This window comes from Rhamphochromis sp. 'chilingali', assembly GCF_963969265.1.
Source record: "Rhamphochromis sp. 'chilingali' genome assembly, chromosome: 10".
Lineage (NCBI taxonomy): Eukaryota > Metazoa > Chordata > Actinopteri > Cichliformes > Cichlidae > Rhamphochromis > Rhamphochromis sp. 'chilingali'.
In genome coordinates, this window is record NC_137937.1 from 37,218,689 (window position 1) to 37,491,123 (window position 272,435).

A 272,435-nucleotide genomic window follows, 5' to 3' on the forward strand; every position below is an offset into this window, starting at 1 on the left:
AGCAAATACATGCACATGCATGCCCTTCAATAGGTGGAGAAGGTTTAAAAGGCTACTTTAAACATGTCTGCCAGCAAGATCTGCATCGCTTCATCTCTGGTTCTAAAAAACCTAAATGTGGATCATGTTACTACAATTAAATCATTGGGTGGGTAAACCAAATTGGAGTTAACCAAACATGTAAGTGCTTTTCTCCAAAAATAGTGTTTCATTGCATATCCGCGCAAACAAAAAGAAAAAGTGAGATGTTTTCAAAATAACACAAACTGAAGGCAGCAATGAGCAAATATATAAAACAAAATATATAATGGGAGGAATTCAGTTAATAACTGAAGGGGATAAGAGAGCAAGAAATCCATATAAACATCTGCATAATGCCTCAAGCCTTCTGCAACACTAAAATACACTTACATTCTATCATTCATACAGTTTACAGGAAGCAGAACCAACTGAGACACACGAGCACGTAGCAAACAAAATAAACAGTAAATAAGAACAATGAGCGACACAAAGCTCACACAGACAACAGGGAGGGAAACACAGGAGATATGGTTTAAAAACAAATGTGTTTCATGATGAATCCTCACATATCAATAAAAGACGCAGCAATAACTGTGACTGACTACGACAATCGTCACAAAATCATGATAACGTTTATCTCACTTAATTGGTCGCTTTAGGCTTCAAAGATAAAGCATCTAAGGGTAAGGCAGCCAGGAAGGCCGCCATTAACGATGCTTCTGCAGGTTAGATCTTGTTGCTCAATAACTTTTTCTCAATGATTCAGACTCGAGCCGAATCAAACATGCCAGAGCCTGGGGAAGAAAGTTTGGGCTTTTAACTGCAACGCTTTCTCAGTGTGTACGCAGCAAAACAGCACTCTCTTCCATCTGCCATCTACAGGGGAGCATACTGTGTGCTGCACACACGTTTCATCATCAGAGTCCAAAGAACAAAAAAGAAATAAAATACAAAGTGGGAATTTGCATTAATAGAAGCTGATTTAGAGACAGATTAATACTTTCTTAACATATTAGCGCAATGAAAGGAACACATGCAGGAAAGGTCCACAGCAAGATTCAAACCAGTAACTTCATAGTTCAATTATTTGACCAACACATTAAACCCACAAACCACAAAGAAACCCAGATAAGAGAAGTGACCCTGTTAGACTTAGTAGAGCAATCCCTTGATGAGGCAACAGTCAAGCTGTGGGAGCTGAAGCAGCGCAAGCAGGCGGGTGGTGGTGGTTTTAATGCAGCACAGCAGCTACCAAAGCAGAAATACAGGTTTTTAATGTTGGGCTATCAAGCCGACCGCATTTGGTCCAATTTGATCTCAAGTGAGCCACACCAGTAAATTATAAATAAATCCATCTATAGATATACAAAAGCAATAAATGCTACTTTTCATCGTTACACACTTAATCTTCTCTCATTACATTTGCATTCAATTATATGGTTCACAAATAGACCTTTAAAAAAAGCATAACAACACATAAAAATCATAATTTGTTAGTTCTTAATAATCCAAAACAACAAATGAAATGCTGTATGTACATGGATTTCCACTGGAAAGGCATTTTATTGATAAAATCTGAGGTTATTATTCATTTCTCTGCAGGGAAGTTCGGCCTCAGTCACACAGGTCTAAAGATTAGATGACAACAAAAAATTGGGTGGCAAGTTTCACCTTTCAAAACACGTTGGCTGCAGCATTGAGGCACTTTTACTTTGAAACAAGTGTGCGTCACACTTTTTCTTGTTTCACTATTGCTCGTTGATTAGTTGGTGGGGGCAGACAAGTTTCTGTCTTCAGTGCAAACTATGGGCAACCAAGCAAACTGCTGGCACCCAAAGCAATTGCAAGGTTTTGTTGTGCAGCACCCTGATTTAAGGACTGATTTTAGCTAGCACCATTCAGCAACAGACAGCAACCGCTCTCCAACTGGTTGGGGAATAGCCAATTTTCCTAGCGACCAGTGGTTGCCAGGGGAGTGCAGACTTAATAAATTCTGGCATCTCAGGGCTTCCATAAATTTGTTGACCGTGGCTTTGAACATTTTTAGAAAACATCCACATGACTATATGGGGTGTTGTGTGACGGTTCCTGAGGCTATGTTTTACTGCGCAGACCATCTGTGTTCTGCCCCCCCACACTTCCACCATCACAGACAATGACATTTAAGAGTCAGCAGCTGGGCGAGATCGGGGCGATATCACTCAACCATTAGCCCGTTCATCCTCATCCTCTAATCCCACCCCTGCGCCCCCGACGTCACAGCATCAAACACGGCTGGATCTGCACAAATCCCACACTTGCGCTCTGAGCGGCCGGCAGAGCGCACCATGTGCCACGAGAAGCGCGCTTTCAGGCGACGCGCTTGAACGTGGATTGGTACGGAGCTGAGTGAGAGAGAGAGACTGGCTTCTTTCTGTTTTTTCTTCGGTTTCATATAAATATGTCTCATTCGGAGAAAAGTAGAAATTTGGACATTTTCTTTAAATGAACGCTGCCCGTTGAGGTGAAAGCAAACAAGGTAGGACAACATCATAAATAACGCAATGGTGAACATTTCAGTGTTTGGCAGGGCGACGTGAATCTGTAGAATTAATTTTCAGTAACTTTTACTTATCTTCAAGCTGAATAGTTAAAACTGGACAGCGTTTAAAGCTCGTTGGGGCGTGTAGAGGCAGGGAACAAGTGCGCATCCATCCAAACCATTATCACCGCGTTTTTGTCCACTGCCTGACAGGACGCTCTTTGTCCAGGAGCGCTCAGTCATTCAGCTCCTGAAGTCTGCATCCAATTCCTCTCCTGTGAGATTTACTGGGAATCTGAAGAAGCGATATTATGTCCTGATTAACTTTAATGTTTCATTAAGTGATGTGCGCATAATGGTTGCACAGTGTGTTCATGGAGCTGTCTGCTCGCCTCGATGCATCAGGCAGAATGCTGCTGGATGGACGCGAACTTAACGAGCTCCTGTGTACGTGTTATCATTATCATTAGTGGGAAAGAGGATCATGCACAGTCATCACTGGGGACTTTTGGAGCTCCATTAGAATTACATTTGAATTGTTTGATTAGTTAATAAAAAAAACGTAACTTCTTTTCACCTTTTTCATTAAAATATAAAATTTAACTGGGTTTGACTCTAATTAATTAACTTCTAAACACGTAATGAGCTCCTCTTGTCTCATGCAGACGAAGGTGGAGCATTAAAATCTGAATACAAACGTGCACAATGCAGCTCTATTAATGCCATTACAATGGCTGCTTTTAATACATGCTTAAAGAATGATGAGAAATGCAAAATCTGGGGTTGGTGAAAGATGATGAAGGACTGGATCTGACATTTAAGTTTATTCTAAGCTGCATGTTTGACAAACATTAGAGAAGGCAAAAGGATCTTATTCGTTTTTGAGCTACATTTCCAGTTACACCCTGGATAAATGCACTGTGATCACAAGTTCACCAAAAAATGATCAGTGGCATATTAGGGACATGAACACAGTCTGGAATTCCCTTGCGGCTCCCAGCTCATATGCAGTATCATGTGAAGAGCATGTTTAATGACAGCAGAACCTCCACTGTTTATTGTAATAACTTTATTGTTTAGTGAACATGAGTGAGAGGAGGAAGCTGCTCTGAACGTGGTCTTCTGCCTGCTAAAGGAGAAGCAGTTATGGTTGGATAGTGAGATTAGTGTTTAATTAAGAGGTCACGATCAGTCGATTGAATTTTAGAGGGTTTTTTAACATTAAGATGTAAATTTGTTTTTTCACAAAATGTAAATGTTTTAACATGATAACATGTATTGTTGGGCTGCTGTGGACCACTTAACACAGTACCTCCCCAGTGCAGTAATGTAATTAGTAAAAAACCTTATTTTATAAAGCCTTATTTTAACGCAGATCTTAGTCAGATGACTGAGACGAGGCTCGTTTTGCTGGTCAGCTCTTCCCCTTTCATACTTGTGCTGTTGAAATACAGAGAATTACCCAGATAGAAGGATTGATACACTTTTATGTTGAAGTTCAAAAGCTTTTAGCACAAACCAGAACACAAACTGAGAAGTTATCATGTGATTCCTGAGGTCCACCTAATGTGCTAATGTTGTAAACCCGCTCAACATTTGGCAATTAAACCCTTTCTGATTCTGATTCTAAAACCATGTTTAGATATTTCCAGCTTACAAATGATTTCCTTTGAAATCCAACAATGTTTCTGACTGAAATTTCATATAGTGGTGCTTTCTTTTACCTGCAGTATATCTGCTGTGGCAGTAATTCACTGAAGGAGGAAGACACTTCAGTTGCACTTTATTTTACAGTTCCCTAGTGAAGTGTCACACAGTGTACCAGCGGCATCAAACACAGAAAAACACTCATACACTAACAGATTCAGACACTCTGATTAGAAACCGATCTCCAAAATGGACTTGATTTTGTTGGAGGGTGGGCTGCTTGGAGTGGCTGATATATCTGTGTCCACAGCACATGACTGTCCTGCAGAATTCAGTCGTTTTCGCACTTTTCTCATCGTTATAGGTAATGTGGTGGTTGACAATGTGAACATAGTGTGAAAAGATGGCTTCATAGCTGCACAATGAAGCTTTAAAGTGTAGTGTGCATTAGTATGTCCCCACCAATTATACTGAAGGCTCAGCTGCTGTGGGTTAGCACATTAGGACAGTGACACTGAAGTCCTTGAGTGTTTCTGGGTCAAATTTTGCTTCTCATATGGAAATTAGCATCCAAGTCTACCATAGCTTGGAGCCTGTAACAAGCATTGTTGCCTCCTCCTCACAAACACTAGCCGGCTGAGTGGGGAAAAGCTCTTTTGCCCTTTTCGGCGACTTTCTTCCCAAAGGTTCCTTAGAGCAAGTGATGTCCTTGTAATATCAGTCCTGGGGTAACTGTGGTGCTTGGAGCCAGTATGTGAGAGATTTAGGAGATTTGTGCAGACCAGTGCACAAGTCCACAGTGTGTAACATGCACAAGGCAACCAAAGGTGCTACCTTTTCTAAGGGTTTACAGGTGATAGACCAGCCCTGATTACGCTGGAGCTTAGTGGTGCTGTTGATACCGATGCAATTTTTTAAACCCATTTGTTCTCTTGTTAAAAATCATCTTTAAACGCAAATCTTTTTTTGGCTTTTCGTGATCTGGAAGTTCATCCATTCCTTTATTACTTTATGTCTGCTTTTTTGGAGATTCCTGTACCTTGGTGTCACCTGTGTCTTTAAACACGTTAACAGAGTTCAGCAGCTAGATTTTATTGCTGATTTCTTACATTTCCAATATCACATTTGGAGTAACAAGGTAACCATCTTTGCAGTCACTGCTCCACAGCTATGGAATCACTTAATGCTTGAGATAAAAGGAGAGTCTAGGCTCAAAACCACCTTTACTCTCTGGCCTTTCCAACCCACTAACCTCTCATTTGTTGTTATATCTGTAACCCTGCTGTCTTCTGGTTGATGTAGTAGTAGTTATGTACCTGCTACTGAAGGCCACTTAATTCTGTATTCTGCATCTCCACTGTTTACTTTACATTGTACAGTGGAACCCCGACTTACGAAATTAATTTGTTCCTGAGGGTCTTTCGTAAGTTGAAAATTTTCGTAAGTCGAAGCACCCGTCGCGCCTTTTGAGTGAGGCGATGCTGAACGATAGGCTATAGGCTAATTGCTAACTAGAACAACAACAACACGTTGTTCAAGTGGAACAGCAAAGCGCAATTACGAAAGCCAAGGGGTTGTCACATGATTCGGAAGGCATTGTGGGCTCAGCCAATCAGAGCCAGCGGATTTCGTAACTCGGGCAGAAATATTGCCGTTCAGCGCCTTCGTAACTTGAATTTTTTGTTTAACGGGGTATTCGTAAGTCGGGGTTCCACTGTATTTGTATGTATTTTTAATGTAATTACATTTAATGCAACTGTATTCTTTGCACAGCAATTCAAAAGCTCAATTTTAATTGTGCTGTGTAAATCTGATTTTGTTATACCTGTGAGAGGAAGTAAGAGACGGCCCCTTTTTTAACTTTCTTGGCTGATTACATTTTGCTTTTTAAAAGTTACATCTGCTTATTACAATTTTTTGAGGTTTTTGATTTTCTGAGAACTATAATTCACAGCATACCTAAGAATTTTTATAACAATCTGCAGCAGCTATTAGAACCTGGAATCAAACCTCAGAAAAACCTCAGGTTACTGGACTTAGGTTAACTTTTGTTGATTGATCTAACTGAAAGTGTAGCCAGCTTGCATGAGTCTGTAACTATGTTGCAGTTTAGTTTGCACTGGGCTTTCTATGCGGAGCTGGGCTTTTTTGTGCATTTCAAACAATGGCAGCTAACACTGAGGTGATCCACCTGCTGTTGGACTGATTAAATGTTGAATAAGACTTAACATAAAAAAGGGTTAGAATCGACAGAGTATATACATGCATTGAAACTGTGAGAAACAGAAATCAGGATGTGGCTACACTGGCAGATTAATGACTATTACATTAGAATTATAATTTATTTGCAGGCTATTAAATCCTACACTTTTTTGAAAATAATATCTTATATCAAATCACAGAAATGCAGAGACGGATGAAGAAGAGCTCGATACTTCTATCAAAAAGGTGTTACAGAAACCATCTGTCAACAACACCATGTGATACACTTAACTGAAGGGGAATTGTTGATCTTGGGTTCAATGATGAAATTGTAAAAACTGTGATGCATCATAAAGGAGACTCAGAAAATGTGATGGGAGGATGACGGTGATTGAAGGAATCAATTTAAGACATCAGCAAAGCACAGGAAGTCAGCTCCAAAGTAATATTGTGTTTTCTTCCATCTAGACTTTCATATTACTCCATGTAAGTAACATCCAATCATGACCAGACAGTTCAAATCAGACTTAATGATTCTCAGCAGCTACCCTTATCTGATCCAAATCTCTTCTATATAATTTCTTGAGTAGACGCTATCACAGCTGTTAATTTGCTGTCTGCTTGAAGGCACACGAGTGTGACACTCAGACAGCTGAGAGGAGGCTGACTTTTTCATTGGCCCATTTTGTTGTTCACATATAATCAGTAGTTATTTTACTTTTCTTCACGTGTGTCAAATTCAGGTGGACCTACTCTTAGAAAACAGATTAAGTTCTGTACGAGCAGAGAGTAAAAAATGAAAGTGTTAAATTCATAGCTTTTCATTCTAACATCAAACATGATATGAGATACCAGTACAAGGGAGGGAGGCTGTCAAAAGGTTTAAGAGACTGAATAAGCCTGTCAGAGAGAGAAAAAAAATCAAAAAAAGCTGAAAGACTGCAGAAAGCGCCTCGAGGAGACTGTTGTTGTGATTAAATAACACTGAATTAAATAGAGGCCAACTAGAGTGGATGAAATCTAACCAAGGCAAGACCCTTTTTGAGGGGGTAAGCGTGTCACTGTCAACATTTACAAACCAAAGTTGGCTTAATGAATAGAAACACATTCAGGGTTTATTACAAAGCATAAACCACTGGTTTCACTGAAAAAGAGGAAGATTGCTTGAAACGCTCTAAAAGAGCCTTCACAGTTCAGACAAAGAAAATTCTCTGGACAGATGAAACCAGGATGGAGAAAATTATGGCGGAGGAGTTGAACTGGCTCGTGATCCAAGCATACCTGTCAAAAATGGTGGAGGTGTTATGGCATAAGTATGTATGGTTGCCAGCGGAACTAAGAACGGATGTTTTAACTGCTGATAAAGGTAACAGGATGAAGTGTGAAGTGTACAGGACTATATTCTTAGACAGACTTAGACAAGTGCTGCAGAAGAGTGCATCAGATAGTGCTCACAGCACAAATGGATACTGATCCAAAGTAGACTCAAAAGCAACCCAAGAGTTTCTCACAGCAAAGAAATGGCTTCAACCCAGCAGAGCAGGTTTTCAATTACTGAAGAAAAAACTGAATGCAGAAGGATGTCAGAGTAGAAATGATTAGCCTGTACTTACAACACGTTCACCTTTGAAATGTTTTCGACAGCATACGAACATAAATTCACAATTGCGAGTTTGTTGACTTGGTGGGTAATTTTTTCTTTGGCATTTTCTTTTTCCCTCAACAACCATCTCATCTCGTTTTATAAAACACAATTAGACAGCGACAGCAGGATCCCACAACAAGAGCTGCTCCAGTGTGGCAATGCTCGGGTTGAAAAAGTGAAGGGGGAAGAAGTGCTCTTTTCAAGTAGCAACACAGATGGAAAATAGGACAGTGAAGTAGCGCGCTGCTGCTGGCACGGGGCCGGTTTGACATGTATTGAAAGAGATGCTGATTTATTTATTTTATTAAAAAGGCTTAAACAAAATGTTGAGGAAAGGTTTGATAATCTCATTTATACCAGAGACTGAAAAGATGGACACAGCTTGGGATCTGTAAAGTGAAACAAGTGGTTGTAAAACCAAGTGCAGCTGTTAAGAGGACGACTGGGAAAACTTAATCCATCAGCTTTTCCAATAACGAGTTTGAGTTGCAAGTTTCAAAGTCTTATTGGACACTTTAATATTTTCATTTTGTACTTCATAATGTACGGATGTACTGAATGCTGACTATACTAAACTACGTTTGAATAATGGCCAATAAACGCCCAGTAGGTAAAAGTTGGACAAGAGTTGGCAGTTTGTCTTGTAATGGGAAGGTTGCTGGTTCGAGCCCCGGCTCCGACAGTTTCGGTCGTTGTGTCCTTGGGCAAGACACTTCACCTGTTGCCTACTGGTGGTGGTCAGAGGGCCCGGTGGCGCCAGTGTCCGGCAGCCTCGCCTCTGTCAGTGCGCCCCAGGATGGCTGTGGCTACAATGTAGCTGCCATCACCAGTGTGTGGATGTGTGGATGACTGGATGTAGTGTAAAGCGCTTTGGGGTCCTTAGGGACTGAGTAAAGCGTTATACAAATGCATTTATATTTTAAAATCAGACTTACTCCAGCCTGGAAAACCTCAGGGGATAAAGTACAAGCAGTTACAACAACGCTGCTCAAAATGGAGCTTTTAAAAAATAATTTATCATCACCTCCATTAAAATAACAGACAAATAAAACACAGCGGGTGATCAGATAACCATCAGATACATCAGCCGACTCGAGCTTTTTTGATAAGAAATGATCAAAATCAAAATGTATCTGCCCACACTCAACATCTGGTATCATGCAAAAATCGCAGCATTGTTGTAACACAATAAAAACCCAACACGCTGCACTGATGTGAGAGTGAAAGGAACAAGGTTTCATCACAGATTTCTCTGAACTTTATCATTCAGCTACAAAGGCAGAAAACTTCTCTTTGAAGAGGTGAGGGTATTTCTTTTACTTTTAGAGGAGCATTATCTTTCTTCATTTTGATTTCTTCCCGTTCTTGTGTAACATTACACATTATAATCTGACAGGATGATATGTTTTTAAGGTATTTTTGTACTCCTTAATGGGTGCTTTTTTAAAAGATTGGGATTAAAACTTTTTGATTAAGCTTATAGTTAAGGCTGGATCAGGTGACCTGAATCCTCCCTTAGTGATGCTGCAGTAGGTCTAGTCTGCTGGGGGATTCTTCTTCACTCACATCTTTTTTGTTTGTTTGTTTTTTTAAATACTATTAATCTCTGGCTCACTTCCACAGTGCGTCTTTTTCCTTTCTTCCTCCCTAACCCCCAAGCAGATGGCTGTCCCTCTCTGAGCCTGGTTCTTCTTGTTTTTCCTTCCCACTGTCACCAAGTGCTTCCTCATAGGGTCATCTAATTGTTGGGGTTTTCTTTCCAGTATTGTAGGCTCTTACAGTATGATGCACATTCAGGTGACTGTGACTGTGATTTGGTGCCATGTGAATAAAACTGAAATGATTTACAACACTAGAGAGGGATTCAGCCGTGGTCAACAAACATGTTTTCACCAAAAATCCTTTAACAAACCTTCGATTGCAGGATTTTACTTAATACAAAACTAATCTTAAAATAAATAAATAAATACTCCAGTACCTTCTCATTGCACTTTTCTAACGACTTTTCATATTACAGGGTTAAAATGAACGAAGGATTTGAAAACAACTTGACTCAACTGAATGACAACTGGACGTTGTACAACTCCTCCCTGGAGTCTGTCATACCCAGGAGCAACATCACTTATGTTGGATTTTACCTGCATCAGCCATCCACGGCAGCCATCTTCATCGTGTCCTACCTGCTGATTTTCCTCGTGTGCATGGTGGGAAATGGAGTGGTGTGCTTCATCGTGCTGAGGAGCAAAAATATGCGGACTGTTACCAATTTGTTCATCCTAAACCTTGCCGTGAGTGACCTGCTGGTGGGGATTTTCTGCATGCCAACAACGCTTCTTGACAACATAATTACAGGTGAGCAGACAGTAATAGAGGTGTGTTGCTCTTTTGTGCTATCAGTGGCAACACTACCCAAAAACTACCTGGTGAAATTGCATCAAATTTGAGAGGTTGAGCATGGAGTAGGGAAGAAACTATTACCTTTTAGCACAGAGGAATTTCTGCATGTGGATTCTTATAAATTAGATGATTTATTGCTTCTTGCTTCCTGAGAACCCAGATAGAGGACAAACTTCTATTGTGATTAACATCCCGAAAGGCGTATTTAAGCTTCAGTGTGTAGACCGAACAGCAATAATGGACAACAAAATAAAAGGTTGCCAACATGAAAGTTAAAATCTAATTTCCTTGATGAAAGTTTTGCAGATTATCTGCAGAACTCAGCAAATACTAATGAACAGAATCATAACCAGCTACTTACCAGGTTCTGAAGCAGAAAATAACCACTTTTTGGTAGCGATAGAACATCTTAGAAAGATTTGGTATACCCACTGCACACATAAACCTAAATTACAAATGAATGTTAAGGCAGCCGGAGTATGGTAAAATCCAGCCTGACCAGCAACAGCTGAGTCACTGCAGTGGAACCAGATCTGATTCCTGGTATCCTGAAACGGCCACCGAGCAGAAGGGTTAAGGTTTTTCTGTCGTCTTCACTTTTGCCCTGTTTTACCAAGACTTGCTTCACATTTCAGTGATCGCAAAGAAAATGCTGTATGAAAAAAAGTGTTCTCACCATCTTTTCCAGAGTTCAACCAGCCATTTAGCTTTCTACTGTGAAATCACAGCGTCAGAGCTGCTGGCTTTGAGTTGTATTAATGTGGACTACCCAAGTTTTCTGTAGAGCCATCCCTTGCTAAATGAACCTTGTGAGCACTGAGACATGACCCACCGCTTTCTTACCGCCTGTGGTGGTGAGAAACAGAAGAGGCTCGGCAGAGTTGAAATTGTGAGCTGAGATGGAGAAACCGGGGCTTTTTCCACATTGTGCTCCAATTCCGTTTGACAGTTGGTTGCTGATGACTAAATCACACATGAGCAATTTTTAAGGCAAGTGATAGTAATCAGAATCAGAATCAGAATACTTTATTGATCCCTGGGGGAAATTATTTTTTGTTACAGTGCTCCATTTTAAACCAACATTAAGACAAGACAGACAATACGCTAACTAAGAATAGTACAATATATACATATACATACATACATACATACATAAGTCACTTATAAATAAATATTTGGAAAAGAAACATGTAGTAGTAGCTGGGGGTTCAGATACTGTCTACAGTTACACATTGAAATTAAATGACTAAAATTTTCCTGACAATGATTTTATGATAATTTACTCTTGGAAAGTGTTTTCAAATTCCTTTGATTCTGATATGAAATGACAGTTTCAAACTAAAGCCCACGAGCTTCTGTATTTTGCTAACAATAAGAATGTCAACTGAGTGACAACGAAATTGCTTTACTCATTTAGAGCAACAATTTTGGATGTATAACGAGAGCGGAATCTGCAATTAGTGATTACAGTTACAGACCAATTATCCACATCTTTCCTCTTTGTAAGAGCAGATATTTGGTATGAAAAAAACCCCATTATAGTCTGAATCAAGAGCCAAACCAGACATGTGAACGTACAGCTGGCTGGAATTCTTTGTGTGATTAAATTCCTGCTGCGATGACATAACAATGAATTTAATCCAGAAATGTAAGGGACGGCTTGCACCCACCAGCAGGAAGCATATTCCAGATTAGCTTTCCAGTAGATTATCGCATTAAAAATTATGCAGAGTTTTAGAAAAATCTCTTTCAGTGCGAACCTCTAACCTCAACAGTTCAAGAATACACCAGTGGGTAAGCATTTGCTGCACTATGAATGGCACTGGAACAGCTAAAAATAACAAAAGCATTTAATAAAATAAAGCGTGTATGCAATCCCAGTGTCATCCATTAATAAAAGAAACCTAGAGGAGAGACATGTCAACGGAGTAGGAATTGAGCTCTGGAATCAACACCTGCCGAGCACAAAATAATAGAAATAACAGGATAATAGTAATAATAGAAAAAACATCAGTAAAAATTATTTTGTGATGTAGCTTATTGGAGAGAATGATGATTACATTTGGCTAATAATAGCAAGATTTTTGCACTTGTGCAACTTGGATATATCCATATCTGCAGGGGAACAAACGTCTTGCACAGAAGAAGCCTAATGTGTAAACACTGAACCCAGGAGATACAAGTATACCGACCCCTGCTCGCCACCTCTCACTGAGGACGACTTTACAGACCGTCTTTAGGACATAGGCTTCAAAACCCGAGCTGTGCGTTGAAGAAAGCATGACTATATACAACTGGCATCTCTCAGCCTGGTGCAATAGCTCCAGCTGCTGCTGTTCGAAGTGCCAAGAACCAGTTTGGATCTGACTGCCCAGACCTCCCCCCCGACTGCTTCCCCATTCATATTGCATCAGACACCAGTGGACCCCCCAGCCAGTAGGAAGGGTGATTGGCAGGGCTGGCCTATGGGGCTGTCTCTGGTTGAGGTCAAGTATTGACCAAACTCAGGTCATCTGCAGAGCACGTCTCCATACAGAAATCTAAAATATTTGATTAGGCTTCATCAGATATGGATTTTAAAAGGATTACACTTTGGTGGGAGGTGCATGCTTATAGGTCATAATTAAGCGGGGATCCTGATTGCTTTCCAGAATGCATTAGCCTTTGCAAAGGATGTACCACCCGAGAGCTTTACATTACCTGACTCTCTTATCAGCAAGATTATAGAAAAAATGAAATGTGGATATACCATCTTATTATGTGACGCCACCTGCAGCCATAACTGTTTTTGATCGCTCCAGAAGGTGATTATGTGAAGATTCTGTCAACATTAAGGTGTCATGGCCACACAATTTCATGCAATCATGAAATGATAAAGCGGGATAGGAGACATCAAAATGAAGGCCTGGTTCAATAAAGGGAGGAACAAGTGGCTGATGACCCCGACCACTAGATGCCTGTTGCAACACTTTTATTTTTTGGGTCTGTTCTGAGAATTCATGAGTCAGCTTGTCACATTTCATGTTACACAAGATAGGATAACACAAGATGTTTTAGAAGAATATACTCCAGTAAATTCTCTGCAGTTTCTTTAGTGTGTTATGTTGCATGACCTAGTGGAGAGGCCGTGTTAACAGGGCAAGAAAGATTACCGTCGGCGTCTCCAGCAGATTTTTCATGCCACTGAAGATCCAAACATTTGAGCAAGAAGGGAGCCCAAAGTGATGATCAGGCGAAAAAAGATGGCCCTCTATGTTTGCTGATCGACTGTTGAGATTTGAGTAAAATATCAGTGGACATAATGGTAAATGTGATGCAGCAGACAAAAAAAAAAAAGGTTCAAGGTGAGTCAAGCTGCAGTTTGTATGAGGACAAAATGAAAGATTCATTCAGAAGCCAGCAGGCCAAAGAGCTTTTGGCACAGAGATGAAAATTGAGCTCACTCAGCTGGAACGTAAAGGGCTGTGTCAATCATAAAGTGGGCAGAGCTCATCACCAGTCTGCCTGCACTCCATCTTTCAGTTCTTTCAGTGTTAGGAGTAGGATACAGAGAAATTCAGTGGCATTTGGCCAATAAATCACTCCGACATCTCAATTCAGCTCTGCTTTCCATTATTGCGTCAGAACAGATTAGATGCCATTGTAATCTGTCTGTCTGCAGTTTGCATGTTACTCAGGCTGCATGTATGAAAACATGACCTTATGCATAATTTTTTCTCCTTGTAGCGTAATAGTCATGTGTTTACAGTGATCGTGCACCGAGCTTCGAGTGCAGCCAAGCATGGGCGACCTACAGCTGAGTGATAATGCACGATGCATTCAGGCACAGACAGAGTATGGGAGCCGCTGCTGCTGATACTGCGCTCGTGTGCTGCTCACACCTGTAAAGGCTCAGGGATGTGATGCATATCCTTTTTTGTATGTTAGTTTCGGTTGTCAATGAAAACTCTGGGTGTTTGATTTATATTTAAAATTTCACAAATACCAAAAAGATATATTTCTGTGAAAAAATGTGTTGATGAGAGATTGTGGACAAAAGGAGAAAAGCACAACTTAATTTTGTAGGCAATAATTAAAAGTTAGGACAGGGGCGACAAAAACATGAAAAGTGATAATAATACATTTTAAAAAACACACAGTGGAACATCTGATAACTAAGATGTTAATTAGTAGCATTATTTGGAATAAACAGACATTTCCTGAGAGGTTGCAAATTTAATAGAGACTAGAAGAGGATCACCACTCTGAAGGACTGCGTGTGCAAACGTCTCACAATTATGAAGAATTTTTGGTACATAAACAAGTAAATGTGAGGTTCGGCCTCTCAGGAGCACTCTCTCTGCGATCAGGAAAACAAGTAAAAACTCTAAAATGCAAACAAACAGATGCATAATGCACATTTTCGAAATGCTGATATCTCCTGGGTGCTCAGCACTCAAATCTATGTGAGCTATGAAACTACAGCTAAGCCCTCAGTGGCTGAAAACACCTAGAAATGTTGTTAAAAGGAGAGGTGATGCAACCAGAGGTAACTTGCCCCTCATCTCACCTTTCTGAGACATGTTGCTGGCATGAATTTAAAAATGAACATACTAAAATGTGTTTCTGCATTTTTAATTCACATTTTTTCAGCTTTTTTGGAAACGAGACTGGACTCAATGTTAATGGAGGTCAGGGGTCAGGGCTTTAACACAATGAAGTGAAGCAATAAATAAAATGTACAGCTCTCCATTTGACAATGAGACTGTGAAGCTTCCCAACACCAACGAAAAGCAGTGCGATGACGGTTACAGTCATCTTCTTTCAGCTATAGTGATAAGAGGCTCTTGTTTAGCCCATGAGTGCTCTGAAAAGACTGGACTACTCGCAATCTGCCGCAGTTTCTAAGAAAGCTTTCATCTACAGCCCATGTGATGATGCTCTAGTTCACCGTGATTGATGGTATTGAATCTGCATCAGTGCTTACTGGCAATTCAAATTATATGAAAGAGGCATCGCAAGAAGATTAAAGACGCCCAAAATCTGCCTGCTCGTCTGCTCAGCACTGTGAGCAGATTTGGCAGATGCTGTGTAATTTTGGTTAATAACATATTGTGTGTAACAGAAGTGCACTATCGCACTGTATAATATCATTTTGTGAATAGAAATTATTGTAAAAAACAGTAACTGCAGACCTCCAGCAAGAAGGAATTGGTGTTTGAGGATATTTTTTATTATGGAAACCGTAATTAATAATGACACTAGACCGTGTCTGCTGGTTCTAAATCCAGTATGCGGATGGATGGCAGCTCAGGATATCAGCATATTGTCTGCCTACACAGAAGAAATTTGATGAAAGTGGGTCTGTCTCTGCCTTATTTAGAGTTTTCTGTTCTGAAAGGGATTAAGAAGCTGAGCGTATTATGTAGACAGCTTGTTAATCTGTTTATTCCTTAAAAAATGAAAGAAAGGAAGACAAGGAGGTAAACATATACACAGTGAAATAAAAATACGCTTTCAGTCCAGTTATTTCTGCCATTATATTTATCTGACATCATCCATGTAAGAGAGCAAACTTCCAGATCGTTGTGCTCCCAGCTGTGCGAGGCTTAATCCTCAAATAATTTACATAGTTCAAAAACAAGACTATCCCCTCCTCTTTCAAATCCCTTATTCTGTTTCCTAGATATACATTTTAATATATTAAACCAGTAACAGAGATATGCCTTATGTTATTATTAGAAACCGAAAAGAAAAATTATTTCATTAATTTTTTTGTATTTCATTTTGATCAATTAATTTTAATTTCAGCAGGTGGTATCACACTCGAACAGATTGAACACGGACTGAACAGTGGGAAATACATGATTTAAACCTCCCTATACCACAAAATATTTTTTTTCATTGTAAACAGCTGTGTTATACTTGGTGAGACTCTAGAACTTAAAGAAATATACATATTTTTTTAATTATTAGTAATTGTTTGTATGTACTGTTAACATATACTGTTTTATCAAACAGCCTGAGCTTATTAATATTAAAAACATTTCACCGTAATTTTGACAATAATTCTAACAATGTTTTGACATTTTGTTAAAATTAAAAGTACGGTATGTTTTAGGTAATATACAGTTGTAAATCGTAAATTCAAATGAAAAAAGCAGGAAAGATTGCCATTCATACAGAGTTATTATGTAAATTGTAGTGTGATTCATTGTAAATAATGTTACAGATTTCTCCTGTTGTTTTCAAAGACAATGTGCCATATTACAGTACATTAATTTATTTTCAACATATTAGCAGTGTAAAAATAAAAGCAAATCACCATTTTTCAATTTACAGAAATGTAATGTCCATATTACAATAAATTACTCTTTTTGATTTAATGGTAATTTACCATTTTACAGTTATTAACTGTCATTTTTATGTACATTTCTTACAGTGAGGTTCATTTTCAAACTCAAAGAGCCCTCATCAGATCCCCCAAAACGTAGTAATACTGCTGGTGGGTGGAGATAGAAACACTATTATAAAGTTCCCTGAAAATCTCGTCCTATAAATGTTTTTCTCGTCACTGTTCAATGCCAATATTTTAAAACTCAGATTTCAACTTCACTAATAAGAACAACACGCTCTGCCAGGAACCCCGTGAGGTTTGTTAGTCTCATTCAACCTTCATCTGGTATAACAATTAATTGCAAGTGCAGATAAATGGCTCATATCAACATCCTTCTAGCCTGCTGGCCTCTCGGGCGCTTGTTTGTGCAGTGAAGCTCCTATATGAATGAACTGGAGAGGGATTCACACGTTTTACTGAATGGTTAAAAGCATTTTCTGCAGATTTTACTAAACTATTCTTGCACAAAGGGCTGATTGAGGATTCCTTGAGTACCGTGTTTCTTCTTCCTGTTCACTCTGTACTGATGATTGTCTGCAGGCATATTAAACATCAACACTGTAGGTGTTACTGTTACCAGCATCACTGATTACGTATTGTTCCCAATCAAAACACTTGCTTATGGCATTAAGACAAATCCCCTCAGCTTCAGCGTACACTGGTGAGTTTGTGGGTGTAATCTTTGTTTTCTCGTTTCTTATTCTTCTCCAGAATTTACATAGGTACTGGAAAACTATCATATAGAGCAGTCGTGCCTCTCAGGCCTTTGCATACATGTGGGTCGCATAATTACGTTAGTCCTTCCAGACTAACCGGCAGTGTTTAACACTATGGTCTGGATTATTAAAAGGTTGTTTTGAAAAGTGTTTCCTAAATGGCCTTCTGGCTTTTTCAGAACTCACTGGTTAAATATTTCTTAGAGGAACTGATGGTTTCTTCTGTGTCCCAGAAGTATGCCATTACATGAGAGTCACAGCCTGGGGCTACAGTCATCATGCCAACTGTCACAGTTTGTTGTCTCAGTAGTAAATCAGCTGAGTGCATCTCTCTTGTCAACAGGATGGCCTTTCGGAAGCTTGGTCTGCAAAATGAGCGGCATGGTTCAAGGCATCTCTGTGTCAGCTTCTGTCTTCACGCTCGTCGCTATTGCTGTTGACAGGTAACGTAGATGTATTTTATCTTTTAAGCTGCTTTTGAAAAATATAAAGGTCGCAGCGTCTTTTATGCAATTTGTTCAATATGTGCTTTCCATGAATTTGTGTAATTAAGTACTTTGAAGTCCTGTCATGATCCTGGGTTTTTTGTGAGCTTGTGATTCCTTTTAGTTGTAAGAGTCTCTCGTTTGGAATCTGTTTGTACTATTTTTATATTCTCGTCCTCCTTTGTCATCCCTCTGTCTCCTCAGTCATGTCCCCCCATCTGTTTGGATTTCTTTTTCTATGTCAGTTCGGTGTTTCTTGTTTCGTGTCAAGTTTGTATATATCAGTCAGTCACCTGTTCACTTAGTTCCTGTTTAATTTGCCAGTCCCTTGTCTCATGTGCTTTGCGTGTAGCTTTGTTTCACTCTGTCATGCTTCCCCTGATTTAGCTCAGCTGTGTTTCCCCGGTGCGTTACATCTCCCAGATTACCTCTTGTGTATTTGAGCCTTCAGTTCTCCTGCAGTTCCACCCCCAGCTTTATTTAAAACAGTCTTTTAGAGTGAATGATATCATTAAGCTTATGACAAAGCTCAGATGGGTAATAATAATAATAATAATAATAATAATAATAATGGGGTGCCGAGAGAAGAACTGTGGTACTGCATGAGGAAGTCAGAGGTATGTGAGGGGGCATAGGAAAGACAGTGGTACAGTGTGAGGAGTGACAGATGAGTTTAAGTTGAGTGTGGGATCGTTTGTAGTAGTGATGGACAGGTTGACAAGTGAGACTATGCAGGAGTTTCTGTGGACTATGATGTTTGCAGACAACTTTGAGATCTGCAGTGAGAGTTGGAAGCAGATGGAGGAGAATCTGTAGCGGGGAGGTATGCTCTGGAGAGAAGGGGAAGGAAGGTCTGCAGAAGCAAAACAGAATACATGTGTGTGAATGACAGGGACGCAGAAGCAAAGGTGAACATGTAAGGAGTAGAGATATTGAAGGTGGATGAAATGAAATACCTGGGGTCAAGCATCCAAAGCGATGGGCAGTAAACAAGAGAGGCGAAGAAGAGTGCACAGGCAGGGTGGAGCAGGTGGAGATGAGTGTCCTTCTATCACAAGAGTGAAAGGGAAGGTTTATAAAATGGTAGGAAGACCTGCTGTGGTGATGGCACTGATAAAAAGACAAGAGGTCGAGCTGAAGATAGTAAAACTTAATTTGGACAGACCAGGAAGGACAGGATTAGAGGGACAGAGGGCTAGCTCAGGTTAAAAAGTATGGAGACAAAGGTAGAGAGGCACGGGTAAGATGGTTTAGGGATGCTGGAGATACTGGACAAAAGATTTTGAATATGAAGCTGCCAGGCAGGAGGAAAAGAGTGAGACTCTAAAAGCAGCAGCCCAAACAAGAAGACGTTGATGACAGTAGGCAAGTAAATGGTAGTGCTCTGATGCAAAGAAACAGGAAACTGCAGCTTCAGAGTTCTGAGATAATTTTATGGGGATTATCAAAATTCCCATAAAATCCCCTTGTTTCTATACTTTCTGCGGCCCATCTGGCCTGAGTTGGGCACCCTGCTGGCCCCAAACACCACAGATAGCTGACATACATCTATTTGTGTCCTCTAATCGAGGATTACACGCATGTCAGTGACGGAAACAGTGGATCCTGTCTCCTCTTTTGTTATCTCGTGTGTGCAGAAATGCACCTAAGCCATCACAGTTAGTTACGTCCTCTTGGTGAGTGTTACAGGAGATTTGTACCATTACAGTAACAGAGTGCATGGGCTGAACAACTACTGAGCAAACAGAGAACCTTTGTCTTCATCCGGTCGTCCTTCTCTCACCAGTCAGGGCAGATGGCCCCGCCCCTCCCTGAGCCTGGTTCTGCCGGAGGTTTCTTCCTGTTAAAAGGGAGTTTTTCCTTCCCACTGTCGCCGAAGTGCTTGCTCATAGGGGTCATATGATTGTTGGGTTTTTCTCTGTATCTATTATTGTACGATCTATCTTACAATATATATAAAGCGCCTTGAGGCGACTGTTGTTGGGATTTGGCGCTGTATAAATAAAACTGAATTAAAAATTGAATCGAACCAGAGAATCGCCTTAATCTAACTTCTCTCAGCCTTTGGGTATTTAATAGCTGAGCTATTATACCAATAATTTTTTTTTCATTCTCAGACTGTTGCTGTTTTTGCCTCAGCAGGAAATGGAAATGCTACGGCAGTGTTTCCCAACCTTTTGGAGCCGCGGCACATATTTCACATTAGAAAAATCACACGGCACACCACCAAACAAAAGTGTCACAAGAAGCATATTGATCATTTTTCACCAGGCACAGTGGAATTGGCTCGGTTTGTCCCCAGTATACCTTTTTTGCTTTCTTCTGACCACTACTCCTGCCTTCATCTGGGTGAGAATTTTCTCCGGGACCAGGTCGGATTGACCACTTTTCCTTTTCAAATATGTATCTATTGCTATTACACGCTGGTTATCTCACTCACAGCATGACATTATGTAATTTCTTCTTTGTCTTCTGTTTTACTGGCGGTTGGCAACCCATTTACAGTTTTTTACAGACGCTAGGACACATTTCTCAATACTTAGGTCACTTTTGCAAAACTCCTCATACAGTGAGCACAACAGAAGTCTATGTGGGCTAAACTGAGGACCAGTTATCATTGTTTTGGCACAAAATGCATTCAATGACTACATCTCTCAAATTTCATGAATTATCTTCTCACTCAGACACAACAACTGCCAAAAATCTTTGTACGTACAGGACATTTTGCATGTGCTTACATACTGTTTTCAAAACTGTTAAACTTATGGCCAAAACAATAACACAATGCAAAACTTGAAAAGACAGCAAAACTCAACAGCAATATTTTATTGAAACATATTTTAAATCTAAAAATGCAGTTTAACCAGCCACAGCTGATTCTCATTGTGAACATCTACACAGATGTTACTCCTTCAATTGTTCAACTCCTTCAATTCTGGCAGCCAGGAGATTCTTTCCTAGGTGTGTTGCCCTAGATGACATAAGATGTGATGTGGATGAGAACCTGTGGCCAAATGGAGGAGACCGAGTAGATTAGCATTACTATTGTATGTGTATCAGTGGATGGTGTGTATACAAATTCTTGTATTTTGGGATTACTTAGTGCAAAAAAAATAAAAATACATAAACAAATATTAACGAATTCTGCATGATGTCTGATTCATTCCAGTAACATATATTGAAATTATAAACAGAGATGTGTCCTTGTTTTACACAAGAAAACACTGTAATGCTACATGTTGCTAGTGTGAATGAAGACCTGAATGAAGTGTTTTGGTAGTTGTAGTGCATTTTGAATGTGAAATGAACTGCTTTGCCAAGCTGACGGTCAGTTAGGAGGATTGTGTGAAGAGTTTTGCAAAAGTGACCTAAGTATTGGGAAATGTGTCCTAGCGTCTGTAAAAAACTGTAATAAGAGCAGGTAGTTGTGCTGCCCTCTAGTGGAAGAGAATGTAGTTGTTACTCACACCGATCACTTAGAGTACTAATCAGGTGGAACCGGATAATCTTCCACGGCACACCTATGTGCCGCAGCTACGGAGCATCTGTCAGCTAAAGGAGGAAAGATTTTCTCTTGGGTGCAAAAGGAGACCAAAAACAATCCTTAAAATTGCCTGTAGTGCAGGGTTCTTCATAATGCTTGAAGTTGGAGAATATTGGACTGCAGGCATTAGATCACAGAGACACGTCTGTAAAACACTGCCAGTCTTACTTAGCCATAAGTGGCGGCTGTGTTAAAATTTTATCTGCTTGTTTCCCTCAAGTGGCAAAAATAATAATAATTAAAAAACAAAACAACTATCCTGCCCCTTTTTTCAAATTCACCAAATGTCAGTGAAATCTGTTTTGTGATGTCTTGTTGAGAAAGACATAAGCCGGACAGGCTTGTGCAGCTTAATCGCTTTACAAACCAAAGCAAGAGGCTTTAGAATCCAGTCTGTCGCCAGCACTCGAGCCCCACAAAAAGCCCCACATCCTAAGTGGAGTTAGAAGGTGTAAATATGAGGGTGACAAAAGCTCTGCGTGGTGTAAACTGACAGCGCTGTATATTATCATCTCTCTGTCCTCAGACACTAGACATGCAGCGATATCACTCCATCACTATTTGATATCACTAGAGGCTGTCTGTGCCTCTGGGATGGACAGATTTTGAAATGCTTTGACATACAGAATTGAAAGTCACCTTCAATATCCATCAGCTACATACTTAGAATTAAATTTGAAAGGACAAGGAGACACAGAGCTGTGTGTTGTCACCTTTGCTGTCATTGTTCAGTGAGCCAGTAATCACTCAGTCTCATCTTCTGTGCCTTCACCTTACTGCTGTCACATTACACAGCACTGTATCATCATGACTAATTTAATACCAAAATATCTTTTCAGTCTACGAGCAATTCATTTTAAACTCCGAGAGTCATGCAGGTTGAATGTTTGCACAGCATCTCCAGTTGGATTGAAGCTTTTGATTATATGTTGTTGTGTTACCGTGAAGTCAGTGGGCAAGACATCTCAGACAATGGCTGGAGAAAAAGGCACAGAAGAAGGAGGGCATTAGCATTTTTGAAGTACCCGGCAGTGACATTTGTAAACACGGAAAAAGCAGACTGGCCCGGGGGAACTTATTTAGTCACTCGTTTATCCAGTGCTGCACGGTGACAGGCATCAAGGGAAAAAAGGGCTTTACTTCACAATGACATCCACAAAGCAAATTAGCCACACCAAAATAAGTCCTACTGAAACTTTTCAAATACAGTTTGCATGCTTAGACACAATGCAGCTGACATGACTGTCAGATACTGCAAACAAATGGAAAGTGATGGTGTAATGTTTGCATGGAGAGGTGAGAACACGACCATATAAGCTGATTTCTAAATGAATTGTACACTGTAACTATAGCTGGCAAGTGCTCACTTCAGAAGGAGTCAGCACAGAGACTACAAGCCCATTATCATCAATGGAGCTCCAGTGGAGAGGGTGCAGTCCTTCAAGTATCTTGGTGTCCACATCTCCTCAGACCTGACATGGGCTGCCCACATTCAGGTCCAGACCAAAAAGGCTAGGCAGCGCCTGTATCACCTACGACAACTGAGGAAGTTCAGGGTCTCTCCAAAGATCCTCAGGATTTTCTATACAGGCGCTGTGGAGAGCATCCTCACACAGAACATGACATTGTGGTTTGGGAACAGCTGTGTGAAGGACCAAAAAGCTCTCCAGAGAGTGATCCGTACAGCAGAACGCTGCTGCAGGATTGCTCTCCCCCGGCTTCAGGACACCTACACCAGGAGATGCCGGACTGGAGCAGATACTGAAGGACCCGTCCCATCCTGGCAACAAACTGTTCCAACTTCTGCAATCTGGTAGAAGGTTCAGCATCATCCGGGCAAGGACAGAGAGACTCAAGAGGAGCTTCTATCCCCAAGCCATCCGTGCCCTAAACACACACACCCGCCCTCTCACATCATCTATAACTGACTGAGACAGGACTCTTCCAGACACTAAACCAAGGCACAATGTACATTTCAAATTCCTTTAATTTTAAATATGTTTATATTGTCTATCCTGTAAAATAGTCAGATGTCTATTCATATTAATGTACAGAATTCACCTGCTTGCTGCTACTACTGCACATTCACCCAATGTATATACTACACACACATATATATATATATATATATATATATATATATATATATATATATATATATATATATATATATATATATATATATATATAATGTTCTTCCTCTACACCCCCCATTTCTGCACATGTCGAGGAGCGTGTCAGGCTACATTTCACTGTGTGTTATACTTGTATAACTATGCATGTGACAAATAAAGAACCTTGAACCTTAAAGAACACATTTGTGCTTCTTAAGGCTTTGAACACAAAGGAAAATGACACAAAAATAGTCCTCGTAAACCTTAATGTCCTAATGAGCTAATCAGCAGCATTTATTCAAACAGCATGCCAGGTGCACGGTGACCTTTAGTGCAATATGATGTGAACGCCATGTAGCTTTTCAGACGCACATGCTCACGTAGTCAGAAAAAGTATTTTAAATGCCTACATGCATCTTAACCATCACCTTTTGTACCCTCTTGCAGGTTCAGATGCATCGTCTACCCATTCAAGCAAAAGCTGACCATCTCCACAGCCACACTGATAATAGTCATCATCTGGGTTCTGGCCGTATCCATCATGTGTCCCTCTGGCGTGATGCTACAAGTGACCAAGGAGCAAACCATCCGGGTGTTGCTGGGATATGATAACAAAACTATTCCTTTTTATTGGTGCAGAGAGAACTGGCCAAACCAAGACATGAGAAAGATTTACACCACAGTCCTGTTTGCCAACATCTATCTTGCCCCTCTTTCCCTCATTGTGATCATGTACGCCCGGATTGGGATTACGCTTTTCAAAACAGCAGTTCCAACGGGAGGAAAGCCGGGCCACGAGAACCGCCACACGGTGTCCAAGAAAAAGCAACGCGTCATTAAAATGCTTCTCATAGTTGCTTTGCTCTTCATCCTGTCCTGGCTGCCTCTGTGGACTCTCATGATGTTGAGCGACTACGCCAAGCTGACTGAGCAGCAGTACAGGATCATCAACATTTACATCTACCCCTTTGCCCACTGGCTGGCCTTCTTCAACAGCAGCGTCAACCCCATCATCTACGGTTTCTTCAATGAGAATTTCCGCAGAGGCTTTCAAGCCGTGTTCAAGTTCAGCCTGTGCACAGCCGACGGCCAGCGGAGGAAAACCTACTCGCACAGGCTGCAGGGAAACTCTGTCCTCCCTGCGAATAATGCACAGACCTGCCTGGAACCCATCTCTCTCAACAGCTTGGAAAAGAACACGTCCAGGCGAATCAACCATGTCACCGAGCAGGATTTGGTCATGGAGGACCTGGAAAAGGCATCTTGCAGTAGTGGGGGTGTGACTGCAGTGTCTATTTGAGGACGCACACACACACTTTGTTGTAGGTGGTGAGGAAAGATATTTGAATCTTAAATCATGCTGTGCTGTGCCTAAGAAAACCACGAGGCTCCCTTAAATAGATTTTACAAGCGGATGGTGAGCTGGAAAATGTCCAAGATTTCAATACAATACAAGATTTCAAGGCAAGAAAATAAATAAAAATAATAAATACACATCTTTAAGTGACTAGTTTTAAGGGGAACACAGCCTTTGGTTGTAATCTTATCACTTCAGATGCACACCATGTGACACACGTGCAAGGGCAGGACTTAATATTCCTGCTGTCCGTTGCAGAATGGTCAATTAGACTTGTCAATATTGCTTTGATAACAGGCTGCTGCACACTTGACATACAGATGGTGTCAAATTAAAGGGGAAAAAAGAGCAGCCAACAACACCATGTAAGATTTCAGGTCCAAAACTGTGACGGAGGGATGAGCGCCATCCTTTCAAAATGCATTTCTAGTCTTTTAATGATTCATAACTTTTTAAGGAGCCCCTGTCAAACTTGAAGAAACTGCCCTGATCACGACAGAAACGTTTCATTATAGGAGACAAAAACAGACGTACAAATCTGATAAATGTCCCCGAAAGCATAAAAGAGCCCCCAGATCCCTTCACAGTAATGCTCAAGTGTCCCTTTAATCTTTAATCTGCACCATATAAAATTTCTGTGTATAAATGTATAAAGATGCATCAAACATGACAGCATGACACTTGCAGAGAAGATTTCAAGATATGTCTTTGTAATGTGGCAAACTACACGAACAAAAATTCTCCCAACATCTGTCTCGTATTATTCACTGCTGCTGCTGCTGAAACCTTCGGCAACTTTCAGATCACGAGGAGAAATCCCACGTTGTGTGGTTTGTGTCGCCTAATGTTTGAACTGCTTTATTAAGTCAAACAACATACACAAGATATAAAAGTCAAAGGGCTCAAATGAGGAATAAAGGAGTTGAGAAAAGAAGTGGAGGTTGATGTAGCAACTATTAGCAAGTATTAGTCATCACGATCTTTTATATTCACAGATGCATTAATACATGAGAACAGTTCTTTTTTAAAGCGAGGCATGTTTTTATGCTCTGCTATCACAGCCACAGCATGTCACACTCACTTCAGAGATCAACTAACAAGTAATTTCAGTAAATATGAAATCTTTTTCTATGATTTTTATGCCATTAATCTAGAGGCTTACAACAAGCTGTTTTGTAACCCAGTTTGTAGCTGCTCCTATAAAAATGGTGCAGAAAGGTGATATCTTTACACTAAGAAAGGCAAGTTTGTGTGAATCAACTCAGAGGAGGAGGAGAAGTAGTAGACTGTAAAGCAGGAGCAATCAGCCTTTTTAAATAGCCTCAGAGGTGATTGCTGACTGGAGTCAGGTGGCAAACGAGGCTAATCAAAAGCAGCTGTGTCCTGGGGAGAGAGGAGAGTGAGAGAGACAGAGGGGGTAGGAGTGGCAAGAGAGGAGGCGGGGAGAGCGGGTAAACACCCCACCCACACACTCCCACAGCCTCACAGGATGTAACAGTTATGAAAGTAGCCATAATTAAGCAGTTTTTGATCTAACATGCATATGGAGACACGAACGGTCTTTAGGCGTAGCTACGGATGGTTGTCTTTCTGTGTCAGCCCTGCAATCAACCTGTCCAGAGTAGCCTCCGCTATGACAGTCGGATAAGCAGCTAAGAAAATGGATGGCCTTCTTTGAAACAGAGTAACTCCAAAACCACAAAGACAGAAAAAACCCTGTTTGTGCAAAAGTGATAATTAAAGGTTGTAAAACTTAAAAAAGGAAGGTTTCCACTTGATTTTGATTAAAGTCCAGCAGCAGAGCAAACACACCAGTAGTTAGGAGAGTTTGCTGCGAGTTCTGATATTCACCAAGATTTTTCTCAGAGACACTGGAGATGGGCAAAGAGGCTTAGGTTTGAGAGCTCTGCTATAGAGACTGGATTAAAAATGATAAACATGTACTTTGCTTATGATAACTAAAATAAGGTCACATAATAAATGTGCTAATGATCTGTTGACATTAAAACATTAGAATCATTTTTTGTGAAGATGTTGCTTTGAACTGAAGACAGTTTGTGTCTTTTTATTGACAGAAAGACATTAAGCAGGAAAGATGATACTTGCTAACAGATATTCTGCAGGTGACACATTTACTGGGTTTTTTTATTCGGGCATAAAGCCCTATAGATGGCAAAGAGATGAAAGCTATGATTATCCATTTACAAAATTTTCATTCAGGATTTTACCCTGAAATCTGCTCTGTAAACATCCACACGTCAACGTGCAATTATGCACATTATTTATACAGAAACCTTCAATGAGCCCTTTATGAATGTGCCGTGTAAACACATCAAATCTTTTCCTGTCATTTAATTTGATTTTTTAAAATCTCTCTGAACCCTGTTGTGCTGTCGTCACAATGTAAATATGATCCAATGAATGACTTTAGTCGCTTTTTGTACTAAATGTCCTTTTTCAAGCAATTTTGAAAATATTCATAGAAAAGATTATAAATCACAGAAAAAGTAAAGCTGTAATCAACAAAAACATCATGATTTTACATTATTTACATTATAAACTCTGGCAGCTGTGAGATCTAAACTAGAACAACTTCAAGGGGTACCTCGGTAAATACACAACACATTCAGATTGCCAACACTTTAATGCTTTGGTCTTGTTGACATCTTTATATGTGTCGATTTATACAAAGGTTAAAATTTAACATTGCTTTATGTAGTTTACCCTTTCAGTAAGCAACACATCTCGTGTTTGCATCTCTCTCCTGCTACAAAACCCCTCAAGTAAGCCTGAACAGTGCAGCAAAGGCTAACCAGGCCAGCCATCACTAAATAAAATCACCCAGAAACTCGACTGATTTTAGTCGCTGCTTTTGGCAAAACCACCGCAGGCAAATATTTACTGCAAATAGCATCAGAGCAACTTCATATCAGGCTGTAATGAGTTTGCGTACAGTTGGAGTTTACAATGAGTTGCAGTCAGTGATCCATTTTGGAAACACTGTCAGCGTTCTCTAATGATGAATGCCTGCAGTGAAATGTGCAGGACAGCTGCTTTTAGGGACAAGGCAGTCACCCAAGAAGTCATGAACCCGCTAAGCCCAATCACTAATATAGCTCAGTGCAGCTGAATCACGTATGTTTGCTGAGACTGCAAGAAAAAAAAAAATTCTACATCCCGAAATGAAAAGAATACCACTACATCCAGGACAAGGCATGTGGTGTCAGTTAAGGTAGGCATTATTTACCTCTCAGATAAACATGTTCACAGTCCAATAATTTCCACGTTTTAGATGCTAATTTCATGCAGATTTCTACTGCTGAGTCTTTACAGCACAGATATATACACACTGATAATATGCCATGTAATGTGATACAATTCAGTTTTAAAGTTGAGCTCTACAACCTAAAATTTCTTCATATCGCTCCAACCTTTAGCTTTAGTGTGAATATGTCATGTTTTAAAAAAATCAAAACATCAAATTATTGCAAAATCAGCAGAAGCCTTTCAGCACAGCAGGTTGTAGCTCTTTGCCTGCTGTGAGTAAGTGCACAGTGATCACTGCCGTCCCAGAGGGAAATAAATGGATCCGCTAATGCTAAAAAACTCGGACACTTCTCAAAGGCAGGCAAACTTACGCTTGACAAGTTGTCCACATCAACCAGTTCAGTAAACGGATATCCACGTGCATGTAGAAACTAACTGAACTTACAAGAGACAAACACATTTAGCCTGAAAGTGGCTGCTTCCCTGCAGTTGACCGGTGCGCGGTCTCAGCATGATGAATGAATGAATGCAAGGCTCAGAGGTGACATCCATCCGACACTTTTTTTGTGTGCACTGGGCACAATGTACTGGACTCGATGTCATCAATTATTGCTATATGAGAGTCATTGTCCCAAAACATTAGGTTTTCAATGATTAGATGAAGACCAAGTCTCTGTCTTGTTTAGAAATATCAAAAACAAACTGCCATCTTTACACTGTTTTATTATGGTGCCAGACATGGTTTCCAGGCATTTTATAACTCCCGCTAACCTTTACACTGCAGTCACACTCTTGGTCTTTGTGGTCATAACGTATTCTGCCATTTAATGTAACTGCTAACAACATAACCGCTGGCCTTGACATGTCTGCTGAAGAGGGTGCATGTCTCCCTTTAGACCCTGATTTGACCCCAAACAGCCTGCTCACTTCTTCACTTCATACTGCTACTCAAATTCAACTTTGTGCCATATTGATTATACATGCCGAAAGAATTCATAATTCACTGTAGAGAGAAAAAATGCAGCGTGAATGTGGGCAAAGAAACATATACTCAGTATAGCTGAGTGTTTTTTTTAAGTTAGAGCATTGGGTGCCACTGGTCCTTTAATCAAATCAGTACTTCAAATATGAATTCTCATGAAATAATAATAAAAATTTACATGAGTCTTGAGCCACCACTCATTTCTTCATATTTTGCTGAGGTTGTCCTGATTTATGGACAGCATGAACTGAAATACAGTGTATAAGGCAAGCTTTATTTATTCTTGTTATTTCTTTAAATAGTTCTCCAGGCTCCCGCAAAGACATTCAAAGCTCTTCTCTGAATGTTCCTGCCTTTTATTCCGGTCTCCGTCAAGACGTTCCCAGTCTGCTTTAATATATTGTTCCAGTGTGCGTTTTTCTATCCAGGTATGCTTTTACTGCATAGGCACTGTGTTTGGGATCACTGTCATGCTGAAAAATGTAGCGATTGCTAATCCACGTGCTTTTCAGATGGTGGTTCAATTTTCCGTGCTCGTAATTCATAAATTCTGAGAAGATCTCCAACACCACTGCTTGAAATGCAGCCCCAAACATGACAACGCTCCTAAACCATCACAGTTATACCGTTTAGGTTCATCACGCCATCAGACCTGTTGCCACTGATTTGTGTGTAATTTCTATAACCTTAGCCTTTTCCCACTGTTTCCCTTCAAAAATGGCTTCCTGGCAGCCAACGTGTCCACTGAGACCATTTGTGATGAGACTAGTGAACAGTATATGGATGGAGGGCCAGATGGATCTCAGGTCCTGAAGAAATGCATCTCTTTCTAAGGACCTGACATTAGATACTGTTCAGCTGCTGCAGATATTTCATCCCTCGATTAAAGTGCAGTTTTTACACTTAATACTGACCTATGAGTCATTTAAGTGGCTTAAAAAAACAACAAAAGCATTGCTCTAAAAATAATCAGAGGATTGAAATGAGTGAAAAAGCAGTCAATGTCCAAAGAAAAACTTTGAAAGACCTTCAGAAAGCCTGGAGAAGGTTTGCTTTAAAAGAATGAGAAGAAAATCTGGCTTCTTGGAAGCAAAAACAAAGAACTGAGGAGTGGCTCAAGAGCGCTTAAAATTTAAGTTAAGACTGGGGAATCTGGGCAGTTACGAGATCTAAACTTGGATCCAAAGTGCATGTAGCAAATCCAGCCTCTCTTATCCAAGCAAGCCACAGCATGGATACATCACAGCCACAACAAGGTTGTTTTTTTTTAAATATTAATGCTAATATAAAGAACAAGTTTCGCTACAGCGTCCAAATAACACATTTTATAGCATCATTCCTGGTTCCTGGTTTAACTTCTTACACAAACAAACAAAAATACCTGCAGAAAAATAAACACTGTAAATATTAAATGAACAGAACCAAGATCCAGATGGTGCATTTGATAATTAATACCAAGACATCAGACAATACTCACATATTTTTGTTTTTCAGCTTCAAAGTACTAGTTGTACCATTAGTTAAGCCAAAAATAGATATTGGTTCCACATTTTGGTGCGTTTCTCATTTTGTTATGTAGCCGTTACACTTTTCTCTGATTCAAGCAGTGAGCTGTTTTGATTTTACTGCCAAAGACGTCAACAATAACTTAAACACGACAACACTGCTGAGGTACACAACACTCCAGCAAACACATTTAGCACAAACATGTATGAAGGTCCAGTTTTGAATGTAATGAATTTGTACTTTTTGGTGCCTGTGGTGAAAAAAAATAATCACATTGCAATGAATTACTGTGAAATACTTTTTGTGATCTCTTGGTACCTTTGTGTAGCTTGCATGTGACTATTTTGTGTAGTAGCATGTGTGTTCTTTTGTGTTTGTGTTCGTAAATATTGTTTATTTAATGGGACACAAATGTGGACTTTTTTTAATAGAATGGAGATTGTAGGTTTTTACTGAAGGCGAGGAAGCGAACGGTGTCCTATTTTAAATTGTGAAGGGCTATTCATCAGATTATCTATTACCTCTGTGATTGTCAGCACAAAATTTAGGCAAGGTTTATAATCAAGTTTCTAATGAAATGTCTTAATGCCTCTAATTCATGCCAATAGTGGTAAAATGACAATTTCTTGACACGTTTGTTATATATTAGGGAGACCAGAAGTTTAATGACCAGATTTAAACAGATGTGCCTCTGAAAAAGCCTGATGACATTAAAACAGACAGACCTGCGACAAATCTTAGACACTTTATTGGGTACACCTGTTCAGCTTATTAACAGAGATTTCTAAGCATCCAGGTGTGCAGACATGTTCGGAGTGACCAACTGAAGGTTGTTGGTGCCAGATGGGCTGGTCTTTTTCAACCCCCCCCCCCCTGGAAGCAGAAGGGCTACAGAAACAGAAGACCAGAGCCACTTCTGTCAGCTGAGAACAGGAAACCCAGGCTACAAACTCACCAATATTGACTGACTGAGCCATCCATCTGCTTCTCCGGGGGTAGCAGCCTAAGCAGAGAACCCCAGACCTCTCTCTCCCTGCCCACCTTGTCCGGCGGAACACCAAGGCGTTCCCAGGCCAGCCTTGGGGGGTCTGCCCCAGGGACTCCTCCAGGTGGGACATGTCCAGAACACCTCACCCACGAGGTGCCCAGGAGGCATCCTTATCAGACCTGATCCACCTCACCTGGCTCCTTTCGATGTGGCGGAGCAGCGGCTCTAATCTGAGCCCCTCCCGGATGTCTGAGCTCCTTACACTATCTCTAAGGGAGAGGCCGTCCACCCTTCGGAGGAAGCTCATTTCCACCGCTTGTATCCGCGATCTCGTTCTTTCGTGGCCATAGGTGAGGGTAGGGACGTAGGTCGAATGGTAAATTGAGAGATTTGCTTTTACACTCAGCTCTCTCTTTACCACCATGGACCAGTACAACGCCAGCATCACTGCAGCTGCAGCACCGTCTGTCTCCCGCTCCCTTCTCCCGTCACTCGTGAACAAGACCTCGAGATACTTAAAGTCCTCCACTTGGAGCTTGAACTCATCCCTGACCCAGAGTGGGCACTCCACCCTTTTCCAGCTGAGGACCATGGCCTCAGATTTGGAGGTGCTGATTCTCATTTCCACCGCTTCACACTCGGCCGTGAACCGTTCCAGTGCGAGCTGAAAGCCATCACCCGATGAAGCCAACAGAACCACATCATCTGCGAAAAGCAGAGATGAGATTCTGAGGCCACCGAAGTGAAAGCCTTCTGACACTTGGCTGCACCTTGAGTACAACAGAATTGGTGACAAAGACCAGCCCTGCCAGAGTCCATCACCCATCGGGAAAGAGTCCGACTCGGATTCATAATATTAAGATGGGAAGGATATTTCCTTGGTCCACTTTGGGGCCATTATCGCCAGCTGACCTTTGTTTAAACACCTCATGCCGACCTGTGGCAAAATGAGGTTCAGCCTAGTACTCCAAGGTGTATCTAATAAAGTGGCCTAGTGACATCATTTACAAAAGAAAAAAAAGGGAGGGGGGGGGGCATTTTTGACCTGGTGTGGCACACATGGCAATCTAACCCATGATGACTTATGCACTGCCTTATTGGAGATAATGAATAAGAGAAGCATCTTCTTACGCAGACCAGTCTGAACGTGGTCTCAAACTGGTTGCTAGTGACTTTATGGCAGCCACTTTGTGTTCTCATATGATTTGCTACCTGTGATATGACGTACTTGTAGCTTAATGCTTAGCTAAGCAGACTGAGACGAACAGTCTGTGTTGTTGTTGCTGACGAGAAGGATGGTGAGACTTCGTGAGTGCAAAGCATATGCTCTGAATTCATCCCATCCTGAAAGGAACTAGATGTGTCTTCAAGGTCTGTGAACGCTGCTCCACTGTACGACGCACACGCTGCAGTACTATTTATTTATAAAAACAAACACAGGATTACTCTGGTCTATTTTTTGATAGTGTCTTTGAGAAAAGATGCATATTTGTCCAAAATTGTTCATTATTTCTCTTTTAGTCTACAAATTTCTATTCTCCCTTTTTTTCCTCTAATGTCGTCCAGCTGTCTAGTGAGAATTAATGTCTATGTACAGTGATCAAAAATTATCAAGTATGTTAAAATGACTCATTAACATGACCTGAAATCTATAGATGGTCACGACTTCTAATTTTTCTTGTAGTTAAATGATTAAAAATGAATTCATTTATGTGACTGCCTTAGAATAATGTGTAAATGGTGTCCAGTGAATATCGGAAAGCAATTTCCCAACTAAGCTCATTCCTGCTTTTTAAGCTAGTCTGGAATAGTGAGTGATTTTGGACAGAATCTCTGTTTAATGCTTTTCTGATTTCTTTTTGTTCTACTTTCAAAAGCTGATACTTGCCTTCCATCTCTGTTTTATATACTCAGTGACCAGAACAATAGAGTCTCTGCTTAGTACCACCTTGAAGCACCACTGGCTCGAGGGGAGTTCAGAGACAATAAGTATTCTGGCTGTGCACAAAAGCAGAAGTACAGTTCAACATTAATATGCTCCCGAGTCTAATGGCAAACTAATTTCCTTGAACATTCCTACAACTATTCTTTGTTTATCTTCTTATAATGACAGGATAAAGTGGCTTTTCAGTGTCTACTTAGCATTAAACTGCTTAATGTGTTGAAACTAAGGCAGCTTTATATGTTCAGCACATGCCCCATTTTCTTAATTTATTATGTGCCTCTGATGTTTTGCTGCTTTTTGCAAAAATTCTGCAGGGCATGACTCAAGCTAATCATTTCCATGATTAGATGAACCAAAGCTGTGCCAAGTGAAAGCCCTCCATCTCCAGCGCTCATTCCACATTGACAGAAAACACCTTCCTTCACAGACGAGTAGTTTCATTGTTCTGATCACTGAGTATATATTCCCTTAAGGACCCTAATTGTGTTAGTGTTGAATCAGTGGGGAAAAGTGGTGGTTGTGTGTACAGGGAGTGCAGAATTATTAGGCAAGTTGTATTTTTGAGGAATAATGTTATTATTGAACAACAACCATGTTTTCAATGAACCCAAAAAACTCATTAATATCAAAGCTGAATGTTTGTGGAAGTAGTTTTTAGTTTGTTTTTAGTTTTAGCTATTTTAGGGGGATATCTGTGTGTGCAGGTGACTATTACTGTGCATAATTATTAGGCAACTTAACAAAAAACAAATATATACCCATTTCAATTATTTATTTTTACCAGTGAAACCAATATAACATCTCCACATTCACAAATATACATTTCTGACATTCAAAAACAAAACAAAAACAAATCAGCGACCAATATAGCCACCTTTCTTTGCAAGGACACTCAAAAGCCTGCCATCCATGGATTCTGTCAGTGTTTTGATCTGTTCACCATCAACATTGCGTGCAGCAGCAACCACAGCCTCCCAGACACTGTTCAGAGAGGTGTACTGTTTTCCCTCCTTGTAAATCTCACATTTGATGATGGACCACAGGTTCCATTAGTTTTTCTTCTTTTATACCCTTTCTTGCCAGCCACGCTGTGGAGTACTTGGACGCGTGTGATGGAGCATTGTCCTGCATGAAAATCATGTTTTTCTTGAAGGATGCAGACTTCTTCCTGTACCACTGCTTGAAGAAGGTGTCTTCCAGAAACTGGCAGTAGGACTGGGAGTTGAGCTTGACTCCATCCTCAACCCGAAAAGGCCCCACAAGCTCATCTTTGATGATACCAGCCCAAACCAGTACTCCACCTCCACCTTGCTGGCGTCTGAGTCGGACTGGAGCTCTCTGCCCTTTACCAATCCAGCCACGGGCCCATCCATCTGGCCCATCAAGACTCACTCTCATTTCATCAGTCCATAAAACCGTAGAAAAATCAGTCTTGAGATATTTCTTGGCCCAGTCTTGACGTTTCAGCTTGTGTGTCTTGTTCAGTGGTGGTCGTCTTTCAGCCTTTCTTACCTTGGCCATGTCTCTGAGTATTGCACACCTTGTGCTTTTGGGCACTCCAGTGATGTTGCAGCTCTGAAATATGGCCAAACTGGTGGCAAGTGGCATCTTGGCAGCTGCACGCTTGACTTTTCTCAGTTCATGGGCAGTTATTTTGCGCCTTGGTTTTTCCACACGCTTCTTGCGACCCTGTTGACTATTTTGAATGAAACGCTTGATTGTTTGATGATCACGCTTCAGAAGCTTTGCAATTTTGAGACTGCTGCATCCCTCTGCAAGATATCTCACTATTTTTGACTTTTCTGAGCCTGTCAAGTCCTTCTTTTGACCCATTTTGCCAAAGGAAAGGACGTTGCCTAATAATTATGCACACCTGATATAGGGTGTTGATGTCATTAGACCACACCCCTTCTCATTACAGAGATGCACATCACCTAATATGCTTAATTGGTAGTAGGCTTTCGAGCCTATACAGCTTGGAGTAAGACAACATGCATGAAGAGGATGATGTGGACAAAATACTCATTTGCCTAATAATTCTGCACTCCCTGTATGCTTTTTTTTTTCTGTCCTGCTTTTTTCTTTTCTGTCTTTTTTTCCTCTTTAAATCAAGGGATATTTCAACATGCCCAGACCGTGTGAGGGTGTATCTGTGTTTTTGTGAGCAACAAAACATCCAAATGGTCATGAATAAAGATAATATTGTACAAACGTCTCGTGCAAATCTGTTGCCAGCTGCACATACAGAAATTCCCATTATCATTATCCAGCCGGAACCTCAGACTGGAAGAAATGACTTCACAAATAGTGACAACGTTGCTGCAGGAATGAGTTCAAATATGAAAACGATGCTTGGCGGCCCTGCATCTGTGTCAGGAACGTTATCAGAATACAACCAGCTGAGTGAAGTCTAACCACAAAGAGATGCATTGCAGGTGACTTTAGCATAGATGGAACATAAAGAGTTTTTAGATATTTGATGGCAATTATGTCTGTTGAGAGTGATTGCAATCAGTCTGAGTTGGAGCACAATGACTTGGAGGTTGCCTCCCACTAGGTGACCCGTGCAATTCCCTTGCAATTGAATGTAGGAATTTTGGCAACCAAGTGGTCACCGAGAGGTTGAGCGTGCAACCTCCTCAACCTCTGGTTAGTTGCTGCAACTACTTCAACTTAATTCAGGGAAGAAAAAATTGTTGTCTCAAGTACCATTAAGCACTATTGACAATATTTTGAAATGCACCTAGTAAATAAAATAAAGTATAGAAGAATTTGTCAATACACATAATTTAACTTAACTTCAGTTACTCTTTATATTTTTTTCATGTGCTGTATCCAAGGCTTCTAAAGGTTTCATTAGGTTTCAGTGTCCATGAAAAACATCTAACATCACCAATAAAACTATACAGGTGCAAAAGATTCTATAAAAATACAAATATAATACAAAAAACACTGGCCACATTTTCTTGAGGTAATGTGAATCACTCTACAGATGCATATTTTGATGTCATACTCACAGATGATGCACTGCTTAGTTAACATTTCTTAGATAAATGAGGATACACCAGACTGAACCTAATTTAATCTTGCAGATCATCACAAGCAGCCACTGCAATTTCGGCCATGTGAGGAAACTTCAAAGATGGACGGATGCAGGTCGACCACTCATTCAAAACTTTATTTTCTCTGTGAAACACCATTGGTGATGATTTTAAAAAGTTCAAGTTTACAATTCAAAGTTTAAAAAACACAGCCATGTCTTGTTCATAACAAAACGAGCCACCTATTTTTAATAGTGCGAACAAACAAACCTAAAAATTGCCAAGATTATATTGAGCTACATTGTTCAAAACATTTGGACGTTTTTCTTCAGTCTACTTGAAACAGTGCTTGGTGCATCACCTCTCCTTGTTAACAGCCTGAAAATCAACGCATCCAACAGTGTTGGAGGACTGTCCTTCAGTGCTGGCCCCCCACGGGGGCTGTGTGTTGACTTCACAGCAGTGAGGCTTACCGTGTGGGGGGAAATATATAGAGATGAAGAGATGCTGTTCAGAGAACACATCCACCTCTGAACAGAAGAAGTCACCATCGACTGTAGTAGGAAGAAAATCTTTATAGGAACTGTGTGCTGCAGATTTCTAAGTGTGCAAATAGTTTACAGCCTATTGTGGATCACTAACGCATTCTTGTAATCAGAAACGCTCAGAGCATCATCAGACAGACCAACTTTAATGGGGAACCACTGGTGTCCATCTACTACTGTTCACTGGGATACTGCTATATTACTGCAGCCCTGCAGGGATGACTGGCTGTTCCTTAGCAGACAGGGGAGTGCACTAGAAGGTCATTTCTCCACCCAGAAAATTACTGCCTGCCTTCTTCCCGTCCTTGAATTTATCCACACCATCTTGCTGCCTCAGAAGACCCAGGGATATATTACAAAAAAAAAGAAAAGAAACAAAAAGAGCATTCGGGACTTCTGCTTTCATGAAAGTGCTACAGACAAAAATCTAAACAAGAACAAATAAAAGTTTTTAATCCTGAAGTGGAGTGCAGTAACTTTTACAGAGAGGCAACCAGAGACAGTGAACGAGCTGCTTAGCCTGCACCCGTTCAACTCGCGTCTCCTCTAAATCATCAAGGCGTTCTTTGCTAATCTGCTAACAGAGTTATTCAAAGTTTCTTCACTCTGCACCCCATCTTCTCTCAAAATAGCCAAGATGCTCAGTAAGGGAAAGTGTATCTGTTGTGATGATAAATCACAGAAGCTCATCTCATACTAATGATAGTTGTGTTCTCACACAAAGCGCAACTCATCTCAGAGCAGTGAAAGCAGAGCCAGTGGCAACTCGTGTGGCATGCTAATCTCCCATCAGTCTCCACTCCACTCCACTCCACCACAAGTTCATCCATAATGTGTATGCAAAAACAAATTAGCTGAATTTGCTGGCCTCTCAGCTTGAGAAGTTCCACGTAGCATTAATAAGAGACAGATCGCCTGTCAAACAGCAAACCACTGGTCTAATCTCAATTATTTTTCAATGTGACCCTAAATAAAAAAAAAACAACCCAAAAAACCCCAAAACAAATGTGCAACATCTTTCTTGGTTTCTTTACAGAAGTATAAAATACAAACTTCGCATTAAGTGGCATTTTAAATGTTTCTGTTTTTCGCATTAATAATCTGAGGTATGCAGACAACGTCAACATCTGAAGAAAACGTGACCAGAAAACATCGTAAACGAGAAGAATGAAGAAGTGGGACTGTTCCCGAATGTGAAGACAACTGAGACACTGGTCATGTCCAAAAAGACAACCCAACATGTAACATCAGACTACAAAAACTCAACAAGTTCAGTTTTTTGGGTAAGACTGTGAGCAGTGACACTAGATCGTTGCATGAAATTAAGATTCGGATTGCAGCAGCAAAGCTGGCTTTCACTGACAAGATTTTAATCAACCAACAAATTTCTTCTGAGACAAGATAGAGTTCTAGATGCATACATTACACCAGTCCTCATGCATGGAAGTGAAGTGCAGACATTTTTTTAAAAAAGTGTAAAAACCATCAGTGCAGCAGAAATGTGGTTCATCAGACTGACTAATGAGTTTTAGAAAAGAGCAAACACCCAAAGATCATTATGTGAAAAGATCAGAGGGAGTCTTTGGATGAATTATGAGAAGAGGAGGATTGTAATTAGAGATGGACCGATCCGATATTACGTATCGGTATCGGTCCGATACTGACCTAAATGACTGGATCGGATATCGGAGAAAAATAAAAAATGTAATCCGATCCATTAAATATCACGAAAGCACCTCACAAAACTTGCAACGTGCCGTAACTCACCTCAGAACGTTAGCAGTCGGAGCAGTATGCATCACGTGATAGAGCGGCTGTGGCATGCGGGACCTGTGGTCTGGATAGCATTTGGAGCTTCGCTAGCAACCCGGCATTTCATCTCCGACAAAGTTATCCCCGAGAGAAGTAAAGCAAGTGTGTAAGTCCATCTCTGAATGTTTGTAAAGCATTCCCACGTTAAGCTTAACAAGCGACTGCCTCTCGCTCTCCAGCTGCTACTTCAATCGTGAAACTGATCAGCTGATCGGCTTTTCTGTCGCGAGTCCGTCTCTCTTGTTTGTTTTTGGCCCACTTTGCACCAGAAAGAGGAAACCAGCGGCTGAACAACAGCAGAATGTTTAAGCTTGATCAGCTGTTGTTAGAATGTATTTAATATTACTTTCTACACCAGGATCTTTTTCTACGTAGCTGACGCTGGTAACTGTGCAGGGGCGGATCTAGCAAAGTTTAGCCAGGGGGGCCGATAGGGCATTAACAGGGAAAAGGGGGCACAAAGACATACTTTTCTTTCTTATTCTCATTTAAAATGTCGAGCTTTTAATAAATAATTATCTGACACACAAAGTTTTAATTTGATGTAAAATGAATAGAAGTCAATTACTGTATATAGTGACTATTAAGTCTAATATATATACCCTAGTAAGCTATAGTACTTTTTCCTTTGGGAAGGTACCATCTGTGCAGTCTGCAATTTTGTTGAAGAAAGATGTTGAATCTATTTAATATTTCTTGAAAAATAATTGATTTCTGTGCATTTTTTTTCACACTGCATCAAATTAAGGTTGATTACGTCGATTAAGCATCATGAGGTGGAGCGTGAGGGGTGGTTCCCTATTTTTTATTTATTTATTTTTGTTGTTGCTGGGAGTTGGAACCCTATTAGTTAGGTTGCTTAATATTTCTGCTAAGTACTCTTTAAAATACCAGAATAGGGAGGATGGTGTAGGTTTAAGTTTATTAGATTGATCAGTATTGCTGAACTATGAAATATTTTTTTTTTATACAGGTATAACAGAATAGCTTTAGTGTAGTTGTTGTTTTAAACTTGAGTATGAACTTATACAAAATGCAGCAAGATATTTTAAAAAACAGTTTTGTTGATTAAAAAACACTATATCGGATTCATATCGGTATCGGCAGATATCCAAATTTATGATATCGGTATCGGTATCGGACATAAAAAAGTGGTATCGTGCCATCTCTAATTGTAATATGATGTCACATTGGGAAAAATGAAAGGGAAAAGAAGCGGAGGCATAAGGAGAGAAGCCATCACTGAATGAATGAAAGAGTGGATGAAGAAAACTCCAATAAGTGCTGCACTGTGTGAGAGGGCATCTCGGACAGGACCACGATCACCGGCACCAATTGGCAAGAGAAGTTTTTCTGGATCAAAATTAAGGAAACATTGTTCCTGTGTATTCTAAAGCCTGTTAAAGTACTCATTAACTAGTGAGAGAGAGTAGTGGTTTACACATTCATCTAACAAGCAGAAGATCCCTGGCTTGATCCCAGCAGAGACACCAATACCATTACATCAGGCGTCCAAATCTGCCAAATCAAACACGTTGAGCTACTCACTGTGGCACCGTGTGATGAAGGAAATGTCCAAAAGTAATGCTCAATTTATGAAACTTCACATAAACATGTTCAGAACTACTTCTCGCTCTTCTTCAGATACACTGTGTCTGCAGAGGAGAAGTAACATCATCTAATAATACATTTTATTTAAATAGCGCCTTTCAAAGCACCCAAGGACACTGTACAACAGATAAAAACTGGAAATATACACAATGGTAAAAATAGAAGATAAAAGTTAAAACATACAGAAATTTAAGAATAGGCAATTTTAAACAGATGAGTTTTGAGGGTGGACTTAAAAAGAGAGAATGAACTAATATTTCTGAGGTCTGGGGGTAGGGAATTCCAAAGTCGAGGGGCAGAGCAGCTAAAGGCCCTCCCTCCCATTGTGATCAGACGAGCAGAGGGAACAGAGAGAGAAAGAGAAGATGAAGATCTGAGGCAGCGGGATGGGAGCTTCATCTGTAATAAGTCAGAGAGGTACGGTGGAGAGAGAGAATGAATAGCCTTGAATGTATACAGAATTATTTACACCTACGCAGCGTTGCGGTTCCGTCTGTGCCACAGAGTACGCTTTACAGCAGGATACAGAATATGGACCTGAATCATGCCAGCGAAATGACACCCACAGCTCATCAGAGCTACCAGCTACTGTTATTGTAGGCGTCACAGATAGACTGTAGGCTTTCTGTTGCCATCCACCTTTCATGCAGCGCAGCATAATCAAAATTACAGCAAGCAGAGTTTTGCAGTTGCACAGATAAATATTCCCTTGATTGGAAATTTTAGGGTTGTGTCTGCTTTTCAGGGAATACAGGCGACATAAAACATCGGCCTCTGGGAAACTAATGGGCAGTTTTCATAAGAGACTAAAACTAAATTGCTGAGCAATGATTTCATTTTTTTTTTTTAAATCACATCAGGGATTTTTTCCCTCCCACTTCTCCTCATGTCAAAAAGCTTCCTGCCAGGGCGAGGTAGCAGTGAGCTTTTACACTTCAATCACCCATAACAGTCTGACGGTAACAACTTCCTTCTGCCTCAGAGTATTAAAGATTCTGTGCCACTGAGAATCCAGCGATGATTTTGACCCAGCTTTTTGAGTTGTTACGTTTTGGTTTATTTTTGAATGATGGATTATTCTTTAGGTTTCTCTGGTCTTTGTGTTTCAGTTATCTTGGTGTTATGGATTGTTTTCTCAGTCTCTTGTGGTGGTGGTGATGGATATGATGATGATAGATTATTATTAGTTTCATGTTTCTGTGTATCTGTATTTAAGGATTTGTTGTTTCATGTATAGTTCAGTTCCACGTGTCATTTTCTGTCTCTCTGTGTCGGGTCTGCATCTTTGTTTAGTGTTTTCTTGTTTCCTGTTTTATTGTGAAGGTCTATGTCTTATGTCAGTGTGTGCAGCTTTGCTCCCCCTGTCTTGTTAGTCAGGGAGACACAGCTGGGAGACACACCCCCAGCTGTGACTCCCTCCTGTTGCCCGTTCCCTGATTACCACCCTGTGTATATAGCCCTGTGTTTTCCTGCCGCACCTTCGGATTATGCCTGTGTGTTTTCGTGTTCAGTACCATTGCTCAGTTTATGTTTTGTTTTCTGCCAGCAAATAAAGCTGAGTTTTTTTTGAGTTACTACTCAGTGTTCGAGTCCTGCTCTCCTCCTGCCCGCACACAGAGCCCTGACAGATGACGGCTTTACCCACCAGCGCCTGACAGCTGTCATTGACAGCAGGAGGGGAATACAGTAAAAGCAACATGTTGTTATCACGTTCTGTCCGCACAGGCTCTGGGTGTTTGTTTCTGCCACGACATTCAGAGCTGAGCTCTACAAGCAGAGTGTCAGATTCTTCCAGCTGTTTAAACAGCAGTATTTCATCTGAAATTTACAAAGAAATCAGACCGTCCACTCTTTCTGGGTTGTCCCGCAACATTAGCCTCTCCCCCGAGCATCATAAAGCTGTAGTGTATTCCCATATCCCATTTGTACAAAGAAGCACTTTACTGTATTATTTTAATCAATATTTGATACAAATGCAGCATTTCTCCCTGTATTCCCACATCCCATCTGTATAGAAACTGTCGCGGTACAGCTGTGTGGCAGGCAGAATGTAGGACCCTAACGCAAAACAGTCAACGTAGGAATAAATGTAAAGAGGCTGTTTTATTGCAGTTGCATGCTTTTCACAAAAATGAACTTGCAAAAACCAAACTAGAAACTGGGAACTAATAACAAAAACACTGGGAAACCTGGAAACTAGAGACGGAGATCTCAGGGAGAACGGAAGGAGACACAACATGGTGAGGGGACGACGCAACACTGACAGAGAGAAACACAGGGCTAAAATACACTGAGGGATAACGAGGGACTGGGACACAGGGGGAGAGCTGTGGGAGCAATCAAACACAAGACAAGGGGAAAGCAAAACCACGCTGTGTCCAAATTCAGGAGAAGGATGCTTCAAATGCCATATTTGGAGGCAATGATGTCACAGCGACGCAACGAAGGCTGTCCAAATTAGAAGAGTCCTCGAATGTGATGTCCAGACGGTGTTCCTCTGGTGTTCTGCTGTGAAAGCTTTTGGATTTAGGGATCATCATAGTTGCCGTGGTTTTTTCTCGTCTCTTATATTTTGTGTGTGATCAGGACAATTCTGGAGAAGATGGGCCTGCAGGGGAAAGTCACCCACCTCGCAGGCCAGAAAGAAATGAGATAACTTAAAAAAATACAAAGTATGTATGTGTGTTATCAACAAGATAATTCTTAAGAACACAAGTTAATAAATGTACAATTACTAAGAGTTGTTGTTTTTATTTGTCTACTGACATTTTTGAATACCTTTGCAAGTATCCAGGCTCAGGAGAGGGAGTCAGTGGGAAGCCCACTGCTGCTACCTGGCTCTGGTTTGTGTGGGGGGGGCCACAGCCCCGTCCTCCAGGGCATGAAGCAGGTATGGAGGAGATCAAAACTCCAGACATCCAGAGGCCCCCAGAACACAAGAGACCAAGGAAGACCAACAGAGGGGCAGCCGCGCCACTGTCCCAGAAAGAGCTGAGGAGAGTCCCAGATGAGGGCTCACTCAGCAGCCGTGGAGCAGAAGCCAGGGGGGGTTGCAGTGACGCGCCCGTGAGCTCCGCCGGCAGCCAGCCGTGCCTGAGTGACCGAGCCCCAGGCCGAGAGGCCGGGGGCACCCCACCTCCGAAGTGGCCCGAGCGAGCCCCAGGCTCCAGGCCCCGATAAGCGGCCGCCAAGGAGTGAGCCGGTGTGTACCTGGACGCCCATCCCCGGACACAAAGAACCACCAACGCACCGATGTCTGAGGGAGTCCGCCACCGGCAGGGGAAGTGGTGGTAGGGGGAGATAGGCCTCCAAACCTTGGAGGGCCTGAGGTGTCCCCAGAGAGGTGGCGCCTGACACCCAACCTGACATATAGACACAGACATACAGGCACACACAGATACAAACATCCATTCCCACCCTCATGCTCTCATATGCACTTACTCCACACTCAACCAACGTGGAGACAGACATAAAGAGACGCTGTACACACGATCACACTCCCCAAGCGTACTCTACAAACCGGGTCTAGGTACCCTTGCCCCTGGAGGGGGGAACTGCACCCAGACCCAGGTGGTGTTACCCTTTTCCCTGCGGTGGGGGGAGGCAGACCGCCCCGACTCCGCAGCAGCAGGAAGGCTCCACACTCCAGACCCACATGCTGTTTAACCTTATGAGGAAGAGACCTAAAATATATTCAGACAGTGGATGAACTGAGGGACTTCAAGGCTCAGTGGAGGATGAATATAGATTACTTTAAACTGCATAACTAAAAAGTTTAGGTAAAATACTTTATTCTGAAGTTTTAGACTGCAGAATCTATATGATTTTACAGTGGTTAATGTCAAATACTAAATTCACCCGAGTGAGTGCACTTGTTGCTAAATATGCTCTTATTTTTATCTTACATTATTTCATGAGTGGAGATCTAGTTTTTTCATAGTTTACTGAATTTGTGTTCCATCATCTGGTCTTCAAACAATCATAAATAACATCTAAATGTATAGATTTCTGTCAAATAAGCTACACAGCATCCGGTTTAAAATCTACAGACCCGTCCTGCTGCAGTAAACCACAGCTTTCGGCATCTTCAACCACGCTGCAGTTCACAGTTAGCTATTCCTAATTGAAGTAGGAAACAAACAGCCCTGCTGAGGTGGAAGCACAGCTGCTGTTAACCAGCTTCACTGAGACGAGAGTGCCAGGACAGATGGAGGAGCTGAAGAGGCAGCAGCAAACTTGGCTGTATGTGCAAATATTGTCCAGCCAAGCCAACAGAAACCACACGAGATGCCTCAAGAAAAGGGACCATTTTCAGCTAGAATCATGCATTAATTCATGTTCTGGATCCCCCTCACAAACAAAATTTAAAAACAAAATGTTTTAACTGGCTTTAAGACTTATGCTGTCTACAATATTACATTTTCATTCAAACTAAACAAAACAAAAAAGAAATCCTCCCCTTTTCACATAACACATGTTCTCCTAGCGCCCACACTCCTTGACTTTAGGCCACCACAAAAGTCTGAGATTGCAATTTGGAAATGATGACAGACACGCAGATGTACTACCTGATCAGGTCTAGGTCATCAAGTGGCATCCTCTTATTTATTATACTTTTTTCATGAGAAAAAAAAAGGAGATGAAATATGCACATAAAAAATGTAGAGTGACATCAAATAAAATACTCGCACGACCAGCAAATTTACACTGTTTTATTTAAGAAAAACTCAAAGTCAATCTGCAGAAAACGGGGAACAACCTTACCTACCAATTCATATGGAAGCTGTAAGTACTGTAGCAGCCACGTACTGCTAATCAAATGTACTTGAATAATTGATCAACGGTGGTGTTAGCACCTCCACAAAAGCAGAGGTTTTGTCAATTTGCTGGTCTGGCGCATTCAGCTGTGCGTTAACACAATGTCAAAGCCTTCAGTGTCAATGACTCTATAGTAAGAGAGATTATTCACTTATTCACAAGTCAAAAACAGCTGCAAATGTTCCTGCATCCAAACAAATTCACCCTGAGGTCAGAGAAACTCTGAGAAAGTGCAAAAATCCCCAGAGCTACATCTAAGACTCTACAGGCCTCAGTTAGTTAGGATGTTAAATGCTGAACTTCATGACAGTAAAATTAGAAAAACACTGAACAAGTATGGCTTGTTTAGAAGGTCTGCGAGGAGAAACTCTCCTCTCTCTGAAAAGAACAAGCGTGGGTTGTTTAAGCAAAGCTGGATCTGATCAGGACTCGAGACGTCTGGAACAATGTTGTTCGGACTGACAAGCACAAAGTAGGGCTGCTCGATTATGGCAAAAATGATAATCACGATTATTTTCACTGAAATTGAGATCTCGATTATTTGACGATATTTATTTAACAATAACAATGTGTTGAATAATGACTTTAAAAAATAATATAAAATAGTGTGCAAATACTGATAACAGTGCAAATGTTTGCAATATAAGAAATAAATGAAAAATGTAAACATCTATGTTTAGTGAACTTTGCAGTGTTGCTCTGTGGTGCAGCTACGACACCGTAGCAAAGTTTACACACTATGTCTACTTGATCCACGTCTGACTCCGTGAACCATAATGTTTCCACACCACTGAAGTTTTTTAACCTCTTTTCAACCAACGGCAGTCACTCTCCTCTCCAAATAACTTCTGCTTAGCTTTCCGAGCTTCCCTCGGGTCCTCTTAATTGTTGTGACACATGTTCGAAATGCAGAGCGGTGCGCTCGATTTGCCACAACGGAGAGTAAAGCACGAGGGAGGTGCTAATAATCGGCTCAGTCATTTTTAATGATCGTTGAAAGCCCAGATCGTAATCGAGATTAAAATTCGATTAATTGAGCAGCCCTAGCCCAAAGTATGTCTGATGTAATGCACAGTGCCATGTTTAGTGAAAAGCAGACACATCACATCAGCACAAACACCACACACCGGCTGGCAGCACCATGGTTGAGGGGTGATGATTTCGGCCTGTTTTGGCACCTCGCGGTCACAGAGCTGACCATGAAATCCTCTGTATATCAAAGTATTCGTAGAGTCAAATGTGAGGTTGGCTCTCTGACGGATCAAACTGACAACAGGACAATCATCCCAAAAAAACAAAACAAGGTTCAAGGTGCTGCAAGGTCCCGTTGACATGCAGACCAAATCTGGACCTCAAGAGAGCCGTGCATAAGAAATGCTGCAAACCTAAACTGAAGCAGTGGTCTAAAGAACCCAAACCCAATTCCTCCACAACGTGCGACTGATAAATTCATAAAGAAAACCACGACTTCAGGTTATTGCTGCTAAGAGGGGTTCTACAAGCTGCTGAATCACAGAGTGTTAGCAAGTCTGCATTTTGGTTCGATTTCTGTTAAATAAATACTTTTACAGTTTAATACATGTTCAATTTTATCCTTCGGGGTTTGTATATTTATCTAATGTTTGGACCTGGTAAGGACCGATCCGATATACAGTATCAGTCTGATCCTGACCTAAATTACTGGATCGGATATCAGAGAGAAACAAAAAATGTAATCGATCCATTAAATATCACAAAAGCACCTCACAAACCTTGCGACATGGCGTAACCCAGGTAGTGACCTGAGCACGTCGGAGCAGTATGCGTAACATGATAGAGCGGCTGTTGTGCGAGAAACCTATCGGCACTCTGGAGCTACTTCACACTGAAAGCATCCGGAGCCTCGCTACATGCTTCCAAACCAGGTGTTGTGCCAAGGTAGGCATCCCGACAAAACCCGCTCCCCCAGCGCCGAGAGCACCTGCTGGGCACGGAGTGTGGATCTGGTTTACTCCGCCTCCATTACAGACAATTAGATGTGGCAGTAGTGATGTTTTAGTTTTGTGAAAAGGTGAAAAGTGAGTGTCATTACATTACCATTCAGTTTGAGGATTACAACAAAAAAGTAAATATTTATTGTTCTCACGTGGTATCGGACAAGATCAGTTTAACAAACGAAGGACATTTATTTTTATTCTCCTGTAACTTTACTGTATAAAGAGCTAAAACCTCCAAAGTTTCAGGAGTAGTTCGTTGTTATAAGAAGTTTTTGTGAACAAAAAAAAAAAAAAAAAAAATCACGGCTGTGGGATACCGTTTGTCCGTGATTTGGACAGCCCAGCCTGTGCTCTCGACGCAGGGGAAACAAATTCCACCAGCATGACACGACCAAAACCCTTTTATCATACTTTTGTTACATTTTGTATAGAAATGACACAAATGTGATAGAAACAGTTTACACTGACATCCATCTTGATAAAAGATGAGACTAATGAAGCTGTGTTTGCATCTATTTGCACTGCTTTCCACTCCAGATGTCTATTTATGTTAAGCTTTAAGTATAAAAGGGTCCATTCTACAAATTGTTGTTGGTTATAAACATTATTTTGTGCAGATATTGCACTTCTTTTTTTCAGAACCAAAGAGTTTTTGAAATCTGCATAAAATTACATATTAATAACTTTTTGAGTATTACTTTAAATACTTAGATTGAAAGTTCTGCTACAAGTTTAAAAGATCAGTATTGCTGAACTGCAAAAAATATTGTGAGTGCAGTGCATGTTTTGCATACAAGTACAATAGAATAGCTTTAGTGTTTTGTTTTTTTAAATTTTAGTCTGAACTTGTACAAAATGCAGCAGGACATTAAAAAACAGTTTTATTCGTTATATAATTGACTATATCGATTCATATCAGTATCGGCAGATATCCAAATTTATGGTATCGGTATCGGACATTAAAAAAATGGTATCGTGCCATCTCTAGTAAGGACGGGATAATTTCTTTTACCAGGACTCAGTACTTAACTTGGTCATGCTAATACAACTGGCATTCCCAGTGTACGTCCTCCGATACACATCAGCATGTTTGTATGAAAGCAGCTTATTTTTGAACAAGTATAGAAAAACTCAAGGTTGCATCCTCATTTGTATTAAATAATGCTTGGAGCAAGCAGATTTATCCCATGCTAAATCACATAATGAGGAAGTAAATCTAGCTAATGATTGAGCCTTTGTAGTTATTGTTCCCTATGCAGCACAACAACTCAGTTTCCTGAGATTTCTGGCTTCCTTTCAGTCGTTCAGGGGACACACATTAGCAGGGTGTGTCATCATATAGTGCATACTAGGCTTCAGTCAGGGGTGATATTACCTCCTCAGTAGGAATACAGACAGCTCAAAAAGTCACCATTATCCTCTCTTACAGACCCCATCATGCTTTCAAGATCAAAGAGGAGCTACCCCCCCCCTGTCCCCTTCTGGCTGCCTCTGCCTCAATTTTATCCCACAACTTAGACATTCACATTACTCACACTCTCATTACACATACATATAGGATCTTGGGGGTGGGCACGATACACGGAGTCCAAAGTACCATCAGGGTGTATACCTCACCCCTGGCATCGTTGCCCACCTCTCAATTTTAAATACACGTAGACATTGAGGGCTAGCAGGAGGGACCATGCGCTTACCTGCTGCTCTCTGGCAGGTAGCTCCATGCCCTCCTGGGTTTTAAATGCACCTTAGAACACACATGCATCAACACTACAATGAGCGGGTGGAGGGAGGTTTGGAGTCTTCTCTCACCCCCATTCTCTGCGACCTGCTGGAGCAGGGGGGCTAGGACTAGGAGGAGGAGTTGGCCGTCCGACTGCGGTCTGGAGTGTGGAGCCTTCCTGCTGCTGCGGAGTCGGGGCGGTCTGCCTCTCCCCACCGCAGGGAAAAGGGAAACACCACCTGGGTCTGGGTGCAGTTCCCCCCTCCAGGGGCGGGGGCACCTAGACCCGGTTTGTAGAGTACGCTTGGGGAGTGTGATCGTGTGTACAACGTCTCTTTATGTCTGTCTCCATGTTGGTTGAGTGTGGAGTAAGTGTATGAGAGCATGAGGGTGGGAATGGATGTTTGTATCTGTGTGTGCCTGTATGTCTGTGTCTATATGTCAGGTTGGGTGTCAGGCGCCACCTCTCTGGGGACATCTCAGGCCCTCCAAGGTTTGGAGGCCTATCTCCCCCTACCACCACTTCCCCTGCCAGTGGCGGACCCCCTCAGACATCGGTGCGTTGGTGGTTCTTTGTGTCCGGGGATGGGCGTCCAGGTACACACCGGCTCACTCCTTGGCGGCCGCTTATCGGGGCCTGGAGCCTGGGGCTCGCTCGGGCCACTTCGGAGGTGGGGTGCCCCCGGCCTCTCGGCCTGGGGCTCGGTCACTCAGGCGCAGCTGGCTGCCGGCGGAGCTCACGGGCGCATCACTGCAACTCCCCCTGACTTCTGCTCCACGGCTGCTGAGTGAGCCCTCATCTGGGACTCTCCTCAGCTCTTTCCGGGACAGTGGCGCAGCTGCCCCTCTGTTGGTCTTCCTTGGTCTCTTGTGTTCTGGGGGCCTCTGGATGTCTGGAGTTTTGATCTCCTCCACACCTGCTTCATGCCCTGGAGGACGGGGCTGTGGCCCCCCCACACCCTCTAGCAGATTATTACATGAAGGAACCTTTTAAAAAACAAAAAACAAGCGCGTCCATGCTCACAGGTGTACACACGGGTGATCACACCCACAAACTACACCCTTTTTGGCTCCTACCTCAAAGCACACTGTGTTCTGTTGATCTTATGTGCTGCACAATAATGTTTAACATTTAGTATTTACTGTCATATTCCCATATATCATTGTGATGTTGTTTATTCTATTACTCTTGTTCTCTTCTGCTTGCTTTCTTTTTTCTTTCTCAGCAGGTGATCCAGGTGATTGATATATGCATTTTTTTTTTCTCTGCCCGTTCTGTTGGTTTTTGGTTTTTGCCCTTCTCCCCCGTCCCTCTTCTCAGCTGTTTCCCTTTCCCTCTTTCTTTCTCCCCTTCTTTCCCCCAGTCAAGTCTGTCCCGTATTCAGTAAGTGAAAATAAAATAAACAATAAAAGGTGAATCAAATGGACCATTACGGCAAGGCTGGGATGGTCAGTTTGGTAAAGTAAATCCGTTGGGCATCTTTCTTTGCCTTTAGACAACAATTCTGATGGCAAAAGAGCCAAACGGGACAGGCCAAAAAAAAAAAAAAAAAAGAAATGGTGTCAGTGGGTATGTCGCTGTTAAGAAGCCATTCCTAAGGAGGGGAAACAGGAGAAAGGTTGAGGTATAACACGTGATGCAATGAATGAAGGTCATAAATGAAAATTTGAAGTCTTTGGTTCAAATCATCATTATTTTGTCTGGAGGAAGCCAGGAGAGAGGTACAGCAGTGAGTCTGTACATGTGTAAAACATGGTGGAGGTTCTGACATGTTTTGGTGTTGGACATCCAAAACTGATTTTGTAATGAACACGGAAAAGTAGCAAGACTGTGGCTCAGGTCGTACAACAGGTCATCTACCAATCAGAAGGTCAGTGGGTCGATCTCCAGCTCCTGTTCCAGTATGTTCGTGCCATCACTGGAGGCGATGCCGGGCTGCGGAGCACGAAAGGTTGAATCGTTGGACTGTGGTATGCATTGATCAGATGTTCGTTGGTTGGGGGCGCTGGAGTGCCGCCCACTTTGGCCCCTGGTTGCCTCCATCTTTGCATGCAGTCCATAGTGGTACAAATATGTATGTGTATATATATATGTATGTATATGTGTATGTGTATGTATATGTATATATATATGTATATATATATATATGTGTATATATATGTATATATATGTGTATATGTGTATATGTGTGTATATATATGTGTATATATGTATGTATATATATATATATATATATATATATAAATAAATCACGACTAGGGTAAGACTTTTGCACAAACTTGTTTTTTTAAGGGGGAAAGGACACCCTGTTTTTGGCACAAAAAAGTAACGGCGCTGAACAAAATGCATTTGCCATTATTATCATCATTATAATAGAAATTTTTAAAAGAGCATTTGCATTAAAGGACATGTGGATGAAAACTATAGAGCAAATTCCTTGGCTTGATAAAGCTCCTATATAATGGCACTTAGAAAAGGTTATTCGAATCTTTGGGAGCAAAGAGAAATACATTGTTTTACCATTTCCTCCAGCTTTTGTTTTTTTTGTTTTTTTTTAACTTCGACAAGTGTGTTTGGCATTTAACAAAAGCTTTTAACTTTTCGATCCAGTGTAATTTCAGAGCACAATAGGACATTTAAACACTGTAACTTTCCAATCCTTATGCACCTGAACTTTTCATGTCTTTTGTGACAGTGGATGATTTCTGCTTTTTTTTTTCTGAGAAATTACAGTGATCACAAATGCATTATGGTGGACCAGTTTGCTGCAGCCTCTTCAGTGCTGCAAAGTGTAAGCTGCCGGACTGTGTAAGAGGTGGAAGTGGAGAGATGGGCGAGGGATGTACTTTTGTGTGTCTCCTTTATGCACGGACTGCTCAACGAACCAAACCCGGTACATGCTCAGGTGCTTAAGGAGCCACCAGACCCCTAAGACTGGACTCACATGTACTGTATGCATCTCAGGCTTCATGTTTAACTTTTTCAAGAACCAGCTAATAAAACCACCATATGAAAACATCCTAAAAAAAAAAAAAAAAAAAAAAAAAAAAAAAAGATCAAAGAGGAGCAAGCTTTTATTTAAGATAAAGGCTAGTTATTTATACTGCTGCTGCTTTCCTCTCTTTTGGGCCAGTCCTCAGAAAGTTCATTCAGTCCTAAGAAAGAAAAAAAATTGTACCAGAATGTTTTTTCTCATGTTATTGTTGAAGTCAAAGTGATTTATAAAATCAGGCTACTTTAAACACACGTTTTCTTCATTCCACACATTTTTTCTAGAAATGAAACCCAGGAAAAATATCTGAAAATGATTAATTCAGTTCTATTAATTCAGTTTTATAAAGCAACAAATCAAAATAACAGTTGGTAACTGTTGTCCTAACAAAAGATGTACATTTGTGTGCGTCTCAACCCTTTGCCTTTAAAAAAAAAAAGAACAAAAAGGCTGTGATAAATGTTCACAGTATGCATGTGCAGGTGATTTTTCACCTCATCTACACCTAACTGAGCACTTAAATACAAACACTTCTCATAAACACTTAATTTTCTGTTTATGAAAAGAAAGAAAAATATTACAAATTTTACTGCGTCATTAAACAAATTTTAAATTCCTCTCATTAACCTTTTTTCCTTGGGTAGCGATGAGGAGATAAACAACAATGATTCATTAAATGAGGAAAGCTTGCACAAAAGCAGTTAGCCTCCTACAGATACGCAGAGTAACAGATGAATTTGCTGTTTTTTACCTTCAAACACTGGAGATTCTATATAGAAAAGTCTTTTTTTGTAAACATGTGGTCTGCCAAAACGGAGTTCCAATTTGTAATGAATTGGCAACGACTGTAAGAGAGGAAGAAATGTGTTGGTGAGTGCTGCACCATGTAAGGACTAACTTACGGCTCTCTGGTGTAGAAGAACAAACGATGAACTAAGTATAAAGGAGGTTGTGTCTTCCTAAAACAGATATGATGAAGTCCCTATGCTGCAGCACACTGTGTAACATTATTCCTAAAAAATGTTGCCAAAGCTTTTTAGTTTTGCTTTGTTTTAGAATTCTGCAATACTCCATGTAAGTTTATGAACTATGCACTAAGAAATTCATATTTGCTGTAATTGACCAACTTTTGCCAACGAAGCAAACGTGACCAGAATTCTCAAGCAGGAAATTAATTAACTGTCCTCGTAATCCTTTGAACACGGCAGCAGGTCAGTAACAGGATCGGGTATAAAAAGAGCATCTTAGAGAGGCAGAGTTTCTCAGATGTCAAGCTGGGCAGAGGTTCACCAATCTGTCTACTAACTGTGGAACAACGGTTTCAAATATCTCAACGTTTATAGAATCTGGAGAAATGTCTGTGCAAGCAATAAGGCTGAAAATCAGTGCTGGATGCTGCGATCTTCAGGACTTCAGGGGGCACTGCGTCAAAAACAGGCACGATTCTGTCATGAAAATCACTGAATGGTTCAGGAACCCTTCCAGAAATCATTGAGCACATTTCCCCAAACCGCCCAGGTAAAGAATAAAACTCTATCATGCAAAGGAGAAGCTATATGTATATAACTATATGATTCAGAAATGCTATGCTACAGTCTGCCCTGCAGGCAAAGCTCGTTTAAAATAGACTGAGGCAAGATGGAAAACTGTTCTGTGGTCGAAATCTGAAATTAGTTTTGGAAAACGTGGCATACGTGGAACTAAGTCATGGAATTGACAGCTTGCACACTGAAAGGTTTGTCCAGGTGTGGCTGTGGCACAGCGGGTTCAGCGGCAGTCAGACGATACCAAAAAATGTGATTACTACAATACAACAACACAAAAGGTCTTTTCCGTCTTTCACAACATTTAGTCACTCTTGGTTTCACACTCGCATGATTAACACATGACTCGTTTCTGACACTGACACCCTTTCAGAAACAAGACTCACAGCAGCACTGAAAACTGGCTGACTGAGCTGAACAGTTGAATTTTAAAACATGAATAAATATTGTAATTAAGAGGGAAAGAATTTTTTGCTAAATAACTTTAGAGAACATTAGGGGCATTTTAAGTCAAATCATTGGGGTACAACACTAGCTTGGCTTTTAAAATGTGGCCTGCTATGAGGTTGGTGCCAAATAATTAGTAAATTAACAAATTAATAGAACGTAAATGCAGATTTCCACTGTGGCAGCACAAAAAAGGCAGCACACCTGTAAGGAAGCTTCAGTGTAGACTGACATGCTTTCAGGTGTAGAGTGACTTTAAAGTGCACTGTAATACAGGTTTGAATATCCAATTATTCACTTACAGTATGATAATACCTCTGAGTTGCTTCCTACAGCCTCTCCGGCCTCTCGCTAGCATCTTGACCGGATGTCTGCTCGAGTCTGTGAAGATGAAACCGAACAGTAAGAACAGTAACAGCCTCATTATCGTTTTCCTGACGCTCACCGAGTGACAGACGAGGAGAGCCCGCAGAGTGCACTGAACAGGCTAACAAGCTGTCAGGCTAACGCGCTGAAACTGATGTGGTGAAGTGCACAGTCACAAAATGAGGGAAGTTTTTTTATGCTTTTCTTTGTCTTGTCACTTTGTGTCATTAGCGTCATTTACAGAAATAGTTTTCTAGTCCATCTCGAGGCACATGCCCATGAAAGTCACACACTGACTTTACAATAGAATTAGCAATCTAGTGTGAACGTCAAAAACCTTTGTCGGGTTCTGAACAAAGCTAGAATTTCATGTGCTGACAGGAAACAGCTAACAGGCTCATTTCTTTTAGTTGAAAACTTTTCTAAGACAAAAGTAGCACATTTTGAAACGTCGACTTTAAAAAAAATAAAAAACAAACAACAGCAACACAGCATGTAAGAAACAATACAGCTACACTACAAAACAGACAGGAGAACATAAGAAGACAAAAGAACAAAAAAAGAAAAGACAGGAAATACAAAGAAGAACATTTCTATGCTGAAGACAGCAATAACATTTAGGGTGCACAGTAAATGTACTGGCTCTTTTCTGTAGACCATCATATAATGCTTTATATCATGGTTTAACATATAGAGACTAGAGATGGTCGTATCGGTATCGGTCCGATACTGACCTAAATTACTGGATCGGATATCGGAGAGAAATAAAAAATGTAATCCGATCCGAAGTATCACGAAGTCACCTCACAAAACGCGCTAGTCGGTGTAACCCAGCCCGGCGCATCAGAGCGGTATGTGTCAGGCGGCAGAGCGGCTGTGTTGGAGCATTTGAAGCCTCCTACATGCTTCCTAACCGCAGCGTTTCATCTCGGCGAAAACTATCCCAGAGAAGTAAAGCAAGTGTGTCAGTTCATCCCTGAATGTTTGCATAGGTTTTCCACGTTAAGCTGAACAACTGATATATTGAGCCACAGCTGGACTGGCCATCGGAGTTCCATAATGAGGTGAAAAGGAAGCGATTTATGTTATTACTTCAAACATGAAGCTGATCAATGATCAGCTGATCGGCTTTTCTGCCGCAAGTCCCGCCTTTCTCGTTTGTTTATGGCCCACTTTGCGCTAGAAAGAGAAGACCAGCGGATAAACAACAGCAGCACGTTTAAGCGTGATCAGCTGTTGTTAGAATGTATTTAATATTACTTTCTAGTATCAGCTGAGGTCTGCTGGAGCCACGGCTGTAAAGCTGCTGGTCATGATGTCGGTTTGGATATGTCACGTATCCAAAGCTCGACACAGCTGCTGTAACATCAGACTGACATCCAGCTAACCACAGCTAAAAAGATATTTAGAATATTTATTCTAAATAATAATATAAATATTTAGTCTATTTAGTCTATTTAAAATGACAGGTCTTTCTTTGCAATGATAACCACAGCAGCAAGCAGTCCCAACAGATGTGTCCAGACAGGGTGCGAACCAGTTACATCCCATTTTGTTTCATCTTCTTACTGTAAAGCTCATCTCATCTTGTTTTTAACCATTATTTCAATTATCTTTGATTTCAATAATCAGCAGAAGACAGTATATGAAGATACAAACTCTGATGAAAAGAGGTTTGTTCCTCACTAAGAAGGTTTTCACTAGCCACTTTGTTAGGTACATCTGCTCAAATGCTCCAAATATTTAATGAGTGAATCGCAGGAGCAGTTGGTGCACTCAGGCATGCAGGGGACTTCAGGGTGAAGTTCAAAATGAACATCAGAATTCGGAAGAAACGTGATACTTTTCAGCCAAAGTATCGTGTCCTTCACCAGATTCAAATCCAATAGAGCACCTTCTGGCCATAACTCAGCTCTGAGCAGCTCCCACGTTAGATTCAGTGTCTCGCTCACTCTGCAAAACACCACCACAAGAAAACCACATCATAGCTTTTTAAGACCATTTAAAAGGAGGGTGAAATACAGAAAACACTGAGTACCCGAGTGGGGTTCCAGCTACGACGGGTTTTACTGAGGTCTCATAATGTGAGTTATGTTGTGGCTTTGAGTTACTTGGAAACTGGTCAAATAGATTGTTGGGGGTTTTGAGCCAGTGGTTTGGCTTTTCAGATGAAAGACGACAGGGAGATCTTGGCCAAAGAGGCACCATTACCTCCAACCAAAGCTGTCCAGAGGCCAAAGACAACTACTTCCATGCACTTGGGTTTGTAGCTGAGGTGATGATGTCTATCCAGCTCATACAGTGGCTTGCAAAAGTATTCGGCCCCCTTGAACTTTCCCACATTTTGTCACATTACAGCCACAAACATGAATCAATGTTATTGGAATTCCAGGTGAAAGACCAACACAAAGTGGTGCACACGTGAGAAGTGGAACGAAAATCAGACATGATTCCAAACATTTTTTACAAATAAATAACTGCAAAGTGGGGTGTGGTAATTATTCAGCCCCCTGAGTCAATACTTTGTAGAACCACCTTTTGCTGCAATTACAGCTGCCAGTCTTTTGGGGTCTGACTCTACCAGCTTTGCACATCTACAGGCTGAAATTCTTCCCACTGTATATGACACATTTTGCGGGTGGTAAACACAGGCTGTTGTCTACTCAAAATGAAAGGTCTTTTGATCCTTGCATTCACAACCACAGCAAGAATCAGAATCAGAATCAGAATACTTTATTGATCCCTGGGGGAAATTATTTTTTGTTACAGTGCTCCATTTTAAACCAACATTAAGACAAGACAGACAATACGCTAACTAAGAATAGTACAATATATACATACATACATACATACATACATACATAAGTCACTTATAAATAAATATTTGGAAAAGAAACGTGTAGTTGTAGCAGCAAACAGTGTGTTAAGTGGATGCGTTGTACAGGGAGATGGCCACAGGCAGGAATGATTTCCTGTGTCGTTCAGTGGTGCTTTTCGGTAATCTCAGTCTCTCACTGAACGTGCTCCTGTGACTGACCAGCATGTCATGGAGTGGGTGGGAGGTGTTATCCAACATTGTCTTTATCTTGGACAGCATCCGCCTCTCCGACACCACCTTGAGGGAGTCCAGCTCCATCCCCACAACATTGCTGGCCTTACGGATCAGTTTATTAAGTCTGTTGGCATCTGCGACCCTCAGCCTGCTCCCCCAGCATGCAACAGCATAGAGGATCGCACTGGCCACAACAGACTCATAGAAAATCCTCAGCATTTTCTGGCAGATGTTGAAGGACCTCAGTCGCCTCAAAAAATAGAGACGACTCTGGCCCTTCCTGTAAAGTGCTGTGGTGTTTTTAGCCCAGTCCAGTTTATTGTCAATGTGTACTCCAAGGTATTTATAGTCCTCCACAATGTCAACACTGACCCCCTGGATTGAAACAGGGGTCAAGTGTTTCCTGGTCTTCCTGAAGTCCACGATCAGTTCCTTGGTCTTTGCCACGTTGAGCTGCAGATGATTCTGCTCACACCACGTGACAAAGGAGTCGACCACAGCCCGGTACTCTGTCTCATCATCCCTGCTGATGCATCCAACCACCGCAGAGTCATCAGAAAACTTCTGAAGATGGCAGGTCTCTGTGCAGTGGCTGAAGTCTGTGGTGTAGAGGGTGAAGAGGAAGGGGGAGAGGACAGTCCCCTGTGGTGCCCCTGTGTTGCTAATCACCTTGTCAGACACACACTGTGGGAGACGTACATATTGTGGTCTTCCTGTCAGGTAATCAACAATCCAGGACACCAGAGAAGCATCCACCTGCATCGCTGCTAACTTATCACCCAGGAGGGTCGGCCTGATGGTGTTGAAAGCACTGGAAAAGTCAAAAAACATGACCCTCACAGTGCTCGCCGGCTGGTCCAGATGGGTGTAGACACGATTGAGCAGGTAGATGATGGCGTCCTCTGTTCCGAGACGAGGCTGATAAGCGAACTGAAGGGGATCCAGATGTAGTCTTACTATGGGTCGCAGCTGGTCCAGGATGAGCCTTTCCAGGGTCTTCATGATGTGGGAGGTCAGTGCCACGGGCCTGTAATCCTGGGGGCCACTGGGACGTGGCGTCTTTGGTACAGGGACGAGGCATGATGTCTTCCACATCACCGGGACCCTCTGCAGACTCAGACTCAGCATAAACAGTTTATGAAAGACTCCACACAGCTGGGGGGCACAGGCCTTGAGGACAAGGGGACTCACTCCGTCTGGTCCAGCAGACTTGCCTGAGTGAAGTCTCCTCATTTGCATCTCAACCTGGTATTGAGTGAAGGTGATGGGTGGGGGAGGGGTGTCAGGAATCTCACAGGAGGCAACATGTGAAGAGAGAGGCTGGCACAGTGGTGTGGCTCTGGATTCCAGGCTGACTGCAGGTGAGGTTGTGGGGGTGGGAGCAGACACTGTGGTGTCGAATCTATTGAAAAACAGATTCAACTCGTCGGCTCTATTCTCACCTCCCTCAGCTCCCCTGCTGTTGGTTGGCCTGAATCCAGTGATGGTCTTCATGCCCCTCCACACCTCTCTCATGCTGTTCTGCTGGAGTTTCCACTCCAGCTTCCTCCTGTAATTGTCCTTAGCCTCTCTGATCTTGTCCTTTAGTAACACCTGGACCTTCCTCACCTCCTCTTTGTTGCCCCCTCTGAAAGCCCTCTTCTTGTTGTTGAGGAGGGCTTTGATGTCCTTAGTCACCCACGGCTTGTTATTTGGGTAACAATGAACAGTCTGAGCTGGAACAATGGAGTCGGTGCAGAAAGTTATGTAGTCTGTGATACACAGAACAGACCCAAAGAAATTACAGGATGTCATGCAGAGCTTCAGGGGAGGAACAAAGCCACGAGGGAAAACAGGCGGGTCCAGATAGACTGAGATATAAGCTGTATATCTCCTGTATTATCTCACACCGTCCTGGACAGTGTGAGAAAAATTGACAGTGGAGAAGCTTGCGGCCATTCTGAGAAATTGAAGAGACTTCAGTGTAATAATGTCATGATTCACAGACATGGCAGCAGGTTTAACTCTGGATCCCATCATTATCATCAAGGCTTTCAGGCAGTTTGGGCAAAGCGGAACAAACTGAAAGTGGCAAGGGAAGACTCAGATGGGTTGTCACTTTTATTAACAACAAATCGTGCTGCACTGATCATATAACCGTGAAAGAAAGTAGGTTATACTGAACAGTTAAGGGACGCACACAGGGGAGAGAAACATCGCAACACAGCAATCAGGCTGTGAAAAACCAATGAAATCTGACAGAACCCCAGGTACAGAGGAGTAGGCAGGTGCCCAGTTACATTCATCTCAACCTTGATGGGGCATGATTGAAGCGACTGCTATTAGGAGCAAGGGTCCTCCTGGCCTAACAAGCAAGAGGTTTACCCACACAACTACAGCCTGTGCTGTTCACCAGCAAGTCAACAGAATGACACATGACAAGCAACTTGCTTTTCATTTGGCTGTGGGGTAACATCCACTCTGCACACCCGCTGGCGCTCTCACATGCCACTTTAGTTCTTGTTTACACTCCCCTCCCAGCTAACCAGACAACCACGTGTGACCACATCTGCTTTCTCTGCCTCGATACTGCACTCTTGTATAATAGTATAATACTCTTCTAGTATTCTTCTGCTCTGTTTCTTGTAATTTTGTGTAATTTCACACATGAATAACCCCGTGAGGAGGGAAACTGTTTCCCCCTTAAGGAATAGTCTAAAACTATTGGAGCAAGCACTGAATTCTCTGTCATCTTAAGCTGAGTTGGCTATTTTACCAAGATAGCTGCATTTTAGAGGTGCAGGAGAATAAGCTTGCCCACAGCAAGCCTGTAGGCATGTGTCAAAGACAGTATTTACCAATCATGGAACAACGCATGACCCGTCTCCATCCTTCCTAAATCATAGGCAGGAAAGGAAGCAGATAATCAACTCAGACTGCAGCATTTATTACATTTTTTATATTATGTTAAATGTCATTAACTAAACATTTCCAGCTGTGGAAGTAATTGATTAATATATGGTGCACAGTCTCCTTATATGCCCTCCTAAATGCAGCTTAAGGGAGATTAAAACCAGAATACATTAGAATACATTAGCCAGCAATGAGAAAAGATTGTTAGTGAAATAAAATTAGAATTGTGTTATTTTTAAATAGAAAATCAAGAATTTTTTTTCAATATTTTATTTTTTTCACCTTTTACACGTTTGAATCTCAAGCTACTAAACGTATTCATATAAATAATACTCACAGTGAGCATTCGCCCGCAGTCAGACGCCAAATGTTTGAGTCGTCCTCTGACATGCGCAGTAGCGTTATCTTAAAATTTCCAGTGTGCAACAACCCTCGCTCGAATATGCGCAATTAGTAATATAGCCCCACCTCGACACAAATAATAATAATAATTATTATTATTATTATATTTTGCATAAGACTGGTAAATATTTTGGCTAAACATGAGATGCAGTCATTTTCATCAATGGCCGGAAAAATGAATGAATAAAACAAACACACCTGAACGAGTGATGAAGATGATGCCCACACACGCCTCTGTTGTACTGTCAGTGATGCCACCATGAAATATGTTTATTTATTTACAATCCAGCTAGGCTAAACAGCTGAGCATTTTAAACTTTTAACATATATGTTTAATATTTAACATATACATTCTAATAATTATTATTTATAATTAATAATTATCATTGTTAAGTTTCTGGGGGGGGTTTTGGGGGGGGGGGGGGTATTCTGTTTTTGAAGGTTATATTTATCATTCATGCATCATGTATATTTACATGTTGAAATTTGAATCTAAAAACATGAGAAGTATTATATAGTTTTCTAATTTTGACAACCGAGGTCGCGTTGCATCATTATAAGCATTATTTCTGAAGAATTGGATCCTGTACAGATAATATTTTATGAAATCCCCCTGCAGAAAATTTGCATCAATACGTTTTTAGAATTTAAAATTTAAAAAAGTGTGGTCATCGGGATACAAACAAGCTGTACTATCTATGTGTTTATACGTCTCTCTGCATTTAATCATTAGTTATCATTAATCTCTGGTTCTCTTCTACTGGGTGTCTTTGTCCCCTCACCCCAACAGCTCGCCCCTCCCTGAGCCTGGTTCTGCTGGATGTTTCTTCCTGTTAAAAGGGAGTTTTTCCTTCCCACTGTTACCAAGCCAGGCTCATAAGGGGGTCGTATGATTGTTGCGGTTTCTCTGTGTTATTGTAGGGTCTTCACTTTACAGTATAACTGTGACTGTTGTTGAGATTTGGTGCCACATAAATAAAATAGAACTGAACCGTTGCAAGAGCTTGGTTCGCATTGCCGGCAATAAGTCAGACTCGTTCCCGGTGGGTGATGGGCTCCGCCAGGGCTGCCCTTTGTCACCGATTCTGTTCATAATTTTTATGGACAGGATTTCTAGGTGCAGCCAAGTGGCGGAGGGCTTTCACTTAGTTGGCCTCAGAATCTCATCTCTGCTTTTTGCGGATGATGTGGTTCTGTTGGCTTCATTGGGTGGGGGCCTCCAGCTCGCACTAGAACGGTTCACAGCCGAGTGTGAAGCAGCAGGAATGAGGATCAGCACCTCCAAATCTGAGGCCATGGTTCTCAGCCGGAAAAGGGTGGAGTGCCCCAAGTGGAGGAGTTCAAGTATCTCGGGGTCTTGTTCGCGAGTGATGGGAGAAGGGAGCCGGAGATCGACAGACGGATTGGGGCTGCAGCTGCAGTAATGCGGACGCTGCACCGGTCCGTCGTGGTGAAGAGGGAGCTGAGTGTAAAAGCGAAGCTCTCAATTTACCGGTCGATCTACGTCCCTACCCTCACCTATGGCCACGAGCTGTGGGTAGTGACCGAAAGAACGAGATCGCGGATACAAGCGGCAGAAATGAGCTTCCTCCGAAGGGTGGCTGGCCTCTCCCTTAGAGATAGGGTGAGAAGTTCAGCCATCCGGGAGGGGCTCAGAGTAGAGCCGCTGCTGCTCCACATCGAAAGGAGCCAGCTGAGGTGGTTCGGGCATCTGACAAGGATGCCCCCTGGGCGCCTCCTGGGTGAGGTGTTCCAGGCATGTCCCACCGGGAGGAGGCCCCGGGGCAGACCCAGGACACGCTGGAGAGATTATATCTCTCGGCTGGCCTGGGAGCGCCTTGGTATTCCCCCGGATAAGCTGGAGGAGGTGGCTGGGGAGAGGGAGGTCTGGGCCTCTCTGCTTGGACTGCTGCCCCCGCGACCCGGCCTCGGATAAAGCGGATGAAGAATTGAATTGAGCTTATTTTCTTCTGACAAACTTGATCTTAAAAAGAAAACCGAATGAACTGAGAAACAACACATTATCAGGTTTCCCCGGATCTGTTATTATAGAGCTGCTCAGAGACGCTTTTCTTTGTAGAACTACAAAGATGTAAATGTGCTGGGTCTTTTATCACATGCATTTCTTTTCACAAGCAATTTTAACCATTGTTATTCTCATTGCCACTTATCACAAATGCTTGATTACAGTTATTGCTGCTAACGCAATTTAAATTCCATCTTGTATTTTCTCAGGTTTTCTTAGTCTAATATTAAGAATTGATAAAATATTGAATTATAAAATTGGATCAGGTACTGTACTGTCACAGTACTGTACATAAAAGCATCTGACTTTTTATGAAATATGTTCTTTTAATGTTCAGGTCTGCCTGTAGCCTGTAGAGTCCCAAACATGCTGATAACAAAAAACCTCTCCTTGGAGCACAGAGGTAGGCTTGGCTGAGTCTGGTAAGTCTATCAAGCATGAACACATCACAGATTTAGTCTGAATACTTGTGTAAATGTTATTCTCACTGACTTCCTTGCAGGCATTTGTATATAGACAGCAAATTATGCAGAAGCTCTTTTCTTTGTCCCATTGTTAATTTCTGAACAGAATGACTTTCCATATAAAAATCATGGTGGCACACCAGCACGATCAGTCCATTTTTACCTGAGGAAAACTTCCCCCTCTTTTACTTTGCATGAGAATGTCACGTTTAACGCACAAAAAAGGGGAAAGAATAAAAAAAAGAAAGAGCTGTCAGCCTTTTCTTTCAGCAAACAAAGAAGAATCAGCCGTCGGTCAAATCACAGATGTTCTACCGCACAAAAATGATCATTATTGTGCCAAGATTTTGTCAGACTTCCTTGCATGCTTCCACAGTGAGCTGTGTCACAAAAGATTTTGGCAAGCTTGTCCCTCAATTAGACAAACACACACAATGAGAGACTCTGTCAGGGCTCAGGCTGTGCCCACGTGGTGACCTTCCCCTGGGACGGCCTGTTGCAGTGCACGCTGCAAAAACTGTCAATACAAAACCATCTATCTGTTCTCTGACCGGATCTATGGAATTACAGCACAGACAGCCCTGTTAAAATGTCTCTCTCTTTGTGAGGCGGCTCCTCTCTGCGCATCTGATTTCAGACCAGTGATTTGTTACCCAGTGGGCCTGTGACAAAATCTGATCACAAACCATTTTCACAGCAGCCGTGTCAATACAAGAAGAGTAAAGACGCACAGCTGTCAATAATCGCATTACTCAAAGTGAATGAAAATTCACTCATTTCAGTTCTAACACAGTGTTGACCTGTTATTTCATTTCAAAATGACTGTTGGGTTGTTTCGGGCCTTAATTGTTATTTCATCATCGTGCCAAAAATGGTCTCAGTCCCACGTGGAACTACAGGACACTGCAGTGTCACAAACCACAAATCATCCAGTAATAAATATATTCAAATACAAAAAGAGCAACGAGAGAAAAAACAGAAGCACTGAAGGTTTCAGGATGTTGACCTCAGGAGGTTTTTAAGATGCTAAATTTGGGCTAATAAGCTAAAAAATTCTGTTTCCTATGTTTTATTATATAATTTTATAACCCAGAAAACACTGAAAGCATTTCCTTGAAAGCACAATACATTCAAATTTAAGAAACTACAGCAGCAGCATTACAGGTAAAATCCCACATGACCGATGCTCCTTCCTTTTTTTTGTCCCTTCTTTTCCAATGATTGTGACGGAGGATTCTTCAGCAGCGTGTAATCTAGACTCCTCACTGACGAGTCGAAGGTGCAGCCGGTGAGAATAAAGCCTGTTCGTGTGTAAAATCCTCCCAGGGTGATTTTGGGATTGAGATGTGCCAACGATCATTTCCAGCTCATCAAACCATTCGCTGACCCCTCCTGACCTATGGACGGGGCCTTTAACATCCTGGAGGAGACTACTTCCAGCACAATAGGAAGTTTTCATCTAAGGATGATTGTGGTCACTCAGCACAGTGATTGCAGTGATTTTTCAGAGGCCCTCTTCTTTAAGGTGAGTGCTCATAACAGAACTCCGCCGCTCTCTCATCGCCAGGACAATAGATCAGGTTTTTCCTACACCAACGTGTGGGCAAAGCAATTTTAGGAAGTGTCAAAGGATAATAATACCAGTGAGATACTGGCTTCTGTCAAGCAAACAGCCACATGCAGCTATTGTTGCTGCTGTCACACTTATTAAAAGCAAGACCAGGATCCTATTGCACAGAATCTATTTAAAGACAACACGGTACAAGGTGCACGCACTGAGTTTTATTTTTTGAGGACATTTTTGTTAAATCTAGGAGGAAATTCAGTGTAAGGATGAAAAATGCTTTGCTGCACATTATGTAATACAACATGGAAGACCACACAATGGCTGGTTTACAAAGGAGGGTGTGGGCGTTCATCAGCAAGGGTGTAGGCTTGATTTGCAAAGTGGGGAGAACATGAAACCTACAGTGGGATGCAAAAGATCGGGCAACCTTGTTAATAGTCATTATTTTCCTGTATAAATCGTTGGTTGGTACAATAAAAAATGTCAGTTAAATATATCATACAGGAGACACACACAGTGATGTTTGAGAAGTGAAATGAAGTTTATTGGATTTATAGAAAGTGTGCAAGAATTGTTTAAACAAAATCAGGCAGGTGACCCCTGACCTACATACACAGGCAGTGTTGGTCAAGTTACTTGAAAAAAGTAATCAGTAACTAATTACTGATTACTTCCCCCCAAAAGTAATCCCGTTACTTTACTGATTACTTATTTTCAAAAGTAATTAATTACTTAGTTACTTCGTTACTTTTTAAAAACACGATTTACAACCTGAATAGGTGATAAAGTGAAAGACTTTTCAGCCTAATTCTACTTCCTGCATAATCCATCATACAAAATGTAATCAAATGGAAAAGTCTCTTTTTAAAACTTGTTTTATTAGTTTTAATCTTTTAACTTTATGCATCAAGCAAAAATTTAATTATCTGCAACATTCTCTGACTGGAAGAAATTAGTTTAACATTTAAACCTATTTTCTGCACATTCCAGCACATAAAATAAAATATTTTTTGTGTTTACACTCAGTCTTTCAAATAGATGCAAGTAAAACACAGCAGAAAATAAATAAAGTCAAAGACTCAGCGGTCCTGTTGCTCTATTTTCACCTGTAAAGCAGGACTGCGGTAGGCGGAGGTTTACCCTGGTGCAGGTGTGCCGCGGTCAGTGGAAGAATCCGCGCGAGTGTCTCTGTGAGTTTCCCATTACGTCATAGCTACTCGGTGCTTGTTGGAAGTTTAGGGTTTTTTTCGCTGTAAAAAGAAGTTTTCTTCCCGCGCACAGCGGACACTAATGTTTTTGTCACTTTTTATGGAATCAAACTCAAAGTAAGGTCAGTACTTCCACGCTTTAAACGCTGCACGCTCATACTCTCTCCCACAATCGATATGTGATCCATTGTTGATCTGCACACAGCTGTTGTCACTAACGTCGCACTCGCTTACGTCACTGTCGTGAGACATTCTCGCAAAAAATCACGGTTTTACTAACGCAGTAACGCAGCGTTCCTACGGGAAAGTAACGGTAATCTAATTACCGTTTTTGCAATAGTAATCCCTTACTTTACTCGTTACTTGAAAAAAGTAATCGGATTACAGTAACGCGTTACTGCCCATCTCTGTACACAGGTGAATCCAATAATGAGAAAGAGTATTTAAGGGGGTAAACTAAGTTTCCCTCCTCTTTTCATTTTCTCTCAGTAGCAACACGGGGGTCTCAAAACAACTCTCACATGACCTGAAGACAAAGCTTGTTCACCATCATGGTTTAGGGGAAGGACACAGAAAGCAGCACCAAAACCTACAACTGCCTCCAAAGCTCATACTGTACATGTAAAAGAAGGCATCTATCAATCTCCTGCCACCAACTGCGAATAACTCAAAACATTAAACAATCACTTAATTGTGATACAAGGAAAAGGCAGGAAGCTGTGATCAATGAGGAATTGGTTGGCTTTTAATTTGAAGGAGACGAAGACTTTGGAGTGCAGGAAAACGGCTTCGGTGTCGTTGTATGTGAAAAGGAAAAGTGATATAATGTCATGTTTTTAGTCTGGATTTCATTAAAAAAGCCAAAAGCAGGGACCCATCGCTGACACATGATTGGTCTTTTCGTTAATAAAAGAAATTAAGCATGATGATCAAAATCTCTGAATATGCTTTCGTGGTTTTTTGTGTGTATGTCGTGTTCTGAACAATCCAAAGATAGACAGGATGTTTACAGACTGCAGGAGCTCTGGGCTTATTTTACATCACTGTTATTACTACATACCAAGAATATCTCTTTTCTGCATCAATTCACTTCCCAGAAGAAAAAGCAATGGTGGAAAGAGCCGAAGGCAAGAACACAGACTAGATAATTATATCTTTTATTGCTATGTGCTCCCCATTACAACAAACAGCATCAGTAGTGTACACTTCAATCTACACAAATACATAGTAAAGCAAATAGAACAGAGTGACTTGCGTTCATGACAATCCAATACTTCAATGCATGGACAGCACAGGGGTATTGATACAGTACATGGAAAATCCTATGCAATAACAGCTGTCTGAGGCTCAGGGATTGTCAAAGTAACATCTACGGCTACTCTAGTTATCATTACAAGCTCTCTATAGCATTAGCAGCAGTGTTTATAGGCAGCAAGTAAATGATGTGAAAAGAACTGGGAGGAAAATGAAAATACTGCCAACTACAAACAGCATAAAACAGCTTTACTGGTACTACGCTATTCATGTTTTATCGGTTAAAATAAAGCATCTGTCTGGTCAGTTCACGCTGCTGCGTTGCAACGACTCGGATAAAGACTTCTACAAAACAGCTGTGAAAAAACAGCTTTCTGACAAGTAAAACATCTCAAAATTGAGCATGTATATTTACATCTAATTGTTTGCAAAAACAATGTCATTTCTAGTCTACTGTGTTTGTTAACAAGCACAAATCTGCTTCCAATGTGAAAATATGACCGGAGAAAGAGGTGATCAGTTTTCAATGGTTTATCCAATGCAGCTTATCGGCCGGCTGCTGCACACGCTGCGACAACAAAGCAGAACCCTTTAACTTTCAATAAATATTTATGCACTCAATGCTATATACATGTTCTATACATTGGCACACAGGACTGAGTGTGGATAGTTGCAAGCTATTTCTTTGCTGAAAACACAAATCTGTGCCTTTTGCTATTGCAGTCAGATGCATGGTGGTTGTAAGGAAATCCACTTATAAATAAATAGCTTTCTCTCTCCAAAACCTTTTTCCACCTTAATAAAAAAGCCATTTAGAGAATACTCTGGAAAGAAAGATGTTCCACATACAGTAAGTCTTTTTTTAAATTCCAGCTTATTGTACTTACAACAAAGCTTTGTTCCTGCAAACGTAACACGTACCAGAGAACCTCGTTCAGGCCAATCATGAAAGGATCGAACGAGCTCCAAGGGCCATTAAGCAATTTTCATAATAAAACTGAATGACATGGCTCTGTATTGGCAGACTGTGAAAGGGTAGATCAATTTTCCAAGCTCAGTACTGACAGATTACATTGTTTTAGCTCTTCATAAAAAAGCTAAAAGCACAGCTGGAACAAACAGCTGGGTGGTGAAGACAGTGAGAGATGGCGGGGACTCCTGAGCTAAAATAAGTCGGACTTCATTGCACGGGGAGAATATTTAATGTGTCTAAAAGTTAAAGATAATTTGTTTTTGAGTTTGTCTGGTCCCTAGTGGTCAAAAGTCAACTAATGCAGCTTTAGTTATTAGGCTCACCTGTGAACGCGAATGCAATCTAACACAGCAGTTCTGCTAACAACTCATCATTTAGATTCTTTGCTGACATTCCTCAAAGGTTCTTATGATTTTACCTGATTATGGAGGTTTCAGGCAGTGAGGAGGTGTAGGCTACATAGGCTGCCTCCCTTCCTTTCCACATCACTGCCCTCTATGACCTCAATAACAAACACAAACAGAAAGCTTCACAGGACAAGGATTTATAGCGGTGTGCTGATATCGGATTGCATTTCTTTCTTTTCACAGGTTAACGAAAAGTCACGGTAAAAGTGAGGCTAAAGTAAAAACACATTTTACATGTATTATGAATAATTTTGGTCCTTTGACCTGAGTGTTGTACCGTCTATTTTATATGCGCATGCTCTTTAGTTAGTTCTCTTCTTTGCCCTTAAGTATTTCTGAGAAGAAGAGAAAAACATGGAACAAAGCTAAATATGAAAGGCAGCCAGCTTGGTGCAGCAAAGCGACTGTTAGCAATAAGTGAGCTCTGTCTAACAAAGCTGTTCCTGTACTAAACACAGAAACAGGATGAATGCTTCGGTGCTGATAGGTGGTGTTTTCTTTGGACAGAGCCGGTTAGCTTTCCCCATGTTTTCAGTGTTTATGAAAAACTAACTTAATTGTGTCATACAAGGTATCAAACATCCCATCTCTCTGCACTTTGACTTTTCCTTAAGTTAGAACAGAAACCTTCATGGCATTCTGAAAGGAAAGCTACATCAATAATCAGTCAATAATCCCTTTCTGCCCATGTGAACAGTCCCTGGAAGGGTAAACACTGGCACCAACATCTGTCAGAACTGGTTAAAAATGTATTTGAAAGCATCCCACCTTCTTAAAATAATACTGATATTCTCATGTACAGCATTTACAGGAAGCTTTATAAATAGTGCGTCGGGGAAATTCATCTCTGTTTGTGTTTCATATTCACTTAAAGTACGGTAAATCATTTTTCACTGAATACTTTGACGGCTGAACTTTCTGTAAGTCGAGCTTTAAAGTTCGATTTCTGGCAAGAAAACTGGCAGTTTGTAACATTCAAGTAGTGGGAATTCTCAGCTGATCTGGCTTTGACTATTGTTAACTTTAAAATGACACCGAACTCTGACATCTACCTCAAAGGTCACAATGTGGGGACAGGATATGGATGCAATCAATTAAACGCATCGTAAAGCTGAGATTTATCCAAAAAGAACCAATGTGGCAAACGTGTCCATATGGAAAAGATATTTATAAATCTTATAAAGTTTGTATCTGTCTTGTGTGAAACTTGAATGAAAAGCATATAAGAGTGAAAACAGATATAAGATGCCTTGAAAAATTATATAATGAAACTTGTATGTTTTGGATACTAAAACAATATATGAAAGTAATGAGAAAGTGGCCGCTTTCATGAGTAAATCATAGAAGTTTTTCCATATGGGCGGCCTTTAGTGGAGTCACTTTTAAATGAACTGAAATGCAAGAGGCATTTAAACCAATTCTTGCATCTATTTACTCTCTGAGTTCTACTAAATCTACACAGCTGGATTAGCTCTGGTCTCTGCACCTGCTCACACTTTCTCTCTGGATACCTGCAGCAGCATAGCTGCTCTGCAGGCAGCAGGGGTCTGGTTTATTCAGTAACGAGACCAGACGACCGCTCGTCCGGAGGGGGAATGCAGACACCTTCCTCCACCTGCTCTCTCAGTTTTCACTGTGCAGGTGACATTAGAGAAACATTTGCCTGAACAAGTGAACAAGGTGATAAAATGAAATAAATGTCAGACATCGGGAATGTATGAGTCAGAGCGACAAACATCTTTTGAATACTGAACTGTCCTTTGGCTGTTTTGTATCCCTGAAAGTATTCACTACGAACGTAATTTAGCTTTTCATTTGACACGGTTGAAAACTCCCCGTGGCTCACGTGCCCCTACACCTTGAAATGATTTCATATTTGTTTCATATTAATATAGAAGTATGAGGGCAAAGTAGCACTGCTGTTTCAGCCTCAGCAATCTGGAAGCTGCAGGTGGTTAAAGAGATATTTAGAGTCCGTATCAGGGTCAAATTCTTACAAAGTGAACCAGCACTTTTCTTTCTTTCTCTGTGTTTTCTGGTGTGAGAAGACTCAGGATGAAGCTGGATTATCTACTGTACATTACGAGTCCTAAAGGCAAAAGCTATGACTTTCATCGCTCCACTTCAGAATATGCCACAGGCTGCCGACTGTCCACCAAACTGCTTGACCTTTGACCCCGAGTAGGACCAGCCTGGGTGGACAGCTTCCTGTCAGTGAGGTCCGTATGTCGTGGAACCCGCCTTGGTGCTGTAGCGATCTTTGATGGGGTTTTCTTAACTGGAGCAGGCGTGGTGATGTGTTTTGCTGCACCGCCCGACGTGGCGGATCCTTTGCCCGCGCCTTGTTTCCCACCGCGAGTGCCGTTGGCCGCTACTGCGGCCGTTAACGTCTCAAGGAGCTGCGAGGCTGATCCGAAGCGAACGTGTTCCTCGGTCTCAGCCGCCTCCGAGAACATAGACAGGGCTCCGGTGCGCTTACTGCAGGAGTCGCAGCACAGCTTGCTGTAGCCTGGGATAGAGCAGTATCTCGCTAACACCTCCATTTGGCAGAAGATGGATTTGTCCCCATTACACGGCTCATCTGTAAGTCAAAGAGCATACAGTGTAAGCTCGCCGCAGTGTCAAAACTCTGGAAAGTTTAAATGGCCTTGGAAAGAGATCAAAAGAAAGGAAGGGATGCCTTACAAAGCGCAGAGGTGTTGCTTTTAATTAGAGACTGACAGCAAAGAAAGTGTCTGTGCACATTCTAACGGCACATTCAGCATAACGATGCTCATTCTGTTCTGCCTGGACGGGAGATGTGACCCAGTTTCTTCTACTACTGTACAAACCAATTCCAAGCGTGTTTGGTGTTGGCTCCGGTTCATCCCCCTCACGCTCTCAGGCACCAGAACTCTGCTTTTGTTTCTCTAACAAAACTGCTGAGTGTTGCTTAACAAGACTTACATCCGTCCTAAAACGACTTCCAGAGACCTCAACGACTCTTCTAAGCACATGCATGAAAATGTCTCAGGTCTAATCAGAAAGATCTTTTACCTTGTTTAATATTTTGCCATTCAATTGCTGCCCTTTAACACAAAAATGCAAAATAACTACCATTATCTCGGCTAAAATTATAAATAAATATGCACGGCAGCACGGTAAAGATTGAAAGTAAAGGTAATAATCTCACAGCAGCGTCGGCCAAACAAACCACAGACGTTTTGTTCATTCAAACCTCTTCTTTTCCTTTTTGAGGGACGATGTTCTACATAAACTCACAGCATGCACACATAAAATAAACACATGCATATATAACAGCTGGAATGCTACCTGCAGAGAGCTTAATGTGCTCTCGCCGACTTATGAGTGTGCTACATTATTATTATTATGAGATGTATCTCTGTAACTTAAATACTGACTTGGCATTTATGTTTCGCATAAAGCATGCAGCGACATTTACAAATGACATGCACTTCCACTGACACGATCAATAAAATACGCTGGTTTAAAAATCTGTGTGCTGTCTCAGAAAGGCCACGTAGGGGCTTAGGGCGGGTTATTAAAATCAGAAGAAGTTCCATGAAAAGGTTTGGATTTGGCAGGATTCTGTTTGGACTCCTTTTGCTGATTTTCAGATTTTCATCGCTGTTGTGAACAAACACAATGCTTTGGGGGGATTTTGTCTCTTTTTTGTTTCACTGCACGTTGTCCTAGAATAGTGACACACAATCTGTAAATTTCATGTTTGTGATCGCGTCCTGTCACGGCTGTACAAATAGGTAAACTCTTGACTTTAGTAACCTGTTAAACGTCCTTCAGCAGCAGCAACCTGTGTTAGCTTCTCATAGACACCAAACTGTTTACATCACTGGACAGCCCCCTTCAAACATGTCGCAGCATCTCACTCGTCCTGACTTTAACACGATGTCTCGTCTCCTAAACGCTAAGCCAGCCTCCTGCCTTGAGTTTGTTTGTGTTTCTATTTTTATTGAATACAAGTCACCCAGACCCTGCATGCTTTGGTGTGCAGTGTAGCTTAAGAGTTACACTCTTGTCCCATCTGTTCGCTAAACGCTGTCCTAGAAATCTTGTGTGGAACATTCAGTTCTTTTGAAAAACTGAGATCTGCCAAAATACAGGTTTGTTTTCTACACTGGACATATAACATGGTTTTTACTTCATTGTAGAGCTTTCTGCAGGTTTTTGTATGTTAACCTCAGATTCTTCACAGATCTTTGCAGGACTGTTGGCGAACTTCCTTCACATCTTGTCTCATTGCAGATGAATGAACAAAGAATCTTTTGGAGCATCTCTAAAAGGTTTCTTCTAAGGTTGTGTGACAGAAAGGTTTTAAAACAACCAACAGCAGCAGACTTCGTCATTAACCTTTGTATGTTTCTATTTGTAGATTAAGCACAAGCTAATTAACACACAATGCACTTAGAAGCATGACTGCTTGAAAACAATGTCGGCCATTTATGCACATGACATTGTAAGCTCCACGAAGTTTCCCCTCAGAATAGAAAGTGAGCGATTATGCAGTTTACTTAATGAAGACACAAAAGTGTTATTCCATTAGATCTATGAATGAGCTTTCGATCAAAGCAGAATGGGATGATTCCTTCGGCCTTACTTGCTTTGATGCGTTTCAAACCAAAGTCTAGCAAACATTCGTGCAGGCGCAGACGCCTTCCTGTGCTACCACAGAGTAGAGTTTTTGTGGGGTGAAGCAATTTCATACAGACGCTGGACACTTTCAAATGTCATCACAGCAGCTCCAACTGGAAGAATGACATTAGCAGCAAAGTAAGAGTAATAATGTGTTATTTCTTCACAAATGTCATTGTCTGGGCTTTAAATCACTAAAGGAAATGACTTTAAATGAAAGCGTGACAGGACGGCACGTTTCAGTCAATAAGAGCATGTAAAAGGACGCACTGTTAACATCTGAATACATTTTTCTTCCTTCAAGCAGTGACTGATTTAATTTTCGAAGCGGCACAAAACTCGAAGTCTAAATCAATCACGGGAAATGCTTAAATGAAGTTTTACTGTTGTTGTAATGTCAGCAGAGATGCTTCCGTCTGCCTGGTCGTGAACTGCACTCACCCGTGAACAATGTTGGTACTTTCTAATGAATTATTGCAGGCTAGATGGACCGAGCCCGTTTCGAGGGGCTGCTGATTGATTTTCCTTTTCATTTAAAAATAAATGGAAACCGTCGGCTGGCTGCGAGGTCAGGGGAAAATGCAAGATTTGGTATTTTTTTTATCAAGGACGTAATCTGCTAAAATGAAGAGCAAATGATATGCATTATGTATTTTGTCTAGAGGACCTGCTGGACTGAAAGACGGGCATGTTGGAATTACTGATTATGTGGAGGGAAGCACAATGTGCTGAAATGTTAATGGAGTAAATGAAAAGAAGACGCTGCATGTTTGCTACGAGGATTGCACCATCAGACATTCTTACCGTGGCAGGGTCCAGGTTTGCACGGCCTCACGTTTTCGGGCTTTTCTCCGTTACACTGATCTCCAATCCGGCAGGTGATCAAACGCCTTTCTATCCCCTCTCCACACGTCACAGAACACTGAGCAAGAGTTTGAAAAGAAGAAAAGTGAGCTGAAAATTCGCTTCAGGTTTAATGTTCAAAAAGAAACAACACTTCTTACTTTCCTCAGAGTTTTATATGTTAGGAAACTATCCTGGGAATACATCACACAACTAAAGTATTTGTCTCAGTCTCACTTTGCCCTTTGCTTCAGTGGCATCTTTATTTTGTACCCAGGGAGTCTGGTGAATTAACAAACTTAAAGCCCTCAAATGAAGCCAAACAGCATCTGAAATCTCAACAGGCCCAGGTGGAGAGATCCTCTTTCTTCTGTTACAACATTTTGAATAATTTATTGATAAACCTGCAAGACTGCAATACTGAAGCAATCAATCGCATCACCTGTGGCCCCGTGTGTGACACATGGCTTTTTACCCAACCTTTGTGTATGTGTATATATATATATATATATATATATATATATATACACACACATATACACACACACACACACACACACACACACACATACATACATATATATATATACATCGCGCCACTCAGCCGGACGCCTGATTTATTGAATTCTTTGATGTGGTTTTTTAAAGGTCTCATTTGGAGGAAGTGCAGGCTGTAAAACTGGCATGTTTGCTGATGAGATGCGACACGGCTCTAAATTAAATATTACAGATGCCTGATTCTTTGTACAGAGACCCTGCTATGTCAGCTGAGGTGCCATTGGGGAACAGAAAACAACGTTACATTAAGAATGAAATCAGTCACAAAAGTCTGGGACCAAATTCTTCACCCTCACATCAAAGACAAACAGCAAATATAAATGACTTCTTCAGATGCGATTCTTTGATCTGCGACTCAAAAGAAAATGGCTTTTTCATGCTCAAACCCAGTAACGTAAAATATTTGCCACCTTAGTATTTTCTCCATTTTTGCATATTTAACATGTTTCAGATCATCCAAAGTTACCTGCCCCAAAGCGACAAAGAAGCAGTCGTCTAAACCCAATAAACGGTTGTGCTACACTTGCACAATCACACTTTGCAATCAAACAGATAAATGGGAGTGTTTCATATCACTGTGGAGGAAATTTAGGCCACACGTCTTTCCTGGAGGGTTTGCAAACATGAACGGCCTGTTTAAGGTCATACCATCGCACCACCACGTCTGATGTTTGTTTGTTTTTTAATAAAATAGTGTTAGCTTGAAGCCAGATGTAACAGGACTCAAACCTTGCAGACAGTTCTGCTTTTGTCTTGTCAGTTCCTAAAAGTCTCGGCGATGATCCAGATGTTTTTTGGCAGATGTGATTCGAGCTTTTGTACTCTTTTTGGTCAGCAGTGGTCTTTGCAACCTTTTCCAAAGTGACAGATGTCAGTGAGTTGGTTTCTCAGCTGCTTCTTTATATCGTGGAATGATGCGCTGTTTAGTTTGCTGCACTTTGTCACACAGGTTCAGGTAGGTTTGGATATTTTTATTTTAATTAATAAAATGAATATTTAAAAACTGCATATTGTATGTTTTTGCATTACCTTTATTTAATAACATATTTTTTTAAAAGATCTGAAACATGAAAATATGACAAATATGGCCCCCGCCCCGAAGAACAAATACATTCGGTGGATACCTCTGACCAGGCTCCGGTCCTCCACTGGGCAGGACACGGCACTCTGTTACAGGGCCTTCGACTCTCGGGCTTCTCGCCGCTGCAGTATTTGCTGTGGATGGAGCGGTTCGTGCCATCATGCAGGAACTGTACGCAGCGAACGGTTCGGATCTGAAAGCCTAGGCTGCTGCAGGTTTTGGTACAGTGCTCCCATTCTTCTGAGATCCATCTGCAGGGAAAACAACACAGGATCACTGACGTCACCTGGTAACTGCCACTGAGGACGTAAACACAAGGGGTACACATTTTAAAAGAGACCAGTTCCAATAATATGCTGTATAAAAAATTAAATAAACAATGAAATAAAAACAGAAAGAAAACTGAATCTCTTGGCCATGATCTCTACTCTTCACTGAGATAGAGAGATGCGCCCAAACCAGCCAGCGGACACAAACTCTCCAGAGTATGCTACGTCTGCTTCAGGCTCTCCTACTGGTTGCTTAAACCATTTCCTCTGAATATCGGCTCCCTCGAGCCATCTCTAGACTTCTGGAGAAGCTATTTGTCATATGTCAAAGTATGAATGCAGGTCAGCCATTTAAACCAATAGCTGTGCCTTTATGCTCACCACAACAGACCAGCACCAGTGTCCAGCTGTTCTACCTTAAATCCAATCAAATCAAACCTTCAACTGTGACCATAATTTAAAAATTACCAACATGCTTCATAATAAAACTAACAATTGATTTTCTGAGGTCAAAAATCAGGCGAGCAGTATTTATTGCAGATTTCCAAAATAACGTCACATCTTTTTGGAAGGTGGAAATTCCCCTGAGTGATATTAGAAAGACTGATGGTTAAATCTGCTACATACATCAATCGGCAGTGAATAAATTATTGAGTAAAAATATACTTTTAGATGCGGCCTGTCACAACAGGAAGGGATTTCTGAACGGAGGAAAAGGGGCAGGAAAAATGGGAAACGATTTATGTCGAGTTTTCACGGAAGGAAGCAATAAATAAATAAATAACACGTGGAATCCAGGAGCAGGCTCGGATACACTGTTCACTGACGAGAATTAGTATGCAGAGGCGAAATGTTTGTTAACAGAAAGCCTGAGCGCAGACAAACACCTCAGACAAAAGACGCCATCAGCACAGAAAGCTGCTGACGCCTCCACATAAATCAATAAAGACATTTAAAATTCGGCATGAATCCTCTTACATTAGATTTCCATTAGCTCTAATCTATACACTAGCAGGTCTCTGAATGCACTTCATTTCTCAAAGATTTCCCAAACTCTATGAAGGCCCTGTATGAGCAGGTTTTCTGTTTTTGCATGCGTCAAGAAACATTATTGTTCAACGTAGGACGAAAAGGCTGCATAATAATGTTTAAATAGGCAGTAACATTTTTTACTTTTTATTTTGAGTGCTGTAACTTTTCTAAAAGAAGCCAAACTGAAAAGAAGTCAACGCTCTGTGCACATATCTTTTCTCCGGTGCCATTAAAGAGGATCTTGGCAGGTTTCCCAATAATTTTGTAGTAAAAGTATAATTTATGTCCATCTAAGGTCAAATTATGCTGCATCATGTCAGAGTTTATCCCAGTAGGCTAAACCTGGCAAGTTACTATGACAAGATTTCGGTGGATTACACAGTAATCAAACTCCTTTTATATACCGAGGGTTGCACACTGACTATGTGCCAGAGCAGCTTGAGTTCACCAAACAATCTCACGAACGTTCGGTGAACATGAAGAATGAGTTTAATTAAAAACTGTATGTATTGAAGTTCTTGTGCATTGTAAGACTGATTAAACTAAATGTGAAAATACGCCAGCTTCATGATCCCACATCAGTCGTGAGTCGATGCATTTCTATCCTTTAAGGTGCAGCGATGCAAACATCCTCTTTGACTTTTCTCATCTCTTTCATCAGAGCGTCCTCAAGATTCACAAAAACCTTGGCCTCACGTTGTGAAGCAAGGTGGAACAATGATGGGAAAAAGAAAACAAAATCCAGCTATTTAGGCAATTTGCCTTCCTCTTCAAAGGTCTGACCAAGTACCTGAACATGACCATGCACATCATTTATATACATAAAGCACAGAGTGAAAGCCCTGAGAGACTGCAAAGACCCATTTAGACGCTACAATCTTCTTCATCATTCACTTACTGAGGTAGAATATTTGGACTTTTATGTTATAACTCATTCATGAGCTTGCATGTGGAGAAGGATTTAAAATGTGATTCTGAAAGCAACAAAAACACTGAAATGCAAAGTAATTAGACAATAACTGATGGGTGCACAGAGATCAGACAAACAGACGATGCTGAGAGTGAGGTGGCTGTGTCAGGAAGTCCAGCAGAGGCTGGCGGTTTGATGCCTGGCTCCTTCGGTCTACATGTCTGTTGAGTTTGTAATCAAGCAGCGGAGGCGACGTCTGGGTTCAACACTTTATTTCAGGCTTTACAGCGGAGCTCCATCTCTTTTACCTCTCTCTACTTTCTTCTTCTCCCCTCTCTCTTACCCAGCCTCATTAGCGGCGCCCCTGGTCTGACAGGGTAACAGCATGTACTAATTTGCTTCCTTTATTATAGAACCTTGTAAACACAACAATGTCATGTGTCCTTGGCAGGATACTGAACCCTAAATGGCCACAGATGCCTCCAGTTGCACAAGTGTCTGCTGCGTGAGTCTGTCTATTATTAGATTATTCTGTTATTATATGTTACCTTATATATGTAATCAAAGTAGTTGAATTAGAATACTGCTGTAGATCACATTATACCCTTTAATATAGAGTGTGTGAGCTGTATGTAGTTTAGTTCTCATTATACTTTTGAGTTAACAGAACATATTCACATATTAGTTCATTAGATAAATGTGCATCACTCTGTATCCTTGATCTGCTGGGAATGTGTTACACTGTTTTCTTGACATGCTTAATTGTTGAATCATGAAGAGAAGGTTGTAAGCAGGAGACTCTGTGTCTAAAGACAGGGGAGATAGATAGACCACATTCCACACCCCCACCTTACAGAAAGCAGAGAAACAACTGCCGAGGTCATAACTTAGGCGCTGTAACAGAGAAAAAATGTGATGTTTTGGCTTTTACGACTAGCTGGGGGCCACTAGAGACTATAAAAAGCTGAGCAACCCGTCACCATTTTGAGACATGTGCCTGACCCTCTGGTAGCATCTCTCCCGTCCGGACGTTGTAATGCTCTGACTGTTGAATTGTGTGGAAAGCCGAGGCTGACTGGACTCCTGCTCTCCCCCATACGTGACACTGACCAAATGCTGCAACAGCTGGACCCACAACAACGACCTGAGAATGTCAACAGACCTGCAGGAATGTGATCTCATGCAGCCGAGACGGAGAGCACTAAACCTAAGGCCCGTTTCACTACACGGGGGAAAATTCCCAGACTGCGTCAGCTGACAGAGCTGTGACGAGACGCCCGCCAAGCCCGAATGAAAAGTAAGGCCGAGCGAAAGAATGCTGACCTTGATAACTTTGCATTCACACTGTGCAGGACAGTGATGGACCAACACGGATGATCGGGTGGCGAAAAAGGGCGTGACCGAGACAAGAGGAGTAACTGAGGACAGAAGGCACCTCAGAATGGACAAAAACACAGAAGAAGATGCAGGTTTCACCTGCGGTGAACATCGACACTGGAGAAAGGACTGCCCTAATTGGGGTCAGAACCAGGACGGACTGAATTTTGAGCAGCAGCAGCAGCAATGGTCGCAAACAAACTGAAAAGGAGGGGGGCAGGACCCCAGGGCATGCTTCAGGCCGTGGTTTACCCAGAACACCAGAACAGGAAAGTGATGAACACACACACACACACACACACACACACACACACACACACACACACACACACACACACACATACACATTGGAATGCTGATTCACTGAGAAGTGATGCACACATACACATGCACACGCTTGTGCAATGAAGAGTGATCCACACGCACACACACATACACGCTGATGCAATGAAGAATGCTTTGCTTATGCTGATATGCAAAATGCTGCACACAAACATCCCAATGCATAATTTTTATGAGGAGCCATTGATTTCCATTGATTACTTAGAATGTGTTATATGTCACCCAGAGGGCATTTATGTAGATTTTAGGAATAAGGTCTAAAAAAGTTTGGTTATGAAAACAATGTCTGTGCGTGATGTCTGTTTATGGCTCAAGGCCTTGACTGAATTCTTTGCTGTGCTTCACACAGCCCTGATGAGGAACAGTGGCACAGAGTGAAGATGATGAATTAATAGTGTAAGTTTAGGTCGGAGTACGGCATTTTCTGTGATTGAGTTTTAATTCAAGGAGGAACAAAAGGTGTTACGGCACCTGAGGTTCTCATTCCCACACAATATTGTCCCGGCAGGAAGCAAAATGTTCCTGTGAATTTCTGGTTGATTGTTTGGTTTTGTTTAGCGCTAGCTTGATTTTATCAGTGAGCTTTGGCTTGTGTTCTTTCTCGTAAGCGAGAGAGGGATAGTTTTATGCTTGGACATGTCTGCAACAGGCCCTAGTTTGTGTTATTTTAGTAGTATTTTGTTGGTTATGTCTGTTTTCGTGTTTGTTACAGTGCACTGGAGAAAAAACATCTGAGAGGTGTGATCCACCGGTGGTGATATGTTGATATTTTGTGAGTTTATGATTTAACAATCAGCTCTTTAAACCAGGCCTGAAAGATTGAAATTTAAAGCGCTATGAAATATTCTTACAAAAACAGTTGCAAAGTGCGCTTCTCCATGATTGTAATTGGCTTGGGAGAAATTCACTTATAGGGAACACTGAGAAGTTCTGAGTCTAAAAGGATTGCACCGAGTCAATCCGGCCCAAAAAACAACAAGGAATTGTTTTCCTTTAAAATGATGACGTCATCTTGCTGGTGATGGATGCTCGAATAGGTTGCGCGTGAGACTCCATTATCAGCAACATCTGGTATGAATGTGTATGGAGGTATGCATGTGAATGGACTGTGATGGACTGACGACTAAAAGTTTTGACTGACTTGATACTGAGACAATGACTGCACCCACTTTAGGATTAGTAAATGCCAATAAACAATTCATAAACAATTCACCCAGCCGACAAGAGAAGGGTGGATGCTTCGCTTTGTTTTTGTTTTGTTTTTTCAGGAGCAGGAGGATAAGAGAGACTGGAGGAGGAGACTCTAGCTTCACATAAGTATGAACTGCAGACTTAACACTGTGGTTGCTGATTTTGAGTTACCGATGTTTGCATTAAGAAAACTGTGCTATATTAGCTGTGTTTTGAGTAAGGTATCATGTTATATTATTGGGAATGCCAAATGCTACAGTGGAGAAGACTTTTGATATCACTCATGACTGGAACATGTTATTATTAACCATAGCAGGCCACTGTAAAAAGTCAATTAAATTTTATAGAGGAAAATCGCCAAAATTGAACAATACCTATGAATGACTGGCCACATTCAGAATAGAGATATGCAATAATAAACATTGGTCCACGTGATTTAGGTTCTCACTTGAAATAGTAAGTTATTAAATGTAGAATATAATCGACAGGGACATTTGATAGGATGTGGTACTGAAAAAGAACAAGAGCAAAGTAAATAAAGAAAATATTGTGTTTAGTTTGGATAAATTCAAATTAAAATGTACCATTACACTCAGAGGATCAATATGAAATAAAACATATGCAAAATTTGTAGGAAGTACATGACTGATAACTGTTCTGTCCTGAGCGTTTGTTTCTAGAGCACCCACTTGACCACACCAACAGTTTCTCGCCACCGAGGAGGGGTACTTGCAAAAAGAATAAAATAAAAATCTGAGTTTAACAAAACATTTTAAATGTAAATATCAAGCTTACCTTTCTTTTTCCATGAAATGTGCTTGTGGGCACGCCAGCCATTTTGAAAAGGTGGGCAAAACAATTGGCAAGGCCACACCCCCACACATGTGATATAATTTTAAAGGTACTGTTGCCCTCTCTAAGAAACATCAGGACTTAGAGGAGTGGCAAGTAGAGTATGCGAGCTACAAGCAAAAACTAAAATGTGTACTACAGTGTGCAAAAATGAAATACTGGGTCATCAGGGGGACATGAGGGACATTTATAAAACTAAAAGTCCCACTAACCTTAAAGTGCACTTGAAAAGCTCACACAAGAAGGTTAACCTAGCTTACCTAGAAGACCTCATCAGGGGGAGCACACTCCCCCTCCTTGAAGAGCTCACCCACTCAACCCGCATCCCCAGAAAACAGCTAACCCCAGATAAGGCAGCGTGATGTATCCCGAGACAACAGGACTGGGACATCTAAATAAAGGTGTGAAACAATCGCCTTCAAAAGGTTATCAATTCACTTCAACCAAAATTAGGACCACACGGTGCGGCAAGAGTTAATAGTTATTAGTCTCAACACCCAAGGATAACCAGAAGAGCATGACTGATATGATGGAACTGGGATTTTGTTACACTTAATTTTTGCAAAACACAAATAAAACTAAATTGAAACTAAGGATTTTCAGAAAATAAAAACTAAACTAAACTAGCAAACAATTGGTAAAAACTGATTACAACTGATGAAAATTGCAAAACTATTACAACCCTGGTCCAGACTAAGATGGTGTTGGACATCTTCAGGGCAGAAAAGGGTTGGTGTGACCAAGGTGTGGTTTGGCTTGTTGTATGTACATTTCAAAATGTTACAGCTCTGGATGGACCAGTTACCAGGGCATGGAAGGATGACAGACTTTATTACATGAGGAGAAGGGACATTTTCGGGATCGAAGATCCTCAGGGATGACAAGGCTGGAGCAACGGTACTCGAGAGAAGAATTTCTGATACTTTCTGAGATATGATGTCACCAACCTTCTCTTTTAATTGTCTAGCTCCAATGAATTGACACATGGGAGTGTGTCAAAAAGGGGGAAGTTGAGTCCGAACATCAAACAATGGTTTTATGAATATCTTATGACGTTATTTCTGTGTTTAATAATTTAGCTATGGTAAAACTTAAGCTTATAATGTGTTAGACTTAGAAAGGGTTCACTAATTTTTGATTTCTTTTACACACACATAGATTATGATTAGAATAGGTCCTGAACATAATATTTTAAACCAAATTTGAATCATTAGAAGAACAATGGATAACAATATTAGATTATCAAGGCTAGGGAGAGAGGTGTTTTGGTTTTCTGTCTCTTGCAGAGAAAGGAAGAGACACCAGACGGGGACCCGGAGATGTGAGGACCCTTCACAGCAGGGACAGATGTAGGGACTGCCGAGACAGCAACTGGGGTCAAGTGTCATGACGTTTGGGCTCCTGGAGAAGATGGATCCCACAAACACAGCAATAACCATGAAGGGGTTGGCGAAAACCAGGAACACCAGACCAACGAGGTTCGAGAGGCTCTTGGCAAAAAGGGGGACACGCCGGTGAACCCAAAACACACAGATCTTTGTTTGAAATCGGGGCAGAATAATCCCCAGAACTGTGCAATGACTAAAGGGTGGTCTAACCCCGGAGGTCGAAGAAAGAAGCTGAGAATCACCCAACTGGAAGACACTGGTAGCTGCAGCAATAAAAATAAAGGTTAAAAGCTCCTTAGACAGAGGTTCTAGTCTAAGTACATTTGAAAGGTATAAGGTGGCATTAAAATGGGAGTGGAAAACTGGAGCACCAAAATAAAGCTGTGGGAGAATTGGGGAGTGATGGGAGTGTCATCTGTAACTGCTGTTATGGTTGTAAATCTAACTTTGCTTGCATCTGAACTGCGTGAACACAGAGGTCATCCCACATATGGTCCACCCGTTAAAGGGGGACAGAGGGCCTCAGGATCAAGAAAACCTGGACCTTGCGACCCTGGAGTGCATGTTGTAAGTGATCTCTTTCAGAGATCAAAAGGGGGAATTATTAGATTATTCTGTTATTATATGTTACCTTATATATGTAATCAAAGTAGTTGAATTAGAATACTGCTGTAGATCATATTATACCCTTTAATATAGAGTGTGTGAGCTGTATGTAGTGTAGTTCTCATTATACTTTTGAGTTAACAGAACATATTCACATATTAGTTCATTAGATAAATGTGCATCACTCTGTATCCTTGATCTGCTGGGAATGTGTTACACTGTTTTCTTGACATGCTTAATTGTTGAATCATGAAGAGAAGGTTGTAAGCAGGAGACTCTGTGTCTAAAGACAGGGGAGATAGACAGACCACATTCCACACCCCCACCTTACAGAAAGCAGAGAAACAACTGCCGAGGTCATAACTTAGGCGCTGTAACAGAGAAAAAATGTGATGTTTTGGCTTTTACGACTAGCTGGGGGCCACTAGAGACTATAAAAAGCTGAGCAACCCGTCACCATTTTGAGACATGTGCCTGACCCTCTGGTAGCATCTCTCCCATCCGGACGTTGTAATGCTCTTATTGTTGAATTGTATGGAAATAAATGATTGTTGATTGAGCATTTATACACCGAGTATTGTCCCTCCTTCAGCCCAAAGATTCAAAGAATTGGGAGAATTCAACACTATAATAGAGAGTGTGCTATATTATAGACCCTATGCTGAATGCTGAATGCTGAATGATCAGTCAGACTTGAAAAATTCAATCAAATGACCAAAACAAACGTACTCGTGACAAACAGCACACACACCAGAGTGCATCGAACTAGTACAGATGGTTCTCTGGTGTGTGTTGCTTTTACAAAGCCATGCTAGTAGCTCTGTGAGATTATAAATACAGTAGCTGTTGTTACAGTTGCTGACCTCTAGGGGCTCTGCCCATGTGAGAGGGCTCTTTCTCCTCCTGTGTTTCAGGTCTAACCACAGATGAGATGTGTTGCAGCTCGTCAGCCACTGCATAAAGACTGCCATGTCCAAATGTTTTCACCTGCAGTGATTCGGGTAGTGGACTGTAGCTGTGCACAACTAGTGAAGCTTGGTGTGACTTTGTTTTGTTTGTAGGTGTATCTTTACAACGGGAATTGTAGTGATCCACAGTGGAAGCAGGAAGGGTTCTCTGCCATTTTTGTTTCAGCCTTTTTCTCCTGTTTTATGGTTAGACGGGGAGCTCCGCCTCTGTACTTTGTTTTCTTACAGTTAGAGTGGTTTTATGTCTGTGAAGGTTCTCAGTCATCCAGGTCATCGTAGTCAAAGGAGCTTGCAAAGAAAAGCGTCTGGACTTCTTTAAGTTGCTTGAAGACGTTTCACCTCTCATCCGAGAAGCTTCTTCAGTTCTATATCTGGGACTCTCCACCATTTGACCTTAGAACTGAAGAAGCTTCTCGGATGAGAGGTGAAACGTCTTCAAGCAACTTAAAGAGTGGTTTTAGGTTTTTTTTAGCTAGAAAGGAGTGTTTTGTTTGTTATTTCGGCCACTGAGACAATGACGCTTAGAGTTTCCCCGTGTCTTATTTTTGTTCTAATTTTGCCTTAATTGTAAATTAAATGATGTTCCACTGACGTTAACTATTACGTTTTTTTCCCCACTTTGTTACACCCCATCCCAGATAACACTTAAGTGGGTTGTAACATATGTGGGCGCTTGAAACCAGGACCTCTCACACCCAAATCCATCACATACTTTTTAAATACTTGTTGAAGAGCCCTTTGTGTCACATTTAAACGCAGTGATTGTGTAGTAATAATAATAATAATAATAATGTACAGCATTAAGGTTCATTTGTAACTCTTTTTCTAGCCCCTTATCAAACAGCTGTTAGAGCCTAAACCTGACTGAAAAGGAAACGCGTCTGCAAATGAAAAGAAAGCTACACAAACTGCATGTACAAAGAGAGCGCGAACCACAGTCTCATAGCTAAGACATTTGCGACTGAGGCTCCCACTGCACTTCCATCCTCACAATGAGAACTTTATCACTCAATGAAGGACAGCCATTATCTCAGGGAACCAGTTTAACTCACGGGTTGTGCAGGCGATCGATGCCGTGAGGTTCACTACAGCGGCCTGGATCTCCACCCAAGGCCATTTGCTGTCTCCTCCACTTTTATCCCCCAGTTAATAATTGCAAAGTCTGGGGCATAAATACAGTAACATCCAAGGTCACAGTGACACCAAATGAAAAGCAGGTTTCTATTTGGAGATCAGGAACATCAGCAACATGATGTAGATGGTACCATACTCCATTAGATAAATGTCAAATTAATTCTGGCTTTATGAAAGGCCCCGGAAACGCCAAGAAACTCATTCATCTACTAAGGACCATGAAAACAAAAAAAATTACAGATAATTATTTTCACAGCTACACTGGAACAAATTCTTAAAGACAACAGTGACATCAAAACACTACACATCTGAAAAACGTATGTTCTTCCATTAAGATACACAAGGCAAGTTTCCTTTCTAAGAAAATGATAACAAGAGAAAACGTCGTGCCCAGGAGACATTTGCTCTATTAGTTCAAACGGAGCTCCGCTCTGAGCTGCAGCCAAATCCCTCCCCCCCAAAGGGAAGTCAATCGCACTCAATCCGTTTCCAAAACAGCAGTGAGTGAATCATCCAGCGTTAGATCTCAGGAGCTTTATGATCTCTTCTCTGGAGTTTTGGTTTAGAGCTAAACGGGACAGCTTACGTGTAGCATTAGCTTCCTGTGTGCTGCATCATCTCAGAGTTCTTAAGCAGGCTGATGAGCTGTGAAAGGAAGTGTGAAATTTGGATGGATGATTTCATTTGCATTTTCAGAGGTCAGCAGACGTTAAGCTTACGTCTTTTCCTTTTCCATTCACAGTCGCGCTTCTTTTATCAGCGTAACAGCTACACGCAGCAGAGCTGTGTTATCACTCCGGAGGCAGTTTTTCCCTTACATGATTATGTGTCTTTACAACAGACTGCTGTGATTTTTCTCACAACTCATTGCTCAACTAACAAGTCACACTGAAGAGTAAACGTGCCCACAGGTCACTCCACGCTGACCTTTTCAACTTTGGTTGGTCTCTGAAGATCTGAGCCGGCCTGTGAACTGAATGAAACATGAAGAGCACTCCCAGCTGAAGCAGGAAACGTGTGTGAACCACTGAACACCAAGTTAGTTACAGCATGATGTCCAATCAAGATTTGTAAAATAAGCACAGTTCGATTAATAGTGTAACAGTCTCACTCTTTTCAGTTCAATTCAGTGTTATTCATACAGCGCCAAATCATAACGAAAGACGCCTCAAGGTGTTTTATATTGTAAGGTCGACCCTACAATAACACATACGGAGAAAAACCCACCAATCATATGACCCCCTATGAGCAGCACTTTGGCAACTAGCACAGTCCAGTGATAAGAAACAGATAATTGAAATTTAAATGATGCTGACAAAGGCATTTACCTACTGCTCCTGTGAAAACGTAAGGAGACACAAGACACCTCTCAAGTGTGTCCTGGCTCTGCAGCTTCCTCCAAGTTGGACACGCCCAAAATGCCTCATCTAGGAGGCGTCCACGTCAGCTGACTCCTGTCGATATGCAGGAGGGTACGTCTCTTTTGAGCTCACAAAGGTATTCTTTGGGTTGCTACCTGCAGATCTTGGCCATGGAGGGCAAGAATGTAGACTGACAACAGACCAGTAAAACGTCTGCAACACTGCCGAGGCAGGACCAATCCTACTGTCAATTTCTTCAACAAGCCCCTGATATACTTAAACTCTGGCACTTGAGGACGAAATTCATCCCCTACACTGATTTTGCACTCCACTCTTTTCCATCTGAGAACCATGGCCTCAGACCTGCAAGTGCTAATTCCCGACCCAAACACTTCATATTCAGCTGCAAACTCCTCAAGTGTCAGCTGGACGTCGCCATTTGATGAAGCCAAGAGGGCCACGTCGTCCACAAAAAGCCCTGACGAGCTCTCGAGACCACTGGCTGTGATACCCTCTGCTCCTCGGCTGCACTTAGAAATTATGTTCATAAGTTGCCACTGATGAAGAGAAAGAGTGGCAAAGGGCAACTCTGGTGGAGTCAGTCCCACTGGGAATGACTGAGACTTAATGCTGGCAACATGTTCGTCAGGTCCAGCTTGAGTAGAAGTTTAACAGAAACCTTTCTTTAGCTGGAGGATGAGGGGAGGCCTGTACTCACTGAGGCTGTGTGCAGTCCTGAAGGTTACACATTCTTCGGATGGGTTTGGGCCTCTTGCCAGCGTCGCAGTAGCCTCGATGAACCATCTTGGTGTCTCCCTTTTTCCGACATCCATACTTGGTGTACTGAAACCCTGTCCAGAAAACCCCCACCCCCAAAAACCCCATGTTTTAATTAGAAAGACAGTTCACATCCTTTTACTGGGGTTTGACTTTCAAACTTCAAAGTTCCTTTGCAATTACTCAAGTCACATTTTTATATCTAATTTCCTTTAAGTTTAAAATATGTCTTAAAGCTTTTGTCTACTTTTAAGTTAAATACCAGCGAGCTTAAGCCTGCTGACATAAAATCTTAGAGGTGTATTCAGGCTAATATAAATATAACACAAGCATGTGCAACATCAAAAAGGGAAAGAACTGCAGTTAACAGTTCAAGTGTGAATGTGTGAATGAGACACGAAAGTGCTTTAAGTACTCGAGTATAAAAGTGTTGCATCAGAAACACTCCATTTACCATTATGGGATATTTAGTAAGCTGGAAAAATGTGTAATTTTCTTTTGCAGGATTACAAATTTCATGCTGTTCCCACACTAAAGGTCAGAGTAGAGGTCACATATCAAGTAGATATAATAAGATGCAAAATTTGACAAATATTAATGTTGTATCAGTTTGTTTCTTTGTTTGAAATATTTGCAGCTATGAAGTCGTGAAATTTAAGCTCACAGTGACATCTTTGGTGGCCAATTCTGCAGATTTGAAATGCTGATGCTCTTCGCACAGGGATGTTTAAAAACCAAACATAACATTTGACATATGAATAATACCAAAAAACACAGTAGAAAAATGATAAATGAAGTTTTTTTAGGACTCATGACCATCGGGGGAAAAGAAAAAAAAGGTTAGGGTAGCAAAAATCAATCTTATATCAAGTACCAACCTTATCTTTCCTACACTAAGAAACAGTGAGTACTGCCAATAACACCTTTTCGATATTCTGTGTATCCATGCAAATGAAAAGACTTTGTGGTTAGAAGTGCATATAACAAATGCATGTCAATCATCTTGTTTGAAGACAAAATATTTGGTTTAATTAGCTCACTCAGTCAATAATTTCTTACTTCAAAGACACAGCTTGAGAATGTGGATAAAAGCAGATCATCACAAACACCTATAGACTGAATGACTGAATATGAAACTTCAATATACAATTTTAATAATTAGATGAAAAGTATTTATTCGTCTTCATTCATTTTTTTTTTAAGTGAAGGTAGTTTCTGAGTTTACCTCCAGCACATGGCTTGGAACACGGAGACCAGCTCTTCAGAGCCCACTCATAGGTCTCCTCCTGGATGACATTGTTATTGTTGATGGGCACCGAATCTTCATGGATGATGTACTTATACATCAGAGTCGACCGTGTCTCATTGTCCTTTGGTATAATCTAGAAATCAAAGGAAGTTAAACCATTATACCATCATCCTCCGTGTCTAATATCAAAACACGCAGAAAGATTGCCCTCTCTCAAACACGGCTCCTGATTGGGTGGCAGATAATGGAGGAAATAGAGAGGAGAATTCATGGGCAAGGTGAGATGCACCAGTTTTGCTCGTGTCCCCGTCTCAGAGCTTTTCATCTGGATCAGTTTAAGATTTACAATTATATTAAAAGACACGATATATAAAGTTTGAAGGTGAAAGACGCATAACTGACAGGATAACTGACAGGCTTGCAGGAAAAAAAGAATATTTCATTTGTGGAATTAACAACTCTTTAAAACCTATGAAAGGCTTTTGTGTAAATGTGTAATCGACAGCTTTTCATGGTGTGTGCCATTCATTTTGCATCATCGTGTAATACAAAAAACACAAGATGAGTAATAATATAAGTTATGAAGAGTAGCCTTGAAGTGAAATAAAATTCAGCAGTTGACTTCAAATTCAAACATTACGTCGTCACCTCTTCACCACAGAGTGTCTATTACTGTGCTACAGAAAGGAGGAACATGGAGAAAATCTCAGCATTTCAGCATCTACCTTTTGGCTTTTAGGTCTCGCTGAATGAAGTCTTTTCAAAGGAGAATGCAGTGTTAAACTTTTTGAACATACTTTACAGTCTTTCTTTAAAAAGGAGACTTTTCTGTTTTGTACTCAGGTGCCCTTCAGGTCAGGCTCACTGCAAAGCAGAGCAGCCAGATGGAAATATGAAATGTTTGGTGTTTATTTCATTTTTACAAGACTCGCTAACATTAAAGCAGTTTGAAAAACAGCTGAAGAGGAAATGAGCTACGGACGTTTTCTTTCTTTCAGTCATTCAAGTCTAGAAGCCTGTCCTGGTTGGAAAGCGGTGACTCGAAGTCCCAGCAGCTACTAGTGTCGTGGCTCAAGAGTTGGGAGTTCGCCTTGTAATCAGAAGGTTGCCTGTTCGAGCCCCGGCTTGGACAGTCTCGGTCGTTGTGTCCTTGGGCAAGACACTTCACCCGTTGCCTACTGGAGGTGGTCAGAGGGCCCGGTGGCGCCAGTGTCCGGCAGCCTCGCCTCTGTCAGTGCGCCCCAGTGGGTCCTTAGGGACTAGTAAAGCGCTACACAAATACAGGCCATTTACCATTTACACCTCACCAAGTGTGGTCAATTAGCAATTCAGCCCAAGCAACACCTGGAGACTCTTGCACTGCCACTGCAAAGAGAAGGCGTTCCTCGTGTTAGACCTTAGTGTAGAAAGGAAATGAAGCCTAACAAAAGCGCCTGGGCTTGCAGTGCAGCAGCAGCTTTTGTTCCTAACTGTACCCAGCAGTGAGGATTCACAGACCTCCCTGTTCCCTGTGTTCTGCTTTGGTTTAGAAGCTAACGTGCTGCCGCATTAACAGATATGAGCCGTGACTTCAATTCACAGAGTAACATTTTAAGTGCTGGAATCACAAATGGAGCCGAAACCACTCGAGCATCTATACGGACCAGTGGGACATTTGCATTAGAGATTTAAAGCTTTGTTATGTGCCACAGACGATTATTTAATTTGCTTGGCAACCTTTAAACTGTGTTTTCCTCAGCGGATGATCGTTTGCTGAACTATTACAGGTGCAAGGCAACATTTGAGTGTAATGTCAGGAGTCCTAGGAAAGAAATGCATGGTGTTCAGAGTCTGTTCCTCTTGTACTCATACAAGTCTCCTGTCTGGAGGTTAGACACTGGTTCATTTTGGATCTCACCATCTTTGTTAATCAGATGTGAGCGTAGATGAGAGGGTTCAGTGCTAACGATTAAAGTTTGGAAGATTCATCCACAGATGAGTTCAGGTTAAAGGATCCACCCACCTCCCACTCAGAGCAGGCCTTCATTATAAATACTGTAGGTTGAGTTTCAAGTATTTATAATTATGACAGGAAAATATCAAACTGGAATTTTTAATCTAACAGGCTACATGTTTATTTTTGAGTCTGTGGGGTTTGACTGGCTTTTGGAGTCAGACTCGAGTAGCCAATTAAGGAACTGCAATCTCTGCACTTGTTTGTGTATTGTTGCTTTGCAAACACTCACGCTGAGACAGATTCATTAAATGTTTTAGGAAAGACTTATAAAAGTAAAACATTTGATCCTGTTCAAGAAAACACACATCCAAGCCCAGACGACTTATCAGCAAATATTATCTTCATTGAGTTGACAACACATGTTGCAGAGACACACAACTGAAACATATTTCTGGGGTCACAGACGATGGTGGTGATGTTTCGATGTTCACACTGTCACAAACTAACAGCTGGGTAAGTTATTGTTGCCAGTTTGCAGTCACTTCCATTATAATCTGTCATAACTGCAGCACATTTGGATTCTTTGGTTTTGTGCATTTACATGTTCACACTCATGTAGAGGTTTTCTTAATGACTTTGTAAGCACTTTTTTAAGTGTCTTAATCAAAGACAAAGAGATTTACCGATTTGTTTTTATCCTTGACTTGTACTCAGAGAGAACATGAAATATTTAAACGATTTGCACACTGCGTCCTTAAAATCTGCGAGATTAAACTCCATGTTTTTTCAAGTTGCAGGAGAAAGTTCCTGCTACGTCGCTCGTGTTTTTCTGACAAAGCTCTGTTCCTGGGAAAACTCATCAGTTTCTGTCACATCTGTTCTCTTCGATACGTTTGGAACAAACACGCCTGTCTAATTATTTTCCTGTCATAAAAGAAAAACAGCAAATATCCCAGACGTGGCAATTTAGAAAAGTCGACCGATGTGACATGCAAGAAATTTGAGTTGATGTCCACGAGAGAAAAACGATGATTAGAAAAATAGAAAGTAGTTTCTTTGTTTTTTAACAAGCTTCTCATACAAGTGAGACTTGAGACTAGATGAGATTCTAATAAACAGAAACCAGGGGAAAATAAATAAATCACCCTGTCAGCCATGACTGCATCATTTGATCACTTCCTCTTCTTTACCCCTTGAAAGTCTACCAGCAGCAGCCCATATTTCAGCCGGCTGGATGTACATCAGATGTTAGTGAGGGGGTCTCTGCCTGTGCAGCTGCCCCTGGAAAAACCTGGAAATTACTCTACCCACATCTTCACTGATATTTCCTGAGGTGTCAAAACTCATCATTAGTGATAAAGGGGATGTGAAAAGTCCAGTGAAAATCATCACTAAACGTCCAGTTTATAAGTGATGAATGTAACGCAGCTATTAATTTTGCATTTTTTCCTCCTCGCTGCTGGCTATGGTCTCATTAGTAACTCTGACTGTTTTTCGACCTGTGGGAGCATTTTGAATGAGACGGTCCCCTGCTGCAGTGGGACTGGCTGTAAAACTGTCCTAATAGGCAGTTAAAGTCTGGTCTTCAGGGCACTGACTCAATTTTATGCACTACTTCAGTTCTCTTCATGTCTTTTGGGATGACTGAGAGTCAGCGTTACCCTTTTCTGATGCTGGAAAAAACATTTCTCCATTGATCCGTGTGCACGGGTTTGTTTCGTTAATGTCATTCAGACACACAGTTGTGAAAATAGTTGTTCGCATGGTCACCAGGTCCTTTAGGCATTCAATTTCAAAGTGCCAAGTGTTAGCTCGACTTATATATTTATTATATTTACACATAAATATATGCCCCCCCCAAAAAAAGAACAAAAAAAACCAACTCAAATGCCACACAACCCTTTTAACAACAAGCACCCACATTCAAAGAATTGTAATTCCACTACTGTGAATCACCACAGTGGATTTAAATAAATCAGTTAAGGCACAGTCATTAATTTAGCAGGTTTATCAAGTATTGCAATAACTGTTTCAGAATTACAGCTATTTTTGTACGTAGTCCTCCACAGTTCCAGAGGCTGAAAATATTTGAGCAGCTGACTGAAAACCAGTTTCACAGGCTTCCTAACAAGCTGCTCCCTTGTTATTCATATTAAGCAGATATGAGATATGCAGTTGATTCCAAGGATTAAATTTATGTTTGCTCTTCACTGAAAACTGTCCGAGGGCCAAAGATGTGTCGATGCCTGATGTAAATGAGGCCAAGTTACAGCATGGGCACGTACGTCTGCCAGTAGGAGCAGGTGTTTATTGATGATGTGACTGCTGATAGAAGTAGCAGGATGAAGGGTACAGAGATACTGTATGCTCTCTGCTCAGATTGAGCCAAGCACTGCAAACGTCATCAGACGGAGCTTCACAAGGCTAATGGATAATAATCTGACGTAAATGCAAAAGCAGCTCAATAGATTCTAAAGGTAAAGACATGGAATATTTTTAAAAACACCTGATCTGAACCCAGCAGAGCAGACTCTCAGTCACCGGAAACAAAACTGAAGGGAGCGAGGCACACAAACCAGCATCAAAGTCCAGTTTTCTGCAGCTGGTGTCCTGCAGGTTTCAGATCTCACCTGGGTCAACACACCTGAATCACCAGGCCTCTGGAGAACTTCAAGACATATTGAGGAGGTCATTTAACTAGGGATGGGTATCGAAAACCGGTTCTTGTTGAGAACCGGTTCCCACTGTTTCAATTCCTTGGAATCGTTTGCCACTTTTAAAAACGATTCCCTTATCGATTCCAGTCGCCCCGAATGACGTCATCACGTTGAGTAGCGTCTTTTACCCAGTAGGAAACACGGCGCCTGAGCAGCGCAAACGCTCAAAAGTTTGGTTACACTTTATGAGAAAGGATGACAACAGGGCAACGTGCAATACTTGCAAAGTAGAGATTTCATCAAAGGGAGGAAACACTACGAATATGCAAAAGCATTTGCTCAAAAAACACGCGATTGCTTTCAACGAATGTCGTGTTTTTGATCCGCTCCGGACTAGCGAAGCTCAACCCAGCAGCAGCGGTAGCGTTTCCACGTCCTCTCCCGTTAATACTGCAGGTAACTAATCAATTAGCATTGCATATTATGTTAGCGCGATTTACCTTATTACAAAACCTGCTATTACTGTGCGTTGCATTTAGATAACCATGATGAGAGAGACAGAGTCTGGCTGGCTCAGATGCTGGCAGTTCTCGCTGCAGTCTACCGGTAGCGTCTCCTTTCAGGCCAGGATAGACGAATGTCACCGAGCAGTGACTCAGTTTGTGGTCAAAGGCTTGCACCCATTTGCCACAGCAGATGCCCCCGATTTTCGGTAAGTGAATGTGTTTAATTGTAGGCAGGACATTACTGGATATTCTTGTGTAATTGCTACAGAATAATTTATGTTAAACTTTGTTATTGCTACAGGAGAATATTTATTTTATTATTTTACATATACATTTTTTTTTCCTGGGGACCCTGTGACACCCCATTGAAGAGCCGTAGGCTGTGGCTCTCTTAAGATCTCACTGTTGGGTTTGTAAGGCCATGTTACTCCTCAATTTCTATCTTGTTCAAAGAGAAGATATAAAACACAGTTCTAAGCTAATCGACTTTAGTGTTCTCCTTTAAAAAAAAAAAAGAATCGATAAAGAATCGAATCGTTAAAATCTTATCAATACCCATCCCTACATTTAAATCAGCCGTGTTGGATCAAGGACACATCTAAGTGTTTGGAAAAGTGTACTGCTAAAAGTACTTTTATTGCACTACGTTATTTCACTCTTGAGCTGCTGTAACATGAATCAAGCAGCTGAACTGCCACCTCAGCATGCACGACACAGAGTCTTGCTAATGGCCTACTAATGTTATTCAGGTGTGTTGCAGCAGAGACACATGGAAAAGTTTCAGGACACCAGCCCTCGAAGACTGGAGTTTGACCCCCGTGGCCTAGTAGACCATTATGGAGGAAAAATAATAAATAAATAACGTCCAAATTCTCACGGCCCTGACTGTATCCATGGCATTTGAATTTTAAAGTTTCACCAAAGCCATCACGTGCAGCTTGGAGTTGATTTGGAGGAGGCTGAACAAGTATCTATTTCTATGATCAGAGTTAAAAATACATAAGAAAATAAGAAAATCTGAGTAAACATGAGTGCTGACATGTAAAAGTGTATTAACGCTCATTGTCAGTCAATTCTATCGTGGAAGCAGAGTTACTAATTATTCCTACTTGCTCACGAGCTGCATGTAAAATATTCTGCTGGATATTCATCGCATTTTCATAAAAACAGGCAAAGCATCTGGGGAAGAAGGCGCATCTGATGATTATAGCTGCTGTATTGTGGTAAAACTAGCTCATTCACACTGCTTATTGTGCTGTAATTCACTGGCTTGTGAGCATAACAGGGTGATAATCAGATGAATGCAATAATCTGATGTTAAAGAGTCAAAAAAGGTGCACTGAATGCACTGAATGTGGAAATGCTTCTGAATGGCTTTCATGAATTTTATGTAAAATATGTCTCTTATCGAAATGTGAGACGATGCATTTCCATCAAGCTGCATGCACAAAAACTTTACTGTGAAGAACTTTCTTCAACTCACCCTGAGTCAACACACCTGAATCACATGATTAGTTCGTTACCAGGCCTCTGGAGAACTTCAGGACATGTTGAGGAGCTTTTTTAGCCATTTAAATCAGCTGTGTTGGTTCAAGGACATCTAAAACCTGCAGGGACACCGGCCCTCGAGGCCTGGAGTTGCCCACCCCTGCTCTATGGTGTATAACAATATTTGTCATGTATTTGAAGCTTGATTAATGACTGACTGTGCACCACCAATGTGAACCACTTAGATGCGCACTAACTTATGCTGTAAGTCCTTGTCTAACATGAATATTTGTACCATTACAAATTATTACAAATTATTTTTGTCACCATTCGTGGCTCATTTCAAGAGACTTTTTAAATATTTGCCCAGTGAAAAGCCACTTCCTGATGAAACTGTGGATATTACACTCTCCACACTCTAGAGAACCCATCTAATTTTCCTGTATATATTTTCATCTGCTTATTCAAGGAAATGCATTATTGAACTGCAGGCCTTTATTGCCACAGAGTAACAGTACGTTTATTATGCTTTATTACAGTTTGAATATATTAAAACTGAAGACTGCATTCATATGTTTTCAGAAGTGTAACCTCCACGCTATCAGAGAACGCTATCTCGCTTTAGTTTTAGCTGACAATTGAACAGCTCCAGCCTCTCAACCAAATAAAGTCTGCTGTGAAAAGAAAAGAAGATTACGATTAAATTAAAATCATGACAGGAGGAGGAGGAGGAGGAGGAGATTAAAAGATTAAAAGATTACGTGAAGTACCCTCAGAAGGTCTGCTAGATGATGTTAATGCAGCACTACGGACGATACCTACAGCCACGATTACCGACACTAACAAGCTGATGTACAATACGGCAGCAGTGATCAGTGAGATGCTTGGCTACAAGTTGAACAGCCACAAGGGGCAGTACCCTCCATGGAGAAGGAGGCTAGAGGCTAAGATCAAGGTAGCACGGAGGGAGGTCAGCCAACTATCGGAGCTGCAGAAAGGCACGATGAGGAAGGTGATAAGAAATACAGCAAGCTGTCCATGCCTGAGGCCTTGGAAACTGCCAAGCAACAACTCACAGCCTTGGCCAGCTGCTTGAGGAGGTACACCAGAGAGATAGAAGGCAGGAGAATAAACCAGCTGTTCTCCACAGAACCAGCAAAGGTGTACTCTCAGTGGCAAGGGAACAATAAGAGAACAGCACCACCAAGGCTGGAGACGGAGCAATACTGGAAGAGCATATGGGAGAAGGATGCAACCCATAACGGCAATGCTCAGTGGCTAGAGGATCTGAGGGCAGACCACAGCGACCTCCCCGAACAGGGTCCAGTAACCATCACAGTGGCAGATCTCCAGTATGAAGAGTTGGACAGCACCAGGCCCTGACATGGTTCACGCCTACTGGCTGAAGAAGCTGACTGCACTCCACGAGCGTCTGGCAGCACAAATGAACCAGCTGCTAGTTAACGAGAGACACCCGGAATGGCTAACCGAAGGTCTGCTGGATCAGACTGACCAACCTGTGCACTGCCTGGATTGATTACAAGAAGGCCTATGACTCAATGCCCCACAGCTGGATACTGGAATGCCTAGAATTGTACAAGATCAATGGGACCCTAAGAGCCTTCATCAGGAACTCAATGGGGATGTGGCGTACAACACTAGAGGCCAACTCCAAGCCCATAGCACAAGTCACCATCAAGTGCGGGATCTACCACGGAGATGCTCTGTCCCCACTGCTGTTCTGCATAGGCCTGAACCCCCTCAGTGAGATCATTAACAAGACTGGCTACGGATACCGACTACGGAACGGAGCAGTTGTCAGCCACCTCCTGTACATGGATGACATCAAGCTGTATGCCAAGAGTGAACGAGACATCGATTCACTGATCCACACTACCAGGCTATACAGCAATGACATTGGAATGTCGTTCGGACTGGAGAAGTGTAGTCGGATGGTAACAAAGAGAGGGAAGGTAGTCAGAACTGAGGGGATTGAACTACCAGAAGGCAACATTGCAGACATAGAGGACAGTTACAAGTACTTGGGGATCCCGCAGGCAAATGGGAACCATGAAGAGGCCGCTAGAAAGGCTGCAACCACCAAGTACCTGCAGAGGGTCAGGCAAGTCCTGAGGAGTCAGCTGAATGGTAAGAACAAGATCCGGGCCATCAACACGTACGTCCTGCCCGTGATCAGGTACCCTGCTGGGGTAATAGGCTGGCCAAAGGAGGAGATAGAAGCCACTGACATAAAGACAAGAAAGCTCCTTACCATGCATGGAGGGTTTCACCCCAAGTCCAGCATCCTGAGGTTGTACACTAAGCGGACATAGTGGTGGTAGACAAACAGAAGAAGACGGCCGTAGTGATCGATGTAGCGGTTCCGAATGACAGCAATATCAGGAAGAAGGAACACGAGAAGCTGGAGAAATACCAAGGGCTCAGAGAAGAGCTCGAGAGGATGTGGAGGGTGAAGGTAATGGTGGTCCCCGTGGTAATCGGAGCACTAGGTGCGGTGACTCCCAAGCTAGGCGAGTGGCTCCAGCAGATCCCGGGAATAACATCGGAGATCTCTGTCCAGAAGAGCGCAGTCCTGGGAACAGCTAAGATACTGCAGGACCCTCAAGCTCCCAGGCCTCTGGTAGAGGACCCGAGCTTGAAGGATTAACCGCCCGCAGGGGCGAGTGGGGAATTTATATATATATATATAAATACACACACACACACACACACACACACACACACACACACACACACACACACACACACTAGAAAGCATGGTGTTTGGACCAATGATTGGATAAAAGCAGAAGTATGTGGATGCCTCAGTCGGTCATGGTTTTGGAAACTAAATGCTGAACCTCCTTCTCAGTGGCTGCGGCTGCCAAAGCTATCATAATAACACTGCACCACAATTTTAAAGCATCCGACTTAGCAATTAAAATCAAGCTTATGACAAAGGTGACCCCTCAAACCCAACCCAGAGTGACGAGAACTGTTAATAATGGCAGAAAGAATCTTTGGGAAAAATTTATTTGTGGAGACTTTTTGTTTCAGGTTGACCCCTGTCTTATCCAGGGAGGGGGCAGGGTTATGACATATACTGCAGTCAGACACCGGGGGGCGATAGAGATGGTTTGGCTTCACTTTTTGTGGGCGTGAGATCGTCTGCATTTTCTGCAGTCACTGGTTTCTCTCCGTTGAGTCCCGATGTCCTAAAAATGTCTCCAAATGAATCATTTCATGTGACAGATCCTTATAATTTGTCCTCTCAATCACATAATAATCATGGCTTGCCCGAGCAGCAGACGAACCAATATGACACTACAAACCTCACATTGTGGAGTCGTTCAAGTTTCAGTCATGTTGTATTTGGCTGAGAGTAAACCAAATGATGGAGGTCAGGTCTTTCCTTCACTGGCAGATTTAGTCAAGTTCACGTTTTCTTTGATCTCTACCAGGTTTGATTGATGCACCTCACAGTAACTCACTCACTGCTCAGCAGGAGAAATCCACAAGTCCAGAGAGCTGCTCCAAGGAAAACGATCATATGACCACAAATATGTGCTGTGAATCAGCTGCCTGTTAGTTTTGGTTTTGATTGGAAGATTTTGCCGCTGGTTTTAAATGATTTACATGAGAGCTCTACTCATACTGTACCCACGATTTTCTAAACTGTCTAAACCTGAATAATAACGGTCCTCTTTTAAAGCCCTCTTTAGTGTCATTGCACCTGTTGAGGTTAGGAGCTGCAAAATACAGTTGCTACTTCACTAAAGTAGTAGTACTCAGACTACTTTGCAAACAAAAGTGTCATTTTTGCATTTGAGTAATGCAAAAATTACAACAGCAACAACAAACAAACAACCTAATGCATTATTTTCTGTTGTTCTTGTGTTTCTTGGCAGATAGCTCTGTGCTAGTGTCAGCTCGACAGCAGAGTGAACTGCAAACTGTGTTTGGTGAAACCGAGTGCATCTGCTGGTGCCCCAAAATGGCGATAGCTAGCACTGAGTTCAGCTAAAGCTATCAGTCTAGGATAAATAGATGAGCTGGCTGGTGGAGGTGATGCAACCAGTATGTGGTTGGTACATACTGGTAGGAGTCACAGTGGAGTGTTTGATCGCACAAAACTCCTGTTAACTTATATTTCTGATCAGGTAACATTACGGTAACACTGGAAGGTCCAAAGTTACTGTAAAAAGTCATTTAAATGTAACTCTGGGGACCAAAACAACGTTAACTCGTTTCGTTTTGGTGCACCATGACAGCCTCTGCTAGGTCTTGTTGTTTTTCACGGTCATGCCGATGTCTCTACGCTCTGATCTCAGTTTCACTGCGTCTGTTTTCCCTCGTGCTCACAGAGAGGCGCAGCGATAAAAGAAGGGAGCAGCTTAATACTGTACATCAGGGGTGCCCAATCCCGGTCCTCGAGAGCTACCGTCCTGCAGCTTTTAGATGCATCCCTACTCCAACACAGCTGAATCAAATGGTTTGATTACCTCTTCAGCATGCCATCGTGTTTGGCAAAGGCCTGATAACAAGCCATTCATTTGATTCAGCTGTGTTGGAGTAGGGATGCATCTAAAAGCTGCAGGACGGTAGCTCTCGAGGACTGGGATTGGGCAGCCCTGCTGTACATGTATTAAAATCTTCCCAGCAAATGCAAATGTGTCTAAAACAACTGAAGGGACTGACTCGTTCAAATTTATCTCAAGTAGTATTTTATCTTAGGGATAAGCCTCTTCCTTTGGAGACATTCTCATATGGTGCATTTAAATAACACTAATGATTTTCAATAATTAAAATCTAACAGATAGCCGTAGAAAATAAGTGATAAAATGGATTTTGGGAGACTCGGGCAGGAGGGATGAACTGTTTTAACGCTCATTATCAAGTAAATAGCCTTCTGAATGAATTCATATATGAGTGCAATAGATAAGGAAGTGTTATTACCAGCACCACCACGGGGTCGTGCAGAGGGCCATCGGTCTGCAGCGTCTCTACGTCGCCCTCGATGATGTAATGCCATTCAACGCCCAAGTCGATGAAGCTTCTGGACTTGACCTCCTCTCCTTTGCCGTTGAGGATGTAATGCCCCGTCGCCTGGTTCTTGATTGCTGTAATCAGTCACTTGTTATAAGCTGCTGACAAACTTGAAATAGCTTTACTTTCTAGATGACAAAGATCAGAATTATTCACAGAGAAAGAAAATGCACTCTCAGAGCAGTCACTCGGAAAAAGACCGTGCCTGAACAAAAGCATGTCTGAACTATTCCTCATTCTGTGCAAAACAAACTGCCAAACTCATAGTTTAATAAAACTTGTGAGGACAAAAATGAAAACTGGCATGTTAATCAGATGCTTTAAATACATATAAATGCATTTAAGTGCATCGAGTGGGAAAAATGCAACACAAGTAAAAGATGCTAAAAGGATGTTGCAGATCATTTCTTTCTTTCTGCTGCTCAAGTTTTACTTTATGCTTTTAAAAAGCATTTAAGATGATCCACTGCAAAAAAAAAAAAAAAAAAAAAAGATGATCCACTGCAGCACCTGTCTGCTTTACAACAGTTTTTAACGATGCAGTCTCCAACCACTCATCAGCTCTGCATCCTATTAAAACAGGGAAAGTAGTTCCTGCTGGTTTCAGCTGTGCTATTTTGTTTGAAGTGCACCATTATTGTCAAACATCCAATAATTAATTTAAAAACACTACTATTAGTGGTTTATACCAGCAGGCAAATGAAAAAGTTCACAGAAATTTAAAGTAAGTATGTGAAATCGCTAATTTGGATCATATCATCTTGTTTCGGCTGCATCTCCAACATCCTGCAGCCTCCTTCGCTGCATCCTTGAACCTCTTTCTGTGGTCTTCCTCTGGCTCTGCAGCATCGTCTTCAGTGTGAACCTTCCCCCTGATATTTATAATCCTGTTCTGTCCGAGCATCTCCAGCTCAGCCACCTGTTCTTTCTCAGTGCCATCATGGTGGGTCTCAGCAGCATCTCTTCACCCGGTCCAGCCTGCCTGCACTCTCTTCTTCATCTCTCCTGTCCACTGTCCTTTGCTTTGGATGGTTGACCCCGGATCTTCAGACTCATCATCTTCTCCTTCCATCCTTAAGTACACTGTCTTGCTTCATAACCTTAATTTAAACCACTGATTCTTTTGTTTGGTAGAGAGGTGCACAAACTTCTCAGAGCCTCACATCTAACACAACTGTAGGCTCTACGAGACACCGTTCAATAACTCTAATAACACAGAGTCCATTTTTAATGGAGTTATTTCATTTTTCTTACTTGTTCCATTCAGTAGGATAAAACGCGCTTGCAATCAGGCTGCATTTTGACTGGACTACTACCCCGCTGCTGAACCTTGTGCATCGAGGTGCCGTATGAACAGTGAGCTGTTTCAAAAGTCACTGAGATTTCAGCCAATTTTGCAGCGTTGGACAGACTGAATTAAACATGCACACCATAGTACTTCCTTAGATGGTAACAGTAATATTATACTAGCTTTTAGACTGAGTGTTTTAGCGTATCTTCTATGTCTATTTAGGGCCCTTTAGTAGCGTCGGTGTCAAACAGCTTCGTTCTGTGCTAAGCAAAGAGCTTTTGTTTGCTTCTAGTCTAATTTTGTGTACATTTTAATATTTTTGGAAACAAGCTGTACAAATATCAGCCAGGCTCTTTTTAAAGACGCACAAATTATTTCTATAATTTCCATCACCTTTTCATTCCACACAGAAGTGTTGTTGCTGCTTGTTTTGGTGTTTTTGTGCTTGCATTCATCTTCTTTTACAGGTTTCACAGGATTCTGTTAAATAATTGTCAGTGTAAATATTAACCTCAAAGAGCTCTTTGAGGAAATAGAGCGATGCTGACCTGTATCACCTGGCAGACACTAAATAGATCATCGTCTCCTCCTCCCACTCTTTTTACTGAGCAGGTGGTTTTTGCTCCTTTTGAAAAGAGGAAAATATTGTTTCTGCTTTTACGATGTTTTATGAACTTTCATGTTTATTCTCTACTTTCAGTTTTTTTCTTTATTTTTTTTTAAGAGTTTAACTCTTAATATTTTTATGTTAGTTTGAGATCAGTTGAATTCCTCCACTGTCAGTCTGCTTGTACTTGAGTTACAAATACTGACATTTGGAGCCTTTTTAACCACTTTGAGGTCGTTTTCCTTTTTGGCATATTTACTGTCTTCTAGCTGCACATAAACTCAGTCTGACTCAGAAACAGGATCCTTTAGTCATCACTATCAGTAACTGTTCTACCAGACCCAACATGCGACTTGACTAACTGGCATTTTAAAGGCAGAAATCGTGCTTTTTTCACTTACAGTAAATTGACCTTTCAATACAAAGACAAAAACCAAGGATGGATCCATCTACTCCATCAGAAAAAGTTGACACATTATGTGATCATTCGACTGACAGACGCGTGTTGCACGAGGATTAAAGAGTATAATCTGACATGTAATCATAAAGTTCTTCACTGTTTTCATTAAAGTTGCTGTTATCAGCAAACTGCCAGCTTGTCAGATTCTTATCACTCACATGTGTGTGTCTAGAATACACAAAGGGCCTCCTCCAGTGGGACAAACATTTCTCTTTTTTTGTTCTTTGTGAAATTTTCTAAATGTTATTTTCTTAAGAGGACAAAGTTGGAGGGAATCAAACCAGCGACTACACTGATCCTGTTTCTGTGTTTGCTGCTGGTCGCACTCCTGACGGACTCTTCACCTTACTTCTGCTTTTGTGTTGTTGGGTTGTTCTTGACATCAGAGTTGGGGGGACAGAAGTTGATGTTTGACTTTGCTCAGGTTTGAGCTCCAGGATGAAATCACAGACACACAGAACTTCTAAAAATAGCAGCAGCGCAGGAAGCAGTCCAAAGGTGCACAAGGGCATGACCTTTAAATTGAATTCAGGTATTAATTTTATTTAGCTTGCACTAAGAGTAACTACATAATCCCATCTGTGGAGGTTATTTTAACCATTTATGAATAAACTTATCCTATAACAAGCCACGTCTTTATGATTCATTCCTGAATATGGCTGATTAATTCTACATGTCCTTGGTTGTTATTGGAAATTCAACTAAATAAAGAAAAACTAGTCCTATTTTGCAGAAAAGAAAGAGCACGCTCATCTAGCAGACGATTAATAATGAATGCAAATGAGAAGATTCATTTTCCTCAACTTGGGAGGTGACAAGAAATGAATTATGCAAAATCTATGATTTCACAGAATCTTCCCATCGGTCTTCTGAGGAGACATGAGGAGGATGGCAAAGAGCTTTTTAAGATTTCATACATGTGTTCATCTCTGAAAATCACACTTACCAAGAATGTGAGGGGAGGCCTCATGTTCTTGGATGATCACATGTCTAGCTCCAGGAGGAATGAGAAACATCTTAAGGTAACCTTTGCCAAGTTTGCAGCATCAGCAGCAGCAGAAGCAGGACGGGGGGGTTAGGAAAGATAAGACAGAAACGGTACATTAAGCAGATACAAGGATAATCTGTTCGGTTTGCTGAGGCTGACATCCCGCATGTTCCAGACATTTTGTTCACTTTGCTCTACAAGGATGTTTGAAGAAGTTAAAGAAGGAAGAAAATGCTTGGTTGGCTTTCCTCCTCAATGTAAAAAGGTTCTATTGAAACAGGCCCTGAAGGTTTACTCGTGTCTATTTGGTTATCAAATGAGAAAGTCTCTGAAAGGAAGCCCATCGTCCTTTATTTCTGCTCACACCGGCTCTGTGCAAACAGGATGTATATGAAGAGAGCCTTCGGCCGTGTTTCAATAAGGAAGGAGGTAAAAAGCTTTTCAAACTACAGACCAGCAAAGTTGTCTGTCAGGGATGTCTGCCTCCTACAAACCCACCGTGACTCACCAAGTACATTTCGAGAGTCCTCTGTTTCATTTACAAACACATTTCGAGCTCCTTTGGGCAAAGAAAAGGCGCCTCTCGTCTTCCCTTTGGAATGAAATAAATCATTAGTCAGTATCACATGTCCCCTCCTCTCGTTTTCACTGTCTAATAGCAAGCCTGTGACATCTACAAAAGCTAAGTCAGCTCTATAAAGACACTTAGTAACAGGGAACAGAAGAAACAGCAGCTTATGTCGAGTCTCTGGATCTCTACAGTGTTAAGCATCCATCTGTACTACAAGCTGGGCAGGAAATACTAGCAAAGGAGGCGCGGAGGGATTCAGTAACACTGGATACTTGCATATAGTGTTTTCGGACACAGCGGTTTCTTTTTGGGCTCTCTTGCTTAACTGTTTCCCTGTTAAAAAAGGTGAGTGGTTAACTGGGAGAGAGAGATGTGAGGAAACAAAGACGAATGATCACAGTTACATTAAAGTTCATCCTTAAACGATTTGATGAAGCCATCACATCGAGACTCGCACTTCAGTGAAATCCAATGAAATATGATCCATGACTGATGGAGCCGAAAACAAGGGTGGATTTTGGTGGTTTGGTTAAATGGCTGTCGGTGAATTTACAAATGTATTCAAAAATGAAAGCACATTATTAACATGCAGAAGGACATGATTATTTCTCTTTTAATTCATAAGAGCCGGACTGTTCAGAGTGACGGCTGAAGCAGCGGCGTGTCACTCCGGCCCTGTAGAGCCTTTTATTGGCTGCAAGGAAAAATGACAAAGATACAGCAGACGGTGGTCATAATTACACCATTACACCAATATAACACCATTAATGTAAATCTGCATTATATTCACGGTAGAAAATAAATGAATAAAATCCTGAAAAGTGCAATGCAAAATTAATTCTTTCAACCACACTTGAATTTTCTTTCTTTTATGGAAACCTCTCATCTTTATGCTGTTTTTTTCATGTGTTCCAACAGGGCTGTTTTACTGAAACTGCATAAATGCAAATACAGTTTCTACCCATCTCCTCTTCTCTTTGCCGTTACGTAGATGACCTTTGTGCACTCATATAAACTTTGTAGCTGTGTCCAATGACTAAGCAAATAAAAAGCATCAACATCATAGTTTATATCAATATGTATCCAAATATTGATAAAGCCAGTGATTTTGATGACACTGAGTAAAAATAACAAGCACTGGCATCGATATATTTGATCCCAGACAAGTTCAGATTTCACTGCCACATCAAAATCTGCTTACATCAGAATTTGTTGTGTTTGTGGAAACACTTCATTACTGTCATTAGTGCCAGCGTGAGGTGATTGTTATCTGGATAAAATCCCTTTCAAACACCCTGGTTTCTGTTTACATCCACCTCCTGCAAATAGAACAAATCAATTTTTGGCTGAGGAGGAGTATTTGCAGCATTTTTCAGCTGTATGGCTGCACAGCAGAGTCAGCTACCAGCTCTCGCACTATCCCGTATCGATTACTGACTACAGGAAATTATAAGTGGTCAGATTCCTCATTTGAGTCCGGCTGCATTTCAGTGGCTTACCACACAAGTCTGAAAAGTGGAACATCGAAAATGTTTCCTCGCTCTGCGACAGGCTCTTTATCCGTTTGCCACAAAGTGCTCTGCATGTTTTTGGGTTAACTGGGCTTCAGATATTAAATGTGTTTTTTAAACAATATTCTAAAAAGGGTAAATAGAGACACTAGAAACTAAAATGGGATAACCAAGTGTGGCATGCTGATAATGGGCTGTATCCGGTTGACTAATCAAGATCTATTTTAAAGCGTTTGCCACTTTGCTTATTAAATCAGTAGTTAAAGGAGTGCATGCTCTCATAACAGTTACAAGGCCAGAGAAGACTCAAGCTGAGACCTTTCAAAGCCCACATTTCATGCTGACAGTACGCTCTAGTATACAGCATTTACTGCTCACATTTAACCCACAGTGTATACACTTATGCAGACTGAGGTTATTTATGTTCAGTTATCATGAAAATAAAGTGAGGATTTCAGAAGGTGTCACATTACACAGGAAGTCAAGTGAAACAGTACTTTTCTCATCTTAGAAGCGAGCAGCTCAGATTGCTCTTGAACGACAGCCATGTACTGGGATTCCATGAAGTCATGTGACCTGCTGGGCAGAGGTAATGGCACAAAGCTTAGTGATGACTCACTTACAAATGGATTGCTGATTGTTTACATAAGAAGCTAGTAAAGCTAGCAGCTCACATTAATATAACCTTAGGTCATGTTAAGGTGACAACATCTCTCAAGAATCTCCCAAAAATCTTGAGCCTTCTTGTGCCGGTGGCGGCAGATGGCCCCGCCCCTCCCTGAGCCTGGTTCTGCTGCAGGTTTCTTCCTGTTAAAAGGGAGTTTTTCCTTCCCACTGTCGCCAAAGTTCTTGCTCATATGATTGTTGGGTTTTTCTGTATGTATTATTTACGGAGCCCCGCAGGGGACATGGGAGAAAAAAATATTAAGACGGACTTTTGCAAGATCTCGCAAAAGTCCGTCTTAATTTTTGGAGGGTAATTATTGGAGGGTCTACCTTACGATCTAAAGCGCCTGTTGTTGTGATTTGGCGCTGTATGAATAAAACTGAATAGAATTGAATTCTTCTGCTTTAACAGATGTGAGAATAGTGCCAACATGCAACATTTCAACATTTGAAGCTGATTTTAAACATGCTAAAGTGCACCAACTTATTTCTGTTTCTGTGTAAAAACTACAGTTTTTATAGATTTTTAAAGAAATTGTAGAAAAAAAGTAAACAGGGGGTTGTAATTGGGCTGAACGCCACATGCAGGATGAGGACAGGTGAGGAAAGTCTGACAGAACTAAAGCATGAACTAATGGGTTTCTGGTGTTGAATGTGACAATGCAGAAAACAGCAGCGTTATCAAACCCCGGTGCTATAATGGGGGGAAAGTCTCTACTCTGCTTGTGAGAAGACCATGAAAATACAGCAAAAATACTGAGATGTTAATGACCATCTGTATTCTATATTTGTCCCCAGCATGTTTGTGGAGACTTTAGTAAAGAATACACCAAATGAAGATTTGAGTTTATCATTTATAACTTAATGTTTAAAATAAAAGTGACTATCTGCATGAATGATCAGGCAGTTAAGAAAAACGCAGTTAAATAAATCATTCATGTGACGACAGTAAATAAAACACAACAACAAACGAACAATGATCCTGTTTAAGATGATGTGTGTTAGCTCCGAGCTCTTACCAGCTTTCTTCGGCGTGCGGGTGAAGGTTCCTTTGACGGTGCGGCAGTGAGAATTGTCTCCACCGCAAACCCCACATCTGTCCTCAACCTTGCTAGAGCCAATTTCTCTGTCACAGCCAACTTTCTGGAGACCAAGAAAACAACAACACAGATGAACCCCGACTGCTTTTTGGCCGAGGGCACGAAGCGTTACCATCACAGCGTGTCTGATGCTAAGCGGACCCGGCAAATGTCACGTAACAGATTCATTAGCTGTTGGTTTATCAGCGCCAACTGGACACGAGCTGATGTTAGCTGACTGCTGTTGGGGGTGGAAGACGAGTCAGGTCAGCATTTAAAATCATGACCTCACCTGGATGATTAGACACATCGAGGGAATTTCTTCCTATTCCTCGTTAGATTTTTATTCTTTGCTAAAAGGTGTCAAGTTTTGACCGTGAGCCAAAATAACTTTATGTCCATGGAGCTCCTAAAGCACCAAAATGTGACACAAGAAATCTCATCATATTCAGGATATTCAGTAATAAACAGAGGAAACTGTTTGCTTATAATTTGCCATGCTGCTCTCACAACTGTCAACTGAGCTGAAAACAGAGTGAAAAAGGCCCAAACTCCACTGAAAAATGCCTTCAAACAGAAAAACAGACTCTTCTTTAAATAACATCTCAGAACAAATTAGCAGTACTGGATATGAACATCATAATGAAGCCACCTTCTTCCTTCACAGCAGTGAGTACACACTGTGGATTCAATCACAGTGAACCCGATGCTGGTTTACTTCCATTAACTCTGTGTAATTAAATGAATTTGTGCAAAGCTTAAGTAGTCCAGCAGTCTGCAGCTGCTAACGTGGCTGACGAGCACACACAGCTCGTAGAAACGTAGTTTGATGTAGTTTGAATACACCCTTACCACACACTCTCCACGCACGCAGATGCTGTAGGCGTCCTTGTAAGAACATCGTGTCCCATCATGCACCAGCACCTTCATGTACGCCACATCTTCTGTCTCCTTGGACTGGCAATACAAGTGGCATCTCCTGTTTGCTGCAAGACGATGAATTCTTAGATTAGCATAACAAACTGAAGCCAAGTGGTTTTGAAACTATCTAAAAGTTCCTTAGACAGAGAAAAAAAAAACACCCATCAATCTATTGTGGGTTGTTTTTTTTTGAGTGGTCAAAGGATGCTCAGGGTGCGTCGAGCTTCCTGCTTCCCGTGAAGTCTGGGATAGGCTCTAGCCCTGCTAAACGGTTAAGAAAAGTCAGTGGAGTTGGGAAAGCTTGGATCGCTGAATTTTGATAACGCTAATAGACTGCATGAGCCAAAAAATGCTGGTGTGGTAACAAAATTGCAAAATATGCATATTCTACGTGTATTTCTGATTTTCCTGCTTTGCAAACTGTTACCAGTTTATTATTTATTGTTTGTGTTGCAGTGATTACAATGACCGCCTTGAATTTTAGGACATATTAACACTCATCAACACCCGTCTACCTCATTACAATCTCATTATAATCAATAATAAAAAGTCTAAATATCAGGTAAAGTTACATTTACAACCTCACTGTTACATTTTAACCAGATTTCACAGATTCAGGCCTCTGTGCTCAACGACTTCATTAAACAAAATGAACATTTTCTAAACTGGACTGTAAAGTAGTGTGTGAATAATACCTGTATTAATATGCATGCAGACATGAGGAATCTGATACCGCTGAGTTATGTCTTAAAAGCATCGTATTAGCAGTCGTTCGTATGTGTTCATGTTTTCTTTCCTTCTCTGCATTTTGGGGCTTTTAGCTGTGCTCAGCTGCTTTTTTATGAAGATTTTCTTTCAATGTTTGGATGAGCCATCAACTTCCTCTGACTGCCAAAGCAAATTTGCCTTTGTGACTGATTCTGGCACATTTACATGATGAGCACTGTCTCTTTATGAGAAAAATAACAAAAAGGAAAACAAAACAACCTGAAGGCTCCGAAAAAACTGGATCGTATGTAAAAAATGACAGAAAACCTCTGAATGCTTCTGTCCTTTCATTTAGTCAAAGGCAGGCTGGTTATCTGCAGTGTGGTGATTAGTTCTCGTCTCAAATGCAAAACTATTGCACTTCCAAAAAAAAGAATATACATCTGCAAAAATATGTTGCAACTGATCTTTTTTTAAACTATTAATTCATATTTTAAAAATCTGTCAATATTGGTTTTTTTCATTCTGTTCTTTTTAAAAATGTGTTTTTAAAATGAACAAAAACCACCAGAAAAACCTGTTCAGACAAAATCTGAACATAAATAACAAGAACATGCATGAAAACATCAGCACCCAACAGTCAAATCGCACCGCAGACATCATAAAAAGCTCTCTGCCTTCCACTGAAGGCCGTGATCGGATTTTAATTTCTCACCTTCCTGCAGTTTCTCAGTGTGCTTCCTACTTATTTTCTACATGACTGACTTTCCAAACCCCTGCCCAGAGTTTTGTAATTGCACAGGTGATCCATTACGTTTGCAAAGAGGGAAAGCTTGAAGGTTGAACGGGTTTAAATTGTTCATCCCAGCAGAGGGATGGAAGACTACACAAGGACGGGAAAAAGCAGAACGGAGAGAATACAAAAGAAAAATATGACAGAGGACACAACACAAACATTGCCTTTGCACAAAGGAGTGTGGCCAGCGTGGTGACGGGCTGGCTGCGTTCCTGTCTTCGCTATATGTTTTTTTCAGCTGTGTCTGAGTTCAGATCTCCTGCCCTCGTCTGCTTTCATTGTTCTTTTTGGGGCATAAAAGAAGCAGCAAAGCAGCCTCAGGCCTGAGCAAAACAATCTGTTGACATTTTTCTGACTTACCATCAGGATGCTCGTAGGGCAGCCAGTGGTGTTTGGCATTTTGGAATTCAAAGTGGGAGTTGCGGAGCTGGCACTGCTGAGCTCTGAAATCTTCAAAGTGCCTGGGACAGTCATCTGCGTTGCACAACTGGTACTCGTAGTTTACTCCTGGGCAGTCCTGGCCGCCGTTCGATGGGCTGGGCAACGAAATGGATGAACATCAGAGGCGCCGATCAGACAGTGAAGACTTCTTATAAACTTTGAAAAGTGGAAACAAATCCTCCTCCACGGCTTTTGTTGTGTAAAATCCACCCGCACATTTGGCTAAAAATGATTCTCAGCTGTTACGGCTGGTTTGCAGGTGGAGCGTCATTTCAGGGCAGTAATACTATTTACATTACAGTTATTCATTTAATGGGAGTTGATTATTTAAATCAAGCCTCCTGAGTTTTGTTGAAATGACAAATACTTGCCTTTGAAAAGGATTTAAGAAGGAGAAGCCGTACGAATACCACGGATGATTTTACACAAAAGGTTTTCCAAACTTGAAGTTCTACACAGCAATATGAGGCTGAACATAGAGTCTGGTAACTGATCGCTTAGTGTTAAACTTTATATAAAGTCATTTTCACAATGCTTTGACTTCCTTTGACTAAAACCTACGAAGAGACAGGAGAACGCTGCTGTAAGCTGCTTTAATATCTGGCAGCCCTGAAAAACAGCATATATATAAATTAATGAGCTTTACACCAGCTAGCAGGCAGATTTTTGGTTGCCTCAGGACTAAACCAGTGCATCCCTGTTTCCTGTCCTTATACAGACTTTAATTTACCGCTGAGACGGCCAAAAAGAGAACAGGTGACTTTCTCCAGAGGAGCATTCCTTTGGGTTTAGGAAGCTACTTAAAGACTCACATGACTCACAAATACTGGAGGTCTGTCACAAAAGTTATCAGTGTTAGTTTGTGTCATTGGAAAGTGATCATTAAGACAGTACGAAGCACAATATTCCACGGTCAAGTAAAACCGTCTCTTTTAATCCATTATTATTCAAGTATGATAATCATTCATCATATTTGAACAATGACACTTTTCTGTGGATAATTTCCTCTGTGTACCCCACCACAGTGGATTCTAAATCAAAGAATCAGGATATAACTGAAATGAAGACTTTACCTTTAATTCAGGCGTTTAATAAAAAGTAATTAAGTGTCTACAGCGGTGATTTAAATGGGAAGATTATGAAAGTTCAATTTTATTTATATAGCACCAAATCACACCAGCAGTCACCTCAAGGTGCTTGATATGTAAGGTAAAGAACCTACAGTAGTGTAGAGGAAACCCTCCCCCCTTGAGTAAGTACTTGGTGACAGTGGGAAGGAAAAACTCCTTTTTAACAGGAAGAAACCTCCAGCAGAAGGTGGCTCAGGGAGGAGGCAGCCAGGACAAAAGTCACGTCATTGTTCAAATACTTTACTATTTCTATTATTCTTGATGCCGCCCTGAATCTAATCAATGCTTGTCCACTTACGCAGGGTTGGCGCACTGACGGGTCCGTAATCGAACTCCAGTTCCACAGGAGCGTGAGCAGGAACCATATTTGCTCCAGGAGCCCCAGGCACCATCTTGCTTGACCTGATTAGGGTTTTTCCACATGCAGTGACCTTTGTAGCACCACTACATGAGATGAGAAGGCAAAGAGAGACGGGGAGAGTAAGCCAGCAGAAAAGGTCACCTGTCTAAATGCTAAACTTTTTAGCCAGAAGGATGTGGGCAGGAATGTCAAGATTTCCATGGTTACCACAGTTGCTCGTCCTGTGAAGTGATGACGTCATCAGAGATATTTTAAATGTTGCAGTAATCCTCCTAATGCTACTGGATTACCATGCACACTGAAAAATAGTGCGTGATAATGTGGAGTCCAGCTAGAAGCTGCGACAACAACATCTGAGCACTGCACGAACCATCTCCACCATCCACCGGCTTTTTTCCTGGTGGTGCCCTTATAGTGTTGGTCATGATTTATTGTATGTAGGTCTAATAGACAAACTCACTTTTCCAGGTGCACACTCGGTCCCATCGAGAGGTGGCCCTTTCTTGGTTTTACAGAAGTAGGGGTTGTCTGGGTGGCTGCACCACAGCTGTTTACACGGGTCAAATGTGCGAAACTGGAACACAGACAGCAAAAAACGTTAAGGCAACTGAAAACATGGCACACTATAGGTAAAAATATAGCTGCAGGATAACTCAGCTGCTCATTGTGTTGCCTAACTGAGTGAGCAGAATATGGTCACTTAAAAATAGCAAAGGAATGAGTATCTGTCAGACTTTCTTTTCATATAAGACAAGAATTTGTGTTATATCCAATATCCAAGAGTCCTTGATAAACTAAGGTGCAAAAGAAATGAACATAATCACCCACAGCACAAAAGTAACGATGAAAGTTGTCTGATAAAAGAGGGAGACACTCTAAAACTGTATGTAGGTATTTGTCGTTCTCACTTCTCTTTATCTACCAGAGAGGGCTGAGTGGGCTTCTTTGATAACGGCTTTTTATTAAGTTCCTCGTCACGTAAGGTGGTCGAACATTTCTGAGGGATCTAAGCAGACAATCAGATTAATTCGAGATAACTTAAAAAGCGACAGTTAAGCTGCCCAAAACATCTCAATGACAAGAGACTGTGCGACAGTTCAAGAGCAGACGTCACTGGTACATCTTTGAGTGTCTGACAGTCAAACAGCTTCCTTCACGTCTGCAGATAAATGTGTGACGCAAGAAGCTTTTGGTTGTTTTTGGCTGTTGATCTCCAGACAATACACAGTTTATAATGTGTGCTACGTGCTAACAAGTATCTCCCAAATATTAACACGCTCGTTATTTTTCACCATGTTTGTGTCATCATCTGTTGCTTCTAAAAGAAACTGGTTTCCACTGTCTTGCCCTCATCCAAAGCAGTTACTGGTACGACATTAATGTCTGTGTGAAGCCATCTTCTTATTAAGTTCACCTGGATTGGGAACTAGTTCCCCCGTCCGCCTCGTTAGCAGTACTTGAGAGCACCACTGATAAAACTGGGACATCTGCAGAGGTTAATAAGCCTTTCTGAACATGTCTGCTGCGGCCACATCTCTGTTGCCGGTGCTTTGTTTGCAGCAGCATAAACACAATTACCTGGAGGGACAGCCTGTTCCCTTTGTGAGTAGTTTAACGAGTCTCAGAAAACCATCTCTGAATTATCTGATTTTCTGTTTTTAATCATCTGCATTCAAGAACAACGACCGGGCAGGTAAATGGAAGCCAGATATTCTCTGCAGTCGTGACCTGATGCAGAAGAGCATTTCTATGAAACAGCAGAATTAGTGGGCAAACAGTTTAACCTGGACAGAGATGGATTTTTAAACAAAACCGAGGCAATAATTTAGCTTTTTCTTGCAACCTTATGTAACATTATCAGCCTCCAACTGAACTGCCTTTCCCTCCTTTATGAGGCAATCATCAGGAGACAGAAAAACATCATAAATTCTTTGAAAGCGCTCGGGTATTATTCTGCACAAAGGAGCAAAAATAACACCTCCATGTTGCCATCTCGCTCTTATTCCTTCTTCCATTCCACATCAGGATGACATTTTGACAGTACATTGACTTCTTCAGGCCTGATTCCTTTTGGTTTTGTTAGTAAGGTCGCTCATCACATGTCTTTTGTTCCTGGTCAGAGTAAGGAAGACACACAAGAAGTTGTGTCTTTTATTTTAAAGTTCATTTGGGATTCTATTATTCTAACATCTAACAGCTTCACTAACTTTCTGTCCGATTCTTTGTGGAAGTTAAATTACAGCAACGGTGAGCGCGACAGCCATAAACTGCGGGACTGTTTTTGGTCTGACAGGTCGATAATCAGCTGTCTCTAAAGGACTGTGTTGTTGTCTGTTACACATTTATCTGTCTGCACTGCGAGCACAGGCAGAGTAAGACATCTATAAATCAAACTCTCAGGCTAAAGCAAACTCAGGGTAACTCTACCACTTCATGTTTTTCTTTTACAGCTTTCCTGATGCTTTTGTTTGATGGAAAAAAGCTAAAACTAAAAAGAAGCATCAAAAGCATAGAAAACATGGTGTATACATGTATACGGGGTGCATGTAGTATTACCTTGATAAATCTTTTTTTTTTTAATCTCCATATTGTTCAGCCCTTCTTTGTAAAAATTATTGTTTTTGAGACCCAACAGAGCAGCCTGCCTTCGCTGGCCGAACCTCTCTGATGTTCGGTTAAAAAGGCAAAACTGGGGCAAAATGCAGGTCAGGTCCACCTACAGGCAAATCCTGTGACCCAGAAATGTGGGTGTAAAGCTAACGTGGCCTTAATAGATGTAGATAAGCATGCAGGAATTAAACCGGCCACTTGATCTAAACAGTACTTCAGAATGGCCCAGTAAGCAGTAACAGCTGTAATCTGCTCAGCTGGGCAATGACACGCCTAATTTGTGATTTGCTCATTTGCGATGCTAAAACAATCATCTGTGCTAGCATCCAGCTTTTGTGGAAGAGTTAACATCATAGCAAACAAACCTGAACCAACGGAGGTTTTAAAGAGGCTGATCAACAGAGCGTGTCTTGAATCTCTTCACTTCTGGATTTCTTCTGCTTTTTTAACAGCTGCAGGCTGTAAACATCTCGTAGGTAACAGCGTAGACTTTTGTTAGGTTGAACTTGAGTCTTTGCTGTCATTGCACAGTCGTACTTAAATTAGACAATTGTCCTACGTCAGCACTAAAACACAACACAGGAAACTTTAAAGTGGAAAAAGTTTACTTCTCAGTGTAGATGAAGCAGAAATGTTTGCTTGATTTTACACCAAGCTGACACTGGAAATAATTCTGGAACATGAGATGTAAAAAAAAGTTACTACTTGGCTCACAGCGTTTTATTATTGGATAATACTAGAGCAGCTTTGCATGATCTGTAGTTTAAAATGATCTTTATCCCACACTGGGCCTTGCTTCATCCTCTGTCTGAAAACGAGCCTTTCTTTAAAGTCCTCTGATTGGCTGCCCCTCATAAACAACAGGGCAACAGTACAGGTCATATCAACCTGAACACGAGCCGAAGACACTCTGTGCTCTCAGAGCGAGGTCTCTCTCTTCTAGGTAATGTGAAACGAGTTGTGTCAAATTTAAATAGCCGGTGATGTTTTTAAGTGTTTTAAATACATTTTTAGCTGTTTTTCATCATTTAGATGAGCATTAGATTAGATTAGCATGACTACAAAGGAAGCAGTCTCGGTATATGAGCAACCTGCTCTCGGTGGGCACATCCCTGCTGTCTGTAAAACCGCGAGCACTGTAATAAATTAAACCTCCATGATGTAAATGTCGGTTTAGATTAATTTCATCTAAGCACTTTAACAGGCCTTTTATTAGATTTGAAGCAGAGCACAGACATTAATGGCAAACCTGAATCAAGCAGTTTACATTTTGTACTTAGAGCAAACAGGAAGTTACACTCAGTAAGTTCACTATTTAAACACTTAGCTGTGGCCGTGGTCTCACATCTACAGGGAATCTTTTGCTCTACAGTCACCAAATGCTGCATTAGGTGCACATCTAGTCACAAACCATGTCTATCTGCCATCTGATGCTGGAGAGGAAATGTTCAGTTTGCTGATCAGAGATCTCGGCATGTATTCTAGACACACACACACACACACACACACACACACACGCACACGCACACACACACACAGACAGAGCTCGGGCTGGAAACTCGAAATAATGAGATGAAAACTGCTGAAGTGCTCTGTAGCGCTGCGTGTAGCTGCAGACTTTCATAAACAGCAGAAGTGATCATCTGATAATTTTTTAATAAGATGATGAAGAGGAAGGAAATTTTAAAACGGCATACAGCGTCTCCTCTTAGCAGTGTATCATCTCGTGAAATGAACAAATAATTACAAAGCAGAAAATAAGAACCAAAAATTGATCTTTGTAGAGAACAAAGGGCATCGAAAACTGTCAGCTACAACCTATTAAACCTCAGACAGAGCAGCCGGGCCTCCTTTTTAAGCTGAAATCAAACAATGCAGCCTTCAGCGATAATAGGACTGCATCACCGGGACTCTGTTGACTTTCGAAATGCTTTCAAAGAAATGCCAACCTCAGTGTAAAGTCAGGACCCCAGATATCGATCGACGATCGTAGCCAGACGCCCAATCCTCAGACTCTCATTCTGTTCCTACAGCTCCCAAAATAATAAGTCGTCTTCTGCAAGTTTAAAGCTTTTTTGAGTACAGCGTGACACTTTCTGCGACACATGATCAACATCGTTACGTCTGCCTCTCATCAGGCTGCTGCATTTCTGACTTTTTAAAACTCACTTTTGTTGTAAGTAAAAAAATAAATAAAACAAAATCTTGCAAACACTCAAAGCTTAAGATTCAACAGCTCATACTGAGCATATCTGTATTTTTATTAGCGCGGTATTCACAAAATTAACAACTGGAAAAGCTCATTTTTATCTGTTATTTGAGCATCTCTGACCTGCTGGAAACAGATGACGGTAAACAGGGACAACGGTGATCACCCTGCCATCTGCAGAGGTCTGGGGAATCACAGGTGTGATTGAGGTTAAACGAGCAGGCTTCTGTTTGAAGCGCTCGATAACCTGCAGACGGTTTCTGATCGTCTGAGATTTCAAAGTCAGTTTCCTCTGGAGGCTGTGATCAGCACAGCTTTCTGCAGAAACCTCACTGAAAGTCCCTGCTCGCTCATCCCAAGAGTCTAAAGAAATAACTTCTTCAACAGACCACAGAATATATTTTAGCTGGTTTCTGCTATTGATTACATATTTTTTTATCTTTTACTCACGGAAGTGCAGATCTTGTAGCCGACCCCGAAGTCAAATCGACACTGCTCATCCATCGAGTAGTTGATGCCAGGAAGTTCAGGAATCTCCGGCCAGTCATGTTTGAAGGGGTCATCCAGGAGACAATCATACGTGCTGTGAGGACATGAAGGTTCATGTTTTCACTCTGAACAAGCCAAACAAAGTTCACAGGGCCAAAAAGGTTTATTGACACAAACTAGAGCTCTTTATTTGAAAGGGCATCTGTACCTGGAAAGCCTGAGGCCACACCCTCTCCTAGATGTGGCCACAAGCCGTCGCATAATTTTTACTTATTTGCTGTCACGAATTAATTCACTCTAAGTGAACCCAAACCACCCAGCAGAGCAAAGGCATCAAACCCCCTCACTGCAGCTTTTCCCTGCAATCATCAGCCCTCTGCAGATAAAACCATCAGTCCAACAAATGATCCATATAACTCAAGTCTCTGTTACGTTGATGTTTTAGCATAACCGGAAGTGTTGTTTTCATTTGTTAATTAGTTTAATAGTTTTGACTTCATTCTGTTTGTTCACTGTGGGAGTTACTGCTTAATGGGTGATTGAATTTAAAGGCCCTGCAGCAACTCAAACTGTTGCATGAACACTAGTTAAACCTGCTCAATATAACAAGAGAAACGACTTGTTGCTCTGCTGTTTGCAGATGCTATAAATGCTGTTATACGCTGCGTGTGGTTTGTTATTACAAAGTAACACATTAGAGTAAAGTTAAAGAAAGGACTTTAACAGAAACTTTCAGTTTCATTAAAGAATAATTATATTTTGACCTTGGGAATCTATTATCAACTGAGACATTTAATCCCTCCATCGACGTCAGTGCAAAATCTAATTATTAAGCAAATGATTAAGAAACGAACCCAAAGGAAAGCTAAAAGGCTAAATACGCCCCTCTGATATTTCTTAACTTTTGACCATTCTGATTTTACCTGAATGCAGCACAAAGCTATCAGAGAAATCCAGAAACTGCTTGTTTTCCCACTGAGATTTATGCACATACTTCCTAATTTAACGACAGAGCCAGGTGGTGAGAAGCGGCTCAGCTGCAGTAAACCCCAGCCTGGCTGTTTGTTTTTTCACGGGGCACAGCTAAACCCGGCGCAGAGACAGAGCAGGCATATGTGCCTTTTGAAAATGTGGAATGATTTTTAAACTTCTCATTAAATTTCTTCTCAGCAGCTGCCTCACAAAGTCTTCATATTGAGATAACGCAGAAACTTTTTCCTGCTATACATTGATTTTTGTCAACAAAGGCACCTTTCATAATAAAAGCCAGAAAAAAAATCGCGGTACTGTTTGGTGATTGATTGCTCGCTGCCACTGTCATCCTCTTTGAGGCTCTGTCAATAATTTTCTGCTTTGCCTGTCAGTTACAGAGAGAAGAAGAAAAATCCATGTCTATGAACTGAACACAGGCCAACAACGCTGGTGTCAAAGCTCAGACGTCCTCGGGTTAACACGTTATACGGTTATTAGCAGGACACCAGACGACACACACGAAGCATAAAGAAGACAATTTATTCTGGTGGGCGGAGCCAGACATTTTCATCATGTTGGCACTTGGCTGTAAATAATAAGATATTTTAAATATAAAGTGTCTCAACAGATTGGGGTGCTTTAGGGGAATTTCTGGGGTCTCCTCTCTGTCACACTGCATGAATTAGGTTAATTATTCTGTTATTACCTTCAGCCTGCCTGTTCTGACTCTAAAACAGGATTTGTTGTGCTTGCTCACAGATCGTTGGCTTCCTCTTCATATATTTCTTGCTGGTTTTCTATCTTATGATATAACATACACTGACGTTACTGTTGTTGTGAGTGTAGACAACACTAAATAAGATGAATGCATGCTGAGGACAAACAGAGTATGAAATATGGGGCAGATAGAGCAACCATGTAGCTCTTTATAGTTTGGCTACTGAGCTGTAAAATGCAATTTGCTCACTGGGCTGTGATTGATTTGACGTTTCTGACACTGCACCGCCAACAAACAGCCTGCTTGTCTCCTTTATACGTTTCCAAGAGTCAAAATTATGGAGGAACATTAAGATGTGCCAAACTCATTCTCCTAATTTTGGTGGCGTTCCCATCCATCCGTCTGTGCTGCAGGACATCACAACTGCGTCTGACCCCACTGCTCCAGCATCCGACTGTCGGGTCTTACTGAGAATTTATTTACTCATCCACCCCAAAATCTCTGAGCAAATGTGTGTAGCTGAGGAGGCTGTTGTTTAATAAAGCTTTTAATAAAACATTTCCCAATTTTAACTTAACTCTTATATTTTGTGATTTATTCTTTTTTTTTTTTTTTTTTACGCATCCCAGGTGGAGCTCTGGAGTCGTGATTGTCAGCACCCATGCGGAGTACTGTGCAGGTTTATGAACTCACTGGATGTATCGCTTCAGCTCCTGCCCGCTGCACATTGACCAGTGGTATCGATGGAAGGCCGCCTGCACCAGTGGGGCCATCACGCTTCCCATCGCCGTTTCGTCCCCACAGCGGTTGCCTTGGCCATCGTGCTCCATGCCCAACCTGCTCTCACAGGCAGAGACAAACCATAAATTACAAAACAGCAGAACAGCAATACAAGATAAACCTCGACGACAAGGATTTCATTATTTTTTACAACTTCAATTCATAAAACAAGTGGAAAGGTCAGAGCTAGGGCTGCCACGATTAGTCGACTAGTCACGATTAGTCGACTATCAAAATCGTCGACGACTGATTTAATAGTCGACGCGTCGTTTGAAGCTTTGTAAGATCCCAAAAGACGCAGGAATAAGTAGCAGGATTTAAGAGTGTAATAACGGACTGAAACAGAAGATGGCAGCACTGCATGTACAAGGATGCCAGCTGCCGTTAAACCCCGAAGAAGAAGAAGCAGCAGTGTCCCAGAATTCATAGCGCAGTTTCCAACAATGGCAGCAGCTAGCTAGTTTTAATATTACTCTTATTATTCTTTCTGGGTCACAAAATAAACGTTTAACATATGTTCAGGCGAGAATGTAGCTGTGTAAACCTCAAATATCTGCTCAGTTTATCAAGACACCACATATTTTCAAAAGCGCTCCGACGTTTTCGGAGACGTCTGTTACCCACTAGCTCGATAGCGAGCCGGGGGCTAGGCTCACTAGTGCCCCGAGACCCACCGCTGTCTTTCGCTACTCAGGTTAAACATGATATATGAGTCACTTAGATAACTTAAAAATGTTATTGTTTGGCTTTTTTTAGTATTTTATTTGTTCCTGAGTAAATCGGTTTGGCTGAGATCAAAGTTATAGTTTTTACACAGCTGAATAAATGTCAAGCAGACAGCTGATTATCAGAAGTGTGAGATGCTCAGAATATACTCCGGTGTCCTGTTATATTTTAGATAGCAAGGAGTTTATTAAACTTCACCGAAACAATCTGCAAACTTCATTAAAATTTAATAAACTATCATCTTGTCTTTATTTTTAGTTAGCACATAGCTTAAACACTTCAAGCTGTAAGCTAATGATAGTTATATAAGAGCAGATGCTGCTGGTGCAATAAGCTGTCGTTTTACGTCCAATGGACGATGATCTGATTAGTCGACTAATCGCAAAAATAATCTGTGACTAGTCGACTATCAAAATAATCGTTTGTGGCAGCCCTAGTCAGAGCTATAAAATAACCTTTAACAGCAAACCAAACAATAAAGATTCACACGGCTTTTGCGAATTGTACTTTAAATCTGCTGAAACTGAGGCATCTTACAGACGCATTTACATTCACAGCAATGCTGCAGTGTCAACATCTTTATTATCATCTCCACCGTCTCACATGACTTTAAAATATCCTATTAACGATGATTCTTTCAAACGTAGTCATGCTTTTAGCTTTTTACTTTTATCTGACATAGCAGGAGTGTTAGTACTTTAATCCAGTCAAGTTCAAACGTTCCAAATCAGACAGACCTGCTTCTTCAGTGTTCACAGTAACGCCCACCATAACTGATGAGATATGTTTTTGTAAGTATGAATGCTTTAAAAAAAAAAAAAAAAATCACATGATCACATGCCATTGCTTATTTTTACACGTGTAGTTTTGCATAGAGCACAGAGCCTGGTGTCTTTAACGGGTTTCAGCTGATTGTATGTTACATGTGACTTCCTTTGGTCATGGCTCCAGAATGATGGTCCCAGCTCACACAGTGAGAGAGGATCAGCTGATTCGGTCTTTTCAAAGATGGAAACAAACTGACAGTGTCACACTGTCAGAATTCTGTGATGATCATCTGGAAATGTCAGCACCACCATGACCTCCACCTAACCACCCAACACAAACGCTAGAAACAGCATACTCCATAAATAATATGTACAAAGCAAATAATGCTTGGTGCTAATGAACCTGCTGAATCCTGTGTCCTTACTGTTTAGATGAGTCTGTTACATTCATCCCGTGACCGCAGATAACTTTACCGAGTGATGGCGTGGCCTGCTGCTTTAGTTTCTCCCTTTAATCAGAGGAGACAGGACTCCCACTGGTGGTGTTCAGTCTTGTACTTCAGTGCAGTCTTTTTGTGAAAGTACTTTTCTTTGAGCTCTTTTTTGGAGCAGGGGTTTGTTGGATTAGTTTTTTTTGCACATGGATTTTGGCAGCTGTCCCGTATTAGATCCATGAATGGAAATCAGTATGTGTTACACTTGGAGATCGTGGAAATTCTTTTTAAGAGAGAATAGAAATAAACCCAGGTACCGTGTGAGCATCCTAACATACACATGATAGGTTCATTTACAGCTGAAGGAAATGTTCATTTTATGACTTCTAGCTAAAGTGAAACATCCATCATCAGACAGTGATGGTCTGCTTTGCCTTCACACAGCTGACTGCAGCCACACTGAAAACCACATTTCCTGCTGTTTGGTTTGCGTCAGACTCCGAGTGAAAAGCTTTCACACCGTCTCAGACAAATCAAACCAAAGAGGCAAACAGATCAGAGCAAATCAGCAATGATTCAGGCAGGTTAGATCGGAAACTCTCAGGAATCAACCCTTCCATCTATGGGCAACTTTTAAATGCAAAATTTTATTTCAGTGCAGCAGGAGGCAGAAAACAGGAGGGAGACAACGACAACTGGAAATAAAAGTATATAGAGTCCATTTTTTGTAACTGTAGATGAATCCTAAAATCCTGTTCAGGGTGTTAGAAAGAGCACCTAACACAGAGCTGTCACTAGAGATGAAAATATGTTCTTCTTCAGAGCTTACTTCACACATTCTTCATCAGCAGTTGGAAACTAGGTGTCAAAATAAAAAAATACTAAACTCAAAAGCTGATATTTAGTAGCTGGAAGCTGAACGGCACATGTTTACTATTTTATTCAACTCACTGAAAGCTGTAGCTGCGTTTACATCATGATGCTGTACGTTATTGTCCCGCCTGACACCAAATGAAGTTAAATGGTCAGACCTGAACGCCGGGTGATGATCTCTGCATAACACTGCCCCTCTTTTGCACCGAATACATGTGCAGGCAATGACGCAAACTCTGTTACAATCGCTCACTCTCAAAGCATTCGTGGTGCAGCACTTGTTTGCAGATGCAAAAGTGACAGAAGTTGTTGCACAGTGACCCTGTTCACATGGTCAGCCGCTGAGGGAAGCGGTAATGATTGCCGCATTGTTTAGTGTTGAAAGGATGCAGAAATTGTCATTGGAAAGGTGTGGGAAGAGGCACAGCGGTGTGCTCGTCACCTACAGCTCACGTCACACAGGATCTTGCACAGGTTAATGACAGAGTTGCAGCAGACGTATGCGCTCAGTCTCATTTTAACACAATGTGCAGACTGAGTCTGACTGATGTAATCGTCGACGGCAACACACCCGCCTTTTTAAGAAACTTGACTTGATGCTTACTTTCTTATTTCGCAGCAACATCCTCTGAGGATCTTGGCCTAAACTTTACTGGAAAAACTCGATGTGGCAGGATATACTGGGTGTGCATTCTAATAGGCTTCATTTCTAAAAACCTCCAATGGTGCTGGAAACATCGATGTCTCTACTACTGTACATGACATCTGAACTATGGAAACAGGTTAATTAAAATAAATTGAGTTCATGTTCTTGGGTTCCTTCTACTTTAAGGTCGTTCGGGGCCACAGAATGGAAGCTGAAGTGAGGAGGCAGGATATAATGAAGCCCAGCATTTACTGTAACTGAGCGCATGTTCAATGAGCCCAGTCTGTTTCCACACCTCTAATTACATGAAGCATGTCCTTCAGAGGTGCTCAGAGTGGACGGCCACAGCTCACTGGCCACTTTAAAAGTAGAGCAGCGTGTTGATGGTAAATGGACTGATTCTTATATAGTGCGTCTCTGCTCTACCTCAGCCCTCGGACATTATACGAGCACTTTTTCCTCAGCTTTGTCTGCCTAAGTGATTTTTTTGTAACGTTCACATTGAGGTTAGTATGTTGTCCAAGAATACTCTGGCATCCAGCCTGGATAAGCCAGGGACCAAACCGCAAACCTTCCAATTAGTAAATGACCTGCTCCACCTCCTGAGCTACAGCCAGGCTCCAACTATGAAGGTGTATTGGAAGGACTGCTGCAGCAATGCTCACACACAGATCAATAAGGCGAGAGGTGGGGTGCACCCTGGGCAGGTTCCTGTTTCTGCCACAGCGCTCACAGAGAGACACAAAACCTAAAACTAATTTAGAATCACCAATTAACCTGAGTCCACTAACTGCATGTTTAGCTGTTAGCCAGAGTGCAGGACAGAAGCCACGCAGACACTGGAAGAAGGTGCAGACGATGCACAGAAACGACGGACAGATGGTGGATTCAAACCCACCACCCCGGTGGTCCTGGGTTTCTGCAGCAAGGCACCAACTTTAAAATACTGCCAACATATAAACTTGTTCATTCAGAAGCTTAAGTACTTTACTTCTATAAATTCACAGTTTGTGAGCAAAGGTTTAAGGTTGTCATTCAACACTCCTCTCCTGCCCACATCAACATTGAAGGAGCTCTCGATTGCTGAAACCATTTCTCCGTCTATAAAGGCTTTTAAAAATCTTCCCCTAATTGATATGTGCATATCTGTGATATATCTCAGGACTAAACCGATCCTTGCACAGTCTGTAGGGCTTAAAAAGCAGCGATCACCATCATCCTGCCTCTGCCTCGTGCTGCTGTTCCCTTCTCTTCAGCTCCAGATGCTTTCAGCATGTTTAAATTGATTTTTTCCCTCCATTGGGAATTAATCTTTGACGGTAAATTAAATACCTCAGTATTTGCCCTCTAGGCTCTTCTCTCAGAACCAGAAAGCTGTGGGTGTGTACTGCACAGCTGCTGGTTTCCACACTGCTTTAATCTGTTTTATTTTCTCAGAGCATCTATCGATCCCCGGACATCCCTGCTCACTAGGCCTGCTTCGTTTGCACAGTCGGAAGATTTCATGCTGTGCCCTGGGACATCTCATTGTGAAGGACCCTCGCCATCTCCGCTGGGTTTCAAAAAGCTTCTGTTCCTGCTGAATACCTCCGTTCTCCACGCTATAATCCAGTCTCCCTTTCATTCTTAATATGTTCAAACAAAACCCGCATCATGTACCTTTGTTATTGATCATTTCAAACTCCCGTCTCATGACTGCTTCATCTGTAAAAATCACCTGATGCTTTTCAACAATACTGATATATCGCTCTGAGCGTTTCTGATAATCTCTTAAATCTACCGTCTTTTTTCTATCCTGTCCAACTGGACTCAGTCCACTCCAGAACCAGTTTCTGTACCCAGCTGGCAGACAAATATTTGCTCTTTGTTGACAGTCTCTCCCGCTGCGTTTATTTCAAATTTCAGAACTCGCAACAAAAGCTCCACAGGAGACGTGGAAACAGCTTGAAAGAGCAGGAAAGTGGAAAATTAGCCTGCTCAGTGTTCTGTTTCACACTGTAGTCCAAGTTTCACCGCACTGCAACCTCTCATGTGAAGACTTCAACTCTGACTATATCACATGGATTAAACTACAGCGCATATTAACCCGAAGGTTTAGGCTTCACACATTCAAGAGACTGTGTTTCAGATGTCTCTTGTTTAACGGCAGACTACAGGAAGAAAGCATGTTTAAGCTGCAGAGGAGTGTTTCCTGTGTGTGCAGAGTCGGTGTTGTTGGTGAGTTTGAATGTTTCCTCTGCCTGTAGCAGACAGTTATCATTCAGGGGGGGTCGTTCCTCATTGCTGAAGGGTAGTATGGGCTAATGCATTTCTACATTAGCTGACAGGTGGGTGGGCCATGCAGTTTTCAACAGTAACATATGAGGTTGAGATGCCTGTTTTCTCTCTTTCTCAGACTTTTCACCTTCATATTCACCTTCTGTTCGGTTCAGGCATCACAAAGAAAAGTGACTTGTTTAGGGTTTCAGAAAAGATTGTGGCTTCATTTGGGGGCTTCGTCCGGTGGTTGAGGAGGGAGGATTGGAGGTTTAGATGGAGAAATTTGGTGGTCTCTGAGGTGGTCTGACGGGCAGACATGAATTCCAGTGGTCGAAGTGAGTGGGCATAAGCCGGCTTATCCAAAAGGTAAGGCACTACCTGTTGAATTATTTCCAAAGTGTGCCAAATTGGACATGATAAAATTTAAGTCTACTCACTAAAGTTACTGGTGGATGTCTGTTTTGATTTTGATGAAAATTTCATGAGTTGATGCAGTTAGAGTTCTGCTAAGAAGAAATGAAAGTAGTTAAGAGTCTGATAAGAAAAGTTTAAATACTGGGTTGAAGTCCCAAAGAAATTGAGTTAGAGTCTCAAGTAGTTTGGTAGGGAATTGGTTATTTTGTTGGTTAGAGTCCAAATTTGGTCATAAGAGTGGACCTGAGCGGTCATTTTGTGAGTTGGAGTCTCCATTGACCACTAGGCTGCACCTGCCTCAGTTATACACTTGTTTTGGGTGTTGATTGTTGTTTCAAAGTATTATAAATTATTTTAGAACGGAACCGAGGGGGTTCTAGGAAGCGCAGAGCCCGGAGGTTACGCTCCCTCCTTGTCGTGGACGCGCGACATTGACCTGTCGGCGAACAGGGTTAGTTCAGTTTGGCTTAACTGTGGGGTACAGGGCATCCTGGAATTAAGCTAGGAGTTAGAGTCTCCTTACCGTTTGGAACGGTACCTGCGCTTTTTTGGTCAGAAGAAGTTGGACTTCGGGCGTGTAACTTTAACCTAAAACTTCAAAGTTTGGGTTGGTTGACGCTTTTAAATTGATTTAGGGATTTTAGAAATGAGGCCAGAAACAGTTAAAGTCTTGATACTGGTTAATTGGTCGCAAAAAACTCAGGGAGTTTATCCGCTGGGCGGTTATTTTAAATTTGTCTAAAATTGTGTAGGCGCTAAAGCTGGCAGATCTGACAGTGGTTGTAAATATAAGACGTCGTTGTAATATAGAATAAGAAAATTTGGTGTGAGAGATCTCTGTGTGTCGAGTCAGTAATGCACTGACTGCCTGCTGCCATTTTTAGATGGAGAGTGTGTGTGCATGCAAATGAGGCAGCTGATGCAGAGCGCATGAGAGGACTATGCTTTCGGTTTTGTGTGATTATTCAGCCCTATAACTATTGTTTGCAAATGTGGATAAATGTCTGCGATTAAAATGCTGGCTTAGTAAATGATAACATTGTAAATATATGAATGGTGACAGCGTTTCAAAATAGAATATAAGAATTGTTTGTGTTTAAAACCAACGTTTAGGTAAGAAGATTTAAGGTGGATTTGAAGGCATAAACAAAAAATAAAAGGGTTACAGTCTGAAAGTGTTGTTAATTAATGAGCTGACTGGATGCAGAGTAAGTGGAGTGGTCATCCTGAGAGGATTGAATGATGCTCTAACTCTGTGGTCAAGTCAGACATAGGTTTTAAGTAACCATGAGCCACTAATAAGCGTGACAGATTAATGAATATGTGTAAATTGAACTTGTTAAATAGCCTTAATAGAAGTAACTCAATGAACACGCAATGAAGTGGACTTTTTAGGGGTAGTTTACCATTGATACCATAAAAAGCAACTTAATTAGTAGTTCAATAACAAATTTTAAAGATAACCTTTGTTATTTGATAAGAGAGAGAAAAATTCAGGTTACATATAGTAAATAAATAAGGGAATGTTAATCTCTGCGTCATTCCACACTGAAATTTCAATTGTAGGGGATCATTTGGAGGTGAATTGTGTAGGACACGGGGAGACAGAAGAATCTCCCCATGAGTTTTCGGTGTGCATAGAAATTGAGGAGGCTGAACTGGAAGCCTGCCTGGGTCGTTGTTTTTGTTTATTTGAGGGTCTGCTGGAAATTTGTGAGAACGACCACCTTGATATGTGGGAGCCTTCTCGGGCAGCGATTTTTTTGTTAAACATGTGGCAGGCTGTGCAAAATGGAGAAAGCTTTGACATGATGAATAAAGGTGTGAGAGGTATTTCTTTGGTGATGTAAAGTAGGAGGTTTTAAAGTTTGAAAGTGTTTTTAATTTGAGAAAGGCATGAGTGATGTTATAAGAGTTTGAGTTTCTTTTTCTTTCAGTTTAAAACACATAAGTACATACACTTGGTACACCTGTTTACTCTTTGACTTTATTAAAACAGACGGTGTATTTGAGTTTGAATTTCAGTAATTGTATGTTGATATGGTAATTTAGTTTTATGTTAGGTGAAGGAGATGTCCATCTCTGCGTCTTGCAGGATTGAAAGTGAAAGTTGAAGGTTGTGATGTGAATGCTGTGAGTACTCGATTTGAATGATTCTGTGTGAGGTGTACAAAATACTAAATAATAATAACACTATGAAAGTTGATAGTAGAGTGAGTGCAAGGTGGTGTGTGAACAGAGGAAGTCTGAGAGAGAAGTGTGTGCGTAGGCAAAATGCAGAGTGTGTGCGTGAAATAAGGGAGTATTGTTTTTACATCAAGGTTTAGTAGAACTAAAGTAGAACGTCACAAACAAACAAAAGAAGGTAAAATGAAGAGAGAAAATAACTGACAATTACATTAATGAATAGAAAACACACATACACAAAGTGCCATATGTGAAATTATTCTAGGAAGGAGTCAGAAGTGAGATAGTTTAATATAAGATGCAATGAAGGAAGCAGCTTACACTCCTTTAATTTCCAGAGCCAGTGTGTTCCCTCCCCTGCCCACTTGGGCCCCGTATCAGGCGAGTATGGAAGGCTGGATAGCCCATGACGGGTAAGATCCCACCTCGAAACCCTGGGACAACCTAAGGCAGGCACAGTCACGATTACTCGGCTTCAGTAAGAAGACGGGACCTGACGGGTAAAGCCGCTGGGCTGAGGCAGAGGGGGTAAGTGGCAAGTGGAGCCCTACCTTCTGGCTGAGGACAAGGAATGCTGCTATTTAAGGTAGGAAATCAGAATTTGGGTTAGTAAATTTGGGGAGGAGAAAATTGACTGTTTAAAGGCAAAATTATGAAGGAGTCTGACACACTGCAAAAGCAACATATGCAAATTCACACACACAAACAGAAAATGCATTAACCTTATAAAGACAAGACAAGCTCATGGAGTTTAATGCATAGACACTGATTAAACCTGGCTAAGAACACAAACATATGCAATGAAGAACAGCTTGCTATTTTGTATGAATGATACAATGGTGTGAATGTTTAATAAAATGCATTTGAGTTTGTAATTGAGGAATATAAGAAGCCATATGACAAAGGGAGTGAGTTATGAAAACAAAAAGTGATTAAAGTAGTTTTAAAAGAGTGACTTAGGAGTGCTCTCGTACTGAGTGATCAACACTAGTGATCACTGTTGGAAGAAATAAAATGATTTAATGAGTTGGTGATGTTTAAACATATGTTTCTGTTGTTACAGCAACTCATTGAGAGATGACTCAGTATGCAAATTAGTTGGAGTGAGTGGTGACGAAGGAACTTCCTGTGTGTGTGTGTGTGTGTGTGTGTGTGTGTGTGTGTGTGTGTGTGTGTGTGTGTGTGTGTGTGTGTGTGTGTGACTGAGGAAGTGACTTTCAGACGAGGAAGCATGGCAGACAAGAGAAGTATAGATTTGGGTAGGAAATAGTTTATAGTTTAGTGATTATACGTTGTCGCAAGGGGGTTTTATGCTGAATTTAAGTATGTTAAAGGGGGTGATTTTTGTGTGCAAATTGTGTGGTTTTAATGAGACTTTCGGTGTATTGAGGAGGTGAAATTATGTGGTGGCAAGACTTGTGTGTTTAAGGTTGTTGTGGTGATGGGTTGATTTTGTCAGTTAGGTTTGGGTTGGTGTTTTTGTTTTTAATAGAGGGAGTTTTAGGAAACATGGACATGTCTGGGAGGGGCCCATTATTTTGTAACAGTGCACTTTAAGAAAACCTGTCAGGTGATTTTGTTTTGTTTTTATGAGCTAACAATCAGCTCTATTTTTTCATTTCTGTTTTAAGCAGGCCTGCAACAGTGAATAACGGCGCTGAAAATTCTCGGGAAGAGCAAATATAAGGCGGCTTTCCAGATTACAATTGGCTGAGGAAAAAGCTACCTGGGGACAATTCAGGTCGTAAGTCCCTGTAAAAAGGATTTTATGCGAGTCAATCCAGTCCAAAAGCATAAAGAAATATTTTCCTATGGAAAATAAAAAATGACTGAGCTCATTTTGCTGAGGGTGGAGAATCTGACGCGGGAAGCTCCACTATCAGCAAATACATGGTGTGACTGCATGTGAGTGAATGTGTGACTGAATGTGAGTGAGGATGAATTAATGTGGACAAACAATTTGTTTTTACCAGAGAAAATTTCTGTTTTGTTTTGTTGACTGGGGTTAGATTATGGGATTATAGTATATTGTTGGGAGAATGCCAAATGCCAAAGGGGAAATATTTTTTGATGTAACTCAGTTACCATTAATTGAAGAAACACATGACTGATAACTGTTCTGTTTTAAGTTTATTTTTATGACATAGATTGGATCATGAGTGGGGAAACTGAGCATTTTTAAGTTTTGTATAGTATCTTGACACATGAAATGTATCAAGATAAAGGGGGGTTTAGGGTTTATTAATTTAATTGTTTAATAATTTAGGATCATTTCAGGACCTTTTGGGTTTTTGATCATTTGGATATGGTAAAACTGAAACTGTTATTTTTAAGTTAAGGTTAAAGGATTAAAAGTGAACTTGTCACGGTTTGCGAGGCAAGCCGTGTGGAGTTGTAGAAAAGGACCCAAAAGGCGGCAGCTCTGGTGCAGGTGAATATTTATTTACAACGGTGGGCACAAAACAGCACTGGTGGAAAAACAAGAAACCGGAAACCTAAACTGGGTAAGCTAACAACACAAACCAGAAACGAGGAGGCAGGGAGGTCCGGGTAAATACACACAGAGAACACAGGGAGATTACACACAGGTGGGGAACACAGGTGACACTGATAAACATAACGAGACAGGGCAGGAGTGAACACAACATTACGCATACTGACGAGAGACTGTCAAAGTAAAACAGGAAGTACACAGAGGTTCAGACAGGAGGAGAGAAAGCACGGGGAGAACACAGACATAACAGGCTGGGGGAAACATGGAATAAACACAAAGAGAGACGAGAGCTCATAAATAGACAGAGGGGCACAAGGGGGTAAGAGTCACAAAGGGAAAAACACTTAGGGAACACCACAACAGGACACCTCAGAAAACCTGGCCTAAATAAGGAGCGAAAATACAAGGAACCAAGAATACTGGGCCAACATGGCCCAGGACCATGACAGAACTGAATCCTGTTTAGAAGATACAATGCCGGTTTTTCAAAGCTGTGAATAAATTCTTAGAGGGAAAATTAGTGAGGGTTGAAGGGGTAGAACAGCTTTGATTTCTTTTTGATTTCTAGAAGTAGTGGTTATAATGTAGGCTTACACATACAGATATTACATAGGAGGTATTTTTAGGATAAAGGGGGAGCTTATAAATAGAAATGATTTTTATACATATTGCATTTTGTGCTTTTAAAGGAGTTGTGGCTCAAATTTGTCTCTGGAGGGTCACGAGCCTTTGGCTAGCGCTATGATTAGCCAATCTACTGTGAGGATAATATGAGTTCATGAAGGATTGCACACGCTTACAGACACAGAGTTAAGAAACACACATGACAGTATTGATTCCAGGCAAAAGGCCTCAAATTCATTTAGCTTTTTGACTGAACTTAAAGAAGGACCAAAGAGGAAGGAAAGCATATATTTTGGTTAAGTCTGATAAACTAGAATTAGAAGGTATGGTTACATTAAAAGGAGCAAAATGAAATAAAAAGGCTATACCAAAATGAAGTTAACACATAGGAATTGTTTCAAGGCAGCATTTAGCTATGATGAAATGTATACAGGAGTAATTGCTTATATGCTTAAACTTAATTGATTAAAGTGGTTGTTTTCTTTTGGAGTAGAGGAACTTGCAGCAGCGACAATTTGTGCACAGGATGTTGATGATCAGATAAGGGAAAAATAGAGCGAGCAACCGGACGTGAAAGCAGGGCTTAAAGAGTTTAAAGGGATGAGTAACGTTGAAGAATATATATACATATAAGTCAATAAGTTAAGAAGATAATTAGGATCAGGCTTTTGATTAAAGAGTCCCAGATAGGATAAGTTAGGGAGGTGCAGGAAAAGGTGTTTTGTTTCCTTTGCAGAAGATCTCGGCGACCACAGGAGGGACGAGGATCCTGGAGATCTCGAGGTCCGAGACCACCAGAGAGGGTCTGAGCGAGGACACAATGTATTGCGACCTCTGGTGTTCCAGAGGTCGAGAGAGGGAGTGTGGAGCAGGGAAATTATTTTACTGCTATTGTTAAATAATTGTCATCATTACCATTGCATTAATAATATAATCTGGAGTTTATATTGCATTCAGATGTTTAAACAGTGTGTGTCTTTCAGAGAGACTAAGTTGCAGGCTGACAGGAAGTTGCAGGTTTGCAGAGTGTGCCTTTTGCAGAACTGAAACCGAAAGCAGAGTCTAAGTGCAGGTTATTTTGAGGAGCATTTGAGGACGAGACACAGACAGTAGGTGAAGAGGTGACACAAAGAGCATGTGAGGTCAACACATACACACACATTAGTTAAATTTATTTAGAGGAACCGTCCTTGTTGTCTCGGCAAGAAAGAGGAACAATTCATTTTAAGATAAGAACGGAAAGTACCAAGCCATGAAAATAGAAGATGATTTTCTAGGTGAAAAGTCATTCTGATGTTGATCTGATCTATGTATAAAATGTACCGGTGACGCATGAAGGGGCGTCAGTAAACAAACCCTGATGCTATAAAATATCTGTTCATGCTTTGATTAAGTCGAGGACTACTGGCTGTCTGCGTACAGAGTGTCTTCCCACACGTGTGTTCATTAAAATCATTGTTTGACCAAAGACCTTCTGGACCAAGAGTGGTTTGTACTCTCCCTCCTCAATTTTGAACCTTAACAGTGTACAAATGACAAATTATAAAGACCAATTTGATATTCGCCACAGGACTTTTGTTTCAGCCCTTCTTTTTTTCTTTTTCCAGAATATCTTTTCCCACCACTTCTTTTCATCAGTATTTATCATTCAGCAGCACAGGAGCCATCAGGGATGGTGCGACCTTGGCTATTTTCTGTAGCTACAATTTACAAATCTCCCATAAACACCTTACATGTAAGACACCAACTGTTCTGGAAGCCACAAACACGCATATGCATGTGCATGCACTCCCTCACACACACACAATATATAATTTTAGTATTAATTACAAAAACGACCACGTTGTGAGTTTCTTTCTCTATTTTTTTACATTTGTTTTTAAACTCCACACTCAGAGTTTGGACATTTGGAAATGTGCAGAGATTTCATTACAGCGCTACAGCTTCATTTGATTGGTCGGTTTGTTTACACAGACAAAAAAAAATCTTTATTGATGCTACGATAAAATTAACGCCACTTTTCAAAGCAGCTATTCCAGGTGATTTGGACACACCAACCAAACGGCCCTCACTGTGTCACGTTAATGAGCAAACCACACTCAGCCAGCCAGTTTAATTTGTTGCCCAGCAACATGAAGCTAAACGCAGCTTATCCACTGTGCAGTCTGTTATTGTGCATTTACTCAATATGTGCTTAATTCTGCCTTTCAGAGAACGGCAGGTTTTAATAACTTTTTAATGCTTCCAGCTGATGTGAGTTTGTTTATCCTTATTTCATATGTTGCAGGAAATGTGGAGAAAAGGAGAAGATAATGAACAAGGGCTGAGTTCATGGACACATGCTTAGTAAACAACCTCTGGCATTTTGTCCAAAGATGAAAACGAGGAACTCACACGTGTCCGGTCTCATGAGCCACAACAAAGGCGGAGGAGAAGCCGTCTTCGTGGTTCAGGGTGCAGCTCCGGACTGGGTGGCACATTCCTGTGACCGGAGCGTAACCTGCCGGGAGAAACGATGAATGTTACCACAACAAATACAAAGATGAGGACGCTGAAAACAAAACGTCTCCTCGCATCTCAATGAAAGGCGTCAGGGGAAAATGTTGTGTGGAAAAGTATATTAAAAAAAATTAAACAAGTTAAAAATGGAAATTTATTCTATGAAATAAAACTAATTTTGTGTGAGGATGAAATGCTAATCTTATAACCAAAAACAAAAAGTAATGTTTAAAAAGTTAACTGTGCATTATCTGCCAGAAGAGAACAATAAAAATATTATCAATGAACATTTCTTTATTATGCTGAGTCATCTTCATAGTTCCTACAATAACAAAACATGTTTTCATCTGTAATCTTTTCACTTTATAACTGCAGTTTGTTTTAGCTACAACGACATCATCCAAGATCTCGACTGCTGACCACAAACCAAGGAGCAGTGCGGTGATTAAGCACAGACGGATGGACATTATCAGACCACAAGTGACAAATATGTGCAACAAATGATGCTGTGCTGAGGGCTCGAGTGAGACGTAGAGCCATTTACATACAGAGGAGGGATACTTTATGTAGGACAGATCTGTATGCATCTCGGCCCATCTCTACGTTTAAACGTGTCACGTGTGTCACGTGTGCACATCAGTGATACGTGTTGCCACTAGGGGTGCAACGATATTCGTATCGATATTGAACCGTTCGATACAGTGCTTTCGGTTCGGTACGTATATGTATCGAACAATACAACATTTGTAATTTATTTTATCAATTTTCCTTCTGACGATGCTGTCTGTGTTGAGCGCTCAGTGAATCTGTGTTCGACTACTCCGCCTAGGCTGCACTGTCCAGCGCAGATCCACTGAGCGCTCAACACAGACAGCATCGTCAGAAGGAAGAGCGCAGGGCAAGCTAGCGAGACAGAAGTTAAGCTCTGCTTGCAACATGGACCTCCCCCACCCTCATTCAGTTCTGGCGTTTGGAATTATTTTGGTTTTCATGTGACGTATGACCCTGAAGGTAAGCGAGTCATGGACTAAAGTAAAACAGTATGTTGGATGTGCCATGCAATGCTCAATTACATTGGTGTGAACTAGTGTGCTAGCGCAGTTAGCTCGTTAACGTGTTGGCCGTCTAGCCCCATGCACGGAGCAATCGGCGGTAGCTCGTTAACGGAGATTTGCCGTGTTGTGGCGTTAAGGTCATTTCAACGAGATTAACCTGAAAGCACTAGTGGGAACACAACGAATATGACTGCACATTTACACCGACATCATCCTAGTGCAAAGACAAGTGGAAGCAGACAAAAAAAAGCAAGCATGCTACTAACTTTAGCCGAGTCATTTAGACAGCTGTTAGCACATGATTCTCCTTATGCTGCTGAGAATATAGCCCAGAAGAAGCGGATAGTATAGCTTTTATTTTGGAAAGAGCCATTTCTCTGTAATAAACTCTCTTTTCCAAAGATGAGTGATTCCTCAATCAGATACAGGTAGGGTTGCCAACCGTCCCTTAAAAAACGGAATCGTCCCGTATTTCGAAACAAAAGTACGAGTCCCGTATTGAGCTAATAAGGGACGCACTTTGTCCCGTAATACAGTGAGAATCAAAAGTAGTCTATAACTTAATGGAATTAACACTTTGTTTGAAAACATAATTCCCAGCCCCTCTCCTGCTTTGTGACCAATGAGCTGACAGCACACTTATGACAATTTGAGTATGACAAGTCAGATTACCGCTCATCTCATTGGTTGAGGAAAGGTCGCTTACGGAGAAAATACCGGAAGACAACCGATGATCACAACAACAAGCATGGCCAACAGGGAAACAAACGCCGACACTGCGGTGCAAGTCTCGGACGGCACACTGTGCGTCCATAAAATGAAGGTTATAACAGAAAATCTGTCGCTCGCTCTCTCTGTCTTTCACTCACACAGACACACCACCACATCAACTTTGCTAAATTGCTAATGAAAAACATGATCAGGCAGCTGTGATTGAGCAGCAGTGTAAATCCAACTATTTTCACGGTTGTTGTGGTCGTGATAATTTTGTGATGCCACATCGAAAAGGCTCGGATGAGCTTTCCAAAGTTCTACAAGTTGTGCCTCCATCGCTTGTGTCCAGATCACACGCTGCACAGCTGTGCTGCTCCGTCTTTTTCACCGACGTTTACGTGTTTGCGCGTGAGCAGCTGCGGTGACACCCTCACGAGCGATTGATGATCGGGAGCTGGTCGTGAGGTGTTAATCGCTTCTCGTTACCCCACGTATACTACACGACGCACGATGAAGGCCAAAATCGGGCTGATCACCAAATCGGTCGCACGACTCAAAAATCGGCTCAAAATGGGCCAAAAATCGCACAGTGTGAGCCCAGCATTAGAGCAGCAATGTTTGTTCCCCTCAGAGAAAGAAAAAAAAGGCTGCAAAAGTACAGGGAGGACTGGGAAAAGGAAAACACCTGGCTGGAAAAGTGCACGATAACACCTATAAAGCGCACTGCACTGTGTGCTGGCGCACTTTTTCCATAGGCATGCTTCTAGTGGTGGGCACATGAAGAACATGAGGGGCGTGAAAGCTCGGGGAACCCTTTACCAATTTTTTGTCCGCCAGGCCACGGCAGAAGCAGATATGGTATGTAAACACTGGTTTGTTTTTTAAACCCTCTGGTTAAGGTTAATATGGGCATGTGCAGTGAATATCAGCGCTATGTGGCCAGAAGTGTGATAATATAATTTATTTTGTGTAATAAACAACTGCAAGGATAGATGATTACAACAAATAGATGACTAATACATAAAAGTAATACATAGATGAATAATGATGATGAGTTATGATGCGTAATCATGGGAACAAGTGGGTTTACAAACAGGAGCAGCTGATTAGCTTTAGAAAAGCTGAAATAATACCTCAGCTGAAGCCAAATGTACTAAATGCACTATATGTGCACAGTTACAAGAATATTTTTCGTTCTATTGCTTTCTATTAATTTATATAATTTTAAGTTAAGCAGGACAGAGTTCTTTTAAAGAAAGATTTACTTATATTCTCAAAAGTTAAGCATGACAGGCTTCTGTTTAAGAAAGAGACCTGTTTTACTGTGTTAATGTTGTCATTGTGAGCTAAAAATAAATGGCTAAATGATCATTTGTTTCCCATATGGTCATATCACAAAGAATATGCATCTGCTTAAATCAAGTTCAAGTCAAATGGTTATAAAATAATTTCACACACACAAAAAGAGCTACCACACTGGGAAGGGTGAAGACAACTGGGTTGCCCGGCCCTGGCCACGAGGTGTCCCTTATTTATTTTTCAGGGAGTTGGCAACCCTAGATACAGGGCTCGCAATATCGCTAGCCCGACATCCCGGAGCTAGCGATTTTTTCAGTCGGGCTACCAAAATCTCTCTCTGCCCTGCCTGTCGGGCTATTGTAGGAAGGGAAAATATATGTCAATGCTTTTGCATTCTTTCAGAAATGTAGCTGGGTAATTATGTCATTGGCATCGGTGAGCCACTGCCAATATGTGACATATTGAAATCACGTTTGAATTTGCGCTTGTTTTTTTGCTTTCACTTTGCAATCGTGCGAACTGTGTATAGAGAGCGACAGCACTGATCTGTGAGTGATGATAATTTGTGCACCAATTCCTCTGACATGGTCTTATTAATCGTTAGCTTACTATGCAAACATGACAAGTGAAATCTCCCGCAGCTTAAACATGTGAGAGGTTGATCGCGCAGAGAATCGCTGAGCTTATGTGAGTGCGTGTGTAAAAGCATTTCAGTTCTGCTGAGCCAAATAAGACAGGTCAGGGTGAAGAAGTGACAGCCAAATAAAAGCTTACCACAAAACGGAGAAGTTATGACAAATCAGACTATAAGGCAAAAAGAAAGTGCAGCTTTATGGTTTCATGGACAAAAGAATTTCTGTGGCTGCAATATGACGAGCTAAATAACCAGGGCTGCACATAAGTGGTCCGCAGGTGCGCATTCGCTGTCAAAATAAAAAACACGCACAAGGGTTAGGGTTAAATTTAAAAACTGTACTTTTGAGTTAAAATATATATTTATAATTTTAATAAATGACAAATTAAAAATGCATGAACATTTTTTTGTATCGAAAAAATATCGAACCGTGACACCAAAGTATCGAACCGAACCGTGAATTTTGTGTATCGTTGCACCCCTAGTTGCCACTGCTGCCAAAAGACAATACACATTACACACAGCAGCACAGTGACAGCAGGGGACTTAGGGGATAATTAATGGCGATTATCGCTGCTTTTCCATGACTTCCTGCTATAAGCACTGACATCACATGGTCACTGCTAATAACTGGAGCCACAGGCAGCAGCAGTGAGAAGGACCAGCAGGGCCAAAAATAGAATAAATATTCTACTTATTTTTATTGTTTTAATGTCTACACATCCAGTTTAGCTGCAACATCATGAAGGACATGAACTTTGTTTGGAGCCAAACTGCAAGTACTGATTTACAGGAAGTGAACCTCGCACGCAAAGAAAGAAATGACATTAGGAAATATAGATTTTGGCCCAAATGTGCAGCTGGAACATATGATGGTCTGCCCGAAAGCTAAAACGTACCCACTGATCATTACGACACTAGGTTCCAAATCGAAATCAGATTCCTGCCTGCGGACTGATGGATTTCCCCATGCTGTTTGTTTAACTCTTAACAGTGGTACCAAGAGGGAGACACACACACACACACACACACACTCACACTCTCTCTCTCTCTCTCTCTCTCTCTCTCTCTCTCTCTCTCTCTCTCTCTCTGCCACTTCAGATCAGCACAGTTGACTCTTCATCTGTTATGCCTTCCCAAGGGTGGGATTACCTTGGGAATTGTAGTGGTGCACTTTAGTCCGCAGAGGATTTATAGGCCGAGTGAATGTTCCAGCACTTCCTCGTTCGCCCAGCTGTCACGGTTTAGATGAGCGCGTTAGAAAGTCGGTGAACTCCCAGCAGTCCGGGACCATTTCAAGGCCATTAACCACAGGTAACCTCAACACGCTGGCAACAATAATATTGCGTAGACCTTCATCATCATCATCCACTTATTGCTTTATTACAGCGACAAACTAAAGGACAGCGAACATTCATTAGCAACATGTCCTACAGGATAGCAGCTAGGGTTTGTATCATGTGCTGTTCATTAGTGTTGGTGCATTAATAATGCAATAACTCATGAAGCATAGTTGTTCCTTGTGAAAGAGCGAGTGAGCAAACATGGTAAACTTAATGAGAGCACGCATGCAAGCAGAGCCACCGAGGCAGGGTGTGCGCTAGCACTCAAACAATAATAATAATAACTGCTGTTGTTGTTTTGTTTTGCCCCTGATGAACACTTAAAGTCAAGTGGACCCTCAAAGCTGTTTTCTAAGAATGGCCTCTCTTTTTGTGCATATAAATCAAATCTAAATCAGAACCCAGAGCAGCTTTGTCGATTACTCCTCTCACTTTGTTTTTATTTAATCAGACATCGCGGGCATTTCCATGGCTGCAGGTCCCCCGAGTGCTGAACTGAAATCTCTGGATTACAAATACGGTGAGGAGGATAGAGAGGGATCAGCGTTTTATCAGAAATCAAGCTCAGAAATAAACAAACACTTTTCTCCTGACGTTCTTAAACCTTTGACTGCTCATTATTTCTGTTCATGCTGACCATTAAGAAAGAATCTCCGAGTGTTTGTCAAATACATCGGTCTGTAAGGAAAAATGAAATGTGCATTTTGTACATAAGACACGTCTTTGGAACTGCCTTCTTTCATCTGCACAACACTGGCGTTCATGCATTTGATACGTCCGGGTGAACTTCGTGATAATCACAGAAGTGACTCCAACCTAAGCTCCATGACAAGTACTGGCATGGACTAGTAACAGAGGTCACATGTCTGTGAATGCCACCGCTCACATTTTGGACAGATGGTTTCAAAGCGGGGTGAAAGAAGCCATCTACATCCACTGTCAGCGACCATCGTTGAAGAGAGGGCGGGGCTTACGTCACCAACCATACCAGTTAATGTTCTCCTGTCTTGATAGCAAGTATAGCCACGAGGCTTAGAGTTAATGAATTCTTCTACACAACAACAAACCCAGTATCATCGAAGCTGTGGCACAATCAGCACACACAATAATCCTGCTCAGATGAGTGAGGCTCTTACAGATTGTGTCCATGTAGCTCGACTCACATCTCTGATTTTGGGCTGTAATGGACTGAAGGATAACTCAGATCCAATTAAACTGAAATTCCACTTCCAGCTCAGGATGGAGATTGCTTCGCACTCTAAGTGGAGTCCTCACACCTTGAGCTCGACTACATCACACTGACTTTCTGTATTTTGACACTCTCTCTACTTTATGCCGGAGAAAAAGAGGCATGTGTGTGTGCTGTTGTGTGAAAGCAGCAGACGACTGGTTGCAGCCACTTCTACCTGGTAATTGCCGGAGTCCAAATGCTGGGAGGACTGGTAAATCCTGAAGTGCTGCTTCATCTGTGCAGCACTCAGGCTGCAGGGAGGTTTGTTTTATTTCACTTGCAACTATATTTCATAATTAACTTTTCTATACGTTTCCTTCTGTTTCATTTCTCCCAAGAATTGTTTAAATGTTACCCTCATTCAGTCACCCATTTGGGGAAAACAACATTAACCCACATCTCACCTGAGATTTATTGCAAAAGTGGGGGAAGTGATTTATAACATTTATACAAACTATTTAGCCTTCACCGAGAGTCCAGATCGGCTGTTTCCATCTTTCCAAGTGACTTTATTATAACTGTGTGTCTCTTGTTTTCAGAGGAAGCCCACAGAGAGATCAGAGTCGGGGTTAAGGTTTCAGGGCTCTGAATGCTGAAGCTTGTACGGTAACGTTCAGGCTCCCAGAGGTGAGCCAGTAAAGCTTAGGTTTAGAAGGACCTGAGAAAACTTTTAGTTAAAAACCTTTGAGTAATCTGTCTTGTGAGTGAGACTAATATGTTAATTAAATGAATGTGAAAAGGTTACAGATCCACTCGAAGGGAGTAGTTCATTCAGTCATCAATCTGATCTGATGTTAAAGAACTAACGGAGCATGAATAACTGAAATAACTCAGAACAGCAAAGAAAGACCAACCAGAGAACGGCTTAAAGCTGACAGTGTTGATGCTCCGAGTCAGTGCAGTAACCACAAACATCGCAAGTGATCCGTTTTTGGCTGCTGGTCTTTTGTGCTGAAGAACTCAATGCAAAGAAAAAGACAACTGACCAAACAGAACATGAGGGAAATTAATTGTTTTCAAAGTATTCACTGAAAAATTGGACAGAAATATTCAAGCTAAGTGGCCAAAAGTTTGCACGAGGACTGGATTTTAATACCTCTCAACAGCTTCCAAACAGAAGCCCAGAAAAGATGCACTGCTGCTGAACTCCAGCTCCAAAGACGTAAATCATCACACCCGTAAGGTGAATCTAAGCTTCCTGCTATTCCAGGAGGAGAATGCTGCTCACAAAGAAGACCGACAGAGAATATGGCGAACAAGACAAACACATCCTGTGTGAACAGATGAGCCCACGAGACTGGGAGTGTAATTGGACACCATCAGGTCTGGAATTATCCAGCAGTAGTCACAGTTCTTCACCCACCCACACCAGCGCCCTCAGTACTGGAAAGAAAACATCAGATCTGAGCTTTGATGGATGGAGAAACATGGACTTAAACCCACTAACAGGGTCGTTATCCACAGAGTGGGCTACAGACAGGGAGCAGCAGCATATTAAGCTTTAAAAGGGACCCGACCCTGCAGGAGACCTAAACAGGTCCCACACTATACAGGGCAGGTTCATCCTGTGGTTGTGCCGTGTCTATTGGAAATATTCACTCACAGTGTGTCTGATATGTTGCACTCCAGTCTTGCCCTCATTTGAGGTGTCAAATGCAAAAACATGCACTGTCATGGCCCAGGGCTAAGCTGAGCAAAGTAAAAACTGTGCACCAAAGGTGAAACTGCCAAACCCCACCAGAGAATATATTCGCTTATTTTGCTCATAAATTCCTGTTAGATCCCAGATGAATGAATCTCACAGCTTCCTGCTACAGAGAGAAGAACTCAAATAAACAGCAACAATCGAGTCGGGGAGGCCTGATCGGACCGCCTGCACCAACAGAGACCGCCTGCTGTTAACAGCACGAGCTCTCACTCTTTGCTCCCTTTGGACGACCTGTGCAGCCTCTGGGTGCAGGTATCGCCTCATGCACCAGTACTGACACGGACTCTAGTCAAATGCAAAGCTAGTGAAAAAATAGTCTGAAAAGATGAAAAATAATAATTTCATGTGTGATTTGTAGCCTAGTGTAGCAAGTGTATATTTAATTCACTTCTATTCTACTTAGATATGTGGAATTTTAACCTGCAAAGCTTCGCTACCATCGGCTCCACATCGATGTATCGATGGACTTCCCGTGACACGCCTCCTGCAGCTCATCCTCAAAGACCTACTCCAAGACCTAACAGCACTAAGATCGCCTCCACTCGCCTAACAACGCCGTCTCTCCCTACAACTGGAAAGCTGGATTGGCACCAGCCTTTCTTCCAGCACCATAAAAGGTGCAAATAGATTTAACTTTGTTCGACCAGGAAAGTGTTGAGATTTAAAATGTCTTTTGTGAGCATGTCCTGACCAAGAAACAGCTGCTAAATCAGCAGCCTGACATAACAGCGTACAAACGAATACGAAAAGCAAAATACACGGACAGTAAAGATGGGAGCACATCAGGATGCAGAAGGACGAAACAGAGCATCTAACCTGAGCATGCAGTGTGCTGTGATCAGCACCTGACTGACAGAATCAGTGAAACCATTAAAGAGAGCCGTCCTTACATATGAATCTATAACACATTTCCATAATCAAGCGCAGACCAAATGTCTCTGCCGTTGCATTCACTTGCAAATAAAACGTCTGCTGCAGCTTCTGTAGCAAATAAACGAAGAATACAGCAAGTGGAGGCTTTTAATAGTGCTGACTTTGGGCATTTGGCTGCTTTCACTGCTGAAGTTTGGCTGCTATAGAGAAAATAAAAGGAGGGAGGAGAAGTCGATATCTGGCAGACACTGGAAATTGCTTCCCCCCCCCAGTCTTTCAAATCAGCCTCAGCAACAAGAGTAAAAGTGCCAAAAAAGTAGCACAAAGGGAGAGTCCACCCTTTCTGTGCGTCATAGCAGTAATAACGAGGCTTTTCATTGTTTTCTCTTCTTGGTGCCTCTTTGTGAATCATTTCAGTCAATTTAACTCAAGCAACTGGGGCACAAACATTTTTTATAGTTGCATTTAAAATGTAATCAGAGAGAATCTGGAGTGAATTCACACGTAAGACGTGTTTCCTAAATGTTGAATTTGCAGAACGAACGCTTCAAAACTTTTTTTTCTGCTCTCACTGACAAGTTGCACATTTTGCAACACAGAAAGCTGACTGGTGTGTATCGTGACGGGTAATCTCCCTCCGGGGCCTTACCCTGCATCCCTGTGGGGCCGAAGCCTTGGCGAGTGAGGAAAATTGCGTGGTCATGGTGTTCGGCGTGATCGGGATCGCCTTTCTGCTGCACAAAGGCCCAGCGGCACACGTTCTCCAGGCTCCGCGATGGGTTGCCTCTCTCAATGAGGCTGATGGACTGAGAGGAAAAAGGAGAGAGAAATGCAGATGCAAATGAACATGTTGGTACTCTGGCAGCAGCCTGTAATTACTCAGACTGTGAAGCAGGAATAGTATGTGGAAGCCCTGGGCTGAAAACGAGAGGATAGCGAGCTGAAGGAGTCGTGGCGAACATAAATCACCTAAGTGCCACTGCTGATTACAGCGAGCAAATGGAAATGTGCGTTTTGACACTGTGTGTAAAAGTGAGTTAGACTAGGTGACCTCTGCAGTCTGCACACATTTTCATCTCTATTTCACTCCTCTGTCATAAAAGGGAATGTCACCTGCAAAAAGAAGTTTAAGAATTAAAAAAAAGCAACGGAAAAGGACGCGGGGACTCACCTTGGCATACCCCAGCATAATCATCCTGACCAGAACCACGTTGATGTGGACTCCCAGAGACTCGTCATGGTAAATCTCATTCACCTGAGGTGCAGGGGGACAAACAACACTTTTAAGGAATCGGAAATCTGAAATTTAAGGTAAATCTCAGTTCTAAATCCGACTCATTAGAGTGAAACAGGTTATTCCTCACGACTCCCTCCACGAACGTCTGTAATCAAAGAGACCAGGTAAATATGAATAATATGAACAATAGGAGGGAGCAGCTTGTTATCTTAGTTTTGATATTTGCAAGAAACAAAAACATCACGCTTTGGATATGATGGTGCCTTCAGCCTGCACAGCCGCTACTAGTCATTAAAAGAGAGATTATGACTTGATATGGAAATGTGCTTATGCATGTTGTCTCTGTATTTAGATAGATAAAAACTCAACTCTTCATGGGAATGATTTCCTGTAAAGAGCTCCGGAGAAACCAAGCACTGAGCACGTGACAAAGTCGTTTAGTATTCAACCCGTCTTGGTTTCCTGCAGCCTCGGAAGTAATGTAAAGAGAAGCGAATGAGTCAGTGAAGCAGGCTGGTGAAGGACTCTCACAGGCAGCCTGACTAATGTTTTCTATCGATTTGAATCTGAATGAAACAGTGAAGTGAGACTTGTGCACACAAGCTTTCTATTTTAGCAGTCAACACCATTATCATCTGCAGACATGCATGTTTGTTCAGACAAAGGCATCGCATCTCCTCCGTATCTGCAGGTGTGTGAGATATCAAAAATGCACAAATGCATTTCCTGTTTAAATTATATCCATGTTCACTTATCCTCATGAGGCGTGAATAGCAAAGACAGTTACGTTTTACAATATTAATGCATGAAGACTTTGCAGGACTGCTTGATAGCTGCAGAGCTACAGTTAGCAGAGGACACTGTGACAGTCCACCACCCATTTTCCTTTAATTTAAAGTCATTATAGTCCTGTCCCACTTATGCATACATATTATGCAATTAATTTAATGCTGAATATATGACATGATGCCACGCGTGACACAAATTGCCAGTTTCGATTGACTTTGGGGGCCATATGCATGTATTGCTGCTTTGAAGGAGGATTTTGATGTTCTGACGTCCCGTGCACTTTGATTGGGTCATAATAGTGAGAAGTGTGAGATTGTCAAGCCCACAGTGTTCACATGCAAAACATTTAATCGGACATTATTATTTGGCTGGAAACTGAGCGGCAGATGAATGAGCCAGTGACGGTCACCTATGAATGGAAGCAGCAAGCACACTTCCTCTGCTGAACAAAGCCAACTCTGTGCACTTAATTACTGTGGTCATTCTTTTGATATTAATGAGAATCATTCTGCATTTTCAAACTTGTATACTAGATACTACAAACATATTTGTAGATGGCAAAAAAGATCCGTTTACGTAGTTGTGATGGTGACCAGAACGAATGTGTGAAAATGAAGAAGATTGGATCATGGGGGTAGATTTAAGGGACACTTACCACCAATATTTAAAATACATCCATTTGTCTAAAATGTGAACGAATCCTTATTCAAGAAATCTACTGTAAATATTACTCAGAGGTGCCCGTTTCTCCTCCTACAGTGGGTCTTTTTTACTCCTAAAACATACACTCACTGTCCACTTCACTACACATGTCCTCAACTGCTTATTTACCCAAATATCTAATTAGCCAATCACACGGCATCAACTCAGTGCCTTTGGGCATGTAGACATGATCGAAACAACATGAAGGTCAAACTGAGCATCAGAATGAGGAAGAAAGGTGATTTCAGTGACTTTGAACATGGCATGATTGGTGCTGGTCTGAGTATTTGAGAAACTGCTGATCTGCTGATCCAACAAAAACATCTCTGGGTTTATAGGGAGCAGTTCAAAACAAAAAGATATCCAGCGAGCAGCAGCTCTCTGGGTGAAAATGTTTTATTGATGCCAGACGTCAAGGCCGAACGGGGCCGGCTGTTTTTGGCTTAATAGGAAGGAAACAGCAACTCAAAAACCACTTATTAACAATAATGTGGTTTGATGTGTTGTGCATTCATCTCTGAGTGCACGACACATCAAGAGGCTACAGCAGCACGGCACTGTACCAGGGGCCACTCCTGTCAGCAAAGACCAGGAAACAGCTGGCTCACCAAAACTGGGCAGCAGAGGTTTAGAAAATTGTGCCCGATTTCATGAGTCTTGATTTCTACTGTGACATGTAGGCTCACAGTTTTGGAGTAAACAACAAGAAAGCATTCAGCCGCTCTGCCGCGTATCGATGGTTCAGGCCTTTAGATATAATGTCAGGGATGTTTTCTTAGCATATTTTGGACCCCTTAGACCCCAACTGGGAATTGTTAAAGGACACGGCCTGTATGGAGTATTGACTGTGTCCATCCCTTTATGATGTACCATCTAACATGGTTGTAATGCACCGCGTCACAAAGCTCAAATTATCTCAAGCTGGTATCTTGAACATGATGACCTTCGGCACCTTTGAGATGGGATAGAGGGATCTGCAGATCTGGAGCAGCATCTGGCTGATGCTAGCACGTCAATATCGTCCAGATTCTCTGAGGAATGTTTTGAGCACCTTGTTGAATCTGTGCCATGAAGGATTAAGGACGTACTGAAGGTGAAATGCAAGTATTAGCAAGGTGTAACTAACGAAGTGGCCGTGAGTGTAAATATGAATGGTGATTTTCCACAACCACTGAATGTTTTGTGGTAAATATAATTAGCCCCGCATCACCACCAACACCAACGTGTCATGATCATAGTACCGACTACACAGCATCTCCTCCTCTCCTGTGGCATCGAGGCAGGGAGGAGAAAAACGAGGAGAAGGTGCAATATTGGAGAGTAATTAAAGCGTTTTGCACAGTTTTCCTAAATATCTATATATAAACGATCGCTGTGTGCTGAAACACACTGAGCAATGGAAGCCACTGGGTCCAGTTACTTAAAATAAATCCATCTGAACAGGTGCCACATGCATATTTAAGCAGTTCACTTCAAACAACAAAAATATTCTGACACAGACAAAACTGTCAAATTGTTCCGGTCTGACTCTCACGTCTGGATCCAGGCGAAAACAAAAAGTGGACAGGAGAGTGAATCACGTCTGCAGGAGTTCACAGCAGGAATGAAGTCAACGTGTTGTGACTAAGCTCATGTTTCCATACTGTCGTGAATATTCGATTCTGCTGGCACAAGGAAGGTCCCCAATTCACAATTAGGAGAAAGGATTTGTCACTGCTTGGCTGCACAACAGAGGGACAAAACCCAAATAAGACGTGACTCACAAACAGGACAAATTCATCACGAGCCAGCGAACTCTAGCGCTAATCCCAGCACCAGGACACCTGACAAACATTTTTACTAGTCTGGTGTGATGACCCCCCTGAGGAAAAAAGGTACCACTTAAAAGTTTATCTACAGTGTCAATACACTAAGTGTGTTCTCTAAAATGCTAAATTCTGCTTTCATTGCAGTAGATGCTAACAAACTTGATGGCAGGGAAACTGTCAGCATTTTGAGTTCATTGTGTTCTTGAGATTTTAATGAGTTTGCTTATATTTCCAGTTCATGGTTTCCTGTATGTGAAATTCCTCTCGTGTCTGTGAGTCTGTAGTCTTATCTGTGTCTCCGTCTCCTCGTCCTTTGTGTGTGTCTCCCTTCCTCAGTTTCTTCCCCTCAGTCCCTGGGTCAAGCCCGCGTGTCTTAGCCTGCATCTTAGTGTGTTTCCTGTTTTATTTTGACAGTCGCTCGTCCCAGGTTCAGGGGGTTTAGTTTTGCTTCCCCTGTGTCACTATGTCTGATTCGTCCCAGCTGTGTTCCCGTCTGTTTCCGCTTCTTCTAATGACCCTGTGTAGCGTAGTGTAGTGTAGTGTAGCGTAGTGTAGTGTAGCGTAGTGTAAGGTTTTATTGTGGGAAATTATTTGGGTCACGAAAAAAAGTTACAAGCAGCAAAAATTAAGAAAAACAATAGAAAAGAATGAGATAAAACAGAATAACATACTATGTTGCATCGGACAGTATTGCACAATATTGCACATAAGAGAGACATCTCTAAGACTTAATTTAAAAGTTACGAGAAAACAAAGGGGAAATAAGTAAGAGTAAGAGCTGCTGTAACATGCTGCCACACACGGAGGTCGTCTGTTCATTTCGGGTCATGTTCAGGTTTTTCGATGCTTAAGGTTCTACGTCCGTAGTGTTTAGTATTTCAGTTCTCAGGTTGGTTCTCGTCCTTGTTCTTCTGCCTTTTGTTTGTATTTTTCGTGCAGCCTAAATAAACGGCCGTTCCTGCCTCGAGTGTCTGATTTTGGGTACAAACACAAGGTGCAGACAAATAATTTCACTCACTACTTTATCCAAATACAAACTGACCAAAGAGTTTCACCTCCTGGAATTACCATTTATTTTCACCACCTCCCGTGATCCTTATGTGCGTCACGGGGGGGTGGAGCCTATCCCTATGTGCAGTTTAGAGTTACCAGTTAACCTATCTGCACCAACTGCACGTGTTTGGATTATGCCAGAGAAATGCAATTAAAATACATTTTTCTAAAATATTGATGGTAATCTTAATTTCGCAGAGCACTTCTCGTGTAACATGACAACTGGAAAAAGAACATACATGTTACTGAACAAACTCTGCACGTGCCCATCATGCAGCTTTCACCGCTGTTGTTTTGTCACCAACTGATTGACTGCACGGTGAGCACCAATCGAATCAGTGAACAGGTCAACATCTTGCCATCTTTCTCTCTGACATGTTACATGAGAAGTGCCAATTAGCAGAGCATGAGGACCAAAGTCACAGGCAGTGGGCCTCATTTTCTTTGGGCCAGTGATTTCTCACTGAGCTCATCTGCCACATTACACAATAAGTCAGTGCTCTCCACTCAGGACAGAAGAGGTGGAGAAAAACATTTCCCGGCAGCGTATCATCACGTTAAACTGTCCCCAGAGCATCCTTTTTGCTTTGTCGACTTCTTGAGGCGATGCAGCGCTGGACGAGCAGGACCACTCCCTGCTGCTCCTTTGCATTTGTCACTCCTTGGGACTTTATGAATAACAGTCTAGGTGAATGTGAGCCGCATCACAGATGGGAGCTTCGAAATGAAGACAGATAAATGCTGCTGATCCTGAATGTGTATCTACTAGCAAAGCAGCTTTGCTTTGCTTGCAGTAGCTGCACTGTGAGCCTCTCCTTCAGGGAGAGCTGAAATCACACCATATGTGATCCAACACACTGAGCTGCTCGCTCTCAAAGACTCATCCCAGCGCTATGACTTCCTAACAGCTTCCTCCACATAGATGCAGCAGGACTCACTTCATCTCATCGTATGCTGTCACTGGGGCTGCACGATTAGTCACATTTTAATCTCGTTCATAATTTTTGGCTTCTTGCAATTAAATGAACATTGAGTGATATTGAATAAGCATGCTTCACCAAGAGTGACTCAAGCCCTAAATCACCACCTGATGGTGTTTCTGTTTGTGTATGTGGCTGTCGCCCACACCACGTGGATGCACAACACTACATTAAAAACAAAAATCAAAAGTCTAGCAATGCAAAAGCTGAAGAGCTGAAGAAATCATATGCAAAGAATCCTGTAGGGTTGTGTCACCACAAAGCAACATGACGAACACGTTTGTCTGCCTGAAAACACAACACAAACTGCAGCACAACTAATGCATGCAGGCCAAGAAAAACAGTGTAATGTGACACATCCAGCGTATCACTGCATCCATCCAGATCACAAAGATGGGCTGAACTCACCAACACAGTCACACTTAAAGATAGATGTCCAATAAACACACAAGGCTTCAGAAAAAATGTTCGACACATTAGACAAAAGATGTGTTATAAGTGGAAAAAGCAGTGGTGGGGAAACAGAGAGGGCTCTCACAGCTGTAGCGCTTTAGTCTCATCACGCTGGTACAATGAAGGGAGTGAATGAGGTTTCTGCTTCTGGGAGATGAACTTGGATGAAGTGAATAAACACCTGATTTGTCTGCAAAGAAGGGTTAATTAACAGGAATGTAGCTCAATGCAAAGGTGGGAAATGGGAAGATGTGAAAGCAGCGCTTGGTTTACATGACACTGCTATAACAACACCTTATGAAAAATCCTTCCCTCAACACTGATCAAAACAACAGCGATGAAATTTTGGCCATAATCACACAGTCCTGCTTATCGCTCTCGAATTTCATTTGGCATACACTCACTTACTCAATTTCCATCACAACCAGGATGTCCATCTCTTCCTTTTACACAGCCATGCTATAGGTGCTCCGTATTGAACTAGACTTCAGCACAGAGCACCTGCATAAGTCAGCAGGGAGTGGGTGAAAGGTGGAGGACCCACTTGACAGGTCAGGTTACTCGTCTATTCCAGGTAAGGACAACCGCATGCTTCAGACATAACTACAGGACATTCCCACCTATTTATATATAGAGATAAAATTATATATCCCATTTTTTTATCTATAGATGCACCTTTAGTTTGCTTTTTGACATCACCTGTTCTACATCTGCACAGAGACCGTGTCCATGTGTTTGTTCTAATGCTGATTTGCGTTATTTACAGTTAAGAAAAATATTTTAGAGCTCTTTTTTTACCAACATGGATGATGATACTGCATCTGTTGAGCATCTGTGTACAAAACCAGTCCCATAAAAAACAGTTCTCTCATTTTGGTGTCGAAGACCTTGACCAGTTCCCACCGAGTCCTGACCTCATCCCTGTCCAACTACTCTGGATAAACCAGTTTGCTTACTGTGAGCTGGGCCTTATCACACAACACAGGTGCTGAATCTCACTGCAGCCAGAAGCTGGTTGGATTTCTAAAACGAGATGAATTTAGATTTTTACAGCAGCATATTAATGTTCCTGGGTTGTCTTTTTTTTTTTTAAACCCACATACTATTGAATATGTAAGTCGACCGACATATCGAGTAGGTGACCATCGCCTCAGTGCTTTATGCTGATTATACTGGCAGCAGGCAAAGAGGAGGAGGAGAGCAATGGAAACAAAGAAGAGGAGAGGAGACTGAAGAGAGAAATCTGAGAGGAAACGAGCAGCGGAGACATGAAGACAAAAGAAAGAAGATGAAAGGAAACGAGTGAGAAAGAGGTAAGAGGAGAAGATCAATAGCAATGAATAAGAAGATGGTGCTGTGGTTGGATGAAGCCCAACACAACCGAAACAACACCATCCCCACAGTAAAGCATGGAGGTGGAAACATGTGTTGGAGCTGTTTTTCTTCACATTCACAACTTCGCCACATAGATGGACCAATGCATGGAGTCATGTACGGTAAAATCTTGGCTGAGAACCTCCTTTTTCAACCAGAATGACTTTTCCAGCATGACAATTATGCAAAACATACTGTCAAAGAGACGACGGAGTGAAAAGAAGGACGTTGAGGTCACCTCGGTGCCATAAAAAGAGTCATGTTACCAAACAGGGGAGAACTTAAAGGAGTTTCTGTAAAGAGGACTGGGCCAAAATCCCACCTGAGATCTACGCAAACCTGATGACCGTCTCAATGCTGTGCTTGACAACAACAGTTTCTCCACCGAGTACTCAGACATCTGAATCTGAAGACAAAACAGAGCTGCCTGATTCTGTAAGCCTGCTGCACTTACTGTTGGAGTCTCACTAATGATGAAGTATGTAACAATAAAAGAACAGACTTTATCCTTCTCTCATTTGCTGTAACAGATTCAGGACTAACGTATCGCTTGGTCACAACCAAATAATTTAAATGCAGTTTGAGTGCTGGTGTGTGTGTGTGGGTGTGTGTGTGTGTGTGTGTGTGGGTGTGTGTGTGTGTGTGTGTGTGTGTGTGTGTGTGTGTGTGTGTGTGTGTGTGTGTGTGTGTGTCTATATGCAGAACTTTCCATGAAAATTAAGTTGTTGTTGATTGGACTGCTCGAAGAGTCGCTTGTGAAGATGCCCACAGAATTCATACATACATGCTCATTAAATGGTCCAATCAGTTCCAATTCTCTGGAGGATGGTGAACACAAAGAAGAGGGGGCTCTGACTTGATTAGCAAGAGATATCAAAGAGAAGGAAAACTGGAAGACCAGAGAGGGAAACTGGGAAAAGGGGGAGATGACAGGAGAAGAGTATTGAAACAGAAGAAGGAAGAAAGGAAAACAGAGGGAGTGAAGATGATGAACACAGATGAGACGGGGGTGAGGAGAAGAGGGAAGAAGAGAGCTGAGAGGAGAAGAAGAATAAAAGAGGTGGTGTAGGAGGGGAAAGAAGGAGGAGGAGAGGAGGGAGAAAGAAGAGCAGAGGAATATAAAAGGGAAACGAGGAGACAAGAGCGAAAGAAAGAGATAGAGAGAGAGAAGATCAATCACAGTAATCAGCGTTCAGAGACTGTGCTGCGTCCAGATAAAGCCAGCGGGGACCTCTACTGGAAAACACCATCAATAACCTCAAAACTTCAGTGCCAGACGCTGCAGAGATCCAGAGCGATAGAGTGATGCATGTGGCAGACTGAAAAGAGCATTTAGTACTTTGGAAGTTAAAAGGAACTGAGGTTATTATTATTATTATTATTATTATTATTATTATTATTAGGGATTTTGGAGGCATTTAATGTAGAGATGGGAATATCTTGACAGGATCAGGGACACTGAGGTTTATGCTCTGCTCCTTAAATCCAAGGACACTGCACACCCAGTGTAAATGCACAGTTTTACTATTCATGCCAGAAAAGGCTTAATAAAAACATCTTGTCACGGTCCTGGGTCCGTCGGACCCAGTAGTTTGAGTTTTATTATGTTTTGGTTTTAGTTTGCATCAGGGATTGTTTTCTTGTTCTCTTGTAGTGTTGATTATGATGTTGTTTATTATTTGAGTTTCATGTTTCTGTGGTGTTTAGGATTTGTTCTTCAGTTGTGTCTGCTTAGTATTTGTCTAGCTCCATGTGCCATTTTCTGCCTGTCTCTCTATGTCGAGTTTGTGTCTTAGTGTGATGGTTGCTTGTTCCTGTTTTATTGTGATGGTCTGCGTCTCATGTGAGTGTGTTCAGTTTTACCTTTGTCTCGTCTTGTTGATTATTCCCAGCTGTGTCCACCACCTGTGTGTAACTCCCCTGTGATTCTCTGTGTATTTAAGTCATGTCTGCCGTCATTGTAGTGGCTGGTCCGTCTGTGTTTCCACCCTGCTTCATCTGTGTGTTTCCCTGCAGTCTACCATCATCTGTTTCCGCCCGCTCTCATTCATGTCCAGGTTCGTGTTCTATAGTTAGTTTGTTCCCAGTTTAGTTTAGTCATTGCTCCGTTCGCCGTTTGTCCATTTCCTTTTTGTGTTTAATAAACCACCCTCACACCCATACAAGTGCCTGCGTTTGGATCCTCCTTTATTTTCCACACGGCTCATCTCACTCGCCGTGACACATCTATACATGGTAAACTGCACTGATAGCTAAAAATCATGAGATGTACAGTTCTGCTCATCATGGGCATGAGTGTCATGGCTCCACACACACGCTCACTTAAATCTTATTGTAAGTGGTGCTGAAGGCTACAAGGAACAGACTTTTCTCTTCCTTTCTAGTGGACAGAGGTAAAGTCCAAGGAACTCGGTGAAGATCTACTGAGGAGGAGATTTTCACCTGTTCTTTAAAATTTAAAAGGCTGTAGTGCATGTTTTGAAAGTGCTTCACCACAAAGATTTATACATGAGCACTATGAGATTTCATTTAGAAGATATGGAATCAAAAATGATCAGTGCTGCTGCTGATGAAAAAACCTGAATATCAGCAAATGTGCAAATATGAATGTCAACAAGTGACAAATTAAATGTAGCAACAGTAAAATAAGCTAAACTAAAAATGATGACATAAAATATCAATAGGACCATATGTGACACTCATAAAACTAAATATTTGACCTACTTTCATGAATATTATAGGACGAGATCAATTTTTGATCTGTTTTTCTTTAGTCTGAACTAAAAATATGCATTTTCTCAGAGTGAACCACATCCAGACTAGAGGAAACATCAGTACCAGTGACTGATGGGCCCTGATTGGCTGTCACTGACAAACAAACTGCTGCAATCCTTCCAGTCAGTCCAGGCTGGAGCGTTCGAACCAGAAAGGACCTCGTTTAAATAAAGCTGGCAGACAAACTGCTTTCATGTCCAAACGCAGGATGGGTCCATTATGGGGAACATCAGCAGCATCTGAGAGGCTTGTAATTTGAATGCAGCGCTACAAATAATGAGATAATGTTAATACAGCGCTGTAAATAATGAAGCCGGTGAGGAAACGAGAGGCAATCCTGCCTTTTTACAAACTCTCACACGAAATGAAAACACAAGCAGAGAAACAACATGTGTGTAAACAACATTAAGCAATCAGCACTTCTGGACTGGACCATATATCTCCCGCTGATGCACCGACGTGTTCGTTGCTTTGATTTCTTTAAAATCCTTTCATGTTCAAGTGAAATTGTTCCGCCCACAACATGTCAGCGACGACACAAAAACCGATGTCTATCAGAATTTGGTGGTACGCGATCATCCGCGGCCCATCGCTTCAGAAAGCTTTGATCAGCTGCTGATTTGGTGCCGAGGAGCAGCGACGGCAGAAACCTGAGTGACGACACTCCACGGAGAGCGCGACAACGCGGCGGCAAAAATGCTCCGCCTCTTCCATCTGCATTGAAACCTCTCATTAAAGGAACACTTCACCTTTCTGCCAGGCAATAATGGCACATGTGCCAATCTCTCACAACGCAAGCGAGGTGTATCTGTGACATCTGTGAGGACGTGATGAGCGAACACGGCATCTAATCTGCCTCCAGAGACTAACGACAGTCTGAGCTAACTGCCTAACGCACACGGAGGGCAGAGAAATCCCTGCTAGGGATCATACGTGAATGGCTGTAATAATTCCCACGGAGGCACAATTAGCACCCTGTGTGTGGACAACAGTGTGAATACACACCGGAGGGAACAGATGCTCTTGGCATCCCAACAGCTGCTTGCGGGCTCCATTTCTTTCTGATTCAGACAATATAACACTGATCCACAGCAGAGAACCCACAGGAGTGGGCTGCTGTGACACCAATGACTCACTTATTCATATCAAGACCAGTTCCATACAATATGTGATAGGAAGTGTAGATTAGAGGGTACTGTAACCTCAGCAACAGAGAGACAACACCAGCTCTCAAACAACAAAACTGAAAAGTGTGGATAACTAGAAATGCACTTTGAATGAGTCTCATTTACACCTTGAAACGAAGATACAGTTAACGACTGCTTTGGGAGACAAAGAGACTTAATAGTGTTTATTATTTGGAGGCTTCTTCCTTCCTAGTTTAAACATGGCTGACTCAAGGGAAGAAACACGTCAATGATCACAGAGATCACAGAAAAAAACACTAAAATAAAGTAAAAAAGGAATCTGACTCTATCCAGCTTTAGGGTCCCAGGATGCTGAAGCCCAGCTCAGCTGACACAGTCCACCTTTTTGCTGTCAGGCGCCAGTCGCTGATCCACTGTGCTGCTCCTACAAGCAGACACTCTGATTCCCAGCACCATATTTGCCTTTTATAAAGGTTAATCTGCATCATCATCATCATCATTTACATTTACGTGTCAGTACAGTGCATTCACACAACCCTTTATTCTGTGTGCTTTAAGCACATCCAGTGCCAATTTAAAATCACCAATTAACCCAGAATCCCTTTGGATTGTGGGAGGAAGCCGGAGCACCTGGAGGAAACCCACAAAGGTAAGGTAAACTCCAGAGGAAGGCCCCAGCAGAGGTTTGGACCAGCAGAGCAAGAAGCGAGTCGGGTTCCCACTGCACCACCGAGCTGCCCAGTGGCATCCCTAATGCATGCTGTGCTTACATAAAATCCCTGTTCTGTTACATTCAAAACACAAGTCGGGTTTAATACACAACAGTTTTCAAACTAGGAACAAAATGAAGTTGTAGTGACTCACTATGTTCATCAGTGTGAGGAGGTAATTCTGCACATGCTCCTTGCCGTGAAATCGGACCACTGAGTCATCGACTCCCAGCAGGATTTCGATGTTGTAGTCGTCCTCTCCAGCGTCCCTCCGTCTGCGGCGCCGGACCGTCTCATTCACCTGTCGGGTTACTGAGTCGAGGCTCCCGGGAACATCGAGCTCCGGTTCTGTAAGATTAAGACGGGAGAGATACGACTTTTAATATTTTTTCCATTTCCAGCTGTGAAAGCCGCTGCAGGGCGTTCATTTTAAAATGCTAACTGGGTAAAGGCGCTCACTGATCTGCTATTACATAACAATTACATTGTGTTAGACGAGCATTCGATCAACATTAACGAGCGAGTCGTGCAGCTGCAGGTCTGCAGGTTCTGTCTGCATATGAATGTGTCAGCAGAGGCCAAAGCTTGTTCTGAAGTCGAGTGCCTGCTGGCCTGAATTATACATGTTTCATATTTGATGGTTGGAAAAGGGTTTATCCAGTCGGAGCTTTATGTTGTTTTTTCTGATTAATGATTAGCTAATGAGCAGTATGAGGCGATGGCGCAGCGACGTACGGAGAAAGCCAAGCAGATGTTTTCAAAAGGAGACATTTTCCAGCCGGGTGTGCAGCCACAGCTGGATTTCATAACACTTCAATTCAAGTGCTGAAAAGGCAAATAACATGTTTATAATTTCCTGTTTTAATCATTTACTGGAGCAAAAGTACATTTTCTGGTTCCAACTTTAAATGAGTGGATTTGTGTGACCTTCTGTTTCAGATCATTTTCATTCCAGCATCTCTGGACTTTTGGTCAAACAAATCAAGCACTATGGGGATAACACAGCAGTGCTCCTTATTTACCTGAAAAATGTTGATTTAGCAAAACAAAAAGAAAAAACAAGGCGAGAAATAGAAAACTACTTTTGTTTTAGTCAAAATGCCAGAAACCCCCTCGTGTATTAGACGACCTTTGTGTTATTCACCCTGTTTGTTCAGTGCTGACTGTGTTATGGAGCTTTGACAGGTAAACTGATGCTAAAAGCAACTGTTAAAGCTTCAAATCTGTGGAAGGATAAAAAGGTCTGTGACAGCAGCTCAGTTCATTCAGTCCACAATTCACTTCAATCCAACAAAGGCTGATGGGGTTCACTGCCTTTAATTGGTACACGGGATAAAAGAACTTGTAGCTTTTGAGGCATTTTTACAACCCACAGACTTTCCTCTGTTGTTACATAACTTTCAAATCAGATTTGACTTCAAACCGAGTTTCTGCTTCCCCCGATATGAAAATTAGGTGAACTGTCTGACTTGACAGATTTCAGGCTCCTCTCCTCAAACTAGCTGAATGTGCTAATACTTCCCACTTTGATGGAATGGACCACCAGTACTTAAAGCTCCCATAATACTGCTTATACTACTCACACTCTGGAGGCTAAGGGTATCTCTGTGAAACCGCAGGCAGCAGTGCAGATATCGGGGCCTCGAGGACTACAGAGGGGGTATCGAGCGGCTGCTCTTCACTCCACAGTTTGCTGCTTTATAGTTAAAAGTGTTGCAAATTTAATTATCATCTTATAATAAAAGGAAAAAGTCTTTCTTGTTTTCGAGCAGACTGACTGGTTATAATGGCCGGAGGGGCAGAGCTGCAGGTTGAATGACTCATCAGGATGTCTCCGAGCGAGACTGTTTTCCTCTAGTGGAGCTGGTGGTTACCAGTAAGGCGGTGATTATGCTTCCAGTGTTTTATTTGGTTTAACCACAGTGGACTACATCCTGTTAGCTCTGTACTGACGTGTGCAGTTCGTTTCAGATATAATCAAAAATAAGAATGAACGGGGTGCGCCTCTTCGTCAAGGCAGAGAAAACTGTGTTTTAACGGTCATCGTCACCTCTCGCTGAATTGCACTTTGTTATAACATGTTATATGATAATTATAATACATGTTACCATTGCAGCTTTTGATAACTAACCAACAGTGACTCTCTCAGTAAGAGGAATTTGTTTTTAGATTTTCTTTGTAATAGTGTAAAAAAATGAAAACTCCCATTTACAAAAAGTATTTAGAGTCATTGCTGATTTCTTTGTAGAAGACTCTGGCTACTCTAAAGTGCATTTATACAGTGGTGTCAACACAACAATCGGCGGCAACTTGAAAACCTGGCAAATATTGTGTAGATGTACAACCAAAACAGCTCTGACGCACCGAGGCATGGACACGGCTCGTCTAGGGGCTGCTCTCTGGCTTCTGGCAAAGCACAGTTGGGTCCACTAATACAAGGTGTCTCCTCCGTGAGGAGAATCGGATGGAGGTGGGGGGGCTCCTCAAAACTTTCTAGGGCATTTGTTGCAACTTGGAGGGCAGGCTGACCTGCTGGAGGAGGCTGCTGACATGTGAGAGTTTCAAACCGGGGGGGTGTCTGCTCTGAAACAATGTTCAAGTGGCCGTGTGTGTTAAATTACATCCACGTTAAAGCCAGGAGGAAAGGTTTCTCAGCACTGAGTGAGATTATTGATGGTTATTCACTTCACATGTGAGGTTTTGAGGTTGAGCCTGACAGGTGTATGTAATCCAACAGTTATAAAGGCTTCAAAGCCATTTAAAGATTATCAAAGAAAAATGTCAAAAGGAGGGAAAAAATGTTTAATCTTTTTCACATTCTGCAACCGATTCCAACTAAATTTTGCTCAGACCTTTCAGGGTGTTGCACACTCACAAGGTGATTGCACAGGTTGCCTAGTTTCCTATCAGGAGGCAACCTTTCTGCAAACAGCTGCAGTCTGACTACAACCACTCTCAGAGAGAAAGTCAGTCATTTCTATCTCCACTCCACTCAGCTGGCTCCCAGCTGCTTGTATTCTGGTTATATTCACATAGAACAGGAAGGTTGTGAGCGCAGATGTAATATGTGTAAAATTTCTGTCTATGCAGACGGCAACAAATACACAATTTTCAACTACTTATTACGGTTAATTGCTGTATTATCATAAACAGCATGCATGTAATGACAAAGCTGAACTTTGAGGACCATATTTGCGGTATATGTTAATGCAATATGCAGTATACTGAAAAATGTACTATGGTATCATCAGTGAAAGATTGTGGTAATATCATATTGTGGGGTGTTTGGTGATCCCGCCTCTATCAGTTAACCCAGCATGCATGTCTTTGGGTGGAAGCTGAAGACCTGGAGAGAACCCACAGACACGGGGAGAACATGCAAGCTCCACACAGAAAGGCTTTAGCCGGCCGTGTGTTCGAACCTCCTCGCCGTGCAGCATGTATTTGGTTCATTTCACAGCTCAGTGCAACAGGAGAACACTATTTCAAACCAAACTGAGTGAGAGCGTGAGGCACGCCTTGGCTTCTTCTGCAATTTGTACAAGGCCAATGAATCCTCAGAGCGAAAAAATAAACTGAAAGCAAGAAAGGTCATTGTCCATTCAGCAATAAATACAAATGTCTGTCAGCAAGACAGCACAGGCCTGGAGCTAAAAATTGGGTTCACGTTGGTTCATGCAGCCCATTTACAAACAAACCAGAGTAGGCAAACAAAGGTGCCACAGACTCACAAGAAGCTCGTATACTGAAGACGTTTCGGTAAGCTCTCATCAGGCCGTGTTACAAAGTTTGGCAGCGAGGTGAGTCAAAACAAATCGTGCTGTAGAAACCTGTGACTTCGGCTAAAACTGATGGCACTGGAAATAACCTCGTCACACATATACAGCAATCCTGTGCAGCACGGATGAATGGCAGAGCAGCGTTACAGAAGATGAAGACATTTTCAGCCAGAGCGGACCCCTCACCTGGCCAAAGACATGGAATATAAAGAGCAACTCCTGCAAACCACCAAGAACATATTAAGAGTGAAAAGCTGAACTGCGTCTGAAGGACAGCAGGGCCGAGCACGCCTGCTCTCTGAATTTTCCCTGAATAAACGAATGACTGAAGTAAAGTAGTTCACAGTTTTAGATTTCATCCACACTGGGTGAAGATACTCTGCTGGCAAATACGGGTAAATCTGAAGCCATAAATAAAAGCACAGGCCATTTTTCATTTTTCCAGGGATGCTGTGGACCACAGACAGGGCCGGTGATTGAGTGGAGAGGGAGCTAAAATAAATAGGAAGAAATGGCTGCCACCTCAGCCGTGGCCCGGCTTCTACAGTGTTGGGATTGTGGAGCGCATTCCTCCTCTCCGCCGCTCCCGTCATGACACAGGCATTCTTGTGCAGCAGGCCAGCTCCCCCCCCTCCCCTGCCTGAGTAAACAGGCTCTCTGAGGTCCCTACTTCAAACGCACAGGACTTCCCCTCAGCAGCGCTCCTTAAGACTGCCAGTGTGCTTGAGTCAGTGGCGAGCACCCCACCGCCCTCCTCTGCCTCGCCCCACCACGGGCCACAGCCCAGTCCCGTGGGAGCCCCACCATGCAACAGCAGCAGCCCAGGAGACGGGGGCCCTGGGTCAGCGTCTGCCCACACATGGCAATGTGCGGCAAGGTGGCAATGAGGCCGGCCAGAGCCGCCGCAGGCTAAAAATGGCACAGACGTAGGCGACAGGCATCGCGCCATCAGCTGAAAGTGGAAATCTACTGTCTGCTGTGACAGAATTAATATCCACGTTGTACGCTTCAAGGACACTCACACGAAACCCATTAGTAAGATGGACACTGATACGCAGCCAATAATGACACTTTGTGTAAAATCCTTTTTTTATACATTCAAATACGCACGCAAAAAGCTTTTCCCTTTTCAGTGCAGATGGATACATGTCTCCACGGAAACGTTACTACAGGAAAAGTATGCAATGCCCTCATTTAGAGGAAAATATCCACGAGCTCCGAGGTTTTACAGCAACAATAGGCAGGAATGCGAATTAAAATATGGCTCGTAATCCTTTTATCTGTTTCTGCAGCAGAGACGGGGGATTGGGCAGGATGTACTCCACCAGGTGTGCAAAACGGTACAGAAACTCTTATCGAGATCGGGGCAGGAATTTGCATAAGTTCAAAGTGATTTGTCTCGTGAGCCAAAACTAGACGTGAAATACGGCGGGACAAACAGATCAGGAACAAGTACGGGAGTTTGGTTTTCTACATTTTCTTTGGAAGTGCAGCTGGAAATGAAGTCACTAGATTCTGAGTGGGAATGAGTGGAATTTCAGTGATTGGAAAAGAAGGCTTGCTTGCACACAAGTCAGAAAGGTTATTCCAGGTTAAAGTCAAGAGCGATGTCAGACTCCTGAGTCAGAGCCACTAGATCATCTCTGTCATTTTCCTTTATGCAAATGGACTGGAAGCATCCATTTGCATAAACTGAAATAGCAGCAGTTAGAGCTCCATTTCCATACCCCGTGCCCTCATTCGCACAGATAAGAGCTTAAACTCTGATTTCACACACTGTGAAAAAGTTGGGATTAGAGGTGACAGGAGAGCGCCACCCTGACCGCTGCTGTTCTAAAGCACAAGATGACAGAGAAGGAAAGCAAAGAGGACAAACCACATCTCCACATGGGAGATGTCACCAGACAGCAGGAAAGGGACATGTGAGTCAGACCGTAACGACCAATCACAATAATTTATTTCATATCCCGCGGTTATGAACTTCAATAGTAAAAGAGCGATTCTGGCCCCAACCAGAGTAAGACTGTGAGGCGGTTATAGAAAATAAAGGTTTATGGCATATTTGTGCTTTAAATACTTAAATCTGTGTGAGCTACATGCAACACTCACAACAAGATGCTAGTTTTAGGTTCCTCTGATCTTACTGTAGTCTCCACATTAGAAACGTCACTTTGAGAAAGAAGGGAGATGACGTTTATTTCAGCTCTGAATATGATCAGTCTATAAATAGTCAAAAGTCTGTGGTCATCTCTCTCCTGTCCTCCAGGTATTGTCCTTCCACCTTGTGAAGTGTGTGCAGGAGCTCAGCAGTCTCCACTCAGCTCATCAGGAGTACTAAGGCTGGGAGAGAAGAGGAGGGCAGCGCCAGCGTGGGCTGTTTGCTAAAAGCCTGACTGAGTGGATTTTGTTTTTATGGCTGTCTGCTGCACTTTTCTTACTGAAATTTGCAAAAAGGCTTAGCAGCAACGTTCTGTCCAGTTGAGCTTGAATTTGACATCAAATTCAGCACGGTAGTTGGAGCAGACTAATCAATTTTCCTGGATTCAGTACCTCCTAGTTAGTAGATGCACCCATGGTATCTATTTCTAAATCCGCGGTCACGTTTTTCTCCATTTATTGTGTTCACAAGATATCAGAAAGCCTGACCTCTGTGTTGCCTCATTCTTAAGTTGCTCACCCAGCAGGGTGGCAACAATCCCCCAACGGCCGTTTACCGCTAAGAGTTAAAAACCTTGGATTAAGGAAACAAAAGATAATCGCGGAGCCAAAAATATGTAGCTATGTAATCGGTGGGTAATTGCTTTTTAGTTACGTACGCAGACTTGAATTAACTCCACGTCCAAAAGGGCTCAATGGGCTGAGGTGGATGTACACTGGGTCAGCTTACACATTCAAAATGTGGGGAAAAAATGTTGTTACAAAGAAACTATAACATCAAAGAAAAGTTAATCCGTCAATGGGCAACGCTGCGTTTCCTCCAGGATCATGACATGCTCGGTCAGCTACCGGACTCCTGTGGTAATCACTTCAGTGATAAGGAGCCACACTCTGCATCGCCTGACATGGCAGTGATCTGGTGTTCGGGTTTTTCTGGTCACTGACCACATAAACCAAACTCTCCTCTATGAAACACACCAAGTCGTTTGATACGTGACATGTAACAAGTCCCACTGGCAAATGAAAAAGGAGAAAATGACAATAATCCAAAACGATCAAATTCATCTATAACTTTGTCTGTTGTGCGTCGTGTTTGTCGAATGAATAAAAGATCAAAAGTTAAAAACCGAGTGTGTGGAGGCAGTGAGAGTTTGTTCTCACGACAAGGACGCAGTCACAGTTACTGTGTCACCCGAGTAACTCTGAGGTCACGCTGACACGTGTCTCATATCAAGTGTCTTTACTTTTTTAAACAAATGTTTGGAAAAACCGCAACAACACAAAAAGAAAACGAGGCGTCTGATGTTAGTCGCCGTCTCATGGTCCCGCTCTGCCCAAACTAATCTCACAGAAGCATCACAGCTGCTCCTTTATATATACAACAGTTATGTTTCACAAGGTCTGACAATGAAAGCTTTTTAGTTCAGCAGAAATATCAGAGAGCAGCACAAAAGAAACACACACAACTCTTCAAAGTAATTTAATATTTTTCATGCTGTGAAATGTGGATTTTCTCTCACTTTCCTCTAAAACTTCCTGTCTATAAAACATTGAGATATGGTGAATTATGACAAAGTGAACTGAATCGGATACATCTTGAAAAGTTTGAGAGATTGGATCGATCAGGACGCCTCACAGACGACAGATTAAAAGCTCCCTGATAAGGGGCCACGCAGCACTGAGGGCTAATAACAAACGGCTTCATGTTCATATCTGACAGCTGAGCTTTACATTTCATAAGAGTTGATCCGTTTCCTGATTTTTTATTTAGTTATTTTTTGTGCATGGATTTGTACCTGTAACATAAAGGATGACACATCTCTAAATATCGATGCAGCCCCAAGAAAATAGCTGCCAAGGTTAAAAAAATAAATACATAACCTCATGCATTATTCACCGTATGTACTGTCAGTGTTGTTAAATCTCCTGCACAATACCCACTGGCAGCAGAAGACTGCAGTTCCATCAGTGTTACAGGGTTGTGTGAATGCCTGAATGATAATGCCGTCACTGTCACACTGACACAGCAGGTCCTGTTTCATATCTGAAAAAGTCTAATCAACCTTTTTTGGTTCATTTCTCATTTTATGGGCTCATAAATACTGTTTGTGATTCATTATTGTACAATTTATGGAGCTGACAATTTAGGATTCAGTTAGCCCCCCCCCATGGAAGCCCTGTACACCTGTGAGTGCACACAAACCCACCCAACCAACAGCATGGGCTCATCTCTGATGGGAATGAGACAGTGTAGAGAACTTGTCCCACTGCTGCTCAGAATATAACTTAAAGCTGAAAAGAACTCTTAATGGACTTCAGGAGGCAGAGAGCGGGGTTATTAACAGAGAGCAGGAGGAATCTGACTTAAACTTCAGGTTCTTGAGCACCCACATCTGCACTGATCACACCAGGACCTACAACACCATCACACGGGTAAAGAAGGCCCAGCAGCAGCTGCAATTCCACCACAGGTGACCCCTCGGACCCCGCCCATCACGTGTTTGAAACGCTTCCCTCTGGTCGGCACCTCAAGTCAATCAGGTCCCACACCTCCAGACTCACCGACAGCTTCCTCCCCTTGGGCTGTTAACAAACACTATGCCCCCAAACTCCACCCCTGCCCACCCACCACACCAATCTGAGCCATGGTCTGAGTGACCCTCACTGCTCAGGCCACTCGCACACGGACTCTACACTCAGACCGAGTCCTTTGCACTGCTTCCATGCCCTTTGTTCTCGAATGTGCACCTTTCTCTACTTTGTATTCCTGTTGACTGCATATACTTTTCCTCTTTTTTATTTATTCCTTCTGTCTTACTATTTATATTTTACTCGTGCACAGTCGGTGTGCAGCACCCATAATTCTGTGCATGTACAATGACAACAAAGGGCTCTTCTATTCTATCCTTTTCTATTCTAATGTGAACCTTTCAGGGTGAGTGAACAAAAGGCCGAAAACCGACACGCTACCTCAAGAATGACAATTTCATGTCACCACTAACAGCAATGTCCCGCCCACCTCTGCTCCAATTTACTGCTGCCAATTTACCTCTTGTCATGTCAGGGGATTTTTGGCTCCCCGGGGTACATAAAAGCTGGCATAATTACACCGGGCTTTATGACTGAGGCAATATTGTTTTGGCCCTCTCTCTTCTACAATAGAGCTGAAAATAAGCGGTGACAGCAGCAACAACAGCAGCCTAATTACCAGCAGCGCACCGCAACAGGAGAAAAGATGCTGGCCGAAGCATTTCCCGTGATGGAGACGCCACGCAGCTTTGTGGTTCTGCGCCGATGTGTGATGGGGACTTTTAAAAAGGGGGCGTGTGCATTCTCTGTGGCCCACCTGAAGCTTTTGAATCATTATTAACAGGCTCATGGGGAGTCTCAGGCATAAAGTTGAAGCAAACACTTCTGCTCCCGCTGAGCCGTATATTAAGGAATAACTAGACTAATGATTTCTGGGTCTTGGCTGCTTTGCCTAAGGAAACTAACTTTGAGCCTTTCGTTGCAAGAACAAAGCACCAACATTCCCTGAAGAAAGGTTGTTAGAAACCCCGATGCTTAGATCAGACGATGCATAGAGGACTTGGCTGTCGTGTACGGGTTATACTTGTATTTAAATAGAGACACATTTCATGCTGATATTTTACATACAAGTAGACTAAAGTACAATTTTAGCAGACAGTGAGCGTTATAGTTTAATAAATAACCTGCTATATGAAGGAGTCAAAAGTCCAGTCCACTGATAAATGTTTCAGGGCAAGACTTCAAAAACCGAGCGACAATGAAAGCGTCCCCTGTTGTGCACGATGATACCGCGGGGTCACCCCGTCATAGTGGACGGGTTAGCCCTGCCCAATACAAGTGGTGCTAAGATTTTCAAAATGACAGTAGCCATCCTAAAACACCGCCCTCTGTTTATAACACTCCTGTAAAAGGTGTAAAAAGGTGCTTTGCTCTTTTAAAGTCTCAAAACAGCTTATGGTTTTGGCAGGTGTATTATTCAGATATCAGAGCATTTAACTCTTTTTCGCTCTTAACAGCTCAAAGGAAGCTGAATGCTACAAAACCAGAAATATTTGGTAATAATACTTCTTTAAATAATGCAAACAGCCCATCCAGTGTCTAAACTAGCCAGAATAGCCGCTAATGCTTCAACTGAGCTGAGCTGAAAACTTGTTAGCCTGTGATGCAGCCCAGCTGGGAGACATGCCAGGAGGGCAAATGTTGAATGACACAACAAGTGGATTAGGGAAGAGTGATTTCCTTGATTTGTGGTTTGGACTGTGTAACAGCTCTGAAATTTGCCACCCGTTAAGCCATAAAATGAAGCCTAACCTGACAGAAAAAAGGTCTGTCAGCCACGTGGACCTTCAGGAGTACGCGGGTCCACATCTGCTGCTACTGAAAAGTCAGACTGTCACAGAGAGTGCAGATGCAAAGAGACAAGATAAGAAGCAGCATCTAATCAAAAGTGAAAGGCAAGGCATGCTCTCAGATTGGAGGCACAGCAGCTGATAGGTACTCCCATCAAATTTCCTGCAGTATATTTTTTTAATCAACAACACATCAGATTACCTCCAGAGCAGTCCTGCATCACAATAACCTCCACATAATAGGTCCTAATAGGAAATTTAAACAGAGGATAGAAGATTTAAGATCAAAGTCAATGTTTGTCACCAAAGCAAACATCTTTGAAGTCAGGTCACTTTGGCAGGACAAATGGGACATTTTATTAGAGACATCTCCACAGGGGGTGTGCGTGCAAAACCGATAACATGAAACTCCATATAACTCCAGGTAATTTCAGGCTTCAAAAACAAGGCATCAGCCAAAATTAGAAGTTTCACAAGGTGGAGATCAACACCAGTGGGTCACATCACAGCGGATAGATCCAGACACTAAACACACAAATCTGGAAATTGTGCATGCAACAGTTAGCAAGCCTGGTTTCAAACATGTGGCCAGGATTAGACAGCTGATCTATAAACTACTGCAGAAGATGTTTTTTATCAGCCGTGCTTAAGGTGTCACTCAGACTTGGTGTTGGCAGCAAACCTGTTATCTGATTTTTGTTTTCTGTTATTTGTTGTATTTGTATAATGTGGACGTTTGCTTTGCTTCATCATTATATTTACAGCTTTGGCAGAAAATGCTACTCGAGCGATTTGTGCCTGTGCTGACTGGTCTGGGGAAGGAAAGGAAGTAACAAACTGGGAGCCAATACCAGTACATTGTAACCATTCAAGCTTTATTTTTAATGAGCTCTCTTTTCTTTCCTCTGGCACTTCAAAGCTGAATGAATGTGCATTTGGACTACTAACGTTACTACTGCTTATTACAGTACCGGGTCACCTGTGATGGCCTAGGTTATTATCGCTGCCAATACGGGAATTATTAAAAATAAAATGTGACAAACTGCTGTAGCCAACCATCAAATACAAATGTGCTATATATGATGTTACACAGTATAGTTTTGAAATTTGGACAGATTTCAGGCTACGCTAGCCCCGTTCTGCATTTAGCATTCAAACATGGTAAAAAGCAAATAAGGGGACCTATTCTTTAAACCTGGACTAGCTTACCGTTTGCACTCATAAATAGTCTAAATGTCTTTCTGTTGCCAGGTTGCTTATCTGTTGTTGAGCTGCAGAATATCAAACTTGTGTGGAGTGTGTTTGTGGTGACTTAAGAGCAGCAGAGCGAGAGTCCTGAAGCAGACAACGGTAAGCCTTGTTGGGCTCAGTCAGTTACAACATGCTGCAAAACTTAGGCTTCATTCATGCTGGGTGTGAACTGCCTTTTTGGAAGAAATGCTCACTGTATTTCCTTTCAGGGGGTTCAATATATTTTGGTGATCTGCATCCGTTTTTTCCCCCCACTCTTTCTCACAGAGTACAAACAACCCAATGTCATCGCTGAAAGGTCAAGCGACAAACTGTTTCCAGTCCTTCCCTCCCCTAAACTACTGATAAAGTACTGAAATGTAAGAAGCTCAAGTACTGAAAGGTGACTGTCAAAGGTTTTGGTGGAAGGTCTTTACCTCCAGATCGGATGTTTTCTGCCTGTTTTGTTTCTCGGATAAAAATGTAATCGGCTTTAAATTTCCAGTTACAGATGACGATGTGTGTGACGATGCTTCTTTCACACTCCAGATAAACAGTCCTTTGAAAAAGCAGATTTAAATTTTTTTTTTTATCTTTCCAGTCAATCTTTTATCTTTATCTCAAAGACCGTTCAACTCGTAAAGCAACTCCCACAACAACAGAGAATTTCTGAAACAAATCTACTATGTGAGTCTTATTTGTACGCAGTTACATCATGATAGAAGCAGATATCAGGGAGCTTTTCACCTTTTATCATTTCTGGCAGCTTTTGCTCAGAAAGTAAAATAAGTTGTCTGCTAATGAGATATTCAGGGTTTTTGACAAGACAGTCAGTCAAAACACTTTTAACACATTAGATGTTGAGGTTAACAGCATCATCATGTTGAAAAAAGTATAAACTGAGATAAGAAAACCTATTAAAGGAGGAAAACACAATCTACAGACCACAAATGATACAACTAACAGCAGACTGACTTCTGCCACCTACAGCAACACTTTTGACATCCGCACGTAATCACAGAAAGACTTCTGGGGAATGTGCTGTGAACTGCGTGGTGTAATTTCCAGTCATGAGGGCAGAGTCAGATTCTTACACAATGCAAAGATATTTTCAAAGATATTTTTATCAGGCAATGAAAAATAAAGCGTTGCAACACTCTGACTAACAAACGACCACAAGCCCGTCCCGTCTCCGAGCGCTTCTCTGTACAAGGCACAGTGAATGTAGTATAACGACAAGCTACAGGAATCTGAAGTATTTGGCTCACTCACAGACAGACTGGATGGAAAGAAGAAAGAGATACTCATCAGCTCCTTCCAGCTGCCGCCTTTTGGAAAGCAACTGGATGATTTAACAGCGAGTCAGAAGAGAACACAGGCGAGCGCTTTTCGACTCAAAATATTGCTCAATGCTCCCGAGGTCTTTTCCATTCTCCTTCCAGATCCTTGGCCTGCACCCGCGTCGCTAATTATCACCAGGTTTAGCATGGAAAGAACACATCAGGCGCATTCAGGAATCGTACTTCTGAAGACGTAATGCAATGTGGAAAATATCTTCCCAATCTGCCGGTTCAGGACACAAACAGGGAAGAGTATCAGGTGGAGAACGGTCTCCTCACAGGAGGAAGGAGCTATGTTGTTGCATTCAGGCTATAAAGACAGATTTATGATGCGTTCAGCGTGAAGACTCGGCAGCGACTTCAAAGCTGTGGATGACTTTTGTTGTTGTGTGTTAAAGGCACACACACACCCGTCGGATGATGGACGCCGAGTGTTTCCACTCACCTCTGACATTGCTGGAATTACTTGTGTTTACAGAACATTAGAGAAACTATCCTCGCTAACAGCAGCAGCCAAATACCAGATAACCTTTACTGTTTTTAAATTACCATAGCTAAATTGCTTTTCCCTATCAATACTCACTCGCACGCATTACAATTTAAAACACATGCCCCGCATCTCAGCAGAAATCAGAGGCTGATGCACTTTTTATGAGCTCCTCATGAGGTTGATTCACGTGTGGAGCTTCAGACTGTTGTGTTGGATTCACACTAAGCATGAAACAGAAAAGTCATTCGCTTCTTCTGAGGACAGTGTAAACAGAACACGTCCCAAGAGCACAAGTTCTGCATTAAATAAAGCAGCGGAGCTTTGTCCTTCGGTGTTTTTTGCTTGCAGAGTTCAGCTTCATGTGGGCCGTCTGGATGCTGGCACACGATGGTTTCGCTTGCAGCTTTGTACCTAGTGTTTGGCGAGCTATGATAGCATATCAAAAGAAAGCCAAACAAACAACAAAAAGCCGGCTGTCCGGCGCTGAAATGAAACATAATGGGCCGGCGCTCGCCCTCCCTCAAGCCTGTGGTGTGAGGAGGTTTCAAAGAGCTCACGTGCAGCTGGTCCTGGGTCGTTTGACCTGAAGTTTTCTTGTATTTAGGTGTCATGGTTTATGTTAAGGTTCACTTAGTCCTGAGTTTCCCTGTTTAGTTCTTGTCCGTTAGGTTGCCCCTGTGTCTCTGTCCTCTGTGTGTGTTCGGTGTTTATGTGCGTCCTTGTGTCCCGTGTCCCTCCTCGTGTTCATTCATGCCTCCGCTGTCCCTCCCTTATGTGAAACTAAGCTCGCGTTAGTTTCACTGTTTCCTGTTTTATTGTGACATTCGAGTCCAATCATACCTGCTGTTCACAGCTAATTCATGACTGTTGTTAACTTATAAACTGACCTGTAATCAGGAAGCTGTGGGCCGACCTCAGTCGTACATTTGCTTGATGATAATTTGAGTGTGCTGAGTTGGTGATACGCTGGGCTGTGTGAGCAGTTAGTCACAGAAGAACTAGAACCTACTTTTGTTCATGACATGCAATCATGCAGCAATGCTTAACAGGTTTGTGTTATTAACGACAGTACATTACACCACGCAGACACACAGCTGCCAATCAGTGTTAAAGCAGCAGCTGGTGACGTGACTTACACAAAGCAAATGCACAAAGCTTTAAAAAGAGACAATGATTGGGAAGAATGCTAATATTTTCCATGTAGTCTCAATAAGTCAGACAACCGGCCATGTTATTGGCCGAGGACTGAGTCCTCCAGCCAATGGATGCTCTCCAGGCCTATAGAAGCTGACTGGAGCTACACTTCAGGGCCTTTGGTCAGTTTTGTGGTTGTCAGAACATCAGGTGCTTTTGAGTTTGCTGCTAGTCTTATTCTGCTGGCCTGTTTTTGTTTGTCCGTTCTCCTGTTTGTCCTCGGTTGATAAGGAGTTGAGATGCAGCTTCGTTATCTTTCTCTTTAGCTAGGTTAAGACTGTTTTGTTTGTCATCCTGGCCTCTGTTAGCATGTTTCCAACAAAGCTTTGCAAACTGACTCAAACCACCTTGTGTTCCTCCATCAGTTTTAGGTTACTTTCCTCACCCTGAGAACTTTCTGGGGCTGTAACCTTTACAAAACCAGCATCCTGAGAGAATCAGGTGAAGGATTACTTTTTGACACAAGACTGAATCTGACACGAGTCAGTGTCCACAGTTCACAATAACCAGCAACACAACACACAATGCAACGAAATCCAAACCTGTCTGCAGATTATTTATAGTAGAGACAAAGTAAAGAAAGTTCATTTCTTCTAAATTTGATCCTTTGAACTTAGAAGTGATAAATAAAATCCCTACAAACACCGACATTACTTCTTGTTCTAATTAGATGTATGACTGATGATGTTCGATGTCTGAGGAGCAGCACTTCCCTGTGTGAGGGAACAGTGAGTGACTTTGTGGTTTCCAAATAGTTATGAAGTTTGCCATTTTTCAATCTGCAGGTGTGTGCGATGCAGTACGGCTGTCACGGCTTTCTGCAGGGCACGTACGTGATAAAACGTCTCCGCTGACCCAAACAGCCCATCCAGTCACGCTCTATTCTGTGACTCGAGGTCACAATACTCATCTCTTACAAGAGCCAGCGAGTGACAAAGTGTTCAAGTTCTGAATCTTTTCTGCTGCCAGACAGAAACTCTTCTCAGAAAATCCACCACCACCTCTGTTTCCCCTCCGACTACAAGGTCAAGCAGCATCCCTGACTGTCTTCACTGGTTTGATGTGGTCCTCTTTGGTACAGCTGCTCCTTCAACATATCAAAGTATTCCTGAGGTTGAAGGGAATAAATTACTTTGTTCATCTTCTCACAACACGCCGCAGCATCGGTATTCAAAGTGAGAGGCAGAAAAGCGAGCTGTTGTAGGGCCAACCTGCACGCAAAAGAACAGACAGCCGAGCAGAGCGGACGCACCGTGCACAGGTTTTTCATCCAGATGAGCTTTGAGCACACACGCTCACACTTAATGGCGCCCTACTTTGCACTGCATACATTCAATGAGCAGCTGACTGGGAGAAACAGGAAGTCCCTGCTTTAAGCAACACTAGATTTGCCACAGTTGCATTTGTCATGTTATTCTGATTAGTGTAATAATTACAGCTTGGCTGTGGTGAAAGCATCTTCTGCTGTTTATGCTGGGAGTTTACTCTCCCTCCTGCCAGGCCACATCCCATTTTCAGCCATATTTAAGCAGGATTATCCACTGCAGGAGCCTCTGCTGCCTTCTCTCTTTATTTCACTCCTGCAACCTCACCAAATTCCTCCACACTCAGCCCGACTCTGCCTAACACATTTGTGAGATTATAATAAAAAAATCAGCTTCCTCTGCTGCTCACCTCGTTCTCCCGTGCGGGGTAGTGAAAATTACACATGCAGCCTCAGACAAGAGGCGTTTCAACACTTTTTCAGTCTGTCGTCACTAACGTGTGAAAATAAAGCCGCATTTTCAAAAACTGCAAACTGCGAATCCCTCGTCTGGGCGTCAGGCCAGATAACAGGAGATGAGCGCTCAGGAGCGCACTCAGGAGTCCCGCCATTTGCTCTCACTGTAACTTTGACTTTCCCCCGAACGCCGATCCATCAATGACACTGGCGCTGTGCGCGAGGGCGGGTGTGTCAGAAAGGGAAATATAGCATCTCACACGTGTTATGTGATGAGATGCTGTGATTAATTCTCATGGTTAATACTGTGTCAAACCTCTGTGATATTGGAGCAAAAACTACTGGTTGAGTAATAAATACACTGATTTATTAACCATCCATCCGTCTTCACGTATCAAACTCAGGACAAAGAGCTGATGCTGTTTGTGTTTCGTTCTTTTTAAAGGGTTGAATCAGAGTAAGCCCACTGCTGCTGTGCTAGGCTGTCAGACGTTCACTTTACAATTACAGCGGTTACATAAATAAAATTATATCTTTGTTTACTCGGAGTTTTTTCAGGGAAACTCAAAAGCGCAGTCATGATTTGTACAAAAGCATACAAAAGACAATTACAACTGTTTGCGGCATTACTAACTATTCCTGTTTGTTCTTTTAAATTCAGATACAGCGTTGTGGAGCCCATGGCACCCAGCGAAGGTGTACATCCTGGACAGGGTGACACAATATCACGACTTCATTTTTAACCTCCTAGGACCTGGCGTCCACATATGTGGACATAAAAGTTTGGGTTGTCTAGACCAAAATACTAAATTTTGCTCTACAAGAGCCTGATATCCACTAACGAGGACATTATGGTGCCACTGTTCTATTCAAATTTAAAGTGAATGTCCTCATATGAGGATCTGATTCTTCTCAGAAACTGTTTTTTCCTTCATCGGGTCCCAATCAGCCCAAATAGCAAAGATAAAATTAAAAATGCATGTTATGAAAGAGTTCAGGTCTAGTTGCTAATCTGTAATAATAAACTGAAGATGAAACTATAAGCCAAGGAGGTGCCTGTAACCGGCTGGAAGGTGTCATGTTCTTTCTCCCCTCCGCTTATTTCACACCGTGTGAGATTCCTTTTCTCGTTTCCTCTCCTCACATCGTAGTTCCTCCCGGGGAGCGGGAGGTGAGCAGAGGAGTCCCATTCAACAAACATCGCCTTGCTTCAAGAATTCCGATAGTGCAGTCGATCATCTCGACTTCTGTGACCTTTGGAAACTAAAGCCATGTCTTCTTCTGGGAAGAGTCCCACAGCTGGGAAGAGTCCCACAGCTGGGAAGAGTCCCACAGCTCTGGAAAACCTCCTGTGTTGTACCAGTGCCAAAGACTTCACGCCCCAAGGACCTCAACAGCTACAGGCCGGTGGCTCTGACATCCCACCTGATGAAGACCCTGGAGCGGTTGGTCCTGGCTCAGCTTCGGCGCCTAATAAGCTCATCACTGGACCCACTTCAGTTTGCCTACCAGCCTGGCATTGGAGCGGATGATGCCGTCATTCACCTCCTACATCGTTCCCTCGCTCACCTGGAGACCGCTGGAAGCACTGTGAGAATCATGTTCTTTGATTTCTCCAGTGCCTTCAACACCATTCTTCCCTCGGTTCTAAAGGACAAGCTGGTGAACTCTGGAGTGGACCATCACCTCACTACCTGGATCCTGGACTACCTCACCGACCGACCACAGTATGTGAGGACTCAGGGCTGTGTGTCGGACAGGGTCGTCTGCAGTACGGGGGCCCCACAGGGAACGGTTCTGGCTCCGTTCCTCTTCACCATCTACACTGCAGACTTCTCCCACAATTCCACCCAGTGCTTCCTGCAGAAGTTCTCTGATGACTCTGCAATAGTCGGCCTCATCACTGATGGGGACGACAAGGAGTACAGAGGTCTGACTCAAGACTTTGTGGACTGGTGCCAGCTGAACTACCTCCAGATCAACGCCAGTAAAACCAAGGAGCTGGTGGTAGACTTCCGCAGGCACAAGCATTCTCCACTGCAACCACTGAACATCCAAGGTATGGACATTGAGGCTGTGGACAGCTACAGGTACCTTGGTGTTCATCTGAACAACAGACTGGACTGGACTCATAACTCAGACGCCCTCTACAGGAAAGGGCAGAGCAGGCTGTACCTGCTGCGGAGACTCAGGTCGTTTGGAGTGGAGGGCCCACTCCTGAAGACCTTCTATGACTCTGTGGTGGCTTCTGCTATCTTTTATGGTGTGGTCTGCTGGGGCGGCAGCATCTCTGCTGGGGACAGGAAGAGACTGAACAGGGTGATCCGAAGGGCCAGCTCTGTTCTAGGATGCCCTCTGGACCCAGTGGAGGTGGTGAGTGACAGGAGAACGGCGGCTAAGCTGTCATCCCTGTTGGACAACATCTCCCACCCCATGCAGCAGACTGTGACAGCACTGAGCAGCTCCTTCAGTGGGAGACTGCGGCACCCACGGTGTGGGACGGAGAGATTTCGCAGGTCTTTCCTCCCCACTGCTGTCAGACTCCACAACAAAGACTTTAACTGATCAAGCACACACATCCATACATATGCAATAATACTAAGTGCAATAATCCTTTCTGTCATCGTTGTATTTTTACTCAGTTGTATATAGTATTTGTATTTGTATTCTATTTTTATCTTATTGTATATTTATTTTATTTTATTCTATTCTGTACAGTTGTGTACTGTATTTATTCTTATTGTATTCTAATTTTTGCCTCATAACTTTTGCACTGTCCACTTCCTGCTGTGACAAAACAAATTTCCCACGTGTGGGACTAATAAAGGTTATCTTATCTTATCTTATCTTACCGTGGTTTATATACTCAAACTGTGCTGCGTTTGTGTTAGATTTTATGGGTGAAGAACAGAAGAGAAAATCACACACACAACAGTGTTGTTGTTGCTCTCTCCTGTTCCTCCTGGAATCAAACTCCACTCTCCTGAAGGGGTGGAGAAGCACCGCCATCCTGAGGTTTCACGTCAGGATCAGCAGGACAAAGACCAGAGACGGAGGCGCGTGGAGCTGTGTGTGGTGTTCAAGTGGATGTCTGCTCTTGTAAGATTTTATATTGGGAAATAAATCTGCATCTTTTTTCATGTATTTTTATTTATTATAGTCACTCCCAGTTCCCTACTTCCTGCATCCTGCACACTTCAGGTCCTGCACCCTGAGATTACAGCCATCATTAATCAGTTTAAGCAGGTAAACTGTGCGATGATGAATGAATGAGGGCCAAGATGAACAGCTGTTACTCCTCCATCATTCATTTTGATGCTCCATCCTCTTTTCTACTTCCATCGACTCTTTGTGTCTCCACTGTTGCTGTCACAGTAGACGTTGGGTCACATTGAGATGGTCTCCCTACATTTCTGGCAGGCTCATCTTTGGTTGGAAGAACATTAAAATGACAAACGTTGAAGCTTCAGCTGGAGGACAAATTGTTATTAAAAGAAATCCAAACATTTGTTCTGATCATTGTGCAGAGAGCACTAACACTTCAGTTCAAAGTCTCTGACTGTGTTGGGATTAAGTTTGAAGACATTAGCAAACGATCACATCAGTTTCGTGTCCAATGGGATAAACCAGCAGCAAAATGAGCCTCTGCGCATCCTTACTGAAGCAGTCAGGGGTCCAATCAGTTCTCTTTGCTGTCCCGTCATTATTTATGAAAGCCACAAACTGTTTATAATAAATCTGCTAAATGTTCCAAAAAGAGTGTACAAACACGTGTTTCTAATTTCTGTCTAAACTCAAAAGCTTTCTTGGATGTCGAGGATGGACAAGAGGAGCGCTTCAGGCTCAGCCATTTACATAATGCAGTCGATTAAAAACAGGCCTTTTCAAACACACATGGTTGGAAGATTACTCAATGTCCCAGAAAGCACAGCACAGAAGCAGGAATATGAAAACCTGGATACAACAGAAGCCTTTTATCCTGACGTGTGTGAACACAGGAGACTTCACATCACAGGAGGAGTGTGGTAACTGTGTAGCAGACATAATTACAATTAACACAATGAGTCCCATTTACTCCAGTTTGTAAGACTCGTCTACTCACAAAGAAATTCCCTACAGGGTGGCAAACTCAAGGTGAAACTCACACATTTTCAGATTCAGTGTGACTCAAGTTTGCTTATCTGTGAATAAATGTTCTTAAACCACAGAAACGAGACATTGTTCTTTCAAACGTTGCTTCATTACAACCATATTTCTGAGTTTTATTCAGCATTAAAAGTAATCCACGCGTGGTAACAGTGCACAGAGTCACTGCCAACAGTTAATTCAGCGTGCCTTCCATTTCAGTGACAACCATCTGTTTTGTTTTTCCCTTGTAACACATTTGTTTGTCATTACCCAGCAAAAAAATCCTGTTTCCAGCACACATGCAGGCAAACGTTCAAACTGCTTTTAGATTACATGTAACATGGTTCATGTGGAAACAAGAAAAGACTGTTACTATTTTATTTTTTTGTAAGATCAAAATTAACATTTCACTCTGAGATCCTCCATAAGCTGCAGACGTGTCCACTTTGTCCTGAACTGAAAGGAGCTGCAGGCTGTTTGCCTCGAAACGTGCACGAGGATACAGACTCATAAGAACCAGACGAGCTGATTGGCTGAACTTAGAACTGTTATTGTCAATGCACAATGAAATTAGGTAAAAAGCTGTAAGATGAGTATTTAAAGAGTTTAGTAATAAAGTAACGAGAATGAAAACAATCCACATTAAAAGTGACTAATAGATGCAGAAAAATCATAAATTTTATTGGGGAAAAAAAACAGCTGCTGCATTCACATGGATACTGTTCTTCACCTTTCATTCCTCCTCACCGTTGTGCATATCAACACTTCCTGTTTCAAATTAAAAGCCCGTGGCGTTTAACTGAAGAGAAAGCGTTCATTTCGATTGCACCTGTGATTAAAACAGAAGTCTGATTTCTGGGTGAGCCTGGCCTCTTGTCTTAAAGTCGCCCCTGTGTACCGCTGCAGTCCAGATTATAGAATATGAAAGAGGAGCCATTTGCTTAAATTGTACTGCTTTTTAAAAAAATACACATCTCCTAGAAGTAAACATGATCAGTGGGATGCTTTTGAGATCCAAATCTCTTCCACAGATCCCACTGTTGATCCACTCGAGGTCTGTAAAGAAACACTGTTGTGGATGCTTATTAGCACCTTTCCAAGCGTAATCCTGCAGCTTATATTTGCTGTCTTTGGCATCTCATATCACAGGAATTTGTTTGATAGGAAAACAGGAATTTCTCGTGGCTGTTTTACTTGAAGGAGTGTCTGCAGAATCCCGTTTCCACAAGCAGCGATGTTAGACGGAGAAATTTAGCAAAAATGTTGAGAATTATTTTTTTAGATTCTTGCTCCACAAACGGAGGATAATCTTTCGCTGCAGGCAAAGCTGCAACAGGCACGATTCCCACAGTCGAGGTGACCTCATCGATTTATGAGGATACGGCCTAAAGTATGTGGACACGTTTTAACATTGGTCTCAGTTTGTGTTTGTGCCTTGAAATGAAATCAAAGTCAGCTCCAGTTAGCGAGGAAGAGCCTGACCCCAATCCCACCCAAACGTTAGCGAGCTGGCGCCTCAAAAAATGCCTGAAAAATGCGCTCAATTTAAAAATGTCCAGACAAAGTGGAACTTCTATTACAACTGTTCACACTGATGTGACTGGAAGCTCCAGTGGAACATCAAAACTGCCCTTGCAGCAAGACTTTTTCCAACTATAAAAGTGCTTTTACCGCACTAGAAAATAATTACAGCAACAATAATTTCATGCATCGTCTTTATAATTTCTAGGTGAGAGCAAAAATACGCTGTTCGTGTCTGAAGAGCTACATGAAATGTGCATGTTCAGTGTGTGATATCAATAAATGCACAAGAGTTGAGGAAACTTTCCTGCTTTACAACAATAAAGAGGAGGCTGCGTTTCCTCCACCCAGTTGTGCTGTAGGAGTGAAGGCGGCTGTTTTCATCCCTCTGCATCAAAGGCTGCTGCTGTCAGACACAGCCAAGCTCGCAGAGATATCTGAGGAGTCCTTTTGCATCAGTGCCTAGAAGCACGGTTTGTGCACTGGGAGGGAGGAGGGCTGGTAGTGGAGCAGCTCGTGAGCTTCTCAGGCAGGTCACTGCGGTTTGAGTTGGGAGGAGGCTTTTTCTTTTATTCACATTTTACTTTCACTTGCTGGAAAAGATTGTGTGGGGGATGAAATATGTCCAATCATAACATTAACTGAAGCTTAATAATACCCAGTGTTTTTAAATCTGACACGAAGGGCTGGTCTTTATATGCATCCCTTTGTCAAAGGTTTGGACCAAAGCATGGCGACGATGTGGTGTGTTAAGGCGGCTACGCTTAAACACTCTCAGTAAATTTCTTCTTCACTCACCTTTTTAACTCACGATGTGTTTATACACCTCTCTGCATTTAATCGTTAGTTATTCTTAATCTCAGCTCTCTACCACAGCATGTATTTTGTCCTGTCTCCCTCCCCTCAACCAATCACAGCAGATGGCCCCGCCCCTCCCTGAGCCTGGTTCTGCCGGAGGTTTCTTCCTGTTAAAAGGGAGTTTTTCCTTCCCACTGTCACCAAAGCTCCTGCTCATAGGAGCTCATCTGAGCTGGGCTTTTCTCTGTACATATATATATATTTTCCTGGTATGTGATGTGGAATCGAGTGATTTTAGGGGTGAGGGAGGGAGTCTGAGAAAAGCAGAACTGCTGCCACAGTTTTAAGGTGAACGGCATGTTTTCGTTAAAGCACACTTTCAGGTACGTGCTCTGTTGTTTGCCGTGTCAGCGTTACCACATCAGCAGTGGAGTGCAAACATGAACTGAACCGTGTCAAAAAGGCAGTGTGCCTGATACAGGCACAACACTTGTGTAACGGTATTCAACGCACCATTGCTTCTGTTAGTGAGGTGATGCAGCTGGGCTGGAAAGCAGTGCAGGAGGAAGTGGCTGACATGGAGCCACAAACAAAAATAAACAAACAAAGAGGAAAAAAACAAACAAAGAGAAAAAAAACTGACTGACTAATCATCACAAAGCAAGTCCCACTGAGCTCGCTTTGACTTTCTGTACACAAGTGCTGTGAATTAAAGAAAAACTGGTCTTTACAGCCCGACTCTCACACCTCAGCAGGAAATAAAGGTGCTGAAAGAACCAGCACCTAACCACACACACTGTGAGGAGGACTGCGACCAACACAAACCATAAGCTTCGCCTTTCACCTTTCACTCTTTGTACCTGTGCAGCCCATTTACAGTGGGCGCTGATTTATTTGAAGTTGCCTGCAGGAAATCCAGCACCTTGGCTCCTGGTGCAAGTTCACACAAAACAACTTTTCAACATCACGTAAAATACAAAGCTAACAAATAAATAAATAAATGGCTGCACGCCATCAGCATCCAGCACGGCGAACAGACGGCTACCTCGCCTTCTGCAACATCAGAACTAAAAAGTAACAAAAGTCGAAATTTTAACCTTTGAGACGTGAATGTTTCTAAGATGATGCGCATGGATCCAGTGAGAATCCTGTGCTTTTAAAGACAAATACATTAAAACCTACAAGATAACACGCCTGAAAGCTGCGAGTTAACCTCCCGCTGAGCAGGATGTGCCTTGGAAAGCATCGTCACAGCAGCAACAGAAAGAACAACCTACACATCCGCCATCATCATCAACAGTCCTCGGGTTACAGGACATGACACAGACTAGATGGCTTCAAAGTAAGAAATCCAATCAACACCAAAATATCCCGTGATGGGAACCCAGCCAAGAACAACACAGCTCTGCGTACAGTGCAAATAATCTCCTACAGCAGCGGTCCCCAACCCCCGGGCCTCGGACCGGTCCGTGAGTCGTTTGGTACCGGGCCGCGAGAGTTGAGGCTCAGCTGTGAAATGTCTGGTTTTCAGCGTTATTTTGTTATCGTTTTTATCTCTGTTTTCCTGGGTCTTTTCACGTGTTATGAATAAATCTTCTTTTTTTCGGTACCAGTACTACTTTTATTTTGTTGTATTTATCCGCGACACCTTAAAGGCCGGTCCATGAAAATAACGTCGGGCATAAACCGGTCCGTGGTGCAAATAAGGTTGGAGACCGCTGTCCTACGGCACCTCCGAGGCTCAGCGTTAACCCTTTACTGTCATCTGATATTTCTCATTCCTGTGATGTGTGTGAGACAAAGCAGCGCACAAGTGCTTCACTTAAACGGCTCCTGGAGCCGGCAAACTCTTACATCACAAAGTGCTGGTTTGGTTGATCATATTGACTGAGATAAATAAAGTATATCTAGTAGCTCACTGTCAGCTGAATATTTTTTTGCAGGTGTTAAAGCACCAACAGTTAGGTTGAGATGTATTCCTGCCATAGAATGGGTCTAATATTACCGACATGCTATTATACAGTCCCCATCAAACGTTTCAGACTATCCATTCAGTTTAAGTGTTGTTTTTAATAAACTGCATGCTCAAAAAATGCTTCGTTTCTCTCCCATGTCTTCTTGTTGCCTGTTGAAGCTCTACTAGAAACCTTGTTACGATCCAACCATGCAAAATATATATAGTATACAGTCCCCATCAAAAGTTTACGACGACTTTAGCCGCTGTTTAAGTGAAACATATCATAGCTGTTGAATTTGTTTTGTTGTTTTTTGTAACAAAGTAGCCGATTGATCGTGTTGATGATTTCATTATCGGTGCTTCACACCAGTTTGACGTCAGGACTCGGACGCTGTGACGGGATCAGAATCACCATCTTTCATCATGTCTGCGCGTTTCTACAATGAAGCGACCAGATGAGGCCTCGCCACGCCACCTCCCTCGTGCCTTCCTGTCTGTTAGGAAGAATTTCATAATAAACAAGATGCAGCACGTGTAAATAATGGTGCCAGGGCTCAGCTAAGCGATGGGGTACTGTGGCCTTTAAATTACTATAAATGTACTAAAGAAGCATGTTTACTGTGGAGCAGCAGCAGATCTCTTTCGCATGTAGCCACTGCATGAAGTGATCAGTAAGATCAGCCTGTGCTGATCAGCCTGTGCTGATCAGCCTGTGCTCGCGTCCACTCGCTGTTTTCCAAACGTCTTCCTCCCAGTTGAATTCTCGCTGTCTCTACGGGTCTGACAAAGAGCTTTCACCCACTGCTCTCAATTTAGATTTAAATGAGCATCTGGAATATTTATTTAATCCATTTATATTTAGTAGTTCTGGTATCCCACATACTCAATATTTTATAAATATCATAAATAAGTAATGTGAAATATGTAAATGGGGGAAATTGGTATAAATGCAGCAACGTGTTTAAATGAAACTAGTGAAATTAATTTAATTTGTACTGCTTGAATTTATTTTATTGCATTATGTGGATATTTTTAATATTTTTAACACTTCACAGAGACCAGAGAAAATTCAGCACCTCAAATAGTTGATTTAGTAGTGCTGTGATCACAGTTATGCTTTGTTTCGCATTAATGTGGATCAGCGATGTGGTTTGTAGTGTTTGTGTGGAGGAGCTCGCCGCCATCATCGGCCGGCGTTCAAATGTTCATTAAATTCTCTCAGTCTGCGGCGATCGAGGCACAAGATCAGCTTTTCGTAGTTACACTTTCTGCAGATTTATTCCATTTTAACTTAAAATTATCACCGATTTTGCTACACAATTTTATTCATCTAACTCTTTAATGAGCCGCTCAGTTTAAGTACTGCCGTCTTTACATGAGGTGATGAAATAACACACTTTCTTCACATAAAGTCAGTTTTTCAGGATTTACATAGTAAATCATTGAAAACATTAAATGACTGTTAGAGTTTTGCAGGACGTTTGTTTCATATTTCTGGACCTGTTCTCTCAGCACAGCTCACAGCTGTCACAGATGTTTTCCTTTGTCCTTCTTTTCTTTGATTTGTTAGAAATTAATTCCTTAAATGAGACAAATCAGATAATGGGATCATGCCTCTGTCCTCTGCCACTAAAGAATGAGACCACCTGATGAACCGACCTCTGATAACGTCTCTCAGCTTTCTTACTGAGAGCGCTGGTGCTTATCAGCACAATCAGTCTCTCGTGTTTTCTTAAAGAACATCTGTTATCTGTTTCAAAGCAGGCAAAGAGCCAAGACAGAGCTTTATCCCACAGTACCAACTCTCTCAGCTGATGCTAAACTAACTCGAGCCCCGTTTGGATGGGATTAGCATTACTGAGGGAGGTGAGGATGAAATTTACTCTGCTTCTTGGTAATCTACCCTGTGACTACACACGACGTGATAACCATCGGAAAATTAGTTGACAGTCAAAAACTCTCCATTGAATTATCTCACAGTCAAGCTCACAGATGTCTATGAAACAGATTTTATTATATATACACATATTAAATGAATTAATGGGGTTTTGTGTTTTAGATCCGCACTCGTCCATCCATCCATGATCCAAGCTGTCACAGCCTGTTAATCACTAACGACAACATTCGAACTCCACCTAATTTTACAGTCATGGATGAATAATTTTAGTTATTTATTTACCTCATTATTATTTTTTGTGCATTTTTTACTTTCTATTACTGAATTACATCAGAAATAATAGTTATGGCCTCCGCACCAGAGGCCATAACTATTGCTCAAACTTCCAGGTGAATAAATATCCCTACATGGCAGCTTGCTAGCGCGGGGAAATGGAAACAAAATTGTAGTTAAGGAACTTTAAATTGAGCAACTATTTGCCTGCAACATACTCCGCTCTTTCTTCAGGGTGGCTTTTATCATCAGTTTTTAGTATGCAGGGGCATGAAAGCAGAGAAAATGAATTTTAGAGCAGCAATCAGGACAAATGCATCCACTGGCACACCGACGTGTGGAGAAAAGGCAAAAGAAATGCAACACTAAGCACGTCTGTCACAATTCAGATCTCATAATGTAAGCACAAACTGACGCGGGCTCACGAACACAGTGTGCGCATGACTTAAACACAGTATCTCAGCTCTGTTTACCCACAGCCAGAGGGAGAGGACTCTGCTCCCCCCGAGTCAGTCATCACCCTGCTCCATACTTTTAAGCCCTTTTTAAAAATTGCAGGTGAAGCGATTCTATGTTTTAATATAGACTTTGTTGTTCCTAAACACACGGTGAGTCACTGGCTTCATCACCCTTCCTGAGCACGGTTCTCCTTCACAGTCCAAGTGATGCATTACATTTTCCAACAGTGGCAACAATGACATTTATTCGGTATAAATAGAGGGTAAAATTTGCATTTACAGCTCCCTGTTGCAGTTTGGAGCATTAATAACAACAGTTAGAGCAACAACAGTCAGAGTAGCAGTAAAAGCAGCAGCAGCACAGGGAACGAAATCTAATTACCGTAATTGTCGGGCTATAAGCCGCTACTTTTTGCACGAGCTTTGAACCCTGCGGCTTTTAGTCAGGTGCGGCTTTTCTCTGGATTGTCCATGATTTTTGTGATATCGTAAGACGATTTGTTTTGTTTGTTCCGCTGTTGTACGGCACTACGTTGCCTGGCGGAAGGGCATGTGATCAGACACACAGTATCGGGGTTCAAGAGTGGTATGTTGGTCACATGTCCATCCGCCAGGCAACATAGTGCCGTACAAGTAGCGCGAAAAACAAACTTCAAAGTAGCGCTATGCGTTCAGCTGGAGGCGTGGATGACGAGCGGCGATAAACTTGCGAAAAGCAAGTTATGCTCAACTCCACCGGTGGATTCTGACAGCGTGGAAAAGTGTGGAAACATCCACGATCACCAACGGATTTCGAAGGGCTGGACTGCTGCATGATGGAGAGGAGGACACCGCCACGGCCCTTCTGAGGGTGTTCGACTCTGACACTGACAATGAGGATTTCTTTGGTTTTGAAAGTGACAACGAAGGAGAGAAGCGGAGAGTGGATGACGAAGCCACCCTGAGCCTGTTCGTTTCCGACATTGGAGAAGAGGACTTTGGTGGTTTTAGTGCGCAGGAAGATGGTGATGAATGACTGACTTTTCTTCTTGTTAAAGCCGTGTCACTTCATATACCTAAAAAGTTATGCAAATATGTACCCGTAACTTGTTTTTCAAAATATTAATGACAGGGGTGTGTCTCCAAACAGCCATCTCTTTCCTGACAATTCCCTTTGTGCATATTCTCTTACATATGATGAGTCAACATTGAAACACCTGCGGCTTTTAGTCAGGTGCGGCTAATGTATGTACAAAACTGGATTTTCCCCTGATTTTAGCTTGTGCGGCTAATATTCAGGTGCGCTTTGTAGTCCGGGAAATACGGTAACTGCTTTCACTGATAACTACGAATAAATGCTGAAATGTTAACAAGTGACCTAAACTCCTGTTGCCAACATTTACATTTTTCATCAATATCAACATTCATTTTTTTAATGTTTTTTTTGTGTGTGTCATTTTCATATCTCTAAAAAGTTGCTGCTGTTGTATTTGTGTGAGGCACACGATGAAGTCTGGACTCTTCACAGATGTAAATGTCAGTTTTTGCTTTTTAGACTATTTGGGCTGGACACAAGTAGTTAACAAAAAGATTTAATTATACGGAGAAGCTTCACAGCAAACCCTCCGCAGTGACCTCACAGGAGTGTCACACCATTAGTTGATAAGTAAGAGAATACAGCAGGAACCGTGGTCGTGCCTCCTACCTTGTAGCTGGTAATCCACAGAGATGTCCAAGGGAGTCTGCAGCAGAGCTGACCTGCGGTAAACCACGTGGACCCTGCCCTGGTCCTCCAGCTCCTGAGTGCCTTTCTCCAGCGGCTCGATGAAGTACTCATCCGATTCGGTGCGAATCATCCCAGCCTGCAACAGGTTAGCAGGTCAGTGACTGTGTAGAACGTGTGCATTAGCATGTTTCATTACTGCGAGCGAGCGTGGATAGACCCAGAAACCTCATTGCTCTGATAGCATTCGTTTTATTAAGAGACAATTAAAATCTTCATGCCCCACAAAATCCCCCATCATGTATTAATAATGTAGAAACTTTGTGACAGTGTTTTCATGTAATTGTAAATTAATGCCTCAGTCTTTAAAATCCAACTAGAACATCTGCTGAACGCCAAATGCCCCCAATTTGTTTCCTCTCCCACGTATAGACACAGAAAGACGACACCAGAATGTCCTACTGAACAATATTAAAATTAGAAAAATGCATAAAATATAGGATACAATACAAAGCAAAGGCAGACGCACTAATGTAATATTTAGTAATTTATTCAAGAGAGAATCTGGGCCTCTCATTAACTGCTTGGCATGTGCAGGACTCTTTTTCTTTGCCATTATTAGATATTGTTGTGACTCTTTCTTCAGCTTTCTGTTTGCAATTATCACCTTGTTACCCAACAAAGGCTGGTGGTGGTCCTGCAGCGCGCTGCATCGTTAGTAACACATTGGCACAAAATTGCTTTGTGATGGCTACCTGCCAACCTCAGATTTCCTGCAATAAGAAGCCAGTCATGTCTGTAGTTTATGGCGGATATGAGGGGTCACGCTGTCCGGCTAACGCAATAATGCCCAAACAGACCGAATGTGCAACCCATCAAGACCAAATGATGGTCTGAAAAAGGTGTTACACGCTGACACAATAAGGTCAATGCTAAACAACCTAAAACCACTTTACAGCTGTTTCCTTAAAATGATGCTTTCTGGAATGCAAAATTATTCATCTAGATTATAAGATGAAAAAAACAAGGTCCCAGATTCTGGCTTCACAATCCTTAAAAATAAAAAAAGAAAGGCTTGAAATGTTTCATGTTACCTGTAACAAATAGAAAACACATCACAGTTTTATCCTTTGAATTAAAATGCAAAGCAGCAACTTTTCCAGGCAGCAGTAACGTATCTTTGGCACCATGTTTCCATGTGTCACGCGCCCTCCCTGACAAGCACACATGTGCAGTGGAGAAAGCAGAGAGAGCAGCAGCAACAACACAATATGACATTAGTTTGTTAAGAGCACGAAGCGAGCAGCTGGGGTGGAGGTGGGCTGCAAACTGGCTTACAGGGGTGCAGCAAATGTGAGTAGGCTAACTAATGCTACGCTCGGTTTGCTATGCTCCAAAACTACAGTCAGCCATATGAGAGTGTGTGACATTTTAAGTGAGCGCACACATGCTGTACACACAGTATGCAGACACACTGTGTTAGCGCTCAGTCGATCGGTCCTGCTGCGCTGAAACTCCTGGCAGGACTAAACTCCCTCTGGCCTCTTCACCAACAGTCTGGTGGACTGTGTGCTAATGTTGTTAGCGACCAACCCTCACTCTCAACTCATTTCCCATTTACTGAGACCCCAATCGGCTGGCACTCTACGTCCTCCTTTACACAAACGACTGGATGGATCCCAAATTAAATTCTTAGTTAAATTTAAATGCAGCATCGATACTGTGTGACTGCGTAAGCGTCCCAGCTGAAAGTCTAAACCAATAAACTGAATATTCGTATCTGAAGTGCTGCAAGTGAAATGAAATGAAAACGTCTGGCAGTCACATGACGTCTGGGGGAGAAGCTCAGCGCTGTTTAATGCAAGTTTACTTCTGGCAACAGAATAAGATTCATATGATTACGTACAATAAACCAGGTTATGATGCAGAAACGTGTCACGTATGAACCGGCTCATTTAATTGGCCATCTGTGATTATAAGAGCAAAAATACTGAAATACGATAAACGTGCGAGTGTGTTGGTTTTACTGCGTGACAGAGCTCAGACGGGAAAAAAACCTCCTTAGTTATCTTTAGAGAAACGGCGAGGTGGAGGTTAAACTCACTCATCGTGCCGTATAAACCGACTCTTTGCCTGATTCGGGGCCATTTGGCGTCACAGTGTTAAAACGCTGCAGCTTATACGGAAAACACAGTCAGTGTTTCAAAAGATGACGAGGGTTTTTATGACATCTCCCATAGAAATGTGGTGTCTGGACATTTCTGCAAGGACAAATCTAAAGTTTGCACAGATGTATAAACACTCAAACAAGAGAAGAAGAAAGAGCGAGCCAAAAACAAACGACAGTGTGCGCAGGTTACCGAGGAAACTCTGTTCACCATTTCTGACTTCACTTGTCTAATCGGACACTAACAAATAAGATAAATTACCGCTCGTTGAGTAGCAGACACAGACGTGCAGAAAGGATTTTTAAAACTGCATCAGTGTTTATGTGATCCCAACAAAGCAAAACTATCACACGCAGAAGATAAACGCTCTTCACAGTCAAGTGAACTCTAGAGGACAGCTGCAAATGGAAAGAAGAAGAAAAATCCAGCGATTCCTGACGCGTCATCCTTATCAAAGAGAGTAAGTAACACGGTGGAGCCTGTAAGATAAAACCTCTTACATCAGACGAATGTTACAGACGTGCTCCACTGCCGTCTGTTTGAAAAGTTTACGTTTTTCTGCTCACTTGAACACGCTTTCTCCTCAGCTTATTTATCGCGCACCTGCAGGCGCCTGCTTGCAAACACAGATTCTAAATATTCTGTAGGTCAGCGTGCATTATCAGGCCGGAGTGCGGTTGGCCTGCTCTTCACCAAATCCTCACAGCAACTGGCATCCTGTGACCAAGTCAGCACATTTTCCGCCATGATTTATTCCTGACAGAACCGAGAACCACCTCGTCATCTTTATTTACTCTGCGCTCATCCACCACTCTGAATCCTCAGCTCGAAGCCAAAGAGGCTGCAATCTTGACAGTAACTGAGCCCGCGGGCATATCTTGAACTAAAGTGAGATTCATGCACCGTAGCTCTTTCTTATTTACCAACGGCAGGTGAAAGCCGAGGATGAAAGATGGCCGAACATCTCAGAATGTACGGGGCTCGGATACCGAGAGCCCTTTCCATCTGTGAGGTTCTTTAAGGGTCTCCGACAGGTCACGCTCCTCTATTTAAGCTCAGCCGAGCAGAGGCTGAGCTTAAATAGAATCTCTGCTCTCATAATAAATTGAGGTGCCTTTTAAAGGTGAAGCTGGAGGATCGTGCTAACAAACTGACTGACAGATAATTTGATAAAAGCTGTTTTTCTATCAAGAGAAGCCATTCAAGTCTGACCACTTATGAAGTATTTCAGCAGCTGAAAATGCCACCTTCTTATTCAGACACCGCAGAGCAAACAATACAAACCGAAATCACAGAGGGGCGTGTGTAATTAGACCGGGTGCTGACATTTGAATCGTTTTAATTTTTGATTAAAGCTGCGCTTAAGAACAACACTCCACAGGGGAGCGTTCGAAGGATCTCAAAGAAACTAAAGCTTGAAAGAAAACAACAGTGACCGTGTGAGCTTTTACTTAACAACAGCTTTTTTTGATAAACTAGTTTCCATCTCAACTCTGTCCTGTTGTCTCCATCGCTTCTAAACCTATTTATCTAAGAACAGGCAGAAGTGAAGCAGAGAGAAGAGAGCGGCTCGTTGAATCCTACCACGCTTTAATGTAAACACTCAGAAACAGATATCTACCAGAAACACGCTCACTGCATCTTGAAGCTACAATCCTGCCTCGACACAGTGAGTAACGTGTTTTAGCGATCCACGCCGACCACAGGAAGTGCCCAGCTCTCTGGTTTGAATTGAGGAATAAGCAGTTGGATATATATGCTGCTGTCCTGAGATTAAATTGACATCTATCCCTGAAAAGCAGAGAAATTGCAGAAAAACGCACCTCTTTTCATGCTTTTTCATCCAAACACTGAAAACAGAACAGTTCTGAAATGAATTTAAGCTTTGTGCAAATTTCTATCTTCTTTCTGGCAAGGATGAGCTCGGAGAAGCGGTGATGCATTCAGGAAAGGTAAATTAGAAATCATAGCACGCTGAATGTGTCTCGAACAAATCTGTCCTTCCATTTTCTTCTGCTTATTCAATTCAAGGTAGCTGGAAGCGGGGGTGGTGGGGATGGTGGGGGGAGGTTGGCAGAGCCTTGCAGGGCTGCTGTAACAAATACTTTTAAACTAAACTCCATTACAGTGATGCCATCTCCTCTAACACTGCTGCACAGCCAGCCGAGCCGTCTAATGAGTCTTATATACAAAACACAGGTCACAGGGGAACGAGACAGAAGAGCGGGGCGTTTTTAGGCTTATGGGCATTAAATGCATGTTGAGGCAGATATTATTAGAAGGAAATTAAATTCTAGTTTGAGTCCATTACTGCCTGGTTTGCATAACTACCCAGGGCTGGACTGCCGACGCACTTTTTGGCCGATGGGCCATCCTGAAGGGTCAGACGTCTTAACGTGACGGAGCCTCTGCCTACCTTCGCTGAGCGATCACAGTGGGACGTCTAGACCAAAAACACCAGGGCTGATGTTTGTCCCAGTCCAGCCCTGGGTGTGTTTTCTCACATTAAAAAAACACTGCAAGCTTCCAGTGCTGCCCCTCGGCCTCCTGGTTGACACACCGATGGTATCAGTTTGAAATCCTACATCGCCTTGTTCTCAGGTTCACATTCACATGATGAAAATATAATCTGGGATTCAAACTCATCAGATCTGTAGTAGTTCCACCTGCAGCATCAATCTGAAGCTCCTGGATCGTCTATTTCCAGAGTTATCACATTCATAAACTTAGGCTCCATGCCACCCACCCATCTTCTTGCCCGGCGGGGTGACTACTGTACCCCATCAGCCTCTTACAGCTGGGGGGCAAAAGCACATATTGTGTGCCACCTGCCAGCTTGTTGTCATGTTGTCATTGAACCACAGCATTCGCTTTAAGCTCAACGTGGCCTTAAGAGACACGCAGACCTTTCTGAACAAAAGGCACAGAGAGCAGTGTCTCATATGTACGGGTGTGTTTTTTAAAGACATAGGTGGCTGTACGTGAAAGGATTAAAGACACGCTGCAGTGTTTCTTTTCACCTGCAGGAGCACTACGGCGTCTTTTCATTTATTTTATCGTCTCAGACACGAGGATGCCAGTGAGAGCTTCGGCATTCAGATAACAAAAGTCATTGAATAAGCTCGTAAACATGGATTCTGAATGTTTATTTGAGAGCAGAAATGTGGAGTTCCTATGCCAGCTGAAACACTGGCCCTAGGGTCCCTCTCGAGTTGGACGCATGCACAAAACACCTCATCCGAAACACATCCAGAAGGCATCTGAGTCAGACGCCTGGCTCGTCTCAATGCAGAGGAGTAGTGGCTCCACACTGAGCCTCTCCAAAGCACTTCTTTATCCTCACAGAGAGCCCAGACACCTTTCAGAGGAAGCTCATCTTCACCACTTATATTCTTGTTTTTGGTCGATACACACGCTCGTGGCCGTACGTTCAGCCTACACACTCATCTCCACAGCAGAGCATCAGTATCTATCCCCATGGATACAACATCAAACCTTAGAAATCTACATTAACATACATATTATTACGTTATTCAGAAACGACGTCACTCAGTCACAGTGAAAAACCTCATTGTGACATCTTCAGATGTCCTTGAGCTGCTGACTGATTCGACTACGCCTCACAGCTCCAGTATAAACCACAATATCATTTCAATTCAGCTCAACGCTGGAAATCAATCATTTGAATTATCATGTCAGGAAAGTCATGTCCAATCAATACGCACTTACTTACACTTACGTTACCTGCTGGAGGGGGGAAACATGACCAATGAGGGGGTCTCAGGTATTCAGTAATGTGAAACTAGGTGATCCGTGTTTAAGTAACACTTCTTTCCATGGTGAAGGTTTTCCAGCAGAACATTCTCATCTGTACTGAGATGTTATTGACTTCATCTGGTTTCTAGTGTATATTTGCTCATTTCTATTCAATCACAGGTCGAACGTAGCAGAGTCAGGATATAACTCAGCTCAGCATCATTATCTGTGTTTCAGCTGCTGTCAGAGCCCAAAATAGTAATAAATTAAAAACTAAAGCACACACCGAGGTTCTCATATTTAGAGGACTGTTAACTTTAGAATGTATTTGGATGCTTTTACCTGGAGAAACAGAACATAATTATCTCTTTTAGGAGAATTGAAGTGTGATAACTTGAGGCCAGAATTTAGCATAAAACATCATGAAATGTCTCCGGCAGCAGGAATTCAGAGGAACTGAAGCTAACCCAATAAAGGAAACAAGCATTGTTGCACTCTCAAGCTTGCATGCCTACCTTGGAAAGCTTTTTGGTGTTTCTGTTAGTCTACACCTGTTATTTCATGCCTAATTGATGATAATAGCCAGCAGTGAGCTTGTACAGCCGGGTGTTTTCCTCACACTTCTGTCTGCAGATGGTCCAAAAGCTTCAAACTGCAGCTTTCTCCTGGTCACGAGTCCCACATTTAATGAGCTTATATCACTAGTGAGGAATTTTTAATGCATTTTGAAGGCTCGTGTAAGGTAAGGGACCGGTACCTGGACTGAACTGAACTCAGCTAACAGGCTCTTGATCAGATGATTCAGGTGGACAAATGTCAGACATCAGAACATCAAAACATACATACTCCGATGGATGCATTGGAGAGCAATTTGGGGTTAGTATCTTGCCCAAGGATATTTGGCATGTAGACTAGGGGAAGCCAGGAATCGAACCACCAACCTTCCGATCAGTGGATGACCTGCTCTACCACCTGAGCTACAGCCACCCCAAACCACCACTATGTCCTATAGCCACCACCACCACCACTTTGTTTGTATAACTATATCTATCTATATCTATATAGAAAATATAGAATATAGAAAATATTTGTCATAGATAGATATAGATATCTTTCTATGTCATAGATAGATATAGATATCTTTCGATATCTATATAGATATCGAAAGATATCTATATCTATCTATGACAAATATTTTAAAATGATCTTAGGTAGTGCCGTGCTTCTGATCACTCAGTTCACTGATTCAATTGCTGATCAAACACAGTTTAGAGGTAATAAATTAAATGAAAGTAATACATTAAAAATGTAAACAGTGGTTTCACTCTTGCACACCGAGTTTCTCTCATTTCAGCGTGTGACCTTTGAGGCTGGGCTTGTGGATATCGGGTAAGCAGCTAACATTAACATGTCAGCTACTGTTCACGTGCTCAGCTGATAGTGAGGGGAGGGGCTGCGTACCTGCCTGCAGGGGCTGTGTGATGTAGTTTCACCGGGATGAGGCAAAGACAACACTGATGGTATCTATACGGTTGTAAATGAGTATCCAAAAGTAATTTTAGCATGAATTAGTATCTGAGACTCTTTTTCTGGTTTTTGGCTCAGCCTAACCGGGACAGCAGAGTCTCAGTGTCTCTTGAATTTGGAGGTCAAAGCTAAAAGGAATTGTGACCTTACAAAAGACATTTTTTGCCTTAATTTCAACAACACTTGGCACAAATCTTTATTACGATAAAATAGCAACATTATTTGAAATCCCTGTGACTAAATGTTGTGCAAAAGCAGCTTTCTGCCCTTTCACCGTACCTCAGATCTGCAGAGCTCAAAGGTGTAAGGTGGCATTTTCAAACCAATTAATCAGAGACAAAATATTACTGAGTGTGATCATTTTAGCGTATTTCTTCCTCTGAGACCTTCTTGATTTTAAAGCACAGTGATCAGTTAGAGAAACACCTGAGACACCATTCAGAGCCAGACCACAGAGGCCAACATTTCTAAGCAGAGACAGCACAACATCAGACCAACTGTCGTCCATCCAGAGTTTACAGCGAGCACTGCAAACCCAAAGACTTCTGCACAGACTGAACCGTTTCACTCCTAACTTTTAATGTCACTGAAATTGCTTATTTAGAACCAAACTATCTTGGTGAGAGCTGAATCAACACAGGCTATTGATGAAGAGGCAGCTGAAAACCTTTCTGATCAAATTCAGTCTGTAGCTTTCTGATGATTAAAGTTTAACAGCTGTCATCTCCTGCGATGGCCTGCCCGATGATAAGTGCTGCTTGCTTTTCTTTGTGGTGAGTCTGAGTCATTTAATCAATATCCCAGTTTAGTTAGTTCACTGTGATGAAAGGTTTCATAATCGCATTCTATCGATTTACATTTTACACAGACGGGTGCTCAAATTGATCACAGGTCATTTGTTGACTCCGTCTGTGAACTTTTACTGAATGCTATAAACACTGAGGTATGAAAACGAGACATGAGCTGTCCTCTCAGGCTTTTATGTGACTACAACAGTTTAACTCAAATTCAAATTTTATTTGTCACGTACACAGTCATACACAGTACGATATGTAGTGAAATGCTTGGACAACTGCTCGTGACCTAAAGAGAACAAAAAAGGAAAAGGCTATGAATAAGAAAGGAAATAAATATGAAAAATTAAAAAGGGTAAATTTAACTAGGAAGGAATAAAATATAAATTACGGTTAAAAATGAAATAACTGTACAACACAAATTAGAATGAAGGGTAAATTTAACTGGGAAGGAATAAGATAAAATATATAAATTAAAGTTGAAAATAAAATAACTGTACAACAAAATACACAATATAGAACTATATAAGAATGTATGAAGAAATCTAAATATAAATAAATATATACACAATGACAGTAGCTGTACAAGTATTAACCGGAAATGAAGAATATAGTGACCAGTGTTGTGCAAAAAAACAATGTGTGCAAAACCAAAGTCCAGAAAGTCCAGTGTGTGTGTAAGAACCATATGTGTGGGTCAGTACTGTGTGGTGGTGTGATTGAGAGACCGTATCGCCTGCGGGAAGAAGCTCCTCCTCAGTCTCTGTGTTGGTCTTCAGGGAGCGGAATCGCTTTCCTGACCTCAACAGAGAGAACAGTCTGTTGTTGGGATGGCTGAGGTCCTTCACCATCTTCCTGGCCTTGGTCCAGCACCGCCTGCTGTAGATTGAGTGCAGGTCAGGGAGCTCGGAGCGGATGGTGCGCTCAGCTGACCGCACAACCCTCTGTAGAGCTCGTCTGTCCTGCATGGTGCTGTTCCCGAACCAGGTTAAGATGTTTCCCGCCAGGATGCTCTCTATGGTGCACGAGTAAAAGTTCCTGAGCACCTTGGAGGGCAGTTGGAAGTCTCTCAAGCGTCTGAGGTGGTAGAGACGCTGTCGGGCCTTTTTCACCACGGTGTTGATGTGACAGGACCATGACAGGTCCTGCGTGATGTGAACTCCGAGGTATTTGAAGCTGTCCACTCTCTCCACTGGGCACTCGTTGATGACGGGGGTCTGGTAGTTCCTCTCCTGCTTAGTGCTGAAGTCCACTATCAGCTCCTTTGTCTTACTGACGTTTAGAAGGAGGTTGTTCCTCTGGCACCAGTTCTCCAGATTCCTAATCTCCTTCACGTAGGCCGTCTCGTTGTTATCAGAGATCAGGCCCACCACGACGGTGTCGTCAGCAAACTTGATGATGGTGGTGGAGCTGGTAGTGGCCACACAGTCATATGTGTACAAAGAGTACTTTATGAATTCATGTTATTCTTTAGTGTTTTTCCACTGCGGCATTACTATGATGAGCCCGATTATGAAAATAAAAATGTAAATTTGAGTTGAAATCTTGATGCTCGTGGTTGAAACCAGTTGAGTCCCTCACGCAGACTTCTCACCTGCAGGCAGCCAATCCCTCCTCAGACTACAAACAACACTCAGAATAATCCCAGGGCCATAAATCACACCTATTCATGATTAGGATCATATTCATAAGAACACGACTGTTTACAGCACAGGTATCCAACCTGTTTTGCGCCACAGACCAGTTTATGCCCGACAACACTTTCACGGACCGGCCTTTAACAGTATCGGTATCAAAGAAAAGAATTTTATCATAACACACAGGAAAAGACCCAGGGCAGCCAAGTTAACAATAAAAACCCTGAAAAACATACATTTGACACCTGAGCCTCAACTCTTGCGGCCCGGTACAAACGACTCAGACTGGTACGGCTCCGTGGCCCGGGGGTTGGGGACCTCTGGTTTACATTACAGGTCAGGGAGCTTTGTTTCCTGCAGCTGATTCTCTGCAGTCACCGTAACTTTATGCATTTATTGTACTATTCTTAGTTAGTGTATTGTCTGTCTTGTCTTAATGTTGGTTTAAAATGGAGCACTGTAACAAAAAATAATTTCCCCCAGGGATCAATAAAGTATTCTGATTCTGATTCTGATTCTGATTATTATCAAGAGATGAGTGGTTGCAAGCTGAATAATCAGACTATAATAAAAAAGGTGATCAAAGATATCATGTGTAAAATCATCCTCAGCATACCTTTAATTAACGTATTAGTAAAACCGTAGATTAGATGAAGACAGTCAGTAAAGCTTTCATGAACAGACCAGTTACTGCATCTCACGTCGCCCACATTCAAGCCACTAAAACGTTATTATCTGGGAACCTGGGTAACATCTTTGTGTTTCCCAGCCACTGTGCGTGGGACATAGGTGTGCTGTGGAAGGTTATCTGGTTGCACCTGATTAGTACTCTAAGCGATCGGCGTGAGTAACGGGCAGAACAACTACATTCTCTTCCACTAGAGGGCAGCACAACTACCTGCTGGGTTACTGCCAGTAAAACAGAAGAAGACAAAGGAGAAATTACATAATAGTCATGCAGCACATAATAGCAATAGACACATATTTGAAAAGGAAAAGTAGTCAATCCGACTTGGGTCCTGGAGGAATTCCGATTCCCCAGCATGAGTAGCGGTCAGAAGAAAGCAAAACAGGTATACTGGGGACAAACCCAGCCAATTTAGAAAAATGATCAATATGCTTTTTGTGACGTTTTTGTTTGGTGGTGTGCCGTGTGATTTTTCTAATGAGAATATGTGCCGTGGCTCCAAAAGGTTGGGAAACACTAGAATAAGAAAGAAACATTGGGGAAATGCGTCTGTAGCTGAAGATCATTTCTCTGGGACGGAGCCTGTATGATAAAATCTGTAGTGAATTATTATGTGGAATCAACACTGTAATTAGTGTGAAGACACCAAGTCAAAACACACTTTCCAATTCCACAAGCTTGCTGTGCCCTTGCGGAGAGTTTACTGTGACATATTTTCTGTGACCCAGTATTCGGCATTGTCCGATATCAGCGGAGACAATGTCCTACCTAAACACAAACCTCAAAAAAGGGATCAGGAACCCTGTGTTCCATCACTTTAATATCACCAACATCAGCCCCTGCCAAGCAGACAGCACTCCTCTGCCAAAGAAAACACATGGGATTCAGCTGAAGGGCTCCAGTTTTTCAAAAACAGTCTCTTTCAGTCTAAACTTCTTAAGGAGGTCGGTACGAACGTGCTTTCATTTGAAAAAAACCTGCAATGTTAAAAAAAGGCCTGGATTCAGCCGGGACACTGCCACCTTTCACCCTCCATGTTGTCCAAAGGTGTGTTTGCTTTGAAAAATGTGAGCAAACCTTCGTCATCATTACTTGACATTTTCATCCCCACTCTTTAAAGGAATTCGCAGAAGTTTATTTTTCACAAATTTCAGCAGAGGCCTGCTGATAATCTGAAAAACAACTAGAGAGTATTTCTGAAAATGATAAACAGGAAACTGCAAAAACATCTCAGATGTCTACTTAATAAACGTCAAACATGGCAATGAGCCACTACTATCCTCAATATATCTGTGTGTGTTTGAAGTTTCCCCCAGCTTCACTGGAAACAGTATTTGGAAAAAATCTTGGAGAAGAGAGAAGTAATCAAAAGTATTATCATTTTAGCAAAAATATCAGGTAGCCTCTGCTCTGAGAAACAACGCAGGAATTCATTTGGTTGTGTCGTTTTGTGCCGCTCCACCAAACAGAGCAAACATTTACAGACGGCTTTGAGGAGGCGGTGGGATTCCACACTCGACTTAAAATAAAACCTCGCGCCAGTGAATGGCTCTCAATGTCCGTCTGAAACGACAACAGAAAATGTGGGCTCGTCTTAGGTTTATATAGGTCACGATTAAAAATGTTTAAATGTATAAATATCAATGCAAGCACCTCGGCACTGCACGCCGAGCCCACGACTGCAGAGGAGAAAACTTTTTGCATATCTTGGTGCGCCTCTCCCCTGCACCTCAAACCATATACCCAAACAGCTCTGGGGTCAAGCCTCTGCAACAAGCCTTGGCTAAGTCAACAGGGAACATTAAGAACTGTCGGTGAATAAAACTCTTGTGCCCAGCTACAGTTCACCGCAAAGAGGAACTGGCTCACTTACTTTTTCTTTTTTTCCCCTAATCAAATAGGATATTTTCTTCTTCTTTTTTGCCTTTTTGCCCCCGCCCCTCCTACACAGTAGCTCCAGATATGTCAGGAGCTGTGCATGTCCAGAATGCTCTTTTAAGTCTCTGAGGCCAAGAGTGTAGGCCACTGAGCACACGTAGCTCTCAGCAAAACATCAGCATGCTTTATTTGCTCATTTTGTCACTCTCGATGAATCTCAACATTGTAAACGCCGCCGAAGCTGCAGGAATTTGAGGAGGATGATTGCAGAATCTCTGAGTTACAATGAGCCTTTGCTCTGACAGCATAGTTTCACCCATCAGACCTGCAGTGTATTTACACTCGCAAGTCTCACACACACACCTCAGACACAGCAGCGCCTCACCATTCAGAGCCGATTATGCAACGTGACACACGTTAAAGGTGGCCGAGCTTTGCACAGCTGCTGGAAATTTAAAGCTTAATAATAAAAGTCACATTTCCAGTTGGTGCTGTTCAGGTTAGGCTACCACACTGCCTGCATCTATCAGCTGATTCGTCAAGACCGTCTGTCTGCTCAGGTATTCTCACAAAAAACAAAAAGCTTCATATAGAAAGAGAGGAGGAGGGATTTGTTCCAGCTGGCCCGTCCTCTATCTAACAAACGACTGGGACTAAAGAGGAATTTCATGGATGCTTTAAAGCAGTTCCATAAGTTACACTTTATTTGTCATGCTGGTACTCTGTGGTCCACACATGCATCTCTCACTGCAGTTATCTTTTCCTCTCACATCATACTTATCTTCACTAATCAAAAGCAAGGAAATCTGCATGCACTCATAATGTAGATTCAATCAAACAGATTTCTATTTAAACTCTTACAATCTGTCCGTCATGCAGCCACAGAGTGAGCCTGTAGTCAATGACTCTCCATCTGAGTCTATTACTTTAAGATGTGTCTGACAGTGACTGCAGAGTTTAGCCTCATTAGTCAGCTGAAGAATGCATGTTTAAATAAAGGCACGCTGTATACTTATGCTTGTGCATGCCAGTGAAGACAATTACGTACGACTCCCACACAGCCTCTGCCTCTTAATATAAAACATGAGAAAAACTTGCAGGAAAGATGACGTGCCATGAGAAAGTTTCATAACCCCGCCCACAAAAAGCAGCAAACCAGACCACATATTCATTTTGCCAATCTCCAGCTGAAGGTCATCTCCTGGTGGACCTCTGCACTGGTCCCAGTACTGAGACACGTTTAAACAGAACTCTGTTGTGTCAATATGGCAACTCTGACAAAGCTAAATATTAGGGAACTAAATATGATGAGGACGGCATCACAGCACTGACGGCGTGTCGCTGGGGGATACCTCACATTTTTATACCCAAATCTGAGCGAGTACACTAGACTTATATGAGAAGTCGGAAATAAATCAAGAATAACATTCACCCACATCTTTGTCCTGTCTTCCTCCTCTAGCTCTCTACTGGTCGCAGCAGATGGCCCCGCCCCTCCCTGAGCCTGGTTCTGCCAGAGGTTTCTTCCTGTTAAAAGGGAGTTTTTCCTTCCCACTGTCACTAAGTGTTTGCTGATAGGGAGTCGTCTGCTTGTTGGAGTTTGCTCTCTATATTTGCCAGTTCTTTACCTTACAGTATAAGAAGCCTCGAGGCAGCAGTTGGCTATAATTTGATGCTATATAAATAAAACTGAATTCAACCAAACGGAACTGAATTGACTTTATGTTATACTAAACATGGTCACTGGAAGCATGTTTCCTGAGGTAAGAGAGCAGACATCTTGCTTTAATCAAAGGAGGCGCCCCCTGCTGGTCATCAGAAAGAATGTGAAGCATTTCCAGATGAGGTTTCCTTTTCAAACCCAGAAGCGACGACAGCACTGGGCTAACCTTATAAACAAACCCTCTTCATAATTATAAAGCAGCTGTAGCTGATTCATCTCATGGTCCATTAGAGGTTCATGTAACATAAGAATGAAATTCTACAGTATGAATAAAAGTAATGCGCTAACATGAGTAAGACTTCCTGTCTGAATCACATCAGTGAGACAACGCCCATGAACTCAAACTACTTCACAGCATCATCAAATGATGCCTTTTATTATTGTTTTGAGTTGCATATTATATGTTAAGGGTTTTGAGCCAAATACAAACTCATATTGAAGTTTTTAGCTTCTTAGCAGTTAACAAATGCCGATTTCTGTATCTGTTGCTAAGGCAGGCCAACCAATAACCATCCGGGCAGTGCGCTCAAAACTACAAACCTGGTGGCTCTAAAGAGGAAATCACATTTCACTGCAATCCATTTCATAGCTGAAATATTTTAGCCTGGACCAAAGTGGCAGACTACCACATGGTTGACAGAAAGACACAGAAAGAGGTCGTAATGCATTATTAATGGCAACAACATAACATATGCTGTGTCAAATAGTCTCAATCCTCTCTCTGCTGGATGAAACACAGAGCCAGAGTAAAGGTCCAAAAATACATCAGACATGAGAAGCTTCCTCTCTTTCCCTTTCAGGGAAGCAAATCAAATATCTTCAGTATGTGAACCATCAGCTGTGTTCACGTGAGTGTACATGAACTGAGAGACACGCAGTGGGAGGAGGGGTGATGGGAATGACACACCCCGCCTGACATCTAAAGGTCAGCTGAATTCCTTCGTCATTTACTCCGATTCTTTTTTAAAAGAGGCACGTGGTGCAAGTTTCAATCAGGTGACCAAGAAAAAGGAAGTTTCCCTCCTTCCAACCATTTACGATGGACGTACTGTAGCTGTTAAACTGCATCGCCTTTACTAAAGCTTCCAACAAACCAGGTGTGTTGAGGATCAAACGCCGTCATTATTCTCCCATAAACAGACCCAAATGTGCTCATGGAGCCCAGATTTCCCAAAACGGTGAAAAGCTCTTTAGTTTTTCTATCCACAAGTTTCAGATGACGGTATAAATTTAGAAGGTTTAATAAACTTCCACATATTTAACTTAAAATCTCAAAAGTGCCTCAAAGAGAGTTTCTGAAGCAAACAAAGTGGTTTCCAAGTCGTATAAAAAGTTTCACCAACAGTGTGCAGACTTACTGAGTTCAAGACTTTTTATTCAACCAAGCAAAAAGCTCCAGGATTCATCGTTTCCATGCAAATATCAGAGATAATCATTTCAAGGCCGTCGCTGCTTTTCAGATGAACCCAGAGAACTTAGCCTGCGCACTGAGCAGAACTTTTATAAATTACATTAGTCTGGATGTGGGTGATCTATGCTGATGGATTGAAGTCTCATATTATATATAATCCATATTTTAATAGTAACAGTGGGAAAACTGTAACGTAAAACAAAAAAGGGGGTTGCTTAGGAGGGTACGACTTACAGCCATACCACCCTGATCTCCCTGAGCTCAGAGGCTCAGCAGAGTCAGGCCTGGCAGGCCTTTGGGAGGCTGCCGGGGAACAGCAGGTCCTGTTGGCTGGCAGCTCTGGAGGCTGAGCAGATCATCTAATCTCCTGAACCCTGAGCTATTCCCGATGCATTCATCAGAGTGTGAATGAGACATGGTGTAGAAAAGTGCTACACGGGTTCAGTCCATTCATGAATCAACCAAACCCTCATTGCTTCGGCTTGTTTGAACCTTACAGTGAGTCTCTCCTCATTTTATGAATGTATTATAATAGCAGCATATTTAGCAGATAAAGAGCGGGGCCCATCTGTCAGGAGGAGGCACACAGAGAAAAAACAGCGTGATCATTTATCCAAGTGGCTTCGGATTTGGAAAGCAACCCAGAGCGCAGCACACAGCAGAGCACACATCTGCATCCTTATAATTATTATATCCTCCTTAACTCAAACAAGTCCAGCTGTGCGATCAGTGCTTCAAATAAAAATCTCTCACAGACATTTCAGTCCTTAATCTGGAAGACCACCCAAGGACTGTTAGGTGGATAAGGCTTAATTGGAGCTGGAGCCTGTTTAATTCAGCACTTAGTTCATTGCCAGCATCAGATTTTGAAAATCGTCGCTCGCAAAACGCAGACAAATTTGGTCTCCTCCTTCTCGTGCATGACTCACAGCTATGCTGTTTCTCTGGAGTTAAGAGTGCCACAAGTATCACAAGAGGAGATGATTTCATGTTATTCGTGCTGCAAATTTAACGGAGAAGGTGCCGCACGCCAACTTTGTGTCACTTTCTAATGACTTCATTTGTAACTACAGGCCTCGGCTTACACGCAGCAGCTCAGCGAGTCAGATTAGAGACACAGATTTTAAATACCCAAATATGGAAACGAGTTACAAATGATGCAGGTTCTGTAAGAGAACTCGCACCACGAATCTCTGGAGCAAACGTGCGAAACAACCAGGCCAACACTGGACTGCAGATTCTACAGGATCACTTCTCCTCAGTATGAGTGAAGGAAGAAGAAAACAGAAGTCAGCAGTGACATGTTTCATGTTTCATGAAGGACCAGCTCTCCCAAGCTTTTCTGACATGCAACACAAGGGCCATCCCCCACGCAGGCCAGCAAAGATCGCCCTCGGTTCGCCCGCTGCTGCTGAAGCAGAGGAAGTATCTGCCTCATAAGTATTTAGCTGCCAGGCTGCCTGCCAGCATGCTAGCTGCAGTAAACACTTCCAGACAGCAGCCTGGCTATAATTAAGAAACAGTAAAACGCACACCTAGAGAGGGCCAGGGCTACCACTTGAGATCAAAGACGGCCGGCCCTCAACGACAGGCTTTTAGATCAGGAAGCACTGGTTTGGAGAGCGTTTGATGTCGGGTTCTGTAGTCCTGCGTGTTTTGGATTTAGGCTGCAAACATGAGGAGGAACAAGAATCAGTGCTGCGAGGAACCAGGAGCTGGATAATCGAATGCAAACTTACCAAATAAACTCGATTCTGTTTCTCTGAATTTAACGTCCCACATTCTTACTTTTATTGTGGCGATTTTACAGTTTCCCGTTTATTTTGCTCTCTGGCGTGATGTAACACTGGGAATGAGAAGTTACAGTAAATGAGGTCATTGTGTAATAATGATGCCTGTAGAAACAAAAAGAGCAAGTATGTCTCAATAAGAGCCGTCTGAAATGCTTCAGTGGGAACATGCAACACTTCTGTTGTTTTACTGATTGGCCTGAAAACATGTCCAAGTCTCTCCCGCCTTCATCTCTATAGTATCGTGTAGCACGGCACTTCTTCTGTTGTTGTAACCGAGCTGATGGCTGCAGCTCAGAGTGAGTCAAATCTTTCTGTTTTTCCAACAGTTTAGAGATCCTGGTAAAAGAAAATCAACAGATTTGTAACCCAGATGTGGCAACGGGGTATGTTATCTTGAAATGCTGGAAAGCTGGAATATAAGGGGATAACAGGATGCTGAAGATAAAGTTCCTACCCTCATCCGTGCCTACAGACGGAGGATAGAGATTGAAGAGATAAGATTATGGACAGAAGTGGTGAAAATGAGCTTTCTGGGCTCAGCTTTAGAGATGGGACGAAGAGCTGAGTCATTCAGGAGGAGCTCAGAGCTGAGCTGCTGCTCAACCACACTGAGAATGGCTGGCTGAGGTGGTTTGAACATCTCTGAGCATGGGATGGCTGAGGTGAGTTGGACACAGCATTCTGGACCAGGACACACTGGAGTGATTATGTTGCATCACCATAGACTGTTCTGGTGATCTCTGCTTAAACCGCGGCCCCTGGGACTGGATAAGCAGCAGATACTGGACGGACTAAAATGTATTGTCTGTTAAAGGAAACAATGAAGATTCGACCCAGTATTGTGCGTTATTTATGATGTTCATCTTTTTAATAACCTTTGATACTCTGACAGTAAAGCATGTGATCATAGAGCAGCAGCAGTCTAACTGACAAACCTTGATGGCTTTTGGCATCATGCGAGTGGCATCCCCCCCCCCCTCTCCAGGCCCGACTCTCCTGTAAGGCTGGACTATAAATGTCTCGGGGGGGAGACTCAGAGACACAGACTCTGCTGTGATGAACTGCTTCCTCCAGCTCCAATCAAAGGAAACGGCCAAATCCTGCAGCTCAGAGGATGAACTTAAAGGTCAGACTGGCATTATCTTTGTCTTTAGACGTGCCTGTCGCTGCAGTCGGTTTATTTTTAGAGATTATGTTTAGAACTTCACAGAGAGTTCAGGAGCTTTTAAAGCATGCATAATTAATTTGGTGAAAATGATAACTACCAGAAAGAGGAAACAAAACCTGACTGCATATGTACTATTTTCTAATCGCAAAATTAAACATAGGGACTGGTCGTTTGCAATCACCATATTTAGAACCACAAAACAAAGCTTGGCCTTATTTTTGACCTCGATAATATCTTAAAATATTTAAAGTCACATATTTGTTGACAATTTACCATCGAGCATCTGACAGCCTGTCCACTTTTCCACCTGCCTCCTGCTCTCATCATTATTCCTCCGTTTGCATTAACAGTTAAACACACACACACATACACGTCAACTAGAAAACAACTAATAATCTGAATTTTTTTAAAGCAAATAAATATTACGGGGAAAACGGAGGGAATCTACAATACACATACACAATGTGAAATTATTTACATAAAAAACCAAAGAATGAGGGCAAAGCAGAAGCTACCAGGGTGTGTTAACAATGTTGCCTTGGCTACCTGTCCACCTTCATGATTCTCGTCGTGTCACTCGCTTTCTGCCAACTACATCCTTCATATATATATCTCTCTCCTTCTCTCCCTTCCCCGCTCCTTGGTGTTGTCAGCCAAAAGGCAAATATAGCAGCCCCGTCCCTATCAAATCCAAACATTGTTCTGGTTTAAATTTGGTTACCGGTACATAATAAGTGTTACATAATAAATGAATGTCAGTCAAGCAGTAAACCCCCGCTTCATCAACCAGTTCACTGTAAATGGGAATATTATTTAGCACATGTAGAAACCAGTTTGGCTGTCTGACCAGCAGCGTCTGCAGTTTTCAATCAGATCTAGCATGAACAAAAAACAAGATGACATCAGTCCTCAGCTCAAGGCTTCAGAATAACAGTTTACAGACAAACAGATGTCACAGATGGGAGTAGCCATCTTTTATATACAGTCTAAGTGAATGATCAGTGTTAAAGCCACATTCAGCTCTAAAGAAACCGTCTGAATTAAGCTCCTTTAAAATGCAGATGTTTGTCACATCTCTAACGGACAAATTGTAACTTTATTTAATACTACACCGACTCATCCTACTACTAAAAAACCAATAATAATAATAATAAACTTTGTGGGCAGCACGGCGGTTAGCACTGTTGCCTCACAGCAAGACGGTCCTGAGTTCAACTCCACCATCAGGCCGAGTTCTCTCCGGGTACTCCGGCTTCCTCCCACACTCCAAAGACATGCAGTTAGTGGGGACAGGTTAATTAGAAACTCTTGGTATGAATGGGTGAGTGAACGGTTGTCTGTCTGTGACACACTGGTGAACCCAGCCTCTCACCCTATGATTAACTTGTATCTTTGGTTTTAAGCTATACGGGCTGACGTTACAGAAGCTTAAAGAGGAACAAAGCTCCACAAACAGCTTTATGTTCTTTAGGCACAGATAAAGAGGGAAAAGGGCTTCAGCTGCAGTTTGTTATGTGGGGAGAATTCAGATTTCAGGTTGGCTTTAACATGGAAATGATTCTGCGTCACAGTGACTCACTTCCTGCTGCTGCACTGTGACACAGTGTGAACTCATTACTTCATTATGCTCCACGATACAAAGACCGTAGTGACAGGAACATTTAGTTTGATGTCCAACAACAGAATCATTACTCTGAGCGACATTTATTATTTTACTGAATGCTGGTGATAACCCTGCATGTTTTTTACTGAACCATGTCACATTTTTCAAAGGCAAACCTACAATCTGAGGGGGCAGAAATTAAACTGCATCTCTATATACTTCCACCAAGGTCCGTAATTTGGCAGTAATACATGTAAATGGGTTGGAGTTGGCTGCCTGAAGGTTAAAAACCATTTAAAATATTCCAGTTTTGAGGCTCACCAGAGGGCTTCATTTCTCCTTCAAAAAAGAACAATAAGGTCTTTGCTCCTAATTACTGTGATCGTGTTCGAGTGTGATGTGTTTTTAGTAGCTTTCGGGCAGACGCAGCCTTTGGATATAAACAGCAGTTAGTAATCGTCACAGCCGGCACCTGCTAACAAGTGTCCGCGCTCCTTAGCCTAGCCTTGCTTGCTTGTGTCTTCATCCCACACACCTCCACTGTCATCCAGAAATAGCACACAGTGACTCATCTCTGTGACGCTGTAATTACTCATGCTGGTTGCTCAGGCTAGCTGCTATACAGGCATAATGTTGCTATGTTCACCATCTTGCTGTGGCAAATATTTTGGCCAAATATTGAGCCAAGATAAGTCGAGGGATCAACACATTTATCACCATCTGTCATGCAGACAGTGTGAAAATGTTTGAATTTGAGTTTAACGTTTCATGAGATGTTTAAAATGAAACTAAAGAGAGTTTGCCCCATCATATGTCAGAGATCGGTTGAGCCAGCTAGTGGAGGACTATGAAGCATGAGGATGTGAGAATATGTGATATAAAGCACAGCAAATCTAGTTTAACTCTCAGTGCATCAGATTTGTATTTGCATTTTGACCTTTTTACTTTCTGTTAGGAGCTTTGCTTTAACTTTGTCATGAATATATTTCCAACAGAGAGTCAGTCCTACAGCACTACAAATGTTCACCATTAGCAGTAGAAATTCATTTTTATTTCAGTCTCCCCGGCTGAACAGCTCAGAAACTAAAAAGACACTACGAGCGCTGTCCATCACTCCCCCATCAGGAAGGTGATTTTTGGAGGACATTCTTTGTGTTGCTTTTCAAATCTCTGCAGTATTTCAACTACAGCTGAAGGAATCTGGGTTTGGCCTATTCTTTCCTAAAATGCAGAGATGCTCCGCTGGCCAACTCTAAGAGATTTTGGCTCTGGTCGTTGCCCAATGACTGTCCAAGTGTTTTATGAGGGGTGATAGGGAGGATGGGACTGCAGACTTTTAGAAAGGACAAAAGGAGCTCGTGCTTTATGTTGGGAAGAGGTTAGGAGGAAAATCCCTTCACGAATGCAATAGGAGACTACTCACCCGTAACAAACCTCTGTACAAAAAGTACAAAAAGCTATTACGTCTGCAAAAACAATGTGCTGTAAAAATGCCGAGCAGTGATGTAAAGGAATGCTACAGACATCCAAAATCCTTTGGTGTCAGTTGGTAAGGTCATGGCACTTTTGAAATGAAAAGGACTTTCATGGGGTGGGAAAGGAAGGAGTTTTACGGCCGAGGAAACTTACCAACCCATCGCAGTTGTTAATGGCAACCGAGGCCCCGGGGACGTCTGTGATGTCACCGGTAAAGGTGCAGTCGGTCTTGAGCAGCTCACGGCGCAGTATCCTCTCCGTGCCATTGGTGGATTCAGTCTGGTTGGCGCCCACGCTAGAATCGTTGCCACCACTGCCGTTTATGAATCCCGGGACCTCGTCATGCCACTCCACCATCGCGCCAGGCGCCACCAGCCTGCTGTTCGGCCGCAGACGAAGGTGAAACTCCTTTCCGAAGGCAGTGATGTTGAAGAAAAGCCTCTGTTCAGTTTCACCGTTTTCAAGCACCTCCCTCTTAACACGCTGCTTGTGAGTGGCGGAGAGCAGGTGTGACAGGTAGTGTCCGTGGGAGTCGGTGCTGAAGGGGGTGACCAGGCCGTATTCTTTCAGCCGGCTCTTCAACTGGTCTGCAAAAAACCACAAGAACCCAGCAAAGTTAGTTTTTCCAAACAGCAATAAAACAATATCAAATTAGTCTTTTCCTCTAAACACATCAGTCAGCCAAGGCCTGATTATGCTGCCTGCTCTAATCATCCTTTTATCACTTTTAGCCAACTAATGTTCCTCTGAGACAGGACGAGCTTTGACATTCATGGCAAACCTTTAAGAACACTTGGACTTGATTTCCTGTCAGCTAACATTTGGACCTTCATTTTTCTGTCTCTGCCAACTCAAAAACAAAATATTGGACTAACTGATTCACCACGTTTACCTTCTTAGTCCAACGAGAGAGAACTAGAACACCACAGCTGAGAGCCAGACTGACTGAGCTAAAACTCTCTGAGACACATTATTAGGCCAACAGAAATGCTAATAGGACACTTGCATAGTTTCAAAGGCATCTAAGACCCAGATGGGAGTAAGCGTCAGTGTTGGGGTTATATTTTCTTTCACTTGGACGAGGATCCCTGACCCTGCTTTATGTCACGGGCAGAGCGACAAAATACTCTGAGAACAACAACAATGGGACAAACTTACAGCACCGGTGTCGTGTCTACAGTGGAACTATGAGCACACCTGATTCTGTGTTTAATCCTCACTATTCCCACATTTCATATCTCTGGGAAACACAGCTGCCCTCACTGATTGTGAAACCTCCAGGATTGGCAGACGTTTTGAAACACCGCCGTCTGCGTGGATCGTATCACTCCACGTTCTTTGGTTTCGATGTGTCACACCAATTTCAAATGATCATTTTCCAGACGAAAACAAAGACATTCACTGTGGATAATGAACTACAGCGCTGCTGAGCTCACGTCTAAACTCTGCTACTGTACTACTGCCTAAGTAGCAGCTGTATCACAGCAGCAGGACTCTGTGTGGCTTCCCACGAGGCATAGTCTGCTGTCCTGCTGCCACATGGATCAACACCAGAATATGTTATGTGTGATCTTGCATATGACACTGCACTGAAATATAGATGAGCCAGGTTTAAAGACGACCTTGAGCAGCGTAGGTGTCGGTTACTACTGGGCTTGCTGTGAATTTCAGGACGACTGGTGTTGCTTCGTACTCATGATTCTGATTCTGTCAGAAAACACTTATTTTCTCACCGTTGTTGCTCTTCTGCTGAGCTGTGCCGGCCTTCAACACAAAAAAATGTAACACCAGCACAAGCCAGTTTCACCTGTGCCATTGTTTTAACATATTGCTTTGTTTCACCCACTTCCTTGTTCATTGGCACATTTGTGGTCAACCCAAATGTACCAGAAAATCTGTGGGCTTTCTCAAACACTTTCAGATTTAGGAAAATTCCATCCGAGCTTGGTTTGCTTTTCCAAGAATCTTTGGTTGGAAAAAATCTAACAAGAATATTGAAAGCGTGTAATTATCTTGCTGCTTTTGACCAGAAAACATCAAACAGGTGTCAATGGGGAAGCTAAAATTACATATCTGAGGACGTGACTTCACACAATCACAGTGAGCATGCACGTGGATGCATGTGATGGCAAGAAAAGACTATTTTAGAAGCATTCAAAGCAAAGACTGCAGGTTTCATGACGCCAAAGCATGACAATGGTACCGATGGAGCACATGAAAGCATGGAGTCCAAGAGATGAGGCGAAAAAAGCGTGAAAACTGTGGGTTTGAACTTAAAACAAACATCTAAATCCTTTTTTCCCCTCCCTGTTACATCATCCTGACATTACTATATCTGCAAAGCAAGGAAGGCGCACAGTTAGCTGCCCGATACTGAAATATTTGGAAAAAATTACATCAGTTGTACCGAGTACTACATATTTTTCCACAGAGTGCATTTAAGCAATGAAAAGACACAGAGCATCAAAAAGAAGCCAGAAATGTGTTCAGCTTGTTAGTGTGTGTTTAAAGAGCAGGCTTTCACTGCTTAATCCTCATGAGGAAGACGTCTAATATAAAGAGTCATTTGTCCCGCTTACAGGACTATGTTTTTAAAGCCATGCAGATTTTGATTTTAAGCACTGATTGGATATAAATCAACGTCTCTATCGATTAAACTTGTTGTGATATTTTCAGGTAACCACGCCCGTTTTGATGTTTGATGTAGTGCGTCGTTCCTGCTCTGGATTCAGATCGTTCGCCTAAGACTACAAATCGCCCGCTGATATCACTGTTAATGTGTGCTACTACAAAGTCACACCTCACAGCTGCCGGATCGCGGGAAACGTCTTAAACTGGAAATGCACAAAAAGGCTTTTAGCGCAAATATGACTGCGGTTAGCGTGCTCCACAAAATGTAAACGCAAACAGAAAAAAAGAACAACTTGACTGCGGTTTGATGATGTGTCAAAAACAACCAGGTCCATATGTAGCACAAAGTCCGATTTCAACTGCAGCTATTTTTAATTGAGACGTTAAACAGTAAATGTCTCTGGCTGTGAGTGTTTGATGGTGTATAATACTGTATATCTATACACAAGCTGACTGGTTTTCTTTAACAGTTAAAATAAAATTGAAATTAAAAGCAAAATAAAGCAAAATTAAACACATTTCTCATGTAAAAACACAAAAACAGATCCAAACCTGCAGGAGAACAGAGGCTTTTTGGAGGACTGTACTGGATCCAGACATTTACCAGCTAAAATAATCTTCTGCTGGGCAGGTATTCGGTTTTTAATTAAACACTCTTTTTGTTTCCTTTAATGTGGAAAAAAAAGCATCGCTCTCACAGCAGCGATCAGACTTCGGGTCACCTTTCGCTAACTTAGCATCCTCATTAGGTTGACAGAGTTTATTTATGCCTGCTTACACAGGCAGAGGCTGCATGACAGAAATAAAAACATCCTGTTGCATGTATTGTTCTCACTAAGTGATCATTTTACACATAATTACAGCTGTTGTCTGTGTGACGTGTTTTGTTGGAGTATCCCAGTATTCCCATTATTATCTGACAGAGCTCCATTTGCAGTGGAGAGTGTGAAAACCGAGATGTTCTGCTTAAAGGGAACATTTACTTTAAGTTTGTCGGACCAGGGTACAGATTCACTCTGGAACGATGAGGTAAGTGAACAGAGCTGCACATGTTAGACCCAAACAACTTGTGCTAAATGAAAACAAAGTAAGACAAACATACTTTACAAGAAGCACGATTAGAATCACAGACTTTATACATAAAAGAGAGAAGTTTAAAGAAAAGAAACAGAAACATATACAGGTGTTTTACAAGGTCGTCTAACAGGAAGGCTGTAGCTTTACTTACAAAAAGCACGAGTCCCAACAATACAAGTAAAAGATGAAATACACTGAATGAATACAACCACACAGCACTCACAATATATCTCTCAAGTAGGGCTGCAACGATACACAAAATTCACGGTTCGATATTTTTTCGATACAAAAAAAATGTTCATGCCTTTTTAATTTGTCATTTATTAAAATTATAAATATATATTTTAAGTCAAAAGTACAGTTTTTAAATTTAATGTTGCTGAAACAACAAAATACTAAATCTATCTGATGGAGAAATCCCTCATCTTTGGAAAAGAGAGTTTATTACAGAGAAATGTCTCTTTCCAAAATAAAAGCTATACTATCCGCTTCTTCTGGGCTATATTCTCAGCAGCATATTAAACATATCAGGTCCCCATAAGGAGAATCCTGTGCTAACGGCTGTCTAAATGACTCGGGTAAAGTTTGTAGCATGCGTGCTTGTTGTTTTTGTCTGCTTCCACTTGTCTTTGCACTAAGATGATGTCGGAGTAAATGTGCAGTCATATTCGTTGTGTTAATCTCGTTGACGCCATAACGCGGCAAATCTCCGTTAACGAGCTACCGTGGATCACCCTGTGCGTGGGGCTGGACAGTGTCAACACGTTAACAAGCTAACTGCGCTAACGCACTAGTTCCCACCAATTGAGCATTGCGTGTCACATCCGACATACTGTTTTACTTTTGTCCATGACGCGCTTACCTTCAGGGTCATACGTCACATGACGACCAAAATAATTCCAAACGCCAGATCTGAATGAAGGTGGGGGAGGTTCAATTTGCCATCTTGCAGCGAGCTTAGCTTCTGTCTTGCTAGCTTGTGCTGCGCTCAGTGGATCTGCACTCGACAGTGCAGCCTAGGCGGAGTAGTCGAACCCAGATCCACTGAGCGCTCAACACAGACAGCATCGTCAGAAGGAAAGTTGATAAAATAAATTAAAAAATTTGTATTGTTCATACATATGCGTACCGAACCGAAAGCACTGTATCTAACGGTTCAATATCGATACGAGTATCGTTGCACCCCTATTCTCAAGGGTTACCCACCAAAGACCTTCAAACACAAATCCCTCAGTGTCACAAAAGAGTCAGTTGAAATCCATTTTCTGATTTCTTTTCTGTCCTGTGTCCATTAACTTATATTCTCTCTGTCAGAGTAAAAAGTTCTGGCGACGATAGTACAGAAGCACACTAAAGCACATTTCAAATAAATGCAAAAGAGCATCTATGAGGGGCCAGACCAGCTGCAACAGCAATGAAATACTGGAATACACTCCTGATCAAAAATATTATGCCTCAGTGGCACTTTGACACATCAGCCAAAGCAACCTTTCTTCAAATTCAGCAGTTAATCCTAATTAAGCTCCATAATTCTGGTTTTCTGGATATAGTTATGTTGACTTTATCTTTGATTTCTCTCTTTTTTTTGTCTCTTCTAGTCTTGTTTGCTATTTGGAGTTGAATATAGAATTTCAGACCACAAGAAAATGTGCGTAACAAAAGCAAAGAGCGACGTTTGTGGCTTGGCGGTTAAGGGCTAGTGGGCAGACAATGAGCGATCTTTCAAGCTGACTTCCCAGTTAATCAGGGAAGATGGTCCCTCTGCTCTCAGTTATTCCATTTGCATTGCTGCTGAATGTTGTTTCTAAATGTTGCCTTTTCACAGGTTTGCTCTTGATGTGTGACAACATCAAATCCTGGCATTTAACTGAAAGGCTCGCCGACACTGCTCATCTTATCCAACCACCACAAATATACATGTCACAAACTTCTGCTGCAGTTGTCCATATAGAGCAAAACATGTACAAAGAAATACAAAGCACATGGGCAGCAGTTTCGTAAAGTTGAGCTGAGACATGCATTTGATCGACTGACTCTTCCAACAGAGGCTGATGAATCAAAACACAGAAATAAAACCTTAGTGGGAACCATCAGGAAAAAAAACTGCCTTCAAATTCTCTACACAGAATGATACAGTGGTGCTTCAAGGTAACGACGAGTGACCAATCAAAAGAGAAAAATCGTGAAAAATGCCCGCTCCAGCTACATGTCTACCAAAGACTGGACATTTTAAAGGAAAAATTTAAATGGCTCTCTAACACAACATCACAGAGTTTGTTTCATAAAGGTGACATTCCTCCATCTGTCAGTGTCGACACTTTACTACCGTAAAACACTTCGTACTATTTTTCCTTTAATTTGTCAGCGATATATGAGGTATTGTACACCTCAGAGACTTGGCTCTGCTCATTGGCTGATGTATTACCTCAGTTTGTGAAACTGAACACAGAAAATTCAATCAATTGCCACTTCACAGATAAAGGCACTGTGCTAGAAATAAGCAGCTTTTGTCCTAAACTATGAAACACCAAAGAAAGATCCGGGTGCTTCAACAGCACCTTGAATATCACAGTTTACGTGAACTGGAAATGAACCAGTCTGTTCAAAGAGCAGTCCGACCATATTTGAAAGCAAAGCAAGGAAACAAGGTTACCACAATAAGGATGGATGGAGTCAAGTGTTTCTGAACACATTTTTAGATCATCCATCTTTAACCCTTTACCTCTTGAAAGCCTGCTAGGAGTAATGCTCGAGGCTCTGGGAGGTTTCTGTCATATTTCAGCCTGCATTTAGAACAAAGTGAGGCCGGGCTCTGCCTGAAAACCCCCCAGAAACTATTCTAATGGTCATCAAACCACATCTTTATTATATACTGAATTTTAAAACTCATAAGAGTAAATGGCCTGTATTTGTATAGCGCTTTTCTAGTCCCTAAGGACCCTAAAGCGCTTTACACAACCAGTCCTCCACCCATTCACACACACATTCACACACTGGTGATGGCAGCTACATTGTAGCCACAGCCACCCTGGGGCGCACTGACAGAGGCGAGGCTGCCGGACACTGGCGCCACCGGGCCCTCTGACCACCACCAGTAGGCAACGGGTGAAGTGTCTCGCCCAAGGACACAACGACCGAGACTGTCCAAGCCGGGGCTCGAACCGGCAACCTTCCGATTACAAAGTGAACTCCCAACTCTTGAGCCACGATCGCCACAAGCTGAGTACACGGGAGGTCGTCAAATGTCGCCTTTATGGGGGACAGAGTTAAAAGCATTATAGGCTGAAGAAATGAGCTGGAAAATTGCCTTTCACACGACCTCAAACTCACCAACCGCTGCTCAAAGAATTGTTGGACAATCCAATCAAAGGTTAGAAAGCTGTGGACTGGGCAGCACTGCCTTCAGATTCTCTACACAGAATGAAACAGTGGTGCTTCAAGATAACGACGAGTGACCAATCAAAAGAGAGAAATCGTGAATAAATGAGATAAAAAAGTAAAACTGTACCGAGGCCTCACTCAATGGTATGAATGAGTGTGACTCGTGTGCCGTGGCCTGTCCCAGCTACATTTCTACCAAAGACTGTGGAAAAACTTAAAACGCTCTCTAGCACCATCACTGTAACACCACATCACAGGGTGTTTCATAGAGGTGCCATTCCTCCCCCCAGCAGTGTCGCCACCTTACTAAAACACTTTGGACTGATTTTTCAGTTGCCACCAGCTGATAGGCTCTGTGGTTAAAAACACGCCTTAGCATCAGCTGAGCCCTGACACATCCAGCTGCCAGACAAGAGCAAAGAAATAAGGAAATAACAAATAAAAACCAAAACATTATTCACCTTAGAGTCATCAAATACACATTTGTGCAAATTTTCTTGATCCTTTTACTTTCTTTAGAGTCACCAAACCATCTAAACAGCATAAAATTGCTATAATTTGCTGTTGAGTCTGATGGAGCCTGTTCACAGGGAAATGCAGTGAGATGAGACAGACACACAATCAGCAACCCTAAATTTGTCAAACAGGCTCTTTTTCCATCCTTTTTGCTGACTGAAATGCTACCAGTAAATACATGAAGAATGTGACAACATGTTATCAGAGCACTGATGAACTATCATCGAAGAAGAAGGAGGAGGTAACAAGACTTTACCAAAGCACAGCTCTGATTTAGCTTTATGGCTTTGACTGCCGCAGCTTTAAGGTAGTGGAGCTGGACCAGGAGACAGCAGGTGACAGAAAGCTGAGGCTAAACTCACAGTGACCTGCATAAAACTACAGTCAAGTGGGACAATTCTCTTCCATTGTTTATGTTTTCAAGCTTAAATCAAACTTTGCTCTTACTGTGGAGAAAAGTGGACTTTCTCATGAAGAAGATTCATTAAATGTTGATCAAGACATCGGCAAGAAATTTGGTGGAAGCAACAATTTATCTCATAATGCAAATTTCCAACTCTGTACTTTTACTCTTAAATTTTGCTAGAACAGCTTTGCAGCTTATTCGTGTTGCCCCGCCCCTCGGTCACCTGCTGGCTGCAATGAGACATTTTAGCCCCTCAGATGAGACGAACATACGATGGACATAATCACAACAAATGTTGGAACAGAGAGGTGAGGTGGGAATGTGAAACCATTTAGCACTCACACACAGGTGACATCATAGAGGTATTCCAAGGAAAGTAATGGATTACTAAATTACTCGTTACTTTCTGCTTTTTTGGTGTGTTTTTTCTTTCTTTCTATCCAAATAACTGAAGAAACTTTGTCACAAGAGTAACAACATAATTAATTACTGAATTTGTAATGCGATTACATTACATTACAGTTATATAATTATGCTTTACACCCCGACACGTGCCTTGGTGATACTGGTTGCCAACAGCAAGGAGAGTTTGTTTTCAATCAGCTCAGTTTAGGGATGAAATATTCCTTTTCACAACTCTAACCCTGCCTTTTGAGAAATTACACTCACAAGTGGATTTAAATGTGACGTCGAAGGATCCTGACCACGCAGCCATACGTGACAAGTTACAGCTGCCACTGCTGGATGCATTTAAAAGAGGCCAAAGGCAGCGTTTGATGCCCTGGGAATGAGGATGATCGTCAGGAGTTAACCATAAAACCAATCAGGGTCTGACCTTCACTAGGAAAGAATTTTATTTGCTTCATTATATTTCAGCAGAAATGACCTTTTGCTTGATGTCCTCCCCATGTTTACCTTCTGCTTCCCATCCCTTACAATTCAACCTGCGCTCACTCAGTTTTACAAATAGTAACAGAACCAACAGGAAAATCCACAAGATTTACTTTTTCATCTGTTATATGAGATCAGAGAAAATGAAATCTAAGCCAAAGAAATCTGCTTGTAAAAGTTACAGAAGTGGCAAATTAAGAAAGGCTTCGCCAAATGAGCAAGGAAACTGCTTTACAAGGCCAATAATGACCACATGGAGCAAACAGTGGCTCACTACAAGCAACGGGGAACCACAAATGCTCAGCCCGCAGTCAGCTGTCATCTTGCTGTGTGAGGGCCCCGGAGGCGTTCAGAAGATAAGGGCCGGTGTAAAAGGATCCTACGTGGACACTGCTGCAGCTCACTTGTTCCTTAACCTCAGAATGAATAACAGATGTTCAGGATCTCGAGGAGGAATTTTCTTTCCTGTATAACAAAGCCCTTGAAGCAGCTTGCTCATGCAATATAAGTGTGTATGTGTGATAGAGGACTCTGTGTGTAGGGTGCTAGGGGAGGGCGAGGGGGTATATTACAGAGCTCCTCACACACAAACTCCCCTCCCACTTTGATCTCAGTGAACCAAGTTGTCCTCATGAGTTTCTTCTCTGCCTGGGGAGAGACTCCTCTGCCTTTTTTCTACACACATCTAATTATTAACAAAACGAACACAAATAAAGCCAGACTTACCCTCTCTATCTACTTCACCAGCCTGTAAAAGAGAGAAAAGAGCTCGTTAAATGCGGCACACGCCAGAAGGAAATGATAGATCAGAGTCTGAGATGTCCAGCGGTAACAACACAACAGCTCTGGAGTTTTCTGTGAGCCGCGCTGCTTGTAAAAAGTCCGAAAATACCTGTTTTACATCCAAAGGGCAAAACTCAGACGTCTGCAGTGTCAACGTGTGTTTCACAGAAGTGTTCAAGTTTACAGAGCCGAAAGTTTAGAGCCTTGTAGTTGTGTCGTTCCACTTTTTCTCCGCTTTACAGCTGAATTCGTTTAATATTGACGAGATTCAGTCAAACTGCGCGTATTTATTTATTTATATGCGTAAAAGGAGGCAAAAGCGAAGCGGTGCAGACACTTACCTTGGCAGCTGAAGTCAGTCCTACAAGTAGTAAAGCTAGTGACAGGACAGCCATCACGAGTCTTAAATGACAAAAAACAAAAAACGTTATCCCAACGTGAAATTAAAATAAGGGGGAAAAAGAGACAAAAATCTTTACGCAAACGTGACCCGGCTCATTCAAAACTTATCAAACTGGATGTGCGGCCAGTGCCTCGGTCTTAGGTAAAAATCAGAAAAAATAAGAAGCAACATAAAGTAGTTAAAGTTTCATTAAAGCAGGAGTGAAGCGAGTTGCGACACTTTTGTCATTCAGTCAGTGTTTTTCTGATGACTGAGTTTCGTGAAAGTTTTGGTGAAGTTAGTAGGACACCCCTCTCTGCCGTGACCGGACAGAGCCGCAGTGTGTAGCTCTTGTAACCTGGCACCAGGCTCCGCTGGCTAATAAACGCAAGACCAGCCCTGTGTGACGTCACCATGTGAGTCCGAACACATGGAGGGACAGGAGGAGGAGGAGGATGAAGAACCCAACCCCCAAACCCCTCCCTCATCTCACCACACACAAGTGAGCGACTCAACAAACAACAAGAAACCTATGAACTCTAACGATGCCAGCAAAAACCCCGCGAAGAAGAATTACAGGCCTGCGCAGGATCAGGTATTTATTTAAAATCAATTTCTTGCTCTTTAGTGGCGCCTACCGTGGGTCACCGAGAACCCACGGAGGACCAGAGGAAACACGTGGAAGAAAGTAGTTGTATAAATAGATTCTCCTGATTGTTCTAATACGGATGGTATTAGATGAAAAGTGGCTCCAAAGTGGGGAAAAATACTCTTCACTTAGATAAACTGCTGCTTAAGTGATAACTTCAATTAAAACTACACATTGTGCAGGATACTATTCATATTATTGGATTATAACTAATGACTTTCATGTGTGGAAAACGTCTAATACTGAATTATATATTCTGGATTTAGATTATTTTAAAACTGTTGCAGTCCTGGGTTTAAATCCACTGACATGCATGCTTGGTTAATGGGCTGATTCACCCACCCACAGTGTGAGTGTGGATGTCAGTGGCTGTCCGTCTCTCTGTGTTAGTCCTGGCAGGTGTGCCCTGCCCTGCCTGTGACAGCTGGGATAGGCTCCAGGCCAACCGTGACTCTGGACTGGATTAGCAGAGAAAACTGCAAAGCAAAAAAAGCAACTAGAGCTTTAGAATAAATATTATGTTGTACAAAGTACAGCATATTCAAAATTTCATGGAGTAGGATTTTTAAATAATGAACTATATGGACAGAGGTGTTGGGCCAAACCTTTTAATATTTGAGTGTTTTCAGTCCATTTTTCCACAGGAGGATGACACAAAGCGTACCCTCCTACACATCAGCTGCAAGTGATATCAGTGGAAGTGTTTAAGAACCACAGCAACTCAGACTCAGTGAAGTGGCAGATCGTGTAAAGTTACAGAGCAGGGTTGCTGAGAGACGTAGCGCATGACAGTCGCTCTGCTGATTCGATAGCTGCAGAATTCCAAACCTCCATCCATTTTCTCCTGGCTGTGACAGGAGAGAGGCATCCTGGACACGTCTGCATCAGAGTCAACACAAGGGGACAAACAACCATTCGCATCTATGTTCAATTTAAAGTCACATATTAACCTGACACCGTGCACGTTTTAGGAGGAAGCTGGATTATCCAGAGAGATACTGGGAGAACATACACACTCCACACAGAAAGGCTCCAGACTGGATTTGAACCAACGACCTTCTTGCTGTTGCTAAACACAGTACCTCCTCTGGCATAAACCTCAGCACACAAACTCTGCATCAGCAGCTTCATGGCATGGGTGTGCATGGAGAAGCAGTTTCTGTAGGTTTAATATGCAAGTGGCCAGTACTTTTGTCTGTATAGTATAAATACAAGTACTGTATAATAAAACGACATTTCTTATGTGCAAAGATATTGAGCAGTATGAGATTAACATTGGTGAGTGGGGCTCCACAGAACAGGGATGCAGAGTAACACAACTCAATGGACAGCCAAGTAGAGACTGGACCTTGGACAAATACAGCCAGAGGGATCACACCTGCTGGTTAGTGAAGTCTGGATATGGAGCCTTGAAATGATCTTAGTGTTCTGATAATAATGGTTTTCCATTCTAAAAAGCAGAATAATCAAAATGGACACAAAATGAAATTAAGTTTTATTTAATGTGACCCAGAATGAGTGACTGAGCCCATAAACTCATCAGGGCTCAGGGCCATTTTTCCTGTGCACTTCCATAGGACTGGAAATCTTTTTGCATCCATAGTTATTGCCTCCTAGTGGTTATTAACAGAGTCCACAGGTTTAAGAACTTTAGCTGGCTTCACTTTTCAGTTTTCTTTGAAGCTACAGCTGCATTTAGTGTCTACAACCTGATTTGGTGGTGGTCAGAGGGCCCGGTGGCGCCAGTGTCCGGCAGCCTCGCCTCTGTCAGTGCAGCTGTGGGTACAATGTAGCTTCATCACCAGTGTGTGAATGTGTGTGTGACTGGGTGAATGACTGAATGTAGTGTAAAGCGCTATACAAATACAGGCCATTTACCATTTTTGTTTCTGAGAAAAATGAGATCCACATAAGAGGACATTCGTTTTAAATTTCGATAGAACAGTAGCAGTAAAACGTCCTTGTAAGTGGATATCAGGCACTTGTAGAGCAAAATTTAGTATTTTGGTCTAGACATCCCAAAATGTGATGTCCACATATGTGGACGCCAGGTCCTAGGAGGTGAAGACATTCCTGCAGTTTAACTAATTGGTGTGTGTTATCTGGCTTCATGGATAGATAAAGGTGGGTGTCATCTGCATAGCAGTGAAAGTGTATCTTATGCCTCCTAATGATACTGCCTAGGGGAAGCATGCAATTCTCCTTTGTGTGTGAAGAAGACTCCACATTTTTATGAAAAAGTGGAGTCTATTAGAATTTCTAAAAACTAAAAAAGTTTCACAAAGTATGTAAATGGTTCTAGTGCTTAGTGTTCTTAACCTGGGTTCGATCGAACCCTAGGGGTTCGGTGAGTCGGATTTTAGGGGTTCAGCAGAGCCTCCGCCGTCACATGCATGGCTCATTTTGTGCACCAGTAAAAAACATATCTATGTCTTGAATTTGAAAAAAATCACATTTTATTTTTCACTAAAGAGGGGTTCAGTGAATGCGCATATGAAACTGGTGGGGTTCGGTACCTCCAACAAGGTTAAGGACCACTGTTCTAGTGTGAAATGTCCAAGATGCTTTATTTTCCACACCATCACTGACAAGTGCTGTAACTGCTTACTGTCACCAGGGGGCAGTCTCACAAACAACTGGCCAGCTTGTGCTGTTCTTTCAGAGAAGACTGAAGTTTGAACATACAAAGAGCTGAAGCAAAACAGAGCATTAGAGTGAAAAGTGTCCACTTGGATGTGTCCTGATCCAACACAGCTGATTTAAATGGGTAAAATACCTCCTCAACATGTCCTGAAGTTCTCCAGAAGCCTGGAATGAACTAATCATTTGATTCAGGTGTGTTGACCCAGGGTGAGATCTAAAACCTGCAAGACACCGGCCCCCGAGGTCTGGAGTTCGACACCCCTGTCCTACATTGTGAACTCCATTGTTAGTCCCTTACCACCTTTCCTGTTCTGGGTAATTGTTTAACCAATCAACATTCAGCATCTGCGTGGACCTACATGTGATTGGAGAACTCATCTGCATAGGTTAAAGCTTCATTTTGTGTAGTTGCAAACTGCAATAAGTATACACACATATAGTATCATAATCTCCCCATTTGACCTGAGATGAGCTGTGAGCAAATTTCACCAAAGAAGGATTATAATCTTTCTTCTTTGTATGATTCACAACTCAAGTGAGTTTTTTGGCAATAAATAAGAAGTCAACATTAATTAATATAACAGATCATGTCTAACTTTAACCAGTCTTGTAACTCCTGAGACGAGGCCCCCACACCCAGGTACAGTGTGGTCAAACTGATTGTACCAACAGAAAGAATAATACTCCCCTATTTTCCTAACATTAAACACATGGTTGGACAAAAGACCAAGACACAGAAGAGGTAACCAACTGTTAGAACGTCTGTGTTTGAGATGGAGTGACCATCCAAATGTAGGAAGATTAAAGTTAACAAACCAAACAAGGTTTTATCGGCCAATCCAAAAAGTCCAAAGAACAACGCTCCTCCTCATTTCTCAAACTGCACATCCTCAACTCTTCCTCTCAGCTCCTCACCTCCAGTTTTAGTCCCTACCACTAATGATGAGGGCAGAGGAGGTGAGGTAGAGACACAAGGAGCTGAGGGAGCAGCATTTAACTAAATAAGACATCGCTGCCTCAGGGTCTCATTTAAAGAGTCTGTTAGATATGACATGTGGCACAGCTACAAAGTAAAGCCACGACAAGAGAAACGAGAAAACCTTCAAAGTGAAACAAAGAAACACTGAAAAACTAAATATCAACTCAGACAATGTGTTTTTGGGAAAATCAAATTGCTATGTTTTATTTTATCTAGTTTGTGCATTTGGCTATGATGCTGCATCTGTTAGTGTTAAAATATCCCAGCATTATGACAAAGGTATTTCTGAGAAAAGCACAGTTCCTCTATAAAAGCTCTGCTATAAAAGACGCAGCACTGCATCCATTATCTGGGTAGGGGGTGCACCAATAAAACTGCAATAATATGAACTTTAATCTGCCTTTAATCCTCATCCTACTGACTGGGGTTCACATGGACACACAGGTATGTTTTTTCTTATGTCTCTCATTCTAATTTTTTGTCAGTCACTTTGCTCCTAATGGTACCACATGATTGTTTTCTGTACTTCTGCTTTAATTTGTTTGGGGATTTTTATATTTTTTGCACTTTAAGAGGAACACATTAGCCTAAATGTCTCAGTCGAATATCAACTTACCAAGTAAGCATTGATAGGGAGCCCAAATTTGTAAGATAACCGTTAGATTTATACAAATATAAATATTGATTAGTTTTAACATCAGCATGGCCTGTACTATTAGAACTCCAACATTCTGCAAATTACAACCCAAATGTAACAATGTAACACTGTGGAGCTCGAAGATGTGTTTTTATGCAGCAAATGTTACTGTAAGTATCCAGAGTCTGTTCTTGAGTAAAAGTAACTGCAGACTTTCTAGAACGTTCTAATTGTTTCTGAATGCTTCATTGGTGGTAGACTGATGTAGGTGGTAAAGATGCTCGGGTTAGACGTAGTTTGAACTTGCAGTTAAATCCAGAGGTTCCCAACCCAAGGTTCACGTCACCTCTAGAAGTTCACCAGATGAATCTGAGGGGCCTTGAAATGATTAACCTCCTAAGTGATATAGGCTTTTATTTCCTAAAAAAACCCTCAAATTTAACAGTTTGTTAAGAGCTAACAACAATTTCTGAAACACAGATAAAAAGTGGAAGCAAAGGAATGAACTAGCAGCGCAGGGGCCACAGATGCAGGAAAACTGTGAAGTCGATGCGTCCTGAGTCAGAGGAGGGTATACCATTGACTGGCATAGAACAGACTGGTAACTACATTAAAGGGTTACCTAGGCAACCGGAGACTGGAATGCTCACTAGACGCCAACCATCACCGACAAAGCAATGTGCAACAAGCAAACTGCTTCCTTTTGTACCCCTCTAGTCTCCGTGTCCCCATCACCAGGCTGTGAACTCAACACGTTCTCTCTCTGAGCTCATCACATGCTGACACTTGCTCAGAGCTCCTTGTCACATTTCAGTGAACCAGGTACTCCTTCTAGCATCAGGTGCGAACGTGAACAGTAGTGCTCCAGCGTACCATTTTGCCTGATAACGATGACTATCAATGAACACAAAAAGATTGGGAGGCGGGTTGTTAGAGCTCGTCGATCTCTATTCACTCCAATGGACCGTTTCATTACAGTGATTGTTTCTGGAGGTTAGCAACATACGCTAACTGCACCGGCTATAACAGCACAGACGTTTCAGATGCATTTTTGAAAGGTAAAATACTGAAAAACAAGACTGTGTGTTATCAGTACACAAATCACCCTATCAGTGGATGATCCAGCAACGGATTCTGAGACTCTGGATGTGCTAAATAATGTCAGATTAGGCTACAAAATGTAATAATAACCATGAACAAGAAATTAATTGTAATTGCAATCAATGTTATTTCATCCAACATTATGTGACCAAGGTAAAAAGAAAAGGCTTTAGTGGTTGCCTTTTCCCTTGCTGAATATTAGCTAAATGTGACTCGATGGCATGCAATTGTCTGGTCTGTGTAAATACATCAGTCTCAGTGGAATAACTGTACATGTACTCTTATCTCCGAGTGAGTGCAGTGTCTGCAGTAGAAACTGTGTACAAGGATAAGAGTGGGGGAAGGACACACGCTATTCATTTTGCCTAGTTTACTATGGATTTACATCGTGAATTCATTGTGGTAACTAACTACTAAAACACAAAACTTACATAAAGAAATATGTGAAAAATACAGTGTTAAAGATATAAATATGTGTGATAACACATGATGCAGTGTAACCTGCCCTGTGTGGACGTGTTCTAGCTGGTTTCTCCTCGTGCAGCACAGAAAAAGGTTCTCTCTCTATCAAATAAACAGTGGACATCGAATTTTAACTTTTCATGCCTGCTATTAAGTGATCAGTGTGTAAGTCTAATGTGATAAAAATGTAAGAATGCTTATACAGTTATCATGGGAGAAACAACAGGGCGATCGTGGCTCAAAGATTTGGCAGTCCTTCTTGTAATCGAAAGGTTGCCGGTCGAGCCCCGGCTCGGACAGTCTCGGTCGTTGTGTCCTTGGGCAAGACACTTCACCTACTGGTGAGGGGCTGATGGCGCGATGTGGCAGCCTCGCTTCTGTCAGTCTGTGGCTACAACTGTAGCTGCCTCCACCAGTGAATGTGAGAGTGACTGAATAGTGGAATTGTAAAGCGCTTTGAGGGCCCCAAAAAGCGCTATATAAATGCAATCCATTATTATTAACGAAGTATGTAGAAAGCAATGAAATTTGAAATATTTACTCTATTTCATCAAAATATAACAATAAAGATTAAGCTGTTACTGCTGTTGGTTAGCATACAATGTTAAAAAAAGCAATAGAACAAAATAAGAACAGCATTATGCTCTATAATAATATAACAATAAAATATGTCAAGCAGGCAGGTAAGGCGTATTAACACCTGCTGTTAATACAAATCCTTGTATACATAAAGTAAAATATTCAAAGATTGAACTCCACTGTGATATAAAAAATCCGTCAAAGGGTTCTACACGTATTTTATTCTATTATGCATCGATTTTTAATGATTTATAATTATTGAAAACTTGTGTCTCTCTGCAGTCACATATTTCAGTTGCCTGCTAAGCACATTTTTTCCAGGAACTAGCCGAAGTCTACATGAATCACCAGACGTTCTCGTATTCTGCACCCCGCTGACACGACTCTTACTGAGGGTGCTGTAGGCAATGAAAAATAGTTGGTTACATTTAGGTGAGGACATTGGTTTGGGTAAACTACCTTTCTTTTACAATCCTAACCACACATTATAAGACAAATGTCTTCCATATGCAACAAACATTTTCTTCATCTGCATCGTTTGTATTCTGCTTTGCTGCCACAGGGACAAAACAGCCGCACACATTTTCTTGCAGTGCCAGATAACTAGAAGCCTGCTGAATTCAAAATCAAAATGCCATACACACTGGAATATGAGGCTAAACCCCCACTGTGGGGCAGCACAAGGGCTCTGACCAAGGATCCGAAAGAGTTTTGTTTCTTTTTAAAGTATTTTTGCTTACAAAAGAAAATTGGAAGCACTAAAACAATAATGCATAAGGAGCCTGCTGATACTGCAGTTCTTCTGAGATCTAACTTTTTACCATAACAGCATTAGCATCGTCCCTGAGAGTTCCAAGCTCAGCAACCTCGATAAATCACCTCCCATGCATCCCAGTGACCCAGAGCTCCACTGCAGAGTTAAAGGAGTATGACTGGAAGGCAATAATGAGAAAAATATTCCAAAGGATTGGTTCTGTGATATCATTTTGACCTTCCTGTTTACCGGTGGTTGGGGTATAAACTTGAAACATGTTCAATGTCTTAACACTGAAAGACAGATTAAGTTGTAATTCACTGACATCGGCAGATTTGAACAAAGAGGGGATTTGATCAAAGGTTGTGCCTGCTCTGGGGCACCGGCATAGATGCTGTTCATAGACAAAAGATAAAACGACATCAAACTGCCCTTGCATGTGACATGCAGACAACCTTTATATGCAGTCTGCAGCACCTAAGCTAGAGGCTGAAAAACAGTAGCTATTTAATGCGTTAAGCGCTAACTTAACTTAGCTGTTGGCTATGACAATTAAAACAATTACAACACTTTATACATATTTTTAGCAAACAGTTGCAGGACTGTTGGTCACTGACATGTACAGAGCACAAGTTTTAAGATAGGCACACAGCCAAGAGATTTCTGAGAAATTACAGCAAACAGACAGCAGGCCAGCATATTTAATCATCAAAAGATGAATATGACACATTTCAAGTGGGAACAGATCTGCCTTGACATAGTAAAGAAATATTAAAAGGATGAGAAGCCTTCAGGATATTCTTTTATATACTTTATGTTGAATCCCGAGAGTTCAAGAGTGACTTTAGGCCCCCGCAGCGACAGCAGGTTCATGCTATGTCATTTTGTGTGAGGTGGATCTAATAAAATAATAATGTGTCTCAGACTGCAGGATGACAGTTTTGAGGAGACTCGGACTCTGATAATCTCTTCCAGTGGATATATAACTCCACACAGACACTGCCCATCTATTAGTCAAATAATTGGTGCTTTGAGATCCCGCGCCACCTCTCTGGCATGAGGGGAGGATTTAACTCCAAATTGCTCATCTTTGCTGCTGCTACTGATGTGTGTGATAAGCAAATTGTAAATAGATAATAGAGTTACATAAAAAAGCACAGAAGCCATTAAAAATGACTTTTACAAATGTGCTTTAGGTAATTTGATGCTGCTTTCCAAAGATCACGTTAACACATTCAGGAGTTGGTGTTAAAGCACCTCTAACATGCCTCGAAATTGCAATTTTGTTTCTACAAAATTGAAGACTTGGACTCCACTCTCTGCGTTTCTGAATTTTCTGCATGCTTGACAATAAACCGCTGACATTCTCAAGTTCTGACTTCATCCAATCTTAGATCTGTAGGAGAAACACAAGCAGTGTTTTTGTAAGCAGTGGGGCAGCTGTATGACTCAGTTATATCAAAGCTCATACATCGAGCTCACACATAGATGTCTATAAATGGACACCATCTTAGCCGTAGACCTGACAAACATCTAGACCTGAATAAAGCATCAAGCCTCAGATTCAGCCACGCACTGTATACAACCAAAACAAGACAATCCACCAATTTCATTTCCAAGTTTGGAGTTTCCCGTCAGTTGGTCTGAGTGAGAGAATGAAGTGTCAGACTGATGGAGCCCTGAGTTGCTGCTTCAGTCTGCATCACACATGGAAGACACATGATCATATATCACTGCTTTTATTGGGCCCGGCGAGAGGGCCATTAGAGGCCTGTGTCAAGACAGTCTTCTCATTTTCCCCCCTTACTCTGTCTCTCCTGTTTCTCTCCTCCCTTTCCTTCATTCTGCTGAAGGATTGTCAGATAAGAAAGTGCAGAAATGACCGACCTGTTGTTGCTTTGCTCCTGTTTGTGTCTGCTATGACGGCTTGCAGACCTGGCTCTGTTGGCCGGTGGGTGAGCTGCCTGCAGATAAGGAAACCTGATTAACTGGCACGCCTGCACGGCTTCACTGCTGTGGAAGAGAAAGGTGATAGAAACGATGGGGTTGTGTAGAGACAAGCTGTAGGGATAATGAATGAGGGCCCAGGAAGCCTAGACTAACAAGTGGAGGGAGAATAAAATGAAACCACAAAGAGATGAGAGAAGTTGGAAGAAGCGCAAGAATGATTGTCTAAGGAGTCGAGGTTTCCTGGTTTGTTAGTTTATCAACATCCTGTTGATCCTTGACCCGCTGCAGAGACACAGATCCTCCAGCTTCCTTCTTCTGGCCCCACAGTTCGACATCTGGTCCTCGCTGCACCCACACAACCAGACAAATACGTTTCTCTAACAACTGGCAGCGAACCAACTGAAGCAAATTGAAACCAGCCCCGTGCGTCAAAAACGGGATTTTAGTACAAATAGTGTGATCAAACTTTTTACCCAAGACGTTGCATAGAACGATTTTATTGTGTCATTCCCATGTAAGATTTTAGAGGAAATCAGCTGGACGAACAGACGTCTTCAGCTTACGCAGGAGTAGGAAGTTAAAAAAACAACTACAAGTTAATAAATATTATATTTGTGAAAAAGGAAGGACACCCTCTGTTTTTAAGCCTGCAGTTTGATGTATTAGGACATAAATAATCTAGACCAGCAGGTCAGACTCAAGCTCAGGCTGAGCTATTTAAACACTATTTAAAGTCACCAGGTGCAGGTTTCCAAGGTTACGGGGGTTACAGCACGGGTCCGGGGAATCTAGAAACAAAGAGACGAGATGATCACAACAAGAAATGCTCGAAGAAACTTATGAAGCCGGGACAAGAAGTTCAGAGCCACAGGTGAGCGATTAGTTTGATGTGCGTGGACGAGAGGCGGGAGCCCGCGGTGAGCGCCGCCCAGGCAGGATGATGCAAGAGAGAGAGAGAGAGAGCAAAACAGAAACACTTGCAGCCTCGCTGGGCGGACCGGGCAGACACAGGGACCATCACAAGTCTTTTGCAGATCTTAAAACGAGGTAAACAGACAGACAAACAGCACGTACCATTACTCTGTGTCATTATGTCTTTAACAGAAACTAAGCCAAAATGCAGACGCACAAAAGTAGCAGCCAGATGTGCCAATCAGTGTACCTGTAACTTATCATCAGCAAACGTGAGCGACTCTATAAAAGCAAAGATTTCTGCAGTTTGCTGCTCTGGAGGGTTCAGATGTGTGGAAACACAGAGTCAAGGAAATAAGACTCAGAGAAGCGGGAAGTGTAGTACGGTTGGCCATTTCCAAACAACTTCTATGGTGAGAAAGAAATTTCCAACTGCCCGAAAAGTTGCTTCTGTTCATCTGGATGTTTTCGGTGGGAGAAACGTTTCGTCATCATCCAGGTGACGTCTTCAGTCTGCAGCTTTCCCCAAATCTTATAAACAGGACATTTGCACAATACCTGAAACCAGCACTACTGCAGGAACAATGGGCTGGGACGTTAGTTTCTTGATCATTAGTATGCAAATCAAACCTGTAGTGAGCTGATGCTGAAGAAGTCACCTGGATGATGACGAAACGTTTCTCCCCCTGAAAACGTCCAGATGAACAGAATCAACCTTTTGGGATTTACTGGATGATTGAGCATCAGGACATATTTCCAAACACATTCAAGACACCTTCCGGTCTTTCCAGGAGCAACACAGATGGCTTTGATGTGTTCAGCTGGATCCAGTCTGTAGTTGTTTTCTCTTTGATTGCTGTCTTCTGCTGATTTGTTGTGTAACGTGGAAGACTGCAACACTGGTTCTATGTCATCTACATCTTTTAATCATAATGCAGCACGGATGCAGGTCATAGTTCATATTTATCCGTCACCAGGAGCTTTTCTTCATCCTGGAACAACTTTGCTGACACAGCATTCGCTCTTTTGTCTGAGAAGCTCTGCAATGTTTTTATGACACTTTGATTACTTACATTAAATACTTGAGAAAGTGGGGTTTGTTTTATTTTTCAGCAACTTTTCTTTTCACAAGAACAAGTGATTTTGTCAGATATTTACAAAAACAACATATTATTATATTTATAAGTCTATTGCTTCAGAAATCTTTAATTACAGCCTTCGCGTGTCTTGGGTTTGGCCAACCAGTGCTCAGTTTAAGAGAACGAACCTGTTGCTCTGTAATTTTGTGCAGTCGAAATAATCGTCTTGTGAGGACGGGGCATCAGGAAGGCCAGTCCGAGGGGAACGGCTAACATAATTACAAGATGTAGGTATGTGCTTTAAAGTCAGCTTCTCTAAAAGAACAACTATCACCCTTTGTGTGCAAAGCTAACCCCCACTTGCATTATAAAGGCACCAAGCTGGGGCATTTCACTGAAAGCATCTCAATTGTTTTCTTTGCTCTTTTTGTCCCGAGACACAAAAACACCCCAACACAATGACTTGTGACGTCAAACAGCAAAGTTATGCCAGAGTCACAATGTGCATCTAGCTGGTGAGGCAGGCAGATGCCTTCATGGGGTCAGGACTGGTTTTTACCCCCCAGTGTCACAACACAAGGATGCTAGAGCAATAAAATGACCCTGCGCTAAAAGAGACATCCCAGCAGAGGGAGGAGCGCGCTCTGATTTGAGATAATTTAAAACGTGGTTGTCATATTGTGAATGGGAGCCGCCCCCCACTCCCTCCTCCCCAGTGTTTTGTTTTCTGTAGCTCCCACGTAAGCATGAGCTCTGCTAAATAGGTTCGTTTGGAAACAGGAAGAAGACAATTAAACTGGGGGCACAGGGGTGAATTTAGTATGTTCAAAATCTGCATGTGAATTGAGAAGAAGTGATTGGAGGCTAAATATGCACTCGTCTGTTCAGGAGTGCTGCTTTTAAGTCATTTTAGTGCACAAACCGTCCTTCCATTTATATGCATATTGTTAAATTTGATCTTTAGTGTACCAAAAAGTGATGCTTGGATACTAAAAACCTGTTAAAATTAAAAAAGCTGTATTTTCCTCAGATGCAAAACATCCTAAAGCGCTTGTTTTTGTTTCCCTTGCTCTCCTTAAAGATCCCTCTAAAAGCGTGCTGTTGGCCTAATAGCTCAATTTTCATCTGCACTCTCATTTCCTAACATCTGTATGCTGGAAGAATCTCTAAATGCAGGCATTAGCCAATTAGCTCCAACGAGTCCAAAATCACAACTGCAGCCGATCGCTGTCTCGGCTCGGTGGACTCACTTTCATTTTTCCGTCATTGGCTTTTCATTTTCGCCTTGTTTTCTTTTTATGCATGTTTTGCTATGCGCTCTCCGCCTGCACCCTCCTACTTGTGATTCACAGGAAGCAAACACAAACTTTATTCATGCAAAATCTTTTGGAAATGATTAATTTTGTTTGTTTTGCTCATTCCCACTCTGTTTTTCCCCTCCATCTTAAACAAAACAACTTAAAATATTTTCTTTAATGCCGTTTTTTCACACGCACATTTTAACCAATTAAGCTGTATAAGAGAAAGCAAATATCAGACTGGACATTAAACTCCTTTCAGCTCCCTAAATCCTGTGTAGTCCCTAACCACACCAGTGTAAGCAGGCAGTTGTTCCACAGTGAGTGACTGGAAAAGACGTGTTCTGCATCCTACAAGTTTCTAAACCAATTCCATTCTCTCCTGGATGTACATATCGAGCCCATGTGAGAACACAGATGGACTGCCTCGTGGCTCCTGCAGGTCATTTTTAGAAAATAAAGTCTGTTTTTGAAGAGGAGGTTGGGGCAGACGGTTGGTGCACAGAGCGCAGGTTCCTCACTTCAGATCTCCAAGTCCTTCATCCTCCTGCCTGTTTAAGGTCAGTTTGGTTAAGGTTAGGGAGAGACTGATTAAATGTATTTAAATGCTTGTAATTAACCCTTAAACAAGAGCTGCCACTTGCTAACTTTACTATAAACAGCTCAATAATAGTTTTCCACAAAATCAGGTATTTATGCAAAGTAACCCTATGATTATATTTCCTTCAAAATAAAATCGTGATGTAGTTGTAAACAAAGATCTTTTTTGGTTTCTTGACATAGTCTCGCCGTTTCCCCTTTAAAAGAAGTAATGAATGGACCTCTCAGCACATGGGAAGGCAACCACTGATGTCCTGCATTCCTTGATCCCACAATTCTTCTGCTGTTTCTAAGGAAACTCAGCCAGCAGAGACTATGACAGTCTGTGAATTTCAACAACCCTCAGCTAAGCAGCCGATTCGACCCCAGCAGCAGCCTCTGTACAGGAAGATGATGCTTGTCGGGCTCGGTAGGGGCTGTGTGAGACGGGAATGGGTTTCCATGAGAACATTCTGGTCACATCAATGCCTGAGTGACATCAGCGCGTCTCAGTTTACCAACTGTGACATCAAGAATAGACACGATAGTGGTGGGAGGTAAACAAGTACTAAAGCTAAAAGAGCTCTTTAAACTCAAACCACAATCTTGTCCTAAACGTAACCAAGTCAAAGATTGTCCTAAATAATCACACAGCAAATGAAAACAAAAGTAAACAGTGAGTGTAGAAATAATGGGAAAAGAAACAGGAAAGTCCTGTGATGTCTTTCATCTCCCGTCTTAGATTTTCAACATCATGTGTCATGGACAGGAAAAGTTGAATTTATGAGTCTGTGAACATGAGTCAATATATTTGTAGTTACTTCCTGGTTTGCTGCTGTGGCACCGTGTTGGAAGAAGTAGTACTGAACAAAGGAGACGTCACTTTAAGAGAGACGAACTCGACCTCTGGAAACATGAACGCCAGGATGATAAGGTGCTGACTCTAAGCATCTGCAATCCCAGCAGGGTTGCCCGATAAGAACAGGCGGGTTAGCCAAAGAACCCACTTCCACTCATGTCTCTGTCGTTCACTCATTTATTGGACAGGAAGCCGGGTTACACGTCCGTGATGATATAGAGTGTAGTAAAGGGGTGCATGCCGTGCGGCGAAGGGGCGCTGTGTTTCTGATGTGGAGATGGAATTGTGTCTTCTGATTGGTGCAGAGAATGGGTTGCCTCAAGACTGATTGGCTAACCGGCAGCTGTGTGCTGAAATATTTCTTTGTAGAAGCGGCTGCATTAATGACTTCAGCCGACTTTTGCACACTTTATTTTGAGGATTTCAGTTTTTATCCACAACACGAAACATGAAAGTGTTTCAAAGCTGCTTACAGGTGGTGGGCTAACGAAGCTGTGCACACTTCCACCCTAAAATCAGTCAATTACCATTTAGAATAAGCATTTTTTATTCTTATTTAACCTTTATTTATACAGGTAGTCCTACTGAGACTGAACCTGGAACTTCTTATCTTCTGATTCCGAAATTAGAAGTTTGTTTTACTTCACCACCATAGAAATGGGAAGTGTTGAAAAAAGAAGAGCTGATAAACCACGCTGTTCATTATGTACTGTATTATTAGCTGTTGTACTGTAGTTTGCTGCCATTAAAGACAGTAAGGTAACCATTAAAAGGAAATGGGACGACATAAGCATCCATATCATCAGAGAAATACATTTTACAGACAGTTTCTTTGAAAGTTATAAAAGAAAACATTGTACTTTGTGTGAAGACAAACGAAAGAGGAAGCTCTTCAGAAACACTTATAATTACTTCTAATTATACGCAGCTGTATGCATGCCCCCATAATAACAATAGCCAGTGAGTGTTTTTACTTTAACTAAAGCAATCAGTTTAAGTTTGGAGGGAGCTTTTGAAAAAAGACCATTTGACAGGGTTTGAGTATAATTACAGAAAGAGCCTCTCGAAGCTGTCAGACACGGCTTAGCCCAGTATCCATAAATATTCCTCGTTGTCTTAGGAATCATTAAGCTTACTCCAGGACTCGGTCTAATTCGTTATCGGAATAACTGAATTGTCTTGATCCACTATTTCCTGTTTAAAAATGAGATTTTTCAAATCATTTCTGTACACACTATGACACTAATGTGCATTCATAAAGATCAGAAAGCCTGTTTGCTGTTCACCTCTCCCACTTTCAGTTTTTGCTGTTTTTACTTCACTCCCGGCTTCTTTGATTTTTCAGAGTCTGCAGTTTTCAGGAGCAGCCTCGGGCTCATGCTGGAGCTCTCACTAATGAGGACTAACACAGGTGGGTGAAATTGATTTCCTTTAACTGAGGCCGAGACCACAAGAAACAAACTGGCCAGTATTTGCTCCTGTAATTTGACTAAATGGAGAAATAAAAGAAACTAAAATGCCACCTGGAAGTTTAAAAAAACAGTTTGTTCCTTTTTTAAAGACTAGATCTGTTGCAAAGTGAACTGAAGTTTATAGTTTGCCAATTTTCCCAAGTGTTTACAAAGAGTAACAGATTTTATTCACATAAACTATGTTTGAATATTGTTTAAACTAATTTTGGCAAAATCTTTTCTTATTTGTAGCCTCTGTTAATACACTGCTTTAATAAAAAGTCACATTTATTTTATGCTAACCTCACGATCTGCTTGTTAGCTGCCCAGTACCAATCAGATGAGACAACAAAAGCTCATAGTGCGTCCATCAGTAGAAACATGCATTACAGCCGCCTGTCTGTTGGAAGAACAACAGCAATCAGACATGGAGCTAACGTGATTTTCTAAGCTGTCTTTTTCGAGCCCAGCGCTCATTTCAGGTTTGTTTGAATCATTCACCAATAATGCTCCTCGTTTCTCCGGTGCACCTGCGTACTCGGGTACACGAGCAGGTCTTTCCTCAGCGTCCTTGACCATGTTTATTGTTTTGCAGTGAGAGAAGATTAATATATAATAATCCTGTTACTGCTGCCACCTGCGTCATGTTTGTGTAGGCGGATATAGTTGTGTTTCCAAGTGAAGTTACACAGATTTGTGTTGCATTTACACAAAAACAGCAGCATCGTTGCGTCTCTGGTGTTAAATGCGGTGCGGATGTTTTGCTGTTTTAGGCGGCCAGCGTATGATTTCACGGTGCATCCAGCTCATTCACTGGTGACTCCACAATATAGTGAAAACTATATAATGGGAGAATGAGTAAACAAGCGCACAACTGGAGCACAGCCGTGGAAAGGTCATTAAAAAAAGCGGGTCTGTTGTGGAGTTCTTCTTCCCCCTACTGGCACAAAATACAAGAAATGCAGCTTGAATGGCAGCATGACTGTGGACCATTAGGACATGGTCATTATGGTTCTACTTGTTGTGCATCTACACTTTGTCCTTTTTGTTGTGAAACATGTCATTCTATTTCTATGTTTTACGTCATGTAGTTGTTGTTCTGTTCCATCAGTGTGTGAGCTGTCGTTGGATTTCATTTCCTGATTATTTCTGATTACTGGACACACGCACACGGTCACGCCTCCCACTGTCAATAGGTGCTCTTTCCCTTCCCTTCCTTGCTGTGTCGCACAAACTGCTGAAACAATGATGAATAATGAGAGCGGAGCGGAGCTCTCCCACCCCCTGTCATCGCTGGCTTTCATGAGACTCATTTTACCAGAAGCGGCTCAGCATGAACTGTGCCCAAATTGTAAGGGAGGTGAATTAGTAGCCCCCATACGGAGTTTGAAGTAGGTCAGGTTGCCTCGTCTGATAGTTTTATACATCACCTTGTGAGCAGACGATGAAAAAGACTACCACCCAAGCATAAGTCGTCTCCTTAAGCTGCTGAGCTTGCATTCTCTCCTGCTGTAGAACACATGTCTACAGATGATTCTGACGAGGAGGCTAAACTCATGTTGATATTTGAGGAAGTCTGTTTCATATTTTCTGCTTCTGCTTACAGCTTTAGAGATTTAACCCAGCCTCTCACCCGTGACAGCAAAGAGGCTCCAGGACCACAAGTGGACGAGGATGGATGTTTTTGGTTTTTTAAGTGTAGTCATTGTATCTCTGGTTGGAATAAAGACTACTAGTACTTCTTCCAGCTCCACCCTTTAGTCGTTGCCACAGTCGATCACCTCCACTGTTTCCCTACAGTAGTATCTCACCGATCGTCCTTCTTCACTACGTCCACGAATCCCTATCCAGTATCTCTCCTCTGTTCATGTCCAAACCTTTACAGCCTTGCTGCCTAACTGTGTTTCTCAAACACTCAACCTGAGCGTCTCTCTGACGTGCTCTCCTCAAACCTGTCCATTCTGGTCACTCCCAGTAAAACTCTTGACATCTTCACCTTTGCTGCCTCCAGCTCAGCGTCCTGTCATCACAGCAGGTCTCACTGCCATCATGAAAATCTGCCCTTTCACGTTCGATGAAACCAAGACTTTTGGGATTAAATTACTGTGTTTTGAAAAGCAAAATTTAATTTATGTTTAAGATTTTAATCATTCTGCTACAACATTTGACGGATTTTCTGCATTTAGGAAAAAGCTGAGTACCTGTTACTTAATTAAACAGGTACAACTTGTTCCTTGGACCCATTCAGCAGGTTTTTATCAAATTTGGCTGACACTTTGGCAGGAGGATTTTAGAGGTAGGACCAAAGCTAAAACACTAACAGCTGTGGCACAAAGAAACAAATGAAGAGTTCGTGTACATGTGCCAGTACAGAGCGCCCCAGTCATGTGTTGATGACACGAGCTGTGATGGTTTCTGATCAACTCTGAAGCTAACCCATCTCAACAGGAAGTGCATTTCTTGTGTGCAGAATGTTTTGCATATAAAAATGAACGTGATGTCCCGTTACGACAGCCTTCGCGGATCTGACTGAGAGGACAATTTGCTCACTGTTGACCTTTAGTGAAAAACCCACCCTGAGCAATCCATCCAAACAACCCATTCAGTAAAAGTAAGGAACATTTTTACATATAACCGGCTCAGGGCACCGTAGGCCAGTGTTTATGCATATGTTAATAATGTCTGAGAAACAGGGCCATTATTCATTCTTTAAATGGAAAACTGCAAATGCAAAACAAGGCCTGTCATGAAGTCCTAAAAACAGTAAAGGCCACAACTTTAATACATAAACACTGCATGTAATCGCACACACGACAGGAAGTATGTGGGAAAGGGCAGAGAGACACCGACGACCTCGGTGCAGCTCATGCTTTCAGTTTTTCCTCACTGTGTAGGATTGTTAGTGATTACAGTTCATTACTGGCTTGTTTCGAGCGACACGGCCACATTAACCTGTTACAGGGTCAGTGAGCAAGCCCCCGCTGATACCCGACCAGTCGCTCCCCCTATATGAACCTCCTGGGATTGTCAGCTTGGACCCAGATGCAGACAGAGTAGCACGAGTAGAACATAAAAGGAGTCTGTTATTCTGTATAAGCAGCATTAAAAAGTACCAAAGTAATCCAACCACTCAGGGATAATGAGACACGGGAAATTAAACAAAATTCAAAGCACAAGTCCACCGAAATAAAACAGGAAATAACTAACACCGAGATGAAAACTCAAACGTCCAAACCTGATGCAAAAGGCAGAAGAACAGCCACAGAGACTCGAGGAACAGAAAGGGAACACAAGAGAGACCTAACGACCTTCTAACCCTCTGAAGTACTAAAGCTCACACAAAATCATAAAATGACTCAAAAACACCAGGAAACATAATAAGACCATAAACAAAATAGCACAAGGATGCAAATCTCTCCATAAAACCCCAAAGAAATCATGAAGCCAATAAACTGAACGACTCTGTGTTCAGGACTCGGATCAGGACGCCATCAGTGACAATGATGCTGAGTGCTGCATGCTGGCGCTGATTCTGCAAATGAAGCCACACCTGAAATTAGACCCTGCTTCATTTTCTGTGTTCATATAAATTTATGTTACATTTATGTAACACTGTATTCAATTAGACTTGAAATTAACTATTAGTATTTGAATATTTACTCATATATCCAGTGATGGTGTCATTTTCTCGTAGACTTCTTTACAATCAGTCTTCCTTTTGCTCTTCTCATCACTGGAAAGAATCAGTGAGGTTTAAATGGATAAAACATTAAAATTATTGCAACCGGGAGCCTCAGAATCAGTCTGAGTCTACGTAGCAGACACGTTCTGGACGTTCAGTTCTTTAAGTGCATCAGGCTCCAGGTGAATTGGGGGCAGGATCTCGAACAGCAAACCTTTGACTTCATTTTCATTGCCAGGAAGTGGGAATAGTTGCAGGGAGCGGATTTTGGGGAGCAGCCTGTGTGGAGATTGTGTTTGTGGACCGGCATGAGATGGAGAGCTGGCGTGCACCACAGTTCATATTGTTCCCTCTGAAAGTTCAGCCAACCACCACCAGACACACGTTTTCTGATTTGGATAAATTCCTCCAAATGGAAAAAAAAGCTCCTGGTTTCGCTCGTCGCTGCTTTCAGGCTTGGAAACTGTGAACTCTTCCTCTGTAAACGGCCGAAAACCCTTGATTGCAGCTGGAGACCCAGCTGTCATCACCTCCACTAAATCTGGGTTAGTCTGAAGGAGATGATGATGGCTTGAAGCTCCTGATGAAATCCCAGAGTGCACAATTGAAGCGGTTCAGAGAGGGAGTTCTGGGAAAACTAGCAGCAGGGCTCGAACGTCTCCCAACATGACTGAGACGATGATACTGGAACGAAGATGCTCAAATTTTAATCTGGTCCTTTTGGATTTTCATAGATCTGACTTTTGATCAAACCTCAAATTAGAGTCTATAAAAGCTCGCTGCTGGTAAAGGTCAAACCATTTTCCTTGGTATTACTCACCTCCTTCAATACTAATTAGCTGATGTTTCCTGTGACTCATCTGATGACTCTGGCTGAGTCAGTAGCTCCTAAAAGTGGTCACAAAGGTGTTAATGCTCGAGTCACCCAAATATCTCAAATAGATTCACATTCATTTTTACACGTAGACAAAAAAAATCTGAATTTGTGTCCTCCTGTTGAAATTTTTGGGGTTTTTTTTGTTTTGTTTATTTGCAAAGAAAATGTTTTTTGTTAGTTTATTTCATAATTTAAGAAAGAAAGTTTAGTATGAAGGAGAAAGGACACACTGTACCCTTATTTTTTTCCTCCAATAATTTCCTGTTATTCTCAGACTGCTGCACATCCTGTTAGTTGTAAATAAATAACTTGTGCAAACTCAAGGACGTCCTAGAGTGAATCATGTACTAATACTCTGACTGCATAGCTGGACTGGCCAGATTTTTCGTTTTTATGGGCCGATGGGTTTTTGTTTTTGTTTTTTTCTGTAACGGTATAAACACTGAAAGGTGGTGGATTGGCCAGATGAAGGGAGATGTGTAAAAATAACTCAGTTGTTTGGTGGTGGCTGTGGCGGAGCTTCCACAGATTCAGTAACGTTAGCAAGTGGTGGAGGCCAGCAGATGCAACACGCTGGCAGGTGGATGATGGAAAGGCAGGAGGAGCAGAGACCCGAGGAGGTGAACTGAACTTCAGGTAAGAAGTTATGACCTGCAGTCTCTCTGGGTCAGATATGAACCAAGTTTAGGTGGAGTTTATTTTCGTTGTGCTGACTTTTTACCGTCAGTTACAATAACTCGTATTGCCAGGGGGCTCAGGTAGGGCATTAACAGGGAAAAGGGGGCACAAAGAAATACTTTCTTATTCTCATTTAAAATTTCTTGCTTTTAACAAATAATTATCTGAATCTTACAACAAACGTTTTCATCTGATGTAAAATGTATAGAAATCCATTATTGCACACAGTAATTTTTTTGAGGGTCCCATCACAATTTCTTCAGAAGTAACTAAGTACTGTATATGATGCCAGTATTTTCCCACATTTTCTAGATACTGCACCAGTGCTGTGTGTAAAATGCCATCAAAAAGTCAATTACGTTTTATCCTTTTTCACCTGTCTTTCTGTCTCCTTTCACTTTTTAAAGGTTGCCATGTTAAAAAAAATATTTTGCCCTGCCGTGCTGTTTATTGATGTGGCAAATGAATGGTTTATGAAAATATATTGTGGCATGCAGAGGAATCTTTACAAAGAAGCTCACAGAGAGAGATTGAGCTTGTTATTCAACCCCAAGCTGGTAGGGGGAGCTCTTTATTAAAACACTTGCTTGGGCTACAATGTGCCTCAAGGTTCAACAACAGCACAACAGAAGTCACTCATGGTACAGCACTCTCTCTACAAAACAACAACTGTCAGTGACGCTGCACCACGGCGTAAACACAACATTCAAGATAACAGTTAAAAGTAACGTAACCATAAACAATAAAACAAGAACATCTAAACAGCAGCACATGTCCCAAGGCATGATGGGAGAGAACTAGCTGTTCCCCCAACACGCCACAATATCTAAATCTGTCATCAGTATTCAGTAATGATCATGTCTCACCTCTAGTCTTCTCGGTCTTAATTTCAGGTTTTCACCATGTGCTGTAGATAGTTCAGGAGGTTAACTCGACCAAGCAGTCTACGTTTAGAATACCAGAACAGGGAGGATGGTGGAGGTTTAAGTTTATTAGACTGATACATATACCAACAAGACAGTGTACATCACTGTGACAACAGCGTTTGTTTTCATTCAAAGGCTTTATGGTTGTTCATATAATACCTGGTGGGCCGTCTCTAGTCAAAATGCGCGGGCTGATTTTTTGTCCCAGTCCAGCCCTGTCTGACTGTTTGGTACAAATGAGTTATTTGTGTGCATGAAAACACATCAAAGTAAGAGATTCAACCACTGACTGCTAACTCAGAAAAACATTATTAGCAAACAAGGACACATTTTAGAGCTTTCAGGTTATGAAAATGATGAAAAATGTTTTGTTTAAATGTGTATCTGGTGTCTTTTTACCAAATGCTGCAAATGAGCAACACAAGCAATCCATAAGTCTCATTAAATCCATCTGAGACCTTGGTGATCAGTAACTGACAGTGGATTAACAGAGTGGATTAATAAATCATTAGAAGCAACAGACACATGTGAGAGTGCGAGTAAGCCTTTGATTCTCATTTGATTTCATTGCAGAGGACCGATCGAAGAAACAGGAGCTTCAACGATGGAGTGAAGCAGCCCCAGCTCCGAGCAGAAGAAGCAAACGATGCAACAAATGCTCCTTTTATCTGAAACAGAAAGCCTGAGTTAGCAACGTTGCTACCATTGTGATGCCTGTTATGTCTGACTGGGTTTTTAGGTTTTGAAGAGCTAGCCAATGCAAAGAAAGTCTGGTTATGCTCCACACCTGTGCATCTTCTCCGGTTAGTAGTGACTGAAGCTTCAAAATAAGAATACAGTGGAACCCCGACTTACGAATACCCCATTTAACGAAAAGGTCAAGTTACGAAGGCACTTAACGGCAATATTTCTGCCCGTGTTACGGCAAAATGCCCGGTATACGAAATCCGCTGGCTCTGATTGGCTGATCCCAGAAGGCTTACAATGCCCACAATGTCTTCCAAATCATGTGACAACTTGCGCTTCGCTGTTCCACTTGAACAACGTATTGTTGTTGCAGTTAGCAATTAGCCTATCGCTCACTCAAAAGGCGCGATGGGCGCTTCGACTTACGAAAGACCGTCGGGAACGAATGAATGTCGTAAGTCGGGGTTCCGCTGTAGATGGATTGCCTGCTAGCAAAAAAATCATAGGTGGTTTTCTCAGAAGGATGAAAAAATGAATGAAAACGAATCTCCAAATGTACTTTCAACCTAAGGGACATAATGACTCAAGTAAAATAAAGGAAACTGAAGCATCGTATTTAAGGGACACATAAACAGTAGGTAATGGTGAAGTAACCCTGAAGTAGGAAGTAAGAATCTATAGAGTCATATTAGGATTGAACAGAAAACGATTAATTAATACTGGAGAAACCAGCAAAGAACATGACAAAGTTTAGTGACACTCAATTAAAGGAACAAGTCGAGAGTAATGAGGAACGTGGGAAATTGACTAATAGAGTTTCAGAGCTGGTCATTTCTAAATTATCACTACTTACTGTAAAGACCTGGATCTGCAGTTATTGCAGGACCTTTAACTATCAGGCTCTTTCTGATTCTCTCCTCCTTTGCAGTGTTCAGGCGTGTTGTTTTCTGTGTCCTGTAGTGTAAGGACCAACATAACTGACATAAACGATTAATCCATGACTGTTCCTGTCTAACTTCCTACTGATGAGGAAAATGCCCTCACTCGCTTCACTTTGTGTGCACTAAGCCTGCATGACATGCTGTGATTTTAAGCTAAACTTAGCACAAAAAGTCAGGAAATCTGTGTTTGGCCAAACAAATGCTTCTTGGCAGTAAATACCTCTCGTACCATTGAAAACCTTTTTATTTCCCCTTACATGGTGCCACATTTGTGGTGAAAATGCATTTGTTGGTTGGGCAGCAGTTAAATATTTGGGTTGCTCCCATTAAAACTTCCAAGATCTTCTCTGCCAATGAAAAAACAGCTTATTCTTCTGTTGACTCTTGTTTTGAGCTGCTGATAAAACAGTTTGGCACCTGTGCCACAGGACAACCTCAAGTTGTATTTGGAGAAAGCCGTAGTACCAGCTCCAACTTGAAGGCCAAGTTTTATAAACAGGAGACGTCAGAAACAGGCTGGGAAGTGGGCGTCCTGAGAAGATGAGACCACAAGAAGTCGATTTCCTCACCCTGTCAGAACTTAAGAACCACAGGCCAATACCAATACTGATAGCGATACTTTTAACCTATATAGGAAGCTTATGTTGGGAAGAGCAGTGCGTCATGACTCACTGGATGGCTCATCATCAATTTGCAAATAATGACCACTACCTCAGTCTGATTTTTACTTTCCATAATACTTTCCAGCTTTTCATGTACTTTGCAACTGGGTTTTTTGGAGATCTGCTTTTTCTACCCGTTTCCCTTCATTAAGAATGGCTTCTCGACAGCTACCCTTCAGATCGTTTCCACGAACTACAGCTCCTACACTGGTTTTTTTGTCATCACCCTGCAGCAGAATACTTGCTTAAGCAGAATGACATTTACTTTTACTTTGAGTTATTTTCTATCACTTAACCTTTCGCCGAATCCGGCTCTAATTGCGCGAGCGCTTTCTCGGCGTGGACATTAGAGCGAGCACAGGCGTTCTTCTGCCTCACTGAGAAGGGATTAGGAGTCGAACATAACAGCGGGTTGACCCTCCGCTTGCCACGTGCGCTTCTGCTTCTCTCATGGCTTCTTTTCCCCGCCAGGTGTCCGGCTCCCCGCCGAGGCCCAAGTCTCGCCGATGAAATTGAAATTAGGTATTAAACTCTATTCCTACCTTGACTCTCTCTTTCTAAAATAAACCCACCTCTCATGCTCTCACTCTTTTGGTTGTATTTGTGCTCCTGGCAGGTAGGACTCACGCTGAGGTACAAGCTTTTGTGCACGGATGTGTATCAGTGTGTGTGAGCACAACACCTGCGGTTTAATGTGCCCATTTGATTCACACTATAGGGGAATTGCTGTAGGAAAAAAAAACTAATATTTGAAGAAATAAAGGGTAAAAGATGTAATAGCAGTTGCCATGACAATTGAGTCCTGCTTGCACTTAATTTTTGAGTCCATTATATCAGAGATTGGCAGTAATACAGTGTTAGCCATAAGTGGAAATGTCAGGATCCAGAAAAAGAAAGTGTCATGTACATGTGTTAGCCTGGTGTTTGCCGAAGCCTTGTTGCTGTCAGAACGTGGTTGGTGCCGGACACAGGTACTGTCTGAAAATATTAAGCCTCTGCCAGTTGTTTCTCTTTGTAGCAACAGTGCGTGGGTTGCACAAGAACATACAAGATGTCTGTGTGTCTGCTTTGGTGTTTCATTATTGTAGCGACAAAAATCTTTTTCCTATCGCTTTTCAGAAGAATGTGTGCGCTGTACGTCGACTAGAAAGAAAAAACACAAGGCTGACCAATCAAAATACACCTCGCCATTGGGCTTAACATGCAGAAAACCTTAATTGGGAGAATAAACCAACCATCCAATAACAGAGTCTCCTCGGTGCTTGAATTAAAGCAGAAGGGCACTTGAGGACATGTAGACCAGCTTTTGTTTGCACAGTAGACATTTAGCCAGTGGTGCTAGTCAGTAAATAATAGCTTGACTTGCACAGTCATATGAGGAGGAGGCTGTTGCTTCCACATTATTACAGCAAAGGCTGAATACTCCCACACCTTTTTTTCTCCTTTGTTCCACAAACGGTGACCCCTTTCACGACTTGTTAGCTTGACTGCCAGCTATGTTTCATATTCAGTTTCACTGGACTAAATAAATAGTGTGCACGGTTTATCAGAGCGCCTCAAAACAGAGACTCCTGGTGTTTTTACGAGTATAGAAACTAGTTTTCTCCCCTCAAAGGGAGTTTGTCTGACGGTTTGTTAGCAGCCTAGCATCTACAGTAAAATTCAGGTCAAGGTTGTCGTGGTCCTGGGTCAGTGACCCAGTGTTTTGTAGCTGTTTCCTTTGTGTTTCTTGATTATTTGTTATTTATGGTTGTCACTGTTAATACTTTTGGTCCTTTTCTAGTAATTCTTGTTCTCAGGTTTTGTATTTTGAGCTCCTTCTGTTCTGTGCGACTGTGCCTGCCCTGGTCCCACGTCCCCGTGTTTCCTCCCTGTTGCCATTTCTGATGTGTTAAGCTTGTGTCTGTGCAGACCTGTTTTACTTTGAAGGTCCATGTCTATGTGAATGTGTCTGGACATGCATGCCTAGGTCAACTTACTTGACAACAAAATCAAAATCAAAGCAGAAAGTTTAGCAAAATCACACATGGCATGGATACATCTTAAAATCTCAAGTTTTTAAATCTTATAGAAGCCAAAGGCTTCAGCTAATTCTGCTCTAATCATATGGGTATAGATAATAAAATACACAAATTTAGTATGGTCATAGGTCAAAGGTCAGACTTTAATATGTTGCTATAATAGCAGGCTGAGTATGCTGTAATAAACACACACACACACACACACACACACACACACACACACACACACACACATATATATATTTATATATATATATATTTATATATATATATATCCTCCTGTCCTTCGGGGGGAGCTGCGCTCTCTGAGTGCTCTTGTAATACCTGTAACTGCAAACAAATGAATGTATTACCGCCATAAAAGTACTCGTCCACCTGTCTCTGTCCCTAATTGGCTGTGTCAGCTGTTTCCACCCTCTTTGGGTTTTTCTCATTTCTCTGTTTTGTGCCTCCTACTCTCGCTTGGCCCCTGTCCTCCTGCCCGTGACCTGGAAATAAATCTCAGCACACCATATTAAAGGATGTCTCAATTCCCAAAATACAGAAGGACAGGGGATCAATAACTGAGGATGCAGAGATATCCTTTGTGGAGGCATGACAAGCAGCTGGGATATACAAATCATGTCGTGGAGAGGCAAGAAATGACATCCTCTCATGCATTCCTACATCCTGAATTTATTTTAAAAAATGACTTATGTATAAAAGCTGTCATGAAAACTGCTATAGATGTGTGGCATCTGGGATTGTAAAATATAGCAGTAGGCTGTGCCACAAGTAATAATTAACTGACAGCACTTTAACATGACGGCTCAGAAGAAAGGATGTCTTACTTTTGTTAAAATTGCTCTTTATTATTCCTCGCGTCTCTTCCTCCCCGCCTCTGCCTGCTTCTCTGGTGGGAGAAATGATAAAGGAGGCTTGTGTTTCTTCAGTTTTCCCCCCTCTTAGAAGTAGAAGAAGGTACTTTTAGCCTCCTGGGGATTTATGATTCAGCAGGAAAGCTCATGCCGTAACTTCATCTTTACCAACTTTATTATACTTTTGTAACTTCTACTCATTTTTTTTGTCTTATTTTTTTAAATTTCTATTTAATTTTTTTTAATTTTAATTCAGTTTAGTTTCAGCTAGTTTCTGGAGTGGCAGACCAGCACCAGGGAGTAAAGGAAGAAGGTGCTGTGTGAGAAAGCAGAGAATTACGTTCATTTCACGCTAGTTACAGACCTTTGCACATCTATAGTACCTTCCTGCTTTGAGAATACAAAGCACACGGGACAAACTTGTACTGTACACGTGATAGGTGGTTTGGATTGAGGTTGAATTCTTGAGGTCAAGACCACCTCCTTCAAAAGAGCCTCGGTCTTCTTGTTTTGGTCCAACCCGAGTGTGACACCTGCACTAACAAACCGCACAAAGTGGAAAACAAACCCGTTTGATTTATGAGTTTGGAAGTATATTTGTCGTGAAAAAGCGACAGTAAGTATCCTAGGAAACAACACACACATTCAGCTATGTAAGCTATTAAAGTTGGTAGTTTGGTAGTGATGCATATATTCAAAATTGTCAGTGATTATGAAATCTTTAATGAACTAGAAATAGCATTTTGTGAGCTACATGTCAAATTTGTGCTAATACCCACTAATGAATTTGTGGGATATTATTATTTTGTGGGACTGAGTCCCCCAACCCCACCCCCACAAATAACTTAAACTTCATCTTCCGGTGTTCTTTTTCTTAATGCATAATGCATGACCAGATCTCTGAGCAGCAAACGGCGCCTTTGTTCGATATTGACAGCAAGAAATAGATGCAGAAAAAATAAGAAGGAAGAGAAGCAGAAACACTTCCTTTGATTAAAAGCTTGGTTCTTTCATCTCGCCCACTGTGAAACCTTCATTCTGGCATTCCAGCGACACAAATCCTCCCTCTCTCTTGCTTTACATGCCAATTTGACCAGTTTTCTGTGTGCTTCTGTGATCCTTGCCCCAATCAAAATCTGACTCCAGCATCCCTTTACTTCTCACCCTTCCATCACTACCTGCTTTACACTCTTCTCTGCCTGGCACTTGCACCGGTGCTTCATCCACGAGGAGCTAGAAAGCTAGAAAATGCATGTTGAAGAGGCTGTGCCTGGCAGCCTTGGACCAAAAAACAAATTAGAAGTTCACAACTTTGAATGAAGCCGCACCAAGACAACCCTCTACCTATGCTCTTGTCCCTTGGCTTGTTTAAAGATAGCCAGTAGGAAGAGATTTGAAAAGGAAGAAACTCTGTCTCACATCCTCAAGTGAAGGATAGTGAGGCTAAATTATAATCTCCCGTTCATTAGACTACAGATTTGGTGTCTTTTCATACACTGTGCACACAGTTGCTCAAAATATGAGCAAATTTTAAGATGATGCGCCGGAACTGACAGCAGATTTAAGTTCTGTCACTTAATCACACCTTTGCCCAATTTGTCCAGCACCGCACAAAACACAAAAAAGTTTGCTGACTGTTCCAGCGTGAAGTTTTGCAGCAGACAGACAGAAAAAGATGTGCTCCAAGTTTCTTGTACAAGTCTCGTCTGTATTCTGAAGCCAAAAGCTTTGCTGACTGCCTCAGAAATCTGCCTGAGAAATGTCAGCAATTACTCCTGTCAGCTGTCTTCTATTCCCTTGTTTACCTAGGAGACTATACCTCACTGTTATTGATCTGCGGTGCATAAAAGGTCAGAGGATTGAAGATGACAAGCAGCCGTGGTAACCATGGAGATCCTTTCTTGCTCAATCTCTCACTGAGCATAGCATCGGTCGATAGGTAAAGCTTGGATGCCGGTGGCTTTGGTGTCAGGGTTCATGTACGGGTAAGGGAGTCGTAATCTACTCCCTGTATGCAATGTGCTGCTTTGGCCCACAAACATGCACACAGAGCACAGAGTGTGTTACGCCATTTACAAAAAATGTACAATTATAATGAATAACTAACAATTAAAAGGAGTTTAATGATTGTAAATATGCTGAGATAAAATCTCCCTAATAAGATTAAGAAAATCTACTACAAGTAAACTGTATTTACATGTTTATATTTTGCACTTTACAAAAAAGGAGGACTATGATAAAGGTCATGGTTGCTGGCACATCTAGCAAAGTAGTTCACCTAAAAATTCTCAGATTGAAGAACGGTACCGCCGGAGATCAAAAAAGAAGCCTGAGGAGCTTTGAAAACTAGCAAGCAGTTTGGTGGAACTTGGCAGTAACCAGTTAAACCTTACAGGAAACACACTGATCTCAACCCTCTGTGATTCATGCACAAACACAGCTTAAAGACTCCTAAAACAGATTCTCTTGTGATTGTGAGCTTGCAAATCTCGCAAGGATCCAGTTGCCTTCCAAAGAAAGCTTAGTTGGCAACAAACAGGACATTCAGTATCCAGCTCTCTTGTACCTCACAGCCATGATGTAACTCCAAGTGTTGAAATTGCAGCATTAGCCCTGATTCCATATGTCACCTCGCAGGAAGACTGAACCCACTTTGAGTTTTGCTGCAGTGCTGATCACAGAGGACAGAGCCAGCTGAGTTATGTCCCCACAGCTTACAAGCGTAGTTAGGGTGAAGCATCTCAGTCTAACATGCAGATTTCTGTGTTTTATGCAGCCAGCCATGAAATGTTAAAGTGTGAAACGTGGTATCATCAAAAAACAGTAATATTTTTTATTTATTTTTAGCACAATTCACACAAGTTGATGGGATAAATGTGCTGCTGCAGGTGTGCTGATGAAGTTTCCACTCAAAGTACCTTATTGTTGATCTTTTTTTTTTTTAAACAATCTTTTGTCAGCTTTTTTTTTTTCATTTCAAGAAGGCACAATCTTGTGGTGACTGAAAAAAAAAAGATTTAACCAGAAGCATCCAGTGGGAATCAGCTCCCCCACAAAGAGGCCTCTGCCCTCTAGCACTCTCAGCATGACCTCGACAGCTGGTAGGCACTCCACCGCTGGGAGGTGTATGGCACAATGTTCTCCTTCTCCTCTATGTGATTTAGAGTGCTGTAGAACCACACGCTACCCTGTTTTCTTAATTTCTGCCAAAGTAAATAAAGTAGATTTGAAAACTCCGGTAACAAGATCCTTACACACTGAATGCACCAGCATGGTGACCCAAACATTATGCGTACACTGTAGTTCAGACAATGTTTGTTAGGTAGCTTAATTGAGCAGGGGCAGTTACTGTTCTGTCCAAAGCTAAATAAATATGCATACAACAACTCGGACAAAAGCTCATAAAAACACATTTACCTAATTTGGGCAGAGCCAAGCTGGTTGTTTATGTTTTTTTTGTAGTCTTTATGCTGTTCCAACCAAAGGCACTGCTGGTTGCAGCTTCATATTTACTATAAAACCTATCTATATTGGGGGGGGGGGGAAAAAGAAAAATAAGCCAATAACTTTAGAAAATGTCACACTTTTTCTTTCTACTTGGTGTTCTTAACCTTTAATCCAATTGCAAATAGCACAGATAACACCTAGGCTTCAAAGTGAATTGAACAGTATGAAGTATATTAAAAGTAAAGTTGTTGTGTGTGTGTGTTTTTAAAGTGTATAACATATAAGCCACCGATTGCTTCTTTCAGTGGCAGTACCTGGTACTATTACCTTGGCCGGGGTTCCAAGTGATCCAGAAACGTGACGTCAACAGACTCGAGGAGTCATGAAAGCATCTCCTTCGACAAAAATCAGAAACTGCCTAAAAAGAAAAAAAAAAAAAAAAAAAAAAAAAAAAGAAGAACCACAGGCAGTCTTCTACAGATTTGGAGTCAAGGTTTGCAGAATGACATAGCTGACGGCTCTCTACCCAAACAATCCAGACCAGACTGCACACAACCAGTCTCTGCTCTCACAGGGCTGCTACGAGGCCTGTCATTACTGCCTTTCACTGTCAAGTCAGTTTTGCACCATCTTGATCTCAGTGCAGACAGAGATCAAGATGAGATTCTGCAACCATTGGAACTCAAGGGCCGACAACCCTCGCCCCCACAGAGCCGGGTTTATCAGAAGCCAGAGTTCGGGAGAGGAGAGGATGGAATGGCTCGCCTGCAGTCCTGACCTCAACCGTCTAACACTTGTGGGCTCAGCGTGGGTGTGCCGTTCGTGCCAGTGTGACCAACACAACCAGACCGACTCACTTGTGAGAAATGCTGGTAGAAGAATAGGATGCCATCCCACACGTGTGTGACCAGGCTGGCGGTGTTGTGGCGGTGTACGGCTCCGCCACATGCAAACGAGACTCCTGTTGGTTAAAGTAATGAGTTGTTAAATTTCTTCAGACTTCCAATAACAACACCAAACAAGAGTTAACAGCAAAATAAGTTGATTGGCAGAGGAGAGAGTTTTCATGGCCATAACCGACATACTCAGCTCTGTAGCTGCAACCAACAAATGTGTTTTCCTTAAAACTAAGGCTCCATTTAAGGAGAAATAAACAGGCTTTCAAACAGGGTAAGATTTAGTGCCATAAAGCATTGTTACAACAAAGAAAAGCTCAACCGAGCACAAATGTCCTTACTTTCTGCGCCTGGTTTATACCATTTATACCTCTGTAAATATTCAACTTTGAGTGATTAGCAGCAGTTTGGATTAGACTATTCGTCAGGTTGTTCCAGGCTTGGATAAGAAAGGGGAGCGGTTTCTGCTTTTGAAAATGAGGATTAAGAAGCCAAACCTGTGAGGAGCCAGAGTCGGACGTGATGATAAAAACAGAGACAAAACAAAACACTCACGGCAACAACAGGAACACTGACAAGGATTTATGGATTTGTACGAGTGAGCGTACACAGAGGATCACAGCGTCACACTGATGCTGCTCCTACATCTGAAGAACGCATCGACTGAGGCTGGCTGCAGAGAGCTCGCTCGCTGCGCTGATCCCTTTGTGCTGATGTTGGCACAGGGCAGTCATCCCTTCACAGGAAAGTCCAATATTTGAACTTTTCACTCCTACTCCACTGCATGGGCTGATGGGTAGTCTTACCGCAAGACAGGAGAAATACAGAAATGAGACTGTTGGTGTAACGCTAAAAAAAGCAGCCAGTTTCTGCCTTTATTGGACTGGATTCAACGTGGAAATGACAGAATTGGGCAGCATCCACAGTCAAAGTATTACTTTACAGATGCTCAAATACACATTTATGTTGATTCTTTAATGACAGCAAGTATTTTGAGAAAGGAGCCAAAGGGGGAAAAGAGACCACAAAACGTGGGCCTTTACTCGCTGAACCAAAAGGCTGGAAACACAAAATCTAACAAACAACAGAAACTGAAAGAAGAATCCACAAGAAACGGGAAAAGGTTCAATGCTGAGATACAGGTGGGAACATTTAAACACTGAAAAGTGTCGAGCAGACAATCACAAATGAGGGGGAAAGAACAAAAGCAGGAAGTGAAACCGCAATTAAAAACACATGAGAAAACAAACCTTCAAAGTAAAACAGGAAGTAACCAAATAACCCTAACAAAACAAGACAAAGTCGCCATCATATGTCTCCAGGTTTGTTTCCACCATTCAGTAAAACTATGTAAAAAGTATTTTTGAAAGAGTTTGAGAAAGAAAAGTTTGCTGTTTGGTGTGTCAGAGCTGATCAGGAGGTCGGGTGGATGGAGACCATATAAAGCACCTGACTCACACACCACAGACGCTGGTTTGGATCCAGAGTCCTTTGTGCGGTTGGTTGGTTTAGGCAACAAAAGTACTTTTGTTTGGCTGCATATCACAAGGCCACAGATGCCGTCATTGGTGCGTCCAAGCTCCCGTCATCCTCTTCCCCATCATTCCTGTATGTCCCAGCAGATTTTAAACTAAACCCTTGAACAAAAGGCCAGTTTGACTAAGGTTTGTTGGGACCAGTGATGACTGCAGGGCTAAAGTTCACACTGTGCGTTTAAATATGGTGTGAAATAACAGTGAGTGCGATTCCTCTGAATCTGGGTTCAACCTCCGTCAGCAGAGTCAAAGAGTAATAAAGATCCATTTGAGAAATTGCCCATAACATAATAAAATGCCTTTTGATATGCATGCTTTATTTCACTCTTAAAATGTAGTTTAACACAGAGTGTTTTTCTTAGGGGAGCTCTTGTACGGCGGCACATCTTGTCCTATCAGACTAATCCCAGCTTAGAGCTGCTTCCCACTGACAGTCCATTTTGATCACATAATGATCGTCTCTCCCCTCGTCCTAAGTGCTGAAAGGAGAAGATATGGCTCCCTGCTGTAACATCAGTTCTTCAACGCTTCCATACTGTGCTGAATAAAAGCGGTTGTGGTCCTGAAAATGGAAACCAGCCAGATTTGGGGTTGTGTTAGTTAATGCGAGGGCCACTGAGGTTTGACTGCATGTCGCATGAGGCTCAGTCAGGTTTATCGGGACTATTTTAATCAAAGAAAATGTCCATATACACCGTGATGTTTCCACATGTGGCTGCAAAGACTCCACACAGAACAGAGAAGGCATCAGACACTAAATAAGTCAGCATGAAGTCGAGGAGCCGGACGTCAGGCAGCTAAAGCAGGTCAGATAGTCTCAGCCTCACCACCTCCACCTGCAAACAGTACAAATACTTTCACAGCTTTGGGTCTTTAGAGTGATGCTTCATACAAAGACTCACTCATTAAAATAACTCCTTTATGTTTCTTTCATACAAAATAATGCTCCCTGTGGAAGCTACCTGTTGGCTTTGGTACTCTGGAGCCAATCAAAATGTGGGACCCTCTGTGGGAGAGCTACACCTGATGTGGTTGTGAGAGCGAGATGGTTCGCTCACTAACAACTATGCAGTGTTGCTGTTGTGAAGGGGCTTATTTTCTTACACCAAACCATGATCCTAACAAAGTTTCTAGTGCCTCACTCGAGAGAGTGAAAGAAAGTAAAAGGCGGTGAAAATTAAACAAAACAGCAGTAGGAGGAAAAAAAGAGCACAACACAAAGGTGCAGACAGGATACAAACCACAGTCCCCCGCCTGATAAGGCTGCTTGTGCCACCAGTACACAGCCAGCCTGCTAATGCACACTCTGCACATCTTTAAAGCAGGGCTCTTATCTCTGGTGGAAAGTAGTGCTGCAGCCTCAGGAATGCAAATGAGTTGCATGAGATTTGTTTGTGAAGTATAAATGTTTACTGGGTTAGGGCATGGATGGGAAATTCTGAGCCATTAGCTGATGCTGCATGGCATGAAAATCAGCTGTTATTAGCTCCTGTGCTAGCACTGTCGGCTAATCCTGACTGTGGCCAGCCCGTCGTTCCCAATCACTTCCACTTTGTAATGATACCCCTAACATTTGTCTGTTGAATATTTAGTAGTGAGGAAGCTTCAGGTCCGGACTTGTTGCACAGGTGACATCCTGCCACAGTATCATGCTGGAATTCAGTGAGCTCAATTTTTTCACAAACTCCTAGGTGCTTGATTTTATACACCTGTAGCCACAGGTGTGATTGGACCACCTCAATTCAGTGATTTGGATGAGTGAGTGAATAGTGCATTAGCCCAGAGTGACATAACATATTTGGTTTGATGAGTAGTGCCGTCTGTGCAGAGCAGGAGTCAGGACGTGGGAAGTCCACTTGCTTGCCTTAGCTGTTATTAAATGGACTTTAGAGGGAGGTCAGCTAAAGACTGGCAACTGGAAAGTACTGAGGGGGAGTTCATGTGTGAAGATCAGCTAAAGATGTGAATTCAGTCATCTGAAGCCACCTGATAGAGGTATAGTTGTTTTTTCACCCCAGCTACAGAGACCAAGGCTACATGGTCACAGACAGAAATGGGTTTGATGGATATGTATATATGATAGCTATCTATAATAACATACAGCCTTTTAATCATTCAAACAGTGTTTTCACTCATAAGCAGGTTTCAAACTTTTCCCTTCAGTCAGACGAGCACGGAGAGACTGAAGCGAAGCAGATCAGAAACTAACTCTGAGCTCGCTTTCTTTCATAACAGAGTCTATATTAGTGAGCTGTGGGAATACGCTCGCTGGCCTCTGGTTAGTTTGCATGTTTTGCTGAATCACAAGAGCAAATGTACTGCTAAGGCTGTGCATGCCTTATATGAAGCTGTGCAATGAGGGTACAGGAGTGCTCTTACTGAGAAGTTGCATTTTAATCATCTTGCTGCCACACTCAGAGCAGAGGGTTGTCAGTGCACACCTGACCCAGTTATGGTTTATGTGCAGTCTCTCAAATTATATCTGCTTTACAGTATTAACTGCTCTTCCCCCTTTTTTGTTTTTAGCTCGTTATTTTGCATTTTGATTGTTTTTGTGTGAGTAACCACCACAACCCTTCCGGCTCTGATCTTTGATTAAAGAATAATGAGTCTCAGCGTTCCTTGTTTGTTCCTCCTGGCTGCTGCTGCAGATGGAGAGGAGATATCATTATTCAGAGTAGTTTATGTCATCAAATCAAGTCACTAAAATGAAAGAGCGACAGCAGCTCTGACACCAAGCAAGCCTTAGTGTAGCCGTCTTAGATCTTATTTGAATGAAAAACCCGATGAATGAAAATTAAGTTGAATCTGCAACACACCGCTGTGAACGCCATTACTGCAAAGCCTCCAGCGTGAATTAAACTGACTTAGTTTGACACAATTAAAAAATACACATGCAACTGATTCCTGCACCTAAAGAGAAAAATATTCATGAATAGGTTTAACTGTAGGAGCATCACCGTCTCCAGAGATCCATCGTACCAAAAACATGTTTATTCTCTTTTCCCTCTGTCAGCCGATCTCTTTAAGGGTCACAACAATATCTGTCTCCATCTCCCCCCGTCCCTAACATCCCCCTCTGTCACACCAACCCTCCGCACGTCCCATTTCACCACATCTGTGAGTCTTCTCCTTTATAACAACAATAAAAATTAGAAGAAACCACAAGGAAACTGCCACATGTTGCGCTCTGAATGGCAGGCTCGGACCCAAACGCAGGACTCAGAGACAACGCTTACCTAAAGGTGGCAGTTTTATTGCTGGAAAAAAACAACTAAAAATAAAATGCATGAATACTAAAGAAACAAACCAAACATGAACTAGAACTAAGAAACTCACGCTGCTACACCATTGAACTACACACGACACACAGCAGCGTGGAGGACCCAACAGACAGGGGAAGACTGAGGACTTAAATTCACAGGCAGGAGAGGATGGGACACAGGTGGGGACACAGGTGGGACTAATCAGACAAAACAAGACAAAAGGAAGCAAAACTGAACACACTGACATAGGACACGAGACTGTCAAAGTAAAATATGACGTATGTACAGTGACACAGACTTGACCCTGAGATATGAAACATGGAACACAGAGAAGACAGTGTCTGAAACTAGAAGCTAAAAACAACAAATATAAATGAACAGAAAACCATCAAGAGAACTAAAACCATGAATAACGATAATTATGGAACATAAATTAAACAGTCACAGACCCAGGCCAAACGTAAAGCTGAAGCAAAATGATTATTGTCCTTACATTCACTGAATTTGCAGACACACTTCATTCTCTGGAACGAAGAGGCGTTCCTGCCATAGCAATGTCTCCAGGCCTCGAGGGCTGGTGTCCTGCAGGTCTTATATGTGTCCTTCTTCTTCTTCTTTGTGTTTAACGGCGGTTGGCAACCAACGTAAAGGAGCATTACCGCCTCCTACTGTTCCGGAGTATGGGTCAGACTGAGTTTACAATGTGTATCCAAAAAACAAAACAAAACAAAAAAACCTAGATGTGTCCTTGATCCATCACAGCTGATTTAAATGGCTAAACGACCTCCTCAACATGTCCTGAAGTTCTCCAGAGGCCTGTAATGAACTCATCATCTGATTCAGGGTGAGATCTAAAACCTGCAGGACACCGGCCCTCGAGTTCTCCACCCCTGGTTTACAGTTAATGCAGTAAATAAAATTAAATAAATAAAGACAGCACAGTGAAAACTGTTTTCCATGGTTATGATCCACCTAGCAGAAGTGTTCATGTGCACTCAAGGGTGATGGTCATATTCTTCTGCTAATGCAATCCATGGTCACACGAGGGCTGAGGCCTATTCAGGGACCATGGAGTCTGTGGGATTTTCTCTGTGGGTCATTTATTTTGAGTTTTATATTTCCTGTTTCTGTATATTTCCAGGTTTCATAGCAAGACGTGTTCTCGGTTTGTTGTGTATCGCAGCCTCCTTTGTGCGTCCACGTCAGCTTTAGTTTCTGTCTGTGTTTGTCTTTTTTGTCCATTTGTGTCACATTAGTCGTGGCCCTCTGTTCTGCTGCGTCTCTTCCTCTTTTGTTTTGGTAAGCGTTGCTCTCCGTGTGTTGTTGAGGTTCGCCTTCTTGTCTCATTTGGTTAAGTGTCTGCAGCTGTGTGTCCCACCGGCTCGCCCCTCCTTACCTTTGGTATAAATGCTCTCAGTCTCTGTAGCTGTGCTCCTCTCGGTGTTTCATCACAGCACTTAGAGTTTTCTGACCAGTGTGAACTTTCTGTGGATTCAGCAATAAACACTCACTTTATGTTCAGCTCCATCTGCCTCATTCGGAACATCAAGCAACACTCTGCATGGCCGACTGTGACACAGAAAACCATCGTGCCCTGAGCTGCTGGATCTGGATTTCAGGTCTTACTTGCAGGAATGAAGCAATTAAACCACACAAGTGTTTAAACTAACATTTGATTTTAATGACACTGACGCTAAAGCTTCAGGCTTTCAGCAGTCTGTTTAAAATGCAGAGAAATTCTTTCTTGCTGCTGTTTCTCAGGTTTGTTTCAAACTGAAGCCTCTGGGCTCAAAGCTTCTGGTTCTCTGACGGCTCAGAGCAAAACATGTGACATGCAAGAGACTGGTGCTCTGCTCTGATCCCACAGATCCCAGCCTGGCTGTCATCTTAAAGTTCAGCCTTCTCCTAGAACACAACATTTCCCCCCTTTAACTCATAGCTGCACACTAAGCATTTTGGGCTCTAAGCCTAATGGATTTATTTATAGCTAGTATGTCTTTCAAAATAAACCCACTCGATGGTTATGAGACGTTCCCGCAGAATTTGCTTTGAGAAAGTCGTCTTTCAGTCCTCATGTGATGTCCGTGAAGCTCTCCTTTCTGCAGACCCCAGAGGACTGCAGGAATGCTCATGGTCTGCCTGCATGCCGGGTGAATATTTGGTTTGTGTGGGCAGGCTGCAAAATGCACCTGTCTCCTTTTTCATGAGCAGCTCATCTGTTGTGAACGCTTCAGAAAGTCCTTTTAGCTTTTTTCTGGGTGTGCGCTGATCTGGCATCTGCTTGAGCACAGCGGGGAAAAAACCTTTAATCAGAGTGAAATATAAAGAAAATACTTTAAAATAATCCCTGAAGTCTTCTCGTCCCTCAGCTTTCACAGGTGTTTCGTGAAGTCTTTGGGTAATGACCGTGGCACGGACCTTGTCCCCGCCTGCGCACACCTCTCTACCTGCTTCCATTTACTTCCCAAAATGAGACCTTCTAGTTGCTGTGTCACAGCCTCCGCTATCAAACACAAAAGAGCCACTTATGGCTTTGTGACTGCGATAAAAATGGATTAAACATGTTGCTCTGTCTTGGATGCTGCACTCAGACTTTTCTGGGTGACAGTCTCTTGGCCATCTAAAAATACAATCGCACTATAATTTGTCACATTTCCAGAGTACAATTCTCAGTGAGGATCAGAGATGGGCAGTAACGCGTTACTGTAATCCGATTACTTTTTCAAGTAACGAGTAAAGTAAGGGATTACTATTGCAAAAACGGTAATTAGATTACCTACTTTCCCGTAGGAACGCTGCGTTACTGCGTTACTAAAACCGTGATTTTTTTTTGTGAGAATGTCTCATGACAGTGACGTAAGCGAGTGCGACGTTCGTGACAACAGCTGTGTGCAGATCAACAGTGGATCATATATCGAGTGCGGAGAGAGTATGAGCGTGCAGCGTTTAAAGCGTGGAAGTACTGACCTTACTTTGAGTTTGATTCCATAAAAAGTGACAAAAACATTAGTGTCCGCTGTGCGTGGGAAGAAAACTTCTTTTTACAGCACTAGGATAAACCTCCGCCTACCCCAGTCCTGCTTTACAGGTGAAAATAGAGCAACAGGACCGCTGAGTCTTTGACTTTATTTATTTTCTGCTGTGTTTTACTTGCATCTATTTGAAAGACTGAGTGTAAACACAAAAAATATTTTATTTTATGTGCTGGAATGTGCAGAAAATAGCTTTAAATGTTAAACTAATTTCTTCCAGTCAGAGAATGTTGCATATAATTAAATTTTTGCTTGATGCATAAAGTTAAAAGATTAAAACTAATAAAACAAGTTTTAAAAAGAGACTTTTCCATTTGATTACATTTTGTATGATGGATTATGCAGGAAGTAGAATTGGGCTGAAAGATCTTTCACTTTATCACCTGTTCAGGTTGTAAATCGTGTTTTTAAAAAGTAACTAAGTAACTAAGTAATTAGTAATTGAAAATGAGTAATCAGTAAAGTAACGAGATTACTTTTTTGGGAAGTAATCAGTAATTAGTTACTGATTACTTTTTTCAAGTAACTTGACCAACACTGGTGAGGATAAAGGTGACTGAATTCTGTAGCTTTACAAAGAAAGGAACGATTTTTCACTTAATATAAAAAACAGAACATGGGTGCTGTACTGCGATCTGAACGCACCCAAGGATGAGAACAAACAGTTTGATTTTTACTAAATTATTGCAGATGGGCTCTCAGACAGCCAGGACAGAAACTGGATGCAGCCATTTATACATTTATTTAGTCTATCTTCACGTCCTGCAGTCATAGACTGTAAATAAAAGACTGGCAGAGGGAGTGAAGGGCAGCTCCCGGCTGACGACCCTGCAGCCAGCCCAGTTCAGATTTTATCTTCAGTCGATGGCGATTTTCTCACTTTTGCAGCCAGCTTCAGGCAAACGCTCCTATCTCAAACTGAGATCCTGTGCCTGACTCATCACGACAGACAGCACAGAAAATCCTCAAGCTCCAGTTCTGTAGTGAAGCTGCCTTTTAAGGAACTTAAACCTGAAGGACTTTATTAGCCAGCAGGGGGCGACTGCTGTGATTTCAAAACGTGTCTGGTAGAGTCCTGGTGACTCAGTGGGCTCAGACAGTAGTTTCAGGTTATACTGAATGACAACACCGTATTCAAAGTGACCTCCATCGGTTTTCTGATGTTGGGTTTGAACCTCAGCAGGTCATCTTCACCACCCAGTGCATCGCTGCCATTGAGTTAGCCGGCTAGATGTTTGTGTTAACAGATGTGCCTAAGGCAGGGGTGTCCAACTCCAGGCCTCGAGGGCCGGTGTCCTGCAGCTTTTAGATGTGTCCTTGATCCAACACAGCTGATTCAAATGCCTAAAGGACCTCCTCAACATATTTTGAAGTTCTCCAGAGGCCTGATAATGAACTCATCATCTGACTCAGGTGTGTTGACCCAGGGTGGTATCTAGGACCTGCAGGCCCTTGAGGCCTGGAGTTCCCCACTCCAGGCCTCAAGGGGCTGGTGAGTAATGGTCATTATTAGTGTGGAGAATTATCCATTGGCGCAGCAGCGTCAACAAAACGACCATTAAAATAAGTGTGGCTACTGGCCTTAGATCAGCCATGTGAACGACAGCACGAGTGCTTCTGTTTGCTGCTCTTTGGCTGCGTGTGTGAACGAGCTTCTTGGGACCAGAGCTGAGCCCAATGCTGAGCGTCATCGACCGTATTGGCTAATAAAAGAAGAAACTTTGGACTTCTGTCCTTTCAGCATGAAAACATCAGTGTCTTAACAGACTGTCACCCAATGCAAGAACATAATGCTGGTCTAGACACGTTACAGGAAACAGATTTGAATAAATATCTCTATGGCTGGTTTCTGTTGGTGCACCTGTTGAATTCATCTTGTGCCACCTTTTAGCTTTCACCCAACTGTAAGTGAATTCACGGAGCTCATAGATCTTCACCTCTGCCTCCATTCAGTTTGACTCACTCTAATTTAATGAAGACCATTTATCACTCTGCAGCTTCACACAAAAACAAACTGCTCCCTTACTTACCTTTTTGAATCGGAAAAGTCTCGAAGCACAAAAGAAGCACATGTTTTACTTCCTCGTCCGCTGTGCACGGCTCTGCTCTTCCTCCTCTGACTGATTGTTCATTAATTCATTTCACACATTGCGACTCACAGCGACACCTCACATGGCGACACGTTTCACTTTAAACGCAGCACCATATTTCACGTTGGAAGAAATGAGCTTTCCCCCTTTTCCTGTTCGATCGATACGACAATCTGTCAGACCTGCCTCGCTGCTTGTGGCCTTTCTTGGCTTTTCTTCAGGCCAATAAATTACTTCTGACCCTGTGTACAGGAGGCTGCGCTAAAGGCTGTTAATCTCTTCAGATTTATTAATCGAGCAGCTTAGAAGTGTTGAAGGGTTCTCTCTCTAACAACACTCGCTCCCTCACACTCCTCATGATTCTGTAGACGATGATGGCCGTCCTCTTCGGCTCAACAGTATAAAATATTTAATCCAAACTACATTTGTATTAAAGCAGCGCGCTGTTAGCAAACGATGGCTGCTTTATATTCAGTTTCTTTAGCTTTAAACACACAGACAGGACAGGCTGTAAACAGGTGCTCAGTCAGACATGCAGTTCATAAGTTTGCAGCAGGCAGAAGGTCACGCTCAATGAAAATAAAACACACTGGGACAACAGCAGCAATACATGAAGAACAAAAGCTGTGGAGAGTACACAAGCAATACTAACAAACAGGAAGTAAAACTGACAGGAATGCACAAGAAAACAGATGTCTGAAGTATTGCACCAAATTACAGGCTGCTCGTGGACACATACCACAACATCAATCCAAAAATTGTGACACAAAGCGGCTCTTTAGCCCCCAGACTCTCCACTGCTTCATCTGACGTTCAGTCTGTGGGTGCGCTGTAAACCTGTCACTGCTGAGACTCGAGCAAAACACTACGAAAGATCGTCTGTGAAGGTTCTCAGTCATCCAGGTCATCGTGGTCTAAGGAGCTTGCAAAGAAAAAAGTAGCTTGAAGACGTTTCACCTTCATCCGAGAAGCTTCTTCAGTTCTAAGGTCAAATGGTGGAGAGTCCCAGATTTAAGCTCTGTGGGAGTGACCCACCGAGAGGGACAATGGACCCTCTATTGATCCTCTACCTAATCACATGAGCCAAGGTGTGAAACTGGGTGTGGGTCACAATCAGCCAGGGTTTCAGGTGAGCTCATTGTGAAACCTGGCCCCACCTTATCATATGATTTCCTGAGGTCAGATGGCCCAGGATGTGAGGGGGCGTTCAGGCGTCTGGGAAGGATCTCAAAACTGATGGTTGCTCACAGTGGACATAGATGCTTCTTTCGCTCCTCTTTCAAACCATCTGTCCTCTCTGTCCAAAATGTGAACGTTGGCAGAGGATTCAAGGATGCCAATGTTCACATTTTGGACAAAGATGCAGTGTATAAGTTTGCAGCAGAAGGCAAATGATGACAGATGAAGACAATGATGAAGACAGACTGAGATATTCGTCTCTAACGCTGCTCACAGTATCAGATTAAGCTGGTCTAAAAATCTCATGTTTCCATGACTGATGTCCAGACAACACGCTGTCTTTCATTACACGCGTGACGTCTGGCCAGACAACACGCTGTCTTTCATTACACGCGTGGCCAGGCAAGCGATGTAAAACGAGTCAAGCAAAGCTATGTGTACAGAACAGCTTTGATTTATTTCACGGCTCCCCCTAAAATCATTTTTCATTTGTCACACAGAAGAAAAAGCTCTCAGCGGGCGACTGCTCCGTGTGGTCAACACAAAAGTGAGAGAACTGCTGTAGAAAGTCCCCAAAAAAAGAATCAAACCCACCGTTTTTCTATCGGGAGGCTGTGAGGCGTCCATGATGGGGCGTCACACAATCACATGCACATTGTATTCTGATCCCAGCATCAAACAATGCTGGTGCTGAAGTGTCTTTGTCACAAAATGATGTTGTTTTTTACAGGTAATTAAAACTTTGAAATAGAACTGATTTCATGTCTAAGCGAGACTTTCAACACTACCTGTTTTCCTGCTGGCTTTTGCTAGACAGTTTGACGTCTCCATGGTGACCTTTGTGTTTTCCCACCATCTCTGCAGCTGCAGCACACTCCCAAAGTTTGTGTTTGTGTTTAGAAATGTGTTCATGTCCCATCGCCTCCTGGTGCTTATGTTGGGCCCGGACCTCCACACTGCACAAAAGCTCTCCAAATGTAATCAAAGTACTGACCTCTCTCATCGTGTGCACTGATACCACTCAGAACATCCTGTGCAATATCACAAAGGACTGTGCAGCCGACATGTGTGTGTGTTTTAACTTATCTTACAGTTTTATTCTTATATAGCAACATATCTGGTCTGTGCTGGCTTCATGTGGTGATAAATCTATGGAAGGTTGAGTTCATAGGTCACAGGTGCAAAGTGTGTTGACGTGCTCAGCGTCCTCTATGAATGCAGTATAAGTACACCATTGGGATTGATTATACGACTAAATTATATTAACAGATCTGATAAATAAGGCCCAAGTTTTTGACACAGAAGAATAATGAATTTGCGGCCGCTCTGTTGACAAACTGTAAAACTTCGTTACATCAAAGCCAGGCGGAGCAGCTGCAGGGAAAATGTTATCAGGAGGTGCAACTGCTGAGACAACAGGCCGCGATCTTCTCTTTTTACCAGCCAGCCACCTGCTTCGGCCGCCGTCTCTAATCCCGCTTCTCTTTCAGACGTTGAATTCCTCCGGAGCACATCAGGGTCAAATGATGGAATGAAGAGATGCCCACATGCCAGGCCTTTTTCTGCTCCTCTTTGTCCTGGCAGCTCTATTTGAACTCGCTGCTCTCTTCAAGGTGAGATATCAACCACCAGATATTCTCAGTCCGTCCACTCGCTTTGCTGCAGAGCAGCGTTCCCGTTCTTCCTGTTTTCTGTTTAAAGGGAAAAAATAGTCGATGAAAGTAAAAATGTTTAGTCGTCGGTTTTATTCTTTGTAGCTTTAGTGAAATACAACCAGCACGAGGAGGCCACGATGCATTTGCGTGTGAGACTTTCACATGTATGTGACTGGGATGCAGCTGTTTCCATAGAAACATCTGTTCTCAACTTCTTAAATCTCACTCAAATGATCATCAACAACACAAACAGTGAAGCCACTGAAACCTAAAGTGAAACAAACTAATTCAACATGAACTTTAAAACCAAAAACTAAAATTCTACTAGCTCTTCTCAGCAGATGTTCAGATTTTTATTTCCCTGCACAATATTTTAAGATGAACAAGTAACTGAAGGGGTTGTAAATGTTAATGAGTGTATCAGCAGCCGGCTGTTGTTAGTGGTTAAAAATCGTGCGCCACCTGCAGACAGATGCCTGGTGATCAATATAACGAGCAGCAAACGATGCAGTCCCAGCTGATCAGCTATGGCAGGTCAAACATCGTGACATCGATGCACAGCTCTCACTGTGCAACTATTTCCATTTTGAGGATCATGTGACTTTCATCTAAAATGACCCAGTTTAGCGTCACTGGTCGTTCCCGTAGGACACTCTGGAAACTGTATGATAACATCCAAAGACAAAGTTTGACAAAATAAAGCAGAGCTGCTAATTTATCAGAGATAATACTGCAGGCTTTTATCTGTGAGGATGGTGCCTGTCCAAAACAGCCGTGCAGTGCATGAACAAATAGTTCATAAATAAAGAGTGCTGTCCTACTTTTTAAATTACGTGGGGAAAAATAAACTACAGGGTAAAATTACACAAGCAAGCATGAAATATGAATGAAAACAAAGGACAAAGCTGTTCAGAGAGTTTATTTTATCCTTTACATGCCATTCTGTGACGAGCTGCAAAAATATGGACAAAATGTTCCTACAAAATGCAATTAAAATACTGAACGCTGAGCCTCATTTTAGCTCTTTTACTAATTAAATATGGCATCGAGCGCTCTGTGTTTTATTGGAGCAGCTCTGAGTGTTATTATGGGCTCTGCTTCAGTTTCCTGTCTACAGGTAGTTGATCTGAGTTCTTCAGCTTCCTGTGAACAACTTTCCAAGAGTCTAATTAAATGACAAACGTCAGCACAGCATCATCTGTTTACTCATTCCTAAACATATAAATTTACATCTAAACATATTTTTTCAGTCTGACAACACGGTCAACGAGGTTTCTTTGCCCCAGAATGATGAAGACGTTATTGTTCTCCTTTCGTAACACTGTGGTGCCAAAAACAGACTCAAACACACGAGTCAAAATCAAAGTTTTATTACAGCATCACAGGTAACTTACACAAAAAGCAGACAACGTGGCGACTCATGCAGACGCCTCTATAAGAGAAGAAACGTTGGCGGTTTTGTGTTGACACAATCTCACAGCCTTCGATCGTTCAGTGCTCAGAGGGAAAAAACCGCTACGTCTCCGTCTCTCAGGCTTCAGCTAGCATGATGAACGCCAACGTTCACGCCAGTATAATCAGAAAAAGTATGGCGTGTTCGGAAAGGTCGACTTCTGTTTGCAAAGAACATCACGGCGTCTCTGAAGCTTGCACAGCTGCGTCTGAACAAACCGTCCCAGGTTGATGGGCAGTACAAGTTACTGTAATCTGATTACTTTTTCAAGTAACAAGTAAAGGAATTACTATTGCAAAAAGGTAATTAGATTACTGTTACTTTCCCGTAGGCACGCTGCGTCACTGTGTTACTAAACCGTGATTTTGTTTGCGACATAAGAGCGACGGGACTCAGAGCTGCTGAAGCTTTGACTTTATTTATTTTGTTGTGTTTTACTCGCATCTATTTGAAACAGTGTAAACACAAAACATTATTTTATTTGTGGGAATATGCAGAAAATATAAGTCAGAGACTGTTGCATATAATTAAATGTTTGCTTGATGCAATGTGCATAAAGCTCAGCGATTAGAATTAGAAATTGACTTTTCATTTGGTTTAATTTTATATGATGGATTATGCAGAATTGGGCTGAAAGGTCTGTTGCTTTATCATGTATTCAGGTTGTGCATCATGTTTTTAAAAAGTAACTAAGTAAGTTTCACAGAACTGCAGAGAGTCCTGTGAGAAATAAATCTGTATGTCTATAATGAGACAAGTGATTAGCTGATTGGCCCTCTGAAGTCTTCTTCTGTGGTGACAAGCAGCCTTACAGTATAAATGGGACTTTTAAAAATGGATTCGTGGGAACACAAAGAGAGTGAACTTTAAAGATTATCGAGTGGATTACATTTTTCAAAGCTATCTCTGGTGTATCAGTGTTTCCTGCCTCATATGTCTGTTTGCACAGCATCATTTCCTTTTCTCGCTGTTGTTCAGTCCTTTCAGTCACTTTACTGCAGGAAAGAAAGCGTGCTCCCATTCTGATCCGTGAGGAGTGACGTCACCAGTGTTAAACACAGAAACGATACCTGTGAGAAGAACTGTGGGACTGTGATGCACAGCTGAGACTGATCCGTGAAACAGCGCAAACAATCAATATCAGCACTGCTTATTTCCCAGGTTGAGACATTATTGTGCTGCTCCTTTATCCCGGCTAAATGTCAAAGCCTGCAGACAAAATTGTTTAACCCGCCGAGTCCCACCGTGCTGGAGGGATGGATGTGGGCTGACGGCTGCTGAAGGTTGTCACATTTCGCTGTATGAAGCTTTTTCTGCGTTGATGCTGGAAGGAGGGGAAGGTACAGCAGCGCTTTCGAATGCTCGTTCATAAAATGAAATCTGTGTCCTTGTCAGTAACAACAGAAGGCAGCCGAGGCCTGAATCGCAGAAGAACAACACCTGCCATCGCTGCCATTTCAGCTTAAACCACCCCGGTGACTGCAGCCGTTTCTATGCAGCTGATAGGGATGAAAAGCTTATTGATGCCCAACTCTCCAGAAAGTCTCTTTTCTCCATTCTGGTTCACTCTCTTCTGACCTTTACGTGAGCACCGCTCATGTTTGTGAAGCTGAGACAGTCAACAAAATCAGTTTTACAGCTGCTCCAATCTAAAGCTCAAATCTCCTTTTTCTTCACTCTGATTTTTTTCTGCGAACAGCTATGAGCATCGATACTGCATATCGATATATCATAGTTTCAATCATCTCTGAGTTTTTGTCTCTGCAGAGGAACAGACACAAGCACCTGAAGTAGAGAAGCAACCTTGGTGTTTGTCTGCTCTGTAATACTGCCAAAAGAAGAGCGAGCTGTCCCACCGATCAAACAGCTTGAGGTCCTTGGTGAGTTTAGGCTCCTGCATGAACGGGGTCTCAGTTTGTGGTTTCACTTCCTGTTCAGCTTGTTTTTCTTTCAGCATGCAGCGATATGTCCTAAAAGTTGAACATGGAATCTGCAGAGACTCTCCTGGGAACACCCTGAGGATCTGAAGCTTTTCCTTTTCTTTTTCCAGCTTCTCTGGTGGCTTCATTAGTTTCAGCTGTGGGGGTGACACTTGGTTTACTGACATTTGAAACTTTTTCACATGTTACAGCTGAAAGAATTTTTACTCTTAGGTCACGAAGAACTAAACAGACTCTGGATTCAGCAGGTGAGGCTGAAAGGTGGGACTGAAAATAGAGACGACTAAAAGATGCAAAGAAGAAAGAAAGAAAGACAGGAAATAAAAGAAACGCAGACATAATCTTTCACAATAAACACAACTTGCACTCAAACACCAGGACATCTTTGTGTGGTGGAGATAATTTGAGATTTAGGGTATATTTATTACCATTAGATTTATAGTGACACCCTTTCATATTCAGTGTTGCCAACTCCTCAGTAAGGAAAATCGCTATTGGTTGTCCTAAAAGTTGCTAGAAGTCGCTAAATGATGTCATCGCCTAATTTGCCAGGACTGTAGGTTTTTGGGGGATGTTGCTAACTCCGGGTCCGATAACAGGCACCACAGTAGATGTGCCCGGTGTGAGGTCTCGCAGCAAGCTATCAAATACGGCGCATTTCTCGGCTTTTAAAAAAACGCTATGCATCGCCAGGTGTTTCATCAGATTCGAGGTGTTACCTCCTTTGACAGTATCACAGTATCAGCTTAAAGCACTTGTTGCTGCTGAGTTTGCATCTTTTGCTGTGAAGTACAGCCAGACTTTTGACCGCTTCGCCTTGGAGTTTTTAATCTGTAGCTCTGCTCTAAAAGAACGTACGTACCTGGCCCCGCCTACTATCCATGGGAAGGTAAAATGATTGGCTAGAATCCAAAGTGTATCACAGCTCAGGAAAAAAAAAGCACCGAAATAAAGCACCGAAATGTGCGATGCTTTTCGGTCTGGTTACTACCGTTTATGACAGAACCGATACCGGTACCCATCCCTATGCGTGAGTTACTGAAACTATATATTCAGCTGGAATTGAGCTTTTTCCTTTGAATCATCACTGTGGCACTCCTGAAGGTCACCAAGACCAACGTCTCATTGGCTCGGTTTGCTTTAGGGAGATTGTTTAGTTAAGAAACCACCAGATCCGACCTTTCTAAGCCTCCCCGAAAAAGAGCTGTCAGGCTGAGTCTTTGTTCAAATGTCGCACATCTACAATAATTTCACTGGCTGGGATGTTACAGACAAAAAAAAAAAAACACCCCATTGGATCCAGATTCTGGATCTTTTGCTCAGTGTGAGGAGTGCAGTGTTAGTCAGGATATCAGTGGCAGACAGGCATGTTTCCTTGGAGTGACGTGCTGGAAATGACATCAAATCCACAATCCTCTCTTTGTGTCCTCGGTCTATTCTTCTGTTTCCACACTGACGCACTTGGTAAACACAAGCAGGAACCTCTGAGCTGGAACCTGAGGGCGGAGGCTGCAGTTCTTCCAGTGACCACCTGAGGCTGGCCCCGTAGACTCACAGCATTACAGAGTTTGGCCCTTTTGAGTATGAACAGCAGCTTAATTCTTTTATAGGTCATCCATAATGACGGTGTCCCAGGCTGGTTTCTGTCTGTAAGGACTCACCTCTGCTACTCGAGTCACTGAACTGGACTTCTCCATCATATTTCTGTTTTTGGAACATTGTTTATATATTTATATGAAAGTATTTGGCATGTCCAAGAGTGAAATTCCAGTATTTTATTACACTGATGCTTACAGACCAGCAAATGTGTCTTTATGGGTGACACACCTCACAATCCTTAAATCATAACTCAGCACGTCCTCTTGTTCCAGTATGGCCACTCTTCCCACACAAGGCTGACACTGTGGCAGTGAAAGTGCTGATGTCCTTCAAATTTTAAGCTCTAAACCGGTGGGTGGCATCAACGCCCAATCATTCTACTGCTGCTTTGTTATCTCCATGAATAGCAATAAGACTCTTTTTAATTCAAATGCAGAACACAAAACAGGCAGATACTGATTAACAAAGTCATTAAGCAACAAAGAAGAAACTGTAGAAAAATAACAGACTTTAAAGTTCAGCGTCACACTGAAAGCTGATTGAGTGCGGCTGGATTTCCACTATCCTCTCCTGCCAAGCTGAGGTGAGGCCAGGCGAACTCCTGCACAGAACGTGAGCATCGAATGACTCGACGTGTCATTATCTCGTCATCAGTTGGATCAAATTATTTCGTCTCGTTAGTGGACTTTAGTTTTATTTACCCACGACTCTTCCATAGCACTTGGGTTTTTTTTTAAATGACAAAAACATTTTTCTTCTTCGGTGGTAAAAACTTGAAATATTTTCCCAACTGTTGTTGTGAGAATTCCCTCAAGGAAGGATCATTTCCAGCTGTAACTGTGCTGCAGGACTCGTTACCATCAGTAAATTTCCCCACCAATAAAAATAAACTTTGACTGACTGGCTGTCTGATTTAATCATAGAATAACAGAATGGCTGAATTCTGTGGCTAATGCACTGCATCGGACAACATGACCGACCAATTCATTAACAACAATTAGTGATAATAGGAAACTAATTCAGCTTTGCAGCACGCAGCTTATCTGCCAGGCTCAGGAGAGACTCGGAGGCAGACCGTCACTTAAGTTCACAATTCTCATCTCTGGTCTCCTCTGTGCAAAGCGCATTGGGCCTCATTCACTGACATGTTCTTACAATAACTACAACAAACACATGGAGCAGTTCCACTCTTACTGTGTGCAGTCAGTGAATCAGACTCATTTCCTGTCCACAGGCTCATGCTGTCTGCGCACTACGTTTCTCTACACGAGGACACAAGTTTACCTGAGTCTGAAGTGGAGAGAGCAGCGATGCTGTCGTGCTGCACAGAGACGGTCTGGCTGAAGAAACTGAATCAATAATTAATAATTTAATAACAGTATTCAAAAAGTAAGGCAGACAACGATAATAATAATAATCAGTTTAAAGACTGAGCTGCTTCTAAACTACAAACAAATACGTCCATCCGTCTTCTGGTTATCTGGGGCCGGGTCGCGGGGGCAGCAGCCCAAGCAGAGAAGCCCAGACCTCCCTCTCCCCGGCCACCTCCTCCAGCTTATCTGGGGGAACACCAAGGCGTTCCCAGGCCAGCCGAGAGATATAATCTCTCCAGCGTGTCCTGGGTCTGCCCCGGGGCCTCCTCCCGGTGGGACATGCAACACCAAACAAATCCAGTTATGAAATATTGATGACTGGCAGATTTGTATGTACACACGTGTAGTTTGTTCAGATGCTACTGTGCCAGCCTAACCAGGCTTAGAGAGAAGAAGCCGTACTCATTATTAGGCCTTTGGAGTCTAAGATGTAGCACTCAGGCACCATCGCACACCTCTATAACATCTGCTGATTATCAGTACCTCTGTGCTGCCTACTTATCCTAATTCATATGAAAGCATATGGGTTGACTTTGTTCTCATGACTGTACAGTAATTCCTTGCTGTAGCTAGAAATTAAGTTACTGTAAACTTGTAGTTTATTCTTTTGCCCCTCTGAAGTTTGGAAGCTGTTCTTCTAACTCATGAAGAGGTGATTTGGGAAGATAACGGATGAACATTTATAGGCTGGTAGCTTAGCCTGTGTAAAAATATCAAGACCTGGTTGATCAGCTGTTGGTCTAGGTTAAGACCAAATACCAGGTTACAGCTCTGCCATGAGCCCAACACTTTAGCTTTGTCAGTCACACTTCCTGTCTGACATCGACAACTTTCGGAGCTTTTTCTGTTGTGCGAGAAAGCAAAGCCTTCGATTTATTGATCGATCTGCATTCTTCCCCTCACCTGTGGCCACGAGCTGCTGGCAGTGCCAGAAAACACTGCGGACACAGGCGTCGTCACCGGGGCGTCTGGATTCTCCCTCAGAGGTTCAGGAGTGACTCGGAGCAGAGCTGCTCTTCCTCCACATTGGAAGGAGCCGCATGATTCAGTCTGGTTTCTAACACGAAGCCAGTGTTTAGAGATAAATCTCTAAAATGTGCTGCTCCACACACCTTCACGAACCCTCCAGCTTCACAAATGTCATCAGTCGTTCATCAAATCGGAGACACGCAGAGCCTGTCGGGTCAGTCGATCGCTCAGTGCACACGGAGCCGCTGATGAGAGGCTGATCTCAGTTCAGGAGAGAGAAAGGATTTCCAGTCAAACTGACAACCAGATGGAGTTCATTTAAACTTTGACGTAATGAGTTCTTCTGCAGTCTGTCAGAAAGTAACGAAGGGTCGACTCCAGATCTGAGAGCCGAGGATTGTGATCTGAAAATAAAAGGATCTCCTTTGTTCCAATAAATATTCAGCTGAAGTTCATTTTGTGAAGCTTTCTGTGGGCTGAGAAGTTCATCAAACCTCCGTTGCAGTTGTCAGACTTTTTGGCAGCTGGAGACTGAAACTTCATCTCTCTTCTCCTCACTTGTTCCTCTGGCAATTTTTCCTCCAGTGGATTCATTTGTGGTTTATAAACAGTATATCAGCAGAGCTGGAAATATACAAGAAAGAGCAGGCTGAAATTTCTAAATGAGGACTAGGACTCTTTGCTGGACTCAAAAGGCTTCGTCAGGTTTACAAAGGCAGGCTTCAGAAGTTTTGACGTGACCACAGTCCTTGAGTTTTCAGATATTTTTGAAAGAAGCTCTATAAATCTTCCATACATCCTCCATTTCTCCATCATCTGCAGTGAAATGCTGCCATGTCTAGCGAATAAATCCTGATGTACTGATCTCACCAAGGTGTGCTTGGTCGCTCTGATCCTGCCTTTCATAAAACTCCTTCCTGTTTCCAGCTCATCTTCACGACTTCACTTCGCTAAAGTGAAGCTCTTAAGCTCAAATCAGAAGCTTCCCTGTCTGACGCAGACATTTGAGATGTTGACCCTGACGTGAAAATGAAAATGCACTTTCAGATATAGATATTTCCAAATAAATCAATAGAAAAACTGGTTGGCCGTGAAAACGCTAACGTGACCTGGCCTCCAAGATTTCCGTGTGTACCTCTAACCTTTGCATGCCGCCCTAGTTGTCCTCCCATCTGAGATACAGCCTTTGAGATCAAAAGGTTTCAGCACTGCAAAGGAAAACGAGCCTTTTCCTCGATCATGCGTTAAACTGATAGTGAACCTCGGAATCCGGAGGGAGACAAAGCCCTTTCCCGCTCGTCCTTTTAAGTTGTGCAAGCGTTAGAATGGACGGTCCCGTTTCCCGCCCTGAATGCAAACGTGCTGCAACGCCAGAAAAGCTGGACTCTGATAATAGAGAGCACCTGGCCTTTTCAGATCGCTATGGATGAGTCATTAGGAAGGAAAATTCCTTGATTCGGCTTGGAGGGACCTGTGTGTGCTGCTTGGAGAATGTGATGATGGTGGAGCCTCAGACAAAAGCTACAGAGGAATAGCAGGAATTACACCAGCACCTGACTTTTTCCAGCTGACATCTCTGGTGCTCAGACGAGGATTAACATCCAAATTGCCCCTCTCTTCCTGGGCTCAAGACTATCCCAACAGCTCCGCACTTCAAAGAGGCAGATAAAAAGGGCGATGGATGGTCATTCTTCAGGGGGAATTGGCTTAGTGAAGCTCTGTTTAAAATGGCAGGGATACAAAAAGCAGGGCTGTTTTGATGTGCCGTCCAGCCAGCTGCGTAGCACGGCGGCTCATCGTCTGCCCTCCAGTGGCTGAGCTGCACAATACAGCAGCGCTGCCATCAAATACAGCACGAAGCTCCGGGAAGAGCGGACAGCCAGCTGCAGGGGCTCCGATCGAGGGAGATCCTCAATACAAGACGGGGCTATTTTTGGAACCTGATTTTGGTTTTGTTCACTTCAGTATGATTTTAATCAGAGTTCAGCACTTTTTCCTATTTTCACCTTCAAGGCAGATGTAATATTGTGACCGGAAAAGTCTCCTAATGTATATGAGTGTAAAAGAGTGCACCCAGCGGCTTTTATCTGTAGCCTGTTACAACCAAACTGACAGGATTAGCAGCTTTTATAAGCTTAACATGTGTACGAGGAATATAAAATACTGTGATAGACAAGGCTGGACTGGGACAAAAAAATCGGCCCGGGCATTTTGACTAGAGACCGGCCCACCAGGATAAAGATTGAAAATGTGACGTCATTCAGGGGTAAAACCGCAAAGGATTCTGGGAACTTGTGGCAAGAGGTACTAGCGCACGCAGGCTTTCAATTGAACTCAGTTACACAGCGATAAAAAGAAACACAAAAAATGGCAAGAAGCTGTTGTATTATTAACTGCAATAGCCGGTCGCATGACAGCCACGGGAAGCCGATCGTTTTTTTTTATCGGATTACGTCGTTGAAGAGAAATTTTTTTAAGCCATGTTTCCGAAGTAAGAGCCGACGGATGGTCTGGATATACCAAATATAACGTCCCAGAACACTCCAGCTCACAGGGTAGTCTGCTCCAAGCATTCCCACAAAGGTCAGAGTTTTTTAGTAGTTAATTAGTAGTTAAGTCATTTTTCTTAACATAATTGGTGATATAGGTTACAAGCAAGTCTGGCGCTGAACAGAAATTGTGGCGCTATGCTTCTTTGTTTATTGTGCATAAATAGTGAATTGTCCTGACACAATATTGTGTTTCGCTTCTGTTATTATGGTACATTGACAAAAACATGTACTTTTATTCACAGGATAAAACAGTTGTTTTGTATCACTAATTGTCCAGTACGATTACAGCATACAGTATTATTGTCACTGCTACATTTCTGTAATGAACCAGAAATCATTTCCACTACTAATTAATTACCGTTGAGCTCAAAGGTTATATTAATAAACTGTTAACGAATGTGTATTTATGACGACGATTTGTGAGACTGGTAAACTTACCTTTGTTCGTATGATGGTCTTTCGTTCTACACGGTGCATTTCAAGGTCCTGCACCCATCCGTCGGTAAACTGTTCCTGGGCTTGTTGCAGTGACCTGAAGTTACTAAACTTCATGAGTGTATGCACTCACTCCAAGAACCGTATGATTATAAATATGAGCGTGGTGAAAGTTGGGCAGCACGCTAACGTCTTTTGTCCCTCTGTGTGCTCGTAAGGGTCTGACCCTTTCACTCCTTTGATTTTTTTCTTGTATCTTTTCTTTGTCTTTTCGTCGAGTCTGTCTTTGTACGGACCGGCATTGTTCTCCTTTTGTTTTGTACATTCCTTTTTTGTGCGGCAAAGAAAAAACAAGAATTTATTGGAATCGAAGAATGAACGTTTTGCGGTGCTGCAAATGCTTGCATTTGATGCGGTACTTGGATTGTTTTGCCACGAGTTCCCGGCATGCAATGCGCGAAAATCACGTGATTGCTAAACAAGGGGGCGGGTGCATTCAGCCTCCTCGGCTGTAATTGGTCCAGCCCAGAGTCGATCATGACCAATTGGCCAATCCAACACCTTTCATTATATATACCCTTCCTAAAAAAAAAAAAATCCATCGGCCCATTAAAAAAAAAAATCGCCAGCGGCCCACCGGGCAAATGCCCGGTATGCCCAATGGCCAGTCCAGCTATGGTGATAGATGTGGCACGACCAAACTTATTGCAACTTTGTGCAAAGATTTCACAGAACTCTCTTTGCTTTGAAGTGATTGCTTCAGAGACGGGACCACCTGCAACCACTCGCAGTCAGTTTCTGTCCCCAAAGCTACTGATGGAGTAAAGTTAGCAACAAGTCAGCCGTCTACAGTACATGCAGACAGAAGCA

General features: G+C 42.1%; 2 protein-coding genes across 2 annotated transcripts; one reads left to right on the plus strand and one right to left on the minus strand.

Moving 5' to 3' along the window:
* The first annotated feature begins 2,341 nt into the window (after window positions 1-2,341).
* Window positions 2,342-27,243, plus strand: npffr2a (neuropeptide FF receptor 2a). The gene is made up of 4 exons (XM_080894282.1): window positions 2,342-2,539; window positions 10,054-10,388; window positions 17,869-17,968; window positions 24,116-27,243. Exons 2-4 carry the CDS (start codon window positions 10,061-10,063, stop codon window positions 24,966-24,968), a joined length of 1,281 nt encoding a protein of 426 aa, XP_080750408.1. The 5' UTR covers window positions 2,342-2,539; window positions 10,054-10,060; the 3' UTR covers window positions 24,969-27,243.
* A 40,090-nt stretch (window positions 27,244-67,333) lies between these two features.
* Window positions 67,334-217,240, minus strand: adamts3 (ADAM metallopeptidase with thrombospondin type 1 motif, 3). The gene is made up of 22 exons (XM_080892892.1): window positions 216,841-217,240; window positions 216,443-216,464; window positions 206,968-207,401; window positions 185,175-185,331; window positions 156,324-156,517; window positions 144,312-144,395; window positions 143,790-143,946; window positions 134,179-134,284; window positions 120,274-120,417; window positions 117,852-117,984; window positions 113,043-113,156; window positions 112,520-112,665; window positions 111,011-111,186; window positions 109,078-109,211; window positions 108,166-108,289; window positions 104,357-104,437; window positions 100,963-101,126; window positions 89,396-89,552; window positions 88,112-88,244; window positions 76,007-76,214; window positions 74,286-74,403; window positions 67,334-71,412 (listed from the first exon to the last, which is right to left on the minus strand). Exons 1-22 carry the CDS (start codon window positions 216,892-216,894, stop codon window positions 70,943-70,945), a joined length of 3,510 nt encoding a protein of 1,169 aa, XP_080749018.1. The 5' UTR covers window positions 216,895-217,240; the 3' UTR covers window positions 67,334-70,942.
* Window positions 217,241-272,435: the final 55,195 nt, after the last annotated feature.

Excerpts from the sequence above, each read along its gene's own strand:
- npffr2a (XM_080894282.1), top strand. The coding sequence starts at position 10,061 with ATGAACGAAGGATTTGAAAACAACTTGACTCAACTGAATGACAACTGG. Across the intron at positions 10,389-17,868 it reads TCTTGACAACATAATTACAG|GATGGCCTTTCGGAAGCTTG; the intron begins GTGAGCAGACAG and ends TCTTGTCAACAG. Across the intron at positions 17,969-24,115 it reads GTCGCTATTGCTGTTGACAG|GTTCAGATGCATCGTCTACC; the intron begins GTAACGTAGATG and ends ACCCTCTTGCAG.
- adamts3 (XM_080892892.1), bottom strand. The coding sequence starts at position 216,894 with ATGGCTGTCCTGTCACTAGCTTTACTACTTGTAGGACTGACTTCAGCT. Across the intron at positions 113,157-117,851 it reads GCTACAAGATCTGCACTTCC|TTTCGCACATTTGACCCGTG; the intron begins GTGAGTAAAAGA and ends TCTGTGTTCCAG. Across the intron at positions 89,553-100,962 it reads ACGACCCCGTGGTGGTGCTG|ATTATACCAAAGGACAATGA; the intron begins GTAATAACACTT and ends TTTGATTTCTAG.